Source organism: Aphelocoma coerulescens, chromosome 26 (assembly GCF_041296385.1).
Source record: "Aphelocoma coerulescens isolate FSJ_1873_10779 chromosome 26, UR_Acoe_1.0, whole genome shotgun sequence".
NCBI lineage: Eukaryota > Metazoa > Chordata > Aves > Passeriformes > Corvidae > Aphelocoma > Aphelocoma coerulescens.
This window is the reverse complement of record NC_091039.1, coordinates 4,452,562-4,668,422: the sequence shown is the minus strand read 5'-3', so window position 1 is coordinate 4,668,422 and position 215,861 is coordinate 4,452,562. Positions and strand designations below refer to the sequence as shown.

At 53.1% G+C, this 215,861-nt stretch overlaps 8 protein-coding genes across 25 annotated transcripts; 5 read left to right on the top strand and 3 right to left on the bottom strand.

Annotated features, from left to right (window-relative positions):
- Positions 1 to 10,204: 10,204 nt before the first annotated feature.
- ILRUN (inflammation and lipid regulator with UBA-like and NBR1-like domains) lies at positions 10,205 to 39,143 on the bottom strand. The gene is made up of 5 exons (XM_068996063.1): positions 38,928 to 39,143; positions 27,125 to 27,279; positions 23,672 to 23,869; positions 21,163 to 21,491; positions 10,205 to 13,618 (listed from the first exon to the last, which is right to left on the bottom strand). The coding sequence occupies exons 1-5, from the start codon at positions 39,083 to 39,085 to the stop codon at positions 13,583 to 13,585; spliced, it is 876 nt and encodes a 291-aa protein (XP_068852164.1). The 5' UTR covers positions 39,086 to 39,143; the 3' UTR covers positions 10,205 to 13,582.
- A 489-nt stretch (positions 39,144 to 39,632) lies between these two features.
- On the top strand, positions 39,633 to 44,819 carry SNRPC (small nuclear ribonucleoprotein polypeptide C). Of its 2 annotated transcripts, none has more exons than XM_068995844.1 (6): positions 39,633 to 40,015; positions 40,241 to 40,283; positions 40,634 to 40,742; positions 42,422 to 42,514; positions 43,094 to 43,198; positions 44,445 to 44,819. In XM_068995844.1, exons 1-6 carry the CDS (start codon positions 40,008 to 40,010, stop codon positions 44,567 to 44,569), a joined length of 483 nt encoding a protein of 160 aa, XP_068851945.1. In that variant the 5' UTR covers positions 39,633 to 40,007; the 3' UTR covers positions 44,570 to 44,819. The 2 variants fall into 2 exon arrangements, with proteins under 2 accessions (XP_068851945.1, XP_068851946.1); XM_068995845.1 differs by having other exon boundaries at positions 39,639 to 40,015; positions 42,425 to 42,514.
- Positions 44,820 to 45,511: 692 nt separating this feature from the next.
- Positions 45,512 to 71,651, top strand: BLTP3A (bridge-like lipid transfer protein family member 3A). The gene is made up of 21 exons (XM_068995647.1): positions 45,512 to 45,609; positions 56,866 to 57,028; positions 57,782 to 57,820; positions 58,314 to 58,405; positions 58,597 to 58,786; positions 58,944 to 59,084; positions 59,630 to 59,800; positions 60,349 to 60,526; positions 60,850 to 60,936; positions 61,067 to 61,231; positions 61,715 to 61,857; positions 62,617 to 62,758; positions 63,224 to 63,417; positions 63,670 to 65,210; positions 65,434 to 65,630; positions 66,108 to 66,244; positions 66,334 to 66,481; positions 67,350 to 67,621; positions 68,730 to 68,838; positions 69,224 to 69,339; positions 69,760 to 71,651. The coding sequence occupies exons 1-21, from the start codon at positions 45,566 to 45,568 to the stop codon at positions 69,883 to 69,885; spliced, it is 4,395 nt and encodes a 1,464-aa protein (XP_068851748.1). The 5' UTR covers positions 45,512 to 45,565; the 3' UTR covers positions 69,886 to 71,651.
- A 222-nt stretch (positions 71,652 to 71,873) lies between these two features.
- On the bottom strand, positions 71,874 to 74,024 carry TAF11 (TATA-box binding protein associated factor 11). 3 transcript variants are annotated; one of them, XM_068995648.1, is made up of 5 exons: positions 73,790 to 74,024; positions 73,579 to 73,718; positions 73,306 to 73,393; positions 72,982 to 73,078; positions 71,874 to 72,294 (listed from the first exon to the last, which is right to left on the bottom strand). In XM_068995648.1, the coding sequence occupies exons 1-5, from the start codon at positions 73,982 to 73,984 to the stop codon at positions 72,164 to 72,166; spliced, it is 651 nt and encodes a 216-aa protein (XP_068851749.1). In that variant the 5' UTR covers positions 73,985 to 74,024; the 3' UTR covers positions 71,874 to 72,163. The 3 variants fall into 3 exon arrangements, with proteins under 3 accessions (XP_068851749.1, XP_068851750.1, XP_068851751.1); XM_068995649.1 differs by having other exon boundaries at positions 73,805 to 74,024; XM_068995650.1 differs by having other exon boundaries at positions 73,844 to 74,023.
- Positions 74,025 to 74,771: 747 nt separating this feature from the next.
- On the top strand, positions 74,772 to 153,671 carry ANKS1A (ankyrin repeat and sterile alpha motif domain containing 1A). 7 transcript variants are annotated; one of them, XM_068995729.1, is made up of 25 exons: positions 74,772 to 74,980; positions 93,484 to 93,564; positions 94,282 to 94,438; positions 96,263 to 96,325; positions 100,842 to 101,138; positions 101,765 to 101,840; positions 102,125 to 102,226; positions 103,439 to 103,534; positions 103,619 to 103,815; positions 105,341 to 105,433; positions 109,453 to 109,570; positions 115,288 to 115,853; positions 126,737 to 126,803; positions 131,119 to 131,225; positions 142,413 to 142,511; positions 142,867 to 143,019; positions 143,141 to 143,248; positions 144,933 to 145,097; positions 145,441 to 145,566; positions 145,701 to 145,772; positions 146,165 to 146,251; positions 146,632 to 146,769; positions 147,427 to 147,597; positions 148,762 to 148,859; positions 150,665 to 153,671. In XM_068995729.1, the coding sequence occupies exons 1-25, from the start codon at positions 74,778 to 74,780 to the stop codon at positions 150,666 to 150,668; spliced, it is 3,444 nt and encodes a 1,147-aa protein (XP_068851830.1). In that variant the 5' UTR covers positions 74,772 to 74,777; the 3' UTR covers positions 150,669 to 153,671. The 7 variants fall into 7 exon arrangements, with proteins under 7 accessions (XP_068851830.1, XP_068851829.1, XP_068851834.1 ...); XM_068995728.1 differs by having other exon boundaries at positions 148,963 to 153,671; XM_068995733.1 differs by adding an exon at positions 148,032 to 148,130 and having other exon boundaries at positions 148,762 to 153,671.
- A 14,922-nt stretch (positions 153,672 to 168,593) lies between these two features.
- Positions 168,594 to 201,850, top strand: SCUBE3 (signal peptide, CUB domain and EGF like domain containing 3). 4 transcript variants are annotated; one of them, XM_068996107.1, is made up of 23 exons: positions 168,594 to 168,915; positions 177,264 to 177,386; positions 178,345 to 178,470; positions 181,311 to 181,445; positions 182,397 to 182,522; positions 183,497 to 183,613; positions 186,729 to 186,776; positions 189,690 to 189,806; positions 191,301 to 191,423; positions 192,603 to 192,719; positions 193,798 to 193,920; positions 194,111 to 194,245; positions 194,522 to 194,614; positions 194,699 to 194,815; positions 194,894 to 195,055; positions 195,299 to 195,502; positions 195,583 to 195,744; positions 196,023 to 196,190; positions 196,279 to 196,440; positions 196,739 to 196,936; positions 197,372 to 197,524; positions 197,708 to 197,787; positions 197,933 to 201,850. In XM_068996107.1, the coding sequence occupies exons 1-23, from the start codon at positions 168,831 to 168,833 to the stop codon at positions 198,080 to 198,082; spliced, it is 3,024 nt and encodes a 1,007-aa protein (XP_068852208.1). In that variant the 5' UTR covers positions 168,594 to 168,830; the 3' UTR covers positions 198,083 to 201,850. The 4 variants fall into 4 exon arrangements, with proteins under 4 accessions (XP_068852208.1, XP_068852209.1, XP_068852211.1 ...); XM_068996108.1 differs by lacking the exon at positions 186,729 to 186,776; XM_068996110.1 differs by lacking the exons at positions 197,708 to 197,787; positions 197,933 to 201,850 and having other exon boundaries at positions 196,739 to 196,940; positions 197,372 to 197,487.
- A 95-nt stretch (positions 201,851 to 201,945) lies between these two features.
- Positions 201,946 to 205,213, bottom strand: RPL10A (ribosomal protein L10a). 2 transcript variants are annotated; one of them, XM_068996117.1, is made up of 6 exons: positions 205,153 to 205,213; positions 204,865 to 204,939; positions 204,695 to 204,775; positions 204,224 to 204,372; positions 203,201 to 203,373; positions 201,946 to 202,147 (listed from the first exon to the last, which is right to left on the bottom strand). In XM_068996117.1, exons 1-6 carry the CDS (start codon positions 205,155 to 205,157, stop codon positions 201,977 to 201,979), a joined length of 654 nt encoding a protein of 217 aa, XP_068852218.1. In that variant the 5' UTR covers positions 205,158 to 205,213; the 3' UTR covers positions 201,946 to 201,976. The 2 variants fall into 2 exon arrangements, with proteins under 2 accessions (XP_068852218.1, XP_068852219.1); XM_068996118.1 differs by lacking the exons at positions 204,695 to 204,775; positions 204,865 to 204,939; positions 205,153 to 205,213 and adding an exon at positions 204,462 to 204,670.
- Positions 205,214 to 205,297: 84 nt separating this feature from the next.
- On the top strand, positions 205,298 to 215,451 carry ZNF76 (zinc finger protein 76). Of its 5 annotated transcripts, none has more exons than XM_068996116.1 (15): positions 205,298 to 205,462; positions 206,785 to 206,953; positions 208,200 to 208,280; positions 209,739 to 209,816; positions 209,979 to 210,181; positions 210,738 to 210,815; positions 211,171 to 211,287; positions 211,529 to 211,604; positions 211,937 to 212,062; positions 212,178 to 212,357; positions 212,603 to 212,836; positions 213,184 to 213,317; positions 214,039 to 214,191; positions 214,281 to 214,394; positions 214,721 to 215,451. In XM_068996116.1, the coding sequence occupies exons 2-15, from the start codon at positions 206,881 to 206,883 to the stop codon at positions 214,823 to 214,825; spliced, it is 1,752 nt and encodes a 583-aa protein (XP_068852217.1). In that variant the 5' UTR covers positions 205,298 to 205,462; positions 206,785 to 206,880; the 3' UTR covers positions 214,826 to 215,451. The 5 variants fall into 5 exon arrangements, with proteins under 5 accessions (XP_068852217.1, XP_068852214.1, XP_068852216.1 ...); XM_068996113.1 differs by lacking the exon at positions 205,298 to 205,462 and adding an exon at positions 205,775 to 205,853; XM_068996115.1 differs by lacking the exon at positions 205,298 to 205,462 and adding an exon at positions 205,870 to 206,083.
- Positions 215,452 to 215,861: the final 410 nt, after the last annotated feature.

Genomic DNA, 215,861 nt, shown 5'->3' with positions numbered 1-215,861 from the left:
TACCTCAGCCGAGGTGTTTGAACAGCCCGGGCCGGGTTAACCCTTGGCAGGTGCGTCCAGGGAGGGCTCAGACCAGAACGGGCCTTGGGAGGGGAGTGGGGCAAATCCGGGCACGGTTAACTCCTTCCCACCCTCACATGGGATGAGACAGGGACAGAGACAGGGACAGACACAGACACCTGGCTCCTCCTGGAGTCAGACTGCAACACAGAGACCTGTCAGATGTGTGAGAGTCCATGGTGTGACATCACTCCCAGAGCAGGCTGGGCCATGCTGGGGCCAGGAGCATCCCTGAGGGACACCCCGGGAGCATCCCCAGCTGGTACCCAGGAGCATTCCTGACCCAAACCCCAGAACCATCCCCTGCCCAAGTGCTGTAGCCAGGGACGGAGCCTGTGAGTGAGGGTGTGCAGAGCTGTTGGGGGGTGAAGGGAGCCCCTGAGAGCACCCAAACTCTCCCACCCCAGGGACACAGCGCTGTCCCCTGCCCGGGGTCTGTGACTGCAGGATGGGGCGCGGGGGCACGGCCAGAACATGCCGCACTCCAGGCCCAGGTTGTCTCCACCGGCACGAGCAGGAAAAAGCAGTTCTGAGCGAGACAGACACAGAGCTGGTATTTATTGTCTTTTTTTTTTAGCACATGAAGCAGGCAGGGCAGTTCAGGCAGTTCTCCTGCGCACGTAGCGCTGCCAAAACCAAACTCCCCCGTGCCCTAAAAACCCACGTCAGACCAAACCCCGCCACAAACACCCACAGGTCGGCCCCACGTCACCACGTCCCCGCAGGCACGTGGCCTGTCCCCAGCCCTCATACTGGTGGCAGAGCTGGCATCCCTCGCTGCCCTGACCCGGGGCAGGCACAGCCGATAAGCCATCCATCGGAAATGTTTGCCGTGAGGGAATTAAAACCCCGGAGGAAGGAGACCCCGGTGCGAGCACTGGGAAAGGGCTTCGCTGCTATCGGCAGCACCAGGAGTTTCTGCCTCCCTTTGAAACGCCTCAATGTTATCTTATCGTGGGGAAAGCTCCCCCTGGACCAGGGCTCCCGTGTCCCGGGGGAGTTCTTTTCCCCTGTTTGGTAAACACGGCTGGGCCTGGGACACGTGGCAGTGGGTGTGGGGGAACCCCGGGACAAGCAGCTGCGTTGGGAAGCCGCCAGCCCCTGCCTGGGCTTTGCCAGGAGTTGGGCATGTTCGATTGGGATGTGGCACAGCCAGGAGGGGGGTCCAGGCCCCCAGTGCCCTCCCAGTGCTCCTGGTAGCCCCAGCAGGGCTCCCCAGCCCATGCAGAGCATCCACCGCTTTGGACAAGGCCCCACAGGTACCCAAAGCTGCTCCCGTGTCGCACCTCAGGATGCCCCGAAGGCACCTGGAGCAGGAGCATCCCAGCCCCTGGGCCGCAGCCCTCCAGGCACGGATCCCTTCCCCACAGCACAGAAAAACAGGTGTCTCAAAAAAACCCCAGAGTGTGGAAATTGAAGATGCAGAGTGAAGTCACGTGTAAACTCGACACCAGCCTGGCACCAGCCATGCTGGGAAAGCACCGTGGCCATCCCGCCCTTCCTGTGGCCGCTCTGCTCCTGCCCCGCAGCCGGGCTGTGGCCTGGGGGATGTCTGGTGAGCAGGGTATGGTTTGCACAGGCTGTGCAAGCTGGATCTGCTGTGACACCACCTCCAGGTCACCCGTGTTTATTTGGCTTCTTTACAACTTTTCACCAGAGCAAACACCAGACCAGAGCACCAGAAGGAGTCAGAAGCAAAGCAGAAGAGAGCACAGCTGGGGACACTGGACAGTGTCAGATGTCACCAAGCAGTGGGGAGTTCCCAGTCCTGGATCCAGAGCATCCCAGGCCCAGGTCATCTTGGGCTGTGTGGAATCTGTTGCCAAACTCACACCTCGGTCTGAAAGAGCTTTCCCTATTTCTCTTATCGGTAGCATCGGGATCTTGATAATGGAAAGAGATTAGAGGGAAAAACATTTGCTTTTCTGGGCTCAGGGAGAGCTGGGCAGTGCAGCGCAGCACTGCAGAACTGGGTGAAAGGCCCCAAAATGAGACCTCTGCTTCCCTCCCAGAGGGCTCAGGGGCTGCAGCCACCCAGTGTCACCAGTTTCTATGGGCTCCAGCTGTGCTGGGCTCTGGCCACGCCAGGCTCTGGCCACACCGGGCTCTGGCCGTGCCGGGCTCTCCTCGACACCTTTCGCAATCGAAGCTCGGCACAGCTCTGCTTGCACATGCAAACCAGGAAAAGGAGAGATTGCAACACCTGAGGAACAACAAAAGAGGGAAATGAAGTCTGGCTTTACGGCGCTGTGTGCGCAGTTTTCGGTGCTTTTTCCTTGTCCTCCCTGTCAACCCATCAGCTCCGATTCCGGTGTCTTTTGCCACTGCTGAAACTTCAATGCTTGGGAACGCGGCCGGAGGGGAGAGATGGAGAAACGACTCATGAATCAGCCTGGAAGAATCTCTGCCCACCTGCCTGTAGCTAATCTCTGGCTCCATCACAAGAATAATAGATAAGCAGCCATGTCACATATAATAAAACTATTGAAGGCCCTTGATGTCACTGCACAAACCACAGAGACCATGGAGCCTGACCTGTCCCCACACGCAGCTGAGCTTCCTGGTCCCCTGCAGTGGTGGGGCTTCCTCTGCTCCAGCTCCTGCACAGCTTTTGGGACACTGGTGGCCCCTGAGCAGAGCTGGAGTCCCTGCGAGAGGCCTCACCCTGCACCCCATGTCTGTGCCTCAGGGCGATGATGGGACAGGATGAATCCCACTCTCAGGCTGCAGGGTGGGCACTCTGAGGCTTTTTTGCAGCCCAAGGAGACTGGAAATGGTTGAAGTACCTTTAATGCATCCCCCCCATGCCTTGGAGGGGTCCTGGGAGGGGAGAAGGTCTCTCCAGCAGAGCCCAAAATTACCCAGGGGGTCAGGGAGCACAAGGGCAGGAACCCAGAGGTGTGCACGGAGGGGACAGAGCTTTTCATGGCGCAATGACCCTGTGCAGAGTTACCTGGGAGAGCGTCCAGAGCTCCCGAACTGCTGGGATAGCTCCAGAGCCCAGACCACCAGAATCCCCTCGGGCTCCTCCTTATCCCAGCCAGACCTACCCACTTCCCGTGCAGCCCCAGGGCGAGCGGGGCCGCTCCTCTTTATGCTCTTTATTACCCCCCCGGCTCCCCCATCTCCCAGCTGCTGCCATAAATGCCGTTTACGGGGCCGCGTGTGTGCTCGGGGCAAACAGCCGCGTTATTGCCGCGGCACCCGCCCGCGGCCCACCCTGATAGAGGAGCCGCGGCTCCCGGCCCTGCTCCGGCACTCGGTACCCACTCCGACCTTGCTCCAGCTCCGGGTCGCTGCTCCCACACTCCATCCCCACTGGATGAGGTGGCTCCCGGTTGCTCCTCTGCTGCTGCGAGGGGACCTTGGTGTCACCTGTGTTCCAGGGCAGCCCTCGAGAGGGCAAAGGGGGTGTTGGAGAAGCCGGCTCCATCCGGCAGCACAGGGGTGGGGGTGGGGGTCTGCTCCGCACTGGTGGCACGAGGGATCCAGGTGCCATCCTTTTGCTGAGCACAGAGACCTTGGTGATCACCTGGCACCATTCAAAGGCTGCTTCGCACCTGTGGTGGCAGGAGGTGACAGGGTCCGGCTCTGGGGTGCCACAGTCCCACCATGCCTGGGAGGGCAGCTGGGGAAGGACAAGCTGGGAGGGGGATGAAGACACCAGGGTGATGCCAACAGGACCCTGAGCCCAGCCCCTGGACCACCAGCTCCCCACCATTCCCTCCCTGGTTCCCCCCGCAGGTTCGGTGACGCCCTGGGTGACACAGGGGAGCTCGTGGGACACCGAGCCAGGCAGGGAGCAGCGGATCCACCGCCGTGTTTGCTGTTCCCTTCCCAAAGCCCTGCTCTTTTCTTCCTCCGGTGGCGTTAAACTCCTGCTTTTGTCTCTTGGGATTAAAAGCCTGGAAATGGCTGCGGGTCGCCCGGCGGTGCCAGGAAGAGAGGGCTCAGGGCGGCGTGGGCACACCCCGCTCGCCGCAGGGTGAGGAAAGGTCACGGCTCCCCCTGCACCGCCACCGGAGATTTGGGGGTGCAGAGGAGGGGAAGGATCCTGGGCTGGGCTCTCCATGCACTTCCTGCATCAGCACACGACCCCCAAATCCCATCCAGCATGGGAGGACCCCCCAAAATAACCCACACAGGCGCCGTACTCTTGTTTTGTCGCTGTCACCTGCCCATCCCACCGGCACACGGGGCACCGGGGCGGGGGGATCAGCACCCCCTGCCCGTGCCGGGGGCCGGGGCCGCTCGGCAGCAGCGGTTCCCAGGCACACACGGGCAGCCAGGTGAGACGGGCCGGGCCCGGTGCCAGCAGACGGGATGTTGTCTTTTCACACAGCCCCGGTGCGGGGCCGAGCGGCAGCGGAACCCTCCGCGGCTTTGGTTCCCACACTGGGTGCCATTGAGAAATGCAAATTCATTCTTCTGCTGCCGGTTCTCCCCACATGCAAAACGATCCTCGGGCATAACGGCCCCACGGAGCGACAGCCCGGAGAGCGTGGGAGCCGCTGGCCAGGGGAACACCCCGTGTGGGAGAGGGTGGAACGGGCAGCTCTGAGGGTCAGGGCAGCACACGGTGCCCCCGGAGCAGGGGAGGCTCTTGGTGGTGATTTCCCCTTGAGTCCTGCACTGTCCATCCCAGGAGAACCTGCAGAAGGTTCTGCCCCGGGGAGCAAACCCCTGAAAGTAACCCCAAACCCACACTCTGCCTGGTCGCAGCTCAGAGAGGGCGAGGGGCTGCGTGGTGAGGGGCAGGAGGGGGTCAGCAGGGACCAGAGTCACTCCTCTCCCATCGCTCCTGACCCATTGAGCCAGGCTTGCAGGGCCAGCGGAGCAGAGAGAGGACAGCGGGCAGGGACCCCACATCCCGCAGCATTCTGTGGGGCCGTGGGGTGCAGGAGCCGGGGACACGGAGCTGCCCGCAGAGCGAGCCGTGACTCAGCGGTGACTCACCGGGCTCCGAAGGAAACGTGTCCCTCCCGTGAGCATCGCCCGCGTCCCGCACCTTGTCCTGGGGGCTCAGCAAGGAGCCAGGACCTGCGGGGTCATGTAGGGAAAATGGGGTGCAGAAGGGGGGGCAGGACCCCAAACGAGATCCCGTGTCCTGTCTTCCCCCACTGTGCAGTCACTGGGTTGGCCACAGAGCTTGGAGGAATTTACTTTTCCCTGGAAAACACACGCTCCCGGGGGCAGCTCCTGGGCATCCCCAGCCTTGTCAGCCTTCCTGACACCAACACCGTGCAGAGCCGCAGTTCCCGGAGCCAGATCTGGGGAGGAGGGAGCTGTGACGGACACCGGGAGCTGGGCAGGGGGGGCCCAGCACCTGTCAAAGCCCTGCTGGACACAGGCAGCATTCCTTGTGGCATCCCTGGTTTCACGGGGCAGGATATTAAAGCAGAAAGCGATTAATGCTCTGCAAGGGAGCAGAGAGACAGAGCTCCAGCCCTGGTGTGGGACGTGACCCGAAATGGCTCCATGTTCCCCTCAAAGGGCTGTCCAGGCCCCAAGCCTCGCTCTCCCCTTCCCAGCTGTCCCCATCCCAGTGCTGGCACAGGCACCAGCAGAGCAAGAACATCACTTCTCTCCTCAGCAGTGGATTTTGAGCGCAGCAAAATGTTTGTTCTGTCAACACGTGCCTAATCCCCAACCAAAAGCCGATGAAAACACCATGGGGGGGAAGGATGGGAATGAGCTGCCCTTTGAGACAAAGCCCCGGTGGTGACAGCCACAGCCCCAATGGGGGGGAACAGGGATCCTCCCCCAGTGTTCTGGTGCTGGGGTATCCTGTACCAGGCAGGGCAGGGGAAAGGCTCTCCGTGGAGCAGGGACAGCCTCCAGCTAAAGCCTGGCCCTGCCACAAACCCGAGCAGGATCCCAAGATCCATGGTGGAGGTGCAGAAAATATCCTTGCTCTGCAGGGATTGCCCGGCCTCAGTGACCAGTCCTGGCTCCTTTCCCCCTCAAAATGCAACCAGCAGGTGCAGGCAGCACAGAGCAGTGTCCCCACACCAGCCTAGGACTGTCTCTGTCCCCGCTGACCCAGCACCTGCTGCGACACCATCAACAGGCTCACGAACGTCACAGATGGGCTCACCTGAGGATTAGCGTTTCCAGATGACCCATAAAACCTTTTTCCTTGTGGGATGAAACAACACTTTGTCCTGCGAGGCTCATTTCCAGCCTGGCTGGGGCTGGGCTAAGCAAGCAGAGCTGTCCCACTGCCCACCCCGGGGTGATCCCAGCAGGGACCCACTCCCAGCACCCAGAGGCATCGGCTCTGCACCCTTCACCCCCAAGAAAAAAAAAATAGGGAAAAAAGAAGGTACATTTAGCAGTTTCCATTTGTTTGCTCTTTAAATAATTGTTTCCTTATCGCTATTGATTTAGATCCCTTTAAAATTCTGACAAACCTGCTTCTCAGGCACCCTCAGCTGCTTCCTCCCAGCCTGCTCCCCCTGGGCATGGCAGAGCAGCCAGGCTCATCCTAAGGAGAGTTCCCTGCTTGGGGAGGCACCTGCAGGGTGTCGAGCCCCCATTCACCCCTTCCTTCCCAAGATGGACAAACCAGGCTGCTCCAAAGCTGCAGTTCGGGAATTTGTCCTCTCCCCCTCCTGCGGAGGAGCAGGGCAGCAGACACAGGAGCTTTGGGGCTGCTGCCATGCCCTGCCAAGCTCAGGGGGCTCGGGGGGGACACCCACAAGGGCACAGTGGCCACAATTGCCCAACCCCCTCTGTGCAGAATCCAGCTCTGGCCATGAACAGCCCCAGTTAGGGCAGCACAGCGACTGCTGGGGTGGAGGCAGGACAGGACGGGTTCAAGGGTCCCTCAAGCACAGCCAGGATGTCCCTGTGGCCTCGCTGGGGACAGGGACCCTCTCTGCAGCCCAGTGCAGCAGTGTCAGTTCTCAGGTGGCTCTTGCTGTCACCTACCAGAGGGTTCATGGCCCTGCTGGGCTCACAGGGGTTTGAGGGGCTCATCTCAGGGTCCCTCCAATGCCACCCTGGTTCTGGGGCTTCACTGCCACAGCTGACGTCACAGCCCAGCCTGCAGCTGTCAATTAATTGAGGAAACACGGCCACAGTAAACAGCAAGGAGGGAAAATGCAGATTAGATAAGGAGTGTGAGTTCTTGCTGTTTCCCCCTGGATGCCAGAGCTGCACAGACCCTGCCAAGCCCAGCTGCTCCACAACAGCAGTGCAGAGACACCCAGGAGAGGCTGAAAGTCCTGCAGGATGGCTTTCCTAGAAAAGGACCTGGAAAAAGGGCCATACCCTAGATCTGAGGTTTGGGGGTCCCTCCGTCCCTCCCACAGAGCTGTGCACCACCCTGGGGCCAGAGCTGAGCAGCCAGACCCCCTTTTGTCCCCAGAACATCACCCTTCAAACTGGGACACAACGTGAGCCTCCTGGTGTGCAGACCCTTCCTCTTTCCCACCCCAGAGGGTTGTGCCCATGCTTTCCCTGCCCAGCAGCTCCTGCCAGGCTCTGCAGCGTTGCCCCAGTCCCACGGTGGTGGTGACAGGCCAGGTGACGTGTGCCACCCCACTGCCCAGCTAAGCCTGGCCAGGACAGCAGCTGCTCTGGGAGTGTGGGGGGACACGGCTCTTGCTGCCCAGCCACTGTCACCAGCAGGACCCGAAGCCTGGAAAAGCCACATTCAGCACCTCCAAAGGGTTTTGTGGACGAGGAACAACCTCAGCTCCCTCTGCTGGCACCTGCCCCAGGCTGGGCCCGTCGCCAGCAAACCCTGTTCAAACACCTCGGCTGGGAGCCCCAGGGTCCATATCACCCCCCCAGCCCAGCCCAGCCCAGCCCAGCCCCTGTTCCCAACACCATCCCCTGGCAGCACACGGAGCTGTGACTCCCACGGTGTCCCCACTTCTGGCATGGCCGAGCCACCTCACAGGACACCGCACCACTCACTCCGAGTGCCAAGTGGTGAAAACCAAACTTTTCTCCTCCCGCTTTAAGTTTCTTTGAAGGCGTCACTCCTGCAGGGAAGAGATAACCAAAACATGGGAACACGACGAGCGAGGAGGCAGCTCTGGAGCCAGCCCAGCTGCAGCTGCTCCGCAGAGCCGAGCCCGCAGCGTTCCATGGGGCAAACAGGGCTGGTCCGTGCCCACGCGTGCCATCTGCCTCCTCGCTGGGCTCCGCTGCGAGCTTTTACTACTCGGCTGTTTTATCAGCGGGGTAGGAAATGTTTGAGATTAGATTTCCTTAAATAATTCCTGTGTGACTGGGAATTTTCCAACAAACACACAAGGCAGAGAGAGCAGGTTATGGAGAACTTCCAGAAAGAGCCCAAGTTGCCCCTGATCCAGCTCCTTCCCCATGGACCCCTGGTAGCATCCCACCACCAGCCTAGCCTCATTTCCCCTTTGGCCCATTAACATTCCCCTGTGCATCCCAAGGGATCTGCAGAGATGCATGAGGAGAGTGTTGCACACCACAGGCTGCTGCCACAGGATTAGTGACTGTAGCAGGTAGAGGAGGAAAAATAAACAAAAATCACAAAAATCCTCTCTGCCACTGTTCCAGGTGCTGCTCTTGGACAGGCAGGTGCTCACTGGAGCCCTCGAGGTCATGTCTGCAGGTATGAGGACATGTAGCGGTGCTGGGGAGGTTTTGGAGCAGATCCTGCTGTTCACTCCAGCCCGAGGAGCATGAGTACCCAACAAGGCACAGGGCACGGGCCCGAGCAGTCCTGGGTGCTGAGCACATCCTCATCCCCGTAATCCATCACAAAAAGCTGGGAACACCCTCCTTCCGACTGCCATTGCTTTGGGAACCAAAAAAACTGCATAAAACCAGAATTAATTTTGCAACTTTTAATGGACAATGATCTGGTTCCCCTAAAAAAATAAGCAGCAAAAGCAGCACCCAAGCAGCTCCCAGGTGCCTGCAGCAGCCGTTTGCCTTGGCCTCCTGCCCGCCCGCCCAGCTCCGCACCCGGGATTGCGGGATGACCCCCACCACGGCAATCCCGCCGGTTATTTGCCCGCTCAGGAGATACCATTAAAGGTGTGATGGGATTGTCCTGTGCTGGCAACCTCTGCCAGGTTGCAACCCTAAAGATAAACAGATTCTTTCGAGCAAATAAGGAGTAAATGCAAAGCTGGGCAGTGAGCAGGGCGGGCGATCCTCCCCTGCCCAAACACAGCAGCCTCGGGACACCTGTGAGCACCCTGAGCTTGAGGGGCACATTCTGCTCAGGGCACAAAACAAACACCCCCAGGCACAGGTAGCAGGATGTCTGTTCCCAGTCAGGCTTTCAGTCAAGCTTAACCGGCACATGAAAGCTCCAGGCATTTATTCAAATGATAGAAGCAAAGCCAGCACACACAGAGTGAGGTTTCTTGTGGGGATTAGTAACAAATTCCCAGGTAAGCAAAGGAACCGCCTCAGCTGAGCTGCTCCATGGTGCAGTTTATCCAAGTAATGCTTGGGTTGGGTGTCCTGAGCAGCAAGGCCTCACCTGGGAACTCAGATCCACCTGGGACAACTGTGCAGCAAAGTGAGACCTTCATGTGCCCCCATCCCAATTTGTGCCAGTTATTTCCTTAGGGATTGTGAGAAAATAAAAACCAATCTTCCTCCCTTCAAACTCCCACTCCTCCCTCCCGAGCGACTCAGGAGATGGAAGGTCTGGTCCCTCAGGACTGGGCTGTTTGAAGTGTGAAGCATCACCCCATCCTGCACCAGGCTCCGAGGGAAGGGCTGGGATGCGGATCAGCCACACAAGGAGCACCCGGGGACGCAGCTGCGACATCGCTTTGTGCTGGTGCCCCTCGTATGGAGATCGCTGAGACCATCCCACTCCTCCAGAATTGTGGAGAAGTGATCCGACCTCGTCAAAAGGGAATCTGGAGTCCCCTCTCTTCCCCTGCCTCACAACCACCCCCACGGCCTCTCCCCACCCTCACCCCCACCCAAGGGCTGGACAGGTGGGTTGATAACCTCAATATGCACCAAATTGGGTCCGGTTTCACAGCAATTTGGAGTAAATTAGGGCTAGAGCTGGGTTCAAGGGTGTTGTGCCTGAGTGTCTGGAAACCCTCCGGGGATGGAGCAAACCAGGTACATTTAACTACAAAGTGACAGACTCAGAAGTTTTGCAGCTTCAATAAAACTCTCAACAGCTACAGAGCTTCGGTTTTTTTTCTGTGTTAATTTAATCATACAAATATTCATTTATACATTAAGGAAAAAGCTTCCTTTATTTTCACCCCCAATGTGCTATCATAGGACTTCTCCCAGACTCAGAGAGGCAACACACCATCCCGTGCTACACATGCACTGCCCCGGCGAGCACAGACAGGCTGGGAACCACCCACGCACTCACACACGGAAAAAATTAAACACAACAGAAACCCAGACGTGGGACAGCGTGCATTTCCCACCCACACCACTGCTCTCCGACTACACAGCTCTGCCCCAGCTCCCAAACCTTGGTGGGGTTTGAATCCAACGCTCCTGAGGCGTGGGTAGAAGATTCCCACTCTCTCTTCACCCTTTCCCATGGCGCTGCCACTTCGGGGCCAGTCCCAGGGACATCCTGCTCTAGTTTGCCAAGGCTGGGAGGTGACACTGCTTGAGCTGTGTTAGTGACAGGGCCCAAGTGGCTCTTGCTTGCCACAGGGACCCAATTAGAGGCCATTAGAGATGCTCTACATTACCCTTTTCCTTATGGGAGCTGATACAATCTGCAGCGTCATGAGGTCACCTGGGCAGAGCTTTGCCAAATTCATCTCAAATCTCCCCATTAAAAGCTGGACACCTGAAGCACAAGCAATCTGAGGGGTGGCTGCACCACGAAGCTCCAAGGAATCAGGAGATGAAACCACCTTTGGCCTCAGTGAAAAAGTTTTTACTTGAGGAAAACCACAAGAGACAGAGCAACCCCTGTTTTAAACATCCTTCCAGTGCCACAGCGGGGGCCACAACCCCAGCCCCAAAGAGCCAGTGCTCTGTGGATCCCTCAGCTGCATGGGCAGAGCAGGATGTGAGCAGCAAGAGCTGCAGATCTCAGAGCCCTGCCTTTCCTGACACCCTGGAACATGCAACCCTTGTCACCGGGACACCACAGACTGCAAATGCGTGTGCCTTCAGAGTGGGAAAGCACATGGCTACTTGGGGTGCATGCAGGTTTTGATTTTTCAAGACAAGGGAAATTCAGCCTTAGGAGGAGCACAGGGACACAAGTATGGCAGCCAGGGGACACGGGAGGAGCACACGTGCCAGGGAACAGAAAGCCAGCGTGGGGGTATCCGAGTGCAAGGGTCTCCCAGGTGCCACTGCTGACACCAGGCAAAGGTCACAGCACCAGCTCTAACTCAGACTCAGACCTTGACTTCCCCTCCCTTCCACTACGCAGCTGACACAAGGAGCTAATAAAGATAAGGAATCACCTCGTCACTTGGACCGAGAGCAGTCCCCAGGGGCTCAGTGCCCTCGGAAGGGGAGCAGCGGTGCTGCAGGGTGATGTTCATACCCTCAGAGGGGCTCGTGAGCCACCTGTGAGGAAAGACGGGAGTGAAGAAAGATTCCACCTGCCCAAGCCACACCATGGGGCTGCAGATCAACCCCCAGATCAATGCTCAGAGCAGGTAACTAATCCAAGGCAAAATGTTGTTACAGGACAAGAAAGAAACCTTCCAAGAAGCAGCACCTTCAGCAGGTTCACTCCAATCCCAACACTCCCCCAGATCCAGGGCAGAGGCAGTGGCCCACCAGACTGCAAGTGCAAGTGTCAGGCAGTTTAAATCCTGCAGTGCCACTTCTATGCAGGTAGTTTCTGATACTATACTTGTTTCTCCCAGCTAAGAGATTTCTGAAGGGAGATTTCGGCTAATGGTGATCTGTAACAACTGAATCTCTGAAATACAAAAATCCCAATCCTTCCTCTGTTGGACACAAGGAACTCCCACTGTCCCCACGAGGTCCATCCATATGCACTCAGGTACCTGTCCTTGGTTGCTGCAACAAAGGATTCCCCCATTCAAAACCAGCCACAAAAACAGAAGCAGCCAAGAGCAGTGAAGGCAAAGCCATGCAGTGTGCAGCTCTGGCACAGGGAAAAGTCTTCGCTGGGAAGACTTGGAAGAAGGTAATGGGAGCTTTGCATATTCCTGTATCTTTGGCAGATGGCTGTTCCAGCCTGGTTCGTTTGGGCAGGACGGTGCTGCCGGGCTCACTCCCCTCTGTTTGTGGGGACAGCGCTTCAGAATAAATTCACCACAGTGCCTGAGACCAAGCTGCCTCCCCTCACACTGCACTTCCCAGTCCAGAACGGGAGGAAAACATGCTGGAGGAACAGCAGAGCAGCCCAAATCTTTTGCAATCCCTCCCCTAACACAAGCCCTGAGAGCCCACTCGGAGCCCCAAGCCCAGACGACCAAAGCAGAAGAAGAGGAGGTGACAGTGGGACCCAGCTGATGGTGACAACTCCTGCTCTGTGCTCCAGAACACATGGATCAGCCTCTAAGCTACACCTCAGCACAGGAGAAACAAATGCAAACTTATGCTCTGAAAGAGAGGAGACTCCAAATGAAAAGGACAGGATGTCTGTGAAGCTTTGCAACTACCAGCAGGTGAATTATAGCTACAGATTCCCCTTGGCACACAGCTCCAGGCACAGCTACTGCACACGAGAGTGAACAAAAAGGGATTTTAAACTGCTAACCACACAGGACAGCTCAGGAACTTGAATAAATCAGTTTCTTATTAACATGGGTGTGTATTTGTGTACTTCATGTACAAGGGGGAAGGGAGATGAGCCCTCCATGTTATCCCAGAGTCTCCCTCTCCAACTCTGATACCGAGACCTGGCCATAGCGTGGTTCCCAACGACACGCAGGACAACTAACAGCAACACCCAAACCAAAAGGAAAAGAAGAAATAAAAGATTAAAAAGTCGGTAACTAAAACCAGCGAATGCTGTTAAAAATGCAGTGCTGGGTGCAAACCCAACCTGGCATTAAAAAAGCCTGACAGAAGCAGTCCCTGCACAAACCCCAGAGGGTGCTGAGCCAGTCCCGTTAGGCAGCAAACCAGGACATTCTGGGAAAATGCACGCTGTCCCTTAGGAAAAAGAAAATATGAACAAGAAACAAACAGAAATTAAACATTTGCTCAAACTACAACCGCTCTGTAGGCAAAATATTCTTTTTTAAAGATGGCTTTTAAATTTTCATTTTTAAACTTCTTTTTAAGCTACCTAATTACGTGTGAAGATGATTTCTAAAAACCCATAGTGTTGGTGTCTCTTCTTCCTCAGCATTTACACCACTCTGAAATCCAGCAGTCACACATGCATACTCAGGTTTTGGATTTTCCTCTGGAAACAGCTAGTCTTAAGTTACTGGGCTTTTGTTTTTTCTTCTTTTCCAGAACACGGAGGCAGAGAAGGGGGGTCCACGCTGTGTCTGTCTGCCACATGAATCCCCCTCCCTTCCCCCAAAAGTCAGCTTTTTCTTAAATTCTCCTCTTGTCGATACCCGTTTTGTGTTTTTGTGTTTTAAGACTGTCCGAAGTGATAAGGACCGTGGAAACCCTGAAAGAAAGTTGGAGACATAATCAATTTTCAGCAGGCAAGAAACAAAACGCTCAATGCTCAGCTCCAAAGAGTGCCCAGCCCAGCCCAGGGCTTCCCACCAACCCCACTGTGGCTCCAAGGACACTCCTAAACCACACGTTCCAGGGCTGGTTTCCCCAGAGAGGGCAGATGCCACCACTTACCTCGGTCAGGTGTTTCTCAGGCTAAGGCTGCAAAATAACTTGTGTTTTCTACACCAGAACTCCCTATAGATGCTACAACACCTGCAGGCCCAGCCCCTGCAGCCTCCCCAGTCTGTCCTAGAGACATGGGCTGTAACTGGGTAAGAGGCTATGCCAGAAAAAAAACAGAGAAAAAAAAATCCATGTTCCCACAAGTGCCACTCATGCCTTCTCGAGGTGACAATACACATTTGCCTCCAGTGAAATCAACCAGGGCATTTACCAAAACCCCCAAAATACTTCCTACAGAATCCATTTCCGTCCTTTATATCCTGAAGTGAGTCACCTAAATGTCAGGTCTAGACGCAGGTCTTGAATTAACAGGAACTCCTTTTGTAACTCTATTGTCTGGATCAGCTATCTGGGGTTTCATCAGGAAGCAGAAGAAAGACCAACAGGTAGCAAGAGATGTCCCAGTTCACAGGGAGATGAAGTTTGTCAGCGATGAAGGTACAACCCCCACACAAAACCCAGACACACACTGAGGTCAGGAGGGAGATGAGGGAGAAAAACCTGTTATATCTCATGGCAGAGTTGGAAGACCATTATGCAAATGCCACTAAGCACAGTCCAGCTCTTCCCAGCACACTCTGGGCAAGGCAGCGAGAGCCCAAGCAGCCAAAACCATTCCTGCTCAGGCTGAACTGGAAGCTCTGACCTCAGTTTTCACCACTCTGCCTTTAACAGGGCAAATTTCCTAGGAAATACCCTTTCCTGTGTGTTCTACAACTTCAAAACCCCTTCACTGCCAGAGCCAGGGCCATGAGTAGGAACACGGATTGTATAAAGAATCAACATCACTGGCAAACCCCAGGCTGGAGAGCTCTGCTGCACATCTGACTAGGAAGGAAGTGCCATGAACAGTCTGTGATCTTGCTACAGCTGGAAAGAAAAAGTTCATTCTTGGGATGAACAGATGGTAAATACAAGCAAATGGTAAAATGAAGCAGCTCTCTGCAGCTCTCAGAATCCAACCAAGAGGAGGATCAGCAGACAATTAACCAGGACACCTCCTGAACTGTGTGGGAAGTATGAAAGACTGGGAACGTGGAAATTGGTGTTTGTAGACAGAAATACACGCAAGTGATGGAAAAACAAACACGCTTCTACCACTGGAATATGCTGCAGTGCCAGTTTGTAAAGCTTTTCAAAAGAGAACAGCCAGCAGATTCCAGCATGGCAGATCACCTCAGGAAGGAGATGCTCCCATCAAAATCCAGATACTGAGATATCCAACATTCCCAAAAATACACTCACTGAAACGGGGGGAAGGGTAGAAGCAGGAGAGAAACATTAAGATGGTGTGAGCAGGTGCACAAAAAAAGGACACAGAAGAAAAGCAATGTATAAACAGGATTCCAAGCAGTCTCACCTCACAGGGATTAAGCTATTGTACTTAGCACTCTGCAGAAGGAAAACAGGATTTGCTGCTGATTACATGTACAGACACATTTGCCAGAATTTGCTTCATCTTTGAGCTACCTGCACACAAGGCATTGTTTGAGGCACTGCCTGGTGAGCTCAGGAGGGGTTTAACCATCCCCTGCTCCTCTCCTGGGGGCACCCTGGGAGTCCCTTACCCTGTGTCACCTCACAGGGGATGCCAAGGGCAAAACCACCTTGCTTGCTTTAATTTGAGGGTTCCACAAGCATCCCCCCGTGGTAAAAGGAATTGCCAGTCACCCTCGGTCTGACATCAGAGCAGCTTGTTAGTGCTTTTGGATGCAAAGACCCTCTGAAGTCACTGTGAGCTGGTTTGCAGGAAAACCCTCTGGATCTCCACACCCTGGTTTCTGGAGCACCTAATTTAAAGCTACACAGTTATGCTAAGTGTGTCAGTTAAACCCAGAATTTAGCTCAGCACAAGAGATTCCTCAGCATGTACAGCTCTGCACCACCTGCCACCCTGCACTGAACACCCAACACCCTGGAATGAGCTCCCCTGGCAATGCCAGAGCAGTCCCACAATCCTTGACCATGGTCAGCTCCTCCTGACACAAGGAATTTCACCATGGATAAGCCCCAAATCTTTGCTTTTGGGATTGCCACTCTTCACTGCATTTCACCTACCCGAGATTCATTACTGGACATGGGAACTTGGCAAAATTGAACCCCACTTGTTTCTTTAAGCCGAGTGAGAGCTGCTTTAGTGCAGACCCTGTGCAGGTGACGCCCCTGCCCATGTCCCATGACATTCAGTCACCATGCACAGTTGTAAGGGTTTGATACTAGAAAACTTCAGTTACTGCTGCAATGCAAATACCAAACCCCTGTATGACATTTTCAAGCCTAATTATCCCCTCTATGCAACATTTTACATCACAAACATGCAAAAATAATTCTGCAGACAACTGCAGTTTTTCTGAGTTGTTTCAATGGAAGGATTATTCCCACTATTTTTGGTGCATTCCCGTCTATCCTCCAAGTGGGATCGCTGTCTTTATGAAAAGCTCAGCTGCAGCTTTGCAAATTCACTTTCAGTTCTTCCAGAATGTTCCCCAGAAGTAACTGCTCACTTGCTGGTGGGAGCACTGACTCTTCACACAGACCAGTGTGTGAGAACACAGAACTGTGATTTTCCAAGCAAAGATTCTGCATGACAACTACCGGTATAAATTATTTGACTCGTGCCTCTAGAAGGGAAGTGAGATGTTTTGGGAAGTTAAAACCTTTTGTGAACACTGAGCTCTGTAAACGGAGGCACCTGTGCTGGGAACAAAGTGAGGATTAAGCGAATCTTTCATAAACCATCACACACAGGCTTTCAGACAGCTCTTTATTTCACCTCTGTGACTGAGTCACCACCAATGCAGGTACACTTCCAGGGACAGGAGGTGGATGCACAGCTGCACAGCGATACAGAAGTCTCCCAGTGGACACTGACAGTGGCCCCAGCCCATGCTGCCCGTCCCCATCCCCTCAGGCCACTCCTACCCCACGCTGCTCCAAACCTCGCTTACGTAAACTGAGCACAAACAGAGAACAAAACATCCAGCACTTGTATTTTATTCCATGCATGCTGTGCAAACATGGCGTGGCTGGGAGACCACCAGGAAGTTCAGGACCTTCTGGGAGCAGGCACTGGCAGGGCTGGTTCAGGTGCCCGTGAGTAAGGAGGTGACAGGGGTCAGGTACCCGACTGAGTTCCCATGCACGACTCCCTGATGTGCTGCTGGGCCAGGATAAACAACAGGCAACTCTGCTGGGCTGCAATGCAGCAAAATTGGGCTAAAATCAAATTATCTGGCACTTCCCACAGTCCAGAAGGACATGGATTTCATGGATGAGCTGACATGCAGCACCCAAATCACCATTCTCTCACCAGAGAGGCAAACCAGCTCATGCCAGCCCAGCTCAGGCTGCAGTGCTGTGGGAGCAGCCACGGGAGCTCTGAGTCCAACATTCTCCCACTGTGCCTAAATGGATGTAACCACATGGTGACCAGACCAGCATGAAGCCCAGACACCAGGACAGAAGGAGCTTCTCTCCTCCATGGATGCAAACATTTTTGGGGCATCATCCTCATGCACAGTTTGATGCCTAGTTTCCAGTAAAAGTATTTCTGTCTAAAGTTTACAGAGGTACTCCAAAAAATCTGCAAATTGGAGGCCCTGGATTGGGAGAAGCATGGCTCTAGAAGCAGCAATAACATTTAAGCTCAGAGAGGGGAAGCCAGTTAAAGGCTCCAAGGACACAGGGTTGGTTTCCCCTTATGTACAGAAAGCTGCCAAGTAGCTCAGCTCCACACAGAACAGAGAGAGATGGGGAGCATAAACACAGCAGGTAAAAAGGAGTTCAGATTTTAAAGCTATGAACTCCAAATATGTTTCTATTTCACTGGGCTTTGAAGAGCAGCACGAGCAAGGACCAGGACAGCCAGGCACCATTTGCTGTGGTGGGGACAATGCCCAGTGTCCTGTCTGGGCAAATCTTTGCAGAATCACAACTTCCATGTGCAATTTTCTGCATGACATAGAGAGCAGTGATTCCTCAATTCATCTGGGCAGCAGGTTTAGATACAGATCTATGGATTTTATATAGAGATGACAGGTACAATCTAAGTGTCAGGATATGGCTATTCACTTCTCATCTTCCCAGACATGGAAACCTGTACGTTTCTTTCCTCAGTTAAGCAATTAAACTCTAATTCTCAGGCACTGTCAGACTGGGTCTTGGGCTTTTAATGGAAAAGAGAGAGCAGCAGTGACCGTGCAGGGTTGCTATGAGACAGGAGTAAATAGGAGGAAGCTCTACGAACCTCAGATCTCCAGAGAATCCAGAGAAACGGACTGCCAGAGAATAAAATATCCGTGCATGGGGATTTCTGGGCATCCTATCCTGCACTCAGGCACATCTTTACATCTAAGAACATGCAAAAACTCCACTGGGAACAGATTTAACAACAACATGCTTTAAGCAAAGCCCTGACAGGCCCTGGCCTGCAGCCTCCCTGCAGTGAGTGTGGAAGGTGGGCAGGGGGCCCCAGGGAGGTGGGTGCCATAGCAGGAATAAAGGGCACATAGCTTGTTCCAACCATGCCACAGGTTTCCTCTTACCCACTTACAGGGAATTCTGTGTCTGATTTTGTTTGTTTTTCCCTAGGAAGGCTTGTTCCACTGAGCAGGACACCCAAACCACACACACTCTGCTGCTGTATAAAAGCATTTTGAACATTTCCAGGTGTGAAATGCTGCTGTACTTGTCTAACCCAGCAGCAGATGGCATGTCGGCGTTGCCACAATCCTGACTCCAGTGGGGAGTTCTGGAGGACAAGTCACACCTGCTCAGTGCACCAAAGGGAGGACTAATTCCGACAAGGTCTGGCAGCTTTGAGTATGTTTTACACCTGCAGATGCCAGAAACTGCTCGTTTTAGCTCAAAGATTTCATGGTCTCATGCACTGCATGTCCCCAGTGCCTCTCAGCAGAGGAAGCCTCCACAGACCTCTGAGAAATATTTAAGGGCTTATTTTACTTCTAAATACAGGACACAGGCTCTTTTTCTCAACACTTTAACTAAACCTGAACCATCTCCTTCGCTCACCAAATGGTCTGTCAAACACGACTGGGGATTCCCTCCCTCTCCCAGGTACATGAAAGGAGACAAAAATATCAGAGGTCCTGCCCAAGATAAATAAAACCCAGGAATCCTGGAGTCTGTGCCACTGCCTAACCAACCCACACTGCTCTTCTGTCTGCTCTAGAACCTGAAAAAAAGCTTTTCACATCAATATTCAATCACAGGGCAGCAACTCCCAATGCAGTAGCTTTCCTTCTCCTCTGCAGCAGCAGAGTACAGGTCAGATCCCCTGGGGATGTGGAGAAGATGGGCCAGGTAGAGCTTTTCCCAATATATACTGGAGCTCCATCTGTTCCTTCCTCAGGTAATTCGATACTCCTGACATCACCTCTAATAAACCCTTTTCTGCTCCAGCAGCATCCCTAGCTGGGGACACCATGCACACAAAGGGAAAAAACCAAACAAAACTGGATCTTCTTTTCCCAGAGACCTGGCCAGGGATGGGGGGAATGTTCACCTGGCCATTTCAAACCAGACCAGGTGTCTGGGATGTCCAACTCCCTCAAACTTGTTTACTACAGAACCAGTACTGTACCAACGTGAATACTGGATCTGTGGCAGAAAACTTCCTGCCTTGGGCAGGATGGGCAAGGCTGGAACAGGACTCAGATCTTCAGACCTACCAGAAGAACCTCCAAAGGATAAAATAATGTCTTAGTATGTCACAAACAAAAAGAACTGCAGTAGAGAGAAAAACACCCAAAAATCAAGTAGCTTTTCCATATCCCCCACCCCTAGCCAAAAAGGACCATAAAATTGTCCCTTCTGAAGCCAGAAAACAAAATGTCTGCTTTAATCTCAGATAATCCACCTCAAATCCACCCACGAATATTCTGTAAATACAAAAAGAAACAAACAACCCCAAAACAAAACAACCAGGAAAAAGGGGAGGAAGGTCACTTGCCTATGTTTGGGGTTAGATTGTAACTGCCCCCGTTTCTTCAGAGCACGGAGCTCTGGGTTTCCAGCTAAACCAGCTCACTTCAACCTAGTGACACCTCTCAGGTGGTGCTTCACGCTCCTGTTGGCTTCTCTCCCACAGCACAGCTGCTCCTTGCCACGGGCTCTGGTTCCTCACACCCACGTTCTTTGAAGTCAGTCCCAGCCCGGCCCCTGGGGGAGCACCACGACCCCACCAAGCAGCCACTAAAGCAGCGACTTTCAGCACTGCCAGTTCAGGTGGTGTTTCACTGACAGGTAATCATTTCCCAAGCCATCCACTCCACTGTTATGAGCAGAGTGTGGCAGCAGGAGCCAGCCCAGTGACGGTGTTTGGCACCACTAAGGGGGGGCAGTCAGGCTCACCCCATGCGTGCTGGCCTTAAAAAATGCACAGCCTTGGGGTAAAGGTCACTAAAGCAAGATCTGCTGGCACAGGACAGGCAGGTCATCCAGGGAGGAACTAAAGTGCTGTAGGTGAACTAACATTAGGGCTTTATTAAGTCATTCAGCAACCAAGTGTTATTGTCCTACACAGCCTGCTCAAAGTACAGTAAAGCATTTTTAAAGGATTTAAAAAATCAAACTAGTTTGACATACGACAGTACACACCTACACATACTGCTGCATTAACAGGTGGATTCTGAATTGTAAATAATCCTGCAATTCATTTTTCACACACAAGCAAATAAAAACAGTCAAAATATCACTCAGACTCATATAGCATCCACCAAGCAAGCTTTTGAGAGAGATTTTTAAAGTAAAGATAATTTGAAAGTCACCTACAATTATGAACAAGACAAGGACACAGACAGGAACAGTCCTTTGATTGACTGTTCCTGCTGGCAGCTTCTGGGATCAAATGGTGAGCTCTGTAGTCTTCCCACACCAGCTAAAAAGAAGTTATCTGGCTAATCTGAAGTTTGAGGGTGTGGTTATTTGTTCTCTGTTCAAAATTATGTCAAACTCAGGACACATCTAGAGAGATATTTTGACTTATTTGCACACGCAACTGGAGCAGGCTCCGGCCACTTGCGGTTACAGCACCCAAACAAGGTTATATAAATTTGAAGAAGGACTTGAAGCAAAAACAACAAGGTGGATCTGGTAGAGTCTATCAGAGGCAAAAAATATTTTAATATAACATGAGGAGTTGGCAGAGTCAGACAGTCAAATTCAGAACCTTCCTTAGCAGGTCTGGCAGAAGCAGAAGGAAAGGGCTTTGCAGTTTGGAAGGAAGAGCAATTACACACCTGCCAGGCTCCTCCCCTACCCGTTCTCCTGCTCGCCCAGGGCACCTACCTTACTGTACGTCACTACCGACAAGTTGTTCGAGTGACTGCTGGGGGAGAGATTTACAGAGTTTTGTGACAGTCCATTCTGATCTTGTTCGATTTGGTCAGGAGCAGGCCCCCATGTGTTTTTGCTGATTGTGCCTAGCTCGGAACCCCCAGGGTCTTTTAGGTTGTTTTCATCTGGTTGCCTGTTCTTCTGCGGAGAGGCGAACGGGTTAAAGTTTCCTTCTACCTTGCGATGCGGCTGCGTGTTGAACTCTGTTTCAAAGGATGACAGCTGCTGTGTGACACCCAGAAGTCCTCCAACTTCCACACTGAGGATCACCCAGATGACATCTGTGGAAAGACAAGCATTTGGATTGTCAATGGGAGTTTATGAAGAAGGGGAAGAAGGAGCAAATGAATTCCATCCTTTACACTAGCAAGAAAAGGACTTATTGCTTAAAGCACATTTTTACAAAGCCTCAGCAGTACTGGTTTCAATGCCCCCAGTTTAACAGGGTTAGGATCAACAGTTTGAATTTTAAGAGCCAACTGAGAACAGTAGAATTTTACCTCAGGGGCACACGCCTTGCTTAGAGAACCCCGCACCCTGCCAGGGCACACGACTAATCCCCCTGTGCCCACACCTCTCCATTAATCCCTGTAAACACATCCCCCCCCACTGACCCCACTGCACACACACCACTGATCCTTGTACACACCACTGACTCCTCCTGCACACACACATGCCACTGACCCCACTGCGCACCTCCTCCCACAGCACTGACCCTGCTGCACACACACACTCCCCCCACTGACCCCGCTGCACACACACACTCCCCCAACTGACCCCACTGCACACACACACCCCACTTGCCCCACTGCACACACACACCACTGACCACCCCGAACACACACACACCCCACTGACCCCACTGCACACACATACCCCACCTGCCCCACTGCACACACACCCCACTGACCCCACTGTACACACATACCCCACTTACCCCACTGCACACACACCCCACTGACCCCACTGTACACACATCCCACTGACCCCACTGCACACACATACCCCACTGACCCCACTGTACACACATCCCACTGACCCCACTGCACACACATACCCCACTTGCCCCACTGCACACACACACCACTGACCCCACTGTACACACATACCCCACTGACCCCACTGCACACACATACCCCACTTGCCCCACTGCACACACATACCCCACTGCACACACACCGCACTGACCCCACTGTACACACATACCCCACTGACCCCACTGCACACACATACCCCACTTGCCCCACTGCACACACACACCACTGACCCCACTGCACACACATACCCCACTTGCCCCACTGCACACACACCCCACTGACCCCACTGACCCCACTGTACACACCCACATCCACCACTGAGCCTCCCCACCCCCCATAGACGTCCCCCCAAAGGCGGCTCGGGAGCGGCCCCGCAGCGCCCTCTGCCGCCCTCTCACGGCCTTGCGGCCCCGGTGCCGCTCCGGGCTGGCACCACCGGGTCCCCGCCCCAGGATGGGACGGAGGCCCGGGCCCCGGGATCGCCGGGCCGGACCTGGGGGCAGCCGACAGCAAAGCCACCAGCTCGGCTGCAGGGCAAGAGTCTCTAGGACTCGGAGCTTGGTGGCCAAAGGGGTTCGATCGTCAGGCCGTGTTCTGGCAAAGGTGACAACTTCTGGCAATGCTGGGACACCTCCCACAGTCCGGGGCTGGGAACCATCCACGAACCCTTGGCTTTGTGAGCACACGGGACTAGCAGTGCAAGCTGGACAGGCTGTCCCACCTGCATGGGGATACCCCTGCCCATCCCTCGGGGACACACTGCATCCCCTCCAGACACTGAGAAGCCGCGTGGCAGTGCCAGCGCTGCCAGCAGCCTCCTCCTTGGCACTGGTATTTTTGCCTCCATGTGCCAACACCTCTCACTCAAACCCTGAAACTTGGGATACTCCCAACTGCCAACAGAGACACAAAGATGTTCTCAGTGTAAACTAAAGCTGGTGGAAAAGGGTGGGAAGGCTGCAGTGAAGGCAGATGTTTGAGGCCCAGGCTGAAGCACCAGGCAAAATAGCCAAATGTATTCTTTAAACAGAGAAATAACTCACAGGGGATGCACTAAAGCACTGCATTAAACCCTGGGCGTTAACTTCTCACATGAGGTTTTCACTACTGTTTTATGCTCATATACAGTTCACAATGTTAAGCAATGGAAAACTGGGAAAGAATCTCGACAAGGACCAAATGGGAGTCTCCAGGAGAGCTGTGCGCATCCCTTTGTTTTCCAGAGTTTTATGTCATCTGTAATTTCACCAGTGCTCAGAAAACACTGGCCAAGACAACAAAGCAGCTCTCTTGATGTTTTCCTCCACTCTGTGTCCTATATTCAGGCCCGGGGCTGGCAGACCTCTGCCCTCCCGCTCCGTTATGGGCCCATGGTGTCCCTGCTGTCCCCAGAGGGGATGTGGGCTGGGAAAGGGGCTGCTCACCTCCGTAGTAGAGTCCCGTGGCAGTGCACATCCGCCACTGTCCCTGATACATCCCGGCGGTGCTGGGGCTGCACATCTGCACGCTGACATCGGCCATCTCCTGCGGCTCCAGGGACCTCACCATCACCATGTTCACGTGGCCAAACTGGTCTCCACCGACATACTTCAGGCAAACCCCTGGGGGCCACGCCTCCGTCCCTGGGATTAGACAGGAGAGGGAATTACTGACAGTGCACCAGGAAAAGCTTTGTCTGTTTGTGTAAGACTGGATGAAACATGCTTGTTGAAACAGTTGTGCAATTGTTGGATGGTCAAAGGAAACCAAGATACACAGAACACAGCAGCAGTGGATGCTGAGGTAGCCCGGTTTTCAGAGCATTTTTAACTGGTGAATTTAGGGACCAGCAGAACAACTGATATTCCTATTTTAGTAATCTCTATGTCTTTGTTACACAAAAATTCCAAAGTCACAGTGTAACAGCAGCCAAAAAAAAAAAAAAAAAAAGCAAAAGAACTTAACCTACACACACCTCCCCTTCCCCAGGGCCAGAGGCAGAGACAAGGGCAGCGCTGTGTTGTGTGCCCCCATTTCTGCCTCCCTCCATGAAGCTCCTGAACCATGCCACATCAAATACCTGTTATTTATACAAAGTGTTGGCAACATTTCCTTTCAGGGATTCATTTCTTTCTAAGCCTGTTAGGAGTCTCAAGAGGAACTCATAGTCTCAGCTGTAACTGAAGTGCCAGCACTATTTCCTAAATGGAATTATTTGTCTCCTTGCACCAACCCTTTTCTCAGGCTTGTGCAAAAGGTGGGAAGAGTTATGAACACACGATTTATCAGTGGAGATCCATGTTTAGACTGCAGACACTGGGACCGACAGCGTGACCTGGCAATCAGAGAGACAGAAAACAGCTCCTGCGTGCAGGCACAGCTGCCAAAGATAACAAATGCTGGGGGAGACAGAAAGAAAAAGTGCTTCTGAGACTCATGAAAAATCAGTTTAGCACAATTTTCTTTTGCTTCTTCCCCAGTCATGTGACATGACTAAGCCAACGACTGAGAACACCTCCTGCTCAGCTGAGGCTGACGGAAATGGCTACGGAAAGCCGGAACCACCATGAAGCTTGGAACTGCTCCGTCTGGTCCGAGGCGAGCACGCTGGAGGCTGCTCTGACCTCACGTTACCTCAAGGAGCATCCTTTGCAACAGCTTGCCTGATAATTTAATCCCTGTGGATACTCCAGTGAAGACATGGCAAAGACTGGTTTTCTTGTGCAGTCCTTATTTGTGGAATTCACAACCTCACAGGGAGAGCAGGATGTACAGAGGGCAGCGGGATGCTCAGCGGGGGATGTACCAGTACAGCTGGAAAGGTGCTGAGAGAGCAGGGCTCTGAAAGAGGAGCTGGGTGTCTGGCTGACCTCAGCCTGGGGCGTGGGGCACTTGAGCATGAAGTCTCATCTGCAGAGGTTGGCAGCCCAGCAACATGGTTTAGTTTAAATTATTTATGTGATTTTTATCGGGTTTAATGGCTTTAGGCTTGCAAGGTGCCTAGAATGCTGCAACTGATAAGCTTCATAAAATGAAATTATGATTATGTCGTTCTATTTCAGTACACTCATCTCTCAGGAGATGATAAATTGCAGAGAGTATCCTGCAGAGCCAGCAGCAGCTGGGGGCAGAGTGGGGAGAGGAAGACAGGCTGTTAAATCCTGCTGCTCTTTCAGCAATGGTTCTACTACACAAACTGCTCTTTTGGCAGACAAGGCAGCACCGTTCTGCAGGTACCAGAGCAGGGCATTGCTTTTTACTGACACATATGAGAACCTGACTGAACTGAGCTCAGAGCTCACGTGCCTCAAACTGACAATCTCTGAACTCTGCCTGTCACACTCATCAGACCTGCAACGCTCCAGTGACACACGCCTCAGGTATTTTGTGTTCTAGAACTGAAGTCATGTAATCAAGGACTCCTGTAGAGCTGTTAAAAACCTTGGCACTGCTTCAGTTATCTGCCTAACAAGTAGATATTATCTGGAAACACTACAGCCCTTTGATACTATACCTTAATTAAACCAAAGAATGGTTTTCAAATGCTGCAGTCCTCCTCGCACTGCAGAGTCATAACTAGCACGTGAAGCTGCCCTTTATTAACCCTTAGCAGTGTGGTTGTACCAAGTCCGGGCCTCCAGCACCACCGTTAGGGCACAGATGGATGGTCTGACAAGCCAGGTTCAAACCACACATAAGCCAAAACAAATGTCAGCCTCGCCAGGAAATCCTAAGTCAAGATGAGCTCCTGTCCCTCATTTTAGAAGGCCCAGGATTTAAGAGGGTGAAACATTCCAAGAACAGTGAAATATCCCCTGAACTAGGATGCTAAATTAAGGCTGAATTTGCATGCAGGAAATGGGACATCAGAGGAACAAGGAAGGGAGGAGTCGGAAAGGCCCGAAATAGAGGTGTAGTCGTAACACACACAAATTGAGACACTAAGAGTGGAGAAACAAGACCTGTCACACTTACTAGATTTTTAAGAGCTGTATTTGGGACAGTTATAAAAAAACTGCCAGGCAACTTTTCACAGTACTTGAGTTTAAGCAAGTTCCACGTGTCACCCTTTCATTGTACTTTCAAACAAAAGGAGGCAGAAAAAGTACACTGAAATATTAAACCCTTCCTCTAGAACACATTCTCTATAAATCAGTGCTCTTAAACATCCCCCTCCTAATGAAATCCTCTTAGATTTTTAGTGTGGTTTTAGTCTCTGCAATACTTGGATATTCAGCCCAAGTACTGCAGCTATTCACTGCAGAAATACTGAGAGAGATGAACCTGACTCGTGATGACTCCCAACATCACACCTCGGTGTGGGATTGTTCTCCCTCACACAAGTACAAGCAGGTCAATTAAATTCAGACACACAGTTTTAAATGTTCATGCAGCATCCTGTCACTGCACTTCTTGAGGACAAGCGATTCCTTCGCATCCATGGATTTCATTTTCCTCTCTGACTGCATCCCACCATATCAAGCACCGGGAATGCACTTTGCCCAGCCTCACTTCCTGGATCCCAGTCACTGCTTTGACTTATTTCAAACTGGAATGTGGTCTCTCCAGCCCTGCATCCTCTCAGAACATGAAAAGGCAATTCTGCCAGAAGTGGACCTGCCACATGACCCTTGTGTCACTGCCTCCTTTGTCTGCAAGTTCCCTGTAGTTTGTTTGTGTGGTAGCACGAGGAACAAGACTGGTGACCTGACCGAGCTGCACAGCACACCACAAAATCTCTGTGCCAACCCAAGAAGGGGAACTTGCATGGGCTGGCAGCACCTCAGGGTGGCTCCAGCCCAGGTGAGTGCACACAAGCCTCCTGCCTTGAGCCAGCATCCCTCCCATTGGATCCCAGCACCTGCTGCATGGGGTTTGCTGCAGTCCAAAGGCCTCACCTGTATTCTGTATCCTCCACGTTTTTGTAAACTGGGTATCAGGAGGGATGGACTCTCCTTCACCTATGGTGACATCTTCCACAAACGACATGGAGGGGACATTGATATTTGGGCTCTCAAAATCATAGTAGGCTCCGATGGCAGCTTGTAGATTCCTGGAAAGGAAAAAAGCACATTACAACCTGAAGTACAGGTGGACCAGGCCCTCTGCACAGGTCATATGTCATCCTAAACAGTTCAGCAAAAATATCCAGATGGTAATAGCTCAGCTGCTCATGTTTTTTAAAGCTTTTATCTCTATCGTGTGTGGATTCTCCAAGATAACAGAGCTCTAAATACAGATTTTTTTTTTTTGCCAAGGACACAGGATCACTTTTCTACTCTGCTTCTATTTTCCCTGGAAAGCTTGGAACTTGTAAGTCTTGGAGAGCTCTACTCCAACAGTTCTTTATGAAACTTGCTGAACAGTTCAGGAGACACCGAGAGAACAGCTATGCCACAGGAGGCAAACACAGGGCAGTTTCTTCACACCGGTCTTGTTACCTCAGCTAATTTCAGAAGGACCAAACCTCTCCATTTTATTTTGGCACACAAGGTCCAAAAAGAGCACAAGAGGAACAAAACACGAAGAACACTCTTCTGATAACTCTCAGGGCCAAAGGGCAGCAGTAGCTACAGATAATAACTCCAGCCTTGCTGTTTTTGAAACATACCATCAGGTACGAACTGTTTATTCATCAATAAAGTGCCCGTTCAGTTCTGGGTAGTCACAACTCACAGGAACTTACAAACCACCTGAGTCAAAAGTTCTCACTGAATAAAGATAAATGACAGTGCAAGTCTGTGATATATTAAGGACATTCAGAAAGCCACAATGCTATTGATTCCTGAGCCACGGTGTAGCTACAACTCATGATAATTAATGTGAGAAGAGGAACAGTCAGGCAGGAAGAGGATTCATGAGCCTTAGCTCAGTTCCACGATATACTATTAAGTCATTACGTAAGTGTTTGGCAAGTCATGTAATTCCTCTGTTTATACATGTCTGAGAGGTTGTGGCCCTAATTTACATGCTGTGAGTGGGTACTGTGAGAATGGAGATGAGTAAAATCTCCCCAAACGCAATGGGCAAAACAACTGCTTTTTTTATTCATGATTACAGAAATCTGTGTTGCTTTTTTTGAGCAGGATAGAAAAAAAACCAAAACCAAGACTTCAGGAACTGGGAACCACCACCTAAACCAAAGCCTTGCAGAAGCTGCTCTGTGTGGGCACAGTGACATATTGAGGGGCTGGATAGTGGTGGGGTGTCATGTGTCCAAGTCAGTGAGCCAAGGTGAAAGCAAGAGAAACATTTGCACCATGACCCTGAGCAAGAGCAAACACAGGGCTTGTGAGGCTGCTTGCCAGCTGGAAAGAGGTTTGAAACAGTGAGTAAAGAAACTGCCTCCTGTTCAATTCCTACAGTGCTTGTGGCAAAAAAACATTCAAATCAGACATTCTGGGTATAATCTGAACTGCATGGGAGCAGCGTCACTTTCTCCTCACAGAAAACTCAGGGGACCCGAAGTACAGCAGCTGACTGGGGGGCAAGAGCAGGGGGTAGAGCCGCACTGGGGGCACTGGGAGATGACCCAAAGACCCATCAGTTTGGCAATCAATCCATCCATCATAGCTGCCAGCAGATAATCGCTGTGTGAGTCACAGGAGTTCCTGACATTCTGCTAAGGAGACACTGGAGGAATGTCCTGCACAACATGGCCACGGGCATCGATCAGCAGCAATTCAGGAACCCCAGCCTCACAGCCAGACCTCTGCCATCCGTGCCGGGCGGACTTTGGTCCAACACAGGAACCACCGGCTCCCATGCCATGGCCAGAACTCTGAATTCCAGAGCAGAAACCATTATTCAGCCTGAGGCGTTTTCTACTTAGGAGTGTCAGGGCTCTATTTAATCCCGCCAGCTCAGTCAAATGCTGCAGGAAGGGGCCATGTCACATTAGCCAGTAAACAGAGACAAATGCTCAGTTTTACGTCACCAACCGCCTGTTGCTTATACACTGCACAAGATTTACATAACTCACACCAGGGCTGTGCCAAGAGACTCCTGCTCACTCACCCAGCTAACACCATGAGCTGGAGCTTAGTTTGCACTACAATTTCTTCCTGTAGTACAGCAATCCAAGGCAAAAGGTATTGTAGGAGATATAAAAGACAGCAATGCAGCTCCTTCTCTTCCTAATCCACTACTACATAACTACATTTTCAGATGGACCACAACATCTTGTGAGTGATGATTCTGGAATCAGTGGTACTGACGTCTTATTGACATTGAGAGGAAAAAATAAAAGCTCTGAGGGGCAGATTTCTGCTGCAACTCTTTGTGAGGCAGCCTGGCTGTGTTTGTTTGCTGGGCTGCAAACAGGCCTCAGAAGGTAGTGGGCTATTTGTGCACATAGGCCTGGGGCCAGCACTGCCATCCCGGGGTCATATTTCAGTGCACTTTGCCATTGGGAAACAACAACACTCCTCTGCAGCATCGAGTTAAAAACTAACTAAAGAACAAGGCATGCTGGAAATAGATTTGCCCCCGTTTGTGATCCGATATTCCCAAACCCACCTCCCCACTCCCACTGCATGATCTGTGTGGTGGGGGGTGTTTGGGGGGAGCCCTTCTATGTGTTTCAATGCCTTTTGGACTCCCCAGTATAGAACTAAAAAGAAGCTTCCAGAAACTGAAGAGAAATTCACAGTGGCAAAAGCCAAAGTCAGGATGACAAAGCAAATCTGCCTCGAGTTCACGTTCTTTGACACAGACAACCCCAGGAGACAGGGATGGAGTGGCGGCGGCTGCACTCTGTGCCACAGGCACCCCCAGCTCACACCTCAGTCCTGTTCTCAGCCTGCACAACCACTGCGGGCTCTGTCCCATTCCTCCTCCCAAGAGACAGTGCTCCCCCTCCTTCCTTGCCCAAGAACCCCCAAGATCAGCTGGAGGGCAGCACCCTGGGGAAAATGCCACTTGCAGAGGTGAACTCTGTGCAGCCTGGTGATGTGCAGGCAGCTGAGCCCAAGCAGCACACCCTGCCACTCGCCCTTCTGCCACAGGCACAGCATCAGTGCAGCTCACACCCAAATGTAACCTTAATGACAGAGATGCATTAGGGCAAACACACTCAGGGCCCTGAAATTTGTCTATTTTTAAATACATATTTGGGTTTTTTTTAGGTCTTCACCCTTGTGCCCAGCTGTAATTGCATAGCCCCAGCTGCAGACACTGCAGGGACAGATACAAGGGTCAGCCCTCAGAGGGTCCAGTTATCATCTGGCTTCTGCTCACACATCCCTGCCTGCCTGATTTCACTCCTCAGTGTGACTTACACCACACTACTTACTCTACCCTCTGCTCTCTGCCATAGGAGATAAATTACTATTATAAACCAAACAACTCTACAAATCCAGCCAGTGTAATTGACATGATTGAGCTCTCCTAATTACAGGGGTGGCCGTGCAGCTCTTTCTTCACAGGGCCCTCCAGGTCTCAGGCCCTCCTTATGTTCCTGAAATTAAGCAATTTTTCCATTTTTAGAGCACTCCCGGACCACAGCAGTTTGTAGCCCCGCCACACTTACAGAGCAGGTCTGACAAGATCCAAGCCCTAATTCCCGGGAAAAGCCTGCAGTCAAAAGTCACCCCAGTGATGGGGTGAGCCCAGGACTCAGCACTGTGCTCAATTTTAGTCCTAAGAGCAAGACTTCAGAAAGAGAGAGGGGAGCAGGAAGCAAATACAGGTTGTAGCTCCACATCATCAACCAAATCCACTCTAACTCTGGGCATCCCACTCTTTCCTCTTCAAGGGCATCCCATGACTCTTGGGTGTCAAGTGCTTTTCCCACACAACACCAAACTGCTCCTTTCCAGATCAAGCCTTTTTCTCTGCTGCTTCATTTCAAGCCTCAGGAGCTAAATTACAATAGTCAAGTTAAAACCTTCTCTGCTAATAGCTCTGGAGACATCCCTTAACAACTCTTAAGTGTTAGCAACAAGGTGGCTCATCTTGAACCCTTCTTTCCCTTCCCAGTTTTTTCCAGACAGCCTTTTATGTTAAACCAATATATTTAGGCATTAATTACTTAAAGTAATTCAGTGTTCAAAATTAAAAGAATCAGTTCACAAACTCGAGGCCTCCTTACACAACCTCCCTGTCCTGCAAACAACCAGCAGTATATGGGTAAATGGAAATTGTTTTTTAATTAATTGTATCAGACTTTTCTTAGGAGACTGAAGACACTGAAGCACCAAGGCTGCTGAGGCCTCAAGCAAAGCAGGGCATGGGCCCAAGGCCCTCTGCTCCCCAGAATATGGGGAATTCTTTCAGCATAGAGAAGTTCAGTATCTCAAAAGAAAAGCAGTACAAGCAGGTGCTTTGAACATACAAGATGAGAGACATTAGAATTTGAACTATAAATGTTACAGGAATCTGCAAGCTTTCATTTATTGTCAAATTCCTTGACGAGAGAGCCAAAGAAAAAGATGCAATTTTTTTAAAGAACAGATTTTTGGGGGGGTAAAAATTCAAATCAAATCACAACTTAAGCTCAAAATCCAGCCTGCAAATTTCCCTCTATCTGGCTCCTGCCCTTGCCCACAGCACACTCCTGGGGAACACTGCAGGGCTCTGGTTCTCCTGAGCTGTTGGAGAACACAGAGGACAGAACGCTCCCTGCAACACCCAGGGCACCTTCCATTTGGAATTTCAGATGGGATGCAGCCCTTAGGTCATGCAGAGACAGCCAGCAACGTTTCTTAGGTAACAAATGGACTTGGTCATTGTAAGGAAGGTGCCAAGGTCTCTCCCATGGAGGGAGGGAGGAGCCAGGCAGGTGCCTGGGCTGGGAGGTGTGCTCTCTGCGTGCCCTCAGCACTCACAGGGTGCAGTGTTTTGTCATGAGCCAAGCAACTCAGGTGACATCTTCTGGAAATATGCAATGCAGAGACACTGGGCAGTGCTAAACAGCACAATAAAATCTCCAGCACAGAACATGTGATGTACGACACTTTGGACTCCTGTAACTCAAGTCTCCACCTCCACAGACCTCCTCTCACTCTCCAAATGCAGCGTGTAACCAGGCACCACAGCACCCCATAAGGTGTCTATTGTTAAAAAACAAATAGTGCAGCAGATGGACAGTTTCTCACTCCCAAATAATGGAACTTCTCTACATGATACAGGGGGGAGAGACTAAAAATGTATGGGAGACATCCAAGTGAGGCAACCCCTTTTGTCTCTTCGTTTCCACAATCTTATTTGGATGTTCTTCAGCCCAGCTCCTGGGGACCTGGATTGCTGATACTCCAGGCTGGGACATCTCTAACAGCTTCTATTGCTCCAGAAGCAAGAGATGCCTCACTCCAAGCCTTGGAGAAGGCCAAAGGGGGTGGGGGAAGAGACGTGCACATCATGCTGCAGGGAAGCACTTCCACCTGGAGCTTTCAATTCCAACATTCAATAGGGATGACACATAGCACTTAAGTGCAAAGTTTCAAGATGTTTTGAAGGACTGGAATTTTAATCAGTGAATATCTTTCAACAGACAGAATTTCTGAAAGCAAAACTTGTGTCAGTTTTCTTTGTTCTTGACCTCTACTACACTAAAGTTACACTAAATTCTACATATGAAGCTGGGAAACTACCTTAGAAGATGTCTGATGATGCAAAAGGACCACTGAGAGAAGCTGAAAGCTTTAAGATGAAGGAGAGAGGGGGAAAGAGCTGGCTAATTTATAGCTTATGTATTTTTCACATGAAGACACAGAAAAACATTTCATTGTCTTAGCAGCAGTTCCACACATAAGTGGGGTGTTCTAGGAAGAAGACAGAAACCTGCGGTAACAGAAGCAATCCTGTGTCTGCAGGAGCAGCACGAGGAGAGAAACTGAGAGCCCACAGGAGAGGCACAGCATCCTCAGAGCACCAAACCATCAAAGGAACTCACTTTCCCTGAGCGGCTTTAACGTGCACAGAAACACCCAGAGCAGCTGCTGAAACCTCGAGATACCAGCACAGGGCTGAGCACATCACCTGAGCACAGTAAAACACCTGAGCACAACCCCTTGCCCAACAGCAGCACCACAATGATGGTGCTACAAGCAGGAGCCCTCAGAACCATCCCCAGCAGCTGATCCCTCTCAAAGCAGATGGTCCCAGCAGCTTTAAGTGGGGGGTAAAATATCCCGAGAATGTCCCAGCAGGAGCTGCCACTGAAAACAGGCAACAGCTCTTCCCAGTGGAAAGTCACTGGGAGCTGCCAGTACACAGGAGATTCTGTAACTGCCAATTCCTCGGTACAAACTATGTCACCAATCTATAATTGTCTGCAGGAAAGTGAAGGGGGATTAAGCTACAGAAACTGTCTGAGAACAAGTTGGGGCATGTAAGGCAGAGTTCAGCTGGACCAAAATTATATTGTACCCAATTCTGCTACAGTTACCTGCTTATGTTTCCATGCCACAAGCACCAAATTTTTAAATGCTTTCTGCCTTGGAGCACAATTATAGTATGTTCCACAGTTATAAATACAATTTCTTTAAAGTCTAGATTTCATTCAAAATAATCAGGTCAAACATTTGAGTTGCTCCGGAGGAGAGGTGTAGGTTTGGTTTTTTCTATGCATTAGATAAAAGCTTCTAAGAAAATATTTTTAAATTGTTTAGTTCTGTAATGTTGTTATTTTTAGTAGCACTAGGAGACAGCTGTGGACACAGAGAGGCAGCAGTCTGCGGTGGTTCACAGGCACTAAGACATATCCACTATGTATCAAGTGAGCCACAACAGACCAAACAGTTTAAAACCTCTTTTCCCTCCCCAGCCCAAGGGTGTAAACGACCCTGCACCCGCCACAATCCACAGAGCTCCCCACGCTGTCCTGACATCCTGGTGACAGCACATCAGCAGCCACCAGATCTGCTTCTGGGGTGCCACTTCTGCCTGTGAGAACAGCATGTCACCAACCGGGTTAGAGTAAGAGGGACACCAAGTCCAAAGCCTCAGCTTCCCTCTTCCCTACTAAAGCTTATCAACACCCAATCAATGTTTTGAGGCAAGCTTTTTCACGAGATTTGGCCCAGCTGGTCACCATAAACAAATATTAACCCGACCAGAGTCACACCAAGACACAGATTGCTCAACAAACGTGTACTGAGTCACAGAAGGAACATGGGACTCTGGTCTCTATCACCTGATAATGATGGGAAGCAAAGGAACAGGAACTCCCACCCACTGCTGTCACTGCTCCATGGATGATGGCTGAGGAATGAAAACCCACAGGCATCCCCAAGGGAGGATGATTTATTTGGAAAATCAGGTCTCCTGCCCCCTCCATGACACGAGGATTCTCCACCAAAGGGAAGGGGTGTCAAAACTGAGCTCGAGGTCCATACAGAGCAGAGGGAAAGTTTTCCTCACATTTGTCAGAACATGGCTTCAGTCTGAAGAGCAGCCCAAACATCTGTTTTCAGAAGGACACCTGCATGCTGCAGGCATCTGCAAACACCTGAGGTTAAAAATCAGGAGCAATGCTGATGTGAGCCGCTGTGGGAACCACACCCTGTGTGAGTAAATCCCCTTGACCGGGTCTGTTCTGTTAAATTCTGAGCGTCCTGACTTCTTACACAAATATACCTGAACTATTTCTCTTGTAGGTGAGTAGCACCTACACTTAGTATAAGTCACGGGAAAAGCAATTAAACCCCTATTAGCTAAATCCCCAATCAAGTACATCCACTTCTGGGCAATACAGTTGTTTCACTGGATATAAAGAATTTGAACAGCCCACCCACAGGGATGGAAATGTGAATCTATAAGGCAATTTAAGCACAGAACTGCCCCACACCTGACACAAGACAGAACTAGGTTCTACTGCAGATTTCTGCAGTATTTTCAGAGATAAACTTAATCTTCATGCAAAACATCACCTTGGGAGTACTAGTTAAACCATGACACAGCCACAAATTCTCCTAAACAGATGAGAAAAACACAAGGATCTCCAGAAGAAATCTGACAACCTTACAAATAATGACCTTTTTCACCTAAAGCTGGATCCAAAAAGCTTTGTTACAATAATGCTTTTTTTCCCCCCACACACAATGGAAACCATTATTATCTGACACATTTCAATTAAATATCACACCTACTGCTCTAATAAAAATTCAGCTTTCTAAACAAAAGCTAAAAAGAGAATGTAAAGAAATATTACATGTAAATTACTGAAATATACATTAGTTCTTCCAAACTGGGAATCTCTGAGCCAACTGCACTAAAATATGGATTTTAAATCCACCACCATTAGCCACATCAAACTAATTCACTTTCTCACAGAATTAGAGCAGCTCCAAGCCTCTCACTCACAAAGCTGGCACACACTCCAATTAAAAGAAAATAATTCCTTTTTCTTCTCCCAATACAATTTCCACACCAGCTTTAGAGGAATCTGATGACTTTTATGGAATTCCAGGAGCTCCCTGTGAAGGCAGGCCAAGGCCAAAGGGGTTCAGACTCGCTTCTGCCCATCTCACAGATCACTGTGGAGCTGCAGGCAGCACGTGGGACTTCGCTGCACCACAAAAATCCCTCCCACGAGCCCCCTCCCTCCCACCTGTGGTGGGGTCCAACACATGGAGGGGAAGGAGCAGAGCCAAGGTAACCGAGGGGGATTTGATCCTGGATGCAACAGCAGCAAAATGCCCTCCCCACTCTGCTGCCCAAGGTTTCCTCCAGAGAAAGAAACATTTTGGCGCCGAAACAGTTCACTTTTGGTTCTGCTTTTTGAACAAAGAAGTTCACTTTTGGTTTTAGGCCGAAAGCGAAAGCTCAGCCTCTCCCTCTGCAGCTTCTCTGAATGGAAAATAAATAACTAAATGTAAAGCAGTGTGATGTGTGCTGCTGTTGGGGAATGTATAGCCAGGATCTCAGGAATCGGATTTATGCAGCAGGAAGGCAAGAAGTCAGCACAGAAAACTGAGAGAACTCTAGGAAAGTGTTTAATAAATACCAGGGAAAGACAAAGGGTTTAACCTGTATTTCCTGCAGATCAAGGAACAGCCTCAGAAACTTTGGATGCATGTGTTCAACCCAAAGCACTTAGTAAAACCAGCTGGCAGTTCCTTAGCACTGCCCAAGCCTGACAGAGGTCTAAAGGGGCACTGGGCATTCCTGGGAACTGGAGAAGTGGACACGGACTTTTAGAGGCTACTTACAGGTATTCTTTCCCAGTCAGCCACTAATTTTTCCCCCCAGATTGGCCAAACAAGCTATTTAAAAATAATTCCTTTATTCCAGCAGTACAGCTAATTCACTGTAAATCCGTTGACCACAATTACTAATGATGCTGTTGGAAATTGTCTTTCAAAGCACATTAAACTCTGAGTGTTCCCTACAGTACACGTAAGACACAAAGTGGGGAAAGAACTGCGGGTCTGGAGATGACAGCTATTGCCAAAGAGCAGCTTTCACACCTGGGAACAAGTTCTAGTGAAACTATTTATGTCTTTGTTAATTAACTCACACACGGGACATTGCCATAGAGAACCTGGAATACCCAGCGTGTGCACTTCTGTCACCCCACCATGAGCTCCCTCACCATTTCCTGCAGGTGAACATCAATCCGGATGCAGAAGGAAGGGATCATCCCTGAAGGAATGTGCCATGCCTTTAACACATGGAAAAGTGACCTGATGGTCTCATCGAGACAAATTATTTGCAGGACATGCTGGTGCCAGAAGGTTCTGACCCTAATTCCACGCCACACAAGGCAAACCTGGTAGGGCACCTGAATCACCTGGGCAGCGTGGATTGCACAGGGCCCCTAACGACACAGGAAAGGCGCTTCCAGAACAGGAACACGTGTCCTGATTGTCCCTGCTGAGGGACAGCAGGGTTAGTGCAGGGTCAGCCCGGCTGGGCCAACGACCCTGTGGCCATACAGGAAGGGGTGGGAGCTGGGCAGTGGGATGGGCACAGGGTAGAGCTGCCAACTGGACACGCCAGCACGAGGAATAGCACCAACCTGGAAGAGAAGGAGCAGCTCCTGCCAGGCTGAGAACGGGCACTCACAAGGGCTCTGAGCCCTCTCAGAACAGTCCCAGCCCATGTTTGTTTGCACACACACCTCGTCAACCCAACAGGCATGTGCCCATCCATTCACAAGGCTTACCAATTAGTGCTTCAGAAAAAATGTGAAAACTGATGTTTTCAGAACCAAACTATTGAAGTTGGGAAATTAAAGCTATTTTAACTTTAGATCTTTTTCAGTTGCAACTAAACATTTGAAAAGCCCTCGGTTCTGAGGCTGGATTTGAAATGCTATTATTTTAAACAAGAATTCAATATTCCTGAATGAAAAAGAGCTGCTTCAGCACAAACCAGGAACACTCTGGCTACACAGAGCATCTTCAGGAGTAACTTTCAGGTTCAGCTCTGTTCCCTGCTCTTCCCAGGAATCCCACAGAACCCCCAGGATTACAGTGCAGTGTCACATTTAGTCACATCACCAACACGTGGATGAGGTGGAAAAGCATCTTCTGCTGGGAAACAACCGTTTCTTCCAAGCAAACTCCTGAACTCCTTGAGACTTTCTTTCACATTGTGTCAGTTTACAAAACACAAGGAATTACTTGCTATTCCCTTACTCCCTCTGCAGATGCATATTTGCCACTATAATTCAATACAGAGCTGTAGGAGGAAGGAAAGGCAAAAGCAAAAAGCTGACAAAGTTGTCTTATCACTGTTTATAAGCTCTACAATTCCACACAAGTTTTCTCCCAACTGTTGATATCCTGACCTCCCCTTGGATTTCAGGTTTCAAAGCCGAGCTTTCTGGGTTTGATGTTCTATCTCTAAGCAAAGCTTAGCTAAGTGATCTCTGTTCACCGTGTCTGAAACACCCAGCACTAGTTTGCTTTCCTGCAGCCCCCACAGTGCAGAGCTTTTAGGTCAACACACTTTGGAGATGGGCTGAGAGGTGCAAGGGCTCAAAACGAGCCAAACCCCTCGACTCACACAGCAGCTGCTCCACAACATGCTTTTTACAGTTCCTGGGCTCACTGCACCAGAACACTCCTAGTTTCTGGTTTTCACCCTTGTACTGAATATCTCCCCTGTTTTTCTCGAGCTACAGCTTCCCTGATAACTTGTGCCTACTTCTTCCTTGGGCAGTGACACAGAGCCTTTATCGAGACAAACATACACCGAGAGTCAGAGGATTTAGAGAAACCCTCAGTCCACAGGCAGACGCTGAGTTTTCCCCAAACACCCCGGTAACTCTCGCACGTGCACCGCGGCGGCTTCCAGGCTTCCACAGCGCCTTTCTACCACAATTTCCTTTCCTCTGAAGCTGCCTCAAAGTCGGGGCGTCACAGCCCGTTGCCGAACGCAGTCCCCGCTCCCTGCCCGCGGGTCACACGCCCCGTGCATCTGTTCGTCACTCTCCAACAGCTCCGCGGCCCTTGGACCGGCGAACCCGCACCCCGGGCCGGGGCCGAGAGTCGAGCCCCGTCCGCACCAGCCCCGTCCCGCTCCCTCACCGCCACGGGAGCCGCCTCCGGCCCCGCACCGCCCGGCCGGCCCGGGCAGGGGGCAGACGGCCCAACACAAACACCGCCCGTTCCCCCCCGCCCCGGCGGGGCCCGGGGCCCTGGGGCGCTCGGGTGGAAGGGGGGCCGGGCCCGCGGCCTCTCAGCCCCGCGAGCCCCCTCAGGCCGTCCCGCCCGCTCCCCCCCCCCCCTCCCCCCGGCCCCGGGCCCGCACCAGTTGGTCATGTCGAGGAAGAAGGCGCAGCCGGCGGGGCTGAGCTGGAAGCCGAGCAGCCGCTGGAACTCGCCGATCAGCACGTCCTTGTCGGTGGTGCCGAGGCAACTGAACTTCTGCATGAGCTCCGCGTCCAGGTCCACGTCCATGCCCTCCATGGCCGGGGGTCCCGGGGGCTCCGCGGCCGGGCCGGGGCCGCCTCAGCGCCGCGCGCGCGGGGGGGGGGGGGGGGGGGCGCGCGGGGGCGGGCGGGCGGGCGGGGGGAGGCGGGGGGGGAGACTGGGTGCGCGCGCGCGCCGCCGCAGGCACTGCGCGTGCGCCGCCCCGCCCTCCGGCGCGCGGCACGGGACGTCACACACACCCCCCCTCACCCCCCCCGCCCCCCCCCCCGCCGGCGTCACCTCACGCGCGGTGTGGGGCGGGGGGAGGGGGAGGGGCGAGGGGGCGGGGCCGCGCATGCAAATGAGGCGGCGCGTGACGCCCGGCGGCGTTGCGTCAGCGGGGGGCGGGGCGAGCGGCCGTCTCCGCCCACACGCGCGCGCTGCCGTCCATATATGGCGGCGAGCGCGCGTGTTTGCGTATGCAAATGAGACGCCGAGACGTCACGCGGTGCCATGCAAATGAACGCGCAACGCCCGCCGGGAGACCGCTTGGTGTTTTTCCCCCCCCCCCCCCCCGCCTAAAAATGATGTTTTTCCTGCAGTTTTCGACCGCGCGAGGCTGCTCCGTGCGCGGCCGGTGATCGGAAGCACCGGGTGTGTTCCGTGAGGAAAACACGGAGGACAAGGAGACGCGCCTTGGCAGCGCTGGGGGCCCCACTGAACCCTGCGCGCTGTGCGGCGGGGGGGGCGATGCCGGCGCTGACGGGTCTCGGGGCGGGCCGTGGTGGCGTGACCACACCGGGGCGGGCGAGCGCATCACGGCTCCGCCTGCCGGGCGGGAGAACGAGACACCGGCGGCCAGTCGTAGTCACTTCCGGGCCCTACGGCAGCCGGCGGGGGTCAAACAGCGGACGGCGGCGCCGCGCGAGTGCGTCACTGCGTGTGTGCGCCACTTCCGGCTGGCGGCGGCGGGAGCACCATGCCCAAGTGAGTGCGGGGCCCGGGCCGGGGCTGCCCCAGGGGCCGGGGCGGCGGTCCCCGGGCGGGGCTCGGTGCCTCTCGAGGGTCCTGGTGCTCCCCGCGAGCCCAGGGCTGTGAGGGGCGCGGATGACCGGGCGGGCTGAGGCCTGGCGCCGTGCCGGGTCATTCCGGGGCTCCGTTAACGCTCACAGCGCAAAGGGGGCTCTGAATAACCCGGCTTTTCCCCGGCAGGTTTTACTGTGATTACTGTGACACGTACCTCACCCATGACTCGGTGAGTACCAAAGCCTCGGCTTTAATTCTTTCGTGCATCAAGAGCATTAAAATAAAGCTTACAGCGGTGTTACTTAGTGTTTCCCCCTTCCATGCAGAAAAGAGGGAGAACGTGCCCTGTTCCTGGCGTTCTCCAGCGGGGCTGTGGCGGGGTCTGAGAAGGCAGCTGGGGGGAGCTTAGGGCAGCCTTTGGAGAGTTAACACTTATTGTTTTGATAAAACTTACGTAAAGGTTTTGCACATCACCCCCCCTCTGACTGGGCACAGAAACAAACAGGCTTTATGCTGCTAAATTACACTAAAATCGTAATGAATCCCCGGTAACCTTAGGGTTTCTGTGACCTTTCCCAGCCCTCTGTGAGAAAAACCCACTGCAGTGGCCGGAAGCACAAGGAGAACGTGAAGGACTATTACCAGAAATGGATGGAGGAGCAAGCCCAGAGCCTGATTGACAAAACAAGTAAGGCCAATCTTTCCGTGACTTCATCTGCCTCCCCGTTCCTTCCCCTGCCTTTCCTCCAGCTGCTCTTCCATGCTTCCACCTTGACTTTTCCTCACTTCCCTGGGGAGTCTTTGCTCAGTGAGTCACGAGTGAAAACTTGGAGTGTGGATCGTGAGTTCCTCAGGTTTTGGGCTGCCCTGGGGGAGCCTGAGGGCTCTGTCTACCACACAGAATCTGAGGTTCCCTTCCAGGGCTGGTGGCAGTGTCTCCATGTCACTGTTCATGAGGGCTTTCGGTGCCACTGCCCTCAGTGATATCCTACAGAGCCACACAACACACTTGTGCTGCTTGGCAGTGGCACGTTCATGCTAAGAGCATGGATAAGAATTCCAAAAGATAGGAAAATGGACGTTAAAACATCTGGATTGTTGCATTTTTCGCATGCTGGAGTTGCTTGCCCTCAGTTGCCCAGTGATTTTTTTTATTCTGCTTAAAGGCTTGACTGAAGTGTGGCATTGTTTTCTCTGTCACTTCATAGGGTCCTTTTCCTCTTTCCTCTGTGAAAGAAATACAAACACCAGATTAACTTTATGGCAGCATTCCTTGGCTCGTAGGATATCTCAGGTTGGAAAAGACCCCTAAGGATCACTGATCTCACTCCCAGCTCTGTGCAGGACTGCCTAAGACTAAACCATGTGGCCAGGAGCATCATCCAGCTGCTCCCTGAGCTCTGACAGGCTCAGAGCCCACTTCCCTGGGGAATGCTCAGTGCCCAACCACCTCTGGGTGAAGAGTTCTCCTAAAATATCCAGTCCAGACTTCCCCATACTTATTACCACAGGCCTGGGCCCTAGGGTATATTACTGTGTCCTGCAGCCATAGGGAGGAGGAGGAGGAGAGAAGATCCAGCAGGCAGGAATTGTGCAGCAAGATTTATTCATTTAATTATTTTACAAACTCTTTTATAGACTTTTTTCTTCATAGTCTAATTGGACAAAGGATCAGCCCCCCCTTGGGGGTGATTGGCCAAAATCCTAAAACATCCATTGTCAAAATATTTTTCTACCATACCATAAACAAGACTTTTCAAGGTTGCAGGTGTCTTGGTTGTTGTGCCTCTTCTGTGAGAGAGAAAAGTCTCTCATGGACTTAGAAAATAGCAAGAAAATCCTCACTAGCAGCATTTTTGTATCCACACATACTCATCCTCGTTCTATATCCCTTCGTCCGTTTTCCTTGTGATGCTCCCAACTTCCCCATCTTTTGCCTTCCTTCCAGTCAATACCAGTTGAATTTCTCCCCTTCCTCACACCCCATTTCCTGCTCCTCGCCCCTCCCCATCCCTCGCCCCGTTGCCATTCCAGCACAGCATGTCCCGGTGGAACGCTGCGGATCCCGCGACGTGGTTGATTTTTTTCTCTCCCACCCACCCACCCACCCGCCCTGCCCAGGGGTGTGACATCCACGCAGGAGCTCTCTAGTCCCAGCTGTAACAAGAATTGTCTCCAGGAGTCTCAGGTGCTCCCCAGGTGCCAGGGATGTGTCCGGCGTGGGGACAGCAGCGCACGCAGCATGACGTGACCGCGGGGCATGACACGGACGAGCGACCCGGCGCTTCCTCGGCCTAGTAACTGGTTTTTTTTTTTTCCCTGGGATTCTTTCTTTCCTTTTTTTTTTTTTTCTTTTCCCCCCCAATGTAGCGGCTGCATTCCAGCAAGGGAAAATTCCACCGACCCCGTTCTCGGCACCACCTCCGGCCGGAGCCATGATTCCACCTCCTCCCAGCATCCGTAAGTTTGGGGCACTTTGGGACTGGGATCACGGCCCTCTGGAGCTGTATTGCTTGTGTCCTCAGCTTGGAAAGAAAAGGCCTTTTAGCTTGAAGCCAAGCCAAGCCATCTTGAGCTTGTGCTCCCACAGTGTGAGGGAGTTCTGTGTAAGATCAGTTCAGTCCTTACTGTGTCTGATTCCTGGGATGCTGAGTCCACCAGAAGCAGTGACAGCCCCTCATTCCATGGGGGCTCCCGTGCAGGTGGCTCCATTAGAACTGCACAGTGGGTTGGTTTGGGTTGGTTTTTCTAAATACAATCATTTTGGTAACCTTTTGCCCTTGAGCTGGTGAAGGGCCCAGAGCCCTCCCAGCCCCAAGTCCTGCTGTTGGGAGTGGCAGCTCCCTGTGCTGGGTGTGCACAGCTGGAGTTGGCAGCCAGCATATTCCTCCTCTGGTCACTTCCTAGCACCTGGAATCAGGGCTGGCATGGAAGCAGATGTAAAGCCACGGAGGCATTAGTTACTGCCACGTGCTGTGAATAACTGCACTGCCCTTTGGTGGCTGAGAGTGCCAGTGTGTAACTGTTGTGTCTGTCCAGCTGGCCCCCCCCGGCCCGGCATGATGCCAGCCCCACACATGGGGGGGCCCCCGATGATGCCAATGATGGGCCCACCCCCCCCAGGAATGATGCCAGTCGGACCTGGTAAGTCTGGGATGGGGTAACTGTGCCGTGGGGGGGTGGGTGGGGGGGTCTAGGTGATGTTTCCTGTCCCACCATCTATTGGGAGCTCAGTGCTGGGCTGGTCACGTTCACACCTGTGTCACTGTTACCCCTGCATGGAGAGACTACAACAGTTTTACAACCATTCATTAAAGCCTTTTTACTTCTGGTTGAGAGTTACCAACCCCCTGTTGCAGCTGGAATTTTGACTTTGGGAAGTCATAGCTGTTCTCCCTCTGCTTTGAGCAGTAATTGTTCAGGAGTTTGGTGCCTGCAGGTCTCGGGTTTTGCACAAAGGGCACGTTTTTTGCACTGAATGAATTTTACTCTCTAAAGTGTCTCAGGGGAACATGTTCCAGAGAAACAATGGGCCTGGGAAATGCTTTATCAGAACTGTAAACTAAAATGTCTTTGATCCGTTCCACTCCTGAGCTTCCTGGCATTTGAGGAATTCTCAAGGGATATTTTTGGAGCAGTTCCCAGAACAAATCTGCGGGAGCACACACACACACGTGCACTGAAAGTAGTGAAGTGTCTTTGCAATTATTGTCTTGTGCTGGAGAGGATTCTTTAAGTGTTTTTAAAGGCACAAGGTAAATGCACAATCTGTGATGTTCAGCAGCCTGGTGAAAATAAATGGCTAAGTGAGATGGAAACCATTATTTCAGAGCTGTGCAGCAGAACGCCTGCTTTTCCCTGGCAGAGGTGCTTGGTGCTTGTTTGCAGCACTTTTCTCCAAATGAACTTTCCAGATCAGTAATTAAGCTCGTGTCTCTCTTGAGTGGCTGGAAATAATTTGTGAGTGAATGTTGTCAGAATGGGTGTGTAACCCACGAGCTCCATTCCTCCTGTGCTGATGGCTCAGCTCCTTCAGGGAACGGAATCCGTCTCTGCCAGATCAGAGCTTGCAGACTTGGAAAATGGGAGTTCCCTGGAGCAGGGGAGAGAACCTGCCCACTGTACAGTGTGAAATTATCCCCTGTGAGGTTGGTGAGGCCCTGGCACAGGTTGCCCAGAGAAGCTGTGGCTGCCCTATCCCTGGAAGTGTCCAAGGCCAGTTGGGACGGGGCTTGGATCAACCTGGAATAGTGGAAGGTGTCCCTGCCTGTGGCAGGGGAGTGGAAATAAATCTTTAAGGTCCATCCCAACCCAAACCATCCATGTTCTACGATGACAGGGCAGTTGGTGCTCCCAAGACCTGTTCTCTAACCTGTTTTTCCCCTGGCAGCTCCCGGGATGAGGCCGCCCATGGGAGGACACATGCCAATGATGCCAGGGCCCCCAATGATGAGACCCCCCTCCAGGCCCATGATGGTGCCAACCAGGCCGGGAATGACCCGTCCAGACAGATAAAGGTGAAGATGGAGCTGCCTTTTCATATTAGGACCTTCCCTATGATAAACAGCACAGACCTGTGTCCCTGGGGTTTTGTACTGGGTGTGTGGAGGGACTCTGCTGTCACCTCAGCGTGCAGATGGACACACCCTGCACTGACTTGTACGAGGTCTGGCTTTTTGGGTGTCTCTTCAGTTGTATTACTATTTTTTCCCCCCCATTGAGTAATAAAAACAACAATAAAGCATTGATGTTGTTTCCATACGGACTTGGCGCCTTGTTCTGGACTGTCTCCTGGAGAAGAAAATAGGGGTGGGGAGCAGTGCTGGGCTGTGAGGCAAATTCAGGGCTGATGGAGGTCCTGGGGGAGCCCCTGGGACGGGGGTCCTGGAGGATCCGGGGGCAGCTCCCTGGGGGTCCGGGTTGGTCCTGGAGTGGGCTCCAGAGGGAAGTTTAGGGTGGTCCTTGGAGCCCCTGGGAGCAGAGTCCTGGAGGATCCCGGGGTCGGGTCCTGGGTTGGTCCTGGAGTGGGCTCCAGAGGGGAGTTCAGGGTGGTCCTTGGAGCCCCTGGGAGCAGAGTCCTGGAGGATCCCGGGGTCGGGTCCTGGGTTGGTCCTGGAGTGGGCTCCAGAGGGGAGTTCAGGGTGGTCCTTGGAGCCTCCGGGAGCGGAGTCCTGGAGGATCCCGGGGTGGGGTCCTGGGTTGGTCCTGGAGTGGGCTCCAGGTGGGGGTCGCTCCCGGAGCGGGTCTCTGGGCGTCCGGGGGCATGCCCCGAGGAGGGTCCGGAGCCTCACTGTGGCCGCCCCCTCGGCGCACACGCCCAGAGCGCGGCTGCGGCGGTGCGGTGCGGGCAGGGAAGGGGGCGGTGCGGGCAGGGAAGGGGGCGGGCGGTGCGGGTAGGGAAGGGGGCGGTGCGGGCAGGGGGCGGTGCGGGCAGGGAAGGGGGCGGGCGGTGCGGAGCGGGCGGTGCGCGATGGGGTCCCGCCGCCCGCGGGCCTGACCCGCCGGCCCGGCATGGCGGGCATCATCAAGAAGCAGATCCTGAAGCACCTCTCCCGGTGAGGCGCCCGCTCCTCTTCCTCCTTCTCCTCCTCGTCCTGCTCATCTTTCCTCCTCCTCCTCCCCGGGGGGGCTGCGGGGGACGAGCCTGGCCCGGGCCTGGGGGGTTTGGGGACCGCCGGGCAGCGCCGGTGGGGAGCTGCCGAGCCCGGGGGGGGCTGAGGGCCCGTTCGGGCTGTGGAGCCGCCGAGCCGGGGGGCGGTGTCCGAGGGCCCGGGTGCTGTGGGGCCCGGGGTCCGGTGTCCGGGGGCAGCGGGCCCAGCCTGCCCGGAGTGGCCCTGCCGCCCGTCCCCGGGTCAGAGCCCTCCGAGCCCGGCCGGTGCCCCGGTGTCGGTGCCCAGCGCGGAACCGGCGCTGCCGGCCCTGGGCCGCGGGCAGCGGCAGTGGAAGTTCGGGAGGCGAGAGGGGAACGTGAACAGCCCCGGGGTGACATCGGCACTAGGGGGGTGTTTGCGTTGTATTCCGTCGTTTTCAGTGAAGTTCATCAAAGGCGCTGCGAGGAGAAGCGGTAGCTCCGTGCGTGAGGCTCTGCCGGGAAACGCAGCAGCGGCCGCGGCTCTGCCGCTGCTCGGGGCGGGCCTTGGGCACATAGCGGTGCCTCAGTTTCCCTCCACGGCGAGAAAAGAGCTGCTTGTGTTATCTCATGGCTGCGGGCACCACCTCGCTCTGCATCGCTGCGGGATCAGAGGATCGCGAACAGAAAAGTGCCGTGTCTGTGAGGGTGCGGGTGAGGGCACAGCACAGCACAGCGCTTGTCCTCTGTGCTTTCTGAGCAGGTCCTTTCCATCCCTGCTGCTGGCCGCGCTCAGGTGCAGAGTGAGGGGCCTGAAGTGACCTGTGTGGGCTTCGTGGGGTCAGTGCTGGTGTGATCCATGAATCCCGGACCTCTGAGGTGAATCCTGGGAGCGTCTGGAGCCCCTGGCCCATGCCCACACACCCTGAGCGCACAGTGCAGGGTCTGTCTTGGAGTCACCAATTGCTCCGTGCTCTGGCTCTCTCAGCACTGTCCCAAATAAGGGGTGATGGAGCTGCTGCTGGAGCTGCTCTGGGTGCTGGTTTAAATGGATTTCTGCTAGACCTGACATCCCGAGCCTCCGAGCTTTCTGTCTCGTTCACCTCACACAGGTGTGTTGTGGTCAGTACGGATTCAGCCTCCTGCTCAGGAGGCATTGAAGTGTTTTATACCACGGAGAGGTGGGTGAAAGCAGTGCTTGATAGAGGATGGAACAGAGCTGGGCTTTATCCTGGGTGCGGCTCCTGTGGGTGTTGTTCTCATGGACAACTCTCTTTATTCACGTAAATACAAGTTTGCTGGTGCTTTTGCTTAATTTTGCATTTCGGTCTCTCTTTACCACTGTTACAGCACGTTCTTGCCCAATGTGCCCCTTTTTCCCTCTGATTGGGCCAGTTCTTAGTGTTCACCTGTGTATCCTTTGGGTGGTTCCAAGGAGAACAAGGAGTCCCAAAACATTCAGCATCTCTGCCTGTTTTCCTACTAGCTGGATTTTGTCGTTTGAGTGATTGATCTGATCCTGCCCCTCACTTGCACAAGGATTGTGGATCTTTGCAGAAATGCAGTTTGAACCCAGTTTGATGGTGTATAAAAAAGATTAAGTTGTTTTTTTTCTGGTTTTGTTTCCTCCAAATACCTCATCTTCACCCTCCCTTTGGGTTTTCTTTCAGCCACACTCACTTGCCTGGAAGAATCTTGCTACTGAATCATTAATCTGCCTTTATTTTCTGCTAACATTTGCATATGAAATAATTCCTTGTTCTTTTTGTTGTGTCTCCACTCGGAGTCCCTTCTGCACGGGGGTGTGTTTTTGTCCCTCTTCTGTGTGTGGATTTGCAAGGAAGCGGTCAGGAGAGGCAGCCAGATCAGGGAAATGTGAATGAGGTGTTCCACCCGACTGTTCCTGCGATCCCCCCTCACGTGTGTGACGGGATGGCCGTGGTGGTCACGGCGGGGGTCGGTACAGCTGGGCTTTGCCCAGTCGTGAAGGTATTTGAGAAGGCTCAGCCTTGTGTTGTGCTTCAGCAGCTTAAATTCCTAGAGCAGGAGAACCTAAAAACTTGCGGAGCTTTCGCCATCTGTGCCTTTCACTCCTTTGTCCTATATTTAGCTTGGAAAAGCAAACAGATTAGGTGGTTTCAGTTGCTGTTTCCAGGCGGGCACAGGGCTGCAGTGCTGGGGAGTGTTTGGAACCCAACATCAGGGGCTCCCTAAGAGCTGCCCGGGCATCAGCTGCTGGCTCTGAGCATGCTTGTGTTCCCCAGCCTGTAATTATTCATGGAAGCACATCTAATGCTTTGAAATAAAATCAGTGAGCTGCCTTTACCTCTTCCTGGCCTTATTTGAAAGTAGCTTCTTCTCACTGCCTTTTTTTTTAACCAGTGTCGGTGTAGCCGCAGCAGATCCGTGTTCTCAGGGTGTGACAAAGGCCCTGTTTATCCACAAGCCCAACTGCCCCAACTTCAGGTGCCACTTTGGGATTTGAGTTCTCAGCACTGCAGTGGAAATCCTTGCCAAAATGGCTTTTATTTAATTTCACTGGAGAGATTTATCCCCTGCTGCCTATAACAGCTGCTTTGTGACGTTTTCTTTTGGGACACGTGTTGAAGCTTGTGAGCTTGTGGAGTAACAGGCACACAGGACATGGCTTCCAGAGGAAATGCAACGTGCAGTCCTGCTGGGAAGAAATAAAAGCTGGTGTCAGCAGAGGAGCAGCTGGGCTGGGGTTTGGGGGCAGGTCTGAACGCAGGGGAAGGAGAGCACAGATGTGTCTCACTGTGACAGGGGCTCCAGAGAGCTGCAGCTGAGGAGTAACTTTGGGAATCTCTGAAAGTAGGGTGAAAAGGGAGCAGAGGAGAAATGAGAGAGGAATTAACAACAGCAGAGCTGTTACCAGAGAGGAAAACCTGTATGGAAAATGAGACCTGTTTGCAGAAGAGAGTGCAGAGCATGTGTTGCCAGTCCAGGCAGATGTGTAACAGATGTGCAGCACAGAAATGAGTGGATAGCAGGTTGTGGATTTGGCAAACTGTTCTCAGCACAGGATGGAGCCACCTTTTCGGGTAAGTAAGATAGGCTTTAGGAACAGAATTAAAAAACCTGTTAGAGAACAGAGCAGTGGAGCACTGTGTGCAGGGTAACGCTGAGGTGCTTATCAGGTCAGGTCCTCAGCCAGGAGAAACAACATCATCTGGCTCCTCATAAATGGTGCTGCACCTCAGTGGAGCCCTGCATCTCCATTCCAGGGATTAGGCCTTACATCCCTTTTTTCCAGGCGAGGTTGCCTTGTTTCCTGCCCTTTCTCATTTGCAGCTGCAGCCAGTCCTTGCAGCTGATGGGTCGGTGAAGAGACCAGGCAGGCTCATGGTGTAGCTTCAGTTTGTTCCAGACCCGTTTTGCAGTGGGGCCATGTGGGTGTGGCAGCGTATGCTGAGCTGGGAGCGCTGGTGTTTCCTAACTTGGATTTGAGCATCTGGGAATCCCTTCCTGGCCCTGAGGATGCCTTTGGCATTACCCCTTCCATGCAGTGGTGCTGCTTCTGTGCAAACACAAAGAGCTGAGAGCTGGCTCCCAGACCCAGCGCTGTGCTCTGCTGGTGCACAGTTGGCCTTGGAGCTGTCTGGGTCTCCTTGCTCAGGACTGTGACTCCTCCCTGTCCATCCCCACCATCAGAGACCTGCACTCAGGCCAAGGCAGGGCAGAGAAAGGCCTTTGCAGTTGTGGTCATCCTGCCAGGGGGATGAGAGACTCCCTGGGGTCAGGATGGCAGAAATGAGACGTGCTGTCTCGAGGGGACCCATCCCTCTCCTCAGAAAAGGTGGGCAGAAGAAACAGAAGCAGTTCTTCAGCCCAGAAGATGGGATTTGTTCTGTGCCATTCAGGAATCATTGGAATGGATTCCGTGGCTTGCATCAGGCAAGTCAGGCCATGTCACCAGCTATGCCTTTGCCCAACACAGGAGTGTGGGGAATTCCCTGCATCTAAAGAGCGCTTTTTGCCCTCAGCTTAGATTTCTTGCCCAAATGCTACAGTCTGGGCACTGCTGTAAGAGAACAGAGCCTGAATTCCAGCTCTCTTTGCCTCTCCCTTGCCCTGAAGTGTTTTGCAGCATTGCTGCGTGCTCGAGCACTGCGCTGCAGCTGTGCCCTTGCTGCAGTCACAGGATGGCACATGCAGCTCGTGGCTGTGGGACACCCTCAGAGTCAGGAAAAGCTACCACCAATAAGAGGGATTTGCTTGCTACCAACCCTTCAGGCTTCTCCCAGTTTCCTGATCTTAATTATAAATTACCTGGAAGCAACTTAGCGAGCACAGTGGGTAAGGAGGAGAGCAAAGAAAGTGCATCTGGGAATGGCCTGAGGAAGCTACCGAATCTCAAGTGATTTAGGCAGCAAGACCTCTGACCAGCTTTGCCATTTCGGCTTTAGCTGCTTTAATATCCTTCTTCAGTGATCAGGGAAATTTCTGTGATGATCTCTAAGATGATTACTTGTCTAAAATAGCTGTTGCAGCAATGGGAAGTACATGAAACCACAGAGCTGCCAGCTGGTAAACACTGATAAAAACCGTTACTTTTCCGTCTGCACAGTGTCCTGCTCCCGCGGTTCAGCACGGGCTGTTCGGCCACGTAATGGTTCCAGGGTGGATCCAGAGCATGAAGCAGTTTGTGGCAGGACTTTATGAGGCAGTTTATGAGGAAAAAGCTCTGTCAGGTCCCAGCAGCTGCTGCTGATGCAGCACCAAACCCCTGGTGATGAGCTGGTCTCTGAGTTCTTGCATGCTGTACCCAGCAAAGCATGTAAGGCCTGATGTAAACCCTTTACTCAGTGTTTTAGTTTGGAAATATCTGGTTTTCCCTGTACATTTTGATGGCTTCTTTTACTCTTAAAAATCGTAATATAGAGGAATTCTTGATGGCAAGATAGAACCCCAAGCTATTATGGGTAAAGTAACACACATCTGCCACTTCTTTCTTCAAGACAGGGTGGGGAAAAAGGAGTGGGCACAGACAGGACGTGGCATTTTCCCTTAGCAGTCTAAAGTCTTCCCTTGTAAAGTCATGGTTGCTGTGCTGCACTTTGCTGGGAGAACCAAATGGACAGTTTCATGGAGCTGCTGGGTGCAAGGTGTTTCCAACCACTTCTCCTCAGCTCCAGACACATGTGCCATTTCTGGAATGCTAAATAGGCTCTTGTTGCAGCAGAGGTAAATTGCACTTGAGTAGCTCAGGAGGAAAATGTGGCCAGAGCCCTTCAGTCTCACTGATGGAAAGGGACTGTTAAAGGGGCTCATCTTATTTCCCCTGGACTCCCTGAGCCCTTGCCTCCCCTGCAGCTGCTCAGCTGAATTAGGTAGGAATTAGGTAATAACCTGTTTGTTTTTGCACACTGGATATGAAAATGATTGGAAGATGAAGAAGTGGAGCTTTGGAATGGTGCTTGTATTTATTAGATTTCTTTCTAGTTTTCTTTCATCTGTTATTTGCTTTAGGATTAGACTTGGGAAATTCCCTGGCGGATGCCGAGGGTTTCCATTCCGGATTTGTTGGGAGCATGGGGCAGCTGGCATTTAAACTTTACTGAGTGTCCAGGCAATGAGCTGGAAATAGCAAAACAGCTCCTCAGTGAGATGGAGTTCAGCCCCTGGCAGAGACCTGGCCTCTTCTCCTCTCAAATGATTTCCTGGTTTGCTTTCCAGGGCTCCCAGTACCCAGTGAGGTGCTGGTGGGTGTGGAGCAAGGAGCCTCTCAGCATTCAGAACGCTCTAAAGAAATACTTGTTGGGACAAGAAGGGGTCCTTGGGGCCAAGGGAGGCTGCAGCCTTCGGGGAGAAGTGAGCTGGAGTTCTGCTCTTTGTAGTGGTTCGGTCTCGTGCCTGATCTGCTTGGAAATGCTGATTTTTCTCCCTGTGAGTTTAACTCTGAACTGAATTCCTAAGCCCTTTTCCCTTAGCCATGTTGTATTGCAGGAGGTAACACAGAGCCAAGACAACTGATTACTCATCAGGATGTTTTGTGTTTGGCTTCGGGTGGCTGAGAGGCCCAGCCTTTCATTCAATGCAGTTGAAGCCTGGAAAAACAGAAAGCTGATAATGGAAAGCCACCAGCAGTGTCGTGTGTGTACAGGGACACCAACTGTGCCTAAATCCACCCTGATAAGGAGCGTGGGACGGGCTGGTACCACGTTACGTGGAAACTGTTTGCCCTGTAACCCAAGCAGGGCGAATTTATCAGGCTGGTTGTCCACTTGGGAAGGTGTTACTGCCTCCCAGGATATCTGGGGTACACAGAGCTGTGCACAGGTGATGAGATGATTAAAAATGCCGTGCTTTCTGTCTTCTGAACAATCGGGCAGTTTGGTGTTGATTGGATTCCCTTAAACTCTAAATGGCTTTGTGCTAAATGGGTGTGAGACCAACTTCCATCTCATACTGTGCAATAATTGGTCCCATCCTCTGCTAATTCAGCGAGTTTCTCTTCCTCCTGTGCAACTCTGTCTCTGTCTGCAGAGCAGCTCTGTGCCCACTCTCAGACAGAGTGGTCCCTGCTAACACCAAAAGTTCGAGGAGGTAAAATGGCTTTTGTTCCTGAAAAAGCTTTTGGTTCATCCTGTGCGTCTTCGAGGCAGCTATTTTTTCCCTTTTTACAGAAGTTTTGACCACTTGCCCAGTTCTATTTCCTCCAAAATTATTTTTAAGTTCATCCTCAGTCATGTGTGCTGCACTGAAAGCTTCTGCTGCTGCCTTCCTTGAGAGAAGCCCTGATTTGGAAAGTCGCTGACCTTTCCTTTAGCAGTCGTGAACCTTTTGTTCTAGTAAACACGCTCTTTGGCTCCTGAGATAAGAGGTTTTAATTTGAGGTGAAATGTCTCATCACAGAGATTTTTGGATTGTAGAAGATCTTCCCAAGGAAGATGGAAATCCCACTAAATGCCCTGTCCAAAACCAGACCAGGCAAGACTTGGGAAGATTTTTGGGAAGGAGCAAATCTGCATTGGTCAGAATACAGTTGTTGGGGTTTTTTTGACGTGTCCAATTCCTGTCATAGTTGCTTAAATTACATATTTGTATTCCAAATCAAAGCAGAAAATCCTCATCTCTTCCCTTGCAGTGACCCTTGTGGAGGCAAAAACCTCATCTGCAGTCGTTCCTGGGCTGGTTGCCCAGTGAGCTGACCAGTTCCCCCTTTCAGCCTTACCTGTGTTTGGAGGGACTTTCCAGCTGCTCCCTGCAGCTGTGGCTGGTGTCACAAGTCGTGCACTTCCTTCTGCCAAGAGATTTTGCTTATCATTAGGCAAAATAAAGGTCACGGGTGTACAGCTAATTAGCTCTCCCATATAATAGCCATAGTGACAAAGGTATTAATAGAAATGCTGGCGTGGAGCTGCGGGTGGTGGCTGTGTACAACAGCCAGTGATGGCTGCAGAACTGCAGGGAGGAGGCTGAGCTAGAAACTCTTGAGTTTTTGAGAAGAAGGTTCCTGATCCATGTGGCAGCAGGGTAATGAGACAGGGATCTGAGGAGAGGTTTTATGATTTCAGATGTCTTCTGACATTATCTGTCCATGCATTTGCTCAGTTGGAGACAGTGTGGCGAGACAGCTACAAATGTGAGCATAAATTTATTTATGATTCTAGCCTGGCTTTGGGCCAGCAGTCAGATTTACCTAAACTCCCTCTTGCAATCAGTGAGTTTGTGGCCTGTGGATATGCAGGCTGAGGAACTGAACAGTTGTTTTCAGTAGTGGCATCATGTTTTGATATATATTCAAGCTGATGATTGAGCAAATAGATTTTCAGGGTTGACTTCTGTCAGGGTAATCCCAGCAGGCTCAAAAGGAGTGCTGCCCTGTGAGTTCACTGCCTCAGCTCTGCTTGACTTCTGATGGAACTGCAAAAAAAAAAAGAAGTGCAGATATCCTCCTGTGTCAGTTTTCCCAGTAGCCACCATTTTCATTCAGTTTTTCCCTAAGCCAGCAGCCCGTGCTGCCAAGGACGTTGCTGTGGGTGAGTGTGAATGGAGAGAGCCTGCCAGCAAACATCTGACACGTTCTGCTCTTGCTGCTTTCCTTCCCCTGGCGCTGACCAAAGCAGTTCCTCTCAGGCAGCCACAGACACCTGGCACCTGTGAACTCTGTGTTCTCAGGAACTCTCACCTGAGGCCTCCTCTAAACCCTGTCTGACATGTGGGTGGTAACGTGGCTCAAATGTGGAGGTTATTCCAATGGAAGGTCTGGGATTCCTGTACGGGACAGCAGCTGAAAGCAGGGTTAACAACGGGCAGCATACCCTGGGAAATGTGAGCTGTGGTTTGAAAGAAACAATTTGTTTCCATTTGAATTTTTTTTTTTTTTCCCCCGCAAAACCTGCAGCTTTTGTTATCCCATCGTGGGTGGGGTCTGTAAGCTCTGCTTTGGAGGTGGAAGGGCACATTTTGGTGCACGTGGAGTGCCTCATGGAAGGATTCTTGTGTGGAGTCTGGTAGCGCTGGAGGTGGTTTTGGTACCTGCTCAGCAGGATCTCCACAGCCTTTCACTGGAGGTGATGATAAAGAGTTGTTTGGTTTGGCTGGATCAAGTTTCATACCGTGCTCTGCACAGTGTCCTGTTTCACAGCTTTGGTTCTTCCACGGTGTGCTGGTATTTTTGATACACCTACACACTAAAGGAAAGTGATGCCCTGGTTCAGACGTGTGCTCGTGTTGCCTATAATCAAAAGAGAAAAAACCCTTGTGTTAGAATAGTAAAGTAAAAAGCACACCTTTATTTGGAAGCTTCCAGGTGTCTTGGTGGTGATGGGCACACCCAGAATTTAATTTCTACAATTTTATAGGGTTAAGTAATTAGGATATCTAACAGGTACATCCAATAGGAGATTTAGTTGCCTCAGTAACCCACCCCTGGGCCAGCCCCCTGGAGTTGGTCTCTGCCCCACTTCTTATTATGCCTTATTGTAGGTTCCCTCCTTGGAATAAGACTAAACAGTATTTCAGGAATGTGTTTAGAAGGTCAGCTTATTGTTCTAAAATCGAGGGGAAAAGGATAGGAAAACTACTGGATCTACAGCCATGCATTAGCAATCTACACAGCTACAAATATATGAAAAATGTATAAAAAGCTTAGGCATCCTTCCCCCCCTTTAGAGACTTGACAGTATAGAATTATAGGCAACACTTGTACTTTTCCTCTGCATTACCAGCTGAAAGCAGCTTCCCCTCTGAGCACTCTTATCCCGGGATGAGGCTCCGGGCCCAGGGATGATCCTTCAGTGCAGGTGTGAGAAAGCTCGGCCAGTGTGAGCTGATCGCTGCCCACACCAGCCTGGGAGCTTAAGTGCTGTGTATTACCTGTCCATGTTGTGTTTGGTGTATTCTTAGCATCCAATCCCAAGTGGACACGGTGACAGCAGCTTTCAGCAGAGCTGGTTCTCTGACGCAACACAGGGGTGCTCCTGTATTGCCTCTGGAGGGGTTTGCTCTAATTTTCAGCCGTGTCTGGGTTTGTGGGTGCTCCCAACAGGACTCCAGGCCCAAATCATAGGGATTCTCAGTGCTCCCTGCCAGTGGAGCAGCTGTTGGAACACACTCTGGAATTTTCAGTTTCTTGGTGCAGATGCTGAGAAGCTGAAATGACCTTGGCCACCTCCCTGGGCGTGTTTAAACAAGAAGCCTTTGGTTAAAGGGAGTGACGAGTTTGAAGGGAATGTGTCGGCCTGGCAGATGTTGTAAACTTGGTCTGAGCTGTCAGTGTGTCCCTCTGGCTCAGGGCAGGGAGGAGACAGCAGGGCACAGGAGCTGTCTGCAGAGGGAAGAGCAGCAGTGGGCAAACTCACAGCTGTGTGCTGCCCTCCCCCTCCAGCAGTGCTGCATCACTAGCACAGGGTTGACACCAACATCTCAACATCTGTCAGACTTTCTCTCCCAACAAAATGTTTGCTTTGGGAAGGCCCTTTTGCCCCTGGAAGCCCAGGGCTGATGGCTCAGCTGCTGCTCCAGTGCCTCAGCCAGGTTTGTGCTACACCCCAAGCTCCTACAGCAGCTGCAGCAGCTGCATCCCGGCAGTGTGGCTCTGGTTCCTCCTTTCTTCCTTGAGCTGTGGCTGTTCCAGAAGCCCCTCATGCCTCTCCCAGAGCAGTCCCCACGCTGTGGGTGCAGGGAGGGAGCGAGCAGGGCAGCGTGTGACTGGGAGCCTGCTCCTGCTTACGCTGACAATAGGGGCTTTCTTTCCATCCTGCTTTCTGGACCACTGTACAGAATGAGAATTAGCATTGGCATGGAGGAATGTGTGAAATAAGCCCTGGATTCAGTGGTGGGAAAGTTGTCTGGCAGGAACTCTTCAAGTTTGAATTGGGTGACGTTGGAGTGCAGCCCCCTGCTCCCGTGGTGGCAGCTCCTCCTGCACAGGAGGGGGGTTTGATGGAGACAGGAGGGGTTCTGCTGCCACAGAGGGATTCTCTGACATGGGGAAGTGTTGCTAACACTTGTACAGCTTCTGTGATCTGCCCTCTGAACTGGCTGCTCTGGTTCCTTAGGGGCCACTCTGGTTTTAGTGAAGTCAGAGGCTTTCACACCAGGATCCTCTGCTCTTGATCAGTCCTGCTGCAAGTGTTTATCCATGACACTGAAATCTCGGGCACATGAGGGGTGTGAAGGGCTGCACACAGCGGAGGTGAAGCACTGGCAGCCCTGGGGAGGAGGAATTTCAAGCAGAGAAAACAGAGGAGGGAGCTGGGGCAGTCTCTGGGAGGGGAGTTGCTGTTTGGCCCCGCTGACCTGAGAGCAGGCTGGGCTGCAAGGGTGGTGTTTAAAAGGGACATCCACAAAAGTAGTTCATTAATGATCTTTTGCTTTCCTGGGTGAAAAGACTCCAGAGAATTAAACTTTTCCCTGCTGACATGGCAGTCCTGGGGGGAGTAAAACTGCTGAGCTCTTGGAGATTGGCTTTGGTTTTCTTTGGTTTTGTCCTTGGGCAGTTTTGCTGGTTTACAGGATCCAGAGCTTTAGAAGGAAATTTTCAGTTTCCCAAACCTGAATATAGTTTAAAACAAAAAAATCCTCCAAATGTCAAAGTGTAGATAGAGATGTTTTTTTTCTGGAGCGTCCAACTTGCCTTGGGTTTAAAAATGTCAGAAAGGGTTTAACAGAACAGCAAACAGACTCTGATATTAAAATAGCTCTGAAATGCTCCTGCAGTCTCAGCAGCTTTGCTGGGGGCTGTTTTTCGAGTTTCCTCTTTTTTCCCTTGTAGGTTTACCAAGAACCTCTCTCCAGACAAAATCAACCTGAGCACGCTGAAAGGTCAGGGGCAGCTGACCAACCTGGAGCTGGATGAGGAGGTGCTGCAGAATGTGCTGGAGCTGCCCACCTGGCTCGCCATCACCCGGGTCTACTGCAACAAGGCCTCGATCAGGGTGAGCAGAGGCAACTTGAAATGGATGAAGTTATCCATTTACAGGCAGAATCGCTGAGATTGTGCATGGACTTGCACTTTGCACACTGAACTCTTACAAATTTTTCCTCCTTGTGCTTTTTAGAGCAAAAAATTGGGTTTCTTTAGTTGTTATAAGCTGCCAGATTGTTTGATTGCAGTTGGTACTAACCATAGTTGCACTACATGAACTCAAAAGTTTTAAGGACATCAAAGAGACTTTCTATAAAAGAAATATGATTCTACTCTGCCAAGTGACAGTAAAAATGAGCTTGTCTTACTCATCTGATGTGCTCTGTTTTTAGAGTCAGATCTGCTCAGTTTAGTAACAAACATTTGTTCTCCCTCCTACAGAGTGAACGTTGCTGTATGAAAATAAAATGGAGCTTTTTGGTTTGTGCACAGTCTTCAAAAGAGTTGTGTGACTTCCAGTAACAGCAGCAGTTAGTTGTAAACTCTTAAAGGCCAGGAATGTTCCCCATAGCAGAATTTGACCTGCAGAATATCTATTACTCCTGACGATATATGAGATCTAAAAGCTCAGCTGGGTTCGTAGATCTGGTGTCTGGAATGTCTTTTCCCTTGTCTGTGTCTCTATTTGACCTGGAAACAGTGAGACATTGTGGACATTTCCTAGAGAAATGGGGCTCAAAGTTTGGGCTGAGATGTTTTCCTGCAGTTTCTGAAACTTTCCACTGCAAAGATCACTCTGATAACCTCAACTTTATCGTTTCAGATCCAGTGGACGAAGCTGAAAACACACCCAATCTGCCTGGTAATGTTGCCTCTCTTGTCTTCTTTTCTTCCTTTCTCCCTGCTTTGTTTCTTCTTCTTTTCTTCCATTTCTTCCTCACTCTTTTTAATCTCTTCTACTTGAGAAAAATTCTGGAGAGGGAAACCATCAAATGCTCAAATTTTCATTGGACCTGAATCCTCCAGCACATAGGGCCACAAGTGCCCTCCCATGAGACCCTCATTTCACTGCAGGATGGAGCCAGATGAGCTCCCAAGGAAGTCCAGGGCAACCTTGTGCCTGTTTTTTGTTCTCAGGGCAACCTTGTGCCTGTTTTTTGTTCTTTGTTTTCCCCACTCCTGGGGTTTCAGGTTACCCACTGGCACTGACGGTGTGAGAGCTTTAACACTTGAGACTCTTGGAGCGTTGAGACTCCAGAGTTGGTTGTCCCTGCCCTGCAATCTCACCCCAGGGCTGGTGGGCTGAGCTTGAGGCTTGGTGTGGTGTTCACAGCTCCCACATTGTGTCTCTGCAGTACCTGGACAAGGTGGAGGTGGAGATGAGGACGTGTGAGGAGCCTCGGCCACCCAATGGACAATCCCCCATCGCTCTCGCTGCCGGACAGAGGTCAGACCCCGAGCCCTGCAGCTTCTCCCTGACATCCTGCTGGGGTGTGGGGGTTGCTGTTCTCCTTGGTTCACCACGGGCCTCCCTGCTCTCGGGTTTAAGTGCCTCTGGTGTTGCTTATAAACTTCTCCGTGTGAGCCTTACCTCTGTCAGGCCTCTTGTCGTGACATGGGGGCATCTTCTCTTTGCAGTGAGTATGGCTTTGCTGAGAAAGTCGTGGAAGGGATGTTTATTGTTGTCAATTCCATCACCATCAAGATTCACTCCAAGGCCTTTCACGCTTCTTTTGAGCTGTGGCAGCTCCAGGGCTACAGTGTCAACCCCAACTGGCAGCAGAGCGACCTGCGCCTCACCCGCATCACGGACCCGCAGAGGGGAGAGGTGAGGCCTTGGTTCTGTACTGGGATCAAAGAAGAAAAGTGTGAGAAATGATTTTTCCGTGTTTCATTTCATGTCTTCTGTGTGTTTTGGAGGGTTTTTTTTAATCCTTGAAGTTGGGAAAACCTCAGCATTTTCCTGTTTTTCTCCTCCTGGGCAGGTTCTGACGTTCAAGGAGCTCACCTGGCAGACCCTGCGGATAGAGGCAGATGCCACGGACAACGGTGATCAGGATCCTATCACTACTCCTCTGAGACTCATCACCAACCAGGGGAGGATCCAGATCTCTCTCAAGAGAAGGGTGAGAGTTTCCTCCATGCTTTGCAGGATGTGGTCTCACTGCCTGATGCAGAGATGATACATATTTCCTCCCACAGTCCTCAACAGCCCTTCTCTCCCTTCAAAAATGTTGAGCCCAAACTGATGTATCTCTCCATGTTTTCTGTCAGAGACAGCTGTGTTCTTACCAAATGTCAAAGCAGTTTCTTTCCCAGGGGAGGATACTGTAGATGGAGTGGAGTGAGTTTTTCAATCTGTTTGAACATCCCCAGGAGAGCTGTCATCTCCCTACTGGGAGCTGAAAGCCTGACAGCCTGATTTTTAGCTGTCAGTGGAAATGTGATGATTTAAAAAAGAAAGAATTAAAGAGTGAGCAATTTGTCTCCTAAAGAGGAGGTGGCTTTGACTACTTTCCATCTGAGAGGAGGTGCTGTGGACATGCACCAGATAACATCTCTCAGAGGAGTTTCACAGCAGCCTCCCTTCTTTCTGCTTCTGTATTTTATGAAGACTCTATGTCTGTGGGGGCAATTTTTGAAGTCCCTAACTCTATCCTTGCTGTTTCAGACCAAAGATTGCAACGTGGTCGCCTCCAAGCTGATGTTTCTGCTGGATGATCTGCTCTGGGTGCTGACGGACTCTCAGCTGAAAGCAATGATGAAATATGCTGAGTCTCTGAGTGAAGCCATGGAGAAATCTGCTCAGCAGAGGAAAAGCCTGGCACCAGAGTCTGTACAGGTGAGTGAGGCTGGATGTTGGTCTGCCAGGAAAAAGGACAGCTTCCGTTTGTGTGGCATCTTGCCCATACTCACAGCATTTTCCCTGATGGGAACTCGTGGTGTCAGGTCAGTGTCACAAGGACTGTGGGGTAGTGAGGTGACCAAAGGAGTGGGATTCATTGCCAATACAACACATTTCCCAAGTCAAGGATGAGGGAAGAGGAGTATTGCTGCTGGAGTTGGAAGCTCCAGAGAGGCAGGGATGCACATGTGGTACAGTGAGGTTGCACAGGAGGGATGGGGAATACTTGGCCCTTTTTGTCCAGGAACCTTAAAAGGGACTTTATAAAGATCTTCCAAGAGAAGAGCATGCAGTTGGCAGAGCTGCAGACAAAGGGTTTTGCTCATGACAACACAGGAAAGGATCCAGGTCTTGGGAATCCCAATTCTCTTCCTATAAACCAATGCCTTGCAGGATGGAAGATTTGCATGAGTTGATTAATTGCATTATAACCTCTGTGTTTTCCCTCTCTCCGAGTTCTCATCGAGCTTGTCCCTCTCCTGCAGACCACCCCCCCTGCTCCCAGTGCCCAGCAGTCCTGGGCTCAGCCCTTTGGAGGCACCCCCAACGCCAGCAGCATCGGGCAGTACTTTGACAAGCACGACATGAAGGAGTCCTCCTACCACCTCCTCATCTCCCGCCTGGACCTGCACATCTGTGATGACAGCCACGCCCGGGAGTCAGGTCAGGAGGAAGGAAAACAACAGCAGAGGCAGCAATTTTCTGTCTGGAAGGGGGCTGGGAAGCACTGGGGTCTTGCAGTTTGAGACTTGAGTTTCCAGGCCTGGTTCTTACCGTATAAACTGTTGGCCATTTGATTCGGGTGTCCTTCTCCTTGCCTAGGACAAGATTTTGGTGCAGATTCCTAAAGATGGTACCCTAATCCTGGCGATGGTGTCAGTCAGTTCATCAGTGGTGGCACTCAGAGCAATGTGGTTCTGAATTCTCCTGGATCAGGGCTTGGATTGCAGAGCTGACCATGGTTTCCTCTGCTCTATTCCCCACAGGTGCTTTGAAGCATGGGATGCTGGGAGGTGCCATCCAGCTGACATTCAGGAGGATGGCTTTTGACTATTATCCTTTCCACAGGGCAGGTAGGCAGCCTGTGGCCTCACAACCTGAGGAGGGGGTTAAAAAGGGAGTTTATAGAACTGCTCTATGATTGCAGACTAGACTGGAAGAAAGAAACCTCATTTCAAAGCCAAGATGTTTGCTTTCCTGCAGGAGATGCCTGCAAGCACTGGGTGAGGTACAGTGAAGCAATGGAGACACGGGGACAGTGGGCAAAGAAGTTGGTCAGTGAATTTCAAAGCAAGATGGAAAAGTTTTATGAAGAAACAGACCCTGTGTTTGCCAGGAATCCACTTTCCCCCTTCAAAAGGAAACCAGGTAATGGTATTTGATAAAACCAGTGAAGCAGGAGGTGGTAGCAATTCTGCTCTATCCAGCAAAATCTCTAGTTGCCTGTCCCCAGTTGAGCAGGCTGATTTGTTGGTGGAAGAATGCATAGCACTCTAAAAATCATAAATATAATGGCAAAGGGAAGTGGCTGGGGTAGCACTGCAGCAAGGATGGACAGGCTGCAGAGATCCCTTTCCTGGATTATTGTTGAGTTTCTCCATAAGTGAGTATATAAGGTTGAAATTAAATACTTAAGGCCTGGCTGAAGGGGGTGTTCTCTTGCCACAGAACAGACTCACCTTTCACAGTGTTCTTCCTTCAAAAGTCCTGAGTGTTTCTCCTGCCCAGCTGTGTTCATCCGTTTCTAATTTTGGGGCTGTTAATTCTGCTCAGTAAGCACGGAGGTGTTGGTACTGATGGTGCAAAGAAGGTGACTAAAACCCTGCTGGTTCTGCCTGTCTGTGCCCACAGACCCTCCCCAGAGTCCCCAGAAGAGCCCCCTGGAGAAGGGCCGGGCTCCTCCCACGAGTCTCCCGCAGCTCCGGCACCCGCCCTGGCACCGGCTGCGCTCCAGCTGCGTGGTGGTGCGGGTGGATGACCTGGATGTTCACCAGGTAGGGAGCTCAGCACTGTCTGCCAGTGGTCATGGCACTTCTAAAAAGGAAATTGAACCAGATATGATTCAAATCAATCGTGCAAATCTTGCGACATCCAAAACACTGCCCAGAGAACCTAAATGCTGTTATGATGTTGCCTGTAAAACTTTTAACCCAAGAGTGAGCTGCTGGTAGTTTTCATGTTCAGAGGGAACTGCATAACCACGGGTTTCTGCCCTCTGTTCCTATCTAAGCTTACACCAAGCATTGGCAGGCCCAGTGTAAAACATTCCATGCCTTTGAGAAGCCACCCAGGGTGTGGATTTTTGACAGAGGAGGCGTGAGTCTCACCTCAGGCTTTCTGCCTTGGGACAGAGCATCCCCAGCCTGGATCAGGCCCTGCATCCATGTGCCCTGTATCCATCCAAGAGCTGGTTTTGCTCTGTGCAGCACCACATACTATGATGGACTTGCCAACGTGCTGCTGATCTTGCAGACAGACAGCTGTAAGAGATTTCTGTTCTGTTTGCTCATGTCACCTAATTCTGCTTGTCACAGCTCTTACTAGCAGTGACAGCAGACACAAAGAACGAAATTCTCTCAAAGGAGAGGAGTTGGCAATATCAGCAGGTAGAAGAAAATGACGTTTTTGCTTGAAAGCAACGTATGTTTGATGTGTAAATGAGGTGGATTGAATACAGGCAACTGCGGGGTCACTGGGACACTTGGGTTTGCCAAGTCAGAGTTCTGCACAACTGCATTCCATTCTGTTTCCAGGTCTCTACAGCTGGGCAACAAAGTAAGAAACCCTCCACCTTGCTTTCATGCAGTAGAAAAATCTTCAAACTCCCTGACCAGGTCTCTGCAATCCATATTGAATTCACAGAATATTACTTCCCAGACAATCAGGACTTTCCAGGTAATACATCAAGGTTAGCACCTTCTTCCACAAGCTTCTTAAAGAATCATCAGTTGTTTAGATGTGTTAACCCTGTTAGATATTCTCTGTCCATTGTTGTTTAGTTTTCTGATTTTTTTTAGGGTTGTTGGCTTTTTTGGGGTTTTTTTTTTGCCTGTGGGAAGGTGGGATGGGGTTTGTGCACAATGTGGAAGCAGAGCTGTGCTTGCAGGAAGGAATTGCAGCAGCTGCTGTTTGCCCAGTTCCTGTGGTTCAGCCTTACTGGAGCGGGGCCATGGGGTGCTCTGGGTGCTGTCTCAATGGGTCACCTCATTTCTCTGGGTGCACCACAGCTGCTCCCCTTCCAAGATGTGCCTCCCAGGGGGTGGTGAAGCCCCTGCATTGGTGCTGTCAGTGCAGGTTCTGCACTGAGCTGCAGAGCACCCGAGGGGCCTTTCCTGCTATCATTAATCTGTTTCCTTCTAGTTCCATGCCCAAACCTGTACATGCAGCTGAACGGCCTGATGCTCACCCTGGACACACCAAGTGTGCTCTGGATAAACCTCTTCTGCCTGGATCTGTGTCGCAGCCTGGAGCAGTTCAAAGCCATCTACAAGCTGGAGGACTCAGGCAAGAGGGATGAGCACGTGGATGTCCGGCTGGATGGCTTCAGGCTGAAGGTACCATTCTCTTCCTTGCTTTCCCACTCTTCAGTGTTCTCTCTGTGAAAGGAGCATGAGACCAGGACATAGCTGGAGTCCATAACCAGGAGACAAACCTGCTGCCTTCCTCTGGCTTTGCTCTGTCTACCATTTGTGTTGGTTTTGTTTGGTGTGTGGGCAGCAAAGCTGGTGCTGGAGTTCTCATCCAGGATAAGCCTCTGTTATTCCTTTCTCACCTCTTGCCTTGTCACGTCTCTCTTCCCCCTGCAGCTCAACATCCCCGTGGATAAGAGAGTCACAGACCACCGGGACCGGCCACGGGCCCTCTGTGTTTGCATGTCAGAGGTGACAGCCACCAACACCCGCCACGCTCCCTCCTGCAGCTGCCAGGACCTCCAGAGCCTCTTCCGTAAATTCGCGGGGTCAGAGTTCTTCCACTCCAGCTACACCGAGTTCCCACGGACGCAGGACAGATTCAGCCTCCTCCACACCCTGTTCCTGCGCCACGCCTACCAGGTGGATGACAGGCTGCAGAAGCAGCCAGGCTTTCCCCAGCTGCCTCACAAAACCTCTGCCTCTGAGGACCTGTGGTCTGTGAATTTCAGTGAGCTCTCCCTGGGCTTCGAGGGGGCTGAAAGCTCCAAGGGCAGAGCCCTTAGCTTTATTGACCCTTTTCCTCTTTCCATATGGGCCTGCCTGCCCAAGAGGTGGGGGCAAGCTCAGATATCTAAACGACAGGAACTGGCCACCTCTGAGGTGAAAATCAAGCCTTCTGCCAGCTTTAGCAACCACTCCAAGAACGAGAACCTCTCCAGAGAACACAGTGTTTGTCAAAGATCAAAGACTGACCAGGATCTGAAAAATATCTCTAAGGCTCCAGACACAATGGATATCTTGGGAGAATCTGACTGTGAAGTTGATGATGGAGTAGACAGTAAGGAGCTGGAAGCCTCTGCTGATATCCACGTGCTCATGTCCTCCTCTGTCCATGTCAAAGTTCGGCTCAACCACTACCAGTACTTGGTGCTGCTCAGGATGAAGGAAGTTCTGCAAACACTACAGGAGCAGCTGGCCCAAGATACCCAGGAAATGACTGGGTCTCCTTTAGATCCTGTGTCTGCTTGTGTGGGAGTTATGTTCCACAGCGCTGAGGTGGCCCTGCTCATGACCCCTGCTCCAGGGTCTGTCTTGGAACCCAGATCCCTGGACTCGGACACAACCAGCCTGATCGAGTCTGAGCTCTCGCCTTCAGACAGCAAGGAGGGGCTGGCAGCTGAAGAGAAGGAGCTGAAATCGGAGAGTGGTTCGGAGAAGGGCTTAGGCAGCACCTCAGAGCTGCCAGAGGACAGCGGGATCCAGGACTCCGGTGCCAGTGTCCCGCTGGAGAGGCTCCCGAGATCCGCGAGCGACGGAGCTCTGAGCGCAGCTCCCTGTGGTAAGGGCGCAGAGGAGAAAGGCTTGATAGAGGAAGCACACGAAGCTGTGGAAGCCCTGGTTGCAGAAAGACCGGCAGAGACCAGCAGCCATCCTCAGAGCCCCCCTGCTCTCCCTTCCAGCCCAGCCTTGGACACGCAGCCCTCGGGCAGAGGAGGCGTTGCCCTCAATGGCCAGGCAGAGCTCATCCCGCTGAGGAACATCGAGGTGGAGCTCTCCAGCGCGCTGCACATCACCAAGGACGCCACGAAGGAAGCTCTGCACGCGACCATGGACCTCACCAAGGAGGCCATGTCCCTCACCAAGGATGCCCTGAGCCTGAGCCGGGACAAGATGACCTCCACCATGCAGAGGATGCTGTCCCTGCCCCCGGCCAGGTGAGCGGGCCAGACTCCCGGGCTGCAGGAGGGGGAAACAGAGGCCAGCTACTCCCTCTCCCTTTTGTTTGGATTGGAGATGGGTTAAGTGTTTGTCCCTTGGGGCTGCTCTGAGGATGCTGAAGTCTGACTTGCAAGTGGTCAGAGACCAACCCAGCACTCAGATTATCTGCAGGCTCAGCTGCCTGCCTTTGTCACTGGTTTTTGTTGGGGTTTTTTGTAGGGATTCTGTGCCCAAAGCAGAGGAGGGAGCAGTGACCCCGGGCGGGGTGGGCAGCGGCCGGATGCGCTTCTTCTCCATGAAGAGGACCTCGTCCCAGCATTCCTTTGACACCACATCTGTGGATGGGAGTGGCCCTGAGGATGGGCTGTCCATGGACAGTGATGGCAGCGATGGCTTCGTGATGCTCACAGACTCTGGTAAAGCCCTTGGCTTTTCCTCTCCCCACCTCTCATCTCACAGGGGTGATGGCTTTGTGCCATGGCAACTCATCCATGCTGCATTTCTATGGAATCACTTTTGCTGCTCTTTGTTTTTGAAGGTCTTAAGGAGTTCCCTCACAGTGGCTCTTTCTGCTTTTGTAGCTGCCTTTATCTTGAGATGAGGAGGGTAAATGACTGTGAGGTGGCCCTGCACATCCCAGTGGTGTTCTGAGGGCTGTAGGGGCTGTGATGTGCTGGTGGTGGGTGGTACAGAGCATTTAGGAAGGGCTGGTTGGATATTGGGTACTCTGGACATCTTTCACTTCAACCCTGTGTTGCTTAAACTCATCTGAGGAGCTGGAGAGAGCTCTGCAGAGGATGGTACCTCCAGAGAGGCCAGAGATTCAGGCAGATGCTGACATCAGGACTTCCAGAAAAAGAAATGGAATTGAGTTGTTGTTGCTTCCTTTTCAGAACCCAGCCTGGACCCTCTTCCCTCGGGGCAGCTTCCTCAGGCCCACAATGACACCGGCAGCCTGGTGGATGAGGGTGGAGGGTCTCTGGAGGTGAACAGCTCCACATCCCAGAGTGAAGACCCCAGTCTGCAGCTGGTCAGTCCCTGGCACTGGGATTCTGTCCCTGAGGGGGTCTGAAAGCGAGGTGTTTGCTGTAACCAGTGAGCTCTTGGTGGCTGTTTCAGGTGTCTGTCCTCGTGCTGAAGATGAATGATGTGAACTGTGCAACAGAGGTACAAGGAGATGATTTGTCTGTGGCTTTAAAAGTGATGAATGTGGTTCCAGAGCAGCTGAACAACGTTGGGATGTGGCAGTTCCTGCGTGGCTACGTGGGTAAGACACTGCTGTGGGACTCAGCTGCACTGTTAGAACTGGCTTTTACACCAGCCTGCCTCGGGGGATATTCCATTAACTGGAGCCTCAGTGTTTGGGGTGGTTAGGATTGAACACAGCTCACGTGTGAGGGTTCAGATCTGGCATTTGAAAGATGCTTCCCAAGTGCCTACACAGTCAGGCTCTGTGGTGCCTAGTAATCGATTGGGATTTTTAAAATTGCTGCTAGGGTGCATGAAATGAATGAAAAGATTAAAATAAAGCTGTCTAGGGAAACCCTGAAGTTATTCCTGCTCTGAGAAAAATGCTTTTGGTCTACAGTACTTCCCCCCAAGCCAAACCTAAAAACAATGAACTATCTCCCCACACACCCAAAAAATATAACCCAAAGAAAACCAAAACCAGCTCCAACCCCAAACCTGAAGTGAAAGTGTGAGCAGTTCCCAGGCTATTGATCCTGCCTTTCCCAGTCCTGCCAGTGGCCACGGTGGGGCAAAGGGGTGAGGAAAGGCTGGTCAGCTCTGGAGAGTGAACCAGGGCACTGGGGCAGCTCTGGAAGGCAGAGCTGGGGCAGCTCTGGAGAGCGAGTGGAGCACTGGGCCAGGTCCTGCACATGCAAAACAGGGGCCAGTGTTAAAGTGTGGTGATTAAGTGATGCACCTGGGACCTTAAATAGTCCAGCTCTGGTGCCAGTTTGGTGATGTGGGCTCTTAGTCCTTTGAAATTTGGATTTCTTTCATGTGAGAGATGATGTCAGACCGAGGTCACTTGGCTGCTTTTGGACAGAAATGGGCTTTCCAGGCTGCCTGTTTTGAGTTGATACCTGATCACTGGTGTCCCGTTGTGCAGTGAGATCTCTCTGCTCCAGCTCTAGGAGACCCAGGTGTGGAGAAGCCTGCGAGCCCTGAGCCCAGCCAGCCCCATCCCGAGGTGTGCCTGCGCCTGGAGTCGGGTCCGTGCGCGGCCGCTCACTCGCCACTGGCCGAGCGCAACGGCTTCCTCCGGATGCTGCTCCACAGCCGCTCCACAGAGCTCTGCACGTCCTGCCTCACCAGCCTGGGACCCTTCCTAGAGGATGAAATCATCCCAGAGGTGATCCCCATGGAGATAGAGATTGTGGATGCCAAAATCACCTTGAAGGTGAGAGATTCCCCCCCGGGCAGAGCTCACTTGAAGGATTCCGCTTGGGAAGTGTCGAAATTGATGGTGATGAGGGTGTGGGTTCGGTCGGGCCCGGCGGGGATGGACGGATGGAGACGAGAGATCTCTATAAGCAGCTCTTTGGAGCATGCAGTTTATTGCAAAGGGCGTGGGTACAGGGGCACTGCTTAGAGCTGCCAGCTGCAGCTCCAAGCAGGCCCAAGGTGTAGGAGAGAGAGAGATGAATCAAGAGCACTAGAGCAAGAGGCTGAGAGCTAAGAGTGTAAAGAGCAAGAGAGACAAACTAAGAGGAGAGCTGAATTAAGAGGAAGAAGAAGAGCAAGAGAGTTACTAAGAGAGCTACTAAGAGGAGAAGAGCATTACTAAGAGAGCTACTAAGAGAGTTACTAAGAGAGCGAGGTCCTTGTTACAATACAATAAATCATCTTCTGTACTGAATATTCTAATTCTCACTAGCCAATCTAATACAAGGTACAAATCCTATAGCATTTACATACAGCCTATAAGAGTTATTACATTACCATAGAGTGTTACATTTTAACTTCTAAAAACTACTCCTTGGACCCCTTCTGCTGAGCTAGTAGGGTCTGCTCTGACCCTTGGACCTGTCTGCAAGCAGAGGGTATTGTTCAATCAAGAGGGGATTACCTTCAGCCGGCTATACCATTGTTTTCTAGTTGTTCAGTAACTAAGACTCTATATCTCAAAGATGGCCTTCATTTCGATGTCACTTATAGTTTTCATATTCCCAAAATCTTTTGTTAGGCAATCATATTTATAAGGCTTTCCTGTTTCATCTTCCCCAACATCAAGGGACGCTGTGGGATTGCTGGGGGCCTCTGTAGAGCTTCTCTTTTCCTGAGGCTGTTTTGCTTCTAAAAGCTGCCCTAGGGATGAATGAGGAGCACAAGGGAAGTGTGTACCTGTACACCCTGTACATAAAGCCAGGCCTTTCCCTAGGGTGGGTACCCCGTGAGTCCAGCAGTGCTGCCGGTCAGGAACGCTGCTCCTGAGGAGGCTGCAGGCAAGGGGGAGTCCTTCCCAGAGCTGTCCCAGCAGCTCTTCCCTTCTCTTTGTGTTTCTCCAGGATGACAGCCCCCCGGTGTACCCCACCTCCCCTGGCCCTGTCCCCATCACCTTGGCAATGGATCACGTTGTGGTGAGGCGCAGGGATGACGGCATCTTCTATCTCACAGGTCAGCAAAGTCCTGGTTTTATTGTCCCTCTGCACCCCCGGGCTGTGCTGGAGGAGGCTGGGACTGAAACGTGATGGCTGCTGCTGGGAAGGATGGGCTCTGGGGTGGGAGCAGTCCCTGTGTGTGTTCCCTGCTGTGGGAGCAGTCCCTGCCTCTGTTTCCTGGTGTGAGAATTCATGCCTGGTGTTTCCTTGAGCACACACACACAGGATCCATGATTACCTTTTAGTTTCTCCATTTTAAAAGGGAAAAGAGAATTTTGTTTCCCTGTTTAAAAAGAGGGAGGGAAAACAGGAAGGAAAAAAATTAATTAAAGATATTCTTTTTGTTCTGAGAGTCCTGTTGTGTGAATGTCCACACCTGAGTGGGTTCTGTTGCTTTCCAGCTTCCCAGGGGAAGGACTCAGCGAAACAGGAAAAACCTGTGTCAGTCCCTGAGGAGCAGAAGGCCCCAGCACAGTCTGGCTCACCAGCTCCAGCAGCAGGAGCACGTGGGCTGCAGGTGAGTCACTGCTGCCTGTTGCTGTCTGGACAACAGAGAGCTGGAAATTCTTTTCTGCCTTTGTGTGTTTGCAGTCCTTGGCAGGTGTGGTGAGCTGCAGGAAGGGAGTGCCCTGAGGAGCAGCCTGTGCCTCCTCCTATGAGTGTTTTGAGGAGGGAGGCACCTTGTCCAGCATGAACTCACTTGTTCCCTTTCATAATCTGTTTGGGGATTGTTTTCTGATTGGCTCCATCTTCACCACTTTGACCAGTTCCTTGTTGGAAAAACAGGAATTGAGAGGTTTCCGCAGAGAGAAATTCTGTCAGCGTGGTTGTGTCACACTGTGTAATTCATCCCAAAAGCTCCTGCTGTGGTTTCCCTTGGAGCAGGTCACCGTGTACCTTGAGGACTCCAGCCTTGTTCTCTGCTTGTCTCTTGTAGCTCAAGCAAGTGCCAGAGTTGCAGAGGGAGCTCCAGACCATGAAACTGGCCCTGGCAGAAGCCAACATGGACAAGGCTCGCCTTCTGCAGGAGATCAGGAAATACAACCCCCTGTTCCAGCTCTGACGGTGCCGGCACTGCCAGGGACAGGGGACCAGCACCAGCGGGGCAGGTTTGGTCATTTCACTGCCAAACGGGTCCAACTCTCGGACTGCAACCAGCTGGGACTGCATAGGACTGGGGAGAGGGAGGGAGGGAGGCCTGGCTGAGACAAATGGGAGGAATGAGAAGGAGTTTTTCTTTGCTCTGGCCTGGGAGTGCTGCACTGAGCCAGGGCATGGTCAGCCCACAAACACCAGGTCAGATGCTGGGGGGACACCCCATGTCTCCTCATCTGTGGGTGCCTTTCAGCCTCCAGCTTTTGTGGTGACATCTGGAGATGGCCCATGTTGGGGTTTCTGCTTCTTTCAGCCTTCCTTGTTGTGTTCATGCTGTGCTCGCCAGGGGCCACAGCAGGAGCAGGGTGGTCACTTCAGCAGCTGGGCAGTGACAGGACAGGGGCAGCAGAAGGGTCAGGGCTCTGTTGGGAGAGCAGGGCTGCTGTCACCTGGAAGCAGAGATGGGATTTCCCACTGTGGAGTGAGGGCACACAGTTCACTATTCCCCCAAGAACAGGGTCAAGATAGTAAAGAAATTCCTTCAGATTCCCTTTTCCACCACTAATTCCTTGTGTAGAGATGGATGCAGTGTATGAGACTTAGTCCAGTTCATTCCCACTTAATCCCACAATGTTTGGCTTTATTGATGCAGGAGTTAATTCCTTACAAGGCACTGTTTAAACTTCAAGTTTACTATCAAAGAACGGGGTGAGGGAAGTTGGTTCAGTCCCAGAAGGAGATCACCTGGGTGTTTTTTGGGATGCACCTTGTCCTCAAAGCTTTGTGTGCCCGAGTTTCCCAGTGGGGACGGGGAGCAGCCGTGGCTGCTCAGGAAGGAGCTGTGGGGTTTTCAGCACTGGGTGGAATCTCTCAGCAGGGCTGAGGGGCTGCCTGGGATGGGATACCAGAACCACCTGCCAGCCCTGTTCCCAAAAAGAAAACACTGGAACACACCTGTGTGGAGCAGTTCCCTGTGAGCACCGCTGGGAACTGCCCAGAGCCCACGAGCAGGAGCTGGACTTTGTTTCACCAAACCTTTGTGCTGCTCCCTCTCCCTGTGGGGAGCAAGAGCTCCGAGAACTGCTTGCCTGAGGTGGAATGCCATGGTATTCCTGCTTTTTCTTCATTAATTGCTTGAAAATAGGAGGTTTCTCTTCTGCTTTTTTAAATTTTCATTAACATTTTGTGTGAGTAGGGGAAGGAGCAGCGTGCCAAGGGTTTGCCCAGCCCTGGTGCCCACCTGCAGGGTCCCACAGCTTCTCCCACGTGTGCAGGCTAAGCACAGCTGGGGCCAGGTTGTTTACAGCAAATTCTTTGCTCCAGCAACTTCAGTCAATGGGTTTTGTTGAAGAATTCAAGCATTTCCTTTGCTTTGAAGACCCAGTAAAAAGGACTGTAACCCAAAACCCACACGTGTGGGAGGACAAAACCTCCTGGATCCTCACAAATATCAAAGTTTACTTCCTGGAGCCTCTTACTTAAGGATTCTTCCTCTGTTCCAGTGAGAGCCCAGGGAGTCCTGCCCAGCACAGGTGCCAGGGGAGAGCACGTGGCCTCAGCACCTCTCACAGGGTAGGAGCAGCTCCCAGGGCCCCTGGAAGGGGACAGGGGGAATGTGCAAGGCTGAACTTGAATTTGAATTTCAGGCAGTATTGGAACTTTGCTGCAGTTTGTTTCCACTGATGCATTTACTGGTTCTGTGAACCACGAGCGGAATTAAACTCATTAACCTCCTTCCAGCCTCGGGCCTCTTTTCCTGCTTTCCCCTCCCACTCCCTTCCCAACAGTGCTCTTAGGGGCAGCTCCTGGATTTGGAACACTGGATTTGCAAGCACAGCTGAGCCACAGCTTCAGATGCCCCAGCTCCCAGCATGGGTTCCCAGGGAACCAGCCCTGCCCCAGGGGCTCTGGGAGCACCTCGGGTTACACAACGAGCAGGTCCCAGCAGCACTCAGGTTACCAACACAAGAATAAGTTTAATGTACAAAAAAAGCCGCGCATCTGGGCACAGATGGCACCTCTGGGCCAGCAGGAAATGCTCTGCAGCCCCTGCATGTTCCTTTCCCTGCCATGCTGAGGCAGAGGAACCCCCGAGTCCAGGTCAGGGGTGGATCCGGTGTGGGGTCCTGAGCCCAGCGTGGGCAGGGACAGCAGGAGCATCGTCGAGGTGCCACAGGCCACCCCAAAGGGGCCTTACAGAAGAGTCCATGTGGGAAGGTCCTACAGGAAGCTCATTTCAACTTCTCTCAGTGGAAGATGATCTTTTTGTACTTGGAGTTGGGGATTTGCCCTCGTGCCTTGAGCCTCCGGACAGCCTCCCTCATGTGCTTGGGCTGCAGGGGGGGCAGCTCCCCCCACTTCTCACACACATCCAGCGCTGGAAAACAGAGAGAGATGTCAGTCAGGGGACAGCTGAGCTCTGCCCATCCCCTGCTGCTGCTGCAGTGCAGTTTCAAAGGGAACAGGTAATGGTTGTGTTGGGGGTTTGCAGCTCAGAGCCAGGAATGAACCTGGCTCCGTGAGTTCCTCCCTGACTGGAGTCCCAGGGCAGCAACCAGGACAGCTTCTAAACCACTCAGCCACCATGGAGATGCTGGATCCAGGGAATGGATGAGCTCACAGCCTCCGCTCTGGAGCCCCAGGGGCTGGGTGGGCCAGGGACACATGGGCTGTGATCCCCCCAACTGCTGAGCAGGAACAGCTGGGTCAGCTCCCAGCCCCCGTCCCAAACTGATCCCAGCTCCTCCCATAAGGGAAGACTGGGGCACGTTAAGAGGCTTAAGGAACTCCTTTGTCCCTGCAGCACTAACGAGATCCTCATTATGCAGCTGCTCTCTGGCTGAGGGACAGAGCTGCTACCCCAGGTTCTCCACCTGAGGAGGAGGAGCAGCAGTAGCAGCACCGGTGGGATCGGAGGGGCTGTGGCAGCTTCACCGGGCTCTGCTCTGAACCAGAGCTGCTACAGGAAGGGAGAACCACGAACACCCGGGGCTGTTCCACGTCCTGCTCCAAGCACGGAATTTACCCCGTGTTCTTCACCTGTCACTCAGCAGGTGCCACTCACCTTCCTCCACCACCTCCCCAACAAACACCTTGGAGATGCCCGACATGGCGATGACAACGTTCTGGGACACGGAGGTGCCGGTGATGGACTGGATGAGCTGGGACAGGGACAGATGGGGACAGTCAGAGCCTCTCAGCCCTACCCAGCCCCTCGGGGGTGCTGGGGGCAGAGCCTGAGCTGCAGCTGCCCTTGGGCCACCGCGCTGGAATCCATTGGGATCAGCTGTCCCGGAACAACGCGCTGAGCCACGGGGGTGGCACAGCTCCAGGAGGGCCCCGGGGAGCCCCCAGCCCGCCCTGCTCGGGCTCTTGCTGCCTCTCGTACCCGCTTGATGGCGGCCTTGGGGAAGGCGGAGCGACGATACATCTCGTACCGGTTCAGCTGCTCCTCAGAAAAGGAGGAGACCAGGATCCTGCGGCGGAGAGAGCGAACATTTACAGCCGCGGGAAGGCCCTGCCGCGGTCCCCGTCAGGGCCGGGAGCGGAGGGCAGCGCTGGGCTGTAACCCGGGCTGGGAGGGGGAATCTGGGACGGGGCTGCGGCTCGGCACCGGGGACACGATTCCCGAGCTTCCAGGCACCATCGCGCCGGTACTCACTGCATCTTCTGGATCTCGTCCTCGTCCACTTTCTGCTTCTTCTCTTTCCGCTCCTTCAGCTCCAGCTTCACCTTCCTGGCCGCACACTGCTGCAGCCCCGGGTCCTCCGCGTCCGCCGCCTCCCCCTCCGCGCTCCTCACCTGGGCGAGAAGGCAGCGCTCGCTCTGCGGCCCCGCGGCCCGGCCTGGCCCCGCTCCCGCTCCCGCCTCACCTCCCCGTCCGCCACCTCCGCCTTCAGCTCGCTGCCACCGCCGGCCTCCCCCACCTCGCCCTCGCCCACTCCCTCGGCAGCTGCCACTTCCCCCGCGGCCGCCGCCCCATCGTCCGCCGCGGGCGGGGATGAGCCTGCGGCCGGAGGCTCCGGGACAGCGGCGGCACCGAGAGCGTCCCGGGCCGGGTCCGCCATGGCCGCGCCCGCGGCGCCTGCTGATGACGAAACACCACGGGCGCCGCGAGGGGGCGGAGCCTATCGCCACGGGAACGGTGACGCGAGGAGCCGCGTGATGACGCAATGTACCGGCGACGCTGGGGGCGGGGAACTGTGTAGTCATGGCAACAGAGATGCGACGGCGCCTCCTGATGACAAAAGATTGCGAGCGCCGCGCCAAGGGCGGTGCCTGTTGCCATGGCAACGGCAACTCGGCAGCGCACCCTAATGACGCGCTCCGCGGGCGCCAAGATAGGGGCGGAGTATGTCGCCATGCCAACGGCTCGCCAGCGGCGCTTCCTGATGACGCACAGCTACGGGCGCCGCGAGGGGATGCGCGGGGCCGGGCTTGTCGCCATGGCAGCGGGGCTGTGCAGGGGGGCCTCTGCGGGGCTTAGCCCCGGGCCCTGCGCGCTCGGACCGACCGGCCCCGCCCTGAGCCGCCCTCCGCACACCCGGACCCTACCGGGACACGAGGTCAGAGCGGCCCCGCTGCCCGGACCCCGCAGGGGAAAAGGCCCCGGGCCCGCCCGAAACGAGCGCGGCTGAGGGACGGCGGGCGGTGCTCGGGGGGCGGGGCCTGCACGAAACCCCGCCCCCGCCCCCGCGTCCCCTCAGCACCGCCCAGACCCCGCCCCCAGATCCCGCCCCCAGATCCCGCCCCCAGATCCCGCCCCCAGATCCCGCCCCTCCGATCCCGCCCCTCAGACCCCGCCCCCGGGCCCCGCGGCCCCGCCCCGGAAGTCGCGCGGGCGGCCGGGCCGCGCCGGCCATGGGGAAGGAGCAGGAGCTGCTGGAGGCCGCGCGCACCGGGAACCTCCCGGCCGTGGAGAAGCTGCTCTCGGGGAAGCGCCTCAGCTCCGGCTTCGGCGGCTCCGGTGGTGGCGGCGGTAGCGGCGGCGGCTCCGCGGGAGGAGGCGGCGGCGGGAGCGGCGGGAGCGTCGGTGTGGGGCACCCGCTGTCCAGCCTGCTCAGGTGAGCGCGGCCCCGGGGGCGGGGAGCGAGGGATGTGGGGTGAGGTGGGGGCTGTGCGCGGACCGGGGGTTGGTTGTGGGGCTGCGGGACGGGAAAGGAGCGGGGAGCTGTGGGTCGCGTGCGTGGGGCCGGGGGGCTGCGGGGCAGCTGTAGGGCTGGGTGTGCTCATGGGGCGCAGCCAGGGGTGAGAGGGCTGTGGGACAAAGGGATGCCGGAGGTTCCTGGGGCTGCAGCGCTGCGGGGGAGGCCGGGGGTCTGTCCCCGCTCTGTCCCCCGTGGGAGTGGGCCGGAGCTGGAGGCTCCCCGGGTAGGGATCGAGGGCCGAGGGGGTGGGATGAGACATTGCAGCGGGCTGTGAGGGGCGTGTGAGCTGGGCACCCCTGAGAGTTTGGGGGTACCAGGATGCGAGGGAGCCGTGCCGGAGGGGGCTGCGGCGGAGCGGCTCGGGCCGGTGTGCCCTCGGCGAGAAGCCGGGGGGCTGGGACAGGAGAGGGGAATGACTTTCTGTCTGTCTGGAGCGGGCGCTGCCGGGGCTGGGTGCTGCCCCGCAGGTGTCCTGTCCCCCTGGCATCAAAGCGCTGCTGTGCGGGTGCTGCAGACTGGCGTCACTGGGAAGCTGTGGTGTGTCTGGAGGGCTCTGTGGCCGGGGCAGGACCGCTGCTGGATGACTTTCCCGGTGTGCAGCCGGGTGTCGGGCGAGGTATCCGGGCCCTGCGCTAGCATCGTCGCGGCTGGCGGTGGCATTCTGCCGGGTCTGGGCTCAGCGGGGGCTGCGGGGCTGGGGTCGGCCCGTCCCAGCCCCATGCTGTGGAATTTGCTGGCTTGAAGCTCTTGGACCTTTGTTAGGTTTTTTCTATTTCCCGTTTTTTGGCATCACCTCTCGCTGCTGCGCTTCTGGAGCTGCAGCTTTGGCCTCTGCTGGGAATGCTGCTGCTCCTGGTGCCTCAGCAATTGGTTTGTACTGGGATGTGTGGAGATTTGCGTCCAGTGCCGACTGACACTGCTGCTACGTGACCTGACTGTTCAGAGGGATGTGACTTCCCCGGTTTTGGCCGAATTTGATCCGTTTTTCCTTTCACATAACCTAGCTGGATACCTGCAGGTTGGGCTGGTGGCAGAGGCCTGCAGACATGAGAGAGCTCACCCTGCCCTGGGGCACACGTTTGCCTTTCTGAAACGTAAATCTACCCTTGGGTCGGGCTTTGTTCTTCTCTTTTGATATATTAAACAGTCTGAGCCCTTGTTTGCGTGGGATGGATGTGCCCACAGGGGGCTCAGATCAGTGCAGAGGGTCGGTGCCGTTGAACACCCCATGAGCTGAACCAGATCTGCCACTGCCTGACAGCACCTGGGCACCACGGTGCCTTTTCCCTGCCTTTCCCTGTGACAGTGCCCATGGTGCCATGGTCCTGGAGTGGTCCCTTGGTGCCAGAGTGGGCCAGGCCATCCCTTTGACTCTGACCTGTTACTGCATTTCTCCCATGGGAACGCGGCTTCGTGCACAGACACGTGTCTGAAGGATGACAGGTGACTGTCACAGCTGTCACTCTTATTTAGTGTTCACTACCACGGTTGTTGGATGTACCTGTCAGCAGCACTGGAACAACCCCTTTCCCCCACCCAAGTCCCAGCCCCTGAACCTGTTTCTCCCTGTACAGCTGGGATTTGTGCCTGTGACACCAGTTCCTGGTCTGGCTGCACACTGTGAGGCATGGCAGCGTGTCCTGTGTGCCACTTAGGGGCTTTGTGACAGTTTCCCCCTCTTCACCACTTGTTGGGCTCTGGCTCTGTCTTAGGAGACTCCTCCAGGTGAGGAGCTTTTTGGTGAGGTTTTGATGAGAAGCAGCTGTGGAGTGTCCTTGCAAGGAGAGGCCAGAGGGAGTAGGGCACAGGCTGGGACAGGTTGGAGGGACCAGACAGATGAACTGTAGGGTGGAGAAAACTTCACCTTTTCCAATGCTAGAACATAGGAACTTTTCTAATGTGGGGTTTTGCCTGCTGTGTTTGTGGGGAGAAGCCTGCCCTCAGTCAGGTCTATGTGCTCCATATTTTCCCTTCCTCGGGCAGCCCCTCTCCCTGCTCAGGCTGATCCCTGGTCCTGCTGAGGCTCCTCATGTCTGTAAGGATTTCTCCTGACACAGGAGCTGCTGATCTGCCCTCCACCCCCAGAGCTCATTCCCAGAGCAGGGTCATAAATGCCCTGCTGGGCTGGCACCTTTGTTCCTTTCTTCACCCAATTTCAGGTCCCTATTTTAGCTCCTATTTTATTTATTTTTTAAGTCCCACTGTTTGGACAACCTGTTCCCAATTCTCATCTCTCCTGAGGTGCCTGTCCCAGCTTTTTCTGGTAGTTGTGCGTTTCAGGTGTCTCAAAGATACAGTTTTGGATGGGGTACAAACCAGGCATTCCCTGGAATTCCCCTATTACACCTGGTACGTGCTGAGCTGGCACTTGCTCTGAGCTGGCACTCATTGGTTTGGGCCATTTCTCTTCCAAAGAGAGCAAGTGCTGCTCCATGAAGTGCCAGAAGATGCCCCTGGCAGTAAATTCCTTGGAATGTGGTGTTTATCAGGTAACCTGAGCTGCCACCGTGTCTGTTATCAGTTAGATGTGGACTTTGCCACCGTCTGGGCTGTGTTGCTCCTGCTGAGGCTGAGCAGGGCCTGCTGGGTGTGGAGCCACACACAGACTCCAATCACCTATGGCTGCAGGTGAGCAGGAAACAGGATGGGATGGAGCGGGATAAGCCACAGGAGGAGGAACTTCAAAGACAATTAAAGTCTCTCTCGTGGGGTGAACGTGCCAGGGTGTAACATTCAGGACATTGGGCAGAAGAATAAACCCCAGTGGGAAGCGGATGGGAATCAGGAATGCTGACAGCGGGCTGGGGGAATGAGAAGGATGCAGGAGGGGGAAAATGGGAGTGTAGATTTGCCAGAGCAGATGGTGGGCTCACAAAGAGGTGATGGCTGCCAGGGTTTGGGAGGCTCAGCTCCCTGCCGGCATCCACGCAGCCCCTGGGATCTGCCAGGGCCTGGGGAGCTGCTGGAGGCCTGGCTCAGCAGTCGGGGGAGCAGGTCCTGGCTCCTCAGCCAGGCCCAGCTGCTCCGGTTCCAGCCATGGATCATGGCACAGGCAGAAGCACCGTGTGAGGAGCAGGGAGCAGCCAGAGAGAAAACCCACTCCGTGCATGCACAGCTTAAGGCTTATGAGCAACAGCAAGACCAGAAATCAGAAATGCTCCGTGAATCCATGAGGTTTCTTGGGGTTATGAGCCACTTTTGCATCGAGGCCGCAGAATTTGATTTATTGTATTTTTTTTTCAGTGGTTCACTGTGAAGTTGAAGGCGGGAAACAACAAAACAATCTGTGGCTGAGCTATCAGTCTGCATTCAGGAGGTTTTGCCAGGAGCAATGAGGGATGGGTTGTGTTAAAGCCAAATCTGCAGAAGCAGCTTTTTATTTTCATCCGTTGCTGTGAAAAGCCTGGCTCTCTGTTGCCAGAGGGGGAAACTGAGGCTGCTGCTGAGCCCCAGATGGGATATGCAGTCCTCAGGGAGTGTATCAAGGAGACGCTTCTGCTGGGAATGAGGAGTTGGGGTGCACATCTGTTGTGGGAAGGGTCGAGTGCTGCTCCACAGAAGCCACAGCCCTTGTTCCAGCCCACTTGCAGCAGTTGCTGCTGGTGAGGGGTCTGGTTGGTTTAGGAAATGATGTGGTAGCATGGCAGAACACTTGAGGTGGCTTCCAACAGTCCAAGGGTGGTTGGAAGTCAGAAAAATGAGTTCTTTTTTAAAATAGTTGGGTTTGGTGTTTGTTCTGGCGTGGCTGATGGCTTACAGCAGGGATCTGTTAGTGCCCTGTGTACTCCTGGGGGGTGAGGCTCCAACTGTTCCTGTCTGCTGCCATTCCCTCGGGAAGGGACACAGCGCCGTTGCCAGGCAAGGCAGGGATTGCCCTGTCCGAGGTCAGGGTCCGGCTGTCGGGGTGTCTGTCCCTGCGTGTGTCCGCAGGCCTTGTGGGGTAGCACCGAGTCCTGCAGTGTCCGGCGGAGACAGCGGCAGGGAGCAGCAGGGAAGCTCCGGGGTGCAGCTTCCAGGGTTGTGCAAACAAGGTGCTGCCCTCTCTTCCCCTTCCCCATCGCAAGGGAGCTGCTCCTGCTGCATTCCCACGGAACAGGGCAACGTTGGGTCTTTCCCTCGTCCTGCTGCTGTGATTAATCACCTCGCCCACTTTAAACCTTCTCCTCTCCACACCCTCCCGTGCACACGGCGCAGTGGGACAGATCCCTCTTTAATTACACACCCGAGCACAGGGATTGCTGAAGGTGCTTGTGCCACAGGCACAGGTGTGCACCGGCGCTCGGCTGGGAATTGTTTCCTAAGCACTTCTTAAAGAATTCAAAGGCTGCACTTACTGGCTGTGACTCTGCAGTGTTTTGTCTCTGTGTGATCTTGTGATGCAGCTTTGGAAAGTTTTTATTTGCGTGCTTTGGTCAGCGCAGTTCCGTGTTCAGGGCTGGGTCAGGAGCACTGGGCTCTCCTCGCTCAGGGACCTCGCAGCAGTGGCATCCACTTGCCCAAGCCAGTGGCCAAAGCAGGACTTGTGGTTTCACAGCACCTGGGGCTTTCTTGGGCACCCAGGAATTGATGGGTGGATGGGTTCCCTGGCTGTGAAACCCCCTTTGGCACAGCCCTGTCTTGCTCCCTTCCTGATGGGCTGTGGGCAACCCCAGCTTTCCAGGGTTTGGTTGGCAGAGATGGGGAGTGGAAGGCTCTGCACAGGTGGGTGTTGGGTGGGCTGAGCACTCTTCCAGCTATTGGCTTCCCATCAGTCTTTACCCACATGCTGAGTCCTCTGGTGCTCTGGGACTCGCTGTCTTGGGAATGTCAATGTGTTACCGTGTTTGTGTCAGACAGGGTGAGAACACAAGCTTGGTTTTTGCCTTGCTTTGAGAGTCTTTTCAAGTGCCAAGCGACTTTGGAAATATCCATATGCTCACGCAGGTTACCTCAAATGCTCCATCAGGGGAGTTGCTGTGAGCTAAGATGTGGTGTGAGGAGTGTCACAGGGGTCCTGGTATCAGGTGAGGAGCATCAGGTGGGTCCCATTGTGTTGAGAATGCTGAGGATGTTGGAACCAAGGCAGCTACTGCTGCTGTTGGTGCAGGATATGAACAGTCCCAGTATCCCATGGTAGCCAGGGCTGGGGGCTGGAGCAGAGCCCAGGCACAAGGCTCCCAGGTGTTTTTCCAGCTGCCAGGTTACACACCTTCCCAGGAGCATTTGCAGGGCTCACCTAAAGTTTGTGCTCTGTCCTCTCATGGAAGGAGCAATGAAACACATCCACTGCATGCATTTACTTATTTCCCATGCCATGCCTGGGCCCGGCTCCAGTGCTGGCTGGAGGATCCTGAACAGCTGTATGAAGCCTGGGTTGTTTGTGCTCAGGTGCTTGTGAGCCTTGAGTGCCCTGAGGGGAAGTTTTTGAGGTTCCCTGATGGCTTTTTGATTTGTATACCCCAACTTCTTATCCTGCCATTGAGCTGTGTGAGGAATTTGGGGAACAGAACACAGCTATGCCTGTCACCAAACCTGGGGTATTTGAGTGATGAGATCCTGACGTTTCCACAGCCTTGTGGCCTCCACTGGTATCAGTCCTGAAGCTGAAGAAATGTCACTGCAGATCTGAGCACAGCCAGAGCACTCTGTGTTCTGAAGGCAGGAGTGATGCAGAGCTCAGCTGGATGCTGGGTGTTTGACAGATGGGTTTGTGCACTTTACAGTGCAGTGTAAAGATTCCAGCTTGGCCTGCCCGGAATGAGGGGCCCGGCCACCCCCAGCTCCTCTTCTCAAGGTTTGGCTGTGCCAGGGGAAACACTGCAGCTGGCAGGTCTAACAAACTCCTGTCTGCCAAGGCTGCACAGTTCCTGGATCCAGCAGGAGGGAATGGCAGGAACCTGCAGGTGAAGGCATGGAGGAGCAGTGTCTTCCCTTTCCCTTTCCCTTTCCCTTTCCCTTTCCCTTTCCCTTTCCCTTTCCCTTTCCCTTTCCCTTTCCCTTTCCCTTTCCCTTTCCCTTTCCCTTTCCCTTTCCCTTTCCCTTTCCCTTTCCCTTTCCCTTTCCCTTTCCCTTTCCCTTTCCCTTTCCCCTTCCTTTCATGTGGCAGGTCATGCCCCAGCAATGAGTGTTGGTGAGGAGGAGCTGCTCCACTCAGTGCCACAGGTCCCCTCCGGCTGTGGAAGGCCCTTTGGCGGGGAGCAGAGCTTTCTGGAGATGAACAGCTGGAGCAGTATTTGGTGTATTGGGAGCAGCTGAGCCGAGTAACAGTGTTCATCCAGCTGGATTTTTGTGAGGTAACACATCGTTTCAGTGAGACTGAAGGACAAACAAACAGGATAGCAAGGACATAGGTGAAAGGTGTGACACAGAGTACAGAATAGAGTAAATGCATCCCTGTCATGCCTGACCAGAAGGAAAGCCCCTCTCAGCTGCCCTGGGACAAGGGAAAGGCAGTTCCTGGAGGCTGAGCCCCTCCTGTGGCAGTGCCCAAGGGGCTGCCAGGCTGGCTCTCAGCAGAGAACATGTGCTGACACCTCCACCCCGTGTGAGCCCATCGCCTTTCCCGGGCTGTGCCATCCACTCCTGCTCTGTTCCGCTCCTCGGATGCAGCTGTGGAGTGCTGTAGTGCTCTGGCTGTGGAATCCTTTCAAGGTGAAGTGTCCTCGAGATGAGAAGGTGCCTCTGAACACGGGTGATGGCCATTTCCTCTTGTCACTGCAGCACAAGCTCTGCCCAATGCTGAGCTGGCACTGTCACTGTCCCAAAGAGCTCGCTCCAGAGTACAGCTTAGTCATGGAAATGAGATAAATCCTATTTCACAGAAACTGGTAAAAATAAAACTGTTGAGGATTGATTTGTTTCTATAGCAACCGACTGGCGAAGTGACACAGCTGCTGTCTGCAGGAGGGAGGAAAACAGAGCTGGAAATGTTAGTGCACCTGGGCTGGCTGTCGGCAACGGAGAGCCTGGGGGCTGGGGAGGGGGCAAATGCTCAAATAAAGACAGGACAGGAAGGTGTGAGCTGCCTTTGGAATGAAATTAGAGCTGGAGTGTGTGAATGTGCTCTCTTCTTCACAAAACCTGGAAAGCCTGTGTGATGTCCTCAGAGCTCTTTATGTCCTGTTGCTCAAAGGATGTGTTCCTGCACCCTCATGGGTGGGGAAGTGCACCCAGGCAGGGCATTGATGCCACATGGTACCTGAGTATCCATCACGTCACATGCACGTTTCTAGACCTGAATCTGAAATGACTTTGTCCTGGTGCCATGGCTCAACGAGAAGTACTCAGCTTTGAGAAGTTTGGATGAATCAGATTGGAGTTCAACTTTTTCGATTGCCCTTTAACTGAAACTGATTGTGGTGCTGGATGCTGGGCAGGGATTCCTGCAGGTGCTTGTATCCTGGAAGAAAATCCAATTGGACCTCCAGACTGCTGGATAAGGGGCTTAAGTTTGGAACTATTTTTATCTCGGCAGTGTGTAGATTTGTGTGGTTTTTACATTTTCCTAAGCCAAGGATTTTAGCCAGCTCTGGCACACACAGGATGTTAAGGTGGCTGTTTCCCTGGGGTTAGTGAGGGTGAGCTGTTTAAATGTTTGGGAGGCTGCAGGATGCAAAGTGCTGGGACCGTGTGTTTAGGTATGTGCTTGGCTTGCTGATGTGTAGCTGTTGAGGGTTTCAGGTGAAAATCAGGGTATACATTTGACATAGCAGGATGGTGAGGGAATTACAGAAGGAGGAGTGTGTGTGCATGGCTTTACTGGACACTCTGCAAGAGCCTGAGTTATTCAGCTGAAGGAAAGTTGAGCTTGAGTTGGTGTTAAGGTTTGGTAAGCCCAGGTACGTTCACACTCCTTCGTTGTTTAAACATATGGTTTGTTTTAAAGGGAAATTAGATTTAAAAATAAACCTCAGGCTTTTTCCAGTTCAAAGGAAGTGTCTGTAGTGCCACGTACTGAGGACACGAGAACAAACCCTGTCTGAGAATGAGTGCCATAAATATTATGTAAATACATTATCTCATTAGATTTTTATCTAATCCCATTGCCTGCTGTTGTGCAGACTCCTGGGGCGAGCGAGGCTGAAGATGTCATAGGTGGTCTTTCAAATCTAGTATTGAAGTGGATTGGAAATTAGGTGAATCGACTTTTGCCTCATCCTAATTAAGACACTGAGAAATCCGCTCAAGTTTGGCATTACAAAGTGCATGATTTTAGAACAGAATCCGATTCCAGAGGCCGGGTGCCTGCTGAGGTTTGAAGCACCCCCATGCAGGGACCCAGGTGGGCTCCACAGGCTCTTCCTCACTGCTCTTGGTTTCAGGAATCAGCACAATTTTTATAGGAATCAGGAACAGGATTATGATAAAGCCTTAAGCTCTAAAAACTTCAAAGCTTTGTGTCCTGATCTTGGTTCTGTTACAAGGACAGTGAAATCCATCAGATGACTTAAATAAGAGACTGTATCCTGTGGACTTGTGTTGGTTTTTTCCTAGTGCTTCCTTCCAGTGATTTCTTAAGCCCTGGTTTCTCGCTGCACAGTGGGGACTCTGACAGAGTTGACTGCCCTGTAAGAGATGTTTGACCTCGATTCATCCGGTGATCGCCGTGGATGACTTGTGGCTGTCCCGGAGTGTTGTTAGTAACCACCTTTGCATGATTTTCAGTTACTGCATTGCCCCTGTGCCCACTTCACAGCTTCTTTCAGCTTGGTGCAGGCTGTGAAGCTGTGTCTGAGCTCCTGTGGCTCATCTACTTTGGGTCAGAACAGCTGAAAATGGAACTTGGAGGATGTGTGGAATTCGTGCTGGATTTGGCATTTTGGAAATATTTCCTCTAATCTCAACAGAAATTATTTCACAGAAGGAATGGAACAGGATGTGACCTTGACATTCCTTTTCACTGAAAATAAGGACTAAAGAGAATTGGTTTAAAACCTCTGACAATCCTGGTTGTTATATGGGTGTGAGTTGTTACAGCTGAGATATAATTATTTGCTGCAACAGTCACAGCAACCCTGAAATTATTTGAAGTAATGGAGAGTTTTATCCTGCATATATTTAGGAGTCTGACTGGCATATGTACATTCCTTCTGTACATTAAAAATGTCAGGCTGGGAAAGGCTCTGCTGCTGAGAGCAGTTCCTGGCTGGGAGAGCTGTATTGAACAGAGAAAAGGCTCAGAGCTGGGTCTGTTATTTTTGCAGAGAAGTGGGCAGAAATATTTCAAGGGGTTTGGAACATCTTATGTTGTGTATGTTCCCCAAAGAGCGAAGTTTTTTTTCTGGCGAGGAAAAAAGCTGTTTGAGGCTGTCATTGCGTGCAGAGTCAGAGCTGGCATTTGGGTGAAACCAGGACTGGAAGCTGCAGGTCCACCATGAAATATGTGGGAACATCTCTCTTTGCTGTCTGTTCCATTATTGGTTCAGTTTTCCAGCATTAGGGGTTGGTGCAGCTGCCTCTGGCGGCTCTTGGGGAGCGGTCCCTGCCCTTCCCCGGGGCTCCCGGAGCAGGGCAGGACAGTCACACTCCATACCCTCTGACCCTCTGTTCGACTGCCTGGCTCACGCCCTCAGCTCTCAGCACTTGTATTTTTCAGCTCTAACCTTATCTCTGTACAGATAGCACAGACAAGTAATGACAACTTCTAGGAGCTGTCTCGGGATTTGGGAATAATTTCCTGCCTTGGCCATTCACTCCTATTCCTGCTTGCTAACAGACTGGATTTCAAGGATGCTTCTGGAGTAAAAGGATGTCCTTTCTGATTTCCATCCTTCTTTTCCTGAGCTTTTCCTTAGGAACTGTTGTCTAAGTCAGTGCTTTCTCTGCTTGTGTAGCATCCACCAGGAGCAAGCAGAGCTGATCACAGAGCTCTGTCGCTGCTCAGGTGTGTCCCCTGTGCTCCCATCTGAGCCACCACGGGGTCACTTCTCTGTTTGCCCTCCTCCTCTCACTGTCTTTGCTCTCTCCTTTCCCTGTCACTTGCTCTTTGGGCATCCAATTAAAAAGCTCATCAAGAAGGAATGTCTCTGGAGTCAGTAGTATGTCGGTGCCTCGTTTGTGTCCCGAACTGTTCGAACTGTTGCCAGTTAATCTCTCCTCGCTGTGTCTTTCTTTAGCCCTCAGGGACTCCTGGTTAAGCTGGAGTCGGGATTTGGTACAGGCTTAAATGGAGCCGTGCGGGTGAGCGGCTGGGCTGCTGGTGTGGGCTGTGTTCCAGGGTAAAGTGTGCTCCACATGCTTCAGTGGAAGCTTTGTTGTGGCTCTGAATTCTCCAGTCCCGTGTTGCCTTCCTTGAGGGCCTCGCCTCCCATCCTGTCATTCTGCTGTTTGGTATCAGGGCAACTCATTTCCTTTTCACTCCAGCACCGTGTTTCTCCTGTCTGTCCTGATGTCCTGGGCTGGAGCCCAGGGGTCCCTCCCAATGTCCATGGATCTTCCCCATGTGCGCAGAATTGAGCACTGCAGTGCCAGTGCCGATTCACAGTCCTCATGTCCCTGATCTGGGCAATGTCACACGGGAAGGGGAGTGTCGTGCAAATCTCTGTCTCACTGGTTTCAGTCTCCCTAAGGCAAAAGTGCACTCTCTGTGCAGTTGTTGGTACAAAATAATTGCATTTGCTTTTTTAATTGCTGTAGGGAAGGGGTAATTCGGTCCCTGAATCTCTGTCTCTGCTTGACTTGGCCTATTTACCTGCTTTTCATCCGCCCCAGGTCAGACACGTCACGGTTCAATGTTCCAGGCGTCAGGGCTGGGCAGCAGCCAGGCTGAGAGGGGCATGAGCAGCATTTGGGAAGGGCTGGGCAGCAGCCAGGCTGAGAGGGATGTGAGCAGCATTTGGGAAGGGGTGGGCAGCAGCCAGGCTGAGAGGGACGTGAGCAGCATTTGGGAAGGGGTGGGCAGCAGCCAGGCTGAGAGGGATGTGAGTGGGTTTTGGGATGGGGTGGGCAGCAGCCAGGCTGAGCGGGATGTGAGTGGGTTTTGGGAAGGGCTGGGCAGCAGCCAGGCTGAGAGGGACGTGAGCAGCATTTGGGAAGGGGTGGGCAGCAGCCAGGCTGAGAGGGATGTGAGTGGGTTTTGGGATGGGGTGGGCAGCAGCCAGGCTGAGCGGGATGTGAGTGGGTTTTGGGAAGGGCTGGGCAGCAGCCAGGCTGAGAGGGACGTGAGCAGCATTTGGGAAGGGGTGGGCAGCAGCCAGGCTGAGAGGGATGTGAGTGGGTTTTGGGATGGGGTGGGCAGCAGCCAGGCTGAGGGATATGAGTGTGGGTGACATGGCACAAAGTGAAGGGCCAGTGCCCAGGCAGAAGCCAAGGTGGCCCAGAGGAGCATCGGAGCGTGGCCGGCTGGGCTCAGCAGGCAGACCTGGAGAAGTCTTTTAGTGCTGAGATGGGGAGAACATGGGGGTGGTTTGTTGTCTCTCTATAGAGAGGTCTGAGACTTCACCAGGAGGAGGGTGTCCGTGTTTAAATAAAGTATCACCATCCCCATACCTTTCTAAGTGCAAGGTGCTAGAAATCCCAAATTCCCGCTGAGATGTGTATTGGATCAGATCTCTGTGGGTGCTGGAAACAAACAGTAACTTTGAGGTGATCTGATCCCGTTGATGTTGTCTGACAGTGAGCAGAGGGTGACACGTTTTCTGCCATCCCAAAACACTTAATTGGCACATCCCTTCCCGTGCGAGGGCACTGGCAGGCGGGGGGGAATGTGCTCTACCACAATTTTTTCTGCACAAGTTCCTTTTGGTGACATTTTTACTCCAAGCTCAGAGCTTTGTGCCTGTCAGAAGGGAACGGTGCAGATGGACATGTTGGGCTCCAGACACGATGCTCCATTGCTGTTGGCTGACTGACATGTCCCGTGGGATTCTGCAGCTTGTTAAATCATCTCACAAAGGGGAAGGGGGAGGGAAAGCCTGGTGCGAGGTTGCCAGCTGTAGCCAGCTCAGTGCTGCAGCATCAGCTGCTTGGTGGTTTTGATCAGGAATTTGCGGCTGCCCAGGCAGTTTCCTTCTATTTCTCTGGAAGTAGTCAATGGAGGGAATGCCAAGGGAAAGTCTGGCACCTTTCTAAGGAATTGTGCTTCAGTGCAACCCAGCGGCAGCCTGCACCATCTACACGTGTCCTGCTAATTTTCTCTGCATCTTATTTATTTTTTTAATCTTGTATTTTCTTCCACTTAGTGCATCTTCTCCAGTGCTGTGGGAGCAGAGCTGAGCTGCAAATGGAGAGTGGGGAACATTTACCTGAGCAGTGCTCTGGTTCTGGTTTGCAGTTCCAGGATATTGGTTTATGACATTCATAATGCTGCTCAGTTCATTCAATTTCTGCAGGAAAATTTTGGTTCCTTTTGCTCCTATTCCTCAAAACCCCATATAGTCAGATGCAAAAGAAGAGAATGGGCCACAAAATCAGTGTTTGATAAACCTCGGTGAGAGGTGTGTCAGCATTTGGCAAATGTTATCAAATCTCTGTCCTCTTTTAGGGGTCACTTTCCCACCTTGAATGAGCCCAGCAGCTCCAGGGCTTCATGCCAAACCCTCCCATCTCCATGCTGGGGGCTGCTTTCCTGTATTCCCTGCTCTTCCCCTGCCATCGTACTGCCTTTGGACAGGGTGTGGACAGAGGGATACTCCTACTGCTGCACACATCAGACCCCAGAGCTCCTGGACCCCTCCCAAAGACACTGCTTGGCTTTCTCTGACTTGATGGCAGACCCTTTGTGCACTTCTCCCAGCAAAGCTTGTTAGGCTCTGGCCCTGAGGTCAGAGCCAGCGTTGGAGCCTGTGTTGTGTGGGGCTGCTCCTGCTCCGTGGCCTGTCATCAGCTGGGAATGCGCCTTAATGGGAGGGGGTTGCAGAGTGCCTGTAATGCTTTTAAGAATAAAGGGCAGCATATGCACTCAAACCAGACCTATATTTTTCCTATCCTGCAGCTCTTCATTTGCCCCTGCTCAGAGGGATTCTCTGATGTAGCACACACTGCACGCCTGACCCAGCCTTTCTGTCCCCACTGCCACCCCCCACCATACATTAAGTTTAAATAAATGCATTTTCACTGCCAGGAGCCATCCATAAGGCTAGGGCTGGCCTCTTCCTAGTGGGGGATTTTAGCTTGGATGGACACATTTCTATTAGTGATGCCAACCCCGTCTGGTTCCTTTCTAGTGTGAGCTGCAAGCCCAGGAGTTAAATGTGTGGTTGTCATGGGTCTATGCCAACCCAAACCAGCCTCCCCTGGAAATAAGGAGTGGGAGATGGCAGACTGGATCTGAGGGAAGCAGATGAGCTCACCTTCTGCTTCTCAGTTCCTGAACTGATCCTTCACAGGCTGCTGTTGCTTTACAAACCCATGCAGGTTTCTTGCTCCTGGCCACCCACTGCACCTGAGGAGCAAAAGGCTGTGCTCCTTTCCATGGAAGAGGGGATCATTTGGCCATCAGAGGTTTGGTTGCGGCACATTGTTGCTCCACTGGTGGAAATGCTGGTTTCTCACAGCGCCCTGTTGACCTTACACCGGCTGAAATGTCTGCAGGTGTTGGGCAATGAAGCTGGAGCTGTTGGCAATTATTGTTGAGAGCTGTTGCTTCACTCAGAATGAGCTGGTGAAGTGGAAGCTTGAGGTCTGGCTCTGTGCAGAGGACCAGGCATGGCTCTGACTGCTGTGGTGTGTTAGTCAAAGTGGACTGAACCTGAAGGTTTTCCCTGGAATCCCTGGTAAATGGTTCTGTTGGGAGTGGATCTGATTATGGAGCCCGAGCTTGTCAGCTCTCGTGCTGACTGTGGTATTGTGCAGTGTCACCTGGGTCACTTCTATGTGTCCTGCCTTTATTATGGTCCCTGCTTTTCTCTGTCCCTTCTGGCACCTTGTACTTGAGTTTGTTACCCTTTGACTTTGAGGAAAATCTCCCCGCTTTTCTTACAGCACATAAAAATCTGGGCCAAGAAGTTGATGAGTGCAGAAGTGGAAGCTCATGGCTTTGGCTTCCTCTGCAGCCACTCCAATAGCTGGAGTCTGACCAGCTGCTCTCCTTGGGCTTTCCCAAAACCTGCCAAGAGGGGCTGAGAGTCCTTTGCCCCAGCAATACTCTGCTTTAGTCTTCTCCAGCCTTGCATTGGCCGTTTGTTTATAGAAGCTGTTGCAGTGTCTGGTGGTTGGGGTGTGCAGGAAGCAGGGTCCCCGCTCTGTTGGGAGTCCCACCATGCCAAACCCTTCCTGCTGGCGAGGTGGCTGCAGCAGTGCCTTCCTCACACTTCAGAAAAACATAAGCTGCTTTCTAACCCTGAGGCCTTGCCCAAAGCCTTTGGGTTGTTTGTGTTCCATCTGTAAGCAGGAAATACCAAGCGAGGGTCGCATTTGGCTGCAGGAATCCAGTGGTTGTATGGATGTGGATAGCTGGGATGTGTGACTGACCTGCTGTGGTGGCCTCTGGGCAATGGACTCGAGGGAATCCACCTCCAGCCCTCACTGCCCTCCTGACACTTTGTCTCTAAGGCTTTGAGCAAAGTACACAAACATTTGGGGCTTTAAACTTCCTGGTGACTTTGGGCCAAGCCACTCGTGTTTGCTGGTGTCTCGTGCTTTTTGTCTTTGGTGTTGGGTGTGTAAATACACAGGGCACAACAGTCTCTGCTCTGCACAAGCACCCTGAGCTCTCCTGGTGCTTCCTTAACCCATGTTAGTGAGACCAGAATCTGGCCCCAAAGGTTCATTGTTTGAGCTGAAAACACCAAGTTGTTCTCTAGACTTGGCTCTGCTTTAGCTCCCTGCCTGGGGTGGTTTTGTGAGCAAAGTAACTGCAGTTGGGAAGAAAGAAATGGAAAAGCAAGAGGACGAATATGGTCCTGTTTAAAGGACCTTTGGGGTTCCACTGTGACCTAAAGCATGTGCTTTATTCAGCAGTTCTCACAAGCAGGAAGCTTTATTTAAGGCCTACAGCACTTGCTGAATCATGGAGCAAGATAAAACTTGAGTTTTATAGTTTAAATGGAGCAGATTTTGCTATTTTCAGAGCTTTTCTGATGTCCTCAACGTTCAGTCTTAATTGTCTTAAGCAGATGCCATCAGGAGCATCTTCAGATGCTGCTCTGGTGCAGCAAAGGGCAGCTGAGACCTGGGTAATCCTTTGAGAACAGAGATCACAAGGTGACAGCAACCCCCCCCCCCCGTCTTTGATGTGAAGGGGTTTTGGGGAATTGGGGGAGAAATGAAATCAAAATGCAGCAGTGGTCAAATTGGCTCCAGCCCTTTACTGAAGACTTGTATTTACAGCATTCTCCTGCCTGTGCTGGGATTGGGGTTTCTGTTTAATCAGAAGCATCCCAAAGGCACAGAGAGTTCTGGGCTTTGTGCTCTGCTTTTCTCAGCACCCTGTTTCCATACCTCAGGAGAATTGTAGGGCCCCTCTGGCAGAGCTGAAGAGGCAGAGGAGGGAAGGGAGTGATGTACTTTGCTGCAGTCTCCACATCTAAATATAAATAGTTCTCCTCTTGGATCCTTCCAGTCTGATCTTCTGGGTGATTTGACCTTTCTGTGATAAAAGCTTTCTTTATTTGCAGGAATAAAAAGGCAAAGGGGAGGAGAGGACACAGCAGATGGTTTTTTTAAAATATCTTCAGATCCTGGCAGTTGGTTTCTGCAGCACCCAGCGCTCACTGCTGGACCAGCTCCCTCCTGGGCTCCAGCTTTTCTCCTCCTCTGAGCTGCTTGAACAAACTTTGCATTTTACTCTAAAGCATTGCCCTGGAGATTTCTAAGGAAGTGTTTTATCATGGGGACACCACGCTCCGATGGGGACGGATGTCCCAGGCTCCGGTCCCCAGCCCTGCCCACTGCACCACTGACCCTGGTTTTCCTTGTTTCATAACTTCAGCTGAAAGAAACATTTGTGTTAATTGCTGCTGGTTCTTCATGTGTTCACCCTCAAGCAGTTTGAGCTCAGTTTCCAAACACGGCTCAGTTTAATGTGTAAAACCACGGGACTCTGGCACTGCCCAGGTTACAGCCCAGCCAAAGGCAGCACAGGTGCAGTGTTAGAACAGCTCTAGACTGCACACAAGGCTTTCTGGCGCTAGTTCTAACCATTAATTGCCACTTTAAATCCAGCAATAAATTATTTGGGCAACCACACCGCAAGAGCCCACTGCCAGGAACAAACCAGAGCTGAGCACTACTCAGTCCCCTTCATGCTTCAGAACTGCAGAGCTGGATCGGGCAGGGCACTCCTGCACACACTCTGAGTGGGGGTTTTTGGTGTCTCACTGACCTTCTGGATGTAGTTTAAGCCATAATCCTGTGAACAATGTCAGTGCTGGAGGTGCACTGCATGTGTGTATTGATCTGCCGTTTGCTCCTGGAGCACAGGATGGTGAGTGAGTGGTGTGCAGGATGCCTCAGGATAAGCCTCTGATCCTTTGCAAATTGGATTTTGTGGCTCACTTGCCCGTCCTCTTGGATAAAGTTTCCCCTTCGCTGCCTCTCCTCTAGCAGAGCTCAGGTCTGTCTCAGGACTGCAAAGCCTTTTATAATGCTCTGCAGATCAGGAGTCACTTGGAAGGGACAGGGACAGGCTTTCCATTTCCCACTGAAACGTGCTGCAGAGTGAGCCTGCTGCTTCATTCCCTTCTGGAGTTCCACTCGGTCTGCATGAGATTCCTGTTGGTTTTGTTTGGTGCCTTTCCTGCTGTGTGGCACTGAGGTGCTCCTGGTTAGCAGCCCCCCAGTGATGACTACTGTTTTAGAAAGCCTCTGGACCACATGAGTCGTTGTGATTTCATGCTGGGGAGGAAATGGATTGCTCAGAAAAGGCCAGCTTCAAACAGAGCCACAGCTGGCTGATTTTAAACCAGTTCAGCTGAGGATCAGAGGGTGCTGTTAAATTTTACCTCCAAAGGAAACCATGCAGGAAAATGCACCGTGTTTTGTACCCACCAGCACAAGTGGGATTGTCAGGGCTTGTAATAAGCCTCGTGTAACTCCTAAAAGGATGGAGTGTAAAACAGGCCAGCACACACAGATCATGGGTTGTACTGTTGGAACCCTGGGTTCTGAGAATTTCAGCCTTTCAGTGCTGAGAGGCAGTGATCCTCAGAAACACACTGTATTAGATCCAAAACCCTGGGAAAAGTTTCCTAAATTGTGTGATGGCACTGAGGCTGTTGCTGTGCGATTAAAAGTTATATCACTGTGGGAAATACGTAGAAATGTAGAAAATTAGGTTTAGGAGATATAGGTAATAATAGGTTATAATATGGAGGATTTTGGGTGTGGATTTATGTCTTCTTTCTTCTCCTTCTTCTCAAGTCTGAATGTTCTGTCATTGGGTCAAAAGTTCTGCACTGCAGAACATGAAAAGTTAGTAATTGGATTGTTAGTAAAAACATCTCATAATTGGTTAGTTTAGACTTTAAAAAGCTTGGAAAATTAAAACTCATGGCCATTTTCCACCTTTCCAACAAAGAGGCACACACTGTGCAGCTGTATTACTGATAAGATATAATAAACAACTCAGTCTGAACAAGAATACTCGATCTCCCGTGTCTCAATTCAAACTCTGAGTAAAAGAACTCGAGATGTAGAGAAAAAGAAGAAAAAGCAATATTGTACTGGAGAGTGCCATCATCAGGAAAGGTGAACAGTTCCAGTTTGCTTATAAGAATGTACTGGTTCGAATTTGATGCCCATTCTGGGAGAGGGTGGTGGCCCTGGTGAGGGACAGCAGGCACCACTCTCCTTTCACAGCGAGCTCAGGAGCAGCACTGGCCTCTTACTTGTGCCATTCTGTGCTGATGTGAACAGGACACCCTCCAGGGGTTGGGGAAGAGTAATCCTTGCCAGGGTTAATACTTAAATCTGTTCTGCTTGGTTTTTGAGCAAGGGAGGGAAGTTAACACTCCCAGAAGTGCTGGGAGACCACCTACTCTTTGGTACAGACTGCCAGCAGCTGACAGATGGAAGTGATTTTGGGACAGTGAGAAGTCACAGTGGAATCACAGTGGTGACCAAGAGCAGACTCTGTATCCCACAGTCTTTGACTTACACCCACCCCTTGTGACTCTTGCTGTGGAGCAGGACAGTTTCCCAGAGCCATCAGAATTCTTCTGTGGAGTGTGAATTAGCAGTGGGTCGATGGTTTGCTGTCTCATGTGGTTCAGTCTAATAGACACGTGTTCCTCTGAAGATGCTTTTTGGCAAGCCTGTGTATGGCTGAAGGATGTATGGCAGTGGGAGCTCTGACTGGAAAGGAGGAGGTGAAGCAGAGGAGTGATTCTGTGTGCTCACACGTTGACCCCTCCTCTTGATGCCGTGCCCTGCACTCTGTGTGACTGCCCCTAACCACAGCTGTCAGATACCCACCTTGGTGTGAGAGCTCTGCTGACCCTGCCCTTGCCCTGTCCCTGTTTGCTGTTTGCCTAAGTCTTCCCTGTCCATTTTTTGTCTTGCAGCATCTGGAGAGGGCCCAACGTGAACTGCGTTGACAGCACTGGATACACTCCGCTGCACCACGCTGCTCTGAATGGCCATAAGTGAGTGCTGTTCCCATGCCTTGGGTCACAGGGGGTGGATGCTTTGTGCTTCCCTGGCCACGGCTGTGTGGTTCAGTCACCAGCCAAGGCCCTGGTGCAGCACTACTCCATCTTCAGGGGAAGTGGAGAATGTCAGTGCTTTGGCTGCTGCACAGCGTGATCTTGCATCTCGAAACACTGATGTTTCCAACCACCCTTTTATTCCTAAGCAATTCGGATAAGCTGTAACACTGCGTGAAAGGGGCTCCCCCAGTGACAATCCCTGTGGTCTGTCTGGAGTCCAAGGTGGTCTGGGCCTGCACCACTTAATAATTCCCTTGTGTACATATCACGTTTTTAAGTAACTTCAGTGTGGTAGATCTTGTGTTGCTCATTGCTGCCTGAGATATTAAGAAATGGAATAGAGTTAAAAACTTCATTCACCTTAGTTGTGCTGGTGCAATTCACTTTGCAGCAGAGGCTTGTGGCTGACTTCAGCCCCTGTTCATCTCCATTAGTATGGCAGTAACGTGAATCTTTCCTGAGCTCAGCTCAGCAATATTTATTTCTTTTTTTAAATTTCCTTTGGCAGCATTTAATAGAAACACTTAAAAATCACATTTCAAGAGGATGTCTGAAACATTGCTGTTCAGATTAACTTCTTGTTCAGTACTTGCTGCAGAATGTGAGCTGTGAAACAAGGACTGAATGTCTCACTGGAGTTCTTGTCTCTTCCAGGGATGTTGTGGAAGTTCTGCTGAGGAACGACGCGCTCACCAATGTGGCAGATTGTAAAGGCTGTTACCCCCTGCACTTGGCAGCCTGGAAGGGAGATGCTGACATAGTGAAGCTCCTCATCCACCAGGGCCCTTCGCACACCAAAGTGAATGAGCAGGTCTGCCTGATTTTCTCTAATGTATCATTGAATCACTTCCCTGGCATGGAGAGAGACTCCTTCAGCTGACTCCTGACCCTTCCCAAACCAGTAGCAATGGTTGTAAGGTCCTACTTGCTGGTGGGATAAGAGGGGCACTGCCTAAAGCAGTACATTCAGTTCTGAGTTAGTGGTAGGATGAAAAGGTATTTAAGTTTTAGAGAGAGTCACATAAATATGAGAACTGCTCAACACTTAGGAAGTGGTCTCCTGCTTCTGGGCTTCTAAAACTAACCCACAGTTTTCCTTTCAGCTGCTGGATAGCTGAGCAGGTTTCTAGTTCTGCAGAGGATCCATTGGCTCCCTCCTTTGGGAACTAATCCAGGCAGCTTTGTTCAGTCTCTTTGGCCGTGCTCTCTTAGCTGCTCTCCTGGCTTGTCTCTGGCACTTGCTCCAGTTCACTAATTTGTAAGTTCTAAGATAATTTTAACACTACTTGCCCCCAGATAAATCCCTAGCTTAATCTTAAAGAATTATTTTCACAATCAGGCAAGAAAAAAAAGCCTCTTGGATTTGTTCCTTTTGTCAAGCTGACAGTTTTGGTCTGGGGTGCAGAGGGAGTGAGGGATACGACACAGCTGTGTCCACTGCAGAGGGCTGGCTCCTGTGGAACTGCCCCATGGGCATCAGAGGTATCTTAGAGTTCCAGGGAACAAACTGAAATGCTACTGCTGGAAGACCCAAATATTCCTGTTGTTCCAGAGTTTTGTTTAAGGAACTGGTTTTGTGAGCGAGGCCAGCTGAGCAGTGTCACTGAACTGTCCCTCCCTGGGTGAGCCTGGCAGACACAAAGTGACAGGTCCAAATCAGGTGGCTCAAGCAGCAAGGGGCTGTAATCATCCTGTCCCTTAGGCAGGAACATCTGATGTCCCTGTGAATCAGCTCCCAAACCACTCAGGTGTTCTTTTAGGAGGAAAGGAGTAAACCAAAATAGGTTTGCCTACCTTAGTGCCACCAGGCTAAACCTCAACATTTATCCCAAAGGTAATTCCCAGGTAGGTCAGACACCCCTGGCTTGAGTTCAGCTCACGGTCAAGGTGAGCAGCTGGGGGGTCCATGCTGTTGATTTGTTCCATGGTAGTTTTGAAGAAGCTGGGGAGCAAACTCCTTTCAGAGCCAGGTTTAGGAGTCCCAGTCCTTCTTTGTGGGGACTCAAGTGCCACACTGAAGTTTCCCAGGACGGGTAACTCACTGCACTAGGCTGCCCCAGGGATAAATGCTGCTAAAACATCATGGAATGAAAAATCTGGTTGTAGTGCAATTCTCTCTCACTCCTCCATTGAGCAGGAATAACGAGGAGTGTGTGTTCTGATGACTCTGGTGATAATTTTCTGGTTTGGGGCTGTGGTTAATCAGGTCTCCAGGCACAGCTGCAGGCACTCAGTCTGGTTGCATAGGCTTGAGTGCAGGTAACCCTTTTCAATCAATCTGACAAGAATTGAGTGAGGGCCCCTGAGTGTGAATGTTCTGCTCTGAGTAGGGCAGCTAGAGGGGACATCTTTGCAAAGACCCAAAGCTTAGTATGATCCTTCCAGGTAATGTTTCATTAATGTCTGTTTAGTAGGAACCCTGTTAAATGAGAGAAGTCAGCTGAGGAGCCTGTGCTTGGAGCCTGGTCCAGGTTACAGCAATCCCAGCTGGAATGGCTTTTGCTGGCCATGGCTCTGACTGGAACAAGATGCTGTGTCCTGGCATTCCACCCCTTGGAGTCACCCATTGCTTTGTTGCTGTATCTCACCCATTTCATTATCACATTTTTTTTCTTTTTCCTCTTCCTTTTTGTAGAATGCTCTTGAGATCAAAGAACTCAAAAAGTACGGCCCCTTTGACCCATATATCAATGCCAAGGTGTGTACTTTGCTGTCAGCATTTCACTGCATCATCACTCCAAGCTGCACTCGCGTGCTTCCAGGTGCAATAATACCTGTTCACTTCGCAGCTGCTTGGGGAAAAGGAAAATGGGACCATTTATTTACTGTGGGTTTCTCTCTTCAAAGCAGTTATAGAAACATAATTAAAGGGAAGCTTTTCCTTACTTTCCTGGGGGCTCCTTCCTTGCTTAGCCTTGTAGGACTCGCAGTGATGGTCAGTTTGATTGATTGAGCTGGATGACTTCCCAAAGGTAATGTTACTTAAATGTTTTAGGTTTTGTTTCATGTGCTGATGTTGCTGATAAATGCAAAGAGAAGGAATTTTTTTTTCCCTGCTTAACCATGGTTGCATTTTCTCTGTGGGCTGTTTGGAGTGAATTTTGATGCCTTTTCTCCTATCAAATGCATAATGCTGTGTGTGTTGTTTGAATGGACAGTTAATTCCTATGGTGGTGGTGGGAAGAAGGGAGGACAGTGGCATTCCTGCCTCCCTTCCCAAGTCCTCCATGTCCTGCTTATTACATCAGTCTCTCTTTTGATGTTCAGTCCGTGGTGTCGTCTGACCCTTCAGCCCTGGTCTCCTGTTCCTGTTTTCTGACCTGTTTTGCTCTTCTCTTGTTTTCAGTTGTTCTTGAGCTACAAAAGACACAACATCAGTTCATGCAATGTGCTGAGACAGCTGTTGAAGAAGCAAATCAAATTCTTGGTGGTGGTTTCTCAGACACCATTTTTCAGTTTTATTTCTAAACAGTCAAGCTGCAAGCCAGGGATGGCAAACAATCTGCTGCTCTGTCCTGAGACACCTCTGCCATGAGCCACCATGCCACAGCTGCTTCCAGCCAGTTACTTTGGATCCAGCCATCCATGGCTGATTCCTGTCTCTCAGAGTTTCCCTCTGCTTGATCTGCAGGACCTTAGAAACACACAGCTAGAGCTCCTGTGCTTGCTGGGAGTTAGGCGTGGTTTTGCAGAGTTCTGTTTCAGGGTCACCAGTGCCCACTCTGAGCACAAATGCGATCCCGTGAAGCTCATCCAAATCGAGGATTTTTACAAAAATCTGGATGGGAATTTTATGCCTTTATGTTTTCTGTGGAAACATCATAGTTGAGCAGTTCAGTTGCCTGCAAGGAGCTTCCTAAAACATTGACAATAACCAAGTAAAATTTTACACCCTCTAGTATTGGGATGTTGAATGAAGAAGGAATGTAAAGCGGGAATATCCTGGGAGTTCCCTTTCTTGTGGATTTTTGTTTAAAGAGTCCTCTAATTTGGGTTTTATACTGCGGAGAAGGGCATTATTTAAAGCCTCAGTTCAGTGTTCACAATGGCTGAGGTGCTCTCTAGAGCAAGACAAGATTTTGGGAACCTTTGCTTTGGTTTTAAGGAGAGAGAGATGATTTACACACAGTTGTTGGGTTCATCACAAGTTCTGACCAGCTTTGCACCAGTTCCTGGCCAGGTGTGATGAAGAGCATGGGGAATTGTACCTGTCACACAAACTGTGGTGTTTTCTCAGGGGCACTGGAGCAGTCAAGCAGCAGGTTGTCTATTGACATAGGGCAGGACTGTGTTGGACACTCAGACACTGACAAAAATCCTACAAAGGAAGTACATTGAGTGGGACTGAAGGGCCATGTAGCTGCTTTCCCTAACCCTGGGGCAGGATCAAGTCTCCTTACACTATTCCTGACCAACTTCTCAAAAACCTCAGAGAGGGACAGCTCTGTGGCCTTTCTTTGGCAGTTTATCCAACCCTTCAGATCTTTGTAGGTCAGAAAACTTGCCCTTGTTTAAACCAAGTCTCCCTTGGCTCAGTTGGAGCCATCTCACGGTGTGTTGGGAGTGGGGGGTGCGGGATGGACACGGTGCCTGAAGGGGCTATGGGTTCTCCACTTGAGCACGGGGTGAGGAACAGCAGGGCTGTGTGTGGTGAGTGGTATCACATTACCAGGGCTTGAAACCTATGCTGGAGGCCATGAGAAAGCAGAGCCATCCCTGCTCATGTCCTGTTTCTGCTCTGCAGACGGGCATTGCTCCCAACTCCTCTCTCCCAGCTGAGAGCTGGGGGGATGCAAGGATTCCTGCAGGAATGCAGCCCCTCAGCCCTCCTGAGTGCTCTATTTTTCTAAGTAGTTCTGAAATTTGAAGCCATGTGCCTTCTGGCTGCTGGGATGGAATTTTCCTTTTCCATCTCTGATACATCTGTAGGTCTGAGCACTCCTGCCTGCTGCTCTGGTTTGTGCCTGGAGAGGTGACGTGGGAAGGGAGCAAACTCCCATGCCTGGAAGAACTGTAGTATTTTGGGCTGCTCAAAACTTTCCCAAAATGGAGGCAATAAAGATTCAGGTGGTAGTGGGAGTTTCCACTGAACAGTCTGAAATTGGGAGAGACTTTCTGTGATGATTCAGGGCAGTTTTACTGCCTGGTGATCTCTGCTGCAGGAGGAAAGTCTGGGGATTTTGCCTCAACCATCGAAGCCCCAGTCTGCTTAGGGAAAATTGGACTGAATTGCAGGCAAGATGAGGGAAGTCTCCAACAATTACGCTTTTAAAGGATGTTGTGTTTCCATTTCTGAGCCTTCAGGCAGGTGTTTGGAGCTGCTGCATGCTTTAAAACCCCCTGAGGGATACAGAGCCAGTGCTAGGGAGAAAGGAGAGGGGGGCAGTCCTAGCTAGGGAAATCCCCAGTAGCCAGAGCTGGCATGGCACGAACAGCGTGTGCCCCCACAGCTCTGGGACGGGGACCCACTGCTCAGTCATCCAGTCTTTCCACAAAGCCTGGCAGTGAGGATCCCTCATGCTGCGGCCCAGGCTGAGAGCCTGGGCCCAGCTGTCGTGGGCTCCCTGATCCCTGCACTCCCAACCCTGTCAGAGGGGAATAATGGGATTTGCCAACCCTGTAAATAACCGAGAGCAGCAGTGTGAGCTGACGGGCAGGTGCGAGCTCTGATGTTCTCTATTCTGTCCCCTCTCACTCCGTTTGTATATTTTTTGTGCAGACTTCTGTATCCTGCAGTAACCTCTGTCCACGTGTATGTGCCTCCCCCCAGGATAGAGCCTGTTTGACTTGGACTTTCTGTGCCGGCAGTGATGCTTTGCCCTCGTTTGCCCCCTCTCCCTGCATGTGCCTGATCCTGCCTCCTTCGCTTTGCTTCTGTACAAACTGCAGCTGCCGGAGCCTCACCCAGCTCCCACTTCGCTTGTGCTTTGCCCGTGGCTGAGAAGTGATGCAAAAGCCAGATGCAGACAAGTGGGGGGGTTGACAGGACTCCTGTGAGCCTGAGAGCAACTGAACACTTCCACAGGATCCGAGTCCTCGTGCAGCCACGCGGGTTTGTGACACGGTGCAAAATACTGAGCAGTGTCCCAAGGCGTGCGTGTGCTCTCACAGCAGGCAGGCAGGAATCAAATTCCCTTCTGCAGTGGTGCTGCTGCCTCCAGCAGGACAAAAACATTCTGTTTATTTTAATGGAAGTGTTGTTAAAATGGCAAATTCAACTGCGATTCTTTCAGTTGAAGTGTGTAACTGTTTGTATTAAACTTTTTTTAGGATCAAATTGTCAGATAGTTGTTTCTAAAGTGCTTAAACCAGAATCCCTCTGTGGATGACACACAGTAGTAAAACTAGAAAATTGAGAGGAATTTAATTTGAAGAAAGGCTCTGTTAGATCTGGCCATGTTCCTATTTTGCACCTACACATGTGGAGTGTTGGACTGCTCACCTTTGGGCTTTGCATTGCTGGTTCTTAGCCTGGCTGCTGGTGCACGCACTGGTGTGGGTCTGGCTTCCAGCTGGGATGCTCCCTTGTCACTGAGACATTGCTTCCCTCAGCTGACCTGAGCCCTGGCTTGTTCCTGCAGTGGTGGAATTGCACGGCTCTCTGGGTCACAAAGTGCATGGGACTGGGTGCACCCTTTCTCTAAACAGCCAGATTTGCAGAGATGGAATGACCCTTATAACCAGGATAAGTAGGATTTTAAACAATTGAAGTTTAAATCTAAAATGATGATGATGAAGCTCCAGCAAATAGAATTCACACAACAGGTTACCTGCCTTATATTTAGCCTTTTATTTTTGTGGCACCCTGAAGTGTGGGATGCTGCCAAGATATCAGACTGCCTTCCCCAGGTGCCAGCAGCATTAATGGGAATCTGGATACAGCTCAACATCCCTTTAACTTTAGCATGGCCCCTGGATTCTGACGCTAGTGCTTGGAAAGCAGGCTGGTCCATCTGTAGCCCTCTTTCCAACAGCTGAAGTGCGTTGTTCTGGACATCCCCGAAGCTGTGGCTGGGTGGGCCGGTCAATGAGCTTGTGAGGGGATGCTAAATGCCCAGGGAGATGGTGAAACATTACTCAGGCTGGTTCAGACTGGGCTCTCTGCTTCCCCGTTGCTTTTTTTGTCTTGTTTTTGCATTTAAACTTCAATGTTGGAGCGAGGCGCGGGGCGGCCGCTGCCCCGGCCCTGACGCGCTGCCGCTTGTGCCCCTCAGAACAACGACAACGAGACGGCGCTGCACTGCGCGGCCCAGCACGGCCACACCGAGGTGGTGAAGGTGCTGCTGGAGGAGCTCACCGACCCCACCATGCGCAACAACAAGTTCGAGACCCCCCTGGACCTGGCCGCGCTCTATGGGAGGCTGGAAGTGGTCAAGATGCTCTTGAACGCCCACCCCAACCTGCTAAGCTGCAACACTAAGAAACACACTCCGCTGCACCTGGCAGCCAGGAACGGTCACAAAGCTGTGGTCCACGTCCTCCTAGATGCTGGCATGGACAGCAACTATCAGGTATCTGGTGTGTCTGAGTGGGGCTGGGCTGGTCGCTGGGGCCTGGAGAGCTCCACCAACCCTCCTCGCAGAGGGAGCGCTCGCAGAAGCTGAGGAGAGCTTTGTCTTCTGCTGGGCTGTCTGTGCAGCTCTGGGTTGCTCGGGGAGGCTGCCCGGAGGGACTCGGGTGCTGTGCATGCCTCACGCCTGCGCAGGGGCCGGGCAAAGCCCCAGACACAGAGTGAGGGAGAGAAACACCCTGTGGCCGAAGCTGTTCTGCCCTGCAGTGCTGTGAGCTCTTGATAGCAGTGGAGGCAAACGTGTCTCTTCCTATCAAGCCACTTGTGAATGTGCTGTTTTCACAGCAATGGCTTGTATGTGGGTCTTGTTTTCTCTTGTCAGGACATGACCTCTTGCCAAGCTGTAGAAGGCCCTTTGTTGGTCTCTCTGATGGAACCATCCCCATTTTTCCATCCCACATCCTCAGCAGTGTAGTAATGCTGATAGTCCGTCCTCAGCCGTAGGTAGTGCTGCCCACACCTCGTGTACAACGCCGTGTATTTATTGCTTCTGTAACCCTCTAAGCCATGCCTCCCTCACCATTCCCTGCTGTCTGGCTTCATGCTATGTTTCCATTTAATTTGCAGACTGAGAAAGGCAGTGCTTTGCACGAAGCTGCTTTGTTTGGCAAGACAGATGTGGTACAAATATTGCTGGCTGCAGGTGAGAGAATGTTCCCCCTTTGAAGCACTAATGTGGTGATCCCTTCACCCAGAGCTTGAGGAAATCCTTTTCTAGTGCAGCAGGTTTCTCCATCCAGCTGTCGGAGCTCCTCGGAGCAGGATATAGGAGAGGTTGGCTCTTAGAGTTTGGCTTTAGATTTGTCTCTAGAGTGTTTTATAGCTCCCCCCCAGTGATGATCACAAATGTGACTTGATGGAATACATGAACCTGCACACAGTTAGACAATATTCTTGCTTTTGCCCTCCGTACCCCTGTTGCCACAGGTATTGATGTGAACATAAAGGATAACAGAGGCCTGACCGCTCTGGACATTGTGAGGGAGCTTCCTTCCCAGAAAAGCCAACACATAGCAGCTCTCATTGAAGGTGGGTAACGCAGCTCTGCCTCTGGGGAGGAGGGGAAAGCTTGGGGTGCTGATTGTGCCAGGGCAGGTACAGGATGTGCCTTTCTAGACCTGGAAAGTGCTGAAAGCAAAGCAGCTTTGGGCGGTGTTGGAAGGAGCGGTGCTGAAACGCTGGGGTGAGCTTCTCCAGACCAAATGTTTGGAGGAGGACTTGGGGGGATTTAGGAGAATTAGCCCTTTGCTGAGGGAGTGTGGCGTGACTTTTACAGTTTAAATGGGCTTAATTGAGCTTTGTTTAGCACACTTTTGAAGTTAATTAAAATTAAGGATAGCCTAAATCTGCTTGCAGAATGCAAAGTATCAGCTTTAGAAATGGTTCTGCTATAACTCCCCTTTATGTGTCTGTGTAGGCAAATCGTTGTCCACAGATCTCACATCCTGCTCCTCGCCTTGTTGTGAGGCTTGGGCATGGAATTTGCAGATGAGATTTACAGAAAAGGCCTTGATTACTTGTGTTTTATAAAGGCGCTTGGTCCATTGTGTCTGTCCAAATTCGGGAATGAAATGTGACATCTTGGCTAAATTCATACCTTGTAATTACGCTGTCTGCATTTCCTCTCAGCTGTGGGGAGGATCAGAAGCATTTGGAGCTGGGGTGTGTTATTCACGCTGAGCATTTGGGAGCTTTGCAGGTTCAAAGCACTTCTCAGACTTTTAACTAAGCTGTGCCTGTGAGGCTGGTAGGTTTGAGCTTTATTCTGAAACTGAAGACAAAGATGGGCTTTAAAACTGAAGGTGTTGCAGATAAAGGCTGTTAGTTTTCCCCGGGAGGGAGCTGCTCTTGGATGTTACATCAGCTGAATGTTTTCTGGCTTTGCCTGTGGCTGGGGGCTGCAGCTGCAATTGGTTTCTCTTGTTATGACTGTTCAGTGATGGAGCTTGTGTCTGCAACACAAATCTGCTCCGTGACTCTGTGTCCGTACAGCAGCTTTGCAGCTTTCTGATTAAAGACTCTGAAAGTTCAAAGGACCATCCCTACCCTTGTGCCTGTGATTAAAGGGGCCGCCTGCTTCTATTTTGGGATCTGAGCTGCAAGTTTTAATAATTTTTTTTTTTTGGACACTTAATAAGCTGACAGTTGGCCTTCCACCCACGAGGGAGGAAGTACCATGTGCTGAAGGAGACAGAAAACCAGATTGACGTGAGCTGACCCTGTCTCCCAACCCCCTTGCAGATTACACCGTTGGGAAGAAAAGTGCCAAAGCTGTGGAGAAATCTGCTCCAGCCCCGCTCGCTCCAGCCACCGATGCCTCAGGCCGGACATCTCAGGGTGGGCATCACCAACATTCCTCTCCCTGCCAGCACCGAGGTCGGGAGATCCAATGACAATCCCGTCTCTTTCTTCCCCACTCAGGTGATGTGGACAAAGCTGTCACAGAGCTGATCATCGACTTCGATGTGAACCCTGAAGAGGAGAGCCCGTACGAAGCTTTGTACAATGCCACATCCTGCCACTCCCTGGACAGCCTGGCCAGCGGGAGATCATCCGACCGGGAATCTGTGAATAAGGAAGCTGAACCAAGTGGCCTCAAAGCAGCTGGAGTCAGGCCTGTACGTAGCTCACCGCTGCTTGCCCTAGAGGCACAGGGGGCTGACCTGCAGGGTCAGGTTTTGCAGCAGGCTGCTCAAGTTTAAAGAAATCTTTAAATCCTTCCCTGACATTGATCAGAACAGGCAGGTGCCTCTGCTCCTTCCCTGGCCTGTTCACAGGGATTACCTAAAAGCAGCCACTTCTTTGTTTTACCTTGTGTTGTATCCTGTTTTCTGACAGTTTTGATACTGGTGCCAGTGAATCTTGGTCTGTCAGGAGATTACAATTCACAGAAGGGCTGACTTCTTGTCCAGAAAAAGTTCTGGAAACTTTTGTGGAGCATTTTCTCGTGTCTTGCTCACTGCATTACCAAAGCTGAGGCTCTCAGGAAATTATCTGTAAGAATAACCTGTTGGAGACTAGTTGGCAGTGAAAGGGAGGTTTTTTGTGTATTACTTGCAGAGCTCTGTAGAGGGTACTCCAGGCTTTACAAGGCAGCACAGAGCTCCTGGAACTGTCCCCAGAGAAGTCTTCCTCACCTTCTGTCAGCTGCATCTGCTGCCCCAGTAGCGATTGGCGGGAAGGCTGCTGTGGGGCAGGTGGGACACGGGCCCTGCAGTGCTGGGTCAGCTTTAGGCTTTGTGTTCTGCTTGGTTTTCCAAAGCCTGCTCTGTGGAGGCATTTTTGGACAAAAGGCAGAGCAGCAGTGAACAATTAAACTGCTGGGGGCACAGTAACCATGGTTCCCCTCTGTGCAAAGAGGTGCAGCCTTTGGCTTGTGCTGAGAGCAAGTAGAATAGAAATGAGTCAAAAGCTTTGGATAATGGACATTTTGGCCAGATCTCTCAGGTGTGCAGTACCAGGTGCACTGTCCTGTTACTGATCAAATCTTGTCACTGTGCTGTGCTGGTGATGTCTGTTGTGAAATAAGCTCAGCTCTGTCACAAGTAAGGAAAGATGAGAGGCTGAACTGCAGTGAAAAGAGAGCAGGAAGAGGGACATGCTCCAATAGCTCGCTAGAGTTTCTCCCGGGACTTGCTGAGTTTGAGCAGTGCAGCTCTGCTGCTCCCTTTGCCATTAGATGGAGCTGTGGCCGGGCAGGAGGTGGCCCCGGGATGTGCTCAGCCTCGGGACAGGCAGCAGCTCCAGCTGCCCAGTGGCAATCCCGGGATATCAGAGGAGAGCAGTGCAGCATTGTTTCTGGGTCTCTAGAGTTTTCCACTATAAAAGATGCCTCTGGCATCAGTTTCACTAAGCCACAAGCCCTTACTTCCCATGAGCTCGTTGCTCACTCCCCTGTGTAGTGCCGTGGAGATGCTGGTTTGGGTGTGAGTGAGACCTGTGTGAGCAGATCGGTGTCCTGAGGAAGAGGAGGAAAAGCAGCAGCCATTGCCCAGCTCTGTGCTGTTAGGGCTGAACTTCTCCTCCACCCAGATTAATTTGAAGAGGTTGTTGCTGCATCCACAGCAGTGGGGACATAGAGCTGGTGGAGGCAGAAGGGATGAGCTGTACCAGCAGAGCTGACAGTGTCTGTCTCACCCACAGAGAGAACGTCCTCCCCCGCCGGCCAAGCCCCCGCCTGATGAAGAGGAGGAGCAGAATGTGGAGAAGAAGACAGGCCACAATGCTCCCTGTGAGGTACATGGGGCTTGCTCTGGGGTGTTTCATGGGAGAGTGGTTTAAACGTTGGGTTTAATAGTTTGGGAGGAGCCAAGGATGCTGTTACCTCCTGTGCTCGTTGGGCTGTGAATGTGAAGTATTCCCTCACTCAGCATTGCTGCTGTCCCTTACCATGGGAACTTCCTTTGTCCGGTTCTTCCAGGGCACCTCAGAGTTGACCTTCAGCCTTACTTTCCTATTCTTGGCTGAGAATTCCCTTAGGAAGAGATTTTTCTGACCCACGTTGCAATATGGACCATTGCCCACTAGTAATGATCCCACCACAGGCATCTTCAGTTGGACTGAAACACAGAGGGGCTGTGAGTTCCTGCTTCCTCTGAGCTCCCAGCTGTGGAGGAGCTGCGTGAGCTTGTGGGTCCCACTGACATGAGCAGGGATCAGGGGCTTGAATTCAGCTGAGGATCTGGCCCAGCACATGTTAAAGCTGCCTTCTGCAGGGGTCAGTGCATGTGAGCTGCTTTCTGATGGAACTCGAGCTCTCCCATTCCATATGGTTGCTGCTGGGGCTTCCTGTTGCTCATCTTATTCACCTGCCTGTGAACCTCAGATGTAAGGACTCTCTGGGAGACACAGCTGTGGGAAACCACAAATGTGCCTTGGCAGCTTCTGCTGACACCCAGGAAAACCTTCAAAGCAAATCCAAATCCTGTGGATTTCTGTGCTCTCCCAAAGGCAGTGGGTTGTGTGTGAAGCCCATGGAGCGTGTGCCACCTCTGTTGTCAGAGCAGGCTCTGGTTCAGCAGGTGCTTTCTTTGAATGTGCTGATCTGCTGCAGTTCTGCAAGGCATAAATGAGATCTGTTTTCTGGAGTGTGTCAAATCCACACAAGACACGGGTGAACATGGCCTGCTGTAATAGAACTGACTGCAGAGACAGAGTAAACTCTGAGCTGTGCGTGAACAGGGAAACTGGGCTGTGACACTGTGGGCTGATCCCTGCCCTGCTGTTCAAATGCAGGGGGTGATAACCAGTCCTGTGCCTGGCTCTGGCAGAGGAGAGCTGGGCAGCAGGTCATGGCGTAATTGGGAAGCAGAACTTGTTTATGACAATAAACACGAGGGAGGGAAACGTGCCCTGACCATTCCTGCTGAGCTTTCTTGCCATGTTTAATTACCAAACACCTGCTGTGTTGTCCTGCCTTTAATGGCTTTGGAAGCACAATCCATTAAAGGGAATCTTGCTGGCAAATGGCAGAGTGACTCGCTGGGGAGACCTTGATATGTGACCAACTTCAGTGACAAAACTTACAGGCAGCATGTGGCTGCCTGGAAATGACCCTTTGGACATACTGATGAGGAGTTTGGGGCTGATCCTTTGCTGCTTGCTGCTCCTGGCCTGCTCTGCTTTTCTGACTCTTGCCCATCTTTTATCACCTCAGAGCGTGTTCTCCCTGGGCCAGACAGGCGTGCACATGATCCGGGAATGCTGTAAACGTTCTGCTGCAGCATCCCAATCTGCCACCCTCCAGCCCCACTCTCCCATTGGAGCCAGGACACTTAGTCATTGAGTATTCTGGGGTTGGGCCAAACTCTAGTTTTCCAAAGTAGTCTTTTTATTCCTTGCCAAGCTGGGGCTATCAGTCAAAACAGATGAGCATAAACAAGAAACTTCACTTTCATCATGGAAAAACGTTGGTACAAACAGGCAAAAGAGCTGATTGTTTAGAGGTGCTTGAGTGGTGCCTTTCACTATCTGCAGAAACCTTCTGGGTTTGGAGCTGAGTAAGAGTCTGCACTGTCAAATTAAACTTCAGTTCCAGTTGTTTACTGCTTGTCTCCGGAAGGGAAGTGCAGATCAAGGACAAGGCGCCACGTTGGCTCCAGGAGTTTGGTCTGCAGCTCTGGGGAGGGAGAAGAGAGGAAGAGATGAGTTACCCTTTAAAAAGTGTTTCAAAGTCCTCTGCTGTGGATTAAGTACACCTTAAAGAGCATCCTCGTTATTCACAGCATCTTATTTTTGGGCTTTGGTAGCAATGAACATTTATACATTCAAACAACATGGCTGAAGAACTGAAAGCTGAATTGGAAGAAAGCTTTACTTGGTGGTGTTGCTTCTGGTCACCGAGCCCACAGAGCAAGCAGGGTTCTCCAGCAATGGTCTTTGTTTTGAGTGAATTTGAACCTGAAACTCTATTTAGAGCTTGGAAGGATGAGAGAGAGAGAAAATCCAGTGTCACCAGGCCTGTGAAAGTTCACACAGCAGAAACCAGGAACTGTGTGCTACTGGAGAGCTCCTGCCTTTGGCGCATTTAAGGAGGACAGCACAGGAATCATCATCCACAGGAGTATCAGGAGAGCACCAGAGCCTGGCTGAAGGTCCAGGCTGCTGCTGTGCTAACAGGCTGCTGCTGGGCAGGACTTTTCCAAGATCACTGGCAGGAACCTGTTACCCGCTGTTCTGGTCTGATGGTTTTGTGCCACCATCTGGTCAGAATTTTTTCCCTTATTTGCTCATTATGAGCTCCTTCACCTGGAAAAGGAGCAGGTTTGCCTGGCAGCTCCTGCTCAGAGCAGGTAGAATAAATACTTCCCATGCCGGACATGGCCTGTTTCCTCCCATTGGGAAAGTCACTTTAAAAGCCAGCTGGGTTCATGCAGAACAGCACGTGGATGCCAGAATCCTGTCTGTGCTGCTGACTCTTGGGTGCCTCTCCAAGACTCCTTAAGCTTCCAGAGCTCCTGGCTGGGTTGCAGTCAGGTAGGTATCAGTTTGCCCTTGGAGCAGCTCTGGTGCTTTCACTTTGGGGAGAAGCAGGAGGTGGTGTATGCTCTGTTGGCAAGGCAGTGGTGGGTCCAGGGGGCTGAGCAGTAGGAGCCCTCCCTGGGGACAGGTTTTGTTCAGACCTGTTCTTCCCTGTCCTGGCAGCATGTAGGGATTGTTTGCTTTCTGGCTTGGGTTTGCCCCACTGTGGTTGGATATAGTCACACATGGGGTCACAGAATGGTTTGGGCTGGAAGGGACCTTAAAGATCATCCAGTTCCAACCCCTTGTCATGGGCAGGGACACCTTCCACTTGACCAGGTTGCTGCAAGCCCCATCCAGCCTGGCCTTGAACACTTCCAGGGCATTCACAATTTTCTATCACTCTATGCCCCTCCCCAGCTTTCTTGGAGCCTCTTAGGGTGCATTCCCGGATCATGTTGAGCTCCTGGGACAAGGTTGCAGCAACCTGCCGGGGTCTGGCCAGGAGATGGTGCTGAAAGGCAGCCGACTTGGCCAGCAGAGTGCCCTGGTGGCCAGTTTAGCCCCTTCAGCACTGGGATGGCACATGAGGGCATCCAGTGCCTGTCATCCTTGGCATTGATGCAGACCAACATGTGTGAGTCTGCAGCAAGACTCGTCTGGATCCTGCACCAAAACCTCGTCCCTGCACATGGAACAGCTCAGGGAGAGTCTGCCAGGGTTACAAACCAGCTCTAAGTAGAGGCTTTGGGGATTTAATTGAGCACAACCGCTTCTGCACATCCTGAAGTTAAACTGAGTTCATACAGTGCTGCCTGAGGGCTCTTCAGTTCTGAATATGCCATACATCCTGAGGTCAGAAATGTGGCTCTGAGATGCCTGAGAGGGTGGCAGGGATTTGGGCTTTTGTTCTTTTCAGCCCTGTCCTAATAGGGCTGGCAGCTAAAAAGTGAATGACAATGCAAATTCCAATAGCAACAGTGAGTCTGAGTTGGGATGAACCGGAATAACGGTCTCAGCTCTTTTCCCCCTCCAGGCTGTCTGCAGTTCTTGCACAGTTGGTCAGTGCTGGAAAGCTGTCAGCAGCCTGAAATACTAAAATTTAACAGGGTTTGGGTGGGGTTTTTTTGAGGGGGTTAAAAAAACCCAAAGGGGAGTATTCCATTTTGGCTCACACTCCACAGTGAATTGGCCTCTGCCAATTCTTTGCTTAACCCGTGGCATAGGAGCTGTGGGGTTTATGCTGGGACAAAGCATTGCTTTGCAGAGCACCACATTGTGCTGTTCTTCATTAGGCCTCTGCTGCCCGGGGGAAGAGCAGGGGAAGTGGAGCTGAGGAAGAGGAGCACCCCTACGAGCTGTTGCTTACAGCAGAAACTAAAAAGCCGGTTGCAGTGGACAGGAAAACAAAAGGTGAGTGACCATCCAAGAAGCAGAGCTGTTTGCTTGCATGCACTTCAGGAAAACATGGGGGGCAGAGGGCAAGTGGAACAATGAAAGTCTCTGCTGGGTGGGGGCTGGAGGGTGATTGTTGTGTTTCCTGGTAATCTCTCTGTAAAGGAGAGCTCTGAGCGTTCCCGTACAGAGCGTACGCGGAGGAAGGGCAGCTCCACCGTGGGACAGTTCAGAGATTGCAAGGATCTGCTCTGGGACCTCAGAAATGCCCAAATCTCGTGCCTGGCCAAGCAAAGGCAGAGGGTGAGAGGCTGGAGGCTGTGCAGTGTTGTTCCAGGGAAGATGAGCAACATGAGTGTTCCAGTGAGCCGTGTTCTCCATCCAGCTGGCGCTGCAGGTTTCTGCTATCCTGCTGTAAAATCAACATCCTGCTCTGTGTTAGAGCTAATTTGAGATGGAAACTAACAGAGGAGGAAAACAAAAATGTGTAGAGCAAGAACTGACTGAGATCCATGGGGTACACAGGCTAATATCAAGGCAGTCTTTCCTCCCCCGGAAGGACCTTCATGCTTTACAAAGCATCTGGGAACACCTTGTCTCTTGTGTTTGGCTGTTGTTGGCTTTTTGGCTTTCCTTCAACAATAACAACAAAAGATTTGTTTAAAGGGAAAAAATTTCCGCTTTATTCAGAAGTCCTGAGCAGGAATTTGGGTGGATTTAGTTTGAATTCTCACATTGGAACCCCTCTCCCTTTGAGGATGGACAGGGCTAATGAGGGCTAGAGGTGATGCCTCATTGACTGCATTGTCAGACCTGCAGCTTTTTTCCCCTCCTTGCAGCATGATAGCTCTCATTGCTTGAGTCCTGCTGCTCTCCTGGCTGCTCCAGGGTGGCACAAGAGGTCATTGTGTTCCCACCAGCCCTTGCCAAAGCCCCTCACTGCCAGAGGCAAAATTTGGGAGCTTTTCAGGTTGATGCTTTGCAGTCTGGGCCAGAAACAGTCCTTGGGCAACAGCCACTGAGCCAGGGCTTTCAGGCTTTCATCAGTGGGCAGCTATTGCTGGTTATTCAGGCACAAGCTATTCCAGCTGCTCCACTCCTTCCCCTGGCTGCTGTGTCCAGGCTTGATTGGTAAGAGTGGAGGTGTGTCCTAATTATGTGTCAGCTTAGAATGAAACCTCAGAGTAACGTAGTTGCGTGTTCTTGATGCAAATCTCTTCCCCTGAACCAACCTGAAGACAGGAGAGGTTGCAGGAAGATCTTTAGGGATCCTTTTATGGTTCCAGAGCAGAGTCCCATCTTTTCATGTACAGTTGGAAAGATCAAAGCTGTGACTCGATGGTTTACACTCTGTGGAAAGTGTTGGTAACAAGCCTGGAGCCCTTCCCACTGTTACAGTGGGAGAAATCCAAGGATGCAGTTGAGTTTTTCCTCATCTTCCCTGACTTTCCCATTCTTTAAATGCAGTCAGCACTGTGGCTGATGGTGGGGGGAGGAGATAAATTTAGGGAGTGGCAGAGTTAAACAAGAGTTGAGGGAGAGACCGAAGCCTAGTTGGGGTGTTGGAGAATTTTCCCACCTCTGGGTCAGAAGGGTCCTGGAGCATCAAATGCAGCAACTCAATCCCAAGACACGGAACGGACTGAGGCATGGCTTTGAACTGCTTCTTGGCTCCCAATCTGAGGGTCTGGCCTTCTGGATGCGTTCTGGAGGAGCCTTTGGTCAGGAGAGGAGGGCTCTGGTTCTTGTGGCTGTTGAAAGGGCGTTTCAGGGCAGCGGAAAGGCTGAATTTCAGGCACGCGGGTTTAATGGTGCCTTTCATCTGTGATAGCTGCTTTTGTTCCTCTGGCTGTCAGTTGTCTTGTGTCCAGCAAGCAGATGAATGTGGCATTATCCACTGGCTTTGGTGGCCTTTGTGTGTGTTAGAGCAGCTCCCTGTCACATGCACTGGGAGAAGTTGGCCTCATGTTTTGGGCAGAGTATCAGAAGTGGTTTAAGCCAAATGCTCTCCCATCCACTCTGGTGTGCAGTCACATGCGTGAAGTCAGGGCTCTCAGGCCCTGTAACAGGGTGTGAAAATAAGGCAAGAGAGGAGGAATGTGTGTGGAGTGACCAGGAGGAGGCTTCTCAGCTTCTGCTCCCTCCAGAGAGACCTAATGGAGGCTGAAAAGACTTTGAGTTTTGGTCTGTCTGGCTTCTCAGAAGTCACCCCCAGGGGTTGTCAGCAGTGACCAGCTGCAGGTAGGACTGACTTGGTGCCTTTTGGTAGTTATTACAAACTGATACTTGTTGAGGTTGTTCTGTGCTGCTTCCATAGGAAGTCCAGCTTGAAGTCCCCACTTTGCCCTTCCTCCTGTTAGAGATTTTTCTTTGTGGTTATACTGGTTCATCCAGCACAGTGTGACTGTGTTGCAAACCAGAGAGCTGGAATGAACCAGCAATAAAGTCAGAATGCACTGCAGAGAGATTGAAAGAAACTCTTTTCTGAAAGCCAGAATATGGCTGCTGAAACAGCGGGGTGGACATTGCTGTGGGGGTTCTGTGGGGACACTTGGATATTGCAGGCAAAGGTTTGGGGACGGCTCTTGGTTTGCTGTGAGATGAAGGACAGCACAAACCCACAGCCTACATGTCCTCATGTGGTGTTTTTGTGGACATAGGACAGACCCCTGTCCTATATCCCAGGTCCAAGCCTGTGTTTCTGCTGTCATAGTGTTGTGCAGAGTCACATTATTGATCTCTCTAAGCAGGACAGTGTCTCATTGCCCTTTCTGGAGAGGGGAGTACAAAAAGAGCACAAATTCCGGTGGATAAACTCTGCTTGGAATGACTGAGCTTGGTGAGGTTAACACAGGAGTGTGCCATCCTCAGCTGGGTTCCACACACAGTAGCTGGCTGTGGAATGAGCCTGTGTTTCAGTTCTGCTGCAAGTGAAGGTTACTTTTGCACCCCTCAAGGCCAGCTTCCTCCTCTGGCCTTCTGTTTCACAGGAGGGAGATTTGCCTGCTCCTCACTTGACAAATTCTGGCATGATGTAACATGGGGAGCCTTTTCCATGTGCAAGTCAGAGGCTGCTGTATGCCCTCAGTAATTTTAAGGTTGGGGAGCTTGAGCAAGCAGCAGCTGCAGTAACAGCTTCATTCTCCTAATCCAGGGTCATGAGACAAATCCTGCTGTTGATAAATAGGGAAAGAAATCCAGTCGAGGCAGGGTGGTTACAGCTTAGTGTGCAGTGTTTAGGGAAGTGCTTCATATCTGGAGTCCTCAGGCTGCTGGCAGGGAAGCTCTTACTGGAATCCTCCCTGGGAAGCAGACAGTCTGTACCCAGGAAGGGCTCCTGATCCCAGGAGGGCTTGGGAGCAGCCTCTCCTGTGGGTGAGAGCTGCAGCAGGCTGTGGCTGAAAAAGGCAGGATCAGTCAGATGATCTGTACTGGGGTGTAAAATCAGTGAAGGGAGCTGGGCAGGAGGCCCTGTGTTAAGGACCCTTTCTGAGTGTAACTCAGGTGTAACTGGAGGAGGATGATTCTTTCAGATCCCTTAAAAGGAGAGGCCTGGAGAGCCCTGCACGTTCCTGCTGCGTGCACCTCAGTGACAAAAAGACTTGAGATGACTTTCTACATTAGTTCTTCTGTCTGCAGCTTTCCGGGCAGGCTCTGAAATGTCTCCTTCAAGATGTTCCTCACGACTTCTGAGCAAGTGCTGCTGCCCTCGCTCCATCCCTTCCTTCCCTGGCAGCTGCCCTGTATTTCAGAGTTCCTCTTCAGCTCGTGGACGAGTAGGTGGCTGGGATTCCTGTCCAACAGGAGCCCTTTTGTGAAGTGCTGGAGCTGGATTTGGAGCACTTTGTTCTGGCTGGACTCAAGTGTTAGAGCACGTGGCACAAACTTTGGCCAGCCGCCTCTCTGCCTTCAGCAGAAATGTCAGTAAAGGTTCGGCTGGGGCATGGAACAAATGGTTTCCAAGGAAGGAAGAGGTTAGGAAGAAAAACTGCAAAAGTTTTTCTTTCCCCACAGGTTTATGTGACTGTCCCATCACTGCTGTCCTGCTCACCTCTCTTGGCTTTGCATTAGTACCAGTCTGGCCTGTGAATGCAGCACATCTGATCTCCTCTGAGGTTTGTCCTCTGAGGTTTCTCTCCAGCATTGGAGCTTTAGAGCTTTATGGAAAGTAACTGAGCTTAGTCTGGCCTTGTAATCTGGGGTGCTGCTGCTGGTCCCCCTCAGACAGCACTGGGACCTGCCTCCCCCTTGGCAGCTCCAGTCACAGAACTGGTGGTTTATGTGCCTGTGCAAGAGAGTCAACAACTACTTCACTGTCCTGGAATCTCTTAACTCATAGGATCCAGGATGAGATAATCCCTCGCATCACTTGATCCCAGTGAGGGCTGTGGCTGCTCCTGGCCTTCCTGTGCCTGCGAGAGGGACTCACCATGCTCATCAGGTACGGGGTACCTGGAACCCCCACATAAAGGCAAATGATTAATTCAGCCCTTTCCTGCCCATTTCTGGTGTGAGCACAAAGCCCAACGGTGTTTGAAAATCCCCTGGTCAGGCTTGGTGCTGGAAAGGTGCTGGGAGCTGAGTTGGGCTCTCTGCTGCTGCTAACAGGCTGCTTTTAGTTAAAGTAGAATTCATTATTTTGCTCACGGAAAGGAGGGTTCCTTTGCCTTGGCTTCCCAGAGCTGTCTGCAAAGCAAGTGATTTCCTCTTTACATCCAAACATCCTCCCTGCACTTCAGAACCTCATTATCAGAGCGTTTTGCTTTATTGTTCCCTTGCAGCATCAATTTTTAGTCCTCAGACTGAAGAGTTTCTTCAGCACTAAATGGAAGCAGTTAAAATTCACAAGCAATGCTGGGAGGGTGAAGGAATCCTAGGAAACCAAAGTTAGACTTGTTGGCTTGACAAAGTTTTGCTTTTGCAGTTGAAACGCTCGTTCAGCTGTGACGAAGGTGAGTGTGTGTGTGTCTCTGTGTGTGTGTGTGTGTGTGTGTGCACGCTCAGCACTTGGGATCAGTCAATTCTTCATGGTTTATGCAGGACCCTGGTACCTGATATTAAGGTTGCTGGGGCAGGAGTAGCTGGGAACCAGTGTCACATTTCTGGGGCAGCCGGTGCTCCACTGGCTCTGACCACGCTGTGCTCAGTTCATTGCCAAAGAGACTTTTTGCTCAAGTTTTTTTTCTTGCATAAACTGTTTATTTCTCTCCCCTGAGCAGGGAGGAGAGGTTAAACTCGGAAGCCACCAGGGAGGGAAGCAGTGGGTTTTTTTGGGAGCGGATTTTGGAACTCGCAGGTCGATTACAGTCCAGGCTTTTTCCCACCCTGCAGCCCGTGCCAAGAGCCGGGCGCGCGGCTCTAAATAACGCTTTGGCCTTTATGGAAACGGATCAGATGTTCCTGGAGCCTCCATCTCTGCTGCTCCCACCTCACTTGCTCTCTCTGCAGGATATAGTTAGCACTTCTCTTGGCCTTATATAGCAAGGCCTGATAGTTAGTGTTAACAGGAATAAAAAACACGGAGAGCTGCCAGATTGCGTAAATCGGGCCAGTGTTTGGAATTTCATAAATGCCATGACTTTGGGTACAAGTTGAGCACGCGGAACAATACGGAACTGTTCTCTCTTTATCTCTCCCTCCCTTGCTGAGGGAGGGCAGGGAGAGAGCTGGAATTTTGCTGCTGCTTCTTCCATGTTTTTAATTTCCCCCTCCTCTTTGTTTTCATCCCCTTGAAGACCACAGGAGGAGCAGCGGCGGCCGCAGCCAGGACTCTGCTGACAGCCAGGACATCCAGGTGCCAGAGCAGTTCTCGGGGTTGCTCCACGGCTCTTCTCCAATCTGTGAGATAAGCGAGGACCCTTTCAGGCTCGTTTCCTCCACGGAGAAGGGGGACACGGAAGCCACGAGCCACCCTGCTGCTATGCAGCTGGAGGATGCTGAGTTACCCTCGTCAGGACCAGCACGGAGCAGCTCCCCGGACCCCACGCAGACGGTGGTGTACGCCACAGTGCAGCACGTCAGCCGGGCGGATCCCGCAGCCGTAGTCACGCCCCACGTGCCGCAGCACCCCAGCGGTGCTGAGCCAGAGGGGGACAGAGCTGTGGGCAGAGCCCACCCGGGCAGCAAGCCCAAAGCCGAGCTCAAACTCAGCCGCAGCTTGTCGAAGTCGGACTCTGACCTGCTGACCTGCTCCCCGACGGAGGACGATGCCATGGGGAGCCGGAGCGAATCGCTCTCCAACTGCAGCACCGGGAAGAAGCGGCTGGAGAAGTCCCCATCCTTTGCTTCGGAGTGGGATGAGGTAAGGCTGAGCTTGCTAAAGAGCCTCTGTGCCAGCAGGAGCACCCCTCTGCCATGCTGCCTTCAGGGGTCCCGGGTGGGTTCCATGGCTTCCACTAACTCTCACAAGGCATTAACAGGCACATGCTCACTTGGGAGTCTGCAAGGTGTTAAATGCCAAAAGATAGAGTTCATTGGAGTGGGGGAGCAGCAGAATTGCAAGGAGTTTCAAAGTTTTTTTCTCAAATACAGGGCTTGGTTTCTTTTAGGCAAGCCAGATAAGTTTTTACATCCCCAAAATGAGAATGACTTGCTAACAATGCCCTTCACCAACCTTTCTCCTGATTTCCTCCTTCTAGTTCCTTCCCTGTTGACTATCCCAATTTCTTGGAAGTGTTGTGTTGCTGGGTCCCTGCTGCTGAGGAGTGTGAGCAGTGCCCAGGGATGGAAGGAAGACAGTAATTAGGCTGGTTTGTGTATTTGATAGCTCCCACTCTCCTCCTCACACACTTATTTCAGCGGCTGGTTAGCAGTCACTTTATTATCATATCGGACGCCCATGGACAGTTAAATATTTCATGCTCAGAAAGTTGGCCCTGGAGAGCCACTGGGGTGAGATTAAGTGTCCCTCTGAAATTCAGCACCGCAGCATTACTGAAACATTCTTTGGGGATGATTCTGTGCTGGGAGAGCCGGGGCTGCAGAAGAGATAAGCTCGGATGAACCACTCTTTGTACTCTGAAAGGAACTAAAACCCCTGGCGTGGTGCTGGGGGTGTGGAGCCGCGTGTGCCGGGCGTGGAAACCTGGGGGAGGGTTGTGCCCCTGCCCTGCCTGATGCTCAACTGCCTCTCCAACCCTGACTTGGAGAGAAAATTGTCATCTGGGGAAGAGAGAGGTATTTAGAGATGCTAAGAGCAACGTGAGAATCCATCCCTCGGTCCGTTCTCTCCCTCCCCCTCACTCCCTGCTGGGTCTCAGGGTTGCCAAATAGATATTTTCCTCTGCAGCTGCTTGGGCTGGAGAGGCTTTGCTGTTAATTGCCTGGGTCAGTTGTACCATGGCTTAGAGAAAGGCTCTGCAGCAGAAGGTTCTTTGGAAGGGCTGGATAATTCCCAGTGCTTTTATCTGAGCTGTTTGCAGCAGACACTGAAAGGGCAGAAGCCTTTGGCACAACAGCACTGGTAGCAGAGGTCAAGTGCTGGGCTGCCTGCACTGCCTCTGCTTCCTCTGCTCAGATGAACCCTCGAAGCTGCTTCCTCCTGCTTGTAAACAAATCCCTCATTTCCCCCGAGGCAGCCGGACAAGCCCCAGGGAAGGAATCTGCTTTTCCTTCCCCTCATGTTTAGGTGAGGAAATCAGAGAAAGAATGTGAAAAATTCACATCTATCTGCAAGGGGGCAGGTCTCACTTTTTAAAAGTCTAGTTGGTCATAATGGCAACAGTGAGATTTAAACATAAATGTAATTCTGTCATTGTGTGTTGAATTAGTTCCCTGGATGGAATAATGCAGCTGCTCAGAATTGGATGCAACTTGCAGCCTCTGCCTTTACCAGGGCAATATAAACTTTGTTGAGCCACCCCTGTTAGCAATGGTTTGGCTCTCCTTCTGTGCTGAGGGGAAACAACAGCAGATTTATATTATTCTGTTAATTTTAATGGCCTTTATGCAGGTGACTAAGGCAGGAAGTGATCCATGTGCAGCTCCCTGTGGCTCCCAGCTGTACCCAGCAAGCTGAGGGCTCTGCCTGCTGGCCTGGCCAGCAGTAGGTGTGCCTGTGCAGGGCACAGGGGCTTGGGGAAGCATCTGTGGTGTCCCTGGACAGATGGGATCCGCAGCAGAGCCTGAGCTGACGCTGCCCTGGGCTGTGGTGGCTGACTGGGGACAGCAGAAAATCTCCTGCTTGTAAGCAAAGGGTCACGTCCTTGCCCTGGCCGAGCGCTGCCAATGCCCTTTGTTGGAAGTGGAAGGTGCTGCTGGCTTTGCCAAAAGGGTGGGATGGGGAAGGAATGATTCACTTGGCAAAGCTCACCCCTGTTCCCAGTTGCAGCTCCCCTGCTCCAAGGACCTGGCCCAGAGAGTTGCTTTATGCTCTGTGCTGCCCAGGAGCCTGTTCAGCCCATGTCCCATCTCCTCCTGACCCCTGCTCCTTGCAGGAGTGGGAATGCACACATGGTGCCCCTGCAGCCACCGTCAGGTGGGAATTCTATGTGAGCAAGGCAGAGAAACTCTTACATCAAACATCCATGTACTGCCCAGGGAGAAGGTGAGGACTGAAAATGCTCTGTCCTGCTCTGGTGGGAAGCAGGGTGGGGGCAAGGAGGTATGTGAGGGGGTAGAGCTCTCAGTCAGCATAAATATTTGAATCCTTCCAAACCTGTGTAAGGACTGAAGTGATGGATTTTGTTTTCATCACTGGCTTATGAATATTGAGCAGATGGGGACAAGCAGGGCAGCAGCAGCTCACCAGGGGTTTGGTACAGAACAACCTGGGTTTGCACCTCTGAAGAAGAGGGGCTCTGGCCCCCAGCCCCAGTGCCAGCCCCCTTTTCAGGGCAGATTAACTTGCTTCTGCTCTGCCTTCCTGCTCTGTAGAGCAGCTCCAGCCCTGCCCATCAGCCTGGTTCATGCTCCAGGCTCTGAGCAGAGATGCTGCAGTCAAGGCCTGGGGCTGCTCTTCTGCCTCTCAGGTGTTGGTAAGAAAAACGACTGTTAAATGATCAGGGCAAGGAGCAAGGAAGGCTGCTGGGAATTTGCCTCAGACCTGGCTCCTGACATCCCTTAATCCTCCACTTGCAGCTGCCTGCTATCAAGTCAGCAGTTCCAATGCTGAGTTTGAATATTGGAGGTTCCAGTATCCATCTCACAAAACGAGGTGGTAGTTCTTTGTTCTGACTTAAGTCCTTCTAGGAAGAGATTAAATGTCCTTAAAAAATTTAGGGAACTGAACAAAACACGCACGTTACTTTAGGTTGTTTTAGAAAAAAGAAGGTCCACAGTCCACCACTTTTTTTTTCCCCCAAGTGAATTAGTTGAAGAACTAATGAATATTCTGTAGCTAATTATGGCACTGGACATTCATCTCCGATGACTAACTGCAGTGGTGCTCCATGTCTCCTGCGAAAGGAATGCTTTGCATCTGCAGTAACCATGGATGTGGTGTTTCACCGGTTGCTGACCCTTTTTGGGGCTGTTGATGTCCCCTGAGGATGGATGCCAAGAGCAGAGAGCACATCTATGGTGCCTTCCACCTCAGGCTTGGAGCTGGGGAGCAACTTGATGGAGGTTGTGGCTGCTGTGGGTGCCTTTAAACCTTGTCTGGACTGTTGGGTGCTGCAGTACCCGGTGGAATCAGTGCCTTAATTACAGGCTTACAGTGGAGCATTAACAACATTTGCATTGAAATGTGAAACTTTCAGGAAAGCTCTTGATGCAAAACCTGCCACTGCCTTAAAACACCCAGGAGTTGAAATTCAGAGCTGCCAGCCAGCACTGTTGAAAGAAAATGCAAATATTCCCCTGGTTACTCAGGGACAGCTGCTGGTTTTGTGCCTTGTGAAATTGCATGGTGTAAAAGCTCAGGCATCATCCTCTGCCTCCCAAAATGTTTCATTTATTCCCCTGGTTCAGGTGTTTAAATCTCAGCTTGCCCTGGGTTTGGCTGGTGGGACCAGGCAGGGTGGCTTGATTTGTCCCCGGGTGTCCCCTGCCCCAAGCTGACCCTCGCCCTCCGCATTCCAGTTTCCCCTTTGCCTGAAATGGTTTGTAATTCATTTTAGTCTAGGGCAGAAGCAGTAGTGGGGTCAGTATTTTTGGTCTAGATTTCTGCTAAACCAGCATGGCCATCAGGGTCTTAATCAGCTTAATTATTGGGCTGATTATTCTATTGTCTCCAGATCCCAATGTTTCCTCTTGTTTTTCCTGTGCTAAGGTCAGGAATTCTTACATCATCCCTCATGTCCAATCTCTTCTCTTTGCCCACAGTGGTGAGATTTCCCCCAGCCTGATGAACTTTTTGAAGTGAAAGCTTTTGTGTTTCCACCATTTTTCAATCTGCTGCAAAGGCCCAGCCTGTTGGAATTATGAGCCAATGTGGAACTAAGCCAATCCAAGCCAATGTAAGACAGTTTAATGGTTTTACAGGAAAACCAGCGTGCTGAAAGGCAAATGTAAAGACCAGGCATGCTTTGTTCCAGTGTTTAACAGCAAGGCTTGGACACAGCAGGGGTGGTATTTGCCAGTACAGCAGCTCCATCCACCTCTGTGTGTGTTTCTGGTAGCTTCTCAAGTGTGTGAACTCCGTATTTGTGAATCAGAAGCTTTTGATTCTTGTGTGAATGATTGGTGCTCTTGACGGATGTTTTGGTTATGTAACAGCCTTGTGATCATTGGCATTTTGGGGACATTTTTGTTTTTTGGGAACAGAAATGTCCGGCCGCAGTGTCCTTACTAAATCCAGTCCTTCATTATGTTCTCTTCCGCTTTACGTCGCATCTTCCAGCACTTCTGAAGCTTTTATTTTTAAAAAAGTCTTTAAATCTCTCTCTCCAGTCTGGAGCAGCTTCACTGCTCTGTCCCACAGGCTGGAGCCAGCCTTGCTTGAGAGCCTTATGTTGCTTTGGGGTTTTGTGTTAAGGATGCAGGAATATGGAAAGACAGTGAATTGATTCAATGTTTTCTGGGGGTTTGCCTTTTTTATTGTGACTCAGAGTAGCCACTGTCCAGTTGTTTCTGTACTGCAGACAGGCGTGTTGCTGCATTTGGCCATTCTCTTTATTGGATTTTACTGTTTGACAAAACAACATTGATATTTGGAGGGCTGTGATACTGCAGATCCATCACACACTGTTGTGAAATTCAAGTTTATACCATAAGTTCCTTTTGGTACGTGTTTAGATTTGTAACTTTGGGATTTGTACAAAAACACAGCCTGGAGAGTGGCGTGAAGCAACAGGCCCTGGTCCCCATCCAAATGAATTTCTCAGAGACCATATTAAGCCAGAAAATGTGTTTGCCTTTATCACTGGTGAACAGTTGCAGAATGATTTTAAATAAATTCAGCAAGTCTCTGTGCTGTGTGGAAGGCTGCTGGGGGAGGATGGAGCACAGGAACTCTGGATTTGAGTGCTCAAATGTGCCGTGAACAACTGGCTGGTGCAGTTTAGCTTTGAATTAATAAATGGAGCATTATGTTTTCCAGGCCTCTGGTGTTTGTTATGCTGAGTTCATACAGGCTGGTACGATGTTTGGAGACACGGAATATATTGAGCGATGAAATATGAGCCGTGTGCTCCATGGGATGGCAATGGGAGAACATAAGCTGAGGCATCATAAACTGAACCAGAAGTGGTTTATGGGCTGTCATCAACCTAGAAATGAGATTCATGGCCCAGATCCAAATTTTTCAGGTCTGTATTTGTATTAAGGAGTCAGCAGGTATCGTCCCAGATCCCACTCTTGCTCCATCCCTTTCAGACATGCTGGTGGATGCTGCAATCCTGCCATCCTTCTGCTCCAGGATATATCCCAGCTGAGTCTGAGCAGCTTCCCTTCCTCCTTCAGGGCTGCAGTATCAGTCAGCAATGTGGGGTGTGCTGTGGTATTGGTGCAGAATGGAGGTGTCAGTGATTCTGTGCTGCCCCAGCATCACCCTTCGACCTCGAACTACATGCCCATAGTTCTCCCCTGGAGTTTAGAGCTGACCTGCTGGGCTGTGATGGGGCTGCTCACATCATCACTGAGGGTTTGTTGTGCTCAGGGGCTGGTCACATCATCACCAGGGGGTTTGTTATGCTCAAAGGGGTTTGAAACTGTAGAAGCAGCTTGTTTGGGGGTTGTTTTTTTTATAATTTGAAACCAAATCTGTCCCATCCCCCAGCTCTTAAAGCTTAGAAATAATGAAGTCTTAACTCCTGACACTCTTCTGGAATTGCAGAAATTTAAGACTGATAACCTTTCCACCCAACTTTGTAAGTAGCTTTTGAGACTGAAATCTGCTGCTGGAGCTGCTCTTGTCTGCTGAGCCTGAGCCCTGGGCGGGTTTGTACAATAGGTTATGAACCCTCAGTAATAAGGATTTATAATGGGAATCCTGCTATATTCTTAATTATGCTCCTGCTGCAGGGTGTCATTATAGTGCACTAATGCCCTCCATATGGCAGATAGCATGCACTTGCTTCTGTGTGGTTTTATTTAATTACAGACCTTTATTTGAGTAACTTCACTGCTCAGAGTCCGAGGCCTGTGCAGGTGCACTGCAGGTCCTCTTCCTGGTGCTCAAGAATCCCTGGTGATTTTTAAGCTACCAGTTTGGGAAGGGGCCACAGAGGAAGCAGAAGACATCGATGCCACACAAGGTGGGGAGGCCCTGGCACAGGCTGCCCAGGGAAGCTGTGGCTGCCCCATTCCTGGAAGTGTCCAAGGCCAGGTTGGACGGGGCTTGGAGCAATCTGGGACAGTGGGAGGTGTCCCTGCCGTGGCAGGGGGTGGCACTGGACGAGCTTTAAGGTCTCTTCCAACCCAAACTGTTGGAGGATTCTACGATTTTTAGCTCTCTCAGGGTGACCTTGCTGTGTCCTTGGCAGGCTCTGATGCTGCGTGCAGAGACTGAGAACAAACTTTGCATTTGCATTGATGGTGACTGTAAGGTGAGGTTTTATGAAGCCCGTTTCAGGAAGCTCCAGGAGCATTGAGATGCCTCCAAGACTGGGTGAGTGTCACCCTGACAGAGTGATGGTCAGTCTGATACTCTTCAAACGAGGCTCCTTCCCTGGATGTAGGTGCACAGCCCATGTTGTGTGAAGCTCTTTATTCTGGGGACAAAAGCACCGGAGCTGTTTAATGGCACTCAGTCTCTCTCAATGGATTTGTTGGCTTCAAACTTCAGCAGAGGCTTTGGGGAAGAAGAGCTGGAGAGATCAGTATGGGCACCATGGCTTGACATCCAGCAGGGCAGGGGGTGGAACGGGGCTGGCTGTGGAGCAGAGCCTGTGCAGGGCCCTGTGTGCCCTCCGGGAGGGGACATCACTGCCCTCTACACAGGTGTGGGACCTGTCCACCTCTGGGTCCCTGCTGCTCCTGCAGGCTGGGATCAGAGAAAAGGAAACATCCTGCATCTATGTACGAAGCCATTGGCTACTCCTGCTGTGAGCACTGCGAGGTGGGGAGCCACTGTGCAGGACTCTGGTGTGGAAATGTCTCCTGCCCTGCAGCAGGACAGACCTTGGCATGCCACCAGGCTGGCCTGGCCTTCTGCAAACAAATGCTTCTTCCTCTGCTAGCAGAACTCTGCTTGGGATAGTTTGTTTTGAGTCAGGTTCTGTTTTGGAGTCACTGGCCAGTTGCTATGTTCCCGTGGCCGCCTGCCTGCCTGGAAGAGCTCGCCCCGGCGGGACTCTCAGCCGCACCCAACTCCTCTTTTCAGGGTGTTTGTATCCTTCACCAAATGTGGGCAAATGTGAAAATAGATCTAAGAGCTCCAATCCTGGTAACTGCTCCACAGCTCCTTCCAGTCACATTCCTGCTATGGGGTTAATGAGGGACACTCTCCCATCCTTGCAGCCTTTCCTTCTCCCAGAGTACTTCAGCTGTGCAGGAGTTTCTCCTTCCCTGGTGGGGTTTGAGGGCTCATTGGCTCACCCTCACTGTCGCAGCACGGAGCCAGCTGCCCCTCTGCATTAGAGATAACAGATATGGTTGTATTAATTTAGGAGGCGGAAGCATTTTGTGGTTTTATTTCTGTGGGTGTAAAACAAATAAACCATAAAATCCCCACCCCAGACTGACCCCGCAGCACAACCAGAGATGGGCACTTGGGTGCTTCAGTGGAAAAATACAGGTTAAGCCAAAACAAATCGGAACTGAGTGTTCAGGCTACAACTAAGTCTGAGCTGCAGCGCTATATTTAAACATGGTATTTTTGTATTTTAATAATTAACCAGTGGGAAAGAGCAGCCTAAAAAACTGTAGCGTTGGCTGTTTTCAAGGTATCTTCTCTTCAGCCCCATCTCCGTGCTGAATTGCAGCTGAGGAAAGGCTGCAGAGGACAGGGATGCTCTAAAGCACTGGTTCCCTCTCCAGGTTTGTCCTTCTCCTCATTCTTCTCTTTGCAGCCTCCTAACAGTTAAATCAAGCTGGTCAGCCATAAACCCATGTTTGAGATGGTGTGTGAGTCTGTTTGAGGTGTTTGCTTTCCATGGAGAGCCGAGGGCAGGGCAGGATTTCCCTCTGCATTAATGGCAATAGCTGGGACCGTGCGTAACCGTGACCGACACTTGGCAAAGGAGGGCTGTGAAAGGTAATCCTCTGCCACGTGATTGTTTAATTTCCATTCAGTTTTATATAGCACAAGGCAATTCTCTGCTTTTGAGGAAAAGGCCGTGGGTGTTTCAGTACTGCAGAGGCACCTGCAAGTCCTCACAGCGATGTTGGGACTGCAGAGCTGGCTGTGCTGGGGGCTGAGCCTGGACAACATCAAGTCTCTCTCAAATTAGGAGAGGGCAGCGCGATGGAAACAAAGGAACTTGGCTTCAGCGTTAATCTGCAATTTGAATCCAGCTAGAGATTCCCAGACAAGGTACAAGAGCAGCTCCAGCTCAGAGATGTTCCTTGTCCTGAAGCTGATGGACACCAATCTGCGAAGTTTAATGTCCTTAAACTTCTGGAGCTTGAACTGAATTGACCTTAAGACCCAAATTGTGCAGCAGTCACTCAGGGTTGCGGCAGTGTCCCAGAAATCCTCTGCAGCTCAGGCTCAGTGCCTGTCCATGGAGGGGAGTAGAACAGCCAGTGCCAGAGCTCTTGGTGTTACCTGGGTATGGGGCTGGTTCTGCACCATCCCTGTATTTCCCTCCAGTCCTGCATGGCCGTAATGTCCTGATGGTACTTGAGGGCACTGTGAAATTCAAAGGTTTTGCTGGAGAGCATTTGCTGCTTTGGGGGTCAAAACCATCTGCTTTGGTGGTTCTTGTTGGAATGAATCCAGCGGGGCTCAGGTGTCTCCCAGCAGTTTCAGCAAAGGTAATTTTCAAGTTCTGGCTCTGTCCAGGGGCCGAGGAGCAAGGAATGCTTTTGCCTTAGGACAGGACCTGTGTGTCCAGTGAGTCCAAACCCCCCGAAACTGGAGTTTCTTTGTAGATCATACTTCCCTCTTCTGCTGTATGTGTTTGGATTCTGATTGTTTCCCCAGGCTGATTTTCAAATCTCCCAGTAATAGGCATTAACCATATTTCAAACCCAGTAGAGGTGCTCATCTTCATGGTTTTCCAGGGGCAGAGGACCTGGCACCTTACAGCTCACACAAGTGCCATGTCCCTGGTGAGATTGAACACTGCAAGTGCAGTGCCCTCTGCTCCTTGCAGGCAGGAGGGGCTTCCTGGAGATCTGCCTTGGCCGGAGCCTTGTAAGAGCTTTTTTTGTTTCACCAAAACCCCTCTCTGGTGGAGCTCAGCTCCAAGCTGCCCCAAGTGTGCATGGCAGTCAGATCCAGCCCCTTGCAGCATCCCCAGGAGCCCCTCACACCAGTGGGTGGCTGGGGATTCATGTAGCTGCACCAAGCAGAGCATCACACTGGGAGCCAGGCAGGGCAGAGGCAGCCAGGGGTGAAGTCCAGGGAAACTTGGACTCCGTCCCCAAAGATGTCCTTAAATGACCAGGAGAAAAAAAGTTGAGTAAGAGTTGAGGTTTATTCCCCCACTCTGTGGCCAGTCACTTTGCATTCAGCAGCAACCACTCAGAAGTGCCTTGCAGGGCTGTTTGCTTGGGAGATTTCTGTTTGGGAATCTCACTGGAGGCCTTTTTTTTTTTTTTTTTTTTTTTTTTTTTAATTTCTGCTCAGTTATAGACTGAAGACTGGAGTAAGCAACCAGCCCTGAGCCTCTCAAGTGTGGTGTTGCTCTTTGGGAAACAGTGGAGTTCAGTGCTGAGAGTACTGAAGGGTCTGAACTGACCAGTTTGTCAGGTCTTTCCTCTTACAAACTAACCTTAAAAACTGCTGTCAGTTCTCCCTTTGCACCACTGCACTTGAAACCTTGATTTACAGATTCTGCTCAAGAACTGCTTGAAAAGTTTCTCTTCTCATTTAAGGAGAACCTTCTCCTGAAGGGTCACTGGAACTTGCAACTTGCATTAAGTTATTCTTTTGTGTGTGTGGCAAATGCAGCCATTTCTATGTAGCTCTTAAGTGGACTCAAACAAACCCATTCCAGCAGAGTTTGTACCTTTTCTTTCTCATTGCCTGAGGTTTGCCTGGAGCTGTAGACTGTGAATCGCTTCCGTCAGAGATGGAGCTGTCTCCTGCTCCCTCTCCCGGGTCCTTCAGGCATTTGCCCCGTGATGCAGCTATCCCAAATGATGTGTTTTCAAACCCTTTGGAAGCACCTGCTCCGGTGGGAGCACAGCTCCATGCATAGGATTGGGAAATGCGGTGGTTTAAAAAATAAATCAAGCCAAAACAAAAATGCCCAACAAAACAGAATGTGGGGAAGCTGAGCTCCCAGTCTGCTTGCTGGGAAGTAGTTGGTGACAGCATTCCTGCAGCTTCACTGCTGGTGTAGGGGGCTGTCTGCTCATACAGGGTGAGCTGAGGAGTTTGGGGCTCCTTCCTTACCCCCAGGCTGTGCTCCAGAGGGATGGTTTTGTTGAAGTTTTTTATTTCCAGGCACTGGCAAGTTGCGGAAGGGAAGGCTCTGCAGAGCCTCAATCTCTGCATATCCCTTCTGAGCCATCCATCCCAGCAAAGACGTACCCAGGCAAGGTGTTCAGGGTACCTCTTCTGGTTCAGAGATACCTTAACATCCCTTCCTGGATTTCTTCAGCTGTCACGTGGGAGGTGAAATCCTGGGCTGCCTTTGCCTTTTCCTGAGGCTTTATGAATAATGCAACACGTGCTTTTTTTTTTATTTCCAGATTGAAAAGATTATGAGTTCCATCGGTGAAGGCATTGACTTTTCCCAGGAGCAGCACAGGATCTCAGGTAGTGTACCTGGCATGTGTCTGTCTGTCCTGGCTGTGCTCTGCACACAAACAAGGTGCTGGCTCCTGTGTATGCATCTCTGTAACCTGCTTTGGCACGGAGAGGAATGCTCTGGCACAGGAGGAGCAGACCTGGGTTCCCACATGATGCTCGATGCTGATGCCAGCAGTTTTAACTCTACACTCCTTGGGAAGATTCCTTTAATTTTACAGGATGCAGCTGCAGGATTTTCCTCCCGGCTCTTTCCGTGAGGGCAGCAGCTGTGCTGAGCAGGGCTGGATGGTGCCAGTGGTGGGTCAGTGTGGGTGCCGTGGTGGCTGTGCCCTTTGGATGTCAGTTATTTGCCAGGTGCCTCGGGGAGGGTGATCCCTGGGCATTCCTGAATGCACCTGCAGGTACTGATACCCGCTGAACAAGGCTCTTGGAGGACACTTAAAACGTGAGTTCCCTTCTCTGCCTTTGAATCGTGAGCAAAAGCAGAACTCAAGCTTGCTGGAGAGCTGCCACCACGAGGGATTCTGTCCTTTTAAATCCTTCACCTCCAGACTGCTGCAGCAGAACAGCTCTGACTCCGGGTGGGCAGCAGCTCCTCCTGATGAGATGCTAATGCAGATCCGCACACGCAGCTCACACGGGCTGTGACAGAGCTCACCTCATCTCCATTTGTCACTCAGGTTTTTGCTTAGGTGAGGAGGAACCTACTGTTCCCAGTGGGAGTTTACCCTGATTCAGGCTCTGCATTCCAGGGTCAGGTGGCTTTGCAGAGGAGTTGAAGCTCCGTGTGGGTTTGTGCTCAGGCGCCCTGCTCTGACAGCCCTCGCTGCGCCGGGCCGGCCTGTGATGGATCGATAGCACCAGGGAAAGGTCTGACATGGAGGGGAGAGGAGGAGCCAGTGCTCCTGCAGACCTGCAGCTGTGCAGGGAGCGTTCAGCAAGATGGACACCCCGGAGCAGGTGGGCACGGGAGCTGCCGTGTCCTGGAGCCGGGTGTTTTCCTGCAGGCTGTGCTCTGTCACGCTCGGTTTGGGATCCCTTGTGTGCAGATTGTCTGCTGGGCACATTCCCTGTTTGTCCCTCCTTTCCCTGGAGCAGGCAGAGCTCTGCCAGCCCCTCGCTGGGAGCTCCCACACATTTGGCTTTTCCTCCACAGGCCTTTGTGGGGCTGTTGTTGTGCTTCAGGTCATGGTGACTGTGCAGGGAGCTCCCCAAATGCTCTCTCATCCTTAAAAATGCGTGAGGTTTGAGGATATTGGGGCTTCTGACTAGCTTGGGGTCTGGAAAGGTGAAATGCCTTGTTGGCAGTTCCTGTGGGGATAAATGTGTTTGGAGCTGTTTGTATGAGCAGTTACTGTGTACAACTGCCTCGTGTCTGGGGAAAGAAGCAGGTAAGGACTGGCAAGGGCATCTTAGAGCTTGGGCAGTCAAGGAACACCATCATTTTAGGGATACCAAACTCCACCTGCCCTTTTTCTTAAGGGAGTTTGGCCTTGGAACAGATGTTCGTGTGTCTCTGCACCAAATGTCCACGAGCAGTTGAGGTGATGTTGGTCCAGCACAGCCCACGCACTGATTTCATCCTCCAGACGGGTGCAAACTTCACACTAAAGATCATTACTGAAACAGTAACATCTGGAAGCCCCTCCTGAACCCTGGCAGCCCCCTCCTCTCCATGCTGTGAGACTTGAGAAGAGCCTTGCAGGAGGCACCGTGCTGTCCTTCTGTCCACGCAGCCTTGGGAATGCCCTCATCATTCCAGCTCTGCCCACTGGTTCCCCCTGTGCCAGCTGCAGGCCTCTCAAAGGCAGGATTCCCAGAATGTGGAAGGATGGAGCTGAGAAACAGGAGTTTGTTTCAGTCAGAAGTTGTGATCAGGATCTTGCCAGGGGGCACAAGTACTGCAATTCTTCTGTTCTTGTATCATCCTTGTAACACACAAATATCAGATGTATTTGGGGCATCTTTGTTCTCAGCCTGGGATGTTTTGGGCATCTGTTCTCCTCTTTTTAAAGGAAACCCTTCCATTCCCTCCCTCCAAATACTTCCCTTTCTTCATTTTGTCAAGACTTGAAAGGGTTTTGTAAACAGAAAACCTACACTTGGTATCACTGTAGGTTTCCCTTCTAAAAGCAGAAATGCATTTACAAGTGCATACAAGGCTGAACAGAGTTCAGCCTTTTTAAAAATTAAATTCAGGAGCTCAGGAGAAGGAGCTGCTGTGGTTTCACTCCCCCTGCCAATACCCCAGCAGCTCCCAGGAATGCTGTGGTAGGCAGCAGGCACTTCCTCACCTCTCTCTTGATAAATTAATTCTGAGCCAGCCACAAATCACTTGGAGCTGTCGGAGCAGACCTGTGACATCATTTTTTAAAACCCCCAAGCCATGTTGTCCATCATCGAGTAAATATTGAGGAGTCGGTGATTTCCGCTGGAGAGTTACGGAGCCGCTGCCCCCCTCCCGGCGGGTGGGAGCGCTGGGAGGGGGGAGAGGATGAGGAGAAGGGAGGGACAGCGTGGGGCTCGCCGGCTCAGACAAAGCCGCCGCCGCAGCCGCCGGCAGAGCGCAGGGACCGGCGGGGGAAAGGATGGAGGGGAGGATGGAGGGCTGGCGAGTGGAGGCTCCTGGCACACAGTCCAGGCTTAGCTGCTGCCCCGGAGCACGGGCTGGCTCAGGGGAGGGAGGCAGAAGCCTTTTGTGATCTCGGCGTTGCCGCGTGCGCTGGAAGGACCGGCTGGCGCTCCCAAATACCGGCACAGGAGCAACTCCCCGGACCAGACAGCAGGAATTACCCCTGGAATCTGCAGGTGACACCGTGAGCTCTGTGTGTGCAGCCATTGCAGCACAGTGGGGAGGGATGGCTGGAAGGTACCAAACTGCTTCAGGTGACCCAAAGGTTCAAAGGAAGCAAACGGGGGTCTCCTGATCATCCTTTTCTTTGCATCCGTGCTGGAAACAGACGTGCCAGGGAGCCTGAAAATCTGACTGTCTTGCATAACAAATGCCCTGATGTAAAGGAGATCTCTGAACTTTTTTTTGGTCATACTTAAGGTCTAGAGCTTTACTAGAGAAGAGTAACAAGTCACTGGGCTCATCCCAGGGGTGAGGGAAGGGAGACCTCATCTGCCAGGGCTCCCGTAGTTGTTGGGAGGAATCTCCTTTATCAGAGGCTGAGGGGAGGTGCCAGGGCATGGCTCGGACTTGAGCTGCTGCAGGAAGAAGAGAGGGTGTGCTTGCATTTGCTTTTTTCCTTTTGCCGTGGCTTGGAAGCAGGGAACTGAAATGCCTCCTTCCTGCAGAGCTGCTCCCTGTCAGAGCGAGGGGCTCGATGCGGTGGCTGCGCTCGGACGGAGAAAATGAAAGAAGGGCAAAATCCAGGTGTGTGCCCAACACCTGGCAGGACCAGCAATGTTGGGTGAGAACCGTCCTGGCTCTGCTGTCACACGGTGCAGTGGTGGGGCTGGGCTCTCTGGGGCCAGCGTGCTGGAATGCCAAGTGACCGGATCGCTGGTAGAATGACAGAGCCAGGGCTGCCGGACATGTGCTCGGGGTCCACGTAACACGGTAACGGCGAGACGAAGCCCCTGCCATGGTTTGCCTCTCTCGGGACTGCTGGGGAGGAAGAGCACGAGCCCTTCCTCTCCGCTGCTGCAGTCTGTGCTTCCTTTGTCTTGCGTGTCTTCCCGCGGACAGCCGCTCTGCCTGGACTCCTGCTGCTTTCCCGAGCGTCCACCGTGTCTGAGCTGGCTCGGCTGCAGGAAGCTGTTTTCTCTCAGGCTGCTCCGTGCTCCCCACTGAGCTGGGGCTGTGTCCAGAGGTGCGCGGATGAGAGGACTGGCACAGCTCCGCTCCATTCCCTCGCACCTGCGACTGCCTGGGAATGCCTCGGGTGGAAGTTTGCTGCTCTCCTCCCGCCCCCTTCCGCTGAGCCAAGGAGTGGATCCGCATCCCCGTGGGGTTGGGCTTCATGTGCTCGCCTGGTGAGGAACCCGTGAGCCCTGACAGCAGTGCCTGTGAAATCAGCGCCCCAGCAACACCTCTGAACCTTTTCCCGGGCGAGGAGTTTCTTTTCTGAGTGTGAACTGCGGTACAGATTTGCACCTGGAGCCCGTGGAGGCACTGCGAGCTTGTTGTCCATGCTCTGTGCACACAAGAGGAATTGTCTGCCCGCTGATTTGTTGTACTCTGAGCATAATTTTTTGAGTTTCTTTATGGTAATGACTATGATGTGGCAATGCCATCTGTCCTCCTCAGAGTGCCGCTGCTACCGCCTGAACGGTTTCTCCCTGTTCAAGCGGCTGCCGATTCCTCTCTCGTCAGGTTCGCGGATGCTGGAGCAGAGCGTCGGGGAGTGGCTGGAGTCCATCGGCCTGCAGCAGTACGAGAGCAAGCTGCTCCTGAACGGCTTCGACGATGTCCGCTTCCTGGTGAGTGCCCTCCAGGGACCCCGGGCTCTGAGGAATGGGTTGGCCAAAGCTTCCTGTGTTACCGATGCCCCATGCGGGCGCCGGGCAGAGCCGAGTTCTGCTGCCCGGCACGATGGTCTTGGGGGGCGTAGATGGTTGGACAGAAGGAACAGATGAAGGTTGTGTTGGGTCTTTGCATTTAATTCAGGTGTTACTGGTTTTTTCACTATGATTTTGATAGAAAATTTTATTTAATCTGCTCCCTAAATCTTTACTATCCAATGTACTCCAGAAATGGGAACTGAAATTCGCTGGTGTTTTGACGGAACCCTTGAGCAGTCTGTGCTCTGAGCTGTGAAGGAGGCAGCAGACCTCTTGTTGGAACTGTACTTGCTCAGAGCATGCAGGCAGTATGTTAATGAGCTGTACCTAATTGCATTGACACTGTTGGCTCTGAAACCTAATGATGACGACATGGTAATGCTCAGCGTTGAGGGGTTTTGATAACCGGTGTCTAGAAACTTAAAGCTGCACGGTGTAAAATTCTGAGAATTCGTGTGGAATGATCAACTGCAAAGACAAAATCTTGGTGCTGCAGGAGGGGTTCTCCCTGCATGGCTTAAAGAAATACCTTTGAATGTGGGTTCCAAGTTTGGTAAATAATAAAAAAATAGATGTAAACCTTTGGAAAAATCATTTTGGTTAATGCAGCATCCTGCCTTGGAACAGGAGCGGGGACATCTCTGGTGATGGAGACAGTTCAGAGAGGTGACACCAGGAGGGTGTGAGCTGGGTGAGGGGGTTTGGAACACACAGTGGCCAATGATGGTGGGGAGGATACAGGGGACAGCTGGAGAGAGACAGGAAGCTGGGAAAGGTCATGGATGGAGGCTCGAGGAAGCGCACACCTGAGCAGCATCTGTTGGGCTACGTGAAGGCAGGGTGTAATTATACTTTAAAAAATGACCTGGCCAGGAGAATAAATGTTGTTGGATCTCTCCAGCTGTTCCTCCTGGTCTCCACAGCAAGCAGCCGGGCCGTTTGCCTTCCCTTCACCTGGCAGAGCCAACACTCCCCTCCAGAGCTGGGATTTGCTGTGGTTTTCACTCCGTGTCCCACCCAGCCAGTCCCAAACCCCAGCAGACTCATGGCCAGGGATGGGGGAGGGTTCAGCATCCCTGTGTGTGCTGTTTGGAGATGGTACAACAAATTCAAATGAAATAACCTTGTAGATCCTCTTGGGATCCCCTGCTGATGGATCTGTGGTCATTGTGGGGTCGGTGGCTGCTCTCACCCAGCAGTTGCAGATAAAACACCATTCCCTTGCCTGGCCAGGGGCCCTCTCATTTAGCTTAGAAAACTCCAGTAGCAAAGGTTCCTCTGTGTGTCCCTTTGTGTGGTGGTGTTGGGTACGTGGTAGGATTTGCTCTCTTCATGGCTGGATGTTTTTCTTCCCTGTCCAGTGCTGGGTGGCTGCTCCCAGTGCAGCAGTTTGTTGCTGCTGGATTCAGGGGATGGGACACTCATTTGCTCATTCCTCTCAAATTTAAAAGGTCAAATAATTTCACAAAGATTTCCTGCAAACCCCAGCTGATTTCCATTTTGCTGCTTATCTCTTTTCCTAGGGAGCTGACCCTGGCACCCATGCCAACCCCGGCTTTAAATCCATTCATCCCAGCCCTGAGAACTCTAAACAAATACCTGAGCCCAGCAGGAAAGTTGAATTATTTAAAATCTTTCCCTCTGAGGTGTTCCTTGCCTTCAGCTTCTGGTGTTGGGGGAGCAAAACCTTCAGATAGAGCACAAGTGAGGAACAAGTAGTTAATTTGGTTCTAGTAGTGTTTTTGATGTTCTTGGATGAATTATTAAAACTGCTGTGAACACTCAGGCTGGGCGGAGCAGGGGCTCAGGATGCTGAGCTCTGAGGGTTGGGCTGCCCAGTCCTCTTCTTTGCACATCCATTGCTTTATGGGCTGCCCCTTCCAGTCTCTAATGGAGAATATTCCAAACTAAGTGTGTTACTTTCCTGGAGTTAAACAGTTTCCATGAAGGGATTAGTCCCTCTTGGGGCCTCACTGTGTTCAATATTTCAAGGTTCAAAGAACGCCAGGTAATGGTTTGCAAATCGCCAGGTGGGTTACGAGGTTAATTAAGTTTTAGTAGTCCAACCTAGGAAATTGGAGTCCTTTGATACGAAAACAGTTTTTTTCTGTGCAGGATTTTGCATTGCACTGCTCCCTGCTCAGAGAGCTGCGGGGTGTTCTGGTGTGCCAGGATGCTCCCTTTGCTCCGGGGTCCCCAGGTGCCTTTTGGGGGCAAACCAGGAGCTTTGCAGGAGCAAAGTGTTCGCTGTGCAGGGACAGTGCAGCTGCAGGGCAGGGCAGTGTCCTAAAAGAGACCTTTAATTACTGAGGACTATACACAGCCTGGAGTAGATTGTAACTCAGAGGAGGGTGTAGCAAGGAGCTTTCAGGTCACTGCAGCAGGGACCTGTGAGAGCTGGTGTGTGCAGGCACTGGGGTGCTTGGTGCTGTTCTTCCCTGGAGAAACAGGGTTTAAAGTGCCCTGTCTGCCCCGGGAGTGGGACAGGGTTGTAAGAGACACAAACTGGGGGTGCCGGGCCTGCTGGTGCTCTGGTGGCCTGTACTGCAGCCCGGTCTGGTTTCAGGAATTCTTGATTCCCTGGGTATTTTCAGCTGGCTCCCGTGCTAATCCGTGCCCCATGTCACAAGAGCCTTTACCCCCAGGTAGGGAAATGATTCACAAGCACACCGTGTGTAAAGGGAGTTTGAAAAGTGCTCTGTAAATATATTTGGCTTCTTAATTAAATGTTAATATAGGAAGGCAGAAACATGTGTTGTTTCCAAAAATAATAATTCTGTTATTTTCAGAACTCCAGGAATTGGGGATTAGGGGATTAGCTGTGCTCCAGCCACGTGCTGGCCGCCTCACTGGACAGGCTGCACCTGGAGTGGGCAGCAGGGAGGGGGTGAGGGTCCTGCTCCTCTCGGGGTCTGCTGACCCACAGCTGAGAGAGGCACAGGGGACCCACAGCTCCTGCAGGTGACAGTGGGAGCCACAAGTGTCTCACAGGCTGTGCTGTGGAAGGGAAAGGTGCTCTGGAGCCTCCTCTGTGCTCCTGGGAATTCTAGCTCTGCATCTGGGACAAAGTTGATCTTGATCAAGCATTGGCTTCACTCAGGGGTGGGTATCACTGGCACAAGTCAACAGGATTATGGAGACATGGATGTGATGTGACATTGGAGCGCCCTCGTCCATGTATGTGTTCCTGGGAAGGGACCAAGGTCTACACAGATCTTGGATTGTGTAATCTTTTGGCTTGGTTGAGGGAAGAAAAGGATGATAAAGGATGGATTTAGGTAGCTTGGCTTTCTAAAACACTGAGTTCTCTTCCCACATCTACATAGTGGGTGCCATCTCTGTTTCTGCAGAAATTCTTCTCCCTTCACGTTGCCTACATAGCCACACTGTGTTTATGGACAAGGCAGGGAAGAGGCATTCCCTGTTATTCTGCCACTCTCAAGCACAAACCCGACTGCCCAAGACAGCAGCTTCTTTCCCTCACCCTCTGCATTGCCACTTAGTGGCCTTCATGGCCAGCACCACTGCCACGGGGCAGTCGGACTGGGACACTCAGCTGCTGCTTTTCATATGGAGCTGGAATTGGGCAGCAGCCTGTGCAGGCAGCTGGGATTAGGAACAGCTCAAGTGGAGATAGTGCTTCCAATCCTCCTCCTCTGCTCTGCAGCCCGCTGGGATTGCTTCATCAGAGGGGAAAGTTTATTTGTGCGGTGGGTGAACACAACTGAGGCGAAGCTGCTGGCAGTGGCTGTGCTGTCCTTGACTGAGCAAAAATACAGCTCTGCAAGTAGAATAAAACCCTCAGCAGCGCTTCCTGCCAAATGTGAACAGCTCCAGTGAACCAGGAATGCCCACCCCACCACCCAGGAGGAGCAGCACTGCTGCCTCCCACGTGGAGGAACGAGGTCCCGTGGCGTGCGCCGAGTTCCAGGAGCCTCATTGCCTCATCCCTCACCAGAGGAGGGAAATGAAAGGTCACAACACTGCAGCAGTGAGTGAGAAGTGTCATCCAGAAAAGTGCACAATAAATGGACTTAATTGTCCTTGGCGGGTAATGAGCTGGGGAGCTGGGAGAGCAGGAAAAATGTCCCAGGAATATGGGCCAAGAGGGATTCTGCTGCTCCTGGAGCTTGGCCCCATCGTGTCTTCTGTGCTCACTAGTGCATCTGCTGCAGATGTCCACTTTGGGAAGTCCATAGGAAATGGATTTTGGGATGCCCAGTGCATTCCTGGTCCCTGCAGCAAACAGGGATTAACCCTGGGAAGCAGCAGGCTGGACTTTGCCTGTCTGGGGAGGGCAAGGACGTGGCCACTGTAATGAGAAGGAATTGCAATAATTGATGGTGGAATTCCTCCACAGAAGTGGGGAAGGAAATGCCATTACCTGTTCCCTCACACGGTGTCTTGTGATCCCACAGATCCTATAAATGTGTGTGAGATGCTTGCAAAAGCTTTCCCCTTCCCCCGGAGGGTGGGATCTTGCTGCTGCCCCCACAGCTTCCTCTGGGCTGACATCTGAGAAGGGCAAACCCTGCGTGCTCTGGCAGTTGTACCAGTGTTCTGGAGCTGAACTTTTTATTCAGTTCAAAGATATTTTGATTCACAAATGAGCAGGTAAAAGAGAACATAAACCATTTTTTATGGCTTTTTTTTTATTGTTCAAGCCTGGATTCCCATGGAGTGTGTGGAAAGCAGCTAATGCTGATTCAATGAGACAGCGTCAGAAAGGGAAATCTGTTCTCTGCATGTAGTGCCCTGGGCAACTCTGGGGGGTTTTATTTATTTTTTTATAATTGGGGAGAAGTGGTAGAAAAATGATGGTGGTGGAAGAACGGGGTGTTCGCAAATAATTCAGAGTAGTGACATTAATTTGATTAAATGCAATTCAGGGCCATGTTAGATTAGCCTGCGGTGGTGTTCGCTAATGGAACAGCCTTTCCTTCCCCTTTTTCTCTCTGTGCATGCAGGCAAAAAGAGGATAAATGTGGAGCTGAGGCCTTGGCTCAGGTTGGCTCACCTTGGCTGGGTGTGTGAGCCAAGCTCAGCACCTCTCGTTGCCTTCCCAGGCCAGCCCTGATCCACATCTGACGGGATGTGAACAAAGCCAGGTCTCCTTTGCTCCACAGATCCTGGGGTTTGGGTGTGGGTGACATCTGCACAATCCTCATTCTCACCTGGTACCTGCCCTGCTGGAGCAGTGGCATCTCCTGTGTCCTCAGTCACTCAGCTCTGCCTGATCCAGCTCCGAACGGCCCAGCTTGGCGTGCAGCTGCTGGTCCCCTGGGCAGAGCAGCCAGGCTTTGGACATGCTCTGGGAATGTGTCTGCCCCAGAGCTTTTTTCTATTTTCATATAGAACTTCTCATTTTATAGTAGCCATTTGGGGAAAACTGCACTGACACATTCTGGTAGCAGTTTGCACCCAGGAATGATCTGTGAGGAACAGGGTCCCACCAGAGACCACTGACAGGGTTTTACTGCATCTGCTCTTGTTGAAACACAGTGAGAACCTGCCCTGATCACAGCTGGTGCAGGGATTTTAGTGCAGACTCAGGTGAGCCCCGTGTAGCTCATGCCTGGGCTGTGTCAGGCTGGAACTGGAGCGAGCTCTCCTCAGCTGGGCAGAAGCTCTGGGTGGCTGTTTCTGGGTTTGGTCACTGCTGCCTGCCCCTGGGAACACGTGCCAGGGTCCCCAGACTGACTGTGCAGCACTGGATGAGCCCCTCAGAGTGGAGTTGGACTCTGGGATGAGGGTCTCTGCCAAGCCCCTGAGTGGGAATCGCTTCATTCAATTAAATGAATTCTGTTTGACATCTCCCCAGTGAGATTGTGCTTTATCCACCATGGTAGGGGTGTTTGGGTTTTCTCTGGAAGGGGATGGTGAGAGCAGAGGCATGCAGGGCTCTGGGGTTGAAGGAAGTTTGAGGATCTTGGGAAACATGGCAGAGCTGTGCCAAAGTTCCCTGGATAATAGGAATGGACTCCACGGGGAGCAGAGAGGTTGGAGTGGATTTTGAGGAGCAAAGTGGGTGGACCAGAACTGGCAATTTAGAGGATACTTATATTTGATTCATTAGTAGCTCCAGGCCCCATAAACATTAAAAAAGCCATTAAAATTGCAGTTAATTTTTTTCCTCTCAATAAAATTGCTTGAATTTGACAACCATGACCAATTCCCTCTGTTGCCATTGTCATGCTGCCAGTCTGCATGGGCAAGAAAATTAAACAAAGATGAAGTGACTGTGTGCTAATCTCAGATTTATTGTAGGGTTCTGTGCATGAGCCCCTTTCCCCGTTGATGCTCTTTGAAGAGCTGGGGCTTCGTCCTTGTGGCCAAGCAGATCCTTTTCCCTGCTTTCCACTCAAGTACCCCAGACTGCAGGTGCCTTGAAGGGAAGGCACCAAGCTCCATCAATCACGAGGCCGATTACAAACACACATTTGTATGACCAAATGGGTTTCTCCTGCTCTGAGATCTGGGTGTGCAGGGCCCAGCTGTGAGGCTGTCACTCAGGGTCTGTGGTGAGCTGGACATGTCTCCATCTCCCATATCCAGGCTGCCAAAAGCAGAGCAGTAGCAGTGACAGCAGAATCTTCGACAAGATGCAAATTGTCTCGAATGCACTGAGGGGAAAAAGAGCTTTGTATGCATTTTGTATGCACAGAGAGCCTTCAGCTGTCTCTCTGCTTGGGATGTCTGCAGGAGCCTTCAGAGTCTGGGAACGCTGTGTTTGGGTTTTGCATCTGTTGCTTTTGATAGCAGAGCCGTCCTGGTCCCTGTCCTCCCCGTGCAGGGTGTGCTCACAGCAGCGTTGGCGTCGGGGTCCATCCGCTGCCGGCCCGGCCGCGCGTCCTGCACGGAACACTCGGTGCCTCGGGCCCTTCCTTAGCTGGAATGAGAGCATGGACAGACGCCAGGCTCTGAGGAAGAAGCAGCATCTGAAAATTGGGTAGTTAAGTGCCTGCAGAGTGTCCTGCTGGAGGAGGAATCTGGCAGATTTCGGCAGTGCTGCCTTCAGCTCACTCACTTTGGGGTCACCTCGGTAGCAGGAGGGAACGCTGCCTTCTGCCAGGTAACCTCTGACTGTGTTTTTTTCCTTTAATGAGAACCTGGAGCCTCATGGGCTGTTTAACTACAGTGCAGGCAGTGAGGTGTGAACCAAAGCCAACCCTTTTTCCAAGAACTCGTGTCTCTGCAGGCAGGTTGAGTGCACTGGCATCCTACAGGGCTCCCAGCAAGGACACAGGTCACTGGTAGATCCCTGCCCTCCCTCAGGGTGATGTGCAGGGCAGAGACAGGGTTCAGGAGTGTCCCTCATGGTGGTGTGTATTTGTGCCTCTCCATGGAGGGGACTCTGGCTCAGAGGGAGCTGAAGGCCCCTCTGACTGCCTGGCAGCCAGTCTGTGCCAGCTGGGACCCGGAACAGATTCACCCTACTCAATTTCAGGTGTCTGACTGGACTGATGGTTCAGCTCTTTGAGTTGCCAGTGGAGCAGAGGAGTTCTGTCCCAGGTAATGTATTTCAGCCCCTGTCCCTTCCCTGGCTGAGCCCAGGTGGGTGCTGGTTCCTGACACAGCACATGGTGAGGTGTTGGGATGAAGGAGCTGGTGGGTGTCCCTCACTGCCCCAAAGTGAGGGTGACAGTGAGAGCTCTGGTCTGGGCCAGCCCTGAGCCTCCCTCACTCTGCTGAGCCCCATGGAGCTGGGGCACCCAGGAGGAATGTGCAAGGTAGAAGCACTTGTCACAAGGAATAAAATGGGAAATGCGTCTTGGGAACATCTTTGTGATTCTAACTGGCATCTCTGAGGCTGCTCCTGGAGGCTCCTGGAGGACTGGGCTGATGGCAGAGCACATCCCTGAGCTCTGCTCTCCCCACTGAGCCCGTCCTCAGAGAACCTGGGGAGGGGCTGGTGGGAGCTGGGGCTGCACTGTGCCCTCAGAGGGGCACTGGGAGGTGGCATCTGCTGACCTGTGGCCAGCACCAAAGGGAACATTTGGGTAAAACCAAAGAGCAGCAGTGGCCCACGCAGAGCAGCTCTGCCCCTTGGCTCTTGTCTGAGGCCGTGTTGAGTGCAGACAGGTTTAAAGTCTGGCTCCTCTGTGTGGCTGGCAAAGGTTAAAAGATCTCCAGTGTCTTTGTATTTAATTCTCTTTTTTAGTGGCAGATTATTGTTTTCCGTGGGAGATGAAATCCAAATGGGTTTGAAGGACATTTCTCGTGCACCAGGGGCTGGGATGATTTGTTCAGAGCTGCTACGCTTTGTCTATCCTTGTTAAGTACCCAGAGAATACGGACTGGCACCAAGGGAATTTAATGTGACACATAAAAATAAGGAGTGCGGGAGAAAGCTGTAGGCTTCACAGTATTTAACTACCTTGTATCCTTGCTACATAGCAAGCAATTCTCTTTGAATTTGAGATGCCAAAGGTGAGAGAACACCTATTGCCCTGCCTTGGAGCTGACACTGGTGCCCTGTGGGAGAGCAAGAGCCACCAGCCCCGTGCTGCTCATGTGGGATCACGGCCGTGCCAAAGGGGATTAGCACCAAAAAGGGCTCAACACTGGAAAGTGAGCATGAGTGAAAATGTAAATAGGATCAGCAGGCTTGTTTAGTTTTATACGTGAAAATTACGCATCGCCATTGTCACAGCTCATTTGGCTGCCAACTGTTCCTGCTGTCAGAGTGGCACGAAGGGAGGGACTGGCTGTGAGCTCTGCCCTTGCCAGCATCTTCCCTGCATTCCCCCAGCTTCAGCCCTGGCTCTCTGCAGGGAGATGGAGCCACAGAGCACCGAGATGGGCAGGTCAAGGGAGCAGAGCAGGCCCAGGCATTAGGAACTGCAGGTTTCAAGCTGTGACAATAACGTGCTGTGGGCACTTCAGTCCCTCCCTGTTCCTCCCCCACACAGGGCAGTAATACTTTGCTTTGCAAACCTATGAGAGAAATGCCATCGCTTGCTCTGGCCCTCTTTGTCCATTTCAAAAAGCCCTTTCGAAGCCATCTCTCTCTGGGAGATGAATTCCTCGCACACAGGCTGCGTTCCTGCCAGGTGAGGTGTCTGTCAGGGGAGTTAATCCCCATTAATCCCTTCCCTCCTCTCCGGAGCTGAGCACACAATCTCCTGCTGTTACAGGAATGCACATTAAATGTGGCTCTTTGGCTTAAAATTTGTGAACAAGAAAGGGGAGGGGATGTTTCCATCTTTCTGGTGGGATGCTGCTGCCCACCAGCCAGAGGTCACTGCCCTGGCAGCAGCAGCTCCTTGTGTTAATCACAGGGGGTTTGTTCCCAATCCAAAGGGAGCTGCTGCTTGTGCACCAAATGGGCAGCCTGGAGCCTTCAGCAGCAACCTGCCTCTTCTTACTCCCTGATTTTGTGCAGTTGAGGGGTGCACAGAACAGTTCACGTGATGTGGTTCCATCCTCACAAGGCTCATGGTGTGCAGTGTTGCCACTCAGGTGAGCCCCTGGTGTCCTCGCTCACAGGCTGTGGGGTGCAGGGCAGATGGGTCTGGCCATAATCTGGTGTCCACAGGCACACTGGGGCAGTGGCAGTAGCTCTTCCCAGCACAATGGCCCCGACTGGCACAGTCTGTGAACTGACCTTTGGGAAAACACGGAATGAACCCCCCACAGGGGCTGCAGAGCCATTTAGTCCCAACTCTTTCTGCTGTTTAAACAACTCTCAGACAAATAAATGCCTTTGTGCCGTGGCTCTCAGCTCAGGCTCTGCTCTCCTGTCCCCTCCCAGCTCTCCAGGAATCGTGTGTGGGATCTGACCTGCTGAGGGAGGGGGAGGCAGAGGAGCCCCGTCAGGGGGTGGTGAGAGCTGTGCCTCCTGCCACCCACTGCTGTTTGCCACTGCTGTTTGCTAAATGACTGTAGTGTGGGCTGCAGGGCAGCTCTCCCACGTGGCAGAGAGATCTCTGGGCATCTCTTCTCTCTGGTGTTAATTCTGTTTCCCTGGACGCTCCTCTGTGGCCGAGGGAAGAGCAGATCCCAGGTGGAGAGCTGTGTGCCATCCTGCTCTGGTGTTGCCACACCTGCCATGGAAGTGGCAGTGATGCTGCTTGGCAGGAGCAGAGCAGCTGCTGGTGTGGCCGGGAGCAAGGACACGCTCGGGGGGTGGCTGCTCTGGGGCAGCTTGCTGCATTTAAACAGGTAGCATTCAGCAAAGCACATATGCTGAAATCCCACAAAACTGTGGATGGGAAGAGGGTAGGAAACCCTTGCTGCCCTTTTTGGAGGGTGCCTGGCAATCTCACCTGCCCTCACCTTCCCTGCAGCCGGCCTTAATTGGGTTTCTCTTATAAAACCAAAATGTGGAACAGTGAAGCGCTGTCGGCGCACACCTTCTGCTGGGACTCCTTGGGGAGCAGAGGGAGGCAGGGCCGGGAAGGGGGTCTGGGCTCGAGCTGAAGCCTTCAGTCACACAGCAGCGTGGCTCTGCCAGGCGAGGGGAAACGTGTCCTGCTGAGCTCTGCCCAGGTAGGACAGCAGGGAAGCAGGTAGTGACAGAGGCTTTTAAAGGGGGGTAGAGTCTGTGTGCTTCTGCTCTGCAGGGGGAAGGGGGCAGAAAATGGGTTTTAACACCTCAGTGTGGGGTGACTGGAGCATCTCTGCCCCTGCCTGGAGCCAGAGGAGACACCTGACCTTTCTGGGCTGCCAGGGAAAGCAGTGCAGGTTTCTCTGTGGCCGTGGAGGGAGACTGAGCAGAACCCAGAGCCCTTGCTCAGACGTGGAGGGGGCTGGGGTTTGCCTGGGCACTGTTACAGGATGTTTAAAGCCTCTGTGTGTGCATCCCACGGGATGTGGCTGTAAGCCATGCCCCAGGGCTAAAGGCTGGGAGTGGGAGGGGGGAGCAGTGCTCCGTGTGCTGCAGCTCTGCTCGTGTCAACCCTCTCTGTGCCCGAGGTCGGTACATGGGGCAGGGCTCCCAGCCTGGGAAGCCTTCCTTATCATTCTTGTCTTCCTCCTCCTCCTGCTGCCAGGACATGCTGGAGGTCGAGTCAGAGGGTGCCACAACTGTGTGATGTCCATTCACACGCCTGATGTGCCTCCTGTTGTCCCCTGCTCCCATGTTGCTCCCTGCTGTCCCCACAGGGCTGTAATGTCATGGAAGACCAGGACCTTCGGGATATCGGGATCGGTGACCCGCAGCACCGCCGGAAGCTGCTCCAGGCTGCTCGCTCCCTCCCGAAGGTCAGCACCAGCTGATGATGGGACATTGCCAAGCATGGCTGTGAACACAGGGGAAACAAAAGCCAGTCCTTGCATCTCGGGCCATGGAGGAATCTCAGGGGCTCTGGGAAGGGTTTGGGGAACAGCAGGGAGGAGGAGGAGTATGCTGATCTTCCAAGCTATGTGGATGGTGGTAGCTCCATGCTGGGACTGTTCCTCCTGGCAGTCTTCATCCCAAGCACATTCTTTGTTTATATGGTGATTTTGTTACTGGCTAGTGGAGATCGCCATGGCCTGTAAACTGATTTTCATTGACCCCATATCCCTTGGGATCCCAGCTTCTGCAGCTTTTAACACCTTTCTTGTGCTTTCACAGTTGAAACCCCTGGGCTGTGATGGGAATAGCCAGCCCTCAGTTCCTGCATGGCTCGACTCCCTGGGGCTGCAGGATTACATCCAGTCCTTCCTCTCAAGTGGCTACAGCTCTATTGACACTGTGAAAAACCTCTGGGAGCTTGAGATAGTAAATGTGAGTGTCGCCTCTCTCCAGCCGGGGCAGCGAGGTCCTGCCCCGTTCCCTGGGGCCAGCACTTGCCACAAATCTCTCAGAGCAGCTCTGTGCCCATGGTGACCATGGTCTCTCCCTGCAGGTGCTGAAAGTGAACCTGCTGGGCCATCGGAAGAGGATCATCGCCTCGCTGGCAGACAGACCCTACGAGGAGCCACCAGCCAAGCCACCACGGTTCTCGCAGCTGAGAGTGAGTCCCTGCTCATGGTGCCCTGCCTGGCTCGTGTGTCAGTGCTGGGAGAAATCTTGCCATGGCCAGTGCTGTCCGTTCAGCTGCTCACCTCATCCTCCCCAGACACCCAGGCAGCAAATACCTGCGCAGGGGCAACCTTGTGATTGCAGTGAGTGGGGCAAGGTAATTCCAGCCCTTGCAGGTCAACCTCTGGATGCCGACCCCATGGCAAAGGCCAGGCTGCCCCTTGGGATCAGGTGCCTGCACTGAAGGGATGCAGGGTGCCACTCCCACCTCTGCCCTGCACGAAGGGGAGCTCTGAGCCCACTTTGTTGCCCTTGTTCCCTGGTCAGAGATGTGGGAGCTTTCAGCAGGCAGGAGTGACCCAGCCCAGCTGGGGAAGGGCTGCAGCTGGGACTTGGTGTTTGATTGCACCCTTGGGATCTGGAGCCCTCTCCCTGGCCCGGCTGGGCTGCTGAGAGCTGCCGCTCTCGCTGCCAAATAGCACTCGACAAGATGTGTGGATGTTGATTTTTGCTGCAGGAGTGGCAGCATTTGGATTTGTTACGGGGCTTGGCTGGGAGGGAAGCATCACATTCCCCGTTCTTCCTGAAAACTGGCTTTTAAGAGCTGAGTTTGGCAAAAGCTGCTGGGCTCAGAGCGACCCTGTGAGCTCAGGAATGGGGCAGCATGGCATGCTGCCTCCTCCCAGAGATTGCTAATCAGCTTCCTGGAGCAGGAATTGAAGTGATTGGAGTTTACCCATCCTAAACATCTGGTCCTTGCCCTGCTGCAGAGCTCTGCCCACTTGCCTTGGATTCCCAAGGCTTTCCAACCCAAACAGCCTTAGCTGAAGTGAGTTGGGCTGCTGTGCCCTGCTTGCTGACATGGGAATTTTTAGGAACTGGGTTCAAGAGTGAGAACAGAGAGAGTTCACACTGGTGCTGCACTGGGAGGGTGCCCATTACAGACTGTGCATCTTCACCCACTGCTCAACCCCCGCATTGGGCAGCAGGAGCCTGGGAGGGACCAGCAGCCGAGGATCTGCACCGTGGGCCAGATGATACCGAAGGCAGCGGGGCTGAGGCGGGGAGAGGGCCGCTTTGGTGCGGCTCAGCTGATTGAGATGCTGCCCGGGGAGGCTGGGTGGGAGAATGGGCCATTTGCAGCATTTCCTGGCGCTGCAGCTGCTGCGCTCCAGCGCTGGCTGCGGCGGGGGGCGGGCGGGCGTCAATGGCAAATCAGGCGAGTGGGCGAATGGCAGCGATGCGGCCGCAGCTGTGCCGAGGCTCCGGCCGTGCCTGCGGGCCCTGGGCGCGCTCTGGCGGCGGCTCCCGGGGCTCCTCTGCTGGGGTGGCTGATCATCATCGCCCTCGGGTGCTTAGCTCTGTGCTTTAGGGGAGTCCACCCCTCTGGAATCACCTTGCCCCCAGCCCGGCGTGTCCTCTGCCCTCCTGGGATGAGCTCGCAGAGGCGTGCTGGGCAGAAGGGGCTGAGTACATGGCTGAAAGCATCCTGGAGCAAATCAGGTGTCAGAAGATAAAGGGTGGGATTGGCCCTGAGGCAGGGGCCCCCAGAGCAGGAGCTGACCCCGTTAGTCCACTCACTGCACCCTGTGTCGGGTGATGTAGTAGAGGGAGTGATGGGGGGCACGGCACAGCCCAAGCTGACTGGGACCCTTTGTGGTGTCTGCTCCTTCCAGTGCCAGGACTTGATGTCCCAGACGTCGTTGCCCCTGAGCCAGAACGACTCCTGCACAGGCAGATCTGCCGATCTCCTGCTGCCCTCCGGGGACACTGCCAAGAGGCAACACGATCGTGGCACTGAGGTTGCTCCCTACTCCAGAGCTGAGCGCTACAAAGCACAGGTTAGTGGGTGCTTTTGTGTGTCCTGGGGGCTCTCTGCACAGGCTCCCCCGTCTCTGGAGCCAGGGAGGAGGTAGGATGATGCAGGGAGGGAGCTGGTCAGGCTCAGCTTCCCTCAGACATTAGAGCCAGCAGCTCCTTTGTGCCTCAGTTTCACGTCAAAAACTGATGGCTCACACTTCCATCAGCACTGGCACCTTCACCCCCTGTGCTGCCTCTGCCCAGCTCCTGGGGGACTTGGCCATTGCCAGCCTCAATCCCCTCTGCCCAAAGAGCCCCCCTGAGAGCTGTTCCAACCCAGGCTGAACCTCTTGTGGCTTCACATCCATGTTTCTTCCCATGCAGGAGGACCGTCGGGAATCCAAGCTAACCCTGCGCCCCCCCAGCCTGGCAGCCCCGTACGCCCCAGTCCAAAACTGGCAGCACCAGCCCGAGAAGCTCATCTTCGAGTCCTGCGGGTACGAGGCCAACGTAAGTGGCTTTTGGTTTGTGGGGGTGGCGAGGATGAGGAGGCTCTGGGGGTCAGGCTGCTGAGCGTGGAGTCTCAGGGCAATGACACTGCTTTGGGATTGGCAGGAGTTAACATCTCTCCCTCCTTCACACAGTACTTGGGCTCCATGTTGATCAAAGACCTCCGAGGGACAGAGTCTACACAGGACGCCTGTGCCAAGATGAGGGTACGGAGACCCTGCGGCCGGGGGCTTCCCTTGCAGCCTGTGGTGGATGATGGGGATTGTGAGGGGGGATCTCAGGGGTTCCCCAAACCCTGTGGGAGCCCGGACTACCAAACAGATGGTGCCACTGTCTCTGATGAACTGCCCCTTCCCAGCATTGTTCCCAGTACCTGGAAGGTCCATGCAGGGGGAGAGTGGGTGTTTTCATTGGGGAAGTGAGGGCTGGAGTCTCTTCAGGTCCCTGTCACTTCCCCTCTGCTTCTACCAGGACCTAACTTTCTTCCTCCTGGTCCCAGATCCCCAAAACCCACTGTACGGGCCTGAGAGTCTCTGGGGTGGGCTGGGACAAGTCCATCCATTCACAGTTGTTCACTTGAATGTTCTTCTTTCTGAAGAAATCCACGGAGCACATGAAGAAGATCCCAACCATAATCCTGTCCATCACATACAAAGGGGTGAAGTTCATCGATGCCTCCAACAAGGTGAGCTGCAGATGCCTCAAAGTTGATGTTTGGAGGGACATGACCTGCAGTCTCACCTGCCTGGGGGCTGCAGGTCACTTTTTGTGGGTCCGGAAGCCATGGCTTATCCTGAGGAGATTCTGGGGCTGGGGGACAATACCAAGGTGGTGATGACTACTGAGAACACCAAGATGGTGATAATTACCTGAGTGCCAAAGGCTTGGCAGACCAGCTGCTTGTGGTCCATGTTGCCATTTATTCCTGCCATGGGAGGGAGCTGGAACTGTTCTGGCTGGGAGATTCCCTTTCCCTGTCCTCAGGACACCCTCCACAGCCACTGTTTGCCAGGTGTATTTGCCATCCCCAGAAGGGTGACGGGTGCTTGTGGTTGACCCCGGCAGAATGTCATTGCTGAGCACGAGATCCGGAACATCTCCTGTGCTGCTCAGGACCCCGAGGATCTCTGCACATTTGCCTACATCACCAAGGACCTGCAGACCAGCCATCACTACTGCCATGTCTTCAGCACTGTGGATGTGGTGAGTGCATTGTCATGTCACATCTCCCAGTCCTTCACAGCCCATTTGTTTCATCCCTCAGCTTTATTGGCTAGTCACAGACTGCTCCTTTCTAGGGTTCTTTCACCCATTTCTACCATAAAGTAGTCTTGGTTCCAAATGTCTTTACTTTGGACCTCTGTGGACAAAGAGAATATTTGTCTGGCTTCGTTACTGCCATCTCAAGTGCTGAATAAAGCAGGGCAGGAGCTTTCCCTCCTGGGGAATGTGCCATGCACAAACCCCTAACATGCTCTCAATTATGTTGAGCATAATGGGCTGATTTAACAACCTTTTAATTCAGGGAGGGTAGAAGCGTGATTTGCTTTTGTACTTGGGCAGAATCGAAATTGCACAAGACTTTTGCACTATTTTTCTTTATGCTGCTGAACTTCGGTGCTGGTGGGGCTTTACAGGTGGGCAGGGGGTCCCTGGCAGGGGGCCCTGGGGGAGGCAGCGTGGGCCCAGCTCCCCCACATCAGGAGCTCAGTGGCTTTGCCAGGGACACAGCAGGATGTGACCTGCTGATGGGAAGGCACTGGCTCTGCGAAGGTCTGTGACCCCAGAGGAGCTGCTGAGCCTGGGAGGACTGTGCACAGGGTGATCTGACAGCTTTGTGCTCTCTGTGTTCTCTCGAAGAACCTGACATACGAGATCATCCTCACGTTGGGGCAGGCGTTCGAGGTCGCCTACCAGCTCGCCCTGCAAGCCCAGAGAGCAAAGCCTCTGGGTGCTGGAGCAGGAGAAATGATTGAAACAAAATCTTCCAAACCGGTGCCTAAACCACGAGCAGGCATGAGGAAATCCGCGGTACGTGTGTGCAGGCAGGAGCGACCTGCTGGGCTGAGCTGGGGGTTCTCGTGGGCACCACACGCGTACACCTCCCCTGGGTGGTGGGGGGAACCCAGACATGGTCCAGGTGCCTGTCCTGCTGCTGGCACTGCAGATCTGTGCCTGTGCCAGTCCTGCTGTGGGGTTGGGGCTTCCCCTGGTAGCAGGAGGGCAGGCAGAGGTGGAAACAGCCCAGGTGGGATGGGGCTTAAGTGCCCTGCTGGGTCCAGCACAGCTTCACGTGTAAACCCTGCAGAGCCGCAGTGAGATCCGTAGGTGAGCTGCAGTATGGGATTCCCCACAGCCAAAACCAGGCAAGACTGGAGCTGCTGAGGAGCAGGGACTGCTGCATAAGCCACTGCCTTCCTTTAATGTCTCCTTTTGTCTGTGTTCTGCTTGCTCCCCCCGCTCAGGTGCCGCTCCCTCCCGACACCCGCTGTTGTTACTGTCACACCTGTACAACACACCGCCCCTCCTACCTGCCGCTGCAGTCTGTTAGTCCTGGAGCGAAGGTCTTTACCCTTCTTCCTGCCATCCTCCCTTCCGAACCGACCCGGGCTGCCTCCCCACTTCCTCTGTCTCCTGCTGTGTCCCCGTGTCCTGCCTCGCTGTTGTTCCTCCCCCTGCTCGTTGTAGTTCGGATGAACCCCGGGGATCTGCCGCTCCCACCCGCCCCCGCTGATGCAGTGTGGCAGCTCTCAGCTAACCCCGCTGCTCCTGCTGCGGTGGTAACGTCCCCGTGGCACCCTGATTTAGCAGGACAAGAGGAAAGAGCCATGTTTGGTCAGGAGGGTAAATCATGTGGGAACTCACCTGCCAGGAGCTGTCTCCCTCTGTCCCGTTTCTGTAGCGCTCCGTTTTTCATGCTTGCTTGAGATGAGCGAAGCTGTCGCTGATGGTGACAGGGACGCACAGCCTAATGGAGGGAGTCATCTTGGGGTGCTGGGTTGAGACTGACATGGCCAGACATGTTTTAGCTGTGAAGGACTCAAATGCCCTCCCCAGCAAGAGCTGCTTCCTTGCACACATGCACATTTTTGGGACGGGCAATAGGCAGGCAGGCGCTCCATGCTCTGAATCCCCACTCGTTCTGTCCCAGAAGCACAGGTGTCCTAACATGCCCTTTCCCTCTTTATTTTCTAGCTGGATCCCCCTGAAGTGGACCAAGACTCCCAGTCTCATGCTAGTGTCTCCTGGGTCGTGGACCCCAAGCAGGACTCCAAGCGGACCCTCAGCACTAAGTATGAGACCACTATCTTCTAAAGCAAACGCCCGCGTCCGCCCCGTCTAACCGTGCCTTTGCGATCTGATCTGTCTGCTCTTCTAAACTCCCTCTTCCTCCAGCTGCTCGCCCTGAGCCCACGTAGGCACCGCGTCCAAGGCAGCAGCACTTAGGAGACTGTAGACTTAAACGGCTTTTGTACCTGATCGCTGCTGAACACTGTGAATCTCCTTACTCGGAAACAAGGGTAACGCGCTGTAGCTGCCCGTGAGGCAGGAGGAGCAGAGAGGGCAGGCTGGCAGTCGGAGATGTGGATCCAGGAAAGCCGCCCACCGTTTTCACGTCTTCCCCCCTCGCTCTGGCACTGTGAATCCCTGGGGCAATGTGACACTCCCCAGGCCTTTTTTTTCTATCTCACCTTGTCCTTGGACTGATGGAGACCTCTTGTCTCTGCGGTGCACACACTCCTTCCTCCTAGATCCTCCTCTTCCCGACTGAGCCACGGCTGTGTACTGTTCAGTGAACTCACCTCTCCTTCCCTGCCAGTCGAACCGACACTAACCACTGTGATGCTCTCTGCAGATAACACGCAGGCACTTCCATTTCCTCACGGCCACCCTTGCCCACAGTCTTCCTCCTCAAAGCCCAGCGCAGAACCTGCTTTGGGTGTTGGGGGAGCGTTGGTTTGGGCTGGGTGTGATCGTTCCCACTGTGAGCTCTGTCCCCTCGGAGATGGGGGGGGGGAGGTTGGTTGCATGCATTTCAGTCCCTTGTAGGTTTTTCTTCCCCTCATAGTCCTTGTGTTTACACTCACCAGACTTCTCGTGAGCGCTGGGCGTAGTTCTCACGTGGCAGCCTGTGGTTAAGCTTCCAAATGCACATGTTGTTGTTAGCCCCGGGCTGGGGCGGGGAGGTGTCAGCTGGACACCACAAGCAGCATCAGCAGGGAGAGGTCAGGGAGCAGCCCTGGGTTATTTGCCCCTGGTGTTAGGGCCAGCAGCAGCTTGTCTGAGTTTTGCTGTGGCTTTGGAGTTGCTGCCTCAGAGCTTCCATTTCCCCTCACCTGCGGTGAAATCTGATGATTCAAAGTCCTTATTTAGCTCTTTCTCAGGAATGAGTTTGATCTCCCAAGTCATTTGCAACTTAATGGCAAACTGACCTCAGACTGAGGGCTCAGCTAGTGAGAACCCAGTGAGAGGACTAAAAGTAAAAAAGTTGTCTTAAAGCAAAAAAACAAAGGAAAGCTCAGTCTAGTACATACATGTCATATGCCACAGAGCCCCCTGACACAGAGCCAGCACTGCCTAGGGGCTGCAGTGCCACCCTGCCAGCCCAGGCCTTGTGGACAGCAGAACACTGCTGTGCCTGAGGTGCTCCAGGAGGTTGGGTTTGGGTTCCATCAGCACCTTTCCAAGCTGTAAGAGTGCCCTGAAGGTTTCTGTGTCCCTCTAAGAGAAACTCACTCCCTGGTGTGGGTGGCACAGCAGTTTCTACATGTAGGTGTTCACCACGCAGCTGCCACACATCCTCCCAGTGGCAGAGGGTCTGAGCTCTTCACCTCCCCCTGCTCTCAGCTGGGAAGGGCAGGTCCCTTCACACCCCCTAAATCCGGGTCATGAGAGCATGTGCCTTTCTAAGGGTGACCAAACCCAGCGGGGATCACAGGCAGCCCTGCCCAAACCGCGCCGCTGCCGCTCTGTGTCCGTAGCCCTGACGGCTTTTGTGTCCCATCTCCGGGCCGTTCGCCTCACCTTTCCCAGCACCTGTCTTTGTATGCCTCGGAAATTCATTCCATTATCTTCCTTTCTGTTTGCCTCTGCGAAGCTGAGCTCCGGGCAGCCGTCTCCTACCACGGGATGTAGTAGCGGGACAGAGACCTGGGACGCAGTGGCCTCCTGACGTGAAGATCATCTCCCTCTGGCACGGGTGGCTGCCTCGGAGTGGGTGTGTGGCTGCTCGTTGAGGGCTCCCAGAGCAGAGGGGGGAAGGGACCCAGCGTCCGCCCAGGAAAGCCGCTCTCTCCATTCCTAGCGAAGGAAAACTCGAGACTCGGAGGCCGAGAGCGATGTCGCCTTTTCTAGTTTGAGACAAAACATCTTTCGACCCGTTTCTTTTTTAACGAAGTGACACAGAGCAAATCCGGTTCACGGTTTCAATGTAGCGCTGCAGCTTTTTGGTGAGGAAAAAAAACAAAGAAATTTTTATTTACTGAGAATCCCGCAGTCCGGCGAGGAGCACGATCAAAAGTCTTAGCAGGGGCGTGGTGTGCGCATTTCTGACGGTACTTACTCTGCTTCAGCTCTGGGTGAACAGGAGAAAACGCCAAATTCCTGGAAATCCCTTCCTCCCGTGTGAGAACCTGGTGGGGTAAGTCTGCATCCTGTTCTCCAAGCTACTCCACACTTTTGTAGCAAATGGAAGTAACTGGAGGAAAAGAATCTGCAAAGGATCTTTCACCTCAGAGTGGCTGTGGCCAATTTCCCCAATGGTACAAAGCTTCCTTATCCCCCGAACTGTCATGTTGCAATACTTGACATTTCTATGGCAAGGACCCCGTTTCTTCCCATTTCCGCACTGAATTCCTGGGGACAACTCCCTTCTCCAGCCTCTGTGCACCTGTCTTGTTTTTAAACGCAGTTATGCCCTGAAAGGTTGGGGTTTTTTTAAGTATATTCAATTGTGATTTAGCACTTTTTTGATACTAGCTCATTATTTAATTAATGCAACAGTTTCAGAAGATGAACAAATAAGGAGTTAAATTTTGGGCATTACACTGAAACAGTCCATCCCCAAGGACAAACCACATCAGCCTGAGGGTGGCTTGGCCCCGTCCGAGCCCAGTGTCCCCAAAGACACCACCTCAAAGGTGCTGCGTGCTTGCTTTTATTCCAAATTACAGTGTTTCAGAGTGGTTTGGGCTGCGACTGACGTGTTTTCAGACTGTTCCCCTCTGGGGAGAATGTTAAAATGGTTGTGATATGAATTCTTCAGATGCAAAATGTAGCGCAGCACGTCCGTCATGATCTCGTCAGGCCCTGTCAGGGCTGTGGGACCTGCTGCCACACGGGAACGCTGTGCCCAAGTAATTCCTGTTTAACTCCAGTTGCTGCTGTATGTCAGGATTTCCTTTAGTCTCTCTCACCAGTGAGGCTGGGAGGGAAGTGAACCATAATCCCAAGGGCACAGACCTGTAAAGGATTGAGAAGGGGGAGTGGAGATTTTGGGTTAAGTCAATGAATTTAGGAAACCTAACATTCCTTGTTATGCACATGTTGCAATTCATACTGGTGTAAGTGTAAATATTTGGTGTGTTGGCAACAAGTCTTTGGTGAGATTGCAAATTGAACCTCTGCTTGGGAGGAGGGACACCTTTCCTTTCTGAAACGTGAGCTGTTTCGGAGGTTGGCTTGGAGGTGACGTGGTGATGAAGACTCCAATCTTGAGGCACTGGGCTCAGTGACCCTGGTGGTCCGTTCCAGCCCCACGTGTAAACCTGTGGTTGTCTTTAGTGATCCATTCTTTAGCCAGATACTCCCTTTCTCACCTCACAGACAGAGCAGTTGTTTTGGCAGTTCAGTGTGGTGGGGTCTCTCAAGGGACTCGGTGCTGGAGACTGACCCTGGGCCATGCCAGTCGCTGGCTCCCGGCCACCTTCACCCACCCACTGCGCAGTATTCGGGCTCTTCCTCCCTGCAGGGTTTTGTGCTATCTGGAGGAAAGTGCCCCAAATTTCTGGTGCTGAACATGACATTGCATCCAACTGCATCTGCTGTATTACCTGCCCGGGAGGAGTTGGGGCTGCCCCGGGCCTCGTTCCTCTCTTAAAGACAGATTGTGTTTCACAGACTTTGGTTTGTGGGCTGAGCCCTCACTCACGGCCGGCAAACGGAGTTGCCGAGTTTTGTCTTTCTTTTTATAGGAGGGGATGAATTTTTGTTTTTCAAATTGAAGATGCTTTATCCTTTTTTTATTTTGTGTTTACAAAGAAAAAAAAAACAGCGCTAATCTTAGCTGTTCAGCTGACTTTAAACTTGCTTTGGGATTGTTCTTTTTAGAAGAAATTATGCAATTTTTTTGGGGTACACGCCTGTCCCCCCTCCCAGGGAGAAGATGCGGCACCTTCCAGGCTGTACCTGTAGTGAAGTCTGTACCTTCAGGAGGCTGCTGAGACACAGAGCAGATGCCAAAAAGCCCTGAACACGTCCCGTTCTGTGTGCAGCTGAGGTGGAGCCAATGCTTTAATGCTCCTTCCACCCACCTCAGAAGTTTGCAGCAGCAGCAGCATTTCCCCGGTTCTGCTCAGATCCATGTTTTGGAGCCGGCACAGTGCTCACAACGCTGTCATGTTGCTAAGGTCTCCCTTTTAGATCTCACATTGGTATTACTTAAATTTTTCTTTCCCCAAAGAAAAGTACCTGTGCTGTTCTCGCTAAGTCAACCCAGCTCAGACATTTTTCTTACCCACAGAAGAATAACCTGGGATTCCCTGACAGAGCAGAGACAGTCGAGTTCAGTTTGCAATGTGGACATTTTTGCTAATTGTGATGTATGGCAGTGGGGCTGATTTGTAATACAAATGTTATTTAATCTGTCTGTATTTTGATACTTGAATTTCCTTTTATTTCCTGTATATACAATTGTTAATCTGTTCAAATTTGTCTGAATTTTAAACATCTTGTGGTACCAAACATAACCAATCTGTGCAACAACATAGACTGACCTCACTACAACAAGGCGAGATTGTAAATATTCCTGGGCTTCCAGCAGTCGTTTTGTTGTTTTCATAATTGTACAACTTAGAACAGACCGAATTAATAAACAACCTTAGACACACGTGTGTGCTGTTGTGTGTGGCCCCAGTGTTGTGCCCAAGTCTCCTGGGGGTCTGTGCCAAAGCAGGGCAGTTCTCATCCTGCAGGCACTGTCTGGGGGGTTTGGGAGCTTTGGTTAAAGCTGCTCTTTCTGCAGTCAGTCATAATGACCCAAATATTGAATATTATTATTTTGAGACTAATTTATGCGTAAAATCACATCCAAATGTTCTGGTAAAGACACCACAAGGATCTGCAGCCATTGTGGGTGTATTCTACACGTGATGGAAGGTTGGAAAAGCTCATTTTTACCCCCCCCAACTGTACATCTGCAAGGGTTGTGTTCCTGGGGGCTGTCTTGTACTGGGGATAACCACTGAAATCCCTTTTTGCAGCACGGCAGTGAGTGGTTCTTGTGATACCAGTACCCATTTGGGCAGCCACTGCTTAGAACATTTATCCAGCAAAGACCCGGGGCTTGCCAGGAACTAGGACATTTCAGTATGTAAAATTAGAGCAAGAAATCCAGACATTTAAATAACAGGTTAAAGTTCAGATTTTCGTGTCAAGTAAAATCTGACTGATGTGAAATGCTAAATACACCAGGGATTGCTAAATTTATACCGTATGTTCCATTTCTAATAACAAGGCAAGTCGGGTTTTCGGGCTGACATGAAATACACTGAGCTGGTTTCATGGTTTGAAACACCATGAGGTTTTATCCCTCACAGCCACAGCCCTGGCTGGGACTGACACCTCAGCAGAGGTTACAGGCCCCAGGCAGAATGAACACCTTGAGTTAAAAAGGCCTGATCTGCACTGCAGTTCAATGAGCTCCACAGCCCCTTGCCTTCCCCACTGAACAGTGACAGCTTTTTGAGGAAAAAAGGCTGCTGCTTTTTCTAGTTGAGAGGTTTATTCAGATCCTGATGTGCCAAGGGTCACCTTCTGCTGGCCTCGGTGGAGTTGTCAGATGGATTTTTACAAGCTGAGGCAGGATCTGAGAAACAGGAGGAGAACGAATTCCACCCCTGCCTGGTTACATGGAGAATGTGATCAGAAATAATCCAACTTGCATCTGGGAGAGGTACCTTCCTGAGAAATCCCAAATTCTTGCCTGTTGTAAATCGTGCTTCCAAACCCGCACCCAACTTCCAGCAGCTCTTCCTGAATGCAACCAAGGCCCTTTGGGAAATCTTTTTGAGAATGTTGTCCATCGAGAAAAATTAAAAGGCTGAGGAGGGAACGAATCCACTGCCCTGCAGGGATGAAAAGTATGAAAACAAAAAATAATCGGTCAATCAACAGAAATCTTCTGTGAGATTCCTCAGGCAGCCAGGAGCAGAGTGGGGACAGCCCTGTTACAGGAGGATGCTGTAGGAACCAGGAACGCTCTGGATGGATGCAGATAAACCAGCATCCAGCACAGGAACCCAGGTGACACAGTGTGGCACCTGAGAGCACTCCAGTATCAGGTGTAATCACCTGGCTTTCCCTTTGTCAAACATCCAATTTCTTTCACGTAGGAGAAAGCCACATCAGTGACCTGTGGTGTGGACGGGACAGAGGCCAGATCCTTCTACAGAAGGTGCAGAGCCAGCTGTTTGTTTGGGTGTCTTTATGGAAAAGCTGTTAAGGTATTCGAGCCCTTCTCCTACCTCAGGGAATTCCCTTTGCCCAGGCTCCCAGCAAAGCAGATCCGTGGGTCCTTGGCTAACAGGAGGTGAGACCTGGCTCTGCTGTGCTGCTCTGACTGCAGGGTGGGGGCTGCTCCCAAGGGGCTGTTGCTGCTCCTGCTCAGCCTCTCTGGGCTGATCCAAGCTCCCTGCAGTGGGGTCACACACAAGATGTTTGCAGGACCAGCCTGGTCATGCTCAGCTGGCAAGAAGCAGGTTTGGGGCACTGCAGCCTAAGGGGATGTGTGTGGGAGGAACAGCGTGGTGCTGTTGCCTGGGACAGCAGGGAAGGGCAGAGAACTGCTTTCACTGACACAGCACTCGTGTCCCAGCACAGGGTTAGACTCCAGGGACTGGTATCCACAGAATGTTATACTGGATAGAGGATTTCAGCCTCCAAGAAGTACCTTTAATGGAGTCTGAGGAAGGAGACAGGCAGCTATAGAGAAATCTCTGCAGGCTAGGAAAAAAGATGTCTACATCAAATGCAGCTTTTCCTTTTTAAATAGGCCTCCTAACTGCATTCCCTCATTCCTCGCAGGATCTCAGAATTCTTCTAACTTGTGAGAACTCCCAGTTCCTCCTGGGAAGGCTCTCAGCTCTGTTTTCTGCATCCAGGAGCTCAGGCTGTGTGAGGTGTGCCAGTGACAGGCCTTGAGGGAGGGATCCATGAGGCCTCTGGCTCTTAGAGGCATTTCTCTCATCTGTTACTGAACAGGTGATGAAAGCATCAGTTTTGGAATACCCAGGGTGCATTTAGTGCTTCAGTAGCTCCTGTAGAAGTAGCAGTTCTCTCCCTTTCTCCCTGATTTTGCTAGACAGCTTATCCAAGAGCTCCTGGAATTTCTTCCATTTGTACTGGACACTCGGATCTTGAAGTGAGTGCAGAGGCTCTGGATGGTGACATTCAGCAAGTCCAAAATCCCCAAAATCTCCTTGGGATGAGACAGTGAATTGAAAGTTCTACACAGCAATAAATGCTGTAAAGTGGGGCCATTTTGGAGTGCTGAGAAAGTTCATCAAATGCAGAACTTACCCTGTCAGCTGAGGGGTAAAAAGAGCACAGCACTTTTCAGAGAAATCCTCCACGCCCTCGTGAAGACCAACAGAATGTTTTTCTAGCTAGTGCTTGTTTCTGCAGCGAGTGTCAGTCACTTAAACAGCTCTTCAGCCGAGATGCCAGCACCTCAGAGGAGAGCTCCTCTGCAGAGTCTGCTTTGTTCCTGTCACAATCACAGCTTACACAGCTGGAGCCTCTAAATCTTTCCATATTAGTGACTCATACCTGACACTCATCAGATTTAAGAACATCTTAATAAATCATGGAGCAATGAATAAATAAAACAGGCTCCAACTTTTTTTTTGCTTATTCCAGGAGCTATCTTATTTTCTTGTTACTTCTACAGTCAGACCCAAACCACCTCCACCCCCATTCTCGCACATTTTTTGCTACAGGACAGAGAAAAGCCAAGCCTGAATAAATATATTTATATTTATATTTATATTTATATTTAGATTTAGATTTAGATTTAGATTTAGATTTAGATTTTTAGATTTATATTTAGATTTAGATTTTTAGATTTTTAGATTTAGGTTTATTTTTATATTTTTATATATTTATATTTATATTTATATTTATATTTATATTTATATTTATATTTATATTTATATTTATATTTATATGCACGCAGACCTGTAGGGAGAAGCTGACCCCTGGCAGTCCAAAGTTGCTCTGAGGACAATTTCATGCACAATGGTCGGTGTGGAAATGTCACCAGTGACCACCCATAGCTGGTTCCAGGAGAGAACCGGTGCAGAAAAGCAGGATAAAAGTTAAGGGAAGGAACACGAACCATAGCCTCCAGAGAAAAACGGGGTTAAAAGCATGTACTGAGCAGCTTTCGAGTGAAAACGCGCAGGTTTGTGTGCAGACAAATCACCTCGTGGGTGTGAGGGGACCCGCCTCCCTCTCGTCCCCGCGATCCCCGGCGCGGGGCTGACCCCTAGTGCCGGCCGGAGGGGCGGCCCCGCCGCCTGGCTGAATTAACGCCGGGCACGGAGCGAATTAACAGCGGGCACTGCTCCCGGACACTGCCCCCGGACACTGCCCCCGGACACTGCCCTCGGACACTGCCCCCGGACACTGCCCCCGGACACTGCCCCCGGACACTGCCCTCGGACACTGCCCCCGGACACTGCCCCCGCCCCGGGGGTCCCGCGCCCACCCCCAAAGCCGCCTTCGGGCCCGGCGGGCCGGGACTCCCTGAAACCGCGGGCCCCCCTGCCCCGCGAATGGGCCGCGCCAGGCGCCGTGCCGAGGCGGCGCGGCGGGACGCTCCCATTACAGGCGCAGGGGGAGAGCGAGGGGGGGGAGACGGCCCCGGTATGAGGCGGGTCCCGGGGCCGCGCTGAGGGACGGGGCGGCCGCGGCGCCGAGACCCGGGGGCGGCCCTGGGGCAGCCACCGCATGCTGGCACTGCCATCGCATCCCGACCATGCCGGCCCTGCCATCGCATCCCGGCCCTGCCGTCCCGGGAAGCTGCCGCGGGGGCCCGGCTGCGGGGAGCGGCGTCCCGGAGCTGTCGGGGAGCTGCAGGGAGCGCTGCTGGCCGTGTAGCCGCCGCAGCATCCTTCCTTCTCCCTCATTCCTCTGGGTTTGTCCATTTTCCTTTCCGGCGGGCCCAGAAGGAAGGGCCTGACTCCTGTCACCTGCTGGAACCTCCCCTGCACTTCACTGGGATTGGGGTTAAACCTTCCGAGGGGCAAACCCACGAAATCTGGGATGAGGCTCCTTGTGTGCCAATAAACAATTTGCCTTTTTTTTCTCCCTCCCAGCATTTTTTCCCCTTCTTACTTTATTTCCTCAGCATCCATGACAACTGCCGGCCGGCACGGCGGCACTGAGGGATTATGGAGCCCCCGGGGCCACAGGGCAGGGGCAGGGGATGGGGCGGCTGCTCGGAGCCACGGGAACGGTTTGTGAGTGGGAAAGAAACCGGTCATGAGAAACAAAACCCGTCAAGCTCATCCTGAGACCCATCTGGCCCAAATCCTGCCCAGGAATTTTCCCCTCAGTGCTCCTTGTGCAGCTTTGTGCAGTGCCAGACCCAGTTCCTGCCCTTTTCTGATCCTTAGCTTCGTGTGAGGAAGATGAAGATGGGGAAATAGCGTTTGTAGAGAATAGAACAGCACAGCTCCTGAGGGGACTGCAGTTTGCTCTTGTCTCTGTTTCAGAGCAGGGCCTATCGCTTCCAGCCTATAAATCCTGATCCCAGAGGAGGCAATTGTAAGTATTTAAATATATATGCATTTGCCCTGCATTAATTTCCTTTCCCAAGTGACTGGTGACATGAAGAATTGTAATAGCAGAATGTATTTTTAATGCATTTCCTGCAGATTTCTGCAAGGCAATCTAATTCCTGAGTGGGTTTAACTTGCCACAAAGGCAGAAGACCTCAGGAGCACTGGTAATAGGGCAGGGTGTGTTCTTTTAATCTACTGTTTTAATGAGCTCCATCCATCTCTCTGATTAGATTAATCCCATTTATTTTAGCCAAGCCATCTAGCTGAAATCCCAACAGAGGAAATTGGGATTTTGAGTCTTTCGGGGTGAGCGCTTGGAGTGTCAGGCAGCAAACTCCATAGGGAGATTTCCAGTTTGCCCTTTTATCACCTCAGAAATTTGTAACCCTGGTGATCGCATTGGAAAAGGACCATTTGGGCTGCAAATCTGCCTCATCGATGAGGGGCTGTGGAGAGCCCATGCAGGTCTCCTCTGCCCTGCTTGAAGCAAGTTCCCTAAGAAATTAAACCCAGCCTGGTGTGGAGGGCTCAGCTTTCCAAGAAGGCTCCCATTTTCCTGGCAGGGACAGAGAGAGCTCCATAGCTGGACCTTCCTCACCTGCGGAATGGCCACGCTTTTGCAGCCCCACTGTCATGTCCATGCTGGGCGCGGCGAGGGGGAGAGCCTGCCAGTGCAAACAAAAATACCTTCCCCATGGAAGGGGAAATGGATTTTTTGTTTAAAAGATGGCAATGTTTTTCCAAGCCTGATGAATATGAAAGTCCCCATTTAAAAGAGTCGAACCAGCAGAGAAACTGGTCACTGTTTGCACACCCACGCGCCGACAGAGGAGGCGAAAGCAAACTTCCTGGTGTATCCCGATCCAACTCACCTGGGAGTGAGGCACAGTGCCCCGAGCTGTGAGCTGCCGTGCTGAACAGCCGCAGAAGGCTCTCTGTGAAAAAGCAAACCCCATCCCAACAGGAGAAGCAGAGCCCTGGAGGTGCCACAGCCCTCACTTCCAAAACAGGAGGGAATTTGGAGCGTAGCAACTGTGGCTGTTGGAAGTTGGCCTTAGAGGAGGAAGGCAATGGGGGTGGAGGGCAGAAAGCGTTAGCAGGTGTTTTGGGAGGCTGTGGAGGGGAGAGCAGGGGAAGACTGGAGTTTTCCTCTGCCCAATCCACCAGGAAAGCTATTTTTGCAGGAGCTCCTGGGCGCTAGACAAGCTTTGGATTGTTCCTGTGCTGGATGCTGGTGCAAATACGTGGGCAGAGACAGCTGGATCCTGAGGAGCTCCCAGCGTCCCGGCAGGCATGTGAAGGGGTGTTTTCCACCTTGTCCAGGTGAGAGGATGTCTTGGCATCGGGTTTGCCGTAGCCTCTGATTTTGGCTGGGAGTCCTCTGGAGAAGCGAGTGCCTGCTGCAGTGCTAGCTCTGGCGTGGGCATGCAAGGTGTGTATGTGCCCATAACACACCACGTGCTTCACCAGCAACTATGGTATCTGTCAATTCCCTCCTCCTCAGGTGGTGTGTGACCTTTCCCGTGAGACATCCCATGTGCATGAGCTGGCTGTTGCCACCTTAGTCACAGCGGACGTGTCCGAGCTGTGGGGAGCAGCCACTTGGAGCAAACCACCCCCTGTCCTGTCCAGCCTCCTGTGGCCAGCACCTGGTCTCGGGGTGTTCCAGACCAGTCCGTCATCTGTGTGTTTAGGGGATGGGTTGGTGCTGGGTAAACTGAGGTTTGGAGGGGTTTGGTTCATGGGCAGCCTGGCCACAGCCCAGGCATTGTGACTGGGAGTTGTGCATGGAGCTGGGGAGATGCTTCTTGTGCCATCTCACCCCGCTGGACTCCTCCGCACCCAAAATTGGTTTTGGGGTCCCCGTGCAAAGCACTGGGTTGCTGCTGGTGCCGCTGGCTCTGGGTAATCTTTGTATTTGCTGACTTGACTTAATTGTGGCTTGGTGGAGAGCTCGGCTCTGGGGAAGCTGAAGGTACAGGGAGGCCCAAACCACACACAGCGCTCGGGGAGGGATTGTGATCCAAAAAAAAAAAGAAAGTTCAAAGGTGTTTTTGGCTTAATGCGGTTTATCTAGATTGCTTTATGTTCGTTAATCTGGATTAACACAAACTCTCTTGGAATGGCTGGCTGGGGAAGGGTTTGCTCAGCTATTCTGACAAGGACAGACTTTTTCCAAAAGTGAAAAGTCTGAGCTGGGAAAAAAAAAAGCACCAGGTCCTGTCAGGCATGAGTAGGTGGAAGCCCTGTGAGCAGAACAAGGCTGTTTCATCCCTGCTGCCCACATCCAAGGGTCCCTGGCACCCGCAGACACTAATGACTGATCAACTTCCCCCACTACCATAGAGGATTAATCCCCCCTGTACTTCCTGGGGCGATGTGAACCCCTTTTCCGGCTGGCGAGCCAGAATGGATGGCACAATTAGTGAACTGCAAGGTAAATTGGAGGTCAAGCCCAGATTTGAAGGTGGTGGTGGGTGTGAGCGTGACCCAGGGAGCCATGTGATGTGGGCGACGTCCTGGAGAGGCAGGTGATCTCCCTGTCCTCTCCTTTCCCCAGGGCTGGGATTAGGAGAGATTTTACAGCTGAGTGACCAGCCTCATGGTGAGGTTTGGTTCACAGTGCCTCAGCCCCCAGCCCCTTATCAAGGAAACTTCTGGGTCTTTTATGGCTAAGCTGTGCATCAGCAGGACAGTTTGTGCCTCCAGGGGACCTGTCCCTGGGAGGCACCACCCCTTTGCATCTATAGGGACTTCCCACCTTGAGAACAGGCAGAGAAACACGCAGTGTGAAACCTGGGCCTCGTGGAGATGGATGGCAAAGCCCAGTGCTTTGGAGAAGATTATCTCGTGCTTGAACATTCACCTGCGGTCTGGATGCACTTTCTTGCTCTTCAGAAGTCTTCTCTTGCAGCGTTGGGCAGGTCCTTGCACCAGATGCCATCCCTTTCTACCAGCTGCCCGTGATCAGGGTTGCTTGGGTGTTACAGGGCTGGAGACCTCTCGGGGACCAATGGATCAGCTCCATGAAGGGCCCAGCTCCAGCTCTCAGCAGCCAGGAGCGGCAGCAGGCAAGCAAAGCACTCCTGCAGAGCTGGGATGGGAGTTGTAAGCAGGACCTGGGCCCTGCCCCAAACCCAGGGGACTCCCTCCTCCCCCTGCCCGTGCAAACACCAGATTAACAATTTATTTGACGTGTTGCGGCTGGTTAGTTCTTCGCCCGCTCCCCTGATCAGAGGGAATAAGTGTTGCAGTGTGCAATAATGTTCATTTCAGGTGAGGGTAAATATAGAAAGGAAAACCTGCTGAGAGCAAGCCATTTATTCCTGCGTTTGGAAGCCTCTGCTCATAAACAGTCAGTCATGCCCATTTGGAAAATCCCAGTGTGGTTTTCTTGGCCATCCTAGAAGAACGTTTACTTTCCTGTAGGTTAAGAAGTCCGTTTTAAATAAAAAAAATAATGTCATCTCACTTCCAGCTGCCCTCGGGCGTTTAGGGCTTGTTGACACACTAAGGCTGCTCTGTTCTCATGCAAAAGTGGTCTGATGCTGGATTAGGAAGGAGATCCTGCAGGGCTTCCCCAGCTGGTTGGGCTGTCAGACCCTTGTTCTTTGGGTTCTCCTTGTTCCCCTTGGGATTTTATCAGATGTTTTAGCTACATGTAGTGTTAAAACCCCCCAGCTTTTAGGGGTGTGGGTGGGTGTGGATTCAGGAAGGTGCTGGGGGTGCCCTGAGAGCCCCATGGCTCAAGAGCCATGTGCGGGGAGGCTGGGGCAGAGGGATGAGCTCATGCTGGACCAGAAAACCTCTGAGGGTTTTTGGGAGAGCATGCCAAAGGTAACAAGACAGTGTGGGCTGAGGAGCATCCCTCAAACAAGCCAGCAGCCATGGTCAGCCCATGGTGACCTGCTGCAGCACGGGAAAGACACCCCAAAGCAGTGCTGTAGCAGGAGGCTGAGGAGGGTGGGGAGCCCCTGGCACAGCCAAGCTCTGCCTCTCTCCTCTGTCCCAAAAGTGGCACCGAGGAGCCGTGTGGGAGAGCAAAGCGGCCGGTTTGAGTTGGATGGCTGCCCCTGTCGGCTCCGCGGCTGGCACCAGCCAGCTCCCTCCTCTGGAGCGTTCTGCAGTCAATGAGGGTCTCTCCATGTTTTCTGACAGGCTTTGGATTTGGCTCAGGTTTTGCCTTGGTTTCTGAAGGCAAGAGGCAGTTAAGTCTTAAGAAGAATGAATTAATTAGCAAATGCCTTTGGTCAGGTCAGTGCCCTGAGCACTGTGCCCATGCCTCTGTGCCAGGTACACGCTCAGAGAGGCTTCTTTTACCCTCCCATATTTCCAGAGCTGTACATGCATCATCCAAGAAAAAAGAAAGGGAAAAAGCCTCCCTCGGAACACAGTATTGACTCTAATGGTGGCATTTGTGTAAGCAACAAAATATTGACGCAGTTGGCTGGGGTCTGGCCGGGGCTTCTGGAAATAAACTGCTGCCTTGTTAAATTGTAGATGGAAATGCAAGTGGGAAAATGACTGACATCTTACACTAGGCGGGCAAATAAAACCGCTGCTTTACTACAGCGTGAAAAAACTCAGGAATTAATAGGTCTCCTTCTGCTCCAGGGTGTTGGATTTATCCCCAAGTAAGATCCATAAACTATTTTAAGGAGAGAAGTGCTACTTTTAAACATGTGTGTCTGGGTCCTGGAGTTCCCGTGGTGTCACAGTTAACCCCTGCCTTGTCGCGGCTGTAGGCAGCAAAGCAGCCCCTCACAGTCCCCCACAGCCCCGTTCCTGGTAGGCACCATTCTTGCCAACACACAAACACATCAGCACCTGATAAATGATGAGGTTACTTTCAAAGGATGTTTTCCTATGATGTGTTCCCACAGCTTTTGTCAGAAATGTGTTTCAGGCCTCGACCTGGACTCAGAGTTTGATTTTACCAGTGTGGGACATAAAATGTATTTTAAAAAACCCACCTGCTCCAAAGCTGTGTCTGGCTCAAAGCAGATGCACAGTGTTGCTGAGTCCATCTGGGGTGTGACCCAGCACACCCCAAAAGACTCCTTTTGATTTCAGTAGCTGAAGACCTTTTGCCATCTTCTATGGGAAATGTGATTAACAGAGCTGTAGAGTGATACATCACTTTCCTTTCTACCCAAAGCCCCTTCCTCCTCCACCCACATCCTGACGATCTCCCAGCTGACGTACATGTGCTCGTGGAAAAAAGTAGGATGAGATAAAAGCTGTCTCCCAGTGGCACAGGGTCCGACTCACCAGCAGCAGCGACACCAGTGTAATTATACACGCTCCAGTCCAATCTCCCAGTAATTATTCTGGAATAAAAGCCTGCCTATTTCTGTAAGACCTTATGTCACTTGGAAAGCTGTTATAAATTCAGCTGGAAAAAGGGACCCTTATTCTGGGATGTGTGGTTAGTGGTTAACTGGGAATGGGGCTATTCCTGGCGTTGCCATCGACCTTCCTGGTGACGCCGGGGTAAGTCACTTCACCTCAGCGTGTGTCACCTTCTCCTGCTGCAAACTGGGAATTACAAACAAGGGCTTTCGCAGGCAGCATTTTGGGAAGCTCCATGACACTGGAAAAAAGGTGTCACAGGGTGCCAGGCAGTCATTTAGTGGGACCTGGTGCTTTTTTACCCACCTTGGAGGCATCTGGATCAAACTGTAGGCTGGGGAAATGAGGGACGAGTGCTGGGGACCGGCTGAGCTGCGTGAGCCTGGACTGTTGGCATGTTACTGGGAATACTGTGTTTTCCTCTCGGTTTTTAAAAATAGTCTATTCTGTTCCAAGTTGTAGACCACAGCCCTCGCTGGGGCATTGAAATGTCTGGGCTGCTGTTTTCTTGAGCCAGCACCTTCCAGTGTTCAGGGTCTGGATGCAGCACCAGCATCCATCCCCCAGCTGCTGGGTCCGGCAAAGATGGGGGGTCCTGCTCTGGACTGGCAGCATTTACCCTCTTGTTCTCGTGGACTGGAGGGAAAGGGAAATCTCCTGGTTCACTGTTCTGCCTGCAGTATCCCTGCCTGATTCAATAACCACTTCTGCAAGCCCTTAGGGCCTCGGGGACTTCTGCTTCTCGGCAGCTTCTTGTGCAGCCTCAGAAACAGCTTTTGGCTCAGCATCATGCAAGCACACACAGCCGAAGCAGCTCCTTCCTAGCACATGGCATTAAATCCCTGCGAGAGATGGGGAGAATCATCTCGGAGGGTTTTATCGTTTGCACAGACAGTGCAGCCTGGCTCACGGCCAGAATCCATGTTTGCCAGAGCGGGTGCTGCCCACGGAGCAGCAGGACCAAGGTGCTGATGCCAAGAGGTGAAGGCAGAGCCTGCCCTGGCGCGTTCCCACGGCCTCCGTCCCTGCGCAAGCACCGGAGTGGGGCTCACTGCCGCTCGGAATTGGGCTGGAGCCAAGGAGGCAGAGGGGAAAAAGCCTTTTACAGCCCATTAGTGCTCCCCAGAGCCGTTCAGCCCCTCTCGTCGTAAAAGTGGTGGAAGCCACAGAAATATTACGGCTGGTCTGCAGAAGATGCTGGTCTGCAGAAGATGCCAGCCCACCTCCCGGCTCCCTTCCCAGGGGCTTTGCCAAAGCCGCTGGCCCTCACGGCAGCTCCGGCTGCTGGAATTCCCTCTGGGAACAAGCTGGCAAGGGCTGGTTCCCTGTCCATCGAGAGCACCCCCCAGGCAAAATGTACATGGGAGGGTTCCAAGTGCAAATGTGTGTGTGCTAATGGGAGCTGAATTGCCTCTTGCCCCGAAGCCTTGCAGCTTGAGGAAAACAAGGCAGGGGCTAGGAATGACCTCATATCGCCTCCCAGGGAATGTTTTGCCAGATGAAGGGGGGAGAGGCAGCATCAAGACAGCACAATGTATGTATCTCTCTCCCTGTGTAAACATCTCTGTAGCTGCAGAAACCTCTTAAAACCCCGAATGAGAGGAGAACAGCTGCTTTGATCTGTGGATGTGGTTGTTGTTTTCTGAGTGCGGATCCGTTCTTTTTTTAATTTTGCTTCAAATTAAAAAAATGCCTGTTGTGATCTTTTGCTTTTATTTCTTGGCGAGGGACCGGAGCATGGTGCAGTAAATTTTCATGACTCCCCATGTAACCGTTTCAGCATGGCTGACAATTCCTCGCCGGCTCTTCAGCGCCACAGCACAATGGGCCGAATCTTCTGGCCCTACATGAAGCCAAAGCAAATGGATTTTGCCCAGAAGTGCACAACGGGGAGTGGAGGCAGCAGGGAGGAGAATCCTGCCACCTCCTTCCCTGCCACACACACACACACAAGGCTCGGGCTGGCAGGGTTGTCCCAATGCCTGTGAAGGGTTTTGGAGACAGCTCCCGGGTGCGGATCCATGCCAGCCCTACGCGGCAGCAACGGGAGCTGGTGAGGAACCACTGGGCCAAAGAGCGGGCTGCCCTGCAGGTGATTTCAGTGTGACTCATGGCACTCCCTCCAGACTCCCTGTGTGATGTCGGGAATCCCCATCTGCCCGACTTTCCCCTTGGGGGACAGCCCTGTGCTTGGAGGGGCACCACGGCATGCACAGCCCTGGCACCTCCACTGCCCCTTCGACCGCCCGACCAGGCAGCATCCTTTGGGAAGAAAGCAAGATTATATCGCTTTTTTTTGGGAATTCCTGGGCATCAGCAGTTCACTGCAACCCCACTGCTTCGCTGTGGTACTTTGCAACCCCGTTGGAGGGGTGAGACATGGGGGTCAGCCCCTTGGCTCCCGTGGTGTGAGCGGTGCCTTCAAAGGCAAGACCCAGCCCCAGTGGTGCAAGGCGCTGGTTTAACTGGGAGCGCTTGGCCAGAGACCTGTCCCTGCTGAGGCGGTCTGGGCACGAGCGAGGAGTTTGTTCATTCCCCCGTGCTGTCACGTGGCTGCTCGGTGTTTTGGCGTTTTAATTACACACGGTCCTGTGTATTTAAGGCTGGTTTATGGGTGTTTATACTAATGCGTAAACCTGCAATTTAGAAGCTCAGTTATAAATCAACATTGCTGAAGGTCTTGTCCCTCGTGCCGTGAGATCGGTCTCCAGATTTAGAAGATAGGTTAGAGGGGGGAAAAAAAGGAGGATTGTTTAGTTTTCCTCTGGTTATGATGATAAAGGATCACAGGATGGGGTGCGAGGTGCAGCAGCTGGGCACAGAGATCCGCCAACGTAATCCAGAGCAGAGTTTCCATTTTGACTCTGCTCTTACACGTCTCTGCCATAAGTGACTTGTGTCTCTGCAGCAAATCCCAGCCCAGGAAGAAAAGCAGTGATACTCTGATACTCACAGGAGGGTGGTGGCACCCCACTGGTGATGTCTTCAGATCAGGATGTGGGATGCACATCTCAGGAAGGGAGCTTTTGTACCCAGGAGCTGCTGGCACAGACTGGAGCTGGCTTCCTCCAGTGGCAGTGAGCAGTGGGATAGCACACTCCCAGTGGTGGGTCCTCTCCCAGCACATCCTAAGGACAACACCTCCACATTCCTATTTTTATGTACATTTTTTTACAGCTTTAAGAATCATCTCGCACCTTTGCCCCTTACCAGCTGCCGTGGAGCCTGGCTGTGCCAGGGATGGGTTTGGGGTAACTGGTGTGCTGCTGCAAACCCCCTCCCAAAGGGAAGGTCCCTGTCCCATGAGGGCAGCCCAGGGAGGGGGTGTTTTTGTAGGGAAAAACCCAGGGACTCCTCAGCATCCTCCTGTCCAGCTGTGGTCCCTCCTCTCCACCGTGGGTGCCTTGGCTTAGCTGGACATTTCCCACTGCCTCCAGCCCCCTTTGTCGTATCTTTAGGGGTTATTAGGACAAAAGGGGGTTTGGGAGGGTGTAGGGGCAGCACAGTGGCCTGGGAGGGAGCCCATGAGCAGGATAACCCTGTGGGCAGGATGACCACTGGGGCTGTCGGACCCCCTGTCCCTGGACAGGTGAATCACTGCACACCTTCCTCCCGATCCCGCTCCTGGATCCCAGCCTTACCTCCTGCTGCAGTTTCCTGGCTGGTGATGCCTCTCCTGGCTCAGGGAGCGGGAACACCCTGGAATAGAGATGGTGCCAGCAGCTCCCAGCGCAAGGACAGTCACGGGGTAGGGCAGGGGTCCCCCTGCCTCCCTGGGGTGCCCGCAGCTGCAGGGGGCTGGGCTGTGAGAAAGTCCTGCAAGCAAACAAAAAACCCCAGAACATTTCAGAAAGGGCTTTTTCTTTCCCCCCCCACCCTTATTTCCAGTCCTCCCACCTCTCAGGGCAGCCAGCAGAGCTGCTCTCTGGCCCTGTTTCCCCCTGCCCAGCACCCCGAGACGCTCCCACAGCCACCAAGCCCAGCCAGGTCGTGCCATCTGCAAACTCTCGGGTTTTTTAACGATATATATTTTTTTTTCCTTCTCCTTTTCTTTCCCACCCCTTGCCTTTTCCCATGCCATACGCCTCCCCCTGGCCCCCCTCCCCTTGCCACCACCCCAAGCCCTCGGCTGGCCGAGGGGCTGCGAGGTGCGGGGTGGGTCTGGGGGTTGCGGGGGGCTTTGCATTGATGCATTGATCGCCCATGGTCTCCGCCTGACCTCCCTGCTCCCAGGGAAGCAGTCTCCATGGCTACTGGCCCTTCTCCTTCAGCGCAGACTGTAAATTCCTGCAGGCAAAGCCCAGCCTTGGGGGTGCGAGGGGGGGAGCCGTGAAGGAGTAACCAAAGCCAAATAGAAAGAAAGAAAGAAAGGCTGGGAGAGAGAAAAAGGGCGTTGCTTGGATGGGGCTCTCCTTTCCACTCCCCTTTCCCAGGTCCCCAGCACCAGGGCAAGGCGCCTGCTTCCCCCCTCCAGCACTGCTGCTCCTGCTCCTGCTGCTGCTGCTCTTGCAAAACTGGAATTGGCTGGGATTATTTAAGGGAAAAAAAAAGGAGGAGAAGGGATCAGAGCAGCCGCCAGAGAGAGGGCGATAGAGTCCACTTTCCTCCAACTGCCCTGGGTCTCCCTCCCTCGCTCTCTCCTCTTCAGCAGCACCAAGAGCCCCAAACTGAACCCAGAGCAGCTTTTTCCATCAGTTCAGTTCCCTTCCCTCCCTCTGTCTCACACACGGCAAGGAGAGAGCCCCTTCCTCCCCTTGATTTTCCTTCGCATGCTCAGCCCCTTGTTTCCTTTAAAGCACTAGAAATCCCCCTTCTTGCCCCCGCTCCTCCCTGCAGACTGGGATTGCAATGGGAGCTTTGCAGATTGCTGGATTTTCCATCCTTTTCTTTCTCCTCCACTCTGGAAACACGCTGGCAAATAAAGCCAGTCAAGGTAAGAGAAAATCTTCCCTGCTCGAAGGTTTGCTGTTTGATGTGTGGATTGGGCAGCCGGATCTCCTCGTTAGAGCTGGGGTTTAAGTGCAGGCTGGAGAAGGCAGCAGCAGTAACAACAAACAGTGGAGGGGATTTTAAATGTCGCTTGCAGATATTCTCGCCTACTGCCTTGGACTGGGGTTGGGTTTGTAAACTCTTTAATGAGTTGCGTTTCTTAGACTTCAGTTTTTTTGGTTTTGACTCTTTATCTCAAGGCAGGGGGTGCAGGGGCGAAAATTAGGGTGGGCAAACAAGTCTGCATCCATCACAGGCAAAATGTGGCTGTTTGGAGGGGCTTGGAGGGCTCTGCTGGTTTTGTGTCTGTGAGATGGGGCTACCACGGCAGCAGTGTGGGCGAGGAGGCTGCTCCGGGCTGGGTTGGAGGGCAGGGATGGCGGAGCGGGCGTTGATAACGCCGGGAGGCTGCATCTGTGCTCGGGGACTTCACATCGGCACGGGGGAATCTCAGATGTTGGCTGCAGGGGTGTGGGCAGCCGAAAACTTCGGGTAGCTGAGCCCAGCTAAGCCTGAAAATTAAGGGAGCTCTTTCCCTATCTCTTGGAAAGAGAGGTATGTCCCATCCTTATCAACTTCGGGCTTTTCTGTTTCATAACTCCCGTGTTGAGCCAGAGCCTCCCCTTCCCAGACGTACACACGGAGCTTTATGTATGGTCTATCTATACCTTCGCTTTTCTATAGCACCTCTATATTTAGCTCAGATTTTTTCTATCCACGCGCGCGGGAGTGCGCGCGCCCACACGAGCACACACAGCCCTATACATGATCCTGTTGGCTGTCTCAAAGGGGGTTTTCTCCTTAATTCACCACTATCTGGACAATCTGTCGGGTTTTCTCTTTTTCTTTCCATAGCATGTAAGGTTTCCCCAGCCCGACTCTGGCTGGGCTGTTGTGGCAGCTGCGCGTTTGTGCGTACGGTGAGATTAAATAGCGTGTGAATGAAATCTCGGAGCGCAGGATATAATGAAAGATCTCTTGTAGGCGGATTCCAGCCACGCGCATGGTCGCCCGAGCCCTGTCACCGACAAAGTTAGAAGGAATTTCAAGGCTATTGTCTTATCTGGCTCAAAGTGTTTCTAAAACAATAGGCGACTTCTCCGGAGGGCAGCCTGGGCAAGCAGGAGAGATTTTCCAGGGCAAAGGTTTGGTGAGAAGGCGTCCAGCTTCACGTAAAGCTTTATGATTTAGGCACAGAAAGGAATGCTTAGGTTTTTATCCCCCCTCAAATTATCTTGAGTGTATGCATTGCTTTCATTTCTTATCATAATATTTATTTATTAAGGCCTTTTGGTTTCCAGTTCCATTTAAGCCTGAGCCAGAATTGCATTAAAATAGCAAAGTGAAATTCCATCGTGCAGAGACTTGACAGATCCCTTCAGGGAAGAAGAGGGGTGGAGTGGGGGTGGAGAGAGGTGAGCTCAATCCTGCGCCGGGGTTCATAGCCCGCCGTGCGCCTGGGACAGCGCTGGCTCCTTCCGGCTGTCCGGCTGCTCGCCAGCCAGGGGGGCTGTGCTGGAGAATTGATCCCTGAGGCTGCAGTCGAGGGGCTCTGTGGGCTGGGGAGGGGCAAAGGTTGGTGCCTATGGGGCTGCAAGGACTCTGGGCAGGGGTGGGCCCGGTGCTGGTCCTTTTTGGATGAGGCCGAACTCGCAGGCATCATTTGGGCATCACTGATGGCAGGTACAACGTGTGCCTTTCCTCAGAACCCGCTGTCTCCTGGTTTTCTGACTGTCACCGAGCTCCTTGAACCTGCTCTGTGTGTCTGGGACAGGTTAGAAGGATATTTCTCGAAAGTATCAGGTGTGTGTGCCGGGTGACACCCCAAGGATGTGGCACACATCAGCCTGAAACCTTTGCCCTTTTGAGGGACAGCCACCCTTGCCAGGTGACTCTCACGGGCTGGGAAAGGCTCCTCTCCCATCGGATGGTCTTGTCTTCCTGGGATAATGTTGTGTCATGGGTTGGGCTTGCTGGCTCATTTCTTGCACTGAATTACCCCAGAAAGTTTAGTCTGTGGGGAAGGAAGGATTTAGAGAGCCGGCTGCTGGGCCTGGAGGGTGTCTGCCAGTGGACCTGGCTGCCTGTGGAGTCAGCTTAGGGCTAGGCAAGCTTTCAAGAGGAGAACTGACAATATAAATCTAAATAACCATAGGGAGGCTCCTGACACGCATTCACAGTTGGGATGGACTCTCTCCCTGTGGTCCCCAGGCCAAGCTGACCAAACACCGCTGTGCCCACCACTCCTCTGGGTTTTGGATAGATAATGTCACCCCCAGTCCCAACTTCTTGTCCATCAGTCCATCTCACAGTCTTCCAGGCAGAAGAGTTTGTCCTGAGCTCCTTCTCTCAGTGGAGCAGTGCCCTTACCTGCTGTCTGCCAGCATCAGTCCCTCCCTGTATGTTGGGAAGACAGAGCCCAGGGACTGGCAGCTCTGCACCATCCTCGGGCAGTGCCAGCCCCTCTGGAAGCACCCTCATCACTGGGAACACATCCCAGGATTTGCCACTTTTCCTTGCAACTAATTGCACATCCCCTCAGAGGATGCCGTGGAATAGGTCTGGGAGGGAGATGCAGCATCTCCCTGGGAGACCCCAGCACTCCAGTTCACAGCCCTTGGCATTCCCACAGCCCCCATTCAGGGTCCTGGGTGGGATCAGAGCCCCAGCCCAGCCCACGGGGCACCCGATGGTCATCCATGGTTGTGGTGCTGTGTGGCTGCCCGGGGCCAGAGCCACTGTCCCACGTGAGGGGCTGGTGCGGTGGGATGCACCTGCAGAGCCTATGCCGCCTGGGATTACTTTTCTGTATTTTTTCAAGGAGTCTAAAATTTTCCAATTGCAGCGTGGAGATGCTGCTTGATTCCCCTCCCATTGCCGCCAAACCTCCTCCCCCTTGGCCTCTGCCTTCCTACCTCTCCGGCATTCACAGTGTGCGACTGTTGTGCCTGTCCCCTCCACCCCGCTGAAATATGAAATGTAAAACTGTAAACATTTCACATACACAGTTCAAAGGAGATCTTTGACTGAGGGCGTCTAACGTGCCTGTACTGAGATTAAAAAAGGGGAGGGGGTGGGTAGGAAGGAGGGAAGAAGAGTTTTTTTGTAACTGCTGACTGGAGTATAAATATTCAGACACCTTGATTCTTCCAGTGCTGATGTGTTGCTCTCTCCAAACTGCTCAGGAATCGGGGGTTCTTTTCTTTTATTTTTATATAGATTTTTTCCTTTGCAGACAGCCACACCAGAGCAATCTGTTTAGAAAAAAAGTATGCGTGATTGACCTTAACCTTCACTTTCAAAATTCTAAGTCCCCTGAGAGGCTTTAGGAGAAGTCTGGGATGGCAAATTAAGTTTGCTCTGTCTGGCGGCCCTGGAGGATGCCCGGCTGTGTTTTGGAGAGGCTGTGTCCCCGCTGGAGATCTTGAGATTGTTGCTCCTGGAGCAAAAAACAAACAAACACATTTTTTAAGGCAAGGCTGGGTCAGTCCGATAAGCCAAAGGAACAACAACAGCAATGACAATTCCCTGGGGAGATGAACACGCTGCTGGCGTGGAGCATCAAACCCTCTGTGGGGAAGTGGGGATGGAATTGGGTTGAAGTGACCAGGGTTTGCACAAGGAGGTGGGATGGAAGTGGAAGGACCATTTCCTACCCAGGGAATGGTGGTGGAACTGGGATCCATCAGGATGACCTGGACTGCTGCAGAGGATGGACAGTTCAACCTGGCTCTGCCCTCATGGGAGTGGGAAGCATCAGCGAGGGGGATAAAAAAGCCCTTTTCTGGGTCATTGACAGCTTTGGGGAAGCAAAACCCATGGTGAAGGGTATAAAGCAGGGTCTGGGCCCTGGACGGTAGGGTCACCAGGCTGGGAATGGCCCCAGTTCCTCGCTGTGACTTGTGGTTCCTCGTCCTTCCGTGCTCCATCATTCCACAGGGCCAAGCGCTGGGGCTGCATCTCCTGCGTCCCACCTGCTTTTGGGAAAGCTGGGTGGCTGTGTGGGCACTGGGCTGGTTCAGGGGTCTCCATTGCGTGGGGAGATGCAGACATCCCCTCTGAGCCATCCTGAGCGCAGGTACCTGCCCAGGGACCACTGGCACCCCCATCCTGGCAGCAAAACATCACCCAGCACCTGAGTCGGGATCTCTGAGTTCAGATGACACTTCTTTAGCCAATTTACAGAAGGCTGCCCTGAAGAGCATACTCCTCCCCCCTCCCAGGGGGCTGCCGCTGCCTGTGGCCATGCCCTGAGCCCATCCTGCTGTGGCACAGCACGAGTCACCCTTGTGAGCTCCCTGGACGAACAAATGATTAATAAACTGCACCACAGTGTCTGAGGTGGTTATTAATACCCTGGTAAAAGGAGCTACTGAAGTTATAAAGCTTTAATTTGGCATTAAGGCCGAGTGGAAACTCCTCATGTCTGCCAACAGCTACACACACATCCCCATACAGACAGGCTGTTAATATATATGCCTATATAAAAACAAAGAATAAAATTAATTTGTAGAAAAAGCTGAAGCGCTTGCAGGAGAGGGGAAAAAGGATGGTGGGTTTGTTTGTTTAGGGTATTTTCAGGCCAGTTTTTGCTGCCCTGTCTCACCCCCCTCCTCAGATTTATTGGGACTTTCGGCCTATGGATAAAACCATCTTTTATTATTTTTTTTAAACAAAATAAGGAAGTGAGGAAAGAGCCTCAATCGAGCCTCTAAAAATATACGAGCTGTTGCTTTATCCCCCTACTCGCTGTCGGGTGTGACGCCGCAGGGCACAGAGGTGGGACCCGGGTGCCCGTGGGCTCTGCCACCGCCTCCCCCGCTGGCCCTCGGTCAAAGCCCTTCGGCTCCCGGTGGGTGCGCGCCGGTCCCGGGGAGGTGGCGGTCCCCCCGCTTTTGGCACGCTCGAAATGGCAGTGGCGTTGAAACCGTCTGCCTCCGCTGCCTTTGAAATGGAGAATAAAGCTGCAGCTGGAGCGGAACGGGGCCCAACAGCCAGCGCTGGAAAATCCCACCCACAACGGAATAAAAAACATGGCCCGAGGCGCGGGGCGAGCGCCGCAACCTCCTGCCCTTCGCCGCAGCCCGCGGCGATGGCCGTGCCAGGGATGCTCCTGCCCTCTGAGGAGCCCTGCTCAGCCCCAGCTCAGTGGGACAGGGGCATGGGGCTGGGCAGGGAGCGGGGCCACCGTGGGTGAAACCTGTGGTCCCCAGCGAGACTCAACATCTTCATCAAAACCAAATTCCCCGCTGGGTGCAGAATTCCCCAGTGCCGGGGATTTGGGGCATGATGCGCCCATCTGCGCTGCCCGGTTTGGGCTCATTTCAGGCAGCTGTGGGTGAAAAACAGCGTTTTTTGGTTATTTGTGGAAGGAAGAGATGGAGGGGCTGTAGGGGTAGGGGTCTGCAGGGGGACTGGCAAACCCTCCAGAAAGCCCACCTAGATTTGGGACCTTGTCTGGAGCAGGTCCCCTGGAGCAGGGGGACAAGAAGGGCACACCCCAGTGAGGAACTTCTGAGAGCAAATAGGGACAGGAACACCAATAACGATGTTTTATTTAAAAAAAAAAAAAAAAATCTTCACTTTTCTCGAAGATGAACCCTCTCACATGGTGGCAGCAACTCAAAGCACCTGCAGTAAGGCCACAGGCAGCTTTTTGGATGGAGAAAATTCTCCTGCAGGAAAAACCAGCTGCCCAGAGAGAAAACCTTCCCTTTCATGGGAAAATGTTGCTTGCGTTGACAAAAATGCTAAAAATTGAGTTTTTCAGAGGGTTTTACTCTAATTCACTACATCATTTCTGAAGGAGCCAAAATTTCAGCATTCTAAAATTGGGATCTTTGCCAATCCCAGGACAGCTCCTGGGGTGCCAAGGAGGGTATTTACTCATTCTTCCCACAAACACACTTTTTTTTTCGTTTTCTTTTTATTTTTTTCATAATCCTGTAACCTTTCGGAATGACTCCAGCTTTGGAAAAATTACAGAGTGGAAAACTGATAATGTTTTCTTTTGTACTTTTGCTGCTGTGTAATCTTTCCAAAGTTAGAGAACTTTTGAAGTTACAGAATGGGAAAAAAGAAAAAAGATGGAAAAAAAAGATGCTATACATGTGTGAGTGGGAAAGGGCCAGAGGTGCGTTCAGTGCCTCATGCATGTTGTTCGTGGTCTTGAGTTTGAGAGCGCAGAAGGAAAAAGAAATAGGAAATAAAACTCCCCCAAAAGTGAGATTCCTGGCAAAAGGCTGGGAAAGTTTCAATGATGTGATTGATGCCTGGTGGATGCTTCTTGTTTTGAGTGTTTTTAGGGGAAGGAGATGGGGTTTGATGGATGGTCTGTACAGTTTGGGTGCTGGTTCCCACCTGTGTGCCAGGGTGGGTGCCCAGGGTGCCAGACCTGACAACTGTCACCTTGGCACCATGACTCGAAGCATCACGTGATTTATGACTTTGGGGGAACATCTGAGGGGGGTTCCCAACCATGCAGGGCCAGGACCAGGATCTGCAGATTCAGTAGATCTTTGGGTCAGCATCAGCTTTGCTGCTGCTGAGTTCCCACGCACATTGTGGCCAGCACGTGGCATCCCCCCACATCCCCCTGCTCCAGTGCCACGACCTCCCACCACCCCTCTGGGAGCCCAGTGAGGGATGCAGGAGCCTGAGGCGAAGTCACTGGGATGCTGAACAGCCACACTCAGCTCCCCGAAGGGACAAGAGCCCCATGGGACCCCTGGCACAGGCAGGTGATGACGCTGGGTGCTGGGGTGGCCGCAGCACCGTGGCACCGTGACCAGTGCCACGGCTGCTGTAGGTGCCAGCCAGGAGCAGGGCCCTGCTCCCCGTGCAATCCCTCCATCGTCCCCACCGTGGTGGGTCAGCCTCCAGCCGGTGATTAATGGCCCAAGGGAGGCCGTGGTGGCCGCGGGCCATGGCTAATGTCAAATAACAAATATGAATGCGGGCTGTAAATATTTATACAATGCGCAGGCACGTGCCGCCTCCCTGGTGCAGAGACAAAGCTCTCCTCCTCCCGGCCGGGTGACTCACATCTCCCGGCAAGGAGCCGCCGGGGTGGCCGGGACACGGCTCGGGCTGGCGTTCCCGCGGCCGTGGCCCCTGTCCCGCGGAGCTGCAGGGCTGCCTGCCCGCCCACCGCTTGCAGGGATGTTTTGGGTCTCTGGAGACCTCCTGGAGCACTTCTGTTCTTGGGGCTGCTGAAAAGCAGTTTTTTAAAGGCAGCTGAAAGCTTTGAAGCCTCACATGCCTCCTGAGGGGATACAGGGAAGCTGGAGGGACTCTCAGGTCCCCTTTCCCCAAGTGAGAAGCTTCCTATCCCTGTGAGAGGAGGTGGAAGCAAATCCCTGCAGGAGCAGCGCTGGTGCTTCCCACGTGCCGGTGGAGCTGGAGCTTGGGGTGCTCTGGGAGCCCTGCCCATACCGGAGGGGCTGCGGGTGATGCTCAGCCCCTGCCTGACCTCCAGGCACTGGCAGCCAGGGAGGGGGTGTGCCCGCTTCAGGGCACCACATCTCCCTGACTGCCAGAGCAGGGAAGGAAGGCAGTGAGAGCCAGCTGAACAGCCTTTTGCTCACAAACCTCCACTCCGTGTGCTCGAGGCTTCTCCATTTCCCAAATACCGTTAAAACCTCCACTCCATGGCCTCCTGTCATAGCAAGCTCTTGGGCATTGCTGCTTGAGGCCGTCGCCAGCACGTGAAGCTCTGGATGGGATATCCTGGGGACCACGGCACTGCATCCCAGAGAAGGGAGTTGAGGGGCAACAGGGGATGGGGATGATGCAAATTTTGTCCATGTGCCCAAGGAAGCCTCGATGTTTTTCCCTGTTCTCTCTCCTGCTTCTCACTCCTGGCTCCCAGGTTTATTTAGTGTGGTCCCTGCTAATTTGTGCACATTCCTTGGTGCCTAAGAATAGAAAGCGATGATGATTATTTGGGTGCCTGGTTGGCTCAGGAAACAGCTAATTGGAGACAGAGACTTTCACCTCTTCCTGGGCTGGCTCCAGCCTGGACTAGGAGCGCCAGAGCAGCATTTCCTATCATCAGACACCTGAAAGGGCCAGAGGGTCTCAGGGTGATGTGTCCAAGAGGGGACACAGGTTGTGCTGTTTGGGAGTGAACCCAGTGATTCACCATGTCCAGAGCCCATCATCCACTGCATCAGGGCTGGTTGAGGAGCCAGAGGCTGCTGGGATCCATCACCTTGGGCGGTGGCTCCCATGGGGACAGGGGGTAGAGGTCCCAGGCTCTCCCCAATGCTCCCCTCACCTGTCCTCTTGCAGATGTTGATGAGTGCGTGGAGGGCACCGACAACTGCCACATCGACGCCATCTGCCAGAACACCCCCAAGTCCTACAAGTGCATCTGCAAGTCCGGCTACACCGGGGATGGGAAGCACTGCAAAGGTAGGGACACGCCGCTGTCAGAGCCAGAGCCTTGCTGACGAGTGACAGCCCGGCCGGTCAGAGGCCAGCGGTGGCTCGTCAGCGTTGGCCCGTGCAAAAAGACCACTTGTTTACCCCAGCCCATTGTAAACCTTTTATTCCCCTTTTCTGCCCCAAGCTCCTGGCCTGTTGACAGTGCATGAAGACAGAGAGGACTCTGACTGTCCTTGCCAGTGCCATTGTCCTGGCATGGTTGGGGCTGCCCATGAAGGGTCACTTGGGTCTTGTTTTGAACAAAGCTGGGCTTATTTTCCTGCAGGATTTCTGACCCCAAGGCTGCAGAACTGCATTAGCGGCTAAAACATAAGAAACTGAAAAATAATATATAGAAACAGAGATACAGATGGTGTAGATACCAATATAGATGTAGATATAGGTGTAAATGGAGATATTGACATAGGTATAGGCATATATCTATATATAGATACATCTGAGTGGGGAATGGAAAGAAAATGGATTCCTTGGAGCAGCAGCAGCAGGAAAGCGGGACTGGGGCAGGGGAAAAATTCCCAGCTCTGCTTGGAGCAGGTTCAGGGTCAGGATGGGCTGAGTACAAACAGCAGAGGGATTAAAGCGCTCCAGGCACTGCAGGGCTTTGCCATGGAGATGGGCTGCTCTGCCAGCACCCCAGCAAATCCCAAGAGTTTCCCAGCACTCTGCACCAAGCTAAGGCTGTAAGACCCTGGGTTGGCTGGGGGTCCAGCATCTAGACTGGGGAGAATGGGGATGTTTTTGTAGGGTCTGGAGGGGTGCTGCAGGTGATAATGGAGCTGAGGACCTGCTGGAATATGCAGAGAGAGCAGAAGACCCCGGGGCACATTACCAGCTGGGTGGCAAAGATGTTGGATGCAGGGACCAGCACCCATGGGGGGCAGCAGGGGGGGCAGCCCTGCAGCTCTCCTGCCCTTCTTCTCCCCAGATGTTGACGAGTGTGAGCGGGAAGACAACGCGGGCTGCGTGCACGAGTGTGTGAACATCCCCGGCAACTACCGCTGCACCTGCTACGACGGCTTCCGCCTGGCGCACGATGGCCACAACTGCTTAGGTGAGGGATGTCAGTGCATTGCAGTTCCTCAGCTGCTCCAGCACCTTGGGACCAACCTGCTGGCTTTCTTTGCTGGGCACTTCCCAAGACCCAACACCCCCAGGCCCGCTGCAGAGCAACAGAACCGTGGTGGCACTCCCAGGGCATTAAGCCGGCTGCAGACACGTCCTGTGCTTCAATGGCTCTCCGGGGACAGGATTGCTCCCCATTACATGGGGGTGATGCCAAGGAAGGATGCTCCATGCTGGGAGAAAAACTTGCTCTGTGGGTCTATCCATAGACTGGGAGGGTTGGGGTAAGGCAAAACTGGGAGAGCTGGGTTTGGGCTTGCTGGGGGTGAGGCACAGGCTCCCCCCATCCGCATCCTGCTGCGACAAGCAGCCGGGCTAGCAGCTCTGCGTGGCTGCCCAGGGCAGGACCAGCTCACCCGGGCCCTGCCGCTCTCTCTGCTCGTGCCTTAGGTCAGCCCTGCACCTGCCAAAATAGATGAGTTAATAGCAAATATGGTGGGGATGGGAACCAGCGAAGGGACTGGATAAATAATCCCCGGGCCAAGAAAAACCCGGCATCTGCCTACGGAGAGGCCGTGCATCCTCCCTGCCACTTCCCACCGCCCCAAACTCCATCCGGCCGCGGCGGAGCCAAAGCTCCCGTCAGAGCCCCGGGGCCCATCGAGCTGCCCGCGCCCGTCACCCGCTTCCTCCCGCGGCATCTGCGGTGGGAGCTCCGGGGCACGGAGCCGCCCGCCTCCCCTCCGCCTGGAGCTCATGCTATTTTCTAATTAGTGTCTGCAGAGGGGTCATTAATGAGCTCATCACTGGGAGGAGGAGGAGGGGGGAGGGATTATGAACACATACGCTTTGCATTAACCACCATCACCGGGATCTTTGCAGTCTCCTCGGGGAGGGGGGAGATTTACACAGCTGGGAGGAGGCGCGGGCGGGCGGCTCTGCCTTCCTCTCCCAGGGGAGGATGAGCCCGAGGAGAAGAAAGGAAAGCTGGACGTCATGTGTTTACAGAGTTGGGTGGGAGGGGATGGAGATGGCTGGGGAGCAGCCGGGCAAGCAGGGATGTGAGGGGAGCATGCTGGCTCCCACCTTGAGCCCTTCCTTAGCTCATCCCAGCACCTCATCCCTGATCCTGATGCGCTTGGCCCAACCTGCCTGCGTTCCCTTTTAGTCAAAAGAAAGAGAAGTAGAGGAAAGCAGCGTGTTGTGCCCAGGCTCTGCCAGTGCCATGGGCAGGAGCTGAGCTGGAGAGAGGTCAGGGTATGTGCCCACCAGAGTCCACAGGCCCCTCCACTGCCCACCCTGGGCGACCTTTTGAACCAGGACAGGAATTCAAGCCCCCGTCCTGACACGGGCTCTGCTGGTTTCTGCCCATCTCTGTTGTGTTTAATAAAACAGGTATTAGAGCGGCGGAGTCTCGTTTCAGCCATTGGGTTTGAACGGCTGCCTCCTCATTTTTGAGCAGAGCTGGAAGGAGAAGTTGCAAGACATTAAGCCCTTGTTCTAAGCGGGAGGATTTGAGGAGAGTTATTGGCATCTGCAGGACATAGCTTGGCTGGAATGAGCATTGGAGGAAGCCATAAGCTTCCTGCCATCACAGAGGACGTCCCTTTGTGCCTGGCTGCAGCCCAGGTATCAGCCCTCACTGCCCTGTGGGTGAGAGGGTGTTTTCAACACCTCCTTTCCAAGATAACAAGTACGTGGGGTGCTCCTTGGCTCCACTGCCTGGCCATTTCCAGCTGGAGCTGCAGCCCTGCTTTGATATTTCTGAGCATCCCCTCAGCGCTTGCCAGGGGCTGGAGCACAGTGCAATGCACCCACACTGCTCGGGCATCCATCTGTCCATCCATTTTGCCCAAAAACAAGGGGTTTTGGTGTGTGTTGGGCTGTTTGGGGAGGGGGCCGGTGCTGGGGGGCCTGGGAGCCCCTGGCGCGTGCCATCACCGAGCCGCTATTCCGGCGTTTCCGGTGGGCAATGCTGGCGGGGCTCAGTTTTCCCCTCAGCCGCGGCTCTGCAACGCTCGAGTTCACAGGACGTTTTCTTTGGCATGGGGCCCCTCGCTTCCCGGCCCGACACCATCACCTGGCCCCGGCACCACGGACAGAGGGGGCAAGGGGCAGCCACGGCACAGATTTGTCTCTGCCCAAGCCCGGCGTCCTGGTTGCTCTGGCACCTCAGGGTGCTGGTGAGTTCAGCTTGGACCACTGTCCCCAAAAAGCCTCTAGAGAGAGCAATGGGCAGTTACTCTTCATTAAATGCAGGATTTGCAGGGCTGGAGCAGGAGCAGCCTGGGGCGAGGGCATTGCAGCTGCCACGGGGCCACAGCTCAGCCCCTTCCAGCCTTGGTTTGTTAAACCAAAACAGGTGTGAGGGCAGCCGAGCGGCAGGGCAGGGGATGCGAGTCTCCTTACAAGTAATTATCCCTGCTCTGGGCTAAGGTTTCCCAGCTCCTCCTAATGAAGTGCAGGCATCCCCAGCTGGCAACAGGCTCTGAGGGGCTGGGAGCAGGGGCCGGCTGCAGCCAGCATCCGGGATGAGCATCCTGGGTGCTTTGGGGTTTCTGAGACAAGGAAAGCCCCTTTCTCTGTGGTCTGGTGTTCCCTTCTGTAAAATGAGGCCATGAGTCAGGGAAGCTGAATGATCCCTGCACCCACTCCTGCTGTGCTTTGCCTTCATCCCCTGCACCGTCAAGCATTCCCCTTTCCTCCAGCTGCGGGATCACAGATGGAAGGCAGCGGTAGGTTGCTACCCAGCAGATCTGTCCCACCCGGTCCCCATGGCCTTGGTGTGCCAAGCAGCTGTGCTCACCCCCTGCCACCTTCCCTCTGCAGACCTGGACGAGTGCTCGGAGGGCAACGGTGGGTGCCAGCAGACCTGTGTCAACATGATGGGCAGCTACGAGTGCTTCTGCCGAGAGGGCTTCTTCCTCAGTGACAACCAGCACACCTGCATCCAGCGCCCTGAAGGTCAGTGCTCAGCAGCTCCACACCCCGGGGCACCCTTCATCCCTGCATTTATCAGGCAGGTCTGTCCTCTGTCACCTCTGGCCACTCCTGCCCGTGTTTAGGTGCTGCTGCTGGGTTCGTGGTGTGGCAGATTTGAATCTATGACAAACACGTTGGGAGAGGTGATAATGTCCTGCAGCAAAATCCTTGCAGGTCCCTGCACAGCAATACTGAACAAGGGACATTAATCCTATGCCCAGAGCAATTTATTGATAAACGGAAGGACCTGGAGTTCCTCACACCACCTTAAGAGACACATCTTCCCCTGCCAGGTCTTGCACAGCACCAAGCCCTTCGTCTCGGTATCAGCTCTAAATTGTTGCCGTCTGGAGCAAGCTCTTAGCCAAAATAGGAGGAAATGAGAGATTTTTGCGTCTCTGCTGATTTTTATCTCTGCTGCTTGGCAAAGCCAGCTGAGTGTTTTTGCTTTCCTCCTTCTCCTTCCCAGCTGTGTTGGTCACTCCAGCTCCCCAGGAATCTTGCCCTGCCCAGGATGGCTGAGCAGCTGCAGCAGCATCTCCTGTGTCCCCATCCTTGCATGTCCAAGAGGGATGAGCTGGCTGCTCCTTCCTCCTGGTGCCACAGTGGGTGGTCCCTGCTGGGGACAGGGATGCAGGTGCTGCGTGTTGAGCTCAATGGGGTTTAAAGCCACCTCGAGATGTGGGAGCAGGGTCTCACCCGAGATGGGAGGGATCAAAGGCTGAAGGCTCACAGGTGGTTTTGTCCACCTTTCCAAGCATCTCTGTGCCAGGAGCTGGCCAGGGTTATCCTGTCCCTACAAGGTCCTCACTGACAAGGTTTCCCCTCCTTGCCATCATTTCCCCATCTCACCCCACCTCAGACGCCCTTCTGCCACTGCTGACCAGCGCCAGCAGCTTTTGGAGCATTTCTTTGCTTCCTTTTCTCTTTTAGAAGGCATGAACTGCATGAACAAGAACCACGGCTGTGCCCACATCTGCCGGGAGACCCCCAAAGGGGGCATCGCCTGCGAGTGCCGTCCCGGCTTCGAGCTCACCAAGAACCAGCGTGACTGCAAACGTAAGGAGCACTCCAGGGCTGGGGATACAGCCCCCCAGGGACCCCCTAACCCTGTCCCCATGGCACAGACACCTCCTGCCCCTGCAGCAAAGCCGTGACCCCGTGATAGCAGTTAGTGCGTTGAGCCTGAAGCTCAGCATGCTCAGCTCTGCCTCTGTTGCCTTTACAGGCAATGCTTCTGGCAGCCCCCTTTGCCATGAGATGTGGTGTCCTTATATGACCAGGCTGAAATGGCAGTTCAAGGGGGTCCCAGAGGCTCAGCATCCCCTGTTCTTGTCCCAGTGTTTCACTTTCCAAAGGGGAGGCAAACAGGGAGAGTGCAATCGGCATGTGAGGAGCGCAGGAATCCTCTCCCTCGGGGTTGTGGTGCTCTCAGCCTGTCTGATCTCCTGCCAGCATCCCACTGGCAGTGCCAGGGTTATTAAATAGATATGTATGTGTTTATGCAATTATTTTTATTTTGTTTCTCATTTGCTGTGTGCAGCAAATGTGTAAAATCGCTGATGAAATGGAGGTTTAATCCTATGAGCCTACTTTCCCTCTAAGCTAAATGAAGAGCACACCTTGCCCCCCGGGGAGGGCTGGCAGGGATTCCCAAAAGCTCCTGTGTCATTCCAGAGCTCAGGAAAGTTTCACCCTTCCCCTATAGCACTGGATTAAGGGTCAGGGTCAACCAGTCCACCAGTCCCCTTTGCTGGGACTCCACTGGTGGCACTTAGCAGACATGCAGAGGGAAGACATGAGAAACCACATGACAGTTTGCATCTGCCAAGATCCCACAGGGAAAGTGAAGGGCTTTAGGAATTATCTGTGAGGGAAGGAGGGAGGGAGGAAGAAGGAAGGAAGGGAAGGAGGGAGGGAAGTCTGCGGGTACAGACGAGGTGTTTCCAAGCCAGCTTTATGTACTGCATGTGGATGCCAGGCAGGGAAGGAGGAGCTGGGGCCATGGTGACACTGGTGTTTTGCTCCCACAGTGACCTGCAACTACGGGAACGGGGGCTGCCAGCACACCTGCGATGACACCGACCAGGGGCCCAAGTGCGGCTGCCACGTCAAATTCCTGCTGCACTCGGACGGGGTGACGTGCATAGGTAGGTCAGGCCATCGCCTGCACGTGGGTTGGGGTGTGGGATGGCTCGTCTTCCTCCCTGGGTGATTTGTCCTTGGCCTGGTGAAGGGTTTTTCCCAAGCCTTGGGGATGCGGCGATTTCCTTTTGCTGAGACCGGGGAAGCTCAGCGTGTGTGTGAGGGATGCTGCGGTACCCGCGGGGTGCAGGGATGTGTCTGGTCAGCCACAGGGAGCAGAAGTGGTCTTGGTGGTGCTTGAGGGGATACCTGGGGACAGGTTGCTGTGCTGGGGTGCAGGCAGGGGTCCCTGCCTGCCTCTGTGCTGCTGAAGAGAGAGTGGTGAGGATGTCCCCACCCTAGGAATTGTTACTGTCGCTGTCAGTGGCAGCTTTTGAGGAGGGACATGGAGGGGGCAGGTTTGCCCACAGCAATCTGTTCCGACTTGGTATTGTGGGGCCTCGGCTCAGGAACAATTGTCTTGCAAAAAAAAAGAACAAAACCAAAACCCCAGCAACCTGACAACTCAACCACCCCCAGAATTGTCCTTTTCCTGTGTGTGTTTTCAAATTGTAAAACATCAAGCAGAGATAGAAGTTTTACTGGTTTCATATGCTTGTGCTGTTTAACAGCTGCTTTGATTTAAAAAATGTTATATTTGGGGAGTGATTAAGTCCACAATTGCTTGAGACATTTGAGTTCTTATTGCAAAATGAAAAAGAAAAAGGAACTGAAAGCAAGAGAGGTTTTGGCTCCCCATGTCCCTGCTGTGCCTGAACAGAAAACCCTTGGTGCTTTCCACAGACGGCTCCGTCCTCAGGGCAGAGGATCCCCTCTGAGCCCCTGGCTGCTCCCTGCCAGCTTGAGGGATGTTTGGGGCTGAGCCCCCAGCAAAGCCCTCCTGCCTGTCAGCTCACTGCTGCCTTAATGTCACCGCTGTCCCCCAGCCCGCTCCCAGGATGGATCCCAATCCCTCCTGGCTGCTGGCAGGCGCTCACAGCCCCTGGTCCCCGCCGTCCTCGTGTTTGCTCCCACAGCCACTGCGTCATGTCCCACCTCTGAGGACCCTCCCAGGGGGTTGTTGCTGTGCCTGGGTGGGGAGACCTCCTCCAACGGGGACCTCAGGACCCCGGGTGTGTCAGCTGGCGGGTTCCTCCTGGATGAAGGGCCCTGCATGTGGCATCTGACTTGGGCAGCTTTGGGACCAAGGATGCTCCTGACTTGTTGGGTGTTGGGGGTGAGAGCAGCTCTCCAAAGCATCTCATGACTTGGGGGATGCTTCAGAGCATCGGTTTGCTGGGGGTGGGGGTGTCTCTGCACTCAGACCCTGGGTACCACAGGTGTGAGGGTGGGATTTGGGGGTTTCCGAAATCACTCATCCTTTTGTCCTTGGCCAAAGTTTCCTTCTTTGTCCCCATGCCCTGCATTGTACTGCTGGGAAGGCATCTCCCACCAGAGCCAGCACATCCCTTTGAGCTCTCCCCTTGTCCACCTTTCCAGGGGAAATCAAACACTGCACTAGAGGATTTTAGGAGCAGCACCAGCCCAAAGCCCACCACCACGCCTGTCTCATCCCTTTGGGCTCTGCAATCCCCTCTCACAGGAAGGGGCCTGCCCAGCTCCTGCATTCCCTGGGGGATTCCCGATCCCCAGCCCCACCGTGGGAACACCACGGGATTGTGCTCCAGCCGCTGGGAGCCAGCAGCCGCCCCGCGGGGATGCCCGGCCGGCAGATTTACAGCCGAGGTACCTGCTCGGATATTTATAACCACCCTTTCTTGTTTTATGGCTCGGGCACAGCAAACAGCCCTCCCCCATCCACACTGCCCCCTTCACCGCCCCTTCCCCATTTCCTCCAAAATATTTCATCATTTCAAGGGGAATAAAGTTTCCAGTGAGGGGAAACGCAAAGTCGTTCCCCGGGCCATGGGCTTTGAAATTGTACGCGGTGTGTTTGATGGGCTGCCGGGACAGGCCCCTGGTCCAGGTTCCCTTCAGATCACACCACGCGGCAGGAAGCACGATCAGCCCCTCTGAGTGACAGTTTCATTAGGCCACGGCCGGTGTTTTTCATTTTTCCGCTTTTTATTGCTGCTTTTAAAAATGCAGATAATGAGGAACATGCCTCTGAGCACAGGGGCCATCGCTAATGGCTCCCAACATGTCTGCAGGCGCGAGGGGGAGGGGGAGCCTGGAGGGGAGGCCGATGACCTTATATATTTATATTTATGCTCCAAAAGCAGCCTTTAAAAAAAAAAAAAAAAAAGAATAAAAAAAAGCACATAAAACAGCCCTCCAGCAGCCAAGGGTGCAGTGCCCGCGGGGAGATGCAAAAATGGCTGTCACAGTTGATGCAGATTTTGGCTTTCCAGGAATATTTACCAGCCAGGGCATCATTGCAGTTCCCTCCCACCTATATTTGGGGTGCAGCAGGGCTGTCGCCGGCCCCCCCACTTGTGGCAAGCACTGGTGGAGCGGGAGGGGGTGGACGGGGAAGAAATATGATTAGATGGAGAAAGAAACTAAACCCAGCTCAAATTTTATGGCTGATTTCCTGACCCACGCCCAGGCGGTTGGCGGCGGCACCACTGATGCTCCCCAGCTTTGTGGAGCTGGCGGTGCTGGGAGTGGTGCCGGGAGCTCTGGACCCACAGCCAGGGTGCACTGACCCACGGGTGAGGCTGAGCAGCCCAAGCACACCCAGGATTTGGGCTTATTGCTGGCTTGGGTGCTAAATCCAAGGGGTGCAAGTGCCACAGGCGGGATGTGGTTGCCTTCCCAAAGCCCATGGCTGAACAGTGTCCACATGGCTCCGCTCGGGGATCACCCCCTGCCCTGGCACGTGCTGGTTTAGTTCCCGACGAGGGCGAGGACCTGGTTCCCCAGACTAACAGGCTGCACTAACGCTCCTCATAACGCGCTTCTCCCGCTCGCATGGGGCTCCAACCAGCCCAGCACAGCTGGAGGGGGTTTGGAGAGGCTGAGGGACATGGAATGCTTGGGAGGTGGGAGAGAAAAAGCCCAAAGGGACAGTTTCCACCAGTCTGGAAAGGCAGCAGAGTTGAACCCATTGATGTGTGACACCAACCAAGTTCCCTGCTGGACACCGTTTCTAAATCACTTTTTTATAATGTTAAACAGGGGAGAGACACTTCCAGCAACACGTTATCCTTGAGACGTTTTCTAATGGTAAATATTTTTGTTCTCTCTATCTCTACGAAGGGGTCTAACCGTAGATGGTCTCTCCTCTCGAGATCATAACGGGGCTCGGGGGCTGAGCTGCTGCGCTAACCGCATGTCTCACTAACCCTGCCCCGCTGCTGCTTCCAAACCCCACCAGGCCAGCCTGGGGCTGGGGGACAGAGCAGGGAACCCTCCCCCCGCTGTGCTTGCATGGGACGGGGCTCTCACGCTGCTTTGGTGGATCCAGCCCGGCGCCGGGGGTGACAATCTGCTTTCCAGTGGCTGTGGCAATGGTTACCACCCCCACCCAGGAGGAGCTCACAGTGGGCTGCCAGCGGCTGTGTGGTGGGGAGGGGGATGCTTGTGCCCATCTCTGCGCTGTGCACTCCCATTTACCCCTTCCTAGAGCCCACCCGCTCGAGGATGGTCCCTTCTGGGACCTTCAGGGTGTCCCAGGGTTTGGCCTCGCCATGCACAGTGGCTCTCAGCCCAGAGCTGCAGCAAGGGCAGGGCTGCAATGGCCTTTTACAGGGCTGGGAACTTCCCCAGGGATTTCTTTGCATCCCCATGGGGTTTCCAAGCCCTTCACAAAGGTAAGGTGATGCCTCTGTTCTGCCACCAAGGAAATCAAGGCAGAAGGTGCAGCAACTTGTTAGTCGTGGGGAATCTTGTTCCTGGATGTGCTGGGTGCAGGCAAACTCCTGCCACATCGAGAAGCTCTGGGAGTGCAGCTCACTAGCACAGGGACCACCGACTGCAGCTTTTGGGGGGCCCTTGCACACAGGGGTGGGAGAAGGGAGGGACCCCAGATCTGCGCCATCACCACGCTCCAGCCAGCCCAGCTGTCATTCCTCCAATTACTGCGGAATTATCCCCTCTGGCTCGTGGGATCACATCCTGCTGAGATTGTCACTTCTGAGAAGGTGGAGGTGAGGCCACAGTGTCTGCAATGAGGGTGCTGAGCAGGGCGAGGAGTGCCATGGCACAGCAGTCAGGCAGTGAGACCAGAGCTGGGATGGAGGAGGGTGGAAAAGAGTCTGAGAGAGTGTGTGTATGTGTGTGTGTGTGTGTGTGTGTGTGTGTGTGAAGCTTTGTCCTCTCCCTGCCCGAGCGATGGAGGCCTCACCACAGCCCTGTGTGGCTGGTGAGTCACGCCAGGCTGGGAGCAGCCCTGGGCTGCCAGCTCCGCCGAACAATTGCTGCTCCCCGGGGCCATTCCGGAGCCCGGCCGCACCACCAACATCCACGGCCTCACAGGTACCCCAGCAGCCCTCTCCAAGCTTTCTGCAAGCCCAGGACAGGGTCCCCCCCCTTCGCAGAGGGGTTTGCAGTGGTGCTCTGGCTGTGCTAGCTGAGCTCATACCCAGTGGCCACCCTGGGCAGCTGCCCTGGGATGGTGGGTGGGACTGGCTTTAATCTCAGCTGAAATTCCCAAAGGTGTAAAGGGGCCAGGAGGGGTACTGCGCTGCTGGAGGAGGCTGTGAGCATGGTGACAATATGCCCAGGGCACCACATTCTCTGGAGAGCCCCATCCTCCCTGCTGCAGCTGCTTCTCCAGCCTGATCCCGCTGGCAGCACCTGAACCAAGCCAATCGTCTCATCTCAGTGGTGACCCTGTGGTCCCCAGGCTGCTTCTGCATCAGCTGCTGGAACAAAGGCTGGCATTAAACAAATGATTCACTGGGCTTTCAGAAAGTTTCCCTTCCCTTGGGCACGGTGTTACCCGCCCGGTGTCCCTCGCCCCGCGCTGCAGGGAGGGGATGGCCCTGGCACGGCTGGGCCGCGTGAAGCACAAGGACCTGGCTGGAGGAATAATATCTGCAGAAATCCTTCCCCTGCCATTAGGTTTTGTAATTGTGCTGGCGATTAATTTCATAAAATGGTCCCTTTTGTTCTCTTATTATGGGACATCATAAAAATAGCAGTGGCAAGACGAGCACAGAGCGATCCCAGCTCCCGAGCCCTGCAGCAAATGGTTGGATGGTTCAGTCATTCCTACCCCATGTGGTGCTTGCACAGAGCAGGAGAACCTGGGATTTGCTCTTTCCAAGGAATCTCTTCCAGGCATTTTCATCTTGGGTTCCTTGAAGCCCAAATGCCTCATTTATCCGAGCAACCAGCCTTCTGAAAGGAATATTTTATTATCCTTTGTGAACAACTTAATGCACTTCAAACCATTGTTCTGGTGGTTAGGGTTGAAATTGAGGATTGATCTCACAGGGAAGCTGTCAAGCTGAAAATGCTTCATTTAAATTAGTGTCCCTTCTAGTCCTACCAGCAACAGCTGACTTTGATAATGCTGAAATAATTAGCTTTTTTTTTTCAATTGGATTTTTTTTTCCACTGATTCTGCTTGCCTCCGAGTGTGTGTTTTAATTATGTGATGTGTCTCCCAAATTAGTCTGAGACGCTGGACCAGCCACCGTGCCTGAGCAATGGGTGACGGTCAGGGACCGACGGCACAGGGTCACCCATGGCTTTGTGGCTTGGGAGCTTGGTGGCAGCGAGGGGGACAGAACCCCCCTGCCACCTCACCGGGGGACTGGGGCTGTGCACCCACATCCCTGGGAGCTGCAGCCTGGGCACTCCTGGTGGGACCTGTCTCTGGCTGCCTTTGCACAAGTGCTATGACTTTGTCCCTGCGAAATTTAATTCCTCCTCTTTGGAGCTGCCAAAGGTGGCCTCCATGAGGCCCTGTTTGTGAGGGACACCAGCCCCCATGTGTTCATTATTTCACGGCTCTGTGGCCTCGTTGTTGTTGTGTGAGAAGCCAAGGGCGGTTTCCATGGGCTCTGCAGGGAGGTTTGTACCCGCTGCCACTCCCAGGCTGTGGCAGGGAGGACATCTGGGTGGCGTGACTCCCCCAGCCTTTTGAACACCGGTCCCTCACCCCAGCCTTTCTCTCCCCTTCCCATGCAGAGACGTGTGCTGTGAACAACGGGGGCTGTGACAGCAAGTGTCACGACGCAGCCACCGGCGTCCACTGCAGCTGCCCCATGGGCTTCATGCTCCAGCCCGACAGGAAGACGTGCAAAGGTAGGGGGGTGTGAGTGGGGCTGGGGTGCTCACTGCTCACTCCTGGGTGCCTCAGATCCCCGTTGTGTCCTCAGTGCCTGTAGAAAGGCTCAGATTTAGCTGAGCTCACCATTGCCCACAGTGCTCGCCGACTTGGTGTTTGCATCCATGGGGTGGGGACAGGAAGCACGGGGACTGGGACACCTTGCTGCAGGCACCATGCTTGGCTCCACTCCCCTGGGAAGCCTGTGGGGAGGAGGAAAAGGGGATCAGATCAATCTGGAGGCAATGGCATGGCCCTTGTGGGGCTAGAGGGTCCTGTCCCATCTCACTGCATCCCACTGCCTCAGCTGGAAGGGCTGGATGTGCAGGGAATCCACACCTGCTCTGGGACCGTGAGATGCACGAGTCCCTTGGGGGACACTGCACATCCCACCAACATCCCCAACCACCTGCCCCTGCCAGGCAGGGCAGTCCAGGCTGCTTTCCCTGCACCCCAAACTTGCCCCTCTCAGGGCTGGCCGGTGCCTGCACTGTGTCTTTTGGCAGCTCTCAGAACTTGACCCCAGCTGAGAGGAAAGCCTGTCCCTCTGCTGGCTGCCTGTCTACCTGTTGACTGCTTCCAGAACCCCCAGCCCCTGCTATTTTATCAGAGCATTCACCCCTCTCCAATTCTGCAGTTTCCAGCGACGTGCAATAACCCGGAGCCACGTCCCTGGTGTCTGGGGTTTTATTATGGCTGCAGGCGGGTTTACAGCTCGCTCCCTCGCAGTCATAAAAAGAAAGAAAGCCTCAGCCCCAGCAAGGCAGCGCTGCTGCCACAGCACTGGGGGATGGAGGGACAGGGCAGGCCACTGCCTCCTCCTGGTCTCCTTCCATTTCACAGGTTGTTTTCTAGCAGTGAATTTTGTGATTAGTGGAAAAACAAGAAAGACAACCAAAAACCCCACATCCCAGCCTCTTTCCAGGTTGTTGGGGCTCTTTGCAGTTACTGTGCATCATCCTTTTTAGCTTTGTTAGTGGCAGGAAGGAGATGGCAAGCAGAGAGGCAAGGGCTGAAAAGCAGTTATTTTGTTGAGTGGCTGTTTTTGAAGGAGGGGGTTCTCCCTTCCTGGTTTTCTCTCTCTTCCTGCTACTCCTGGCCCCCCAAAGCAGTCCCCAGCCCAAACCTGTGGCTCTCCAAACTCTTGTCTGGTGGTCTCACTCAGCTGTGAGGCTTTTTTGGGGCTCCTGGCCCTACTCTGGGGGATTCTGAGACCTGCAGAATTTAATCATTTTGCACCACTTCCAAGGAGAGCTGAACCCCAGAGCCCTGGCCTGGCCCAGTGTCACACATTTGCTCCTTAGAAGCTCACAGAGAAAAGCAGCAGCCACGTTCCCCTGGTGACCATCAGAGCCCAAAGGGTTTCCTCCATTTGCCAGCTCATGGTGGGGACAGCATCTGGAGGAGAGCACTGGGCTCTCCTGGCCAAGCATCCCAGCCAGGGCGTGACGGGTGTCCCTTGTCCCCACCAGACATTGACGAGTGCCGACTCAACAACGGTGGCTGTGACCACATCTGCAGGAACACGGTGGGCAGCTTCGAGTGCAGCTGCAAGAAGGGCTACAAGCTGCTCATAAATGAGAGGAACTGCCAAGGTAAGGGGCAGTGAGTGCCCAGGCCCCCTGCCCTGCCTCTCCCTGCTCTCCCGCGTCTCTCACCCTCCTGTGGCTGCTGCTGCTGCAGAAGTGCTGCCCCAGTTGCTCATTCCTCTGGCTTTCCTGTGGACTGCATAAATCCTTCGCGGGATTAGTGCTGGATTTAGGTTCTGGTCTGGGGCTTAGCCTTTCAGTCTCAGAGCTGGGGGCTTGTGGGCTCTTGCAGAGTTAAAGCCAGCAATTAGGCAGATGCCAGGGTTCCCACTTCTTGGAGGGCGGGAGTGGGGAGAAGATGCTTCCTGCTCGCTCCAGAGGGAGCTGGCTACTCCATGCTCCTCCTTGCACCTTCTTGTTCCTGTCCCAACGTCTTTCTACACATCCCACATAAACCCAGCAGGTCACTGGGCTGCCCCCGCAGCGCATGGCCAAGGTCAGCACGGCAGGTGTGCAGTGAGCCTGAGTATCGCCTCCTGAAAACACACGGCTGGGAAAGGAGGGCGCTGGCAGGCTCCGGGGCTGCCACTGCTTTCATCTCCGTCCAGGTTCTGTGCTCTGGGAGTTTGACGTGAGCGCAGCAATTAACTTAATGAAGCCAATGAAATGATGCTCCAGCCCACCAGGTTGGGCTCACCTCCCACCCGGGGCCTCCCTGCCCCAGCGAGGTGCCCGCAGGGCCGAGCAGACATTGCTGGCACCGTCCCCGAGGCAGGACCTGCCTGCGCAGCATTCCTGATCCCTCCCTGGCATCCCCCTGATCATGGCATCCTCCGGCTCCCTCCCTGCCCTGGATGGGCAGCAGCCGGGGGCTCTTGCAGCCCTCCCATGCCAGGGACAGGGTGCTGGCCCTGCTTGGCCCACTTGAGGTGCAGAAGGGCTGTAGGAGCTTGTGGGAGGGGGGTGCTGGTGCAGTGGGTGAGGAGGAGCTTGGAGGGAGGGAAGGAGGGAGAGAGCACAGGGTTCTGGAACATACTGGTGTTGGATCCCCGGAGCATCCTGGTACTGAATACCCTGAGCAATCTGGTTCTGGACCCTTGGAGGATACCAGTGCAGGGTCCCACAGCATCCCAGTGCAGCCCTCAGCTTGCTGGAGCAACTGGAGCAGGAAGGGGACAGTCCCCGTGCCCGGGACGGCCCCTCTGCCGTGCCAGCTCTCACCTCCTCCCCTCGCCTTTCCTCCAGACATCGATGAGTGCTCCTTTGACCGGACCTGCGACCACCTCTGCATCAACACCCCCGGCAGCTTCCAGTGCCTCTGCCACAAGGGCTACACGCTCTACGGGCTCACCCACTGCGGAGGTAGGGCCAGCTGGGTGCTGGCGGCTGGTCACCCCGCCGGGGGTGGGGTCCCGAGGAGGGGCACGGGGTGGGGCAGCAGCGGTGCGGGGAGCCCTGGGGACACTGCCCACCCCAAGGGCCCACGGTGAAGGTCGGTTCCCCGCTTACCCCGGGCTGAGGCCAGGCAGGGAGGGGGCTCACAGCCAGACTCGCTGGTGTCTGCAACTTCAAACGGAGCGACAGGAACAATTTGCGACTTGTCTGCAGCGGGAGAGAGGGAGAAATCCCCGGCGTTTTTGGCAGGGAGCTGTGACGGGGTGGGAAGGGGAACATCAAAAGGGTTTGATTTAAATTTCACAAGGCAGATAGCTCCCAAGGGCGGGGGCGTGCTGCGCCCGGGAAGCGGGCAGGCAGATGAAACACGCTTTGCAGGGGCTGCCGAAGCGTGTCGTGGCAGCGGTGCCGGCGGCCCGGGATGACGAGCCCGGGTGCTCCAGTGCTGCCCGGTTGGCGAGGGTCAGAGACCCTCCTCATATTTCTGAACTACTCAGCGTGAGCCAGCGCAGCCCCCAGGACTCTCTCGGGGTGGCCCTGCAGCAAAGGGATCGATGGCTCCCACCGATGCCCCCAGTGAGGGGGAGCTGGGCAGGGACGGCTGTGACAGGGGCAGCTCCATCCCTGACCTGAAGGGATCATTTCAGGCCGGGGCAGAGGGTCCCTGCTGAGGAGAGGGACCAGGGCTGCTGAGCAGCTGCCTTTTGAGTTCAGTTCCTAAGTGTTTCCATGTCGGCTCCGTCTGTTGCCTCCCCCCCCCAGCCCACAAGGGGCCGGGGCTGGGCTCAGCCTGGATGGGCTGCACCTATCTCTGCCTAGCCCCTGGGGACACCGGGAGTCGGGGTGTCCCTCATCCCCATGGAGCTGGCACAGCTGCCGGGAGGCGGCACTGCTGGAAATGCACTGTGGTGCAGATCCCCTCTCCCGGCTGGGCATGGATTTATCCGTCCAGAATCCCAGCCCTGAGACAATGCAGTGATTCAGTGTCAGAGCCGGGGGGGTCCCGCTGCCCCCCCTGCCATGGCCTCTTTCCTTTCCCCCGCAGACATCGATGAGTGCAGCATCAACCGGGGCGGCTGCAAATTCGGCTGCATCAACACCCCCGGCAGCTACCAGTGTACCTGTCCTGCCGGCTGCAAGCTGCACTGGAACAAGAAGGACTGTGTGGGTACGTCAGGCCAGGAGCCACCACGGCTGCTGGGGAAGCTGGGGAGTTTGGGATGCCAGGCTGGGGTCTCTATGCTGCACTCTGGCACCCTCTCCTCCCCAGTGAATCCCCCATGAGCTGCAGGGCGCAGGGATCCCTCGTGGGTCTCTGGCCTGTGCCAGTCATGGGCATCCCTGATTGTCATCACCAGCTGGTGCGTGTCCCTTGGAGCTGGTGAAGTGCCTGCCAGGTTCGGTGCCACCACGGGCCACCCTCACCTGCAACAAGATGGGCAAGAAGGACAGCTGTGCCCTTTCCTGCACCTCCAAGGCCCGATTTCTGCCAGGTACTGGTGCCAGTACCACCACCAGCATGGGCAGGGGGGTCCCCATTTCCCTGCATGGCCCAAACTGGGGGGAGAGGAGTGGCTACACAGCCAGAGTGCAGTGGCTGAGTGAGGGAGGGAGGTTGTTGCTCAGGAGGGCTCGCTGCTGGGTGTGGATCCACAGGACAGGTCCCTGCCAGGATCTCTATGGCAGGGTGCTGGGCATCATCCTCCCATGGCATGGCCGTGTCTCCCTGCATCACCCTGGCAGAACCAACGCCCCTTCCTCCCTCACAGAGTCTGACAGCAGCTACACGGTGAGCTGTGGGACCCCCGTCCTGCGGCAGGGTGGCCAGCACAGAGCCACCAACAGCAGCCAGCAGTGCCTCGGTAAGGGGGCTCCCGGGGTGCCCATGGCTGCCACCAGCGTGGCTGGGCCGTACCAGGTTGCTGAGCACCTGCTTTTTCTTTCAGAGACTGTGGCTGCACCGGTCAAGCAAAAGGCCTCCTTCAAGATTAAGGATGCCAAGTGCCACCTGCACCCGCGGACCAAGGGCAAGCAGGAGGAGACCGGGAAGGGCGGGGCACAAGGTGAGGTGTGACGGTGGTGGGCAGTGGGGGTGTCTGTGCCCAGCAGGGATGGGGTGCTGACCTGTCCCCCGCACGCAGGTGGCTCGGCACCGTGCTCTGACTGCCAGGTCACCTTTGTCAACCTCAAGTGCGACTCGTCCAAGAAGGGGAAGGGGCGCCGGGCTCGCAACTCCCCCAACAAAGAGGTGACGCGCATCACGCTGGAGTTCGAGGCAGAGATCAAGCCGGAGGAGATCACAGGTGGGCACAACACTGGCCTGGGTGCAGGCACGGGTGGTGGGACCAGGGACATGATGCCATCCTTGTGCAGCAAGGAGAGACAAACCAGACCTCATCTTGCACCGGATTGGGATGTGCTGGGTAGCACATGCAACTGAGAATTTGGGGGATGGCTGTAATCCTTCTGGGCTTCCCTCCCCATCTCTCCCTTCTTACCGCGTCCCTATTTCCCCCTGTACCCCCATTCCCCTCTGCACCTCCCAGCCAGCTGCAACCTGCACTGCCTGCGACAGAGAGTGGAGAAAAAGCTGAAGTCAGCCATCAAAGCCCTGAAGAAATCCATCAACCAGGAGCGGTTCCTGCTGCGCTTCGCAGGGATGGAGTACGAGGTGGCCCGGAAGCTGAGCGTGGCCCCGGAGCGGCAGGAGAGCTGCGGGCCGGGCCAGCAGCGCCTGGCCAGCAAGTGTGGTAAGGAGCGTGGTGGGGTGACGAGGGGACCCGGCGGGGACAGCTCCCACAGCATCACCGACGTCCCCCCTGGCTCTCAGTCAGCTGCTCGCAGGGAACCTATTACCACGGGCAGACGGAGCAGTGCGTGCCCTGCCCCCCTGGCACCTACCAGGAGAAGGAGGGGCAGCTCTCCTGTGACCTGTGTCCCCGTGGAGACACCTTCGGACCCATAGGAGCCACCAACATCACCGGCTGCACCGGTAAGGAGGGCATGGGGTGGGGCTCGAGGCACTCTTGGGGGATGTCCAGGGCTGCAACCTCAACCATTAGCCAGAAGGCAGGAAAGACTTGAGCATCCCCAGGGCCCACAGAAGTTGCTGGTTTGGGTGTTTATCATTTAGAGGGGACCCTGGGAAGGGCAGCACTTGCTCTGGATATACTGGTGCTGTCAAGGCTGAGGGGGAAGAGGATCTGAGTATGGGGCAGGAGAGCCCTGGGCGTGTGGGGTGCCAGGATTGAACAATGCCTGTGCCTGCAGGTCAGTGTCCCCCTGGCCAGCACTCTGCTGATGGCTTCAAGCCCTGCCAGCCGTGTCCCCGTGGCTCCTACCAGCCCGAGGTGGGACGGGCGCTCTGCTTCCCCTGTGGCGGAGGGCTGACCACCCGCCACGAGGGAGCCCTCTCCTTCCAGGACTGCGACACCAAAGGTAGGTCAGAGCCGGTGCCCAGGAAGGGGCCACCCAGCAGGGCTGTGCCAGCAGCTGACACAGCCCCCTGTGCTCCCTGACCCCCCAGTGCAGTGCTCTCCTGGGCACTACTACAACACGAGCGTCCATCGCTGCATCCGCTGCGCCGTGGGCACCTACCAGCCCGATTTCCGGCAGAATTACTGCATCTCCTGCCCTGGCAACACCACCACCGACTTCGACGGCTCCACCTCTGTGTCCCAGTGCAAAAGTAGGCGAGCTGGGGGGCGACCGAGGCGGGGACAGGCTTTGGGTGCTTCCTCAAAAGTATTTAAAAATGCTGTAAAGTAGAGTCTGGGTGTCTTGCTGGATCTCAGGGGGATGTGCATGGGCTGAACTGCACACCTGGGCCTCAGCATTCATTTTGGGGATAAAAATTTCAGTGCTTTGTGCATGTAGGCAAGCATGGGGGGGTTGCCTAACGGGACACTGCCCCTCTTGCCCAGTAAACCACCCCCAGTGCCCCCAGGCCGCTGGTTCCCAGGTGAACCAGTCTCCCTGCCTTGCAGACCGGCAGTGCGGAGGGGAGCTGGGTGAGTACACGGGCTACATTGAGTCCCCCAACTACCCGGGGAATTACCCCGCCAACATCGAGTGCACCTGGAACATCAACCCCCCGCCCAAGCGCAAGATCCTCATCGTGGTGCCGGAGATCTTCCTCCCCTCTGAGGACGAGTGCGGCGACGTCTTGGTCATGCGGAAAAACTGTAGGTAACCGAGCGGGCGCGGTGCTCAGGGGAGGAGCTGGGGAGGAAAAGGTTGGGGTTTGGCAGAGCTGCCTGGTGCAAAGGGAGAAAGCCGCATCCCTGGGTAGAAGGAGGGGAATTTTGGGAATAAGGGGAGCAGGGAGATGAGCATCACCCTGCCATCTGGGTGTCTTGCTGGATCTCAGGGGGATGTGCGTGGGCTGAGCTGCACACCTGGGCCTCAGCATTCATTTTGGGGATAAAAAGCCCCATTTGGTGCTTTCCAGAGCAAGGAAGGAACAACAACATCCCTGGTATGTAACATGAGGGTTAGGGGGGGGCTCAGCCTTGCCCAGCATGGACAATTCCCATCCGTGGTGCCACCCTTAACCCGGGCTGGGAGTAGCTCTGCTGATGAGCAACCAGCATCCCGTGTCCCCTTGCTGTTCCCTGCAGCCTCCCCATCCTCCATCACCACCTATGAGACCTGCCAGACCTATGAGAGGCCCATCGCCTTCACCGCCCGCTCCCGCAAGCTCTGGATCAACTTTAAAACCAGCGAAGCCAACAGCGCCCGGGGCTTCCAGATCCCCTACGTCACCTACGACGGTGAGCACGGCACACGGGGAGATGCCATCCCAGCATGCTGATCCTTCTCCCCACCACAGTTTGGGACCCAGATCACCCCCCCAGTTCCCACCTCCTGTGTGTTTGCGGGGAGTGGACTGAAGGATGGGGACCAGAGGTTTGGGGAAAAGTGTCAGCTCATGCCCTAGCTGTGTTTTCTGGCAGAGGACTATGAGCAGCTGGTGGAGGACATCGTGCGGGATGGAAGGCTCTACGCCTCCGAGAACCACCAGGAGATCCTCAAGGTGAGAGTGTACCCCCAGGGCTGTGGGAGATGCAGGAGCATCCTTCCCTTTGGGGAATGCCTCCTGCTCTCCTTGCACTTCGGGCTTCAGTTCAGGGGAGCACGGGGGGGATGCTGAACCTCCCTCTGGCTCGGCTTCCCTGCAGGACAAGAAGCTCATCAAAGCTTTCTTCGATGTGCTGGCGCACCCCCAGAACTACTTCAAGTACACGGAGAAGCACAAGGAGATGCTGCCCCGCTCCTTCATCAAACTCCTGCGCTCCAAAGTCTCCAGCTTCCTCCGGCCTTACAAATAGCCCCCTGCGCCCCCGCCGCCCCGGGCCCCCCCGCAGCCAAGGAAACCCTCTTCTCCTTTCCTTCTCCTTTCTGATTTTTCCTTCCTCCGCCTGGCTCCGGCAGGATCGCCACTGCCCACCCCGCAGACGTCCCCTCACGATTTCCCTGCTGCTCCCTGCAGAGCTGTGCTCCCAGCCGGGGGCACGCTCCGGTCTCGTCCAGCGGCGGTGAAGCCGCTCCCCTCTTCCGAAGCAGCTTCTTCGAAGGTTTTAGGAAACTGAAGTACTGGTCCTATCGCTGTCCTGTGTCCTCCCTTTGGTTTCCTTTATGCCAGGTCTGTCCCCGTTCCCTGGTGCCACCAGCAGCCCAGGACAGAGTGGGGGGTCCCTGTCTTTGCAGCCCCCGGGGCTGGCGCCGGCTGCGGCCCCGCGGAGGAGAGCAGGAGGTGACGCCGTGTCCACCGCAGCGCCGGGCCCCGGCTACCGGCGCCTCTTTGCAGAGGTCGGGGGCAAGAGAACTGACAAAGCCGACTTGATTAAAAAGGAAATGCAAAGGAGAGATGGCAAAGCCCACCAGCGCGGCACCGTGGTGGCTCTGTCCCGCCGGAGAGCCGCGCTGGTGCTGGGAGGGAAGCGCAGCCAAGCCACGTTCCCGGAGAACAATGTCTGGCTGCACGGGAGAAAACAGGGAGCAAAGGAGAAGGACTTTCAGCCGGGTTCGATTTTTTTTTTCTTCCCCCCCCTCCCCACCCCAGACACTTGTGCCAAGAAACCAGACTTTGTTACAAGCTCTGCCAAAGAGTAACTCGGAAAAGCAAGCTTTGAGAAGAGCAGGAGTTAATGTTTGTGCACTAGGATATCCTCCTTTCTACCTTCTTCATATGTATTAAGTGCAATCATTTGAGTCTTCCTTATATTATTTAGAGGGAAGTTGTTTTTTTTTTCTACTAGAAACGACAATATTTATAACTGCCTGAGAAATGAGAATGTGTGTTTGCAAGAAAACAAAAAAAAACCACCCACCCAGAGCAAGCCGGGCCCTGGGCTGCGCTGACCAGCGCGATGGCGTCTTCAGGCCTTTTCTGCCACGTTTGTCCCCGATAAAAGCCCCTGTCTGGGGGGAGACGGTGCCTCTCCTGCTCGGCGCAATGGGGTGAGTTTGTGCAGGGAGTTGGAGGCTTCTCAGTCCGTCCAGGGGGGATGGAGTGGGTCCTTTCAGACTGATCCGCCGCAGTTTGGGCGTTGTTCAAGCCCTGTTGCGAGGGGGAGCAAAACTCGGCCCTGTCACCTGCGTGTTGCAAACTGATTTGCTTCCCTGCAGGGGCTCAGGGATGAGCCAACAGCTGCTGAGGCCAGGTCTGGGGGGCACGCTGGGAGGAGAGGGGAGCCAATCCTGCACTCAGCCCCGAAATCTCTCCCCCAGGTACAGCGATCCCCCCGGGCAGAGCCATCCTCACGGACCTGGGGAAGTTTTGTGTTTCTGAGTCCCACCAGGCATTTTTGGCCCTATCCCTCTGCATGTTCTCACCCTGCAGGGATGCTGTGGGAGCCCCTCCCCAGGGGGGCAGATCCTGGGGAAGACCCATCATGCCACCCCCCATTTCACTGCCATCTGCCTCCCCCCAGCTTTGCAGACAGGCTTAGCTGGGGACGATGGCCAGGTGGATACCACTGGTGGCTTTGTCCCCCCAGCATCTTCATGTGGACAGACAGGACTCCCAGGGACAGGCAACTGCTGCCACCATCCCTCCTCCTCCTCCCCAAGCCTCCTTCCTTTTCCAGCCCTGCCACCAGTTCCCAGCTGTCATCCTCCCCACACCTTCATTCCCATCTTCATCCTCTCAAAGACCTGGACCTGCCAGGACTAAACATGATTGAGTTGCCTATAGCTCTGCCACTGGCAGGTCTCTTCCCGTCACTGTCCCCACTTGTCCCTCACTGTCCCTTTGCCCACACCTGAGCCCAGCCCTGCTTTTAACAAACCAATTATTTATTACTCTGCGTGTCCCACTGGGTCCATCTTTCCTGGGGGAAGCAGCTGCTCGCCCCTGCTTTCCCTCCTCGATCCACTGCTCCAGCACCCCAAGAGCCTCTCCCAGGCTCTGTGAGGGGCTGCGGGCAGGCTGAGCACTGGCACAGGGGCTGAGGTTTATCCCCAAGATGCATCAGTTGGAAAAGTCTGTCCTGATTCATCCCAGCTGTGGATTTTCCCCTCCTGCCGACGGCTCCCAGCCTGTTTGGAAGCTCCACAGCTGTGGGCTGAGCTGTTTGTCACTTGGTCGCTGTCTGAAAGCAGCTGCTTTAATGCACAAAAGCTGCTGTAGGGATCTGGAGGGGTTTTGTGGCTCTGGGACAGTGGCACGGGCCAGTGACCTTTGAAAGGGTCCTTCATATTTAGAAGAAAAAAAAAAAGCCAACAGCAAAAATAAAATCAGCCCAGGAATGATCAACCCTGCTGTGGCACCCTGGAGTGCCACAGCTCCTCGCATCTACCAGAGAGTTCATTAACTTTGATTAACTCTGGCTGATCTCATGTCAGGCCACTGTCCAGATGCCTTTGTGGGGGCATCAGGGCCTGGGGGTGTCCTGGTTGTCATCCTTGCCACCAAACCAGCCACCTCTGCTTCCCTAAAGCAGTTGTGGAAGGATGAGGTGGGCAGCACGTCCTCCTGGAGCGGCCAAAGGCACCTGGTAATGGTGCTTCCTCGTTCTGCTTTCACCAAATAGCTCAAAAAAGCCCCAGAAATTCCACAGGGCCCCTGGAGCCACCCACCCCACAGCGGCCCAACCCCACTCCTCACCCACCCCCACCTCAGAATGGGTTTGAAAAGGCTGAAATCCACATCAGCCAGCTCGGGGATCAAGGTTTTGAAGCTGTCAAGAGAAATGAGAGTTGTTGGGGTTTGGGGTTTTTTTTTTCATGTTGGAGTATTTATATCTGCCTTCTTCAGCGGGCCAGGACTTGCCAACTCCAGCAGAAACGATTAAAGTGATGAGCAAGATGTAGTTCATGAAGTTATTTGCACTTGATTAAAAGAAAAAAATTGTTATTTGAACTTTGTAAAAAGAAATGTTTGCATTTTGTATTGTCTTTTTTTAATTATTAAATGGAATTTCTTGGTGTTGTGTTGATCTTTCAAAAATTGGCTCTGATGCTTATTTTAAAGGTTTTTAACAGCAGGATACAGAGTTATTTTCATTGTTTTGTTTCTCTCAGATGCTGACCAGCTTTTCCAGGGCCTGAAGTATTTCCCCCCCACTGCAGAAGCTCAAACCCTGCACTTCCCTAAGCTCTCCAGTCCCTGCACAATGTATTTATTTACATACATTAATTAGATGCAACAAATTTCATTTTTAGCCCAGAACATGCAGTTAGACAGACTGGCTCAGAGGAAAGAGGGGATGGAAAAGACCCTGTACCTTGGCCACAACCCTCTTGCTGGGCTGCAGCTCCATCCTTCAGCACCCCTGGACATATGGACAATGCTCAAGTCCTCAGGAGCTGCACCTGGGCAGGTGTGGGCTGGTGAAGGGCACTTCATCAACCCTCCCAGAGCAGGGCTGGGCTCTGCAGCAGGACTCAGGCAAGTGCTGCACCAGGTAAGGGCCCTCTCTGTGGGCACAGGGGGGATCTGGGGGCCACAGCCCAACTGCTGAACCTGCACCTGGTGAACACCTCTGCTCTGGGGGAAGAGTGGACTCCTTCCCCCTCCCTCTCTGAATGCAGGGGGGCATGAGGCCCCTTCCCTCAAAAGCTCCAGTATTCCACGAGGAATTCAGATCTCTCTTAAGACAACATCTGAGGCCTTCCTCGCTAGGAGAAGCGAGCAGTTCTCTGGCAAACCCTCCCCAGGGAGCTCTGGAGGAAAAGAAGCACACACGGCTGTGGGTGTCTGCAGAGTTTATTGCTGCCCCTTAGTAGAGGCGCTGGGGTTTCCCCATGGTGCTCTTGATGTACAGAGCTCGCACGTTCTGCCAGTTCTTCTTCAGCAGGGACACCAGGAAGTTGATGGCCAGGTGGATGTTGTAGACAAGCTCATCCTCTGTCATCTTCACGTGACCAACAGCCACAGCCAGACAGAGCACCTGGGGACAGACACAGGTACAGCTTCCACAGGCAAAGCAAAAGTGACTCAAGCACCAGCGCAGACCCACTCATCAGTGTGGTGGGCTGTGCCATGGTCTGGACACGGCTTCCTCAGCCCACCCACAGGCTTTTCCACCTGCCTGCAGCACCTGGAGGCCACCTCTAACACATGCAGAGGTGACTGGCTGAGGTGGGAGCACAGCTGCCTCGCAGAGATGGGACACCAGGAAGGAGCCGTGGCACACTGCAGAACTGGCACTGGAGCAACCCTCGGGGTTACCCCTGCTCCCACACCCTGCTCTGCCAAGCCCACACCAGCTTCACTTTCTGCCTCTGGCCCCCAGCCCTCTCTCTCTCTCTGCACTGTGACAAAGGCCAAGCCTCCTCCCGGCCTGGCCTCCCTGAGCAGCCTGGAAGTCAATGCTCCCCACAGGCTGGAGGCAGAAGGATTTACACAAGCGAGCCGACAGGCTGGGTGTCAGGACATCATCATTAGCTCAGCTATTTTAAATGCTCAGGCATTTGCAAACCCTCACATCTGCTGTGTCCTCCCAGCTGTGCCCCCAGGAGTCACACTTGGCCCACTGACATGGGATTAGGATGCCTGAACAGGGTTTTTTTTGTTTGAGGGAGTCAGCTTGCTTTAACAGCGAGAGCAGATCCTCACAGAGCTGCTCCCAAATTCATTGGGACAGAGTCAAGTCCCAGACTCGCCCCCAGCAAAGCCCCACTCATGCTCAGCTCCCAGGGACATGCCTGGCCAGGTCCCACCCCATGAGCATCACCCACATGCTGGGAGAAGCATTAATTACACTGGACTGTGCTCAGCACTGAAATATCCAGTCATCTCCTCATCACTTGCTCCAAGATCTGTCAACCACAGTTAAATTATTCCTCCTTTCTGGCTGGCCACGAACACTGCGTTACCATCTCTCCTTGCCAGAGGAAACAAGCTACAGCTTCGGGAACACTCGAGGGACACCTACAGCCCAACCCAGAGATGGCAGAGACATGGAACAACCCTCAGGTACACAACTAAAGCCGTGCTTTACCTTCTTCATCTGAAACTTGATGGTCGATTTAACCTCATCCACCTTGGCCACCAGGTTCTCGTTGTGGGTGAGCAGAGAAGGGAATTTCCCGGCTTTGTTCAGGCCCGGGCCCAGGATTCGAGGAATTTGTTTGATCAGGGACTCGGAAGCCAGGAAGGCATCGTACTTCTTAGCTGCAAGGAGAGCACCAGGGAGGTAAGCAGGGACTCTGCTCCCACACCGAGCTCCCAACGAAGGACTCAGCTGAGAACGACTCCACTGCCACCCGCAGACAATTCCAACATTCCCCGGGTCCCACCTGAACTGGAGCTGGTTTTGCCAACAATCTTTGAGGAATGATTGTCACAGCAGCCAGGCCCCAGCCCCACTCAACACAGTGACAGCAAATGACAGACAGCTTGCTCCCTGAAGGAACTGTCCTTTGCTGAGCCCCAGGTGACACTGAACTCCAAGCTCTGCCGCAGCCTGTGCACACCAGGGTGAATGGGATAGAGGGATGGATGATCCACCTGGGAGAGGCTTAGCCAACAATCATGGTCACTTCCTAACTGCATACAGTTCCATAGCTGATTATGGATCGAGGGGCAAGTTCCTGTCTGCCTGAGGAACGTCCAAAAGGGACTCTGGAGTTCTCAGGGAGGGAAGGATTTTCTCTCTGACCCAAGAGAAAATGAACGAATTTTACTGTGTTCACATATGAGCAGCAGGGCTGAAGCACATGCTTGCTTCTAGCGTTTCTGGGCTTTTGCTGCCCTCCAGCTCCCTGACCAGGAAATTGAGGCACACAGCAAAGGGTGAAACTGTAGACAGGGACATTTTCCTGTGTCTCTCCCTTCCTTGGACAGCCAGCCACATTCCTGCAGTACTGACCTGTCAGACCTGCACTGGAAACAGCCTGGTGACTTTTCTGAGTAGTTTCTGGGCAGTTTTTGGTACTGGGGCTGACTCTGCTCAGCTTTCTATCTCTGCAACTAACCACGACATGGAAATCTGAGCACTGGGAAAAGCCTTACTAACACTCACCCAGCTTCTTCACCAGCTTCTTGTTTTTGTTGAGTTTCTTCAGAGCTTCTATATCCATGTGAGGGATGTCAACTGCTTTGGCCTCATCGCAGTGCTGCTGGTCCCCCAGCAGACAGACCGAGAATTTGGGCCGTGGCGTCGACTTCAGCCTGGGGAAGGAAGGAAGGAAGGAAGATCCGAGTCAGTGACCGGGCAGCACCACCCGCGTGTCCATGGAGCCAGCACGGAGACACCTTACCACAGCACGGGGCATCCTGCACAGCCGCTCACCTGCCGTCCCCAGCAGGCCGGTGGGGACAGCCCGGGGGCTGCCGCACCTCCCCTCATGTTTTAAGACCCAGGGTGAGGGTCCGTCCAGCCGTTCCCACTGGGCCGGGCCGCGCTGGACTCCCCAAGCGGTTCGGCGCCGCGGCGGCCCCGGGCAGGGCCGGGCAGGGCCGAAGGCTGGGTAGGAGCGAGAGGATGGCGAACCTGACGGTACCGGAGAACCGCTTGTCCTTCTGCGGGTCATAGTTCTTGAGGCTGATCTGCAGCTCCACCGTCTCCACGAACCTGCAGGAGGCAGCGAGTGAGGCCCGGCCGGCGCGAAAGGGGCAAGGCCGAGGTGACACGCCCTGTCCCGCCGTGTCCGCGGCTCTTACTTGCGCTTCTTGGCACGGCTGCCATGCAGCACCTCCTTCACCGCCTCGTACAGGGTGTCCCGAGACACTTTGCTGCTGCGGGGGGAAACGGCAGCACGGGCTCAGGGCCGGCCCCGCCCGGGACGCGGCCCCGAGCCCACCCCGGTCCCCCGCGCGTTCCCCCGGCGATCGACGCCGCTGGCCGCCCGGACGGCCCCGCGGCTCCCACCGGGCGCGGATGGCGGCTGATGGGGCGGATGGCGGCGGATGGCGGCGGATGGCGCGGAGCGGACGCCGGGCCGCACCCACCTCATGGCTGCGGCTGCCCGGACCGAAAGGGCGGAAGTGCCTCCGGCGCGGTATAAATAGGGGCAACATCTCGCGAGACTCGAGCGCGCGGCGCGGCGCCATATTGGGAGGGGCGGCGGGCGGCACCACGGCGCCACCATGTTGGGAGCGGCGGGGGGCAGCCCGTCCGCATCTGCTTCTCTGTTAAACAAACAACCGCGATCTCTTTGCCCCCTGTCTCGGACCAGGACAGGAGCTCCTGCTTTGCTTCACAGCATATCCCAGGAGCCCCGGGCTTGCCTCAGCAGCCGCCGGGAAGGAGAGGGGATGCGTGAGGGGATGCGTGAGGGGATGCGTGAGGGGATGCGTGAGGAGCTGCCGGGCCGGGCGGGGCGCGGGCGGCGGCGCTGTCCGGCACTGGCACCGGGCGGGCACCGGGGGCAGCCCCAGCCGGGCAGGGGTGCCTTGTGGCACCGGAGCGGTGCCTTGTGGCTTCGGAGTTGGCACTGCGCATGCGCCGCCGGCTGCGCTCCCCGCGCATTGGCCGCCCGGCGGCGCGCGCTCCCACCCGCGCGGCCCGGCCCGCCCCGGAACCTGTATGGCGGGCGGGGGCGGCTGCGCGCGGGCGGGAGCGCCGCCGCCATGCGGGTTGCGGGGCGGGGCGGGGCCGGCCGCGGTGCACGTCGGGCCGGCGGCGGACCCGGGCCCGGCGGGTAGCTCAGGTCGGTGTGGGGGATGGGGGGCGGCGATGGCGGCCGGGCCCGAGGAGCCGCCTCAGCCCCCGGGTACCGCGCGGGGGGAGCCCCCCCGTGTCCCCCGCCACCCCCGGGCCCTGCCCTCCCCTCCTCGGTGCCCTCGCAGCCCGTACTAGGGTTTCCCCGGTCCCCTGGGGGGACAGCGGTGCGAGGGCCGCCGCAGCAGCGCCGGGGGAACGCACAGGAGCCTCAGCCGGGTGCGGGGAGCGCGGGGCGAGGCGGCACCGAGCGGGCACCGAGCCGGGCTGCGCCCCGAGTGGCGGCGGGGACGGACGGGGCGGTTTGCCTCGTTCCTGGAAATCAAGCGATAAAATATTTGGCTGTCTCAGAGGTCGCTCATGAATAACGCGCTGTAGCTCCTTTGAATGGTAGCCTATTAGCAGAGAGTCTCTTAGCAAAACGTTCTTGTGGGGGTGTGGAAGCTTTAGCATCATTTGCTTAGAACCTGAAATTCTATTCCCTGAGAAGGCTGGAAATTAGTCAGGAAAGGGAGGAGAGAAGGAGAATGCTTCCAGGGATAAAGCTCATCACCCTACCCCTGTCTCCTGCAGCACAGGACGTGCTCAGCCTGTAGGTTCAGGATTTAAAGTACTTGGAAACCCCACAGATTATTTGGAGGATGGGAAGGGCTTGAATGTGACATTTGTACTGTCTTTAAGAAGCATCTGTCAGTTCACTGGCGTGATAAGCTTTATTTCATATCTGGCTGTGGAATAGATTGTTATCCCTTCCTGCTTTTAGTGTGGGAAGGATGCAGCGTTGTCCATCTTAATCCTTTATAACCTCAAAAGTCATTTGGGGTCATTCAAGCCTTTCCTAGTGTGCAAAAGTGGAGAAACTAAAGGAGAAGGAGAAACTAAGGGGAGAAACTTAAATGGAATTGTTCTTTTTACTTAAGGCTCACAGGAAATATGACGACCCCGTGTCCCACAGGCCGCTGGCTCTGGGCCCCTGTGCTCCCAGGCAGGATCCATGTGTGAGGAGTCGGGGCAGGATGGAGAGCCTGGGGCTGCCAGCAGTGACCCTTGGGGACGGGACCACAGCCTACCTGCAGCAAGCTGGCAGAGGTAACAGAGCCTCGGGCTGCCAGGGCTGAGAGGCTCTTCCTGGCTCTGAAATGGAAGTCAGACTCACCAAAAGTGCCCCTCACGGTGTGGGAGCTGCCACACGTGCACGGCCACTTCACACAGGCAGCTGGCGACTGTTGGATTTGCACTGAAGTCTGATTTAAAATAAAATACAAATCAAACGTGCCTCTGGTTTGGAAATGAAGCTGTGGAGATGGGAGAGCTGTTGCAGTAGAAAAGAAGGGTTCTGTTCAGACCAGAAGAGCCCTGTTCTCTCTGGAAGGGCCCTGTTCTCTCTCGGGTTGCTGTGGACAGGGAGCTGATGCTGCGGCTTGCAGGGCTCTGTTCCACCAAAACTTCCCCTGGGCTGAGCAGGTGGTTTTGCATCACTGGTGTGCGCAGGGTTTGGTTCACAGCAGTGCTTTTCTCACTCAAAGAGGTGCCAAATTCAACACCTGCCCTGACTCTGGTGTTTGTGAGGTGCCCCTTTCTCTACCACCCACTGCTCCCAGGAGCAGGAGCACGCTGTTTCCCAGCCTGCAGAACAGGATGGAGGAGTTGTGCAGCTCCATGTCCTGGGAGTTGCTCTCCTGCTTTATTTTCTGTGCAAACTCACTGCAAGTTTATTACACGTGTAGAGCTGGACTGTCTTGGAACCACCAGGTTGTGTGACCCACCTCAAACAATATGGTCCAGGTGAAACCAACCTGGATTCTCCATGTTTGGTGGGATGGAGCAATGTCCTCTCTGCATCAAATAATTGGGTAACTCAGTCTTTATTACAGGTTTGTGCAGAGTCAGGCTTTGGAAGAGTTCAGTCTCTACAGCCCAACACTGGCAGCACTTTAGGCCCCTTTAGGTGCTGTAATTGTTTCCTAAGAGTTGATCCTCTGCCAAAGTAGAAGATAAATCTCCAGGCACTTGCTGATGCTACTCAGCACACCCAGTTGATTTTTTCTTCCAACACGAGTCTAATTGCTTTCTCTGTGTGCTCTGCCTTTCTGCTCCTTGGCACGAGGAGCTGTGAGGGGCAGCTCCTCAACATGTGATGCCTGAGGGTCTTTGTCCTGTGTCCTGTCTAGAAAAGGGCAATGCCAGTATTTTTGGGAAGTGAAGTGCCTCTGTGGGTGAAAGATGATCCATAACAGCCTAGAAGTGACAATCCCTCCCTTTTGTGGGATCGTGGGAAGCACGTGGGACAGAGGGACTTGGCTCAGCAGCTGATGGCATGTTTTAACTGTTCCAGGTGAAAATCTGATTGAAGGGCAAGTCATTGAACTTGAAGATGGGACCACAGCTTTTATCCATCAGGTGACAGTTCAGAAAGGTGAGGAACACACATTCCCCTCTTTCTGTTTGGAAGGATGCTGTAAATGTGGCTGCAGCTCTCAGTGCCCCAGAACCTGGGCTCCTCTGTCAGTTCAGCTCTCAAAAGCCCATGTGAGTGTAGGGTTTCTGTTGGGGTTTTCTTTCTTGTGGTTTCGAGGCTGAGTAAACAAGGACATTGCCTGCAAAGTCTTTAGCAATCTGATGAGAAGCTGAATTTGGTGGAGGTGGAGACAAACATTTAAGTGCCATTTCACCTGTAGGCTCTCCCTGTTGTCATACCACAAGTCCAGTGAGCTGCGTGCTATGTTGGTGCCAAGCCACAAAGCACACACAGAGTTTGTTTCATGTGGGAGCAGTTGGGCAGGAATTTCCTCTGAGCTGTGAGATAATATATTACTTCTGGAATAGGTGTTGGTGAGGGGGTCATGTGGGGGTTGTTGGGAACAATGCCACCTTGGTCATTGACCCATCAGCCAATGTCATCTCTGAAATTGGGTGACATTAGTCTAAGAGGTGTTGGGAATTCAGTTTATGTGGCAGGCATGGAGGAATTATCCTTGGCCATGCTGAGATGCAAAAAGGCAGGTAGAAAGAGCTCTGTTACTTTGGGCAGTCCTTCCTTGATGCTCCCAAGCTCCTTGTATGCCACTTCCCTCTTCTATACTCCAAAGGCTGCTTGAAACAAATTTTTTATAGCTTTCCCCTCTTCATCCTCTTCCCTGCCTTCACGTGTACAGTGAGAGGGGTTTTCCTTCTCACCCCTGCTTCCCCTGCCATGGGACGTTTGTGTTCTCCTTCACACACCCCTGTGCCAGAGCCATCCTTCTTGTCTAGGATATAATCTGGCATTTGGAAATACCAGAAATACATTTGAATACATTTGGAAATGTATTCACCTTCCTCAGGAAATACATTTTTATAATATAATGCAACTTTTGCCCTCTCCATTACACAGTTTAAGTGAAATGGAAAAGAGCAGTGTCATTGGAATGGATGATTGCAGAGGTTCCTCCCTCAACAATTCTGTGATTCTATAAATGTTAAATATTTCACAATTCAGCACTGGTCACGAACAAACAAACAAAACCCCCCACTACTAACACATAGTACAGAGGGAATGGACTTAAATTGCTTTGACATTCTTTGACATAGTGAGAAATATATGAAATATTTCTGCTGAGAATTGATAGGATATAATCTGGCATTTGGAAATTGGTGAGGCACTTCATTACTCCTTTGAGCAAAGGAGGTGGCAAATCTGTGCATGAAGCCTTGAAAACCTCATCATTCACATCAGAAGGGCTCAAATGGTGTCTTAAAACCTACAGCTGTGGTTGCCTTCCAGGGCAAGCAGGCAGCCCTGTGTCCTTTCCTGCCTGGCAGCCTGAACTGCCACAGTATTCCCCCCATCCTGAGTCCTCCAGGAAAGTCTGTGGATGTATTTCTTTTCTTTTAGAGTCTGTGGCTTTTGAAGATGGGCAGCCAGTGGTGCTGGAGGATGGCAGCATGGCCTTCATACACAGCACAGCTAAAGGTAAAGCACTCCCTGCTCTTTCCCTGGCAGCTGGAGAGAAGCTGCTGAAGTCTCTCAGATTTCCAAGGCTAGGGAGTTGAAGCACTTTTTTTCTGCCTCACTCTGAGCTTTTTCTCCGCTGAATTTTTTTCAGCTCCTTACCTGTGATGTTTCCTTTTGCAGACAGTTACGAGCCCGGCACATTCCAGGCTGTCCAGCTGGAGGATGGCTCCACTGCCTACATCCACCGTCCTGTCATCGTGGCACCTGGCAGCACCATCCTGGAAGTGCAGACAGAAACTGGGCTCGAGGAGTTGGCTGGGGAGGAGGAGGACGACGTCTTTGATGTGGACACCATTAATGCATTACAGCAGTATGGCAGGAAGGTGAGGGCACAGCATCTCTTAGCCTGAGTTTGTGTCGTACCTTCAACAGTTCTTGTGTGCTTCTGTCTGTCAGTAGCACCAGCTTTGAGAGAAGCAGCTGAACGGGGCTCCAGTGTGAGTGCCACTGGGTGAGGGGTGCCAGAATGGGGCTGTTTGGTCCCGTGGAGTGCTGGGCCTGTCACCCTTAACCTGCTGCAGGCTCGGGTTTGGGAAGGGAGGAGAGCTGCTGTGATACAGCCTTTGGTGTGTCAGCAGTGGCTAAGCCGTGGCCACTGTCCCCATGGTGACAAAGGCCTCAAAAACCAAAACAGCTTCAGATCCTGATGTGCTGTCACTGCAGTGTCTCACCTCAATCCCAGGTGCTGCCTTCTTCTCCCATCTCCATAGTGCTGTGGAGAAGGGGCAGCCAGGAGTGTGCTGGCAGTGCTGAGCTGGGCACAGACCTTCCTGCTGTGGCTCTCTGGGGAAGGGTGGGGTGGCACTGTGGCTGTCCCTGCCTTCCTGTTCCACGCTGGACTGGGAGGCACAGATAGTACCCACGCTTTTTCACTCACAGGGGTCTGACGAGGAAGAGGAGGGAGTGACAGACACCTGCCATATGAAGAGTAAGGACTCCAGCAACGTCCCTTCCCAGGTCTGAATTTTTTGGTGACTGGAACTAGGCTGAACTCTTGTTTCCCAGTAATTAAAAAAGCATTGTGGCTTCTCTGCTGAGTTAGCAAATACTAACTGCATGTATTTCAAATGAGCTGAGAAAGGGAGTTTCATGTCTGAGAACCCCCAGGAAGCTGGGAGGTGGGAGGGGGAAATGCAGGTTCCTAGAGCCCTGTCACCTGGGCTTCACCATGCAGGTAGGAGCTGGTTTGTAGGAACATGTTTTTAGAGGATAACTGCAGGAGTGCATATGTATAGCAAGGAGGAAAATATTTGTGTGGGCTTGGTGAAGCTGTGGTGGCTTGCTGGATTGATTCCCGTGCTTGTCTCAGCAGGATTTGCAGGAGGAGGAGGTGCAAAACCACCGGAAGGGGCAGCAGGTCGGCAGCAGAGCTTTCCGCTGTGGGTACAAAGGCTGTGGCCGCCTCTACACCACTGCCCACCACCTCAAGGTAAAGCAGGTGACATGGCAGTGTGCAGGCCAGAGCTGTCCCAGGGTACACTGCCAGAGCAGAATGCTCCATTGTGTGCAGCTGAGTTATGTGCTGAGCTCCCCAAGAGGCCCAGATGTGTCAACTGGCCAAGGTGAAATCCAACAGGGAACTTCAAATTCTCTCCACTAGCATTTTTCCACAGTTTTCCTTCTTCCTTGCCTTGGACTTCATTTTAGAGACCTTGTTCTTTCTGTTCCAGGTACATGAACGTGCTCACACAGGTGACCGGCCATACACATGTGACTTCCCAAGCTGTGGGAAAGCATTTGCTACAGGTAACAATTTCTCTTTTGAGCAGATTTTGTTTTCTATCCAACCCAACCCCTGCTGAGCTTCAGTCCTTACTCTGGTGCAGTAGAGCACAACGTCCAGAGCATCTAAAGCAAGGGAATCACAGCACAGGAGCCTGCTGGGACTTTGTTGATTGTGGGCAGATAATGGTGGAAGCAAGGTTGGAAGTGGTGTTTGGGCTCTTTGGTTATTTCTTCCCCTTCAGCTTTGCAGACACAGCACAGACACTCAAGTGGACTGAGGGGTGGTACCCAGCTAGATTGTCACGGTGTTTCCTTCTCATTACAAAATTAATTGTGGTCCCTGTCCTGGACAGGCTACGGGCTGAAGAGCCACGTGAGAACACACACAGGTGAGAAACCCTACAAGTGTCCAGAAGACATGTGCAGCAAAGCCTTCAAAACCTCCGGGGACCTGCAGAAACACATCCGCACACACACAGGTGAGCAGCACGGGGGGAAGAGCTGCACAGGGGGACAACCCAGTGAAAGGGTCTGCAGGGCACTCCAGGTGGCTGCATGGTGGCAGGTCTCACCCACATCGCTCTGTCCATGCAGGTGAGCGTCCCTTCAAGTGCCCCTTCATAGGCTGTGGCCGCTCCTTTACCACGTCCAACATCCGCAAGGTTCACATCCGCACGCACACGGGCGAGCGGCCCTACATGTGTCCGGAGCCTGGCTGCGGCAGGGGCTTCACCAGCGCCACCAACTACAAGAACCACATGAGAATCCACACAGGTAGGAGGGGGCCAGCTCCCCCCCAGCCAGCAGCAGGGAGATTGGTGGGGCTGGAAGGGGCATTTCCAGGCTGCACGTCACAGGGGTGGATCTGGGGGTGGCCGGGGAGTTGGAGGAAATAGTGGAAAGTGCTTTATTGGATTGATTGTTGTGCCAGCAATCTGTCTCCAGCTATTTGCTCTGGTGGGGAATCCCTCCCCAGAGCATGAGGAGGGTGAATCTCAGCTCTGTGGCCTCTGCCCTAGGAGAGAAGCCGTACCTGTGCACCGTGCCAGGCTGTGGGAAGCGCTTCACAGAGTACTCCAGCCTGTACAAGCACCACGTGGTGCACACGCACTGCAAGCCCTACACGTGCAGCAGCTGTGGCAAGACCTACCGCCAGACCTCCACGCTGGCCATGCACAAGCGCAGCAGCCACGGCGAGCTGGAGGCCACCGAGGAGAGCGAGCAGGCCCTCTACGAGCAGCAGCAGCTGGAGGGTGAGCAGCCACTCACTCCCCCGTCAAGGTGTGGCAAAGGGGAGGGAGGTGACAGCAAGAGCAGCCACGCCCCTCTCAGACCCAAGCGTGTGCCCGTGGCCTCCTGCCTCCCCATCAAATCCAGATCTATTGGAAGGTCCTTGCTGTAAGTCGCAGGTTGGGAACAGGCTCCTGACCATTCTGTAGTACAGGGAGAGGTAAAGGCCCTTCTTCCTAGTCCTCACTGAGCTGGTGTCATCATGATCTTGTGCTTTTTTGTGCTGGCCCTTGAGGCCACAGGCACATCCAGAGGCAAGGCATGTGCTTTCACACTCTGATAATGCTGCTGTTCCCCTTCTCTGATCCAGCTGCTGCAGCTGCTGACAGAGGCTCTCCACTGGAGAGTCAGCATATTGCTTTCCTGTCAGAGATGGAGGAAGATGAAGAGGAAGATGCTGTGCCTACACAGGTCTCACTTATCTCTCAGGATGGGACAGAGCAGGTATGGACATGGACAGCCTCCAGCATGTCAGGGACAGCCGTTATTATCTGAAGTGAGATTCTGTCTCTACTCAGCTGTTCTTTGCAGGGCCTTTTTCCAGCATTTTTTCAGACCTTGGGGCTTCCTGGGCTCTTCTGCCCTGAAGGCTCCCTCCTACAGCCTCCACTGCTGCAGTGTTGGTTTGGGGGGTCTCTGGTCCCGGCAGCCCCCCTTGCTGATGGGATTTCGGGGTTTTTGTGTGGTGACTGGCAGCCCTTGGCTCCCTGCAGCTCCCAAGCTCTGCTGACCCAGGCTGGATTTGGAGATGTTTTGTCATCACTTGTATACAACAGTGCTTTTCTTGTACTTCCCTCCACCAGCTGCCCCTGTGCTGACTGGAAAAAACTTCCTTCTGTGGCACGGGGCAAAGGAAACAGCTGCCACAAGTGACCTGTTTCCTCTTAGCCTGAGATGCTCCTGCTGCTGCAATGCACAAGCTGTCCCCATCCAGTCTGGAGACAAGAGGCTGGAAGGGGAAGGGAGATGTGATAGAAGGGGGAGGGCTGAAGACCCAAAGCTCTGAGTTCTCTATCATCAATTTTATCCATGGCCCTGAGCAAAGTCCTTGGAGTTCTCTGTGCCTTGAGTCTTGCAGAGACACTGTTCCCTCCTCGCCCAGACCGATGCCTTGCTAAACTCGGGAGTTGCCTAAGACTCCCTGAGCATCTGCTGTCATCCCCAGGTCAGTCTGTCTCAGGAAGAGCTGCAGGCCCTGGGCAGTGCCATCAGCGTGGTGACACACAGCGGGGCCCTCACCGTGCCCGAGGGAGAGCTGGTGGGTGGTGACACTGGGACCATGACTGTGGCCAACACCGATGGCACTGAGGCACAGGAGGTACAGACAAAGCTGGGACCGTCCCTTCTTCCTCTGCCAGAAAAGAACTGCATTGTCTTTTAAAACATGATTATCTGAACTTTTCCCAGGTGACCATAGTCGCTTCTGGGGCAGTCGTGTCAGAGGAATCGGACATTGCCCCGCTCTGTCATCAGCAGGTGGCATTGCTGGCCACCTCTCACGGCACCCACATCGCTGTGCAGGTACCACATGGCTCTTGCCACCATCCCCTTCACTCCCTGGCCACCTGTTGCCTGCAGCACTTGCCCTCTGGCCCTGCTGCATCACTGCTTGCCCAGGGGGCTTGCTCCTTAATTCCCAGATGCTTTGTATGCAGAGGACAGCAGGGACATCCTCCTGGGATTGCAGAATGCTCCTTTATAAACAGCCTTTCTGCATCACAGCCCTGTCTGCCCTTCTGCTTCACACTGCGTCAGCCACCCCCTCATCCCTCTGTCCTGCTGGGAGCCACCCTGAGCTGCCTTTTGGGGGTTCAGCACTCATTCTCTCTCTCCCTTCCCTCCTCCAGCTGGAAGAGCAGCAGAGCCTGGAGGAAGCCCTCAGCATGGCCACAGCAGTCATCCAGTACGAGCCAGTGCCACCTGACACAGCCCTGCCCGAGAAGGGGAGCTGAGGCCCGTGGAGCCACCAGGGCAGGGGGAGTGGCAGCCCCAGCCTGCTGTGTGCAGGGGTGGTGGGTGCTGCAGGCAGGACACGGGGCAGGGACAGTGTCTGAGTCAGTGCCAGTGCGTGCCCTGCGCCGGCCGGGACACTGACGGGGCAGCACGGGGCCTGCTGGGGTGACCCTGTCTGAAGGGCTCTTCCCTCCAGGGAGGGAGGGCAAATAACACTGGACTGCTGCCTTCTCCTGGTCTCTGAGCAGCAGCCCTGTTTTCAGAGGGGCACTTCCTGCCCTCTCCCTCTAGGAATGGTGCAACAGCTCCCCTTTCTTGCCCACCCCTCCAGCTCAGGGGCAAGTGGGCAGCACATGCACAGAAGCAATAAAGGCCCATCAGAGCAAGCCCAGGCTGTCCTGAGCTCAGTATGGAGGGTGACCAGTTCCTGCCATTGGAGCCAGCACTGGGATGGCTCCAACAGCAGTTCTCCCATCTCTTTGTCGTGTTCCGTTCTCAAGCAAAGCTTCTGTGGCAGACTCCTTGGCTGTGGAGCAAAGCAGCCAGCACTTGCCAGGAGCTGAGCTAGACCTGGATGTAAATGCTGAGTTGAAATAAAAACAGATATAAAATTTTGCTTTTAAAAGGACCCCCCCCCTTCTTTTTGGGGGAGGCTGGAAGGGGGGATTGATACTGGCGTTCAGCAGCTGTAGGAATTAAGGGCATTGAGGAGATTGGAATTGATCAAACGTGTCCTGCCAAAGCAGCAACCGTCCCAGAGGAGAGCTGGGAGCAGGGTGAGCTGTACCCTCTGAGCCCTCAGCGTGGGGCTTGGAGAGGCTAAGACGTGTCCCTGAAATCTCACATCAGGCCTTGGCTCTTCCAAGGACCCCTGCAAGCCTAGATTTAGGGAATTGTGTCTGTGAACACATCCTACATCCTTCCCTGACCTGGGGAGAGAGACCTGGGCTGGTGTCCTATGCCCACAGGTGCCTTCAGCCCTTCCACTGCCCCGAGTGCTGGGTGGACAGAGCTGGGAAAGACCTTCGAGATCCT

Coding starts and splice junctions, on each gene's coding strand:
- ILRUN (XM_068996063.1), bottom strand. CDS start 39,085: ATGGAGGGCATGGACGTGGACCTGGACGCGGAGCTCATGCAGAAGTTC. Junction 21,492..23,671: donor CACGGGACTCTACTACGGAG/GTGAGCAGCCCC, acceptor GTCTTTCCACAG/ATGTCATCTGGGTGATCCTC. Junction 13,619..21,162: donor CGGTAGTGACGTACAGTAAG/GTAGGTGCCCTG, acceptor ACTTTCTTTCAG/GGTTTCCACGGTCCTTATCA.
- SNRPC (XM_068995844.1), top strand. Junction 42,515..43,093: donor TCCACCTCCTCCCAGCATCC/GTAAGTTTGGGG, acceptor GTGTCTGTCCAG/CTGGCCCCCCCCGGCCCGGC. Junction 43,199..44,444: donor AATGATGCCAGTCGGACCTG/GTAAGTCTGGGA, acceptor TTCCCCTGGCAG/CTCCCGGGATGAGGCCGCCC.
- BLTP3A (XM_068995647.1), top strand. CDS start 45,566: ATGGCGGGCATCATCAAGAAGCAGATCCTGAAGCACCTCTCCCG. Junction 58,406..58,596: donor GCTCTCGCTGCCGGACAGAG/GTCAGACCCCGA, acceptor TTCTCTTTGCAG/TGAGTATGGCTTTGCTGAGA. Junction 61,232..61,714: donor CCCCTTCAAAAGGAAACCAG/GTAATGGTATTT, acceptor CTGTGCCCACAG/ACCCTCCCCAGAGTCCCCAG.
- TAF11 (XM_068995648.1), bottom strand. CDS start 73,984: ATGGCGGACCCGGCCCGGGACGCTCTCGGTGCCGCCGCTGTCCCGGAG. Junction 73,719..73,789: donor CGGAGGTGGCGGACGGGGAG/GTGAGGCGGGAG, acceptor CTTCTCGCCCAG/GTGAGGAGCGCGGAGGGGGA. Junction 73,394..73,578: donor GACGAGATCCAGAAGATGCA/GTGAGTACCGGC, acceptor TCTCCGCCGCAG/GATCCTGGTCTCCTCCTTTT.
- ANKS1A (XM_068995733.1), top strand. CDS start 74,778: ATGGGGAAGGAGCAGGAGCTGCTGGAGGCCGCGCGCACCGGGAACCTC. Junction 103,535..103,618: donor CTCAGGCCGGACATCTCAGG/GTGGGCATCACC, acceptor TTCCCCACTCAG/GTGATGTGGACAAAGCTGTC. Junction 145,098..145,440: donor CTGAGCGCTACAAAGCACAG/GTTAGTGGGTGC, acceptor CTTCCCATGCAG/GAGGACCGTCGGGAATCCAA.
- SCUBE3 (XM_068996107.1), top strand. CDS start 168,831: ATGGGAGCTTTGCAGATTGCTGGATTTTCCATCCTTTTCTTTCTCCTC. Junction 196,441..196,738: donor CTCTGTGTCCCAGTGCAAAA/GTAGGCGAGCTG, acceptor CCTGCCTTGCAG/ACCGGCAGTGCGGAGGGGAG. Junction 196,937..197,371: donor CTTGGTCATGCGGAAAAACT/GTAGGTAACCGA, acceptor TGTTCCCTGCAG/CCTCCCCATCCTCCATCACC.
- RPL10A (XM_068996117.1), bottom strand. Junction 204,776..204,864: donor AGCCGTGCCAAGAAGCGCAA/GTAAGAGCCGCG, acceptor TGCCTCCTGCAG/GTTCGTGGAGACGGTGGAGC. Junction 203,374..204,223: donor GAAGCTGGTGAAGAAGCTGG/GTGAGTGTTAGT, acceptor CTCTCCTTGCAG/CTAAGAAGTACGATGCCTTC.
- ZNF76 (XM_068996112.1), top strand. CDS start 206,761: ATGGAATTGTTCTTTTTACTTAAGGCTCACAGGAAATATGACGACCCC. Junction 209,817..209,978: donor CATACACAGCACAGCTAAAG/GTAAAGCACTCC, acceptor TTCCTTTTGCAG/ACAGTTACGAGCCCGGCACA. Junction 214,395..214,720: donor GCACCCACATCGCTGTGCAG/GTACCACATGGC, acceptor TCCCTCCTCCAG/CTGGAAGAGCAGCAGAGCCT.